The sequence below is a fragment of the Seriola aureovittata genome, chromosome 14 (genome assembly GCF_021018895.1).
Source record: "Seriola aureovittata isolate HTS-2021-v1 ecotype China chromosome 14, ASM2101889v1, whole genome shotgun sequence".
Classification (NCBI taxonomy): domain Eukaryota; kingdom Metazoa; phylum Chordata; class Actinopteri; order Carangiformes; family Carangidae; genus Seriola; species Seriola aureovittata.
This window is the reverse complement of record NC_079377.1, coordinates 11,195,359-11,457,267: the sequence shown is the minus strand read 5'-3', so window position 1 is coordinate 11,457,267 and position 261,909 is coordinate 11,195,359. Positions and strand designations below refer to the sequence as shown.

The 261,909-nt window shown below is 38.6% G+C and overlaps 4 protein-coding genes across 11 annotated transcripts; 2 read left to right on the top strand and 2 right to left on the bottom strand.

Moving 5' to 3' along the window:
- Positions 1-3,706: 3,706 nt before the first annotated feature.
- Positions 3,707-82,241, bottom strand: khdrbs2 (KH domain containing, RNA binding, signal transduction associated 2). Of its 5 annotated transcripts, none has more exons than XM_056394609.1 (14): positions 81,847-82,241; positions 56,031-56,158; positions 43,131-43,247; positions 38,262-38,408; positions 29,289-29,416; positions 26,758-26,941; positions 16,536-16,618; positions 15,811-15,869; positions 14,689-14,785; positions 12,252-12,309; positions 9,362-9,455; positions 8,199-8,271; positions 7,415-7,632; positions 3,707-5,922 (listed from the first exon to the last, which is right to left on the bottom strand). In XM_056394609.1, the coding sequence occupies exons 1-9, from the start codon at positions 81,935-81,937 to the stop codon at positions 14,691-14,693; spliced, it is 1,032 nt and encodes a 343-aa protein (XP_056250584.1). In that variant the 5' UTR covers positions 81,938-82,241; the 3' UTR covers positions 3,707-5,922; positions 7,415-7,632; positions 8,199-8,271; positions 9,362-9,455; positions 12,252-12,309; positions 14,689-14,690. The 5 variants fall into 5 exon arrangements, with proteins under 5 accessions (XP_056250584.1, XP_056250586.1, XP_056250582.1 ...); XM_056394611.1 differs by having other exon boundaries at positions 9,362-9,450; XM_056394607.1 differs by having other exon boundaries at positions 14,702-14,785.
- Positions 82,242-87,487: 5,246 nt separating this feature from the next.
- si:dkey-103j14.5 (isoaspartyl peptidase/L-asparaginase) lies at positions 87,488-94,227 on the top strand. 4 transcript variants are annotated; one of them, XM_056394676.1, is made up of 8 exons: positions 87,488-87,576; positions 87,744-87,928; positions 88,862-89,058; positions 90,911-91,053; positions 91,299-91,462; positions 91,815-91,933; positions 92,153-92,263; positions 92,769-94,227. In XM_056394676.1, exons 3-8 carry the CDS (start codon positions 88,872-88,874, stop codon positions 92,975-92,977), a joined length of 933 nt encoding a protein of 310 aa, XP_056250651.1. In that variant the 5' UTR covers positions 87,488-87,576; positions 87,744-87,928; positions 88,862-88,871; the 3' UTR covers positions 92,978-94,227. The 4 variants fall into 4 exon arrangements, with proteins under 4 accessions (XP_056250651.1, XP_056250652.1, XP_056250650.1 ...); XM_056394677.1 differs by lacking the exon at positions 87,744-87,928 and having other exon boundaries at positions 87,508-87,576; XM_056394675.1 differs by lacking the exon at positions 87,744-87,928 and having other exon boundaries at positions 87,528-87,683.
- Positions 94,228-96,609: 2,382 nt separating this feature from the next.
- On the top strand, positions 96,610-107,394 carry phf3 (PHD finger protein 3). Its single transcript, XM_056394876.1, has 16 exons — positions 96,610-96,892; positions 98,106-98,356; positions 99,002-99,118; positions 99,220-100,546; positions 100,931-101,207; positions 101,585-101,636; positions 102,527-102,632; positions 102,768-102,924; positions 103,034-103,150; positions 103,394-103,516; positions 103,619-103,763; positions 103,885-104,062; positions 104,150-104,297; positions 104,391-104,480; positions 104,679-104,874; positions 104,964-107,394. Exons 2-16 carry the CDS (start codon positions 98,122-98,124, stop codon positions 106,682-106,684), a joined length of 4,989 nt encoding a protein of 1,662 aa, XP_056250851.1. The 5' UTR covers positions 96,610-96,892; positions 98,106-98,121; the 3' UTR covers positions 106,685-107,394.
- On the bottom strand, positions 106,839-261,160 carry eys (eyes shut homolog). The gene is made up of 51 exons (XM_056394875.1): positions 260,865-261,160; positions 252,796-253,689; positions 252,094-252,210; positions 247,387-247,583; positions 246,421-246,548; positions 245,105-245,219; positions 242,913-243,072; positions 236,508-236,612; positions 233,234-233,373; positions 231,278-231,441; positions 230,869-231,122; positions 229,397-229,501; positions 225,234-225,356; positions 222,961-223,074; positions 220,703-220,825; positions 219,837-219,911; positions 219,009-219,242; positions 217,397-217,519; positions 217,182-217,295; positions 213,754-213,867; positions 212,530-212,643; positions 208,637-208,834; positions 206,810-206,931; positions 202,923-203,044; positions 201,762-202,021; positions 188,612-188,708; positions 188,027-188,134; positions 186,431-186,576; positions 180,235-180,406; positions 179,802-179,880; positions 179,170-179,369; positions 175,226-175,350; positions 174,500-174,624; positions 173,691-173,904; positions 168,454-168,644; positions 168,229-168,320; positions 165,443-165,593; positions 165,161-165,273; positions 164,464-164,720; positions 156,915-157,076; positions 146,263-146,413; positions 136,793-136,901; positions 132,435-132,658; positions 122,535-122,707; positions 117,758-117,940; positions 116,502-116,668; positions 115,447-115,591; positions 113,243-113,417; positions 112,818-112,990; positions 112,546-112,707; positions 106,839-108,984 (listed from the first exon to the last, which is right to left on the bottom strand). Exons 2-51 carry the CDS (start codon positions 253,538-253,540, stop codon positions 107,795-107,797), a joined length of 9,150 nt encoding a protein of 3,049 aa, XP_056250850.1. The 5' UTR covers positions 253,541-253,689; positions 260,865-261,160; the 3' UTR covers positions 106,839-107,794.
- Positions 261,161-261,909: the final 749 nt, after the last annotated feature.

The following is a 261,909-nucleotide window of genomic DNA, read 5'->3' as shown; positions in this document are numbered from 1 at the left end:
AAATCTGCAGCAGAGTGTGACACATCAAAGGAGAAATGGAAAGCAAACCCCCCCTTGTTAATGGAGGGAATTGTGGAAGCAGGGACTGTTGGATGTTGGGGGGGGGGGGGGGGACATAATGGCCCTGACAATCAACCAGCAAGAGTGCCCGTCCTTTTTCCCTGCAGGGGGTGTTGATGGACACAGAGTGCTGGAGCTTGTTGATGCTTCCTGAGCTGACACAGAGTTAGCGGTCTGAACAGACGGGTGATAAGAATCCAAAAGATGGGAGAGTGCGAGGAACCAGAGTTAAGAGTAATCCTCTGGATTTCCTCTTTGACGTTGATAGATTGATGAGCCGGAGCTCACAGCAGTCCACCAGATTGCCCCCTTGTGATTGATGGATAAATGCGTGTGTCCCCCCCCCCCCCTTATTTTCAATGTTGATGCCCTCCTAAAGGGGTAGGTTCTAGCCAGATAAAAGGCTGTGAAAGAGCACATTGCCTCACACCACTCATTCCAATTTGAAACCAACATTTCAATGAAGAGTGTACCTGATATCTTCTTTTGGTTTGAGCTCATGACTTGCTATTACCAGAGCCGGCCGGCGTAGGTGCTTCAATCTCTTGTTGTCTCTGTACACTGTATCAAATTTTGCCTAATGCAATAAGAAAGGAATGTGATGCTCTACCTTTTAGGCATGACTAGAACACATGCATGGTGACAAACCCCCCCCCCCCCCCCCCCAAAAAAACAATAAAATAAAATGAAATGTCAGTCTTTTGTTTGATGAATCAATTTCTGAGCTTCTTTGCTTTTGTACATGGGTTCATCGTTGTAAGAGCAAACCGTCCTTTGGGCCCTTCAAGTTGACAAAAATAATTTGCCCCATTAAATCACACCTGTCATTGAACATTTATTAAAAAATAATTCATTTTAGAAATTATCTGTTTGAGAGGGAGAGCAGGGGGAGAGAACAGGGAGTCCACCTCACTCTCACAGGTTTATTGGTTAATCTCTTTCTCGTGGTTCACAGCTTCCCCGCCCCGCGGGGAGCTGGGACTTTTCACTACTGACATGCATTTTTCATCTTCACTGGGTTTCCAGCAGCACTCACTATAGAGAACTGAGGTTTTCCACAGGCTGCATAATTGTGGTTTGATGTCTTAGCTGTGGTAGGCTGCACACGTGTGCAGATTTGAACCAGTGACTTCACAAAAAGGCTTTCTTTTGCTTTCATAATGACATCACTCTCTGACCCCACAGCATTATGTCAACACCTCATGGGACTTAGATGGTACACAGGGTGACTGATGACTCCATTTTTTTTTTTTTTTATTAATCGTGTTTTATATGGGGTTGCCCTTTAGCAGCGGAATCTATTTTGGTCTTAGCCCTTGAAATTTAGTAAAAGACAATCAAATCAAACAAGAGACCTGCAAAACTGACCTTTTGAAAATAATTTATGATTACATTCATGAAAAATTATACAGTAGGCCCTTTTAAAAGCCTATCCACATTTTCTTCCCATTCATATATCATGGTCGAAAAGTATGTCAAAAACGAAGGATTGAGAAAAGTGTTCATTAGAAAGTACCAGAGTGGCTCTGTATGCAGAGCCTGCATTGTTGTATTTTATTCCATCCTGAAAATGACGTGGATTACTTTCACTTGAGACAAAGCCCTAATACAGCCCCACGGGTTACCATGCACACTGATAGGGTGATGTAAATGTTGGCTCGCAATCGACTTCAGCAGCTTACTGCAGGGACCCTTTGGGCATTTTACCAAAGAAACAAAAGCAGAAATGAAGGAATATTTCAGTATCTGAACCGTGGCTGTGGAGGGTTTTTGCTGTCAGCGGTTCTATCAAACTTAGGGTTCTGTGAACCCAGAAACTGACAATATACAGTCAGAAATATAACAGAGTACATTATATTGTTTATTAAATAACAAAAAATGACTTTTCAAAAGTAATATAATGGTGTATACCTTCTTTTTTTCCTGCATAAACTCTTCCAACAGCATCCAAAACGTTTTAGCTGGCAAGCAAACAAATGCTAGTTAGCAAAGTTAGCTAGCTGAAGAGATATAAAAAACTGGATTCTCAAATTGAATTAAGACTACAGATAATCAGGCATTTAAAAGGAAAATGTCCTTTCCCATTTGCATTTCCATTTCCCCTCTTCTATTTGCTTAGTAATTCAGCTTCTCTTTCGTACTATTTTTGACTTGCCTGCCTCTTCTCACATTCTGTTTCGGGGCTCCATATGTCACAGTATATGTTATGAATTATGTTTAAAGTAATGGATAGTGGTATCAGCGTAAAATGTTCAACATGCGCTGTAAAGTGAATGTGAGCATCTTCTTATCACTTGCAGTCACACATTGAATGTGGCAGAGTTGACACATAAAACTATTTCAAAAGCAGTTTGCTCTGCATGCTGCAAAGTCAAATTATGTCTGCCTATATTGTGTGAACGAAGAGTACCCATTAGTTGTTGACTCTCAGTCCAGGTGAAAAGCACTGACTGTCCTCTGCAGAGATGTGACAGGTCTGACTAATTTCGCTTGTTTGGCTCTGAAGAGTTCCCTATAGAAAGTGCAGACTCTTGTCATAAGTTCTTCATTTAGGTGCCCAGGGACAACATGACTCAAACATGACCTTGGCTGACAATCAACTGCTAAATCAATAGGTGACTGTTTTTGTGTACGCTAAATGGATCACCTTGTCCTCTGAGCAATAGTTGCTGTAGGTACTTTTGTCATCCAGATTGAATCCAACAACTGTGTATTATTTCCTTGGCTGTGAAAGGAAATACAATCTAGGCAAAACAAAAAAAAAAAGGCTTCATTGGGGACTGTGATTCTGAATTTTGACAGCTACATCACAGTCTCATCTTTTGGAGGAATTTATCTGACATGGCATCTTGCATTGTAACTCATGAGGATGTGAACTGTGTGGAAAAAAGCTAAAGCTAAAACCCCCCCCCCCCCCCCCCCCCAAAAAAAAACAGACTAGAGACACCTGTGGCGCTTTCATCTTTTACTGCAATCTAAGATGTAGTTTCTAAGCTGAATGGACTTTTGGATTTCCATGATTGGTACAGCTCACCTGAAATAATAACTCAAATTTAGTTTACATTGTGAAACACCATGAGAGGAGTTCAAAGCTGTAACACGCAGCAGTGAATGAGATGGAAAAGCATAGAGATATATGAGAGGAGCCATTTGCAGTAAACAACTGCTGTGGGCTAGAGTGAGGTTCATTTTCACCCTTGGCATGGTGCACAGTTGTGTGAGTAATGACAATTTAAAAACAACGTGCAGAACAAATGCTATTTTTGCGCATAAGTTTACAGCCGCAGTTTTAGGGGGGTTCAGACGGGAGCGCTCGTGTTCCATCAATGAATGAAACTTCCTCTATAATGTTCAATACGAGTCCGCTTTCACAAGCCGTAAGTGCTGTTTTATGTTGCGCTAAAATAAACCACTTCAAATATACAGGTGTTTGTGAATCATACGCAATTCCAGTGAAGCAAAGGCTTTTCAAGTCCACTTTACCTAGTATAATTTAGATAAATAAAGAGTGAAATATATATATATATATATATATATATATATATAATATATATATATATATATGAAAAGAACCTCGTAACTCAAGATCTTATTGAACATAATTTTATTGTGTGTACTCAAAACACAGTGAGTGGTTTTGTCTGAATCTGAGAAATTTTTTACACACTATGGAAAGCATCACACAGATGACCTTTGGTACTGAATGAGGGAAAAAATACAGACTATATGTAGCACTAAATCCTGCTTAGATTTTGTGTAACACATACTGTACATTTGACTGTATCTCTGATCCAGTTAAGACTTAGTGGAAAAGATACATAAGCTGTGCATCACTCTGCCATCATTAACCAGAGTATAGAGGCGTATAAACACCTTATCCTGCTCTCTCCTACCTTTTGTGGTCTACAGAAGCCTAGTTACCAAGGAAATATTATGTTTATTCATAAATAGCTATGTGTGATCAGAATATGGAGATGTATTTAGTAACTTGTCGGTGAGAAGAGATTTCAGACTCTACTGGTTGTTTTAAGACATTATCCAGAGATACTTTGTTTAGTTTTCCTTGAGAGAGACTCGAGGCAGATTTAGACCTTGAGCCCAAACAGCTGAAAATCATTACAATGAATATCAGTTTTTGTTTGTTTTTCTCGGGTGGTATATTGTATTTATATGTTTTTTTTTCTAAAATAAGCTATGCAATCCTGCTGCAAATATTTCAAGGAATGCCTCATCCTGCCAAACATTTCATGCAATGGTACAAACCAAAAACCTCTTCTGCATCAAACTAGCCCTGTTTATATGTTTTTTGTACGTGATCACTTCATTGGTAGAAAACATAGTTAGCCCAGTTTACTTGCTGCTTAGTTTATCCAAATGCAAAATGCAACACAACATGTCAGAACTCATCATCTCTCCAAAAATAGCTCTAATGAGCTGGGGGGCAGGCTTTTGTGCAAAAGGGAGCTAAGATCAGTACTCTATACAGTAGCTCACAACTTCCTAAAAACTGCAACTCAAGCTATACATCCTCACCTTCTGTCACCTGGCTTAGATCCCAGCCTGCTGTCGCAGGGGAAACAACATGAGAATCATCAAAACACGTCAAGGACTCTGACTCCGCACACCATTTCATCACAAGTGCTATGCTGGTGAAGAGGCCCTTTTAGACTCGGGTGATCATAAGCCCTCATTTTCTATTCTGGCTCATCAAGCAGCTGTCTAAACAGAGCTCAGTTTGCTCAGGTAGCTGTCCCTGGCTGGGGGAAATGCACTGTTTTGCATCATTGAACATTTCTGGGTACTCGCCTAGATCCTGATCCACTTTGGTGTGTCTTTGTGTTTCCAATATTTAGATCAAGTGATATCGAGGAAGATAAATGCCATGCTGTCTGACAGGCTGTGTGGGGCGCATGTCACGGAGCAAATGAATTAAACAAATGCCAGAGACAGGGGTGTGTATTTTGATGAAATGAGTTTGCCATACAATTGACTGGATTCATGAAATCCATTTCAATCCAAAAAGATAAGAAATGGATGATCGTCTGCACTAAATCTGACTCGTTTGGCCCGCAAGCTGTTCAAGTTGAGCATGTTGCGAGAAGCTCAAGATGTGCTCGGTTTACGAGGCTATCGATTTATTGTTTTGTAAATCACATAGGAACAAACAAATTCAGAAAAAAGACATTCATGAACAGTGGGACGCCTGTATTGCTTCTATCATTCTCAAGTGTTAATCACTGCATACCATATGTAGAGCTGCAGACGGTGTCATCCATTATGACTACCACTCAGAAAATGACACAAGGTGTGAGCTGTGACTCCTTGCTGAAGTATATTGCGGAGGCAGTGATGGGTTGGGCTCGTAAAGTAGCTGTGACATTTGGCCAGAACGCCAGCAGTGGGCTCGACTTGCTTAATGAACTAACATGTTCATGTTGGCAGCACTAAGTGAACCATTTATTAGTGAGCTGGGAACAGACACAGGGTGCGCACAGGTTGGTAATGACAGCAGCCGCCAGATGACAACACCTCTCAACACGGTTAGAAATAAGGTGCAGTCATGTTGAGTTTTTCTCTTTCTATATTTCCAGTGTAAAGTCTGTTTACTTTACGCCATTCCATTTTATTAAAAAAAAAAAAAATTGATAAAGTGAAACTGAAGTGACACAATGCAAAAAACACATGTCTAATATCAGAAGCAGGTTAAAGTTCCTTTTCTACTGGTTGGTTGAAATGAAATGAACTAACCTGAGGGCATTTCTACATGTCAAAAATATAACAAATAGATGTTTTAGCACAAGTTAAAAGTTTTATTGTCCCCAAGGGATGTAACTTCTTGTTGTCTTCATGTCACTTAACAACCTGTAACACAAAAAAAGAAACTGTATACACACGTCAAAAAAGAGCAAGCACAAAATAATGGCAAATATTTAAAACCATAGTTCAACATTTTGATAAATATGCCTACTCTCTTTCTTATCGAGAGTTAGATGAGAAGATTGATGCCATTCTCGTGTGCACAGTAAATATGAAGGTGGATTAAGGACGGTTAGTTTAGCACCTAGACTGGATATCTAATGTCTAAATGTCAAACTATTCCTCTCAGTCTATAAAATAATCTGTACTACCATTTATGTGTCAAGCATGTTGACATCTGCCACAATTGATGCTGAGCATGTATGATAAATGACATTGTGTCCTTGGTGTGCAGTAGTTTGTATATGCAGCGAGCCTTTGAGCCCCAGGTCTGACATTTTGGCTGGGTGTGCATCAAATGCAGTGCGGTAATTCCCCTAGATCCACTGATGGTTTCTTTATGAATCCCCCAGTTATAATCTGTCAACACTTGTCTGACATCTGGGCTGGCGTTCTGTATGGAGAAGCAGCTTTCAGCCAGAGACAATCAGCTCGTCCTTGAGATGGAGATAGACTCGCACCTCACACTTTCACCTCAACCTTTTCAAATGAGCTTTTATTGTCTTGTTAAGAACAAATAGGTGCAATTATTCAGGAAAATACGGCACTAAGTGTGAGAGTTGGCGAAAAAGAGTGTGCTGCCATCATTTATTTGTTCACACAGTTGTTGACTGAATTAGTGAGTATGGCGCGTTGTATTTCTGAAGATGTCTCTCTCTCTCTCTCTCTCTCTTTCTCTCTCTCTCTCAGCCAGTCTGAACCCATAAGCAGATGGTATCATTACATGACTGCAGAATGTGTTGGTATCATCTTGAGATGTGCAACCTCTATTCTCAATCATACATATTTATACCTATTTTTCTGTGTTTTTTGTCTCATTACTGAGTCAATGAACACAGGTAGAGTAAGATTTAGTGCACTACTTAGAAAAAGGTACATTCTGAGAAACGCACTTCTTAGCTTTTTTGGAGGGAGATAGATATGAAGATCAATTCCACTGTCGTATTTGCACAGTAAATATCAAGCTACAACCAGAAGACAGTTAGCTAAGCACAAATGGAGGAAATGGGGGGAAACAGCTAGCCTAACAGTACTTATGTGGTTTTATAGGGGTTATGTGTCAGGCTATGTTTTGACAGGGCACAGTGAAATCCTTTAGACAGAGATAGGCTAGCTGTTTCTCCCAATTGCCATTCTTTTTGCTAAGCTAAGCTAAGCTAACCGGCTTCTGGCCATGGCCTAATACTTATTATACGTAAGGAATTGATCTTCTCGTCTAACTCTTGGCAAGAAAGCGAATAAGATTTCCCAAAATGCTGCACTATATCCCTTTGAGGTAATTTTGTGTCTTTTTTTTTTTTTTTGCAACTTTCTGGTCATTGTGACATACAGTTAACATAAGACTGTTAGCATAATAAATTTACATATACGTTATTACCTGAGAAAGTCCACTAAGAGTTTTTTACAACTACTTTCAGGTTTAAAGGGGCTATTTGTAGGTATTCTCTGCCATCAAACATGGTTTCCTGCTGGAAGTGGGTGGTGGTGATTGACACTTGAGAGGAGCTTCGGCCATCGTTGCATTTACAAGACAAGAGGTTATAATACACCGTCTAAGAAGAGCTACGTCTTCAGGGCAGACTGGAAGCTGGGTCACTATCGGGAAGTGAAGAGACGGGCAAGGGTTAGCTGGTTAACATGCTAACTTCAGTAGAAGAAAAGATGTCAGAGTTAAGATCGATATAGATCAGAGTTAACATTGGCGTGGCTTTCCACCACTAGACACAGCTCTTGGCAAGTAAAGGAATGAAGTTTGATGCTGAACTCCCTATGTTTTTTCTACACTGGTAAGTAAACAGCTGTTAATGCCTAATGATGACTATGTAGCAATAGCAAGACTTACATATAGCTCCTTTAACCTGTGTGAAACAGCTTTGTATACAGTGGATACGTATACAGTGTATACATAACAGCTAGCATAACTAATAAAACATTCAGATTGTCCAAACATGAAAGCAAACTGAGATTTTGTCTTGTTTTTAAAGGTTTTAAAATCTTGTATTTATGTGGCCCATACTTGACTGGACGATAAAAGTGTTTATTATATTTCCACAAAAACAAACTACCTGATTTTTCTTTTCAGTTCAGATCAAATCATGTACAAATATACTTGCAAAGCGTACTCTTATAGTGAAAAGTAACAGTTACCACCAACTCCTTACCTGTGAGTCATTTGTCGGTCTTTGCCAACATGTTTCATGTTTCATCATCTTTTTCTCTCCAGTCCAAATTTATCTGTGCACAGTAAACAGAAGTTAATATAAACAGACTGTGTCTTTACTTTTTCACAGGAACAGATGCATAAACAGAGAGAATTCACTAAATAGGCTAATGTGTATTCTATTAAGAGTGTTGTGGCTGCATAAACAGTGTTGCCAAAGGTGATAAACTTGGCAAAGCAACAAAACAAACAGCTGCCAGTTTTTTTTTTTTATTGTGCCCGAGGCTACAGCCCAGGACTGCCTAATGGACAAGAATCACTGTGGATCCATGTGAGGACTAATGGCACAGAAATGTAAAGACAGCTAAAGCATTTAAACACGTTAGACTCCATAAGAAAGATGTGCAATGAGTAGTGATTGTTTTTTTGAAATCCTTTTTGTAATCTGAGTGTGAGGGGAGTTTTATCAGTGGCATTCACTTTAAGAAATGCATCAACATCCGTAGCAGGCTTTGGGATTTCAGTTCTTGGCTGGATTCGAGCTGGCGGCCGGCTTGTTATGAAAATGGATCTGAGAGCGCTTCTGGCAAAGTCTGCATGAACATCACTGGCACACACAGAGTTTCTAGCAACACTGATCCCTTCCAACTCATGGGTGCAAATAAACATGACAGTTAGTTTTAAGAAACAAGTCAAAGAGGAAACTAAGGACAAAAAAGGGTTGAAAATATGAAATCATTTCTGCAACTATTTACAATTATTCAATTACAGCTATTTAATCAACATAATTTTTCTTGGCTGCATAAATAAATAAATAACAAAACCAGACTTGGATTTAATGAACGATCATCTGTGAACAACATGATTCCCTCAAAACAGTTGTGTCTGAACTGCTTTACTGCCATGTTCCCTGACACATGTATTTAACAAATAGAGCACTGCTGTAGCTCGGAACTGATTTACAATAATATTATCCTGAGAAAACAGCCTTGAAAAATAAACCGTAAGAGGATGTCATCTTTTAATGAAATGCAAAATGAAGACATCTTGTTAATTTTGCATCAAGTTGACACTAATTCTTCCTGTAACCTCAACAATTAATCTCTTCCGATGCAGACAGCTTTATAGTGAGCTGCTTTATGGAGAACAACTTGAAATACATACCAAGCTACTTTCCTGACTGATGAAGCACCCGAACATGTCTGATGGCTGAGTACAATCTTCACTCCTCTGGGAGCTGGTTTTTGTGCATTCTGCTCTGGAAATGAGCACAAGCAAAAGTAGAAAATAGTATTTTGCAAAAAAGGCAATGGCAGCATGATGTGAGTCGTGTTACATTACTGCAGAATGAGAATATGTTGCAGTGAGACTGTGCTGTAATTGTACAATTCAGCTGAACAGCACTTCAGCACAATGTGACTTCGGCAACAATGCTTCCTCTGCATCATTGTCGAAACAGCTCAACCCACTATGTGTAGCTATTATTTTGACCACCATATGGGAGGTCGAGAGCTTTTTTTTTTTTTTTTTTAAAGAAATGTATGCTGTCCAGGGAACTGGCTCATCAAAAGGCCAATGGAGCCAAATGGAAGCTGTCATGTTTTTATCAGTTTAAATGCAGTATTTGTTTTCTAAAGTTAAAGCTGTTTCAGCCAAAGACAGATTATTTGCCGTGAACGTGTTCATTAAAGGTTCTGTAAATGAGATTTAAAAAAAATAATAGACCAGCAAACAAGTATTTTCTATTGAAAGATATAGTGGAGTAATGGCATCTTGAGCAGAGAGCGAAGTCACATCTCCTCTGTGTGTTGCAATCTGAGTTTCTCTTTTCTTTGTTTTGGTATCTGGTCTAGCAGTGCGTTTATGTTAGTGCATGTATGTGTGCATGTGACTCCCTCCCTGTTAAACCATTGACCCTCCCTACGTTTATAAACACACAGAGACCGCCCACAGCCAGAATTTCCTGCGCTGAAGAAACCAATTTCTCATCTACAAAAAAAGAACACCGATCTCCTATGTCATATTCCAGTATTTTGTTGACCCATCCATCCACCCCAACTTCTTCCTAATACGGACTTTGTCACTCTTTATACTACGTCACCGCACTTTTCCCTTTTGTCATAATTACTACGACCACTAGATGTCGCCTAACAACAAAACGTAAAAATAGGTCATAATAAGCTGCTGCACAAACAACCTGTCTGCTTGTTTTTCACAGGAAGACAGTCTCCATTTGTGTGACCGGTCCCATCAGACAAGTCCAAGGCTGAATTTCTTTCCCAGTCCGACCGTGGAGTCAATACCGGTCTGACTTTACTGAGATGAAGAACCGTACAAACGGCTAAGGGGCTCCAGCTTGACTCAAAACTGGCTTCTCTTCTCCTCCATTTGTAAGTAACTTGATGGCTACATACTGTTACATATCTATTTTCTTTAGTCACTAGCTACTGAAGGCATGAAAACATTAGCTACCTTTCCGATGTTATGAATATGTTTGGCAAATATAGCTATTGCAACCTGGCTTACTGGCAGCATTCCTGTGGCGCATATCAATGGGTCTGCGATGCTGGTGGTCTAAGTGTGACATATAGTGGCAGTTACGATAATTTACACAACCTTTCATTTCCACAAAGATCTTCTTTGTTTCAGATGCTCAGGACAAAATCACACTTACTATTGGGACACTTGAGACTGTAAAATGTTAACTACTGTCTGCAACTATTGACTGACTCTTTGTTCTTGATTGAATCTTTCTTGTCACAGAATGAAGTATCAACTTCATTTAAGCTTGTTGAAATAAAAAAAAAATGTCTTAACTCTAGAGAAGTATTCATTCATTTTACTAATTTTATTTCGATGGAAACTGATGAGAGGGCATTTAAGTTGAAAAGATATTCCTGCAGCTCTGACAGTTGTCTTGCTTGTCTCAGTCAATCCTGTTACTATGCCTTGCAGTCATCCTTATAGGCCATTAAATGTGATGGCAATGTTTTGGGTTTGCGGTGAGAATCAACAGATATGTTACAGGAAAAAATAGAACCCTCTTAGGAAAACTCATGGCATATTTGTGTATGTCACAAATATTAAAATATTACAGTAACAACCACTGATGCTGTGTCTTGAATTTCTGGATCAGCGTTGCTCATAAATCTTGTTGTGCATTATCAGCACAAGTGTACAATTAAGGTGTTGTACCTCTGAATACATTTTCAAAAAGAATTGCAGCTTTGGAGAAACATCCGTAGAAGAACATGAATTATGAATAAGTTACCAGGTGCATGTGTCCATAGGGATTAAGTGTAGCGGTAGTTTGCTTCGCGATAAGACATAGATTGGAATAAAAAATACACACATAGATATATAATAAGAGTATTACATAACAGCAGAAAGAAAAATATGCAAATACCTTGTGCAGAAGAAATAAAATAAGATATGTAATGAGTAATATAGGTACAATAAATATTATTTTTAATTAGTTGAAGTGCAGAGTTCCACTGTGAAACTTAAACAGTGAAACTAGTCATTACTTTGCTGTTCTACTAAAGATGATTATTTCTATCCCATTGCAGTTTTAGTAAGATTTGTTTCCTGTATCCCTTTTGTTTCTATTATTTTAATTGCATGTCTGTACTTTATTGTATTTTAATGAGCCATCACTGTAATAAAAACTGTGTACTCTAAGACTTGTAGCTGATGTAAATGAGCTTTAATGTTGAATTTATGAGAGGTGGAAATTATATTTCAGTCCTTTATGAACAGTGCACATGCAGTGAGCTGCGAGAAAATATTGCTCTTCGCAAAACAAGTTCAGTAGTAAATTATGTTCTGGCATTAAAACAAACACACACACTCGTTTTAAGTTTCAGTCTGTTTTAGCCTGTTAACTCATGAGTCAAAGTAAACATGAGACTGAGGAGGTCAAATGAGTCAAACCTGCTGATTTTCTGTTAATTATGTCTCATTTAAATGTTCAAATTAAATATGACTCACCGATGACCCCTGAAGATTTCAACAAATCTGACTACAAATCATTTGCATAAATATATCCACTCACCAGTTGTATTCCTCTCTGCTTTGACCAAATCACACTATGGTGTTGGTGGTTTCTTTATCTGCAGGAAAAAACAAAACAATATGATAAAGAATATGTCAATCCTATATACCATCAATATTAAACAAGTGTAGGCTGACAGACTGCATGCCATGTAGTATATGTATACAATGTGTACAGTGTATAGCACAGCAGTCATTACATTCCATCACTGTGAAAAAAGTAAACCAATTCAAGGTGTTATAAATATCTTGACATTTTATGAGAGGTTTTGAGCAAATGTTTGTAATTTATTTTTATCACTGATGTGATGTTTAGTTTGCAGGACATTATTTTAGTGTCTGTTATAAAAACTTATTATTTCTTTTATCACAGTTTAGCTGGATTCCTTATGGACTATCTAGTTAGAGATAGAAAGGGATTTTAATTCAATCGTGTATTTATTTGGGGTTAAAAAGGGCAGGTTTACTTTTTTTTAAGTGGAAGTTTGCATTTGATGATTAAATTAGTATTATTATTAGGGTTACCTGCTTAGTGTTTAGTCTTCCTTTCATGAGAGCCAGGCTTCAGGTGTACTAATCACAAAAGAGAATTCAAATCGCTAAATGGACTTCAGCTTTGATGTTTAAAGCACGGAAAATTACAGTGCATATACAGCTTTGTCAGGTTAAATGACAGAAATGCAGAAAGAGATTAGCAGAAACATTGATGAGTTGCAGATAAGACACTACACACTGAGTATGCTGTTTTTTCACTCAGCAATAACATCAGAGGGTGAAAACCAGTATCTACATCCTGTATGGCCCATTATTCTCTTCACGAGCCAGCTTCAAAGGCTCAGCGTATTTAAGGCATTATTAAGATAATATATGAGGACTTCTTACCTCTTTTAACTCCAAATCATTCTCAGAGTCAATCAGTGTGTCTGTTTAATGATGTAAAACTTCAGAGAATGGATTAAGAAAAGAAATGTATTAGTTTTTTAAATAAAAAAAAATGATCAAAGATTCAAGGAAGATTGAGCAGGAATATAAATTATTTAACCAATAATTCATTTGGGACAGGTTGGTGCGCTGTCTTTATGAAGCGGGTTAGCCGTTACCTGAAAGCAGATGTTAAGTTTTAGGAACAAAAAGCTCAAATATTCTCGCTTATGTTAACAAACTGTAGAAAAAAATACCAATTTATAGCTCCATAGGCACCTATTTAGAAAGTCTTACACACTGTGTTGAGGTTTATGTTGTTTTTATTAAATGCTTTATGTACAAATACAGATTACACACAGAACAAAGCACGCATTATAAATTACACACTGTATACTGCTGATTGCTTTCAACCCAAACAAAAAATAAAAGAAGTGCTTTGCACGATTACGATCTCACATCTTCATCATTTAAAATCACAATATAACTTAGGCTAACTTTAGTCAGTCCGTTCACTTTTACCATTAAATCATCAGAGTCTCATATAGCAATCAGTTATGGGGAAACGTGAGGACTGGTTTAGATCTCTCAACATTAAACATTTTTAAAGTAAATGTTTGGTACATTTAGTCACTTTGCATTCAGTTCCGGAAAAGGTTTTGTTTCCATGTTTTGCCTTTAATGGAGTTCATCATGTTATTTTCAAAAACAAAACTGTCTGTGATTAATTTTGCGAAGCCAAATCATGATTACAGTTGTGGAAAAACAAACATGTCTTGAAGAAGCCAGTCTGAGTCTCGCAGTTAAGTTTGCACTATAAGGTATTAGTTAAAGCAGACTGACCCCACATGCAGACCAATCAGTGAACCGTGGAGAAGAAAAAGCAACTTTTTAAATTTGTCGTGAGTGTCATATTTGCTCCAAAGCTGTGGTTGGTTAAAGACTCATCCTGCCTGTAATTCATATTGCGTGACCAAAAATGAGCTAAGCAGGGGTTTTTTTTTTCTGTTTTGTTACACTGAAGAAATTCTGAATCTGTGATTGCCTGATGTAATTTAGTGAGCATCTTGAGAGGCAGAAATATTGTGTAGTCTTATGGCGTTACAGGGGTCGGCTAGTATCACTGCATTAAAGGCAATAAATGGAAACTGATTTGTCAAAATCTGAGACATAACGTGTATGAACAAAATCTGTGTAATGTCAAAAATCTAAAATAACTATGTTTTTTGGGGCTGGAGGTGTAATGAAGGGTATTTAAACAGCCAATTTTAAGAACAACCTTCCTGTAACATAGATTTTCTTCACTGTGTTTTTCATAAAATGACTCCATCCTTTATAAATAAAAAAAATCTGAATACTGCAATATTAGATTTTGTGGATTTATGCATTATATGAGTTTTTTTTTATTTCAATTTCTGAAGGAGACGGACAAAAAAGTAAATGTTACAACGTTTTATGATGAATTTAGAAAAAAAATTACAAACAGCTTGAAATTGGAGGTCACATATCTGGAGCACCTTCAGTATCTACCATAGGGATGTTTCCTGTAGCCCCCTCTTGTCAGCCGTAAAGCAGGGGCTTTGAGACTGGGACGGGTAGTCGCCCACTCCTCCTCTGCAAAAACAGTTAAAAACACATGGTAGAGACCCGCTGCATTCACTGTGCTGAGAGCTCATGTCACACAGGTATTGTCTACTACCATCTCACAATTTTCCGTGGAGAAGAGCCTACAGAGGCTGCTCTCCACGGAAAATTAATTTCATAAGCTCTTTGCCCTCTGTTGGACCAATACTGAGATCTGACAGTCAGCAGCTCCTTCCTCAGAGCCAAATTACATAAAGATGGCCACCTCTGCTGCATGGCACATTGCACAGCTTCCAAATAAGAAAGTGTTTATGGAGCAGAAAATCAAATCATTGCCCCCTTGGTTTTGGTTTGGTCTGACCTCAACACACCAGTGCACAATTCATTGTGCTGAAAATGAATGAGCCTGCAAACCCACTGTGGCAACCAGCTTATCGCAGCTGTCATGTGATAACCTTGTAACTTCACTTCAGGTGATTTTAACATTTTGGCTTAAATTGAAGCTTAATGTGTTTTATTTAGAGCTTTGAGGAAATTTGAAGATGCAGTTGGCGTTTTGGAGATACGAGATATTTCTTTATACCTGACGGCAGTGTTGTATGCACAGCAGAGGTTACTCAGCCGATAGTAACAGCCTTTCTGGAATAAGCCTATGAGGGCACATATCCAAAAAGGCAAAACACTCCACCTTTACAACAGGCATTGGTTAGCCCCCTGAGCTTCCACTGGCACATTTGCTGTTCTAGTCAAATGCAGCTCGTAGTCATGAGGGTAGGGAGGGTGAAGCATGCAGGAGCAGCTCCCTGGGTGAGGATGATTAGAAGTGGTCTGGAAGCGCAAGGTTTTTTTCCTTTGTTTCTCTGCTGTGGAACATCTTTTAAATATCAGTGCAGCAGCAGCAGCAGCCAGGAGTGTGTGGCCAAGACTTTTCTCTTATCAGGAATGAATTTAAATCAGGTCCAAGGATGTTTGTTAAAAAGTTTATGATCCATGTTTGGATCAGCGATGTTCAGCTCACAAAAATCTCTGCTAAGTACTTAAGAAGCTGTTCTTACCATAGTTGTTGTAAGATTCATCACTGGTTCCATGTCCATATTCGTAATATTCTGAAATACTAAATCAGACAGAGGGGAAACATCACAGTCAAACTAAAGCCACGTTTGTTCATATTTTTGTTTCGGTGGATGTGGAAGGCCACGAAAAAAAATATTGGCCTTTTTCTCTATTTATCTCATGGTCAGTGCATCCCATCGCAAACATACTGTATATATTTTACTGAAACAGGAGTAAAGAGTGAATTTGCTGGGGACTATTTTCAGATGCGGATTAATACACATTCGATGCTCCAGTGAGTATTTACGGCAGCAAAACGGAGTATGTGGGAGGACAGATGAGCTCGGTGGCACAGAGGAATAAGCTACATCAGACTTTTGCTGAACAAGACTTGTTACTTGTATCAAGTAATTAGTTTTTTCTTTTCATCTCTTTTTCTGGTATTTGTTGACAGTAAGAAAAATATATCACCAGCCTTATCCTTTTACAAAGATACATGTTTTTAATTCTAAATGTTGTGAGTAAACAACATAATTCAAGTGGATTATAAAAGAAATTGGAATGTAATGCTGAAATGCAGAAACATGATAATGAAGACAGAACTGTTCACACGCTGTGCTGTAAGTGAACAGATGCTGATTGTAAAAAAAAAAAAAAAAAAACAGTGTTTGACTGACTTAAAAAGCTTCTTTTGTTTGTTTCTCCAGCGTTTGTGAGCGAACATCACCTCTTTGACTGATTGCTGTAGTTATCCTCATAGGCTTCGTAACTCTCGTCATCATATTCTCCACCGTATCCATCATCGTAGCCCTGCGAGAGGAAACACACTGTAAGCATTCAAGTTGACTTATCTCCTCATCTTTATCCAGTCTAAGTGGTTAGAGATGAATATAAAAACAATCGATACTGTGGTTCTACAGGCAAAGTCCGTCACTTTGTGCCCATAATAAAAGAGGAAACAGGAAAAATTCATGTCCAGCAGAGATTATTGATTGAGATGTTCAGGGGGAACACGTCTCACTAGAGGAACCTAATGGACACCATCTGAGTCTTAACAGCGATATGGATCTCATCTATTGATAAGTAGCTACTCAGAAAACAAGAACAAAAAGCCAGCGCGTAACCACAGTTATGTTCAATAACAATAAAAGTGGCTAAACAGCACGGAGCGCACATTAATAAAGACCTCCTAAATTTATCAACAATTGCATACTGTAGATGTTTTGCAGAATGTCCCTCCTCGCCACCTGTAAGTATTGGTAACCACATAAAAAAAAAGACAGCAGCTAAAGCACCTATATCGTCACCTTCCTAAAATAATGGCCTAAGTCATGTTTTGACAAAAATGTTTTTTTTGCCTAAATCACCCCCTCATGATGCTGGCCACCTCTGGTAAAATCGCCTGAATCCTCAGTTGAGGGGAACATGCAATTCTACCCCCGGTTGTATAATGGCCTATGTCAAAAGTGTGACTCTTTTGTTGAGTTTTTTGTGTTTCCTGAAAAACCTGAAAAAATGACTTAGGCCATTATTTTAAGAGGGTGTCGATATATAACACTTATTTCTCATAAACAGACAGCGCTGTTGTCCTCTGCGAACACAGAGGAAGGATCATTCTGTATCAGCATTGCATTTTAAACTGGAGTGTAATCACGTAATGAGAATAAGCAGTCAACACTCAGTTTTCTTTCATCTAAAGGGCTACTCCTGTTGTGAATCTCGTCCTGCGTCCCAGACTCTGTTAATCCAGTTAGTGACTTTTTACAACTACAGAAAACTCTGTTCTCAACCCAGTTATGCAAGTAACCTGGTTTTGAAACAATTCAGGTAAACACTGTAACTCGGTTAAAGGAAGAAACCACAGAGGGGCTGTCCAAGAACCTTCTAATGCTGTGACATGTAAACATCTCACTCTTTTCACTTTAGTCTTTTTTCATCCACATAAACCATATACTATTCACATAATCAATTCAAGATCATCAGTTCTTTACCATCTTTTAATCTCTTTACTTCTCTTCTCTTCAGGGTGTAATTTCCACTGGAGATAGGGTGGACATGTCTCACTTTTCAAAATACTATTTTTGTCCATCCCACTTTTACAGTTCCAGTTGATTTACTCCCCAAATCCTTCTAAAGAGGACAATGTCCTTTGACTGTCCAGCTGATCAGAGAGGAGAGGAGCTGGTCAAAACCTTGATACCCTCATCAGAGTTACTTTCAAATATGACTGTGCGCCCCACACCAATTAGGTTTTCTGAGCAGTTTTTGGTGCAAGTATTTGGTGACTTTTTACCCCGGCTTCTTCCTCTCAGGCAACACTCAGGCTGCCCTTTCTTCTTGGAGGAGGTTGCAGGAGCTGAATGATACCTGAGGAAGACTGCAGGAGCTATTTTGCCAATAATAGATAGAATTGATAGAAACCAAACCTACACCTCTGATCTGTCTGAAGAAAAACACTCCACATAATATTCTGTGAAATGGTTTATTCCTGACAGCAGGGGTAACCAGTCTCAGCAGACCACAGGCTCACGTAAACAGCTTAACCTGAATAACACCATAACTGAAGAAAGGCCAAAGTGTGTGCAGAACAGTAAACTTCGCTATTGTCTGCTCTTGTAATTGTTGGATCTCGCTCATTTAAGGAGATTTAGCGGAGTTTAAAGTGCTTATGTTTCTTTTTCAGCCATGATCTAATCTCTTCTAATCCTTTCCAAGCTTGCTGTTTCAAATCAAGCTCCACTATGATACGTACAAGTGTTCAGTTCCTTTTAGACATCCAGTGCATTTTAAATCAGTCGGTTTATGCCAGACGTGGTCTCAACAGCGCATTATTCCTCCACATCTAACAGTAGAGTAATAGCACCGTGCATTAGGTGTGGCTGTAGACGTGTATAAAAGTAGACGCACCAGTGTGAAGGACATCGAGTGCAGCCATGCAAAAAAAAAAAAAAAGTACATTTTTGACAACTGTACACTCTCTCTCCTGTCGGGTAATGCTGATTCAAACAGCTCCAGTTCCCGCTGTGTGGCTTTATTTGTGTGAACATGAATTTGACTAAATTAAAGTTAAGGATTATGTCAGGGATTAAGTTGTTCAGGGGATCCAATACTTCTCTTTTTCTTGCACGAGTCTTTCTCCACAAAGGCGTCAGGAGTCAGAGACCTGCATATCTCAGTAATTGACCATTTTGTTAGCAATCCCATATCCACATTGAAGTGGATTAATTTCAGTCAAATGTATTATAAAAAATAAAGTTAAGATAAAGAAATGCAGGAATGTGAAGTCATGTAGAAGGTTTTTCCCCATGATATCCGTGCTGCTTTTAGACGCACAAAATAAATATGTCCTTGTTGTTCCTAGTGCATTAGCTGCACAAAATAAATACCTAAATGAATGATAGAGACACTGAAGTCATTTGAACACATCATAGCCCAGCATACTGTTTGTAGGTGTTAGTTTACCTGGAAGATGTGTGTGTGCGCAGCTCAGCATAAGGAAGGTATAGATAAAGTTATCTCTGAGTCCTGCTGCTGTTTACATTTTTAACACCACAGTTGTCTGGTTTATTCTTTTACTTTCTAAAATACAGTTTCTAGAGAAATATTACTCCCATATTTTACTTGACCATTAGGTCATCACTTCGTGTTGAGTTTTATTTTAATACTTAAAAAAGTAATTACATCCAATGAAACTTACGTGAGACTGAATTTATGGTAATACAAATAACTGTAATGTAAGCGATGGACTGTTTGCTAAACCTCACTCCTGAGCAGCGATGGGCCCATCATATCTTAGCAACAGTAACTAGGCATGGCAGGTCTGTCTATGGAAAGAAATTGACGACAAAAGGTTTGAGAGAGGGCAAACATCAATGTCTGAGCGCAACTCAGTCAGCAAGTCGACATTTGAGAGCGTCTAGGCACGGATTTGTGAGAGCAGAAATAGATCTGAGCACGAAGTCCCCAATCATGTGCGTGCAGCTTTCTAAGTCTGCTCTCTCAATTTTCTACAGCATTGTGGGAAGTTTCTGAACACTTGAAATGTCAGGAGGGTACTCGCCAACCACTACTGAATAGCAAACTGCAACAGGACACACCCACATCTGGATGACACCGTCACGAAAGGTGACCGACTACTTAGGGCACCATGCTATTTATGTATTTTATTGCCTTATCATTTATTATGAACTGGTGTATGGATCTGCACTGTAGATTGAAGTTCAGTCATAGTCTGGCGATCCAGTTGATCCCTTTACCATCGCTTAGTTTATTCATACCATTAGTTTTCAGATCAGATCACAGTAAACTGAATCACCTCATATCAGACTCTGAGGGCAGCTCAGAGGTGTAAATGAGCCTCCTTCATAAATATTTTTCTCATAATGGTACTAATACATTTATCTGTTAAACTGATTTAATCCGAACCCTACATCTGGGTCAGAAAACACTAGACATAGAAGTTAGCTTACATGGCCACGGCAATTTATTTTAAAAATAGAAGGAGGACGGGATGACGGTTCACTATCAGGTCAAACTGAACAGGTGGCGCTCTGCTCTCAGTTTGAGACTGTGCTCAGGGAGTTCACACAGCCACAAGTAAGAGGATAATCCTCTCAAATGTTAAAATCGTTTGTTACGCTCGCGATTCAAATCTCACTCTGAGCATATTGCTAATAAATGGTGCATGATTAGCCATCCATTTTTGAATTGATTTTAAAATTATATTTCAAATAAACTATAATATGTTAATAAATGTATGAGAAAGACAGTGAGATGCGGTTGAAAGCTCTGGAAAAAACTAGTAGGTGAGCCTTGAGTTAAGATTTTTAACTATAGGCCTACATATATAGGTTGCAACTGATTTATTTTGAAATACAAGCAATCAATATTTAGAAGCTATGCAACAGATATAATGTATGATAAAGCCTAGATAATCAGTGTCGGCCCAAAGAAAACAAAATGTTCATCACAATGAATTATCTCTGTGCTGACCTTAGTCTGACCCAGAACACAGGCAGCATTCAGATTGGACAAGGTACTGTGTGTAAATAGACCTGGCCCCAATTAAAGAGGCCTGATTCCTTTAGTTTGACACTTACCTGTAAAAACTATTAACACTGGTCCCTTTTAACAAGGTAGAGGAAATAAATCAAATGTTAACACAAGGCTGGAGAGTCCTAGCTCAGTGTAATTAGGACAGCGGGAACCGAAAGGCCCTTAGCACTGTGCTTCATTATCAATTGACAACCTGTATGTCCCCTGACAGTGACTGATCTTCATAGGGAGCTGCCTGTGAATGCCTCTCCACACAGCAGAAAGGGAAGGAAAATGAGATTTGCAGCCTTTTGTCTCAGTGAATAGATGCTACTCTTCACTGCTTTCTACCTGTGCAAATTCAATCAGCACCAACCTTTTGTTGTCTGTTATACACTTAAAGTATGAGTTTACTTTTGAATATATTTACCGCGAGTGTGTCACAGTTTATATTTGAGAAGGATTCTTTTACCAGAGGAAATAATTATGATGAGATTGAACCTCGATTACTTTAGTGACATTAAACAATATCATGTTTGTCATATTGGCTTCAGGGAGGCTGAAGAACAAAATAAACAAACCAGACAAGGCTTCGTCGCTATACAAATGTTATTACTTGGTGTGCTTGCAGAGTTTAGCATCAGATGTAACTGCATCTGTCTGCTTCTTCCCTCACCAGCGGTGTTAGTCCCTGATGATAAAACAAGGGCCATTATGCATTCTACCTGAGTTTTTTCTTGTATTAAATAATCCAAGTGCAAGTGTGTGTCATACATCTGTTTTAATAAACAAGAGAGTTCTGCATGGAGAATTTCCATAATTAATCTAACAAATGTGAACTCAGCAGTGTATCTGAACCCATTGTTATAAAGCAATTACAGCAGATGTGCATGCCGTCCTTAAAGGTGGCCTGAGAAACTGCTCCCCTCCAAGAAAAATACAGAATCTCACGAATCTCACGCATCTTTTATGTTCATGAAATAGATGATATGGGGAGACCCCCCCCCCCCTCCCATTTCAAAAGGGTGTCCTTTTGCTTTTTTCACAGTAGATAGATTAGACTTTTTTTCTTTTTTTTTTTTCTTCAAAGCCTCCCAAAGCTCTGTGTTTAATCACATTATGGCATTTCCCGCACAGCTTTGGTATGGTTGCAGGGCTCAGGTTTAAAAAAACCAAGCAATGCGTTTCAGTTTTTACCAGCAATTTGTACAATTCATGGTCTGCTGTCAGGAGCAGAATCCTGTATCACTCTCAGATTCCTCTCTTCTATCATCAGCCCTGACATTAAAAGATAAGATTTGATCCAGATGGGATTTGATCTTTAACATTAAACTGAGGCCATGGTCCCAGTCTATACAAAATGCCATCAATCACGTCTTTAATCTCCCTCTGCACTTTTCACATGGAAGAACTCTCACTGATCACAGTGAAATGTCTCACTGCTGCTCTGTCTCGAGGATTAGAAACATTTATTCAGTCACGCTTGTTTAAAAAGTCAGAAAATCACGGTGATTAGTGGTAATTTTAGAACTTTGATATCAAGTACACCTCACTGCGACACCTACAATGACATACTTCAATAAAGTAATTTTCATATTAATAATGGATTATAAGAGGCAGACTGTAATAGTGGCTCTCTCATGTTTCAGACTGAAACTAAAACTAATATCTGCACATAAGTACTGTACCGATTCAAACTGTGCTTTATGTGTAAAAACCATGAACTAAAATAGTGCTGCATTACATCACATACTGTACTATAAGAGCTGGAAAGACATTTTCTCAGATGCAATTGTAAAACAATTAATAACACAGTTTTACACATTGGCTGATTGCTGAAATAGCAGATAACTTATCACTGGAAAACAGGCCTCTTTTGACTGGATAACAGATCTGCATTTTAAGCACTTTCACATTATAGTACAGATGGGGAAATTCATTCCGCAGCTCTATTCAGATGGGTGGCTGATTGCTTATTTTCCTGGTGTAATGAATATGTCAAATAATTGTCAGAGATGTAAAAAAAAAAAGCTAAAAGTCATCGTTAATAGTTTGTATTTTTAGTCATGTCAATCAAAATGTCCTCTTTCAAAGCATGGTACATTACCTTCACCAGGAAGCGAGAGACAGCCTCGTGCTTTGGTTGACCACCATGTGAGTAGATGGTGTGTTTTGACTCTTCGAATGTTTCTTTTATTATCAAATGGTCTTAATGAAAAGGTAAGAAGTGTCTCACCTTAATGACCAGATTGACTAAATTAGCCTAATGATAAGTCAATCCTTTATGGATAACTGAATCAGTAAAAAGCCTATTAGTTTATCTGAACTGATGCTAAAAGCCCACTCGTACTTATGAGTATGAGACAGAGATATCTACCAGACACACAGCAGATGATTTAGTGGCATGTCTGTTGCAGTATGTTAACACCTGTCCTCAGAATTGAAAGCCTGACAATCATCAATCTCTAGATTAGAAGATTTCATACGACAATGTGAAGAATCGGTTAAAAAAAAAAAAAAAAACTGTATCAGCCCAGAATCATGAAAATAAAATACTTCTGACTTCAACTTGTAAAAAATATTTGTAGCTAATTCCTTCCTAACCCTAACCCCCCCATGCTCCATCCACAAGCACTGCGATCCACTTCACGTCTGAATCATTGCTATCCTTTAAGAGGCACAATAATGGTCACTGTCAGTGTATTAGTTTTACGACACTGACAGCGTGACAGAGGCCATTAATCACTACAGTCTCCCTTTTACATGATAACCTGCTCCACAGCAGAAACACAGCAAATATTTATGGGAACTTCACCCCAAACTGAGGAGTAAACAATAGTGTGTCATTCATTCACTATGCAATGGCTGCAAACTACAGGGCGCATGCACAATTACATGTGTATGTGCTGCTAATGAATAAGCAATCCTATGCAAATTGGTTTCTGGCGGCAGACTGTGCAACAATGTTAATAACTGCTGTATTGACTGTGCATAAAGGAATGAGGGACAATACAACCGCAAAATGCAGCCATGCAGGAAACAAGCAGTGGCTTTAGTCATGTGATTGACGGATCTCTGACAACCTATATGATAGGTTTCTTTTATTATTTCACTTGATGGATATATTGGTAAAACCTCAAGGATCTTCCTCAAAGCAAGATATTTCCCCCAACTAATGGACTAATAATTACTTGTAATTAAAGCCCCTTTCAGACACGCACCGCTTTATGTTAAACTGATGGCAATTTAATAAGCATCCTGGGCACTTTTACACAGTCACGATGGCAATTTCATTAGGTCAGACCTAGTAACATTTTTTTCAAATAGTAAATTTTTTTAAAGGCTAAATAATTTATTTAATATCATTAAATAATTAACAGCTGGGCACTGTAGTTTCTAGCAAGCACTACTCAAACAGGAATAAACTGTGTTTTTGTAGGGGACTATTTTCAGCTGTGGATTAATACACATTTGGTGCTCTTGTAAGTTTTTACCGAGGCAGTGGAATTGAGGTGAAATAAACTACAGTTCCCATGCTTGTTGTAATGAAGAAAAATGCCACTGAGTGCAACGGTGCGGCTCACGGTTTTTAATAGTTTTTTTTCGCACAATAATGGTGCTTGGTGGCACAGAGGAATAAGCTGCATCCGGCTTTGGATACACAGATAATACTTGTTAGTAGGATCAATTTATTATCGGTTTTGTTTTCTTAATGGAATTTGCTGACAGTAAGAGCATTATAAAATTATCAACAGCTTTATCCTTTAACATCCTCAATAAAAAGGGAGATCTCAGCCAAGTTGGCCTTTAAGTCCTTCACAGCGGAACGTCGAAAAAACATCACTTAAGTGTGCAAATCTGTTTTTTGCTTTTGGCAGCTTTGCTTTATATGGTTTCAGTGAGTGATGGGCTGCATTCTGTAAACCTGAATGGTAAAAGCTAAGGTGAGTCATCGAACAAAGAGCCACACTCTGTGAGGAACAAAGAAAAGCGGGTGCTGGAGTAAAGGATACAGCAAGGTGAGATTTGTGGGAGAAAGATAAAGAGAAAACGTTCATAAATTATAAAGCAAACAACGATACATGATAACTACCAGCTTCCTCATGCTTCCCATTGCAGTTTTAAATCAATACCAACCTCGATTAGGAACAATTATGGACGTTCTCACAGTATCACTTCTATGAGATAGACTGACAGTTTGACAGAGTCCATCAATCACATGTCTCTGGAGAAATCTACATGATACCCATACACGCTACAGTACATTCAGCATCTACCCAAAGACAAATATAGGATGTAACAACAAAGAGCCATCTACTGCTGCTGATCTATTATTGTGTTCCAGTAGCCTGAACTGTGCAGGATTCTTGTAGTGGAATAACAACAAGCCGCACAGCATTTTGTATAGCCGGTGATTGAAAAAACAAACAAACAAACAAACCTGGACCTCAGCATAAAGAGGTCTTGGTACATTCTGGTAACATGCTCAAAGGAAATCGTGTAATGTAGTAGAAAAAAAAATAGCAAAGTGAGATATGAGGAAAGAAAATGTTCAGGACAAACTCATCTTTCCATAATCCCCTAGTCTCTGTGCTCCCACCCTCCTTCCCACCCTCCAATTACAAAGAGAAGAAATGCCTCGCTTTCTCATTCCTCAGAAATACACAGGCTCTACATCAGAACTCAATTTGGTTTGGTAATGAGACTGCGCTTGTGCATTTCCCCATGCAGACAGCCCAATCTTCAATTGCCAACACACATGGGGGCTTTGCTTAGCAGGAAGGCTCTGAGGAAATAGACTGGTAAAAGTGTTGCCTTTTTTCATTTGGATGAAACTTAGAGCTCACCTTGTGTAGTCTTTTCAAAATGACCTTGGGAAATTTCCAAGATCTGACGACAAGCATACTTTTAAATAGGGCCTGTTTTTTTCAATATGGATCCCAGCATCATTTTAAGTGGAGTGAACATATATTTGATAGAGCACTGGTCAAGGGACTACCTACAATTTACTGGGACAAATCTGGGTGGGCCAGTGGACCATCTGTCCGGGTCTTTACAGGGCCTCTCTGTGTACCTGTCATTCAGGGTGTGCATGAGAGCGTGCTGCGTGTGCATGCCACTGACCCGAGTTGGTGAGGATTTTTTTCCCCATGGTAATCGTGCAGCTGTTCACAATGCAAAGCATTGGTTTGTGTCTTGCCATCATCCAAAGCTGCTTTACATTTATATGACACTTTTCCTCAAGGTGAAGATTTTTAGTAGACAGAAAAGATATTTCAAATGACTAAGAGGTAATTAAAAAATTAGATTTTTACTTTGAATTTTACTTTTGAACAGAAATTTCTTTAATCAATTACCATAGTCAATTGTTATTCATCAAGTTTAGTGCAATATTTATCTGCAAATCTGCACAGCAACATAAAACTGGATGAAGAAAAAATAATCCTTGCAAATAATGCATATAAATATGCATGATGCATATAAATATACATTATTATGCATACAAATAATGCTTGCAAATGTATTTCACTCAATGATAACCCAGCTTAGCAACAAAGGATGAAGGCGATGTAATGTTCACTGGGATGGATCACTTATCCTAGGCTGTGTTTAAGTCAAACAAGTTGAATTTAATATTGCGCTGAAATAAATGAAACTAAAGGGCTGCACAGAAGATTCAAGTTCATTATAAAATGTACAGAATGCTTTTAAAATTTAAGTTAATCATGTAAAAATATGTTGCAATAATTTCCTGATTACCCTAATTTTTTATCCCTGAATGCCTCACCTCTCCATTTAAGGAAAGAGTCATCCAGATCACACGAAAGGGGATTATAACAAGTCTGATTCACACACAGTTCAAGTGAAATTACTATCAGCTATACTTTTCAGTGTGCAAAGAGGATTGGACTCACATAGTCGTCGTATGATTCATGTGTGACTGCTAACAGCGGGACCCTGTATCCAGCGCTCCCTGCTGCCCCCCTGGCTCTCGGAGCTTGTACCTCCCTCGATAAAACAGTCGTGGGGAGTTTGCTGTGTGTCACTGCTGCTGTCCCTCGAGGTGCTGCTGCACTCCTCCCTGTGCCCCTATGGCCCCTGGTAAAGCAAACAAGCGGACAGACATGGCATCAGTTTAGCCGTAAGAATTTTACTTCATGACGTGTGTAAATAAGCCGCAGTGATTTCAGTGAAAAAGTGGAGTCAAAACAATGGGAAACCTGTTAAATCCCTCTTATCGCTGCATACGTGCAGGCAGCCTCAGCTGGAGGTTGGTGTTAACCTCTGTTGGCAAGGAGGTTGATCTTGTAATGAGGAGAGTAGCTGAAGAGTGTCACTTTGTGTCTTTCTCTGCTCTGCAAACATGCCTGTAGGATGCTGCGTGGTTATTTCACTGACACGATGGAGCAGTGCCATGCCAGTGTTTGTACAAAATCACATCTCCATCTGCCTGAGTCTACTGAATACACTCATGTTGTAGTCAAACAGCTGTAGTGTTCAAAGGGAGTAAAGACTTCTTTAATATTGTCCAACAGAGAGACGTGAGAGGCCCGAAGGACTTGGGCAGGTACATGCTATTTTAGGTGGATTGTTTCTTTCATAGGAGTGCGACTGTCCAGCAGCAGGACCACATGAACACCACAGGGATTGCAGGGTGGATTTGGCGTCGCAAAGCCATCTATTGTCTGCTAACTTACATTTTAACAGCAGCATGATGTAGGTGGGCAAGGATACCCTTTCTTCCTCTGGCACATCCTTTACTAGGTAGCAGCTCATTGTGATCCAAAAATACAGACACTCAAAGGGGAATTACTGGTGCACATTTTTCATGGAGATTTACAATAATCGCTTATCGGTGAGCCATAAGGAGAAAATCTGGGTAGGGAAGTGGTGGTGGTGACTTTAAATTGCGAGCGTCCTGTGTTACTGTTGGATTTAAAGCATCTACCATGCGCTGCCTGAATTAGGCCAGGCTGCCATGGCAAACTGTACCTGCTTACTTCTGAGGGACCGCCACGGCTCAGGTAGATTATGGGAAATTTTGCTCTAAAAACGAACTATAGAGGCGACTGGAAGAGTCAGGCGTTTCACACTAGCAGCTTCATGCGTGGCTAAGCCAATCAAATGCTCTGTAACATTACGTTTTTTTCTAGCTGGTCCTGCATACATCCTGAAGTCTGCTCCACCTGCACGACAAGTCATATTTGATTATCAAGAGTAATACATTATCAGGAGGATATAAGTGGAAAAAATGTAAATATTGTTCACAACTATTAACTACAACCTAAGGAAGAGAATGATGTTATACTGGATACTTAAATGTTTGCCAGTGAACCAGCTTATCTGAAAATATACCATGAAGGTGAGAACTTCCTTTTTACAAAATAAAAATATTTGTCATTCATAACAATGCACACTAAGTTTCTGAATATCCATCAATGTATAAAATTACACACCGTAGTGCCATGAATAATAAATCTGTGTTAAGGTCAAAGCAAAGTTTTACACACAAAGATGAGTTTACTCACCATGAGGAGAACTCAGCCTGTAACAACAGTTGTATAATGTCTTTATTAACTTTTATTTAGAGAAGCAGCTCATTAACAGTAACCAGGGTCTCTGCATAAAAAACATAAAAAAATATCACTTATAAAATTCTTAGATGTTTGATTTTATCAATGACTAACAAAAAGCACAGGTTTTAAGTTTGCATATTTAGATTAGTGGATCAAGTATTTTGCCAGTAATATTATATTAATCAAATACATTTGTTTATTATTATTATTATTATTATTATTATTATTATTATTGCTATTATCATTGTTATCATTATTATTAATATTATTATTGTTATCATTATTATTGTTATTATTATTGTGATAGCAGAAAAGAATATAGAAAAGTCTACATGGACAAAGTCAAAATGAGAGTAATTTCTGTCATATGCCCTTTCTCAAGAAAAATGATGAAAACAGTATTAAAAACTCTGATGATGTCATCAGACTTATCTTGGCTTTGGCTCGAGGCTTTGAAACTGGATCAATTCTGATCTTTGGTTTTATTTTTTTCCATCTATCTCTTTTAAGTCCCCAACGTTATGAGAGTAGGCTACAATACTAAATCAGTGGAATAAACCTATAAATGTTTCTCAGTACTTTAAGAGCATGTTGATTTTACATCATGTGCAACAGAAATTATAATGTCTGTACCTGTGAGGTTAAAAAAAAAAAAAAAAAGTTTTCACCAAGTTTGACAACAAAACAGAATTAACTTTGAGCACAAGTCTCGGCTTTTACAGCAGATGTGCTTTGGAAGATTATCCCATTTTCTCTCTCAGATCTATTATTAAAAAAGAAACCTTCAGAATTTCTTAACTAAGCCTTAATAATGGTTTTCACAAAAACACTCTGGGCACCTTTTTCCGAAGCTGTAATAAAGAGTTTACCTCGTGGATATTGTGCTTGCTGGCCGTACGCTCCTCCCTTGCGCACTCCTCCCTCTGCTCGACTCGTCAGAGCCGTTCAACAGGGAGAGCTCTCTCAGTTGCTCCTGTCTGATCTCGTCATTGTAGTCCTGCAGGAATAAAAAACAGCATGTCTCATATAGAATAAAAAAAACAACAACAAAAAAACAAGGACATTTGTCTCCTGACTGCAACAGATGCTCGCAACAGCAGCAAATGTCATCAAATTAAAATTATCTTGACACGCACAGGAAACACATGGTGTTCCTGAGCATTGAAGACTCTTTTCTTTGGTTATGGTTGGACGGAAAATACAGGGGAGGGATAAATAATGTAGGAAAAGACAATACATCTTCCTCAAAAGGGCCATGGATCCACTGTTTGCAGTAAGTTTGCATGATAAAAAGAAAATGGAAAACAAATTTGTTTCTGTTATGCAGAATTAGAGTGAATTTTTGACAACAAACTGTCTTCTGGGTGGCTGAAAGTCAAAATGTCTAACCGTCAAAATCAAGACTAAGATTTCTCAAAAATAATTTCCTAAACCTTTATGTTGAGAAAAAAGAAGAGATAAAAAAGGGGTAAAAAAAAAAATAATCAAAAAACCTCAAAAAACCCTTCATCTCCCTTTAACGCAACATAAAAATATCCTTTACTTTGTTGGCACACACAGACTGTAATTGACACTTTCAACAACTTTGTGGGGAATATCGTCATCTTGTGCTTCTGAACCATTTTCCTCAACCCGTTATCAAACATGATATGGATCATTACACAGAAGATAAGGGAGTGGACAAAGCAGTATTCATTATCTTGTCATTGCTGACAGATAAACAGGCTTATTTCTCAGAAACTCTTAAACCAAACCCACAAGATTTGCTACAATGGCCAAAATGTTTTTGTAATGACAGCAAAGCAGCGGAGGCAGAAAGAGATTTCTTTGATGGTCAGTGTTTCTTGTCCTGCACTGAGAGCGAGAAACCCCCAAAAAACTTCATTCTGAACAAATTCCTAAAACATGTTGAGGTCATTAAAGACCCAGTTTGCACTTTGAGTTTTCATCATACAGTAAGTTTCCAGACTATGTGAGGCAGTGTAAGAGTTGAAAAGAACTTCCCCTGGTCATTAATCATTACTCTTAGTCTTTACAACCATAGAGTCAATGACATCTTTGTGCGAGCATTAATCCAACCAATAAATTCACTGCACATTGATTCATAAGATATGATTCCGTCCAGAGTGATAAGTGCAGGACTAGATAACATTAATGGGTGTGCAAGTTCTGTGCGGTTTAGATTACAGCTCACAGTATAATATAATACACTAGTGATTTAGTGTCACCTTTTCTTTTCTTCTTACACCCTCCTTCTCTTTCTCCTCTGTGTATTTCCATTAGGTTACATGTATAAGCCCACCTACACCACACTTAGTCACAGCGGAGTACCTGCCCACTCAATGATTTGCATAGTTTTGACACTGAATACAATAAAATCTTTGACAAACACCTATTATTAGATTTGAATAATTTTGTGTGAACAGGAAATTGCGAAACTAATTAATTATCTAAAAGTGTGATAAGTAGTTCCTCTTGTAGACTTGTAGATTATCAGACGTCAATTTTAGCAAGAAAGTCCACAATCACGTTCTCTTTCTGTAATTTTCCTCTGGACCTTTTCTCAGCTTGGTAATGTTGGCAGGTCTTTTCAGCATGAGCTGCTCATGTCAAAAAGCCCCCCCCCCTCCATTCATAAATGTAACTGATTTTTTTTTTCTACATTTTTGGAGGTTTGAGCTTCTTTATGCAGAATGATAAATGAGCCCAGTTTTCATATTTCGTCTGCTGAAGGAGGAAAGTTTCTCTGTGAGTTCATAAGACGTGGACATTTGAGCACGATTCTGTGACATTACAGCTTGTTGTTGCCAGTTGTTGTTCAATGTACGGCTTACACAAGTGTGATGTGGAAACTTGAAGCATCCAGTGCACATTAACTGAAAACTGACTTTTCAGTTTTTGACACTCAGGGGTGGACAGTAATGATGCACATTTATTCGAGTACTGTACTTAAATATATTTTTCAAGTATCTGTACTTTACTTGAGTATTATTTTTTTTATGGAAACTTCTGACTTTTATTCGACTACACTTAAAAGACAAATATTCTACTTTTGACTCCACTACATTTCTATGAAGTACTGAAGTACTCTTACTTTGAAGCAGCTTTTAGTCTGTGGAATAAATTTTCTTTTATTTTGAAAATGTGATAGACCATACACTGTGTTCATCACAGGAGAAAAACCGATCACAGCCAACTCCTACACTTTCAGTCATGTTGTGCTTGTTGCATTTGCATTTTTGAACATCTCAGTTTGAACTTGGCAGCGGCAGATCTAACGATGTTTGAAACTTTATAAATAAATAAAGTTTGTCTTAAATGTTTGCTGTGTTTACCACAACCAAACTGATTCGCTGCATAAAAGAGACAGAAATATGAAAACAACAATTGCTCCTTTTGTTGATTCAGTTGTGTTTTTATGTCCGTTGCTATAGGGCTTGTATCATATTCTACAAGCTTTTTTATTTTTATAGGTTATGCTTCAGTAGGTTGTTTCAGAGTCATTAGGTTCTGTAAATACACTGTGGAACAATACAACAATGCGTTGACAAAAATGCAAGAACTTCTTAATTATTTTTAAAAATGAAGTACTCCATTACTTTAACTGAAGGAAAAAACTTGACTGAACAACGTTCACTTGTATTGGAGTAATATTTGAACAAGAGGATCTGTACTTTCACTCACGTAATGGAGTTGTGTGCTTTGTCCACCTCTGGTAACTCTATGGATGTTTTTATGCATCTGTCTCCATTTTGTTCGTTCATGAGCCCATGGGCGACACGATTCACATTGCAGCCAGTGGCTTCACACTCTCATTCACCACTGATCAACAGGTACAGTAAAGGTAGTGAGGAGGAAGACTGTAAGACAATGAACATGGATAGAAACGCTGCAGCTTTCACACTTTTAAGAAAAATCTGCTTTGCAAATGTTTTATGAGCATAGAAATACATTCAACATGCTCCTCAAACCTCCAGGATACACACAATGTGTCTTGGTGAGTGTCAGTGAATGTAAACAATATAACTCTGCAGGGCACCTTTAAACTTTGCATATTCACATTCCATTGAGAGGGAAGGAGTTGCTTTTGTGTTGTCTGTCCGTCCATCCATACGTAAATAAATCTGTCCCATTATCATGAACGCAATATCTCAGTTACACCTTGAGGGGATTTGTTCAAATTTGGAGCAAACATTCATTTGGACTCAAGGATGAACTGATTTGATTTTGGTGGTCAAAGGTCAAAAGTCAAACATGAACGTCAGAGTGACCTATCAAAACATGATTTTGGCCTTGTGAACGCAGTATCTCAAGAACGCCTCAAGGGAATCCCTTCAAATTTGGTACAAACATTCACTGGGACCCGAGGATGAACTGATTCAATTTTGGTGGTCAAAGGTCAAAGGTCAAGGTCAGTGTGACTGCACAAAACACTTTTTAGCCATAACTCAAGATTTCACACAGGCAAACGAGGCGGTAATTCTAGTTTTTTTAATTTAGAAATTCTGACTAGTAAACTGAACTTGTTTTTTCAAGCAGCGTATTCTATACGTCTTTAAACATGTCTGGGTGAGATCTTTAAGGTCTTGACCTCGATCCTGGACTAAATGATCCCATAACATCACATTGTTGTGTAAGGTTATTTTTCATGGCAACAGACAGTTTGATATTTTTCTACACAGAGCAGAATCTTGGATCAGTGATGATCAGTGAAATTATTTAGGTACTGATGCAGAAAAACACCAAAAGCAACTCCTCATAAAATCACAGTATGTTACACTTTGTCATACAAAAGAACTGAATACTATAATTTATTTGTATTTATTTATATTTTGGTGTGTATTTTGCCTTTATTTAAAGGTGGACTGTAGACAGGAAATGATTGGAGACAGTAGGGAAGTGACACACAATCACGGTCCCCAACCAGAACCGAGCCAATGACACTGTAGACTGTATGGTCTGTACTGAAGAACACTTTGCACATTAATACCAAACTTCAGCATCATGTTCCTCATACTGTAATACCCTACCATTCTTTATGAAAAATATGCACACACTTGCGCTCCTCTTGTTAATGAATTAATACGGCGTACAGTATTCTGTTGGTTTGAAGGAGACTGGCAGAGCTTTTAATTTGAAAGCTGGCAGCTTATCCAAAGCACAACAAATCTGCCAAAGCCTGTAAAAGTTGACTGTTGACAGAGGCGTTAACATGAGTATACAGAGATAAACCCCATGCTGAGGCTTCTCGGGTCAGACTGTTTGCTCACTGAGATTGATTCTGACCATGCATGACCTTGTGCACAAATGATGCCCTTCAAATAGCTAAAGTTAGACTTTTAAGAGGTCAACACAGGAAGAATGGTGATACCAATCACTCTTATATATTATCTTACATCTCAGTGATTTGAGTCTGTCGGCCACAGCAGCATTTGTGAAAGAACTGCTCTTGTATCCTTGGACATTTTCCCCGGTAAAAATATACACAGAAATGAATTCAGCCTGTTTGGATAACCAATCTCAGTGGATTTGATCTTTAATTAAAAGGGATGTTGCCGGACCTCCCCTGAAACCATGAGGCTTGAAGTGGTGAGATTTTACTGTGTAAATGAATTTCTCCAACAGAAACAAAATACGAATCCAAACAAAACAAATCAATGCCAGCTTTTAAATACTGTATATCCTGTGGCCTTTGTTGTATTACTAATACAGTCAACGATTGTTAAACATGGCGCGTTTTAGGTGACCTCAGGTTAGCTGCAGGACCTATTTGATCTCGACTATTGCTATTACTATAATGAGATCGCTGCTATCACATATCATGTCAGATGGATGTATGTCAGGAGATGCCCCTGGTTTGTTTGGAGGACAGAGCTAAAGATTCAGTGGTAATTGAATTGTTGAAATGTATCTCGTTTTAGATCGGCTGATGCAAGGGACTCATCCCGTCCCCATCCATTTAGATGACCTCACAGCTCCTGAACGGCATGTTTCTGAAAATGCTCTCACACAGGTTCAGGTTGCGTCATGTCCACGCAGCGCTGCATGGGCTTATTGAAGTGTGTGAGACATTGTTGCCTTACATTGCTGGTATGCAGGTCAACAGCAACTTGCAGGGACATGTGGTTTTTCGCAAACACACACTCGTACTACAGACGTTGCATCCTGGCGCCATGCATTTGTTTCAGTCCTTATACACACAAATGGTTCTGACCAACACTGTCACAGGCCACAAGTTATTCAAAGCAATGGGAGAGGAGACTTCAAGAAATCAGATTTGACTTTGTGTGCCGCTGTTAGCATTTTTAGATTCACCACTTCACACCTCTTGGAAGCAACAGGAAATGTTAACAGCGCACAGCAGACGTGGTTCATGGATAGGTACAGCACAGAAAAGATGCCAGGAAGATGCCAGTTTCTAAACTGTTTTTTTTTTTTTTTCAGCTTAAGAAGGTCTGAAAAATCTTCATAGCACATGCTGTCTCGCATAACAAGCTCCTGAAAGATGTTCCTCCCAAAGCGAAGGAGCCGCCAAGCAGCTGCAGCAGCTGTTAATCTGCATCTTGATACGACGTTTGTGAAGTTTTATAATGTATGACCGTATGTTTTTCGGTGCGAGCTGCTGATTTTCGTTCCTTATCAAAAGATGTTGGATGTTGATCTGGACTTCTATTCATTATTTGGTGAAACCAAAAGTTTATATTCATATTCACCTTCATGTATCCTGATTTGGACTTGTGCGTTTCAGTTTATTGTGCTGCCCTGTGGATGGTTTGATATTGAATACAGAGGAGAATCAGTGCTGCTATTGATGTCCTGATGCAGCAAAGCATAAGTGAACCACAGAGTGAGCCTTTTTCCACACCTGGAATTTGCATATATTTATATATTGTCTGCCAAGTTAACTCAGCACAAATTGCACCCCCCTCATTTCCACAGCAAAATTGGCCCCTGCGTTGTTGAGAACACCTGCACAGTCTGGATGTATGCTGAGGATGAAAATGCAGATAATGATGTGCATCAAGCATTCACCCCTGCAAACCCAGACCCACCTTAAGTGCTGCTGCTCATTGGGAGCATATGGCTCAAAGTAAATTATATAAAAAGTAAAAAAAACAAGCAGACCTGTGTCCGTCATAATCTGTTTGACTTTATGCAAAAACAATTTACTGCCACATATCTTGTTCAAGCATCTGTGTCATCCTCTCTCTGCCAAAATGCTCCCCATCGCAGCTTGGCCCGAGATGAAGGCCACATGCTCATCCAGCTGAGAGCAGGATCGCTTGTCCTTCTCCAGTGCTCGTCACTCTCAGCCTGTATATACAGTAGTCCACTGATTAGGTTCCTGTTTACATTTTTTTTTTTTCCTTCTCTCTCTAAGCTGACGGCACGGATCAGATTTTTGCTTTGCGCCAGATCTGAGGGCTCCCGCTAAGACAAGCTTTCTTTTCTCAGTCATCTCACAAAGCTTGCAGTCAGACAAACTGCACTTGTTGGTGGTCTGTGTGTTTTTTCTTTTTTTCTTCTCAGAACTAAATGAAAAAACACAATACACACAAATTGTGCACCTTCAATTCTAACTGAAAATGATTGCACGGCCTGTTCACATGATGAATATTTGAGATTTATAAACAGAAGACAAGTCTGCACAGCGCATCAGTGTGAAAAGATGAAAAGAACGTGTATTTATTTCTCCTGTTTTGTAGTCGGGAGCTCAGTGGGAAGCAGGGTTTTGTGAAATCATAGGGATCAGACATTTATTTCCAGACATCACGGTGCCGAATGAGTAGTACTTCCCAAGACCTGTAAACAGACTTTGATAGAGTCCCCCTTTAATTCCAACCACATAAACTCATTTACATTACTCAGCCTGTTGGAAACATAAACTCTTAAATCACTTTTGCTAATTTATAGCCAAATCAAACCCCACTAACACTTCACATGAAGTCGCTCTCTGACAACCCGCTCCTGCACAGTGCAGTGATAAAAAAAAAAAAACAAGTAGACAGAAGGAGACACTTGCCACCAGAGGAAGGAAATACTTGTCACTATGGATCCTGACAGATGCCTGTTGTGTTACATTATGTGCAGTTCATTTTTTATGCTTTTATCGACATGTATATATAGAATAAAATGAATTAGGGGACAAAGTGATCTTTTCCCCTTTTCTGACTTCACTAAATAATCTGGGCTTTTATCCATACTCACCATGAAAAGACAATGTAAGGAAGGAAATGTAAGGTCTCGTGAAGCAAGATATAACTTGTTTTTCCCCCCAATATATGGTGCCCATGCTGTCAATAATAATAATAATAATAATAATAATAATAATAAATCATCACTTAAGGGTTTTATTGTTCACTTCCACCTTCCACTAACTGGACATCACCAAACTGAGCATTCTCATCCACAGTTATGATTTTCAGCCCTTTTGTCACTTACTGAAATATCACTGAATAGGTTTCTTCCTAGTTTCTCCACATCATTAGTTCTGCAGGCAAATTTTCACAAAAGATTCCAACTTTTTGCCTGGCCTAACCTGTCTGTGCTTATTGAATGAGTGCACCTATTTAAAAAAAGAAATGTATAACGGCCAATCCTGTGTGTACGCTATTTAGAAAAACCCGGCTGCAGTTCTTTTAGAATAATTCAGAATACAATACCTCATCTTTTCTCAAGGTGCTGCGGTGAAGCCAGAGCTGAGACTCTGCCAGCATATTTACAGTCAAATAAAGCATCAAATACAATACAAAAAAGCCCCCGCTGATCTGAAAAGAGCAGGAGAGCCAGCTGACCCCTTTATTGGTGTGGATTGCACAGTGTGAAGAACGGCACAAATGGGATGCTGATTTCTGAGCGAATGCACATGTGGTGTGCATTTATAACACCGAGGTAGACGAAGGGTTTCACAACACTTTAAACAGATCTGATATGTGCTCTGGCTGCATGCAACATGGTGCAGCAGGGGCCAGTTCTGTTTTGTTTTTTTTAAAGGCCTAATTTTGCATGCAAATCGTTAGCACCAACATGAGTCACGGGTTCATGAGACCCTGATGGTGTCAACATTGTTTCTCTCCTCGGTTTTCACTTTACTAATGTTACAGTAAATCTAGACGAGCTAACAGCCTGCAAACAGGGAAACAAATGGAGTATTTTTCATGAAAGCCAACACACAGAAATGTTTCTGTGTTAGCTTTCAGGGAAAATAGGAACAGATTAATTATCCCATATTCGTTTGCTTGTTTTTTTTTTTTTTTGGCAGACAGTGGCAGTGTAAAGTAATTTGTATTTGGAAGAGTATGAACTGCTCAGTGCAGATGCAGTATCATCATCCCCCTGGCTCAGTGAGCAGACATGCTTGTAAGAACATTGGCTCACTATAGAAGACACATGAACTCCATAAAGTAGACTCATGCACCACAATTCCTCTATTAGGCTTGTCACATTTGCAAAGCTTGATTAATATTTACAGCTTTGACTCAGCAAGAGTACACAACATGCACATTAATTATTGCTAACTTCTCCGGGCTATAAGTTGTCGGGAGTCTTGCGAGTTGTTCCATACTGCACTTTAATTGCTGAATACATTATTTTTCATTTGTAAGTAAGGGCCTGAAGTGCAGAGCAGTGGTTGTAATACAGAGAAAAACTTCATGCTTATATCTTACTCTTATGTAAACACACCCTGGATACTCTGCAGAGTGCTGTAAACTGAGGAGCTGTTTGCTTTGTGTTAATAAGCCTGGTGGAGAAACGATCAAGTCAGCAGTAATGACTAATGATTACATATGACACAGGAATAAACATTAGGAGGAATAAATAAGGTGAAGAATAAAACTTACTGGAACTAGGAATTTCTTAATCTCCTCCAAAGCATGACTCATGCGGGAATATGCCTCTCCAGGTGGAGCGAAAACTTCAATTAAAACGTGAAGATCATTACTCAGATGGGCGTACTTGGCCTCCCCGCTTTTCCTTAATTCTTCTTCCTATGAATAAAGGAGAGCATGTTAAGGATTTGTGTCCATTAAAGAGAGCCCAACATTCACAGGATAAGTATCTACGTAGTCTAATGATATTACTATAATATGCCAATTGTAATAAATACTTTAAAAAGCCAAAGGCAGGTTACTAAAAACCAAAAATGTCAACCTCATGGAGGTGTGAGGAAAAGTCAGCTGGATCTCCAAAGACAGCAGGATTTGCCCTCCAGGGACCAAAACTGTCTGCACAAATTTTCATGGCAATCCATCAACAGTTGGTAAAATATTTCAGTCCTTGGACCAAACTGGTGGACTGACTGATATTACCATCCCTAGAGAAATGCTGCTAGTTTGGTAAAAAATCTACATCTAGCCAGATGGAGGACTTCTGCTTTAAAAATGTGTGGTTGCATGAGCACAAGGAATAATTTAACTTTTGGAGAATAATTACAGCTCATCTGACAACAACAGAAAAAAAAAGACAAGAATAAGTGGCTAGATAGTAGAGTTCTGTCATAGATTGTGGCACCAGGGATGCTGTTAGTGAATGTTTTTTTTTTTTTTTTTCTGATAGAAATTGAATGTTGTGATTGTGTGAGGAATGCTCTGCAGGCACCGCTCCAAAACAGCTCCTAGAAATGTTTAAATGGACAGACTTCCAGTGACCCAGACATGGTGTTTAGCTCAGGTCATCTTGATGGTCAGTAAATGATTTGGTGGCTGCTTGTGCCATATGGATTTGGGAACCCTTATAAAAATATATAAATAAACACCTAGGAAAAAATGACAGATATAGTCCCTAAAAAAAAGGCACACCCAAGGGACAGAAAAATGGAAGTAATGTATCAGTAATTGCCATCGCACAGAGACTGAGGAGAGGACGAGTGCATTCAAAAGAACCTTTACTTTAGTGTTCAGGCAGGTATGCACTTACCAACAGGTAGAATCATGCAAATGGTAAGAGTCAAAAATGTCAACTGCTGTATAGGCTACAGCACAAAAAAGACAGATAAGTTTAATAGAAGACTGATTAGCTGATGAGGAATATGGATGTGGGGTGGGCAGATCCACTCAGAGCCCCTGGTGGACAGGCACGGTATGACAGGTTCATTAAATAAAAACAAACATATAGACACCTTTCTTTGTGTGTGTGTGTGTGTGTGTGTGTGTGTGTTTGTTTTTTTTAATGAGGGGGAGACAGAAGACTTCACAATGGCAAAACAACATGCAGTATATAAAAGCAGCAGACGCAGTGCCTTTTCGGATTTTTTTTTTTTTTCATTAAATATCAGGGGGTGGTAAAAAAAAAAAAAAAAAGGTTGGAAAGGTTTCAACATTCCCTTTATTAAATTAGTTCCAAGGTCTAACAACATAAATGGTGCTAAATAAGTGCAGTAATGTAACAGACCTTTTTCACTGGAAACCTTTTGACTTGTTAAAGCGGGAAAAGCACAGGTGCAATTAAAGTTAACGATGCCAGCAGCATTCCAGTCAGGTGCTCCGGTCTTAGTTGCCTGTGCATGTGCATACTTGACTACTGGCACGGTTACTGGGACAGTTAAATGGAATGGGACATCGTTAAGGCTATTGGCAACACCTGTGCTTTTCCTGCAATAGCAAGTCAAAATATCTGTGAAAGAGTCCTGTAGGGAAATGTACAGTGGCGCAGACTCCATCTACTGATGAAGACCATGGGATGCAGGTGAAATCTCAATTCTCACAACTTTCAGTGACTGAATATTTACATTGTCATCAACCTCAGTTGTACTTTGTGTTTACTGGCGATTGGCCAGTTTTAGCAAGCTAACATGCTAAACAAAGACGTCAAACAAGGTTAATATTATTAAGATTATTTAAGAGCATTTTAGCATACTGATATTAGCATTTAGCTCAAAGCACCACCAGTAGTGTTAGCGTGGAATGAATAACATTTCTAAAGCACAATTTAATACTGTGCTTACAAAGTGATTAAACGATAAAACAAGAGCTCAAGAAAAATGAAAATGGAATGAAGCAAACTATTTGGCTGTTCAGTTTGGATGTGTAGTATTTAAGTAAAGCAAGTCTATGAGAAACAAAAAGATTCCCATCCAAGCTCCTACTGCAAACTGTTCCGCAGTCTGATCACAAGAAAAGCGCAGTCACCTTTTAGTCTTAACCCAGGCCCTGGAGGGTCCTACCTGGGGCTTCACACTGGCTTTGAAGGCTTAAAAGATCTGTAATACAGCTCGGGGTCTTAACTGTGTTTTAAAAGGAACCAGTTGAATCATAAAATCCATTCTCCTCTGAACAAATGATCAGACGTCATGTCAGACTTGGAGTGGCAACATTTCTTCTACTTGTAGCATCTACAAATGCAGCTGCTGCAGTCTGATGCAGAGATTATTCAGTCATCTCAAATAAACACAGTTTGGGAGTTTAAAAAAAAAAAAAAACGCATATTCATTGATTGAACAGTTGGGTGTTGAGTGCCTTGCTCAAGGACACCTTTATTCAGAGAGGTGAGAGTGCCACACTTTACTCACCGAGCCAATTTGGGGATTCAAACTTTTGTCCTAGCATCATAGGGCTGTTCTCTACCCTCTGGGGGAAGTCAGCTTTAATTAAAAAAATTCAGCAGGCTTGACAGTTCTTTGTCAGAGAGCTTCAGTCATTATGGATCAGATCAAAACATGCAGATGATCGTGTCTCTGAGTTGTTTCAATACTTTGTCACTGAAAGGGTTGAAATACTGTTTTGCAGTGGAGAGAGAGCTATACATCAGTCACCATGACGGCAGTTTGCCCGTGTCTTTAATCAATCGATATTAAATGTTTGCACTGCTATAAGGACTTGAGGAGCTCAGAAATAAAACTTCTCTCTGACTTTGTGTTTGCTTTGACTAGTGGTGCACAGTCTAGAGTCAGAGAGGTGAAATGAGGACTCTAGGCTTTAGAGCTATGAGTCAGCACAGTGTTAAATAGGCAAATAGCCTACCTGTGCACAAGTTGCAATATTGACCATATGGTCTGATATGAGTGAGTGGGCTACTCAGATGCAAAATTTCCAAACCTAGGCTATTACCTTACCACTGGACTGATGGACCCTACAGGGAACTGGATGAGATGGCAGAAATGTGTGATGTCAATGTGCTTTTGCATGCAATGGGCCTTTGACTATCTCTGTACCACACAGCCTTGCCACAAGGCCGCTTGAAATGGCAGCCAGACTTTCAGTCACAACCTTTCGGCATCCGTCTCAGGTTGTCAGGGCTTCAGACAAGCTCAGACTGTACACAAAATCAATATCACAGACTGACAACACCAAGCTAAGTCCAATCGTTACATAGGCCTCCTTTGGTGAGAGACAACTGTTAAGGGTCTATTATTCTTCCTCAGTGGTGCACACAGTATGCTTCTCCCTCAGACTGACACTGATAGTGATAATGTATGTTGTACAGAGCAGAATCACAACCTAAGCGTTGCATGCATGTATATAAATTGCCATATTGCTGATAGTTTGGCTGTTATTAACGTTTTAGCACCTCTTTACTGATTCCTTAATGCAGCACATGGGTAAACTGAATGGACTTAGTGGCGGTAAGCCAAATTTTTAAATGAACTCTTGCACATGATTAAGGCATGCTCAAAAATGTGATAGTAAAGAAACGTTTCAGTGCTTTCTGCTGATGAAAACTTTCAGCTTCACAATTAGGCCTGAATGGAAATCCCTGTGAATGGTACTGATTTCTAATTACAAAGCCACACGATTATTGAAAAATTCTTAGTTTTATTTTGTTGACTGAATCTTTTTACCAGCAAATATGCAAGTTAACAGAATGTCTAAAATTGGATAGTGTAAAAAAATAAATAAAACTACATTATACAGCAAACGCAGCACATAAAGTACACTGTATGACAGGTAAAAATGTATGAATGTTTGCATATACATTTTTATATATATTTGCGAGGCCATGAATGAACTTTGCACCTTAACTTTTACACTAACATTAACAAGAATCCTTGAAGTGCTCAAAAAAGTTTGAACAATCATATTTCCATGAGAACTAACATCAAAAGATCCAGAACAGCTACTGAATGGACCTTGCGGTGAGATTGCATATTCACCTTAATAAACTGGATTAAATATGTACAGGTGACAACAAAAACCTCAGTGACATGTTGAAAGTAGCTGTAACAGCTCCTGCGGTATGTTCCCCTCTACATGTTTTTGACGTATTGAAATGCAGCTTCAGTTCACCAGAGAGGTGGTGAGACTGCAGGGCTTTTGTCATGTCTGGATGTCTGAATCAGAGGCTACAGTAATAATAGCAATGTAACTCTACAGCAGCACACTGAGACCTGTTATGAGCGTGAATACCAGATCCAGCAGCCTGTCTGTGTACATGCTCGGATAAGTTTGGCTCCAGGGGATCACAAGTCAGCAGGATAAATGACTTTGGCAGAGATTCATTACTTTGCATTCATAATTGACTATTACAGAATATGCTATTAAACAACACACAGAAAAACATCTCCATTTTCTTCTACATATGTTTGTCAACTGAAAGCTATTAATTGTACTCTGGGTGCCATTCATCTCAGTTACAGCTCAGATATTATTTGTTAGAATATTCCTCTGTGCTTTCAAGCAGAATTTCAAGCATTGTTTCTGTAAATATTTCTACTTGATCTATATCTTGGAGCAGCCAAACAGCTATATTTCAACCCAAATCGATATTTTTCTTACCTTGCCTTTATCCCTCATGGACCCTTTGCCGAGGATGGACATCTTCACACCCGTTTCTTCCTGTAATCGTTTCATGGAATTTCCCCGTGGTCCCAGCAGCTTTCCGACAAAATTAAACTGTGACACAGGTCAGAGAATAGAAGTGATCAGACCCCTTATCAATGCTTTCAACTTACAGTTTGTAAGAAGAGGACACATAATGAAAAATGTATAATGTCAAGACAAAACTCTCCCACTCTCTTGGATATAAATCTGTTTGGAAAAAAAGGTTGAACATAAAATATGTTTGCTGGACATTAGTTATCTATTATCAATATAATCTCATATTCCATTCACCATTCATCATGTGTGAAGAAGCTGTAATGTGACCTGTGATAAATCAATATAATTGTGCTCTGTATGTAGCACATTAAAGGTGAACGGGACTCTCATCTGCAGTCTGGCATAATGTATGCATCCATCCTTTTGCTTGAACTGTGCCCTCGCTAGTCATGTATCTTATTGGCGTTTAGGGTCATGCATGTCCTGCCGAGGAAAAAAAAGGAAAGGGAACATGGGCTCAAACCAATAACGTTCCTGAGACTGTTTCAGAGGTCAGTGCTGAGATAAAGTCAGAAATAATGAGTTTCTTCCCAGTGGGAAATTAAGTAATACTATCCAGATGACAAACTATCAGATTCCAGCCTCGGGGCTCTGACGATCATTTCCCTCTCGCTGTGCACCAGCTAGTGTTCATATTGAGAAAAGTAGCTCTGGGTTGTTGCAGGCGCAACACTGCTGAGATTAGTGGTGATTAATCCGAGAGGTGAAACTCACAGCACAACTGCAGTCAAATGGGTCGTTTTTGAAGAAAATATGAGCAGAAGATCAATTAGAAAATGAGAAAAAAAGAGACTTAATCATTTGCTACTTGAAACAAACCCATAAAGACTACTTATACTATCTCACACTGTTATTTATTTATTTATGTTTTATTGTAATAAATGGTTCGACCTTCAAATGTGTGCTATTGGATGAGATGATAAGAGACCTCCTCCAGAGCTGAACAGGTGGTCAGTCGACCACCACACCATACTCTGGCCAACCCTAAAATGATATTAACCTTTTCACAAAACAGACTCTCCCACTGTGGCTGAGCGGCTAATAACTTCACTGCCAGCTGTGTGACTGCTGCAACTCAACTCCAACAAATGCAGACTCAGCTAATTTCATGAACATGATTAACATCATGACTGAATGCTACAGCTCATCTTAGGAAGGCACCAGGGACACAGAGATGAAACCATCACAAAAAAAAAAAAAAAAAAACAGAGCATCCCCGCTGTCCTTGCCCGTCCTCTGATCTGAATGATTAAGGCACCTTTTGTAGACGCCTTTCGTCACAGGGGTTGCCTTGACAGGACTATCCTATAGCTGGCAGGGAGCTTGAGAGCAGATGGTTGCTGCAGCTACGCAGAGAAAGCGCTTGCTGGGCGGTAGAAGAGTGGCCTGTTTTCATTAAGCTAATGAATGTCTGGAGCCACTCTGCTGCTCCATGGCGAGCAATTTGGGCTTCAGAAAGGGGCACGATTCGGTGTTAAATGAGGTTTGAAATGATGCTATGTGCCCCCTGTAGTCTCAACACTGATAACGATGCAGATATTAGAAGGAAGGGTGTTGTGAATCCAACAATTATACACAAAGACATTTTAGACATTGAACAAATATTCAGTAATAAAATGGATGCACTGATATGCTTATTTGCATTTCACAAAGCACACATTATTCTACATGAAGGACAAATATTTAATTGGGAGCTTTTGTGCAGGATGAATTCTGATACATTAATGTGCATTTTAGTACTAAGAAGCCAATTTCATGCAGTTCTGTGTTGTGGACCCCAAAATCTACAGGGCTTAAAGCATCAGGTGATGATTGAGTTGCATCACACAAGTGTGAATCTACAAACCTGCTACAGCAGCTGAGAAAAGCACCTTTCACAAGAACCTCAGAGACAGAGGCTTGTTTCTTCGTTGTACTTTTGAAAAAGGTTTTGATGATTTATTTACAATCTGTTTACAGCTGACCCATACAGTGGCCTTGAAAACTTAATGCACTGAAACTCAAGAAAAACACATGAAGTACGGTGAAACACAGAAAAGTGTTTCACATTTAAACTATTTTTCCCTTTAAAATGTCTTTTGTTTTGCAACTCATTTCCATTTTGTTCTGTACAACAGCATCTCTGTATTTCCAGCATGTTTCATTGTGCTACAAATGTGTTGTCAAACTGGTGAATGTGCTTCTCAGTCTTCTTATGTTTTGTTTACTTGTATGTATTTTCTTTTCCACTCGCATATAAGGAGAACTCCACCAACTTTACACATCAAAGTCTGTTTACTGGTCTTGGAGAGTAGGCCTACTACTGCGTATATACAGTATGTGAAAAAAGGTTGTATAAAGCTTTTTGTGGCTTCACAGAGAGCTGTGTGAAATCTGATAAACTCAAGTGATGTCACTTGAGTCAATGTTGTTTGGGTCTGAAGACTACAAGACTGAAAAGGAAAAAAATCTGGGCGTGTGCATTTAGAAAGAAATAATGGTACCAGACCTCTGGAGCCCACTCCTCATCTCTGCTTGCAACTAGCTGCTGGAGACTACATAGCTGCTACTAGCATAACACACCTGAACTATAAGTAGTAAGTAGTAGGTAAGTTGACATGAATTGTGATTAAGTTCGGAGGAATGTGTGGAATAAAAAAGACAATATCACTAGTTCTGCTGCATTTATTAAACTGTCCTTCATTAGGCCGACAGTATTAGAAGAGGCAGAGAGCGTTTTTAAGACACCATAGCTTTAGCTGTGGAATCCACCACAGCCAGGAGCTGCTCTGAGGACTGGAAACATAGTGCACTTGCTGTGTGGTACAGGTAAGCCCTGCATTGCTAAATATAATCCCCAAGTAAACTCCCTCTTTTTATTTGGTTGTGCTAGTGCTTTTCTGGTTTCATAAATGACTATTATACAACTATGTTTTAAAAAAACAGTTTTATATCCCCAAAACTTTCATATTAGAGATGCCAGTGATCCACATTCATCTTGTTCGTTGTTCGTTCATCATTGTGGTGACAGACAGCAGCGACTGAGAGTCACAGAAAAAATAGAGATTCTTTCACAAAAGGAACAAGTCTGCAATCACACTTGTCATTGTGGTGGCTTTGTGTGCATACTATGTCTGAAAACCAGTGCTGTCTGCAACTGAGACTTGACATGGGACTCTTTGTAGTTGCCTTGAAGACATGTAAACATGGGATTACTGAACCAGCCAAGTGATCCATGTAAAACAACATGTAACGCTTAGAAACCTAACACAGACCCAGGTGATACTACTGTGCCCAAATTATATTTCATTTTTGTTTTGTTTATTTATTTATTAATGTTTTACTAATGATGCAGTTTAAGATAACTTGAGTCCTTTACTGATCTTGATACCAGATCAAGACAATAGCTCTTTTCAAAGGCACGATGGTGGAAAGCACACTGACTAATCCTTTTGAAATGGTTTTGCACCTGTAATGCACCACAGCCCCCCGGAGCACGAAGTTGTTAATATTCATATGGAATTTGGTGAGTGAAGCCTGACCTCGTATGGATTATCACATACACTATATAAAACAATATAACCACTGCTGTCTATAAGAGGATTCATTTACTTGACGAAAGAAACAGTTTCTGCTGCAGGCTGCGGCATTTCATCTTTATTTCATACCATGTCACTAATGTTTCCTGCCCGAGATCTCTGTGAACACACAATAACATCCCAGCCGAGAGTCAAAGCAGCACACGAGAATATTTTTCTATATGCTAAAATAAAAATAATGTAGCTTTGAAAAGAATCTCCCTTTAATGACCTTGATTGTTTAAATGCTGCTAAATGTAAAGTAATTAAAAAAAATTTAAACAACAAAGATGCACACACATAAATAGGAATGAAACCTCAGTGTGATTTTATGAACCAAACCAGCATGTCTCTGTGCTTTTGAGTTCCATGGGAAGCAAGAAAAATATTGAAAGGTGCTGTAACGCTGCAAAACAAAACAACTTTTCACCTTTTATTTTATAAAGTGTGCATGGTGGCTACCCTTTAATGCAGTCAAGATTTGCGGATGTCCTGAGGCACGTACTGCCAGGTTAGCGAGCTGTGCTATTGGGGAAGTCCAGGTCCTGTCTGATAGGAGGATTAAAGCCTCAGGTAGAGGTTTATGCTTTAATGACAGCTAGGGATGACTGGGCTGTGAGCCAGTCAGAGGAGTGTGTCCTATCAACTCCGCAGACATTAAAGAAAGCAGATGAGTGGTTGTTTGGTGTGTGTCTGACAAGGGGCGGAGATTAACCATTCACCTGGTGAGAAAGGCATCCAACTCAGCTGAGTGTTTAAAGAGAGGCTGTCTGTCAGTGTTAATGCTAATCGTTGGTATATGATATTAAGCTACGACTTCAAAACATGAATAAAACAGCATCAGATATGTGAACCTAGTCATTTTTGAATTGGGAAACATCATGTAATTCACAGTGTATAATATTTCACAGAGAGGAGCATATAGTCAAACCAGTTGCAATACAAAATATAAGGGAATAATTATTAAATGTTCATTTGCACAAAGTGACAGAATGACCTATCATCCCTCATCTTTATCACAACCAACAGGAGCAGACTGTTCTAATAGAAATGTCACAAATCTCATTAATATGTAAAACCAGACCTGTCGCCCAGATGGCCTACACACACAGACAGTAAACAAAACAAATATCACGATTACTGTAAATTTTAACAGGTGACAAACAAACTTTGACAGGCTGTGCGTTCGCTGTCAGAGCAGCAGCTACATAGCAAGGAGAAATCAATGCATACAATCATAGCTCTGTTTGTGCGAGTTTCTAACAAGCTACAGCCTTTAAGTGACAAATGAAAAAAAAAAAAAAAAGAAAAAACACACATTCTTTTCTGCACTGAATGTCGTCCATTTTTTTTTTCAACTAATGGAAAGGCAGCGTTTTACAAATCCTGTTCAAAACGCAACAAAAGAGAGGCAGCCTATGTAGTGTTGGGACTCAGTCATTCAATAGACCAAATGTTTCTTTGCTCCACTGGACAAAGGAATTCACACCCCACAGTTCCTCACGGTTCACACCTGGGGATGACCCTTCCCCCCCACGGACCCCACTGGCCAGCCAGTGTGGGCCAGCGTGTGACATGTGACCCCCAAGGGTGTCACCAAACAAAACCAGTCTTCTAGACCCCTTCTCTCTCTCTTCCCTTCTTGGCTTGCTCTGGAGAGCAGCTCCAGCCCTCTCCTCTCGGTTCTTCAAAGGGCAACAAGGCCCCAGCCCAGGTCAGCTCTGCTACCTGAGAAACTAGCTCTCTCGCCGGCCTGCAACCAGCAGCCTGCAAACACTCTTCTCCTCCACAACAGCGACCTGCTTCGGATTAACTGTGAGTGAACCAAATCCTCTTCAGAATCAGCGGCTACAACACAAGGCCAGCTGATTTTCCAAGCAACAGGAGTCGTAGCAGCGTTAGCATGGAACAGCTAACTCTGTGAGGAGAACAAAGGAGATACCAGCAAGCAACACAGCCAGACAGGACTTTATTCCACCAGGAAACCCCCCAAACTCACTGGACTTTACAAGACACTGGAAAGGACCTCTTTGCTTGTTCCAAGGATTGGGTAACGTTAACGGACTGGGCCTTACCTCTCCCAGCACAGCATAGCACCGCATAGCTAATCAGCAGAAGTCTTAACTTGTTAATGTACTTGTTGATTGATGTCTTGTTGTTGCAATGTTTGCTTAGGTTGTGGTCAGTCATACAGTTAATCGAGTACTCGTATGTTCGCACACATAGCAGTACGTCTCAGTCCTAGAACCTGCATGAAGCTAACCTTCCCCCTCTAACCTGGTACCATTAGATTACATGAGCTAGGCTAACAAAGAAACTCACACCCTCCCTCTCACACACACTAGGTGGTCTCAGCGGCCATTTTAGTAGTTTCTTTGTTTACCGCCATCTTTGTAGTCTTCTTTGTTCAGGTCATGTGGTCACAGTGACCACTTTGAGTCGGCCATCTTGCCTTTGTCTGTGTCCCCACAGACACACACACACACACACACACACACACACACACACACACACACACACACACACACCTGTATATGCTAGATTAGACATTGTACTTTACTCTGCTCCATTGTAAATAAATGCCTTTTAAGTATAACTACTGGTGTCTTTAATGTTGCACAAGCGTGAATATTGCCAACCTCTACTCGGTAGAATTCCAATCCTTCAACTGTAACTTACTATTGATTTGGTAATTTGGTTATAGTTAGTAAGCTAATGATTAATCAGAGTTCCAGATTAATGGTAATAAATTGAGACTAAAACCATATTGGCTATTTTGCCTATTAGTTTAGGCTGGTGCCCCGTGAACTTTAATTCATTTTAAAGATATTATTTAATATTAATATTTTTAATATTAATATTTCCTTAATTTGTGATAGCCAATAAATTGATAAACAACCGAAATCTAACATATTTGGTGTCCAGCTCATGAGGTAGAGTACTGTTAACATAATGGTGCCGCCCGGGTGAGGCCGAGTACTAATGATGCCCCCGTGTGAGGCCGAGTAATAATGATTTCCAGTTACTAATAGAGCTCAGACCCAACAGTAGTGATCACATTGTATTGCAATGCTACAATGTGCACATTGCCTATGAATCCTCATTCCATTCTGTCTTGGCAGATAATATACAGTAATTCACAGTTAGTTATTTCATCCATTATTAATGTGAGATATTAACATGGGCAGCTTTAAAGTGAAAACAAAATGCTTTTGTTTTACATTTATTACTTTATTTTTGACGTCACTACTTCACTACTGCTGTGATGAGCCCCTTTCTGTCGTGCACTTCATCTTAAGACAATAATGTCAATCAGCAGCACACTTAAAAATCAAGTGAATCTGTTCAGCGTGAAGACATTTTCCTCGATTCGGTCAAATTAGAGTGCGCACAGCATACTGAAAGCTGTATCTCATATGGAGCTGGGGCACAGTGTACAGTATGTGGGGAGGTTTTTAACATGGGGAGGCATTTTTATCTTTATTATATCTCATGAGCAGCACTGTGGCAGACAAAGCCATCACACAAACACTGACTCAGTGGCATCCCAAAGTGGAACTGTGATGCTATCATACAAGTGCTTAATTTTAATTCACACTCAGTGCTCCCTGTGCTGTATTCAGCACTTATCTAAGCAAAACACCTTTCCACATGATAGGGCTTTCTTTGGGACACTGACATCTCTGGGCCGACAAAAATGGAATTTCTCTATGGGTAGAGCACAGCTGTTGCACTATTTAAAGGTTACAATAACCCAAGACTGATAAGCTCGAAATTGTGGCACCCACAAGGACAAAATACAATTTAATGTGTTGCGGGCTGTGTATGCACCTGCAGAATGGATAGTTAAAGCAAATACCCTACAGAGGTGAAATAGCTTGTTTAAATGTGACAGAGCAGGAATAGGCCCATTATGCTTTTGAACCAAATCAAATTTGTTGTAATTAAAAGAGAAAAAATCTTCTTTTTTTTTTTTTTATAACATTCTCAACCAGCACCGGACTCACAAACAGTATCAGCCATTGAAAATCCATTTCATGCCCAAAGGTTATAAGATGCTAATCAAGCTGTCTCATTAAACAGCAGAGGATAAATTCTACTTAAGCGATAATGAAAATGACGACGCTGATTATCTTAATCATAATTTTTGCTTTAGTAAATGGTGATCTCAGCATGCAATTTCAAGACTTCCATAAGCGTCCTGTGAGAGCATCGTTTGTTTACATGTCAATATGGGACAGGTACAGATGTGCCTCTTCTTCTGCTATTGACTGAGATCAACCCTGTTTTCAAGGTTTCTTAACTTTTTTCAGGTGAGATTAAACATAGAAAGTAATGGTAAGGTCATTGGAGGAACGCTCCAAGGCCAGATTCCTTTATCTCGACAGGCTGTAAAACGACAAGAGACCTGACGTAGATTTTACAGAGAGTGGTGCACAAAACACACAAGTAATCCCCTATGAATGATGCATGCAAGCGGGGCCAGTCCATAACAAGATCCATCATCCTTTTAGACTTTATCCAAATAGATCTGTGGTGTGGCAGCTGCAGCCTAACCAGCCAGATTCATACACCTCACACATTTTCCTGCAGGGTTTCATCACAATTAAGTTACTTTCAATTATACATACAGTATACAGACATACTGTGGTGGACAGTAACTGAGGTACATTTAAAGTACATGTTATGAGGTATATGTACTTTACTTGACTTAGACTCTACTCCACTACATTTCAGAGAAAATACCTCGCTTTTTATGCCACTATATTAATTCAAGACCTATTTTACCTATTTCAATTTAACATAAAAAAACAACAACATATGAAAACTTTATCAAATATGATGCATTATCATAGATTAAGAAAACAAATGAGTAAATGAAGTAAGATATTTAATGCAGGACTTTTTTTTATATTATGTTTTTATGTTGTATCATTGTTACTTTACCTTTACATAAGTAAACTATTTGAATACCACTGCTGACATTAATTCTACAGTTTTGCTGACAGCAGCAAAGCTGAGATAAACAAGAATCCATTTCCTTTTTTGTTTTTGCCAAAATGTTCTTCTGTCAGATGCAGTAGAATATTCTAATCACACTTTTACAGAAGTTACAACTGCGCTGTTGCAAACCCCTGGAGTAAGTGGAAGACACTGACATTTTAATCCCTCAGATTCATTTTGCAGTGTAGACTTTTCAACTACATGAACGTGGTTATTAATTATAATTGTTGTGTCACAAGAGTAAGTGATTTTAAGTAGTTAATTTCATGAATAAGATACATAATGTATTGAGGTTGGTGGTCATGGTTAACTGTGCTGGTCCAGTATTTTATGTCCATTGACTTCTTACAATGTTTAATTCACTAAAACAAGAACAAACATCGTATGCCCGCTCACTGCTAAATAAATGGTCAAATGAAATTAAATATTCCTGTAATCTGCTGTGTTTGCATTGATTTGTCTGTGGATGCCATAGTTATAAGAACCTATTATGTATCCACACGCACACAAACATACAAACACATGTTGTGTGTGATGCTGTGTGTTTCGCTCACTCATTCACTTTGTGTCACTGTAATGATTAACCCTGTGTATGCGCCCGGGGCTTGTTTTCTGTGATATCATCATCACTGCAATCCACCTGAACAGTGAAACTATGTATCATCACAGAACAGGACTAAACAGGCTCTTTTCTCAGCAGACATTTTCACTTGTCATAGCAGCAGAAGCACATGTAGAACTAATAACATTGCATTGCACTGAGGTGTGTCAGCAGCCCAGCCTGCACAATACCAGCCTCCCGTAACTGGCCAATGAAATGCAGCCATTATTCACGTTACTAACAACACTTGACACGTCCAAATGTCTCCAGTGACCACGGCCTACAGTGTGTGTCTGTCAGCGCACCGTAAAGAATGACTTCATCACCACTGGCTGTTTCACTGTTAGACGACATTAATCCTCCATGTGTCACGTCGTCACATCCGAAACCCTGCAGAAGAGTTCTCCCAAGTAATAATTTAATTACTTTGAGTTTAATTACTTTGCAGGGAGATGACAGGTGTAAGCGGCAATAAGCACTGTCAGACTGCTGGAACGTGAAATTTATGATATTTTATTCTTTGCTCTGCCCTTGGTGACACTCAGTAAGACTGGACATTATTGAATAGTAGACACTAGTAGAAAATAGCTGTGACACAAAGTGAGGTTCCAATGTGAAGCAAAATAAAATCAATTGGTTTGTGCCTCTCAGAGGGCCAGATGTTGTCGGAGTAAAAAAAAAAAAAAAAAAAAAAATCAAATATATCGATCAGTGAAAACTGGCAAGAATCCATATCTGTGTAGCCACAATGTACAAACATTTTTCATGGCAGTAAAATTAATGTTTATCTCTGTCCTAGCCCATAAATAAATGTATTTAATGTCTTTTACAGAAGCATTAAAGAAAACTGGTGTAACAATATGTGTTCTTTATCTGTCCTGCAGCTGTTTGCAGCTGTTATAAATATGATCTATTTTTAAACAGTATTATCAAAAATGAAATAATTATGCAGTAGGCTGTATTTTTGTCTGAAAACATGTATCTAGTTTAAACTTGAAGACTTGACTTGTGTCCTTGTGGTGTCAAATTGTGTCAAGTGTCAAAACTCAGTTTGGAACTAGGTGAGGTTTTTACTCTTTCCAATCGCTGCGTTACTTTTTTGTTTCCCCTCTCTGCAGGACGTGCTCCTCATCAAAGAGTTGCTTGATGTGGCTAATTACTATTAACTCAAAGTGCAGTGTTACCAAGATGTTTAAGATAGTGACACTGCAGTCTTGTGGGGTGCTGACTGTGCAATTAGGTCGCACAAACTGTTGTCGGACAACTGCTCTGTCCCCCTTAGGACCACTCTGCTTTGCTTACTTTGCAGAACTGGCACTAGTATGCTAATTATACACAACCAGGATTTTGAGCCTGTGTACTGTATATTCTCATGTATGTTGTTTCACCAATACATTTTTTATATATCTCAGTTCTATCCCAGCAGTTGTCTTTTTTTTTTTTTGACTCCAAGCTCCATTGGTTTTCATTAACCATCTAATCAGGAGCTGAGTCACACATGGGACACCAATGCAATTAACCAGCAGGTCGGATAAAAAAAAAAAAAAAAACTATCCCTCCTCTACAATAATTTTTTTTTACTTCTCATTTGTAATCTCCCAGAAGAAATGGGTGTTTGACTTTATTAGAGAGCGACAGACTTGCCTTTCAGTTTGAATGTTAAGTTTTTACTGTATGTGTTTATACTTCTTCATGTAAATCCTGAATCCTAAGCCTAAGATAACAGCATGACAGACTTTTCAAATATTGCTGGAAGTCTCTGGAAGAGTTTATTCTTAGCTTTACATACGGTAGGAAAAATCAGTGTTCACAGTTCGGAGGTACTTCACTGATGCTGTATGGATAGACAGAGAATGCACCTTCATGGGATATCCAAGAGTCACTGTGGGTTTTCTGTTCACAAGAAACTCGCTAAATTGGCAATTTTATAGATTTGAAATCCATTTAATAGAGCGAGGAGTTCCTGAATGCAACTTAATTACTTTCTATGTACAGATCCCAAGGAGGAAACAGCAAATTGATTTCTATGCAGTGTCTTGAAGTGCTCACTGGACTAAAGTACACGGCCTGTCATCCTGAGGGACGATTAAAAGTTTCCCTGTCCTCCTGACATCCTAACATCCTCTGATAAGATAAGACAAATTCAGTAAAGTACATTTAAAAAAAACATCATATGACTGTTCAGTGTTTCTGTATCTAAACGCCAGCTGTCCCATGTGTGTGGTCCCATGAAATAGCAGTGAGATATTGAAACAAGATGCTGGGGCACGATTTGAGAAGTGATTCATTTCAGATCAGCACTTGGATACAAAAAGTGTCAGAGTGTGTGGAAGCAGAGAAAGATGATGGTGATGATGATAGCAGCATTGCTGCAGACTGACAGTGAAGAGTCATAGATTTGGTTTAAAGAAGAAAGGGGCCCTGCAGGTTTGTATATGATCTGAGGCTCAAAACCTATGATCAGATTTGGTGGACAGGAGGGAGATTTAAAGGAAGAGAAATGAGAAATCTTTCCATTTGAAACATTAAGAAAAGTTGTTTTTTGCTCATACTAAAAATGTGGCATAGATGGTGAAACATTACACCCAGCAGATTGATTTTATGGAAAATATCCTGCATCATCTTATATAATTATTTTCATTACACTACCATGCAAGCTGTTAAGAGGCTATGAGTATGAGTAGGCTATCAGTTAACTAATGTACAAAATCAGTTTGTACAGACTTTGAGACAAGATTTTGAAAAGTAGAGTAGATGTAAAAAAAAAAATCAAAAAATCAAAAACTAGCAGCACATATTCGAAAGTTATTTTTTTACTGTGTGATTGAACAATTATGACAGCTGGGCACAAATATATGGTATTTAAAAGAAAAAATTAAAAAAAAACAGTAAAGCAGAGAAAAAAGAGAATTACTCCCTTTATATACTAATGATCTGGAACTGGCAGTGACTCAAACAATGTTTGCAGTATATTATGTATTTTGCACAGCAGGACAAATAATCAATAAACTATATCAAAATATGTTCTGTTGCGGTCTGTGTTGCTACACTGAAGCTGTTATTCTTAGCTGCCTGTTGCACGGCTGTAAATGCAAAGTGAGCGGAGCAGCTTTCCTTGATTACATTGCCAGTGAAGCCTTTTGGTTCTCCACATGCAGCTGTGTGCTGTTGCGTAGCTGCCCAATGGAGCAGCCTCATTAGGCCACATTTCAAACTCCGTCAGTACCGACATCGCATAACTCAGAGTAACTGTGTACTGTGTCATACAGTGATTTATGGTCATTGTTCTTCACTGTACCCTTGGGTGCTTTAGTACGGTAAAAAACTTTCTTTTTTGATGACTACATCAAAATAAACAGACACTGCCCGATGACTTTCTATTAGCTTGTTTGAGGTTTTCAGCGACGAAGGCATTCCTGCAAAAGGTGGAGCAGGTGAAGCTGGAGTGCCCTCACTAAGAGGCTCCATTCACCCATTGACACCAAACATTAATGACACACACATACACATGCTCTGTGTTTTTCAAATGTAGCCCTGCTCCTTGCTGTTTAACTGTTCTGGTCGTTTAGAAATAGAAGCTCAGTTTCTTCCCAAAGAAAAGGAGGTGCAGGATAAGATGTGGCTGTGTTCTCTTACCTTTGGATACTGTTGAACTGGAATGAGCACTCTTTCGGACAGCTTGATATTTTTATTGCTGATGATATCAAGATATTTCTTCATGTCACCATCTTTTCTCAATTCATCCCCTTCATACTTTTCAATCTCTGCAGAAATATAGATAAGAAGATAATTAGTTTGTTAGGTAACTGAAAAAGCATCACTCACATCTTTAAGCCTGCTCTGGAGCCAACTGCAGCATGACAACCAACCAAACAGTGTGATGTTAGTCTGGGGACACATTAGGAGAAATGTAACTAAGCGCTGCATCACACAGTGAATATTTAGATGATTATTTTGGTGTATCAGCTGTAAATATGCTTGCATTGCAAACTTTATAATATGAGATTATCCCGCTGACTCCTGATACGTCCTTTACATCAGGCCCTGTAATCTCATGATCCAGTAATTCCAATCGAAATAACAACAGAGGCAAACAGTCACACTCAGCTTGCTGCGCCTCACTTCACTGCAAACCGAGCTCTGGTGGGCTGTCAGCAGTCTCTGATCCCCACATAGCAAAGGACTTAAACAGATGTCAGATTAAACATATAAAACATTTGATATTAAAGTCATTTGGGGTTCAGATTAGATCTGTGAACTCTCACATTAAGATCATATTTGCAGATCATTGGCTCCAATCAAACTGCAGTATTTTCCCTCATAATTTACTAGATGGACAAATCATGTGCAAATTGGCTCAATAGTCCTCCTGTGTCTCCCCAGTGTTATTGCTAATAGGAAAGAGATGAGAGGTGGATATTACTGTCCGGCTCAGCTTGACAGGAACAACCAGAACACTGATTTTTCTGGACTGATGCATTTTACTGCACTTGGACTGAAAACACCCACAAGACATTAAGCTCTTGAACTGAATCTATCTGTTGTTCATCTTGCAGGGATCCTCCTTGGTCGCTAATTAATACTCAGTGGAATTGTAATTATCAGTCGGCACCACACTTGCTGGACAATAAAAGATGTTCCTGAACAAGAACCCCTCCTGAGCTGCTATATTGAAACTCAAGAGTTAATTTAGGCTGGAGCACTTCACCCTTATCTGAGCTGCCAACAGCTGGTGGACAAAGCTGTGAGGTTAACAAACAGCTCTGGCTCGGACGACTGAATGGCTAAAAATGTTCACTAAAGAAGGAGGTCGAGTGTGGACTGTTATACATCCTCATAAGTGTCTGAATCCGAAAGAATCTTTGTTAAATGTCTGGCTAATTATCAGTTTATGTGGATATTGTGTTGCCATGTTGGCAAAATGGTGCGCACGCTGTTGTGGACTTCCACAACAGCTTAATGATCCATCTTTTCCAGGCAGTCCCAATATTCACTTGTTACAGTTTCGCATGGCCAGAGGTTTCCGTTTTGCACCATGAATTAAGGTAATTTGTTTGGTATTGCTATTGTCTGTGAAATCACAAAGACCAAATTCCAACTTGCATCGATTTCTTCCAGCGTGACACAGTCTCTCTGATTGTGCCTGATTGTTCAGGTAAGATCATTTAAATTGGAACATGCTGTCTCACCTTCTTTGCTATTTCTCTCTAAGACGACTCTTAGCAAAGCTGCAAAACACTCTCAGAATCAGTGGCCATTCAAAATGGGAGAGTGCAATGATTGAATGTGAAAAATACCTTTTTAGGATATTAAGTATGTGAGTCACTGCCAGATGGAAGAGTCTTAACAGAGATATTTGCAGAAGGAAAAGTTTTGTTCATTACTTCTCAGGACTACTTTCTGGATTCTTTATCAAATCTTTCAGGCGGGTAAACAGACTGAAAGACCCCTCTAACCTTTTCTTCCCATCAGCACGGCTGATTCACACTTCGTGACACTTAGCACAAGACAGGTGTCCCAGGATAACAGGAGCTTACAAAATGTGCCTTTTAAAAATAACATTTATGTGGTTTGCCAGAGGAGATAAATCAAACACAACCTGTGGCATACATATTTTCAACTAGCTGTGCTTTATATACAGTAGCATGGTGCTGCATAGGGACAAGCTAAACATACAAAGTATAGGCCTTTAGGCTACATGAAGAGAATGTGTCATTTCATTTGCTACTAACGGGGATCGGGGATGTCAGTCCAACAATTTGTTCCAGATTCAAATATCTTAACTTCTACTTTTTGTCATTAAATGTGATACAGACATTCATGGTCCCCAGGTGATAAATTGTAATAACTTTGATCATCCTGTTCTCTATTGCCATCTTCATGTTTCTCCATGACTTTGGTTAATAACAAAATACTTGCAAAACTAGTGACATTCCCATCACCCTCAGGTGGAATTTGTCTAATCAGGAAATGTTGGCATGCTATCGAGGGACAACATGGCAGCTAAACACTAGCATGTTATCATTGTGATTGTGAGCATGTTAGCATGCTGTTGTAAGCAATTAGCTCAAAACAAGGGCGTAGGTTTCGTCTCAATATTAGTAGGCATAATATAGTTAGGCATAGAAACATCAGAAAATAGGCGTCATAACACAGGTCCATAGCACAGTAAGGCATAAAATGTCAAACAATATCATAATACAGTAAGGCATAAATATCTCAAAGAACATCATAGTACATTAAGGCATAAAAACGTCAGGAAACGTCATAGTATATTAAGGCATAAATATATCAGAAAATGTCATAGTACAGTAAGGCATATTAACGTCAAAAAACGTCATAGTATAGTAAGGCTTAAAATGTCAAAAAACGTCATAGTATATATATAAGGCATAAAAAGAGAGATTCCAAGACTAGAGTCGAACCTACAGCTTGTTAATTGTGAAGCGACAGTTCTAACCACTCTACTACAGTTCCACCTGGTTTCATCACTGTTGTGCGGCATAAAATGTCAAGAAAACATAATAGTATAGTAAGTCATAAAAACCTCAAAAAACGTCATAGTATAGGAAGGCATAAAAAACAAAAAAAAACCTCATAGTATAGTAAGTCATAAAAACCTCAAAAAACGTCATAGTATAGTATGGCATAAAAAACAAAAAAAACGTCATAGTATAGTAAGGCATAAAAACATCAAAAAAATGGCATAGTGGGGTGTCGTGTGGCGTAGTGGTCTAAGCAGGCGCCCCATGTGTAGAGGCTACAGTCGGCCCCGGTTCGAGTCCTGCATCGGGCAGCCGTTGCTACTTGTCATTCCCCCCTCTCTCTTCCTCCCCATTTCCTGTCTCTCTCTACTATCCTGTCCAATAAAGGCACAAAAGCCCCAAAAATATATACTTTAAAAAAAACTTTATAGTATAGTAAGGCATAAAAAAGTCATAGTACAGTAATGCATAAAAATCTCAAAAAAGTCATAGTATAGTTAATCATAAAAACCTCAAAAAACGTCATAGTATAGCATAAAAATGTCAAAAAACGTCATAATATATATGTAAGGCATAAAAAGAGAGATTCCAAGACTAGAGACGAACCTACAGCTTGTTAATTGTGAAGCGACAGTTCTAACCACTCTACTACAGTTCCACCCGGTTTCATCACTGTTGTGCGGCATAAAATGTCAAAAAACATCATTGTATAGTAAGTCATAAAAACATAAAAAAACGTCATAGTATAGTAAGGCATAAAAAAATTTAAAAACGTCATAGTATAGTAAGGCATAAAATGTCAAAAAACATCATAGTATAGTAAGTCATAAAAACCTCAAAAAACGTCATAGTCTAGGAAGGCATAAAAAACTAAAAAACGTCATAGTATAGTAAGGCATAAAAACCTCAAAAAACGTCATAGTCTAGGAAGGCATAAAAAACTAAAAAACATCATAGTATAGTAAGGCATAAAAACAATAAAAAACATCATAGTATAGTAAGGCATAAAAACCTCAAAAAACGTCATAGTATAGTAAGGCATAAAAACATCAAAAAAGGTCATAGTATAGTAAGGCATAAAAATGTCAAAAAAAATATTATACTACATATAAGGCATAAAATGTCAAGTTACAGAGAGAACATACAAATTCTACAAACAAAAATCCCAAGACCCAAACCCTTTTAACTGTGAGGCGACAGTTCAAACCATTCTACTATGGTGCCAACCCATTAAAAATGACTTAGTGTTAAAATGTCAAACAATGTCATAATACAGTAAAGCATAAAAACCTCAAAAAACGCCATAGTATAGGGAGGCATAAAACATCAAACGAAGTCATATTATAGTATGGCATAAAAAGAAATATCCCAAGACTGGATTTGAACCTATATTTTTCTAACTGTGAAGCGACAGTTCTAACCACTCTACTACAGTTCCACCTAGTTTCATCACTGTTGTGCGGCATAAAATGTCAAAAAACATCATAGTATAGAAAGTCATAAAAACCTCAAAAAACGTCATAGTATAGGAAGGCATAAAAAACTAAAAAAACATCATAGTATAGTAAAGCATGAAAACCTCAAAAAAGGTCATAGTATAGTAAGGCATATAAACATCAAAAAACGTCATAGTATAGTATGGCATAAAAACATCAAAAACGTCATAGTATAGTGAGGCATAAAAACATCAAAAAACGTCATAATACAGTAAAGCATAAAAACCTCAAAAAACGTCATAGTATAGTAAGGCATAAAACATCAAAGGAAGTCAAATTATAGTATGGCATAAAATGAAATATCACAAGACTGGACTCGAACCTACATTTTTCTAACTGTGAAGTGACGGTTCTAACCACTCTACTACAGCTCCACCCAGTTTCATCACTGTTGTGCGGCATAAAATGTCAAAAAACATCATAGTATAGTAAGTCATAAAAACCTCAAAAAACGTCATAGTATAGTAAAGCATGAAAACCTCAAAAAACGTCATAGTATAGTAAGGCATAAAACATCAAAGGAAGTCAAATTATAGTATGGCATAAAATGAAATATCCCAAGACTGGACTCAAACCTACATTTTTCTAACTGTGAAGTGACGGTTCTAACCACTCTACTACAGCTCCACCCAGTTTCATCACTGTTGTGCGGCATAAAATGTCAAAAAACATCATAGTATAGTAAGTCATAAAAACCTCAAAAAACGTCATAGTATAGTAAAGCATGAAAACCTCAAAAAACGTCATAGTATAGTAAGGCATAAATTCCCCAAAAACATCAAAGTACAGTAATGCATAAAAACATCAAAAAACGTCATAGTACAGTAAGGCATAAAAACATCAAAAAACGTCATAGTATAGTATGGCATAAAAACAACAAAAAACGTCATAGTACAGTAAGGCATAAAAACATCAAAAAACGTCATAGTATAGTATGGCATACAAACATCAAAAAACGTCATAGTATAGTATGGCATAAAAACATCAAACAATGTCAAAATACAGTAAGGCATAAAAATGTCAAGAAACGTCATAATATATACATAAGGCATAAAAAGAGAGACCCCAAGACTAGAGTCGAACCTACAGCTTGTTAATTGTGAAGCGACAGTTCTAACCACTCTACTACAGTTCCACCCAGTTCCATCACTGTTGTGCGGCATAAAATGTCAAAAAACATCATAGTATAGTAAGTCATAAAAACCTCAAAAAACGTCATAGTATAGTAAAGCATGAAAACCTCAAAAAACGTCATAGTATAGTAAGGCATAAATTCCCCAAAAACATCAAAGTACAGTAATGCATAAAAACGTCAAAAAACGTCATAGTACAGTAAGGCATATAAACATCAAAAAACGTCATAGTACAGTAAGGCATACAAACATCAAAAAACGTCATAGTATAGTATGGCATACAAACATCAAAAAACGTCATAGTATAGTATGGCATAAAAACATCAAGAAACGTCATAATATATATATAAGGCATAAAAGAGAGACCCCAAGACTAGAGTCGAACCTACAGCTTATTAATTGTGAAGCGACAGTTCTAACCACTCTACTACAGCTCCACCCAGTTTCATCACTGTTGTGCGGCATAAAATGTCAAAAAACATCATAGTATAGTAAGTCATAAAAACCTAAAAAAACGTCATAGTATAGTAAGTTATAAAAACCTCAAAAAACGTCATAGTATAGTAAAGCATAAATATCTCAAAAAACATCATAGTATAGTAAGACATAAAAACCTCAAAATACGTCATAGTATAGCATGGCATATAAACATCAAAAAACGTCAGAGTATAGTAAGGAATAAATATCTAAAAAAACATCAAAGTACAGTAATGCATAAAAACGTAAAAAAACGTCATAGGCATATAAACAGCAAAAAATGTCATAGTATAGTAAGGCATAAAAACATCAAAAAACGTCATAATATAGTAAGGCATAAAATGTCAAACAATGTCATAATACAGTAAGGCATAAAAATCTCAGAAAACGTCATAATATATATATAAGGCATAAAAAGAGAGATCCCAATACTAGAGTCGAACCTACAGCTTGTTAATTGTGAAGCGACAGTTCTAACCACTCTACTACAGTTCCACCCGGTTTCATCACTGTTGTGCGGCATAAAATGTCAAAAAACATCATAGTATAGTAAGTCATAAAAACCTCAAAAAATGTCATAGTATAGGAAGGCATAAAAAACTAAAAAAATGTCATAGTATAGTAAAGCATGAAAACCTCAAAAAACGTCATAGTATAGTAAGGCATAAAAACCTCAAAAAACGTCATAGTATAGTAAGGCATGAAAACCTCAAAAAACGTCACAGTATAGTAAGGCATAAAAACATAAAAAAACGTCATAGTATAGTAAGGCATAAAATGTCAAAAAATGTCATAATACAGTAAGGCATAAAAATCATCATAGTACAGTAAGGCATAAAAATCATAGAAAACGTCATAGTATAGTAAGTCATAAAAACCTCAAAAAACGTCACAGTATAGGAAGGCATTAAAAAACTAAAAAAACGTCATAGTATAGTAAGGCAAAAATATCTAAAAAAAAAATGACATTGTACAGTAAGGCATATAAACCTCAAAAAATGTCATTGTATAGTAAGACATAAAAATCTAAAAAAACCTCATAGTATAGTACGGCATAAAATGTCAAACAATGTCATAATACAGCAAGGCATAAAAATATCAAAAAACGTCATAATATAGCAAATCATAAAAACCTCAAAAAACGTCATAATATAGTAAGGCAAAAATATCTTTAAAAAAAGACATTGTACAGTAAGGCATAAAAATATGAAAAAACGTCATAGTATAGTAAAGCATAAATATCTCAAAAAACATCAAAGTACAGTAATGCATAAAAACGTCAAAAAATGTCATAGTACAGTAAGGCATATAAACATCAAAAAACGTCATAGTATAGTAAGGCATAAAAACATCAAAAAACGTCATAGTATAGAAAGGCATAAAATGTCAAACAATGTCATAATACAGTAAGGCATAAAAATCTCAGAAAACGTCATAATATATATAAGGCATAAAAAGAGAGATCCCAAGACTAGAGTCGAACCTACAGCTTGTTAATTGTGAAGCGACAGTTCTAACCACTCTACTACAGTTCCACCCGGTTTCATCACTGTTGTGTGGCATAAAATGTCAAAAAACATCATAGTATAGTAAGTCATAAAAACATCAAAAAACGTCATAGTATAGGAAGGCATAAAAAACAAAAAAAAACGTCATAGTATAGTAAAGCATGAAAACCTCAAAAAACGTCATAGTATAGTAAGGCATAAATTCCCCAAAAACATCAAAGTACAGTAATGCATAAAAACGTCAAAAAACGTCATAGTACAGTATGGCATAAAAACCTCAAAAAACGTCATAGTATAGTATGGCATAAAAACATAAAAAAATGTCATAGTATAGTATGGGATAAAAACATCAAAAAACGTCATAGTATAGTATGGCATATAAACATCAAAAAACGTCATAATATAGTAAGGCATAAAATGTCAAAAAACATCATAGTATAGTAAGTCATAAAAACCTCAAAAAACGTCATAGTATATAGGAAGGCATAAAAACCTCAAAAAACGTCATAGTATAGGAAGGCATAAAAAACTAAAAAAATGTCATAGTATAGTAAAGCATGAAAACCTCAAAAAACGTCATAGTATAGTAAGGCATAAAAACCTCAAAAAACGTCATAGTATAGGAAGGCATAAAAAATTAAAAAAACATCATAGTATAGTATGGCATAAAAACATCAAAAAACGTCATGGTATAGTATGGCATAAAAACATCAAAAAACGTCATAGTATAGTATGGCATAAAATGTCAAACAATGTCAAAATACAGTAAGGCATAAAAATGTCAAGAAACGTCATAATATATATATAAGGCATAAAAAGAGAGACCCCAAGAGTAGAGTCGAACCTACAGCTTGTTTATTGTGAAGCGACAGTTCTAACCACTCTACTACAGTTCCACCCAGTTTCATCACTGTTGTGCGGCAAAAAATGTCAAAAAACATCATAGTATAGTAAGTCATAAAAACCTCAAAAAACGTCATAGTATAGGAAGGCATAAAAAACAAATAAAAACATCAAAGTACAGTAATGCATAAAAACGTCAAAAAACGTCATAGTACAGTAAGGCATATAAACATCAAAAAACGTCATAGTATAGTATGGCATAAAAACATAAAAAAATGTCATAGTATAGTATGGGATAAAAACATCAAAAAACGTCATAGTATAGTAAGGCATAAATTCCCCAAAAACATCAAAGTACAGTAAGGCATAAAAACATCAAAATCGTCATAGTACAGTATGGCATAAAAACATCAAAAAACGTCATAGTATAGTATGGCATATAAACATCAAAAAACGTCATAGTATAGTATGGCATAAAATGTCAAAAAACATCATAGTATAGTAAGTCATAAAAACCTCAAAAAACGTCATAGTATATAGGAAGGCATAAAAACATCAAAAAACGTCATAGTATAGTATGGCATAAAAACATGAAAAAACGTCATAGTATAGTAAGGCATAAAAACATGAAAAAACGTCATAGTATAGTATGGCATATAAACATCAAAAAACGTCATAATATAGTAAGGCATAAAATGTCAAAAAACATCATAGTATAGTAAGTCATAAAAACCTCAAAAAACGTCATAGTATATAGGAAGGCATAAAAACCTCAAAAAACGTCATAGTATAGTATGGCATAAAAACCTCAAAAAACGTCATAGTATAGTATGGCATAAAATGTCAAAAAACATCATAGTATAGTAAGTCAAAAAAACCTCAAAAAACGTCATAGTATATAGGAAGGCATAAAAAACTAAAAAAACGTCATAGTATAGTAAGGCATAAATTCCCCAAAAACATCAAAGTACAGTAAGGCATAAAAACATCAAAAAACGTCATAGTACAGTATGGCATAAAAACATCAAAAAACGTCATAGTATAGTATGGCATAAAAACATCAAAAAACGTCATAGTATAGTATGGCATATAAACATCAAAAAACGTCATAATATAGTAAGGCATAAAATGTCAAAAAACATCATAGTATAGTAAGTCATAAAAACCTCAAAAAACGTCATAGTATATAGGAAGGCATAAGAACCTCAAAAAACGTCATAGTATAGGAAGGCATAAAAAACTAAAAAAACGTCATAGTATAGTAAGGCATAAAAACCTCAAAAAACGTCATACTATAGTAAGGCATAAAATGTCAAAAAACATCATAGTATAGTAAGTCATAAAAACCTCAAAAAACGTCATAGTATATAGGAAGGCATAAAAAACTAAAAAAACGTCATAGTATAGTAAGGCATAAATTCCCCAAAAACATCAAAGTACAGTAAGGCATAAAAACATCAAAAAACGTCATAGTATAGTAAGGCATAAAAACATAAAAAAACGTCATAGTATAGTATGGCATATAGACATCAAAAAACGTCATAATATAGTAAGGCATAAAATGTCAAAAAACATCATAGTATAGTAAGTCATAAAAACCTCAAAAAACGTCATAGTATATAGGAAGGCATAAAAAACTAAAAAAACGTCATAGTATAGTAAGGCATAAATTCCCCAAAAACATCAAAGTACAGTAAGGCATAAAAACATCAAAAAACGTCATAGTATAGTAAGGCATAAAATGCCAAACAATGTCATAATACAGTAAGGCATAAAAATCATAGAAAACGTCATAGTATAGTAAGGCATTAAAATCTCAAAAAACGTCATAGTATAGGAAGGCATAAAAAACTAAAAAAACATCATAGTATAGTAAGTCATAAAATCCTCAAAAAACGTCACAGTATAGGAAGGCATAAAAAACTAAAAAAACGTCATAGTATAGTAAAGCATAAATATCTCAAAAAACATCATAGTATAGTAAGGCAAAAATATCTAAAAAAAAAATGACATTGTACAGTAAGGCATATAAACCTGAAAAATGTCATCGTATAGTAAGACATAAAAACCTAAAAAAACCTCATAGTATAGTAAGGCATAAAATGTCAAACAATGTCATAATACAGCAAGGCATAAAAATATCAAAAAACGTCATAATATAGTAAATCATAAAAACCTCAAAAAACGTCATAATATAGTAAGGCAAAAATATCTTTAAAAAAAGACATTGTACAGTAAGGCATAAAAATCTCAGAAAACGTCATAATATATATATAAGGCATAAAAAGAGAGATCCCAAGACTAGAGTCGAACCTACAGCTTGTTAATTGTGAAGCGAGAGTTCTAACCACTCTACTACAGTTCCACCCGGTTTCATCACTGTTGTGTGGCATAAAATGTCAAAAAACATCATAGTATAGTAAGTCATAAAAACCTCAAAAAACATCATAGTATAGTAAGTTATAAATACCTCAAAAAACGTCATAGTATAGGAAGGCATAAAAAACTAAAAAAACGTCATAGTATAGTAAAGCATGAAAACCTCAAAAAACGTCACAGTATAGTAAGGCATAAAAACCTCAAAAAACGTCACAGTATAGTAAGGCATAAAAAGTCAAACAATGTCATAATACAGTAAGGCATAAAAATCTCAAAAAACATCATAGTATAGGAAGGCTTAAAAAATTAAAAAAACCTCATAGTATAGTATGGCATAAAAACATCAAAAAAAGTCGTAGTACAGTAAGGCATATAAACATCAAAAAACGTCATAGTATAGTATGGCATAAAAACATAAAAAAATGTCATAGTATAGTATGGGATAAAAACATCAAAAAACATCATAGTATAGTATGGCATATAAACATCAAAAAACGTCATAGTATAGTAAGGCATAAATTCCCCAAAAACATCAAAGTACAGTAAGGCATAAAAACATCAAAAAACGTCATAGTACAGTATGGCATAAAAACATCAAAAAACGTCATAGTATAGTATGGCATAAAAACATCAAAAAACGTCATAGTATAGTAAGGCATAAAAACATCAAAAAACGTCATAGTATAGTATGGCATATAAACATCAAAAAACGTCAGAGTATAGTATGGCATAAAAACATCAAAAAACGTCATAGTATAGTAAGGCATAAAAACATCAAAAAACGTCATAGTATAATATGGCATAAAAACATTAAAAAAATGTCATAGTATAGTATGGCATAAAATGTCAAACAATGTCAAAATACAGTAAGGCATAAAAATGTCAAAAAACGTCATAATATATATATAAGGCATAAAAAGAGAGACCACAAGACTAGAGTCAAACCTACAGCTTGTTAATTGTGAAGCGACAGTTCTAACCACTCTACTACACTTCCACCCAGTTTCATCACTGTTGTGCGGCATAAAATGTCAAAAAACAGCATAGTATAGTAAGTCATAAAAAACAAAAAAAAACGTCATAGTATAGTAAGTCATAAAAAAGTCAAAAAACGTCATAGTAGAGTAAAGCATATAAACATCAAAAAACGTCATAGTACAGTATGGCATAAAAACATCAAAAAACGTCATAGTATAGTATGGCATAAAAACATCAAAAAACGTCATAGTACAGTAAGGCATATAAACATCAAAAAACGTCATAGTATAGTATGGCATAAAAACATAAAAAAATGTCATAGTATAGTATGGGATAAAAACATCAAAAAACGTCATAGTATAGTATGGCATATAAACATCAAAAAACGTCATAGTATAGTAAGGCATAAATTCCCCAAAAACATCAAAGTACAGTAATGCATAAAAACGTCAAAAAACGTCATAGTACAGTAAGGCATAAAAACCTCAAAAAACGTCATAGTATAGGAAGGCATAAAAAACTAAAAAAACATCATAGTATAGTAAGTCATAAAAACCTCAAAAAAAGTCATAGTATAGGAAGGCATAAAAAACAAAAAAAACGTCATAGTATAGTAAGTCATAAAAACCTCAAAAAACGTCATAGTATAGTAAGGCATAAATTCCCCAAAAACATCAAAGTACAGTAATGCATAAAAACGTCAAAAAACGTCATAGTACAGTAAGGCATATAAACATCAAAAAACGTAATAGTATAGTATGGCATAAAAACATCAAAAAACGTCATAGTATAGTATGGCATAAAATGTCAAACAATGTCAAAATACAGTAAGGCATAAAAATGTCAAAAAACGTCATAATATATATATAAGGCATAAAAAGAGAGACCACAAGACTAGAGTCAAACCTACAGCTTGTTAATTGTGAAGCGACAGTTCTAACCACTCTACTACAGTTCCACCCGGTTTCATCACTGTTGTGCGGCATAAAATGTCAAAAAACAGCATAGTATAGTAAGTCATAAAAACCTCAAAAAACGTCATAGTATAGGAAGGCATAAAAAACTAAAAAAACGTCATAGTATAGTAAGGCATAAAAACCTCAAAAAACGTCATAGTATAGTAAAGCATAAATATCTCAAAAAACATCATAGTATAGTAAGAAATAAAAACATCAAAAAACGTCATAGTATAGGAAGGCATAAAAACATCAAAAAACGTCATAGTATAGTAAGGCATAAAATGTCAAACAATGTCATAATACAGTAAGGCATAAAAATCTCAGAAAACGTCATAATATATATATAAGGCATAAAAAGAGAGATCCCAAGACTAGAGTCAAACCTACAGCTTGTTAATTGTGAAGCGACAGTTCTAACCACTCTACTACAGTTCCACCCAGTTTCATCACTGTTGTGTGGCATAAAATGTCAAAAAACATCATAGTATAGTAAGTCATAAAAACCTCAAAAAACATCATAGTATAGTAAGTTATAAAAACCTCAAAAAACGTCATAGTATAGGAAGGCATAAAAAACTAAAAAAACGTCATAGTATAGTAAAGCATGAAAACCTCAAAAAACGTCACAGTATAGTAAGGCATAAAAACGTCACAGTATAGTAAGGCATAAAAAGTCAAACAATGTCATAATACAGTAAGGCATATAAACCTAAAAAAAACGTCACAGTATAGGAAGGCATAAAAAACAAAAAAAAACGTCATAGTATAGTATGGCATACAAACATCAAAAAACGTCATAGTATAGTATGGCATAAAATGTCAAACAATGTCAAAATACAGTAAGGCATAAAAATGTCAAGAAACGTCATAATATATATATAAGGCATAAAAAGAGAGACCCCAAGACTAGAGTCGAACCTACAGCTTGTTAATTGTAAAGCGACAGTTCTAACCACTCTACTACACTTCCACCCAGTTTCATCACTGTTGTGCGGCATAAAATGTCAAAAAACAGCATAGTATAGTAAGTCATAAAAAACAAAAAAAAACGTCATAGTATAGTAAGTCATAAAAAAGTCAAAAAACGTCATAGTAGAGTAAAGCATATAAACATCAAAAAACGTCATAGTACAGTATGGCATAAAAACATCAAAAAAACGTCATAGTATAGTAGGGCAAAATATCTCAAAAAACATCATAGTACAGTAAGGCAAAAATATTTTTAAAAAAAAGACATTTTACATTAAGGCATAAAAACGTCATAGTATAGTAAGGATAAAATATCTAAAAAAAAAGACATTGTATAGCTAGATATACGAACGTCAGAAAATATCATAGTACAGTAAGGCATGAAAATGTCAAAAAATTCATAGTATAGAAAGGCATAAAAACGTAAAAAAAATTCATAGCATAGTAAGGCATAAAATGTCAAAAAATGTCATAATATAGTAGTTATGCATAAAAACGTCTGTTTCAATAACATAGAGCATTAAGTCGCCAATAAAAACAATGTGCATGTCTTGGGAATGCAGGAGAATTCCAGAGTATGCAGAAAACCCATGCAGATATAGAGAGAGCATGCAAACACAGAAAAAGCCCAAGACTAGGTTTGAACCCACGACTTTCTCACTGTGTGGCAACAGCTCTAACCACTCTACTACGGTGCCAGCCCATTAATGTACCTTAGTGTAGTGAGCCATAAAAACATCATATTATATAAAGGCATAGAAGGTCAAAAAACGTCATAGTACAGTAAGACATAAAAACGTCAAAGAAAGCCATATTATAGTAAGTTACAAAAATGTTAAATAACAGCATAAAGCATAAAAATCTCATTAAATTTTGATAGTATAGTAAGGCATAAAAATGTCAGAAAATATTATACTATATATAAGACATAAAATGTCAAGTTACAGAGAGAACATACAAATTCTACAAACAAAAATCCCAAGACCCAAACCCCTTTAACTGTGAGGCGACGGTTCAAACCATTCTACTATGGTGCCAACCCATTAAAAATTACTTAGTGTTGTGAAGCATAAAATGTCAAACAATATCATAATACAGTAAAGCATAAAAATCTCAAAAAACGTCATAGTATAGGAAGGCATAAAACATCAAAGGAAGTCATATTGTAGTACGGCATAAAAAGAAATATCCCAAGAATGGATTCAAACCTACATTTTTCTAACTGTGAATCGACAGTTCTAACCACTCTACTACGGTTCTTCCCTGTTTCCTCAGTGTTGTGCAGCATAAAATGTTAAAAAACGTCATAGTATAGTAAAGCATAAAAACCTCAAAAAACATCATAGTATAGGAAGTCATAAAATGTTAAAAAACGTCATAGTATAGTATGGCATAAAAACCTCAAAAAACGTCATAGTATAGTAAGGCATAAAACATCAAAGGAAGTCATATTATAGTACGGCATAAAAAGAAATAGCCCAAGACTAGAGTCGAACCTACAGCTTGCTAACTGTGAAGCCACAGTTCTAACCACTCTACTACAGTTCCACCTGGTTTCATCGCTGTTGTGCAGCATAAAATCTCAAAAAACATCATACTATAGTAAGTCATAAAATATTAAAAAACGTCATAGTATAGTAAGGCATAAAAACCTCAAAAAACGTCATAGTATAGTAAGGCATAAAATTTCAAACAATGTCATAATACAGTAAGGCATAAAAATCTCAGAAAACGTCATAGCACAGTAAGGCATAAAAATGTCAAAAAACGTCATAACATATATATAAGGCATAAAAAGAGAGATTCCAAGACGAGAGTCAAACCTACAGCTTGTTAATTGTGAAGCGACAGTTCTAACCACTCTACTACAGTTCCACCCGGTTTCATCACTGTTGTGCGGCATAAAATGTCAAAAAACATCATAGTATAGTAAGGCATAAAAACCTCAAAAAACGTCATAGTATAGTAAGGCATTAAAATCTCAAAAAACTTCATAGTATAGTAAGGCATAAAACATCAAAGAAAGTCATATTATAGTACGGCATAAAAAGAAATATCCCAAGACTAGAGTCGAACCAAAATTTTTCTAACTGTGAAGCGACAATTCTAACCACTCTACTACAGTTTTTCCCTGTTTCCTCAGTGTTGTGCGGCATAAAATGTTATAAATCGTCATAGTATAGTAAAGCATAAATATTTCAAAAAACATCAAAGTACAGTAAGGCGTAAAAACGTCAAAAAACATCATAGTATAGTAAATCATAAAAACCTAAAAAAAACATCATAGTATAGTAAGGCACAAAAACCTCAAAAAACGTCATAGTATAGTAAGGCATAAAATGTCAAACAATGTCATAACATATATATAAGGCATCAAATGTCAAGTTACAGAGAGTATATAGAAACTCTACACACAAAGATCACAAGACTGGGTTCAAACCGACATCCTTTTAACTGGGAGGCACCAGTTCAAACCACTCTACTATAGTGCCAACCCGTCAAGATGACTTAGTGTAGTGAGGTATAAAAACATCATAGTGTAGTGAGACATAAAAAGTCAAAAAACTTCATAGTACAGTAAGGCATAAAATGTCAAGAAATGTCACAGTATATTAAGGCATAAATGTCAAAAAATATCATAGTAAAGTAAGGCATACTGATTGCAAATTGAACTGCACCATGTTCCTCCAGCATCGTGGGAGGGGGCAGTGTCTTTATTAGTTTGGGATTTTGGTATTAATACTTTGACAATTCTGTTGAGTTTATTTGTTTATTATTTTTCAATTAATATGGTGTAGTACTATGCTGACACGTTTTGTCATTCTTGTAGTTGTAGTAAGACCCATGTCTCTATGGTGTATCTGCTCGGTCCCTAACAATGGCATAAAAAGTCATAGTATTGAGAAAACCCATGCAGGTATAAAGAGAACATGCAAACTCCACACAAAAAGATCCCAAGACTGGGTTTGAACCCACAATATTGTCACTGTGACACGACAGTTCTAACCACTCTACAGTGCCACCCCATTAAAGGTCCTTAGTGTAGTGAGGCATAAAAACGTCATAGTATAGTAGGGCATAAAACATACCGAAGAGCTTTGGGTGGCTGGATGGATCAACAAAAAACTGTAACACGGGAAACTCCCATTTGTTTCCTGTATACTAAAGACAGTCAATTTTGGTTTCTTTTTACCATGACTATCTTTCCTTGACGTTAACTAAGTGGTTATTACTGTAACCATGATGATGAAGGTCATCTAACCTTAAATTAACTTTAACCCAAACCATTATGTTTCTCTAAACTTAACCAAGTTGTCTATGTGCCTAAACTGAACCAAAACTTACTTTGGTAGCTTTGCCAGAGCAGAAAACAGTTTTATTTTTGAAGTGCTGATTTGTGATGGTTTTGGAAGCCACAGACAAATGATGGCATCCTGTCAATAGAGGGGTCAAATCAGTGTTGTCATTTTGGGGGGGATGGACAAACCCCTTATTGTGGCAGGGAACACACTGGCACAATACCTAATGCAAATTTACAAACACAAAAAGTATATTTCAATTTCAATTAGTAAATCTCATACCATAAAATAAAGCTTCTTTGGATTCAAAATTGCTTTTTGTGCTCATTGTGGAGTCCCAGTTCCCAGTTTCATCAAGGATTTATTTCTTGATATCCTCAAAGATTAGTTCTGCCCCTCTGCATGTGGGAGAAAATTTGTTTTGGGTTATATTTTCATTGTGAAGTGTTTAACTTTCAAATGGGTATCATGTTCATATCATTTGAATAAAGTAATGAAGTTTTTATAGCCCATGAAGATGATTATACTCTGCAACAGTGCATGATAGCAAACACCTTTATTCTGCTGTGCTGCCTGCCAGTGAACTCAGAAGAAGATTGTGTGTGTGAGAAAGAGAGCGAGATTAAGAGATGGAAGAGGAGAGAAAAGGTGGAAAATGAGCTTACAATGCATAAATGTGGAGGAGCGTTCACACCGGTATCATTGTTGTCAAATACGTGGTAGGAAGTGGCGGGATCCTAAAGATCAGAAAAGCGAGAATGTGCTTTGAAGGTCACTGGTTTCAGTCCTCATGCTGGATGAAAACAATCTCATTGGGGGAACTGAATGAGTAAAACGCTCTCAGTGACTATTCTAGTGCTCTTGATCCCCTCTGTTGCGCTGCCCAAACTGCTTCAGCTCCAAGATAACTGTGTGCAACTGTACGAGTTAGGAGACAAGGTTTTGCTGAAAAAGAGAAAATGTGCTCAGTCAGCCTGCCATGGCTAAAGTTAAATACATCTGCTTTGGTCCGTATGCAGCAGCACAGACGGAGGAACAGTTTGAAGTTCATTTATCCTGGTCAACAGTAAAATGTCAATAAATGCACACAAATCTGTATTCATATATTACAGTGAATTATCACTAAATTCAGATATTGGATTTGGTAGCATTTTGATTCACCATTAACAGAGACTACCAGCTACACCACTGGAAAACATTTAGTTTCTGAACAGGTTATTCCTGCTGACCTACCAAATCATTTTGCCATTGAGATATGCCTTGAATACATTTATTGTGATGTACTGTGTTACACCGATTATGTTAAATCTTTCAAAGTGCACAGACTTGAATTCCAGCAATCTAAATCACAAGCTCCAGTATACTGCGCTAAAAAGAAAATATCACATATAAATATAATGTCTCACAGTGATCTCCTGTCAGTGTAAAGTAGCATGCATGCAGTTCAATAACATAAGAAGAAAGGGAATAGGCGCTGCATCCTTTGTAGGAGATAATATGCTTACTGCTTGGCTGTTTACCCTCACATTGTAACTTTATTAGATGTAAGATTTTGTTTGCCATACAGTCCACACCACTACAGCATGCAGTTTATTCTCATGCTGAAAAGAGGCTGTTTGTAAAATGTGTGTGCTCTCCACTCTAAGATGATGTTGGTGAGATCAATTTGTCTCTTACTACTCTGCCAGGGGGTTGATGGTGTTTTTTTTTCTGATGGGTCAACAGAGTAACATGAATCCATGGTAAATTCACACATGAAAATTCAGCCAAACCGTGATGAAATGATTCACCATTATGAATCCTATCAAAATTAATACCTTAGAACACAGGTTTGATTAATCTCCACACCCCTGCACTGTCATGCCACAGAGGGATTTGATGTGACAAAACAGAGCATGAAGATAAACCTAATCACACACAATAGAGCAAACTGAGGATGTCCTGGGATTTGACATGTGCTCTGTGTAGACAAATAATGCATCCAGTAAGCATCCTCCCTTTTTTTTTACTCTCCCCCTTTATTTTGCAAAGCTGGCTGAAAGAATGGAACCTTGAAGAACCTGCAAACTGACTGACGAGCAGTACAGAAATACTGCAGATAGTAGAAAAACATACAGTATGTGGTTTAGATGCAAGTATTTTGGCTTTGGGCTGATTTTGGTAAGTTACAGCTCAACTGCACTTTTCCATTAGTTTATTTTAAGTTTTTTTTGAAGCTTGAAATTCAGTCAATACTGAATTGAGTGATTATTATTTTATACGTTTTACTGCACTGCACTGTAGGCAGTTACACCAACTGCAGTTAGAAGTCAAAGAACAAAGGCTTCGTCAAGTGCTGCCATTAGCCTGTAAATTATTCACTGATTTCTCCTACCTAGTGAATTGTATATCTACAATAAAGACTTCACAATGGGAGCAAAAATGAATCAATCTAATTACTCTTTGTGTTATCAAGGAATTGGGTTTCAATAGCAAGTAACTTTCTGGGACATATTTCACGCGTCATGTCTATGCATTTTGAGGTTTATAAATGTTATTTAACACGGTTTTGGTTAGGGTTAAAGTTAAAAGGGCTATTTGTATTTGGGCTATTTTTTCCGGGAGAAGGTGGTGGTGATTGTGGCTTCATAAGAGTTTCAGCCATTGTTGCATTTACAATACAAGAGGTTATAATACACCCTCTGAGCAGTGCTACGTCTTCAGGGCAGATTGGAGGCTATACAGTGAGTTGCTATCGGAAATTGACAGGGCTAGCTGCTTAGCGTGCTAACTTCAGTAGAAGAAAAGACGTGATAGAGACAAGAGTGAACATTGGTGTTGCTTTCCACTTGAAGATTGATGCTGAACTCGCAAAGTTTCTTCTAGACTGGTAAGTTGTTAATGTTGATGCTAATGCTAATGCTAGCTATGCAGCAATAGCGAAACTTCCAAATAGCTCCTTTAAGCGGAAGGTTAGGGGTTAGTCAGTAAATATATTACGTGGTGTGAATTGACATGTGAAAAGTAAAAAATGTGTAGTGATAACGGTCGATATACCTTAAGGAAATTGGTATGTTATACATACGCCTTTTAGTGACACTAGTCTGATTTACTCTCCAATAATTGATTGCTTGTAAGGGGAGTAGTGGCTCTCCCCTGGGCAGAGTGGCCCTGTTTGGGGGGGAGGTGGGAGCACTATGAGACGTGCAATTAGCTTTGACCTTTTTCACTCTGGACTGACACATTTAAATGCATGGGGTTGGAAATATGCACCACCACTGTTTGGCCACATGCTGTTTATGCGTTTTTAACTAGCTGCACTGAGGTAAATTGCATTCAGCCGTTGACACAGTGATAAAGTATTAAATTTTCAATCTAATTATAATGCCATCCTCAAATTCTCTGCCGAATGGAATGGAAAGTTAAGGCAGAAAGTAATTGTTATTCATACAAATTACGTATTAAAAAGCAAGCAAATTACGCACACTTTAATCATGATGGTTTTTCAATAATCATCTACTTATCACAACCACCTACGTACAACCCAGACAGGATAGAAAACATTCTCTGACTGTCTTTGGTCGATAGATCAGATTGACAGATTATATTCAAAACACATTATTAAATACATATGGGATCACTTTCTCTTTATAATATTTAATCATCATCATCAATCTTTATGATATATAGGCTTATTATTATAGGTGCAGTATGTTGTGCTTGAAACTGTGCTGATGTTTAGTACACATTATATGTTTTTCACAGGTTTGCCTTTACTTTTGGTCTCCCTTTTGGCTTAGGGCATTACATGACACCGAAGCTACTGCTGCTATCTGCTATTTGACGAACTGAAATTTTATTTATTTGGCCAGCAGGGTGGAGGTATGGCCTTGATAAAGAGGAAATAGACATTAGCTAGAGGTGGATAAGGGGACAAAGGTGATGTATTTTGTACTGATGCACACTTGGGTGCATTTTCTGTTCACTACTCTAAAGGAAAATTTAAATAAAGAGCACTGCAAAGAATTCAAAATAGTGGTTGATTCTTCACTTCAGTCGTATTGTATGATGTTGTTTGTATGCAGTGTTTCAGCTGGGCCGAGTTAGACTATACTTGAAGTTATGCTTTTAAATTTTTTGTCCATACTTCTTTTGTGGTATTGATTTTCATTTGGTGGTTTGTCATACAATGCATTTCATAGTGTTGTTCAATCAAATCCACATATTTTTTAACAGTTGATGTTCATTTTCTGCAAATGTTTCAGTGCATTATTGTATAGTGATGGGAAGTGAGCCATGACTGATTGATTGGTTGATTGGTTGGCTCATCCATTGAATGATTGGTATGGAAATCTAAACATTTTTTCTTTCTTATTTCCTTGTTTGATGAGAAAAATTGTGTAAATGTAGTTGTATGTTACTGGTGTTTTGGATGAAACAGGAGATTGAGGTTCATAAATTGGTTTTACAGTTGCCCCCCCACACTAATATACTATATGAAGTTGTGATGTCTTAGAGGATTAAATGGACCTCAAATGGCTGACAGTCACTTCAGATTGGCCTCTAATAACTGAATTGAAAGTGACTTACTAAATACATGTATTCACATGTATTTGAGAAGCATAATAAACATAGAGACAGTCATTTTGCTTCTTCCCTGAATATCCAATGTCATTGTTCCTGCTGTATTCAACCTTTATTTTGCTTGATTTGATTTAAAAATCCCATTTCTCTTTGTCCCTTATTTCTTTATTTAGAACTTTCCTGTTATATGTGAACATTCAAGAGGCACAGTAACATAATCTGATATCTAATATCTATTGTCTGAGTGCTGCAGCTTTGGCTCATCCACTCATTTCTGTTGCTTGAAATGCTCATGACCTTGGAATTTAATCTTATTCGACCCATGCTCTCATTGTAAGTCACTCTTGATAAGAGTGTCGGCTAAATGCCGAAAATGTAATGTAATGTCTCACTTTCCTGAAATGTAATTTTTGTGTCCTTTTGATAGGTCATACAACACGAGGTGGTGTTTATCTGTCGCTACGAGCTGGGTCACTGCTGGATACTGAGCAGGCCATCTCATAATGGATACGCTGAAAATGTGAGCAACAATTTATTAACAAGAGAGAGAGCGATTAAGTGAAAATCAATCCTTCTAGTCCAGACAGAGCTGCACTCTGTGGTGAAGCATCATCCAAATCACTTGTAAGAATCTAAGACGTGTCTTTTTCAGTTATACCTTCTGACTGAGCAGGCAATCTTTATGTGTATATACGTATGTGTTGAGGAAAGCCTTTGCTCTTGCAATAAGTATTTTTTCTTTGACTGTTTTCTGAAGCATGCATATTCAGAGTATGGAATATGATTAATATATCAACAGTCAGTCACTGAAGCTTACCATCTCAGTTTCTAATTACTGCTCTCTGTTATTGGCTGACTAAAGCCATTGCACAGGTTCCTGCACTCTTTGATTAATTCTAATAAAAGCTTAAGGATCATTGCCTAAAATGTGGCATAAGATTGGTTTTTGACAGACACTTGGTTGAGTATTTTGATCAGCCTAGAGTTAGTCCCACAGACTTTTACATTCAGTATACAATGCACACAGCTAAAATGACCAATTCTGTGATTAACTGCTGGATATTTAATATCTTTCTAAGAATATTTCCTCTTCATGTAAACACGAGAACCACAAGAAAGTGGTGCCGAAGTGAAAATTTGAGCTCAAACAGTTCAGGGAATGGTTAAATGGAAGGAGAAAACGAACATGATGAGTACAAAACCCAGATATGAGGAGGATTAAAGGGTGTTTTGAGCTCACATACTGTGGTGTTTCACATCAAAAGGAGACTCTGCACAGGGAGCTTAAGCTGCTTCAAGTATCTAAACGACTCTTAAAGACATTAAAACTGGCAAAATCATGAACTTCCATAAGTGAAAACACTGTCGTAAGGATTTTCTTATGTTCTTCTGTATTGGTCCTCATCCATATATATATATATATATATATATATACAGTATATATATATACTCATCATTTATCCAGAGAAGCCTACATCCATTAGATCTCATTAAGATTTGTTTGTATTGTCAATGTGCCTCGCAGCGCTTTTGAGGGCATTTGAAATATTATATACCCTATCAAAATGCTTATTCAGAGTGTAAACTAGATTTTGTGAGTGTAAAATGTGTAAAAATGTGGAGAAATGGAAATGTACAGTGGCACACACTTGCTTTAGTTTTTCTCATTAACCAATATTCCTCTCCATGTAGACGTCTCACTGCCTCCCTGTCTGCTTTTCACCTTATTAGGAATCCCATTGGTTTTCACGGCAAGCCAGAGCTACGTGGCGTGTATGTAGGCGAGTATTACAAAGAAAACCTCTGGGATCTATTAAAGGCTTCCCTTTCTTGTCTCTAACTTCAACCCACTTTTAAAACAACTGCGCAGTTCTTTAGTCAGAGGCAACTTGAAGTGCAACACATGAAGGAATTTACTTTTATGTGTCAATCTGAGCAATCATTAAGTGAGATGAGCTGGTTTGAGTCCAAGAAGGAACAGTTTTTAAGGGAAAGTGGGAAGACTGAAGAGTGTTGAATATTAATATATAATATATATATGATGAAGTTATTCACATAATCTTCAGTGTTTTATTATTACTTTCACTATCAAAGAAAATAAGAAGCTCACACAGAGAATTATCCCCACCCACCACCTGCGAGAGCTTTGCCCCCAAACAGCTTTAAATCTGCTTAAAGAAAGACAAATGATTTTGGAGGCAACAATAACTTAAACACATAACTAATTCATAATTTCATAAATAAGGAGCTGTTAACTGAGGCCACGTTGTGCTGTTTATTGTGCACGATGTGAATAATGCAGGATTACATGCTCTGCTATTCAGTGATAAATAGCTGTGAATCTATAAATCTGTAAATGCAGTTTATCTTGCTGTCCGTTGATATGCAGGATTCTGTGTTATACATGAGCATAGACTGACGGAGAGGACAGCAACTGTGTGACGGTGGTTAAAATTATGAACATTATTTCACACACTGGCCCACAGCTGATTATGCTGAACATTTTCGCGTTACGACTGACTGAACTGACAGTTTATTATATTGATTGTTCCCTATTGTGTATGATGAACGCAGTTTTCTGGGTTGACCTTGCAAATTCTTTTTAGGGAAATGCATGCTGTTCTATTGCAAAGTATTACAGTGTTCATTGTGTGTTGTGTGCTGTATCGCATATTATGGGGAACTGCAAGTGAAGTGCAAGTGTATCTGTTGGTAGTTCACAAAAACTGATTGGACTGAATGAAATAAATATATAAATGGAATTTTTTTTAAAAAGTCAGTACACAACACCATTTTAACATGCTAACTGCTGTTCCCTGTGGCCAACATTTTATTTTTTTGTTTGTATCCTGGCTATGTGACTCAGCCCTGAGTAAATCTGGCAAAGTGTACCGTGTGACAGATGATCCCATCTGCATCACAGTCAGCGACAAGCGCGGGACTGTCAGGTGTCTCATCAACACATTTCAGCTCAAGCGGGAAGCAGCGCCAGAGCATAAACACCGTGCCCAATCACAGCATATTAATCTAACATACAGCTTGACTTCACCCCTTTTAACAAACGTGCCAAAAACGGTTTTGTGTTATTTTAAGACTCTTTAAATCTGAATTTGACTGATTAATACGTATGAGATTAATACATCTGTTATACTATGTTTTCATACTAGGATAGCATACCTGTTAGTTTTCTATTGTAAGCGGTGCCCTGTAAGCCCATCTGCGCTGAGCACCCATGCCTCTATGACACCAGAATAAAAGAATATTGATTCACTCACACCTTTATTAGTGTTATTTTTAGGATCACACTTCCACCTGCCTTGTGCAGTAAAAACGAATCACCGCGAGAGAGCACAGAGTCTAGATTTGCACTGGAGAAATGGAAAAGTTACATGTCTAGAATGGATGAGCTGAGCTGCGTTCTTGTGTTTGCTTAGCGGGTGATAAGTTCTCTATCAAAAGTGACACAGCCTCAGTATGTGAATAAAACTAAGGCTACCTGCAGTATGAAGAGGCACTTTATATGCTGCAGGCTGGACTTGATTATACTGCCCTGTTGGACAAACAGTGACATTAAGTCAGAGGGGAAGCCTGTAGAACATCTGTCCCAATGGCAGCGACTCCCTCCTGTGACCTTGATGACAGTGTTGGCGTAAAGAGAATATGACTCTCATGCTAAATGAGGAGTTCATTAAACAGTCTGAATCACATTTCAGCCTACAGTGTGTCTCAGGTAGAGTTCTTCAAAATATCAGGCCTGATGATGATATTTGGTCAGTGTTGCTTAATTGTTTTTAGCAAGAGAACTCAAGGAGGATTTCTGATAAAGAAATTATGATAGTACACACATTTCATATGAATTCCTGATCTTACCGGATGCTGAGTAGAGAACAGAAAAAATAGCTAAAATGTAGGTATTTCAGGATTAACACCCTTTAAATCCAGTCAATCATACAAGTGAGGTGATTAGTCCTTTCACAATTTTCACCCTGAGGTCATGGAGAACTGCTCTATGAACAGTTCCACATTATTTTTTGTGCTGGTGCCTGACCTTGTAGGGCGAAGGGTTAGAATAAGAGGAAATGACTCTCTGACTTTGCATACACTTCACTTTCTGTGCTCACTGGATTTCTCCACTTGATGGTGGAAAAGCCTCAGAAAAGTTCAGCACTGGAGCCAAAGAGCAGTGTCGACAATAAAACGCATTAAGAGTCAAGGGCAGTGTGTGAGAATATAAACTCACATAAGGTTATTGTACTTCTTCAAAATGCAATGCAATGGTGTTTTCAGTTGCAAGGGAACATGGTGAGTGCCACTCAGAAACAAGTCTGCAACGCTAAGAGTAGATTAGAAATACCTGACTTACCTTCTGCAAGCAGGCGCACTGCGTGCACGAAGGAGGGATCCAAGCTGTTTTTCTCGGCCACCAATTCAGGTAAGTACTTATCTGGATGCATTATTATCAAAGCGGACCTCTTCTCCGGGCGGAGCAGGTGAGACCACAGGACTGCTGAGCGTCGGAATGCAACTATAAACCTTCCCGCTCCTGCTTTTGGTAGCTTCACTCTGCCGGTCTTAATGAGCACCACAAGCAAAAACCCCCTCCAAAAAAAAAAAAAAGAAAAAGAAAAAAAAATGGTAAAAAAAAAAAACTAGTCGTCCTTTAGGTTTTCAAGATGCTTGACTGGAGGGTGAGTAGTGATTCAGATGTGTGAGCCCATCTCTGCCACCGCTACCTCTCCTCGGCACCCCGCCAGACTCTCAGACTCACTGGGTCTGCAGACCGCGCTGCTCCCCGCCCCTCACAAGCATTATTGGCCATATTCGGGGACTGGCGCTGCTGGAAAACAAAGACGGTCCCCGCTGAGTGCATACCAATTGGATGATGTGCTCGGAGGGAATGGATTAAAAAAAAAAGTTGAGGTTGCGATTGGTCGGGGCTCATATTGGTCCCTACAATAAAATTAAAAAAAATCCCTCCAAAATGCAGATTCAGTCGGTTTATTAAAAGTTTTATGATGGAGCCTATGCTGAAAATAGTCACTTATGGAAAAAGAAGCAAGTGATTGCATTTAAGAATACTGTGCAACAGAACTGTAAATGTTGTGTGGCTTGAATGGGTTAAAACAGAAATTGACCCATAGTTAAACCATTATAGGCCATTGTAAGTCGTCATTCAGTGCCAGCCACCCTCTAAGTCCTTGTAAGCATATTATCAAGATATATACTATATTTTTAATCAGGAGATTTTGAAAGGCAATCAGATGAGCTTAAATTATAACTGACTTTGATATTACAAAGATTAATTATAGCTAAATCAGTAACGTCATACTAGTGAGAGATAATAGCTTATCAACGCCAAACGTACCTTATCCAATTACTTTCTCGATTCAGCCAATGTATGGTGGCCTGTGAGTTTCAATTAGAGTTTTGCTAAGTTCACTCCAGTGTGTTCTTCTGTCATAATGAACAATGCACTGTGGTTCTGTGGCCCCTGGCTTTGTAGCCTGAGGTACAAACAAAGAGTTCAGTTGTGGCTTCTGTGTGTCTGTCCATGGTGCTGAACAACACCTGCATGACTCAGACCTCTCTTGATGTTGGTCGCACATGTGGAGAACGAGCATTTCTGAAGCTATAAAATGTTTTTCATGACATGTACTTCCAAATGAAAGGGAGCAGGAAACAACATCAGGTAATTACTTTCTTTAGCTGTGTGCTCTCTTCAGTCCGCCCTCGCAGCCTCACAGAACCTGATCTACTCCCACATCTCTGTTTAACACTTCACAAAGAAATTTAGCGGTATTATTAAATCACTGTTTGGCATCTGCCTGAAAAGCTCTGCAAAATGATGCCCAACGAGAACCTTTTTGAACTGAATTTTATGGCCACAGGAAAGGAGGGGAGCAACATCAGTGCTCTCATTTCATGTTTCCTGTTTGCTGGGGATTTGACTTTTGGCTGATGTAGAAGTATTTGAGAATATCGCTCATTTGTTTTCTCACACAGTTACGTTATTAACTTGCAATCCCATCGCAATATGCAGTCCTTTTGGTTAACTCTCAATAAAAACAACACAATATTTTCTTTCTAATGTGACAAACTGTAATCTGTTTTCTTTTCAGAGTGAAGCAAATATGTGTACTGTACCTACACAATGCCCTTTGATGCAATAAGATGTTCTGCAGGTCATGTACTGTATGCTGGCTGGGTAAAAGAGCAGAGCTGCAATCCCAGCACAAGAGTCAGAGTAATGTAGAATAATGTAATGATTTTCACTTCCTGCCCTCTAAATGATTTGAGACGGCTTAATTGTTCCTCGCAGGGGTCAAGTCAAGAAGAGCCTTTTATGCTTGGGAAGTGAATTACAGGACACTACCTTAAAGAAGTTTTAATGTCAAGTGAACGCTTCATTAGCTCCTTACAAAGCAGTGTCAGCAGTGTCAGCAATGTAAGCATGAACGTTTGCATCTCATAATGCCCCTCTTACAGCTATGATATCGACTGGAATCCTGCACTTATCTGCAGCACAGCATGCTGGCTGCTTTACTTACTTACTCACAAATGAGTTTTGAGCAGAAGAAGCTGGTGAATGACCGATTCTAGCTCTACTTGACCTTTAGAGATGATTCAGACTGCACTGATCAGAATCATAAAGACTGTGGGGCTACAGGTGAACATTGGTATTTTAGAGGTGCTCTACTACACATCAGGGACTGACCATGTCAATAAAAATTTAGATAAATTATACAATTTCAAAGTCTGTGGATGTGCACAGATCATTAATTATTCTAAATCTAATTTTAGTGACTGTGTGAGCATGTTGTCATTATTCATTACTCTTTTTTACGACTCCTTCCTTCAGTTGACCTATAGTGTCTTGACATGAGTATGAAGTATGAAGTTACTGTTTGTTTGGGAGACTAAAATATCATATGATATGTAGATTACCCATGTTGGTTTGTTTTAATTTCTATTAAAGACACTATTTTATTAACAAACTTTTTTTTTCTCTCTACGTCTGTATAAATATTTGGGAATACCATGCATCCCTAGAAGTGGTCGAAAGAGTACAACTTCATACTTGCATGTCCTCGCAATATTTTAAATTAACGATTCATTTCTCTCTGAAACGAAGCACAACTTCTTTTTTTCCTTCATAGCCTAAAGCAAGTGACTTCATTCATGTCAGCCATACTGTCTTTGCGTTTAATGCTTGCTGGACCTCCACTGATGTCATTTTATTCAATAAAATGATTCATAATCTTGCTGCCGTTACAGTTGTTAATGATGTTGATTATGACTATTAATATGGTTTAATCTTGTAATCCTGTAGTATGGTTGTAGCTCCGGTCTAAAGTAGGCAGACTGAAAAAAAACAGACATAAAGTCTTTCAGCCTAACATTGAAAGAAAGAGAATACGGCTGGGGAAAATAGCTTGTACAGTGATGTATGTCGTTGCAGAGAGAAGACTTTTATCAGACTGTTGCATGTAGCAGTATTGTGATTGACACTTACATTTTAACTTAGACAGTTTTCTGTATAGGTACTGGAAATATTACAAGTTTTTAAACTAGGATTTCATGGATTCCTGCAGCTCTCTAGTGGTCAAACTGCAACATTACACATTTCACTGCTACATCCATGTGCAGATAAGCCTTTCAAAGGTTAAATACATGATGTTTCATAGTGTGGCAATTCATTTTCAGTATGTATTTGCCTTGTGTGTGTTTACTGATTTACTTGCATTATTTGGTGTGAAGATGATAAATCACATTGTGTGTGTATTTTGTTATGCAGGGAGGGTGTGATGATGACTCATTCCTTCATTTCTGGCACAATCGAGGGGCTGGTGTAGTTTAACACTTTTTGTATGTGCTAAGATTTGTAACTATATGTATCACTAAAGACAGCTGTTTTATTATGCGTGTGAATGGTGAATACCAAGTTGTCTCTGTAAAATTTTTATTTATTACCCAAGTCACGTTTCCTGCCTGAAGCTGCAGTGTGAGATCAATGATTAACAAGCTTAACAATCTTTTGCTTTGGACACAAATACCAACAATCATTTCAAATTTGTAAACCCCCCCCCAGAACATGGAAGTTTACTGATCTATTTACATATAACTTGAGGTGGTGATAATTATGTGACCACTGCTGAAAGGCTTTTTTCTATGCCCATTGTGATTGCTTGGCCAACTGATAAACTCTGTCCTCTTTTCGCCCCCAGTTAGCCCTGCCTTCATCAAGCTGGGCAGATGCTTCCAAAAATGTGTTTTTAAATTTTTTTTTCAAAATAAGATTGTAAAACAACTCTGACCTGTACAACATAATCACAACAAAGTGTGAACTGTAAACTAAAATAGGAAGCCGCCTGGGGGACACACCCTATAAGCTATATGTTTATTTGTTTCTGTTGTTGACGTTGTTTTGTTTGTTTGTTTTAGGGGGGCAGTTGCAGTCCTGTTAATATGATTTGCAATTTATTCTCTATACTCAAAAAAAAAAAAGATGTTCTGTTTTGAAGCCATGTCCGTTGTGTACTTGGGGTGATTTTAGTTTTTTTTTAGAGATAATTGATCAGATAGAACAAGAGCAAAGGGTGTGTATTACCTGATGGGACACATCTCAAGCAGGTTAATCAGGCCTACTTGTAGAGGCTTATTATGACTGGTCCATGGTAGATAAGCTTCAGCTTTTTAGGTCAACTGTTGAATTTTTGTTTTATGCCTTTGTTTTTTCCAGTCCTCAACAATAGCTGCCCTTACATGAATAAGTATGACAGCAAATGGTGCATTCACACCCTTTCACTTTTTTCACATTTTGCTATGTTGCAGCCTCAGGCTATTATTGTTTAGATTCAATTCAAATTCATTTTTTTCCCTTGTCAATCTAAACTAAATACCCCATAATGACAAAGCGAAAAAACAGAATTTTAGACATTTTTACAAATTTATTCAAAAGGAAAAAACTTAAATATCACATTGACGTAAGTATTCAGACCCTTTGCTATGACACTTGACATTTAGCTCTGGTGCCTCCCATTTCTCTTGATCATCTTTGAGATGCCTCTTCACCTTGATTGGAGTCACCCTGAGATTCTCTCAGTTGATTGGACATGATTTGGAAAGATACAACCTGTCTATAAGGTCTCACAGCTGACAAAAAAAGCTCCAGAGATCCTGTGTGGAGATGGGAGAAACTTCCAGAAGGATAACCATCACTACGACGCTCCACTGGTCCAGCCAGACGGAAGACTGTCCTCAGTGAAAGTATCCCAACAGTGAAGCATGGTAGCATGGTGGTGGCAGCATCATGGAGAGACTGCACGGTTGTGGGAAAACATGATTGTGGGAATTACAGACATATCCCTACTGAAAACCTGGTCCAGCGCACTCAGGACCTCAGACTGGGCCGAAGGTTGACCTTCTGAAAGGACAATGACCCTAAGCCCACAGCCAAGACAACACAGGAGGGACGTTTTAGGGATGACGCTGTGAATGTCCTTGAGAGGCCAAGCCAGAGTCCTGACTTGAACGCGAATTGAACATCTCTGTGCAGACCTGAAAATGGATGCCCACGGACGTCCCCATCCAAGGATCTTTAGAGAAGACACAAAGATTGTCATGTCATACCCAAGAAGACTCAAGGCAGTAATGCTTCAATTAAACATTGCGTAAAGGGCCGCATACCTAAGTCAATGTGATATTTCATTTTTTCCTCTATTAAATTTCTTGGATCCTGTGTTTGCTGTGTGTGCTTTGTCATTATCAGGCATTGTGTGTAGATTGATGAGGGAAACAAATTTAATTTAAAGGAGTTTAGCATGAGGCTGCAACATAACAAAATGTGAAAAAAGTGAAGGGGTGCACTGTGCTTATTCATGCAAAGAACATCTGGAAAACACACAATTGATACTTTTACGCTGACCCTCTAAGACGGTTGTTCTCAAGGTCCATCAAATTGGTCAACACGAACTTTATTTTGAAAGGTTGTACGGGAAGTCTGATCTTGGATTATATTAGACTTGACATTAGTGTGAGGCCGCAAGTGGCCGGCGAAGGGGAGCAAAACACTTGTCAAGTCCCACAGAACCACGTGAGTATGGCGGAGGGTTTCTGAAGCTTGAAGATTGGGATGTTTGATGTTTAATTAACATCTGTACAGCGTGACTCAGCCAGCTGTTGGACTTTAATAACAGACAAGTAAGTGTTGACATCTGTTTACTGCGCCGAACAAATGTCCTTTTGCCGACTGCTCCATAGGGTTCACACTGCCGGAGGGGTTTCACACGTGTCCTGCTGTTCAGTGGTGAAGTCAAATCAGCTCTTGGAAAACATGAAGGAATCTGCTGAATGTTTCCCCAGATGACCGAAGAAATCATCCAGCACACACAAACTCAGAGCCTTAACTGGGAGAAATGCCAATAGCACTACAGTTAATTATGAAGGTGTAGCCTGCATGTAAATGCAACTGATGGTTCAAAGCTGCTTTCGCCATTAAGTGTTATGGCTTGGTTATTGCCGATAAATACTCACTTGAATAAATGTCTCTATGTTATACTGAGTAACGCACCAAACTAAAGTATATGTTTATATTTTATTTACCTGGGCTAATGGGGTTCATTATGAGCAGTAAAAGCTTGCTAAGAGAAGATGGAAAGGAAGTGGAAAGGAGAGAAAAAAAATATCAGTAATATTAATGAAAATCATTAGATCAATTGCAAGAACAAGAAGCTAGAAAATAGTGAGTGTGTTGATTTAAAAGCGGCAGCAGAAAACACTATAAAAGTAGCTAAAAATACATTTATGCATGAAAAATATAGTTGCTCTGCTTAGAAACTGAATTTCACAGGTCACTTTTGACCTTGAAAACAGCAGTTGACAAGGTCCATTTACTAGCTGTTCTGGAGCTTTCCATCATACAAGATGATCTTGGACTTGAGGTTTGAGGCTGCAGGTAAAGAAGTCTGAATTAGTCTCACATCTAAACTGAACTACATCTGATGTAAATATTACTACTCATAACCAATTTAAATGTACAAGGCAAATAAATAAAAAGGTTGTCAGAGTGTCCTAAAAGGGCCTTTCCACATATTTTGAATTAGTACAATTTTGAATTAAAACATTTGTTGCTTCATTGTATTTTTTTTACTGTTTTGATAATTCTTCTTAAATTGTATTTTGTGCATTGCTCTCAGCCAATTCTAAATGAAATAGAACACTACAAATTTGGTGTTTATATTGTTGATTCAAGGTCTTGTAAAAGTGTAACTAAGTCGCAAAGGCACAGAGAAGACTGTGTGGATATTACATAACCAATGTTTCCTCAGCTATAACTTTTGTCAAACTCCATAAATGACTTTGTCTTTTTTTCCCTGCAGGAACTTAAAGATGTCAGCTGTTGTAGTCGTGCATGGTGGGGCATGGGCCATACCAGATGAACTGGCCGAGGCCTCTGTTGATGGAGTGAAGGCTGCTGCATGTGAAGGATTTTCTGTGTTCAAAAGAGGAGGAAATGCAGTGGATGCCGTTGAGGCAGCTGTGAGAGCTTTGGAAGATAACACTGTGTTTAATGCAGGTACACAGGGTTCGTCTTACTGTATTATGTGAACTGATGAATGGATCTTAGTAAAAGTTGTTTAGGCCACAGCTGTTGGTACAAGTACTTTTCTTGCCAGTTAAAAAAAAAAAAACATCAAAAAACAACTAAGACAACAACTCCCCAAGCTGTCCACACAGGAGCCAGTCATTGATCGCCCCCTTCTTCATTAATGCAGTCATCTTTGTCTGTTGTGCTCTGTCTCCATCTGCTGGTGGTGATGCCAACATCCATTTAGACTTCTTAAAGAATCTGGATGATGATGATTATGGTCATCAGATGTGATGCTCCTGATTATGGGGCTTATTTTCATAATCCAGCTTTAGTCCCAGATGGAATCTGCACAAAAATCGAATCTACATTTTAGATTATGTCTATAAACGAATCTGTCTTGTCTGATATATATTATATTTGCTCCCTAAGCACAATCCACACAAATTGTGAGATACATACTGTTTAAGTGTCGGCTTAAACTTGCTAAAAAAAGAAGGTAGCATACAAGGTTGCAGTCTTCTCCTGCTTAAATTAACATTCACATTTTCGGGGTATAACTTGAACTTAAAGTAAAATGAATATATATGTGAATAATGTTCACTTTAGGGTCTTGACCATGACCACTGACATATTGTGAGTGTAATTTTTATGCCTTCACGCCAGCGGCAGCAAAGGCCGCAGCCATTCTTGTGAACGGGATATCTCAGTAACGCTGGAAGGAATTTCTACCAGTTTGGTACAAACTTCACCTGGACTCAAAAACAAACTGATTAGATTTTGGTGGTTAAAGGTCAAAGGTCATGTTCTGATTGATTGGCACAGTCCACTAATCAGAAGGCAGCTACAAATCAACCAATCAGAATAAGGCTACAAACCCACCAACCAGAATGCAAAGCAATTATGACAAATGGTTAATATTTCTATATGACTCTTGACAAACAGGGATGTAATCTGAAGCTAGTCTGAATGACAGAGCCATACAACTGTGAGGTGGTAATTCTAGTTATTAATGATTCAGTGTAAAGAATTATAAGCACAGTGATGCATATCTTACAAAGTATTCTGTCAGGATGAACACTGTATCAGTCATTAGTGCTGTTTTTGTATTACATTGTCACGGCCCTGTGGATTTGTGAGGATGGAGCAGGCAAAGTAAAACTGCATAGATGGTAACTGATAAACATAGCTTTTAACCTGAAAAGATGATTTCTCGAGACCGAAAGATGAAAAAGTGTACAAATCAGACCAACAAGTCAACACTTCAGTTTGGCTGGTTTATTTGTGCACAAAGGACAGATCTGGTGCAAATACACCAAGTCTCTCACTGAATGACAGAACTTGTGCTGCTTATATCCTAAACTGATCTGGGTACGGTAACTATCATCTGTTAACCTCAAGACCTTTCCCTCCGTGTTTCACTTTTATTGCTTACATCCTCCTGGAAGGGAGTGCATCACTAAATCTCTGCAGGGATGTAGATAAACTCCTAAACAACAATATAACCATAAAACCCAGATGTGTGATTGTCTCCTTGGTATCATGCCCCCCCACAGGTCAGCAGCTTTCCTAAGGTTCACATTCTTAACATCCTTAAACCAAAGTTGCCAACATACAAAACAAATACAATCTTAAATAACCTCAGCAGACAAAGTTAGAAGGAAAACATATTCCTTTTCACTTTCCATTGTTGTCTGTTGTTAGACTTTATTTAGTTGCTAAGCACCGGCTAAGGCCCTCCAGTTTGATTCCCAGCACTGTTAGCTGTGAGAACACCTGCATCAAATGTTTGTCTGAGCCATTGTTGCAGTTATTTACTGATTGTGACATTTAATTATAGGGCATGGAGCAGCACTAAATACTGATGGAGAAGTGGAGCTGGATGCCATTATCATGGATGGAAGCACACTTGCCAGCGGCGCGGTGTCTTGTGTCAGGAACATTGCCAACCCTGTGTCGCTGGCACGGGCAGTGATGGAGAAGGTGTCATCCTAAACACTCTTTAGTTTCTCTTGAAAAGAAGCAGTAGGAGATCACTGACACTCACTGGCACTGATTTGTGACTACTGATTTGGATCCTTTTTTTTTTTATACAAATGTTTCTAATAGCAAACAGCTTCTGTGTACAATGAGCTGACTGGTTATACACATCAATGAGAATGTCTGTCATAAAATACATTTTCTCTTTTAACATTTTCTTACATGTTGGCTGCCATGGAAAACCTCAGACTTCCCACATCATGTTGACAGGCAGAGGTGCAAACATGTTTGCGGAGAGCATTGGTATAGCCACAATTCCCACTGAGACACTGGTGACTGAGTATGAGAGGAAAGAGTGGGAGAAACACAAGAATTATGTCACTGGCGTAATGGAAGATTTCAACTCTCACTGGTAGGTATCTGCAGTATTTCACTTTATTTTGACACTTTCTTGTCTGGACTTTAATGTCCTAATAAATCTCTACGCATACAGCATCTTTTCAGCCTGAATAGCCTGACAGTATCTTGAAATAGAGTTAATGCGCACTATTAAATATAAATGCTCTACTGTACAGAATAACTGGTGTGCTCGCCCTATCTTTAAACTGATGTACTGTTCATTTGCAGTGTAGAGGCACAGCTCTAGATTAGCTCATATACTATGCCAAACGTGATGGCATGTGGTGGTACATTGCATATTGCATGCTTTTTCTTTTACAGCAATTCTCAGGACAATATAGATTTTTTTTTTTTTTTCATTCTAGGGCCCATGATACTGTTGGTGCAGTGGCTGTGGACTGTGCTGGTAATGTTGCATGTGCAACATCAACTGGAGGGATCAGAAATAAGATGGTTGGCAGAGTAGGAGACTCTCCGATTATTGGTATAACTTTATTTTTTATATGTTTTCTCAAATAGCACCTTATACACTGTCAGCTGCAGAATAAATTATGTTTGAGGTCATTATCATTACAATTGCTCTATCCAAACAAGTTAAGTTTATAAGATTTATATTCACAACTTGAGTTTAATTTATGTCATGACTAGTTTTTAAGATATGACTCAATGTTTTTGTTTTTTCATGCTCTCTCTTGGAAATAAGGCTGTGGAGGATATGCAGACAACTTTAGTGGTGCAGTGTCTTGTACCGGTCATGGAGAGTCCATTCTTAAAGTTACACTGGCCAGACTCATTCTCTCACAGATAGAACAAGGTAAACTATCAGGCTTTCACACTTTCTGCATGAAGACAAGTCACATAGGTCCGACTTTATCTGACCTTGATATAATTTGATGTCACTACTTGTGTTTTCAGGGATAATCATTCATTCACAGATGTGATAGAACTATATTAATTCTACACAGAATCAAAATTTGGTAGCAAGAAAGTGAAAACTTACTGTAGGTAATTCATTTTTGAAAATCAAAGATTCTTTGTTTGGGTAAAAAAAAATCTTTTTATTAATTACTGGAAAACATTCACATACAATTATTTATGTGAATAAACATTGCAAATTTATTATTAAGGTTTCATTAAAATCTATCTCCAAATCATTTTTGGAGTAGGGTAAGAATTTGCAAGGATATTAATTGAGGAGCCGGTTAGAGTTGCAACTTTGGCGTGAATTTAGCTCAGGGGTAATTTTCAAACAAATTTGGATATGCAAACAAATTTTAATATTTTAATTTATTTTCATAATTTCTTCTTCCCTCATGCAGGTAAATCAGTAGCAGATGCTTCACAGTTGTCTCTGCAGTACATGGGAGACCGCGTTCGAGGTGCAGGAGGTGCAATTGTGGTTTCTCCATCGGGGCAGTGGGCAGCCACATTTACCACAGAGCGGATGGCTTGGGCAGCTGTGGAAAGTGATGTTCTGTGGTATGGATTAGATCCAAATAAGAGGTTAAAAGAGCAGTTCTCCACATAAGAAGTTTAACAGCTTTTTGTCCTTATTAAACATTGTACTGAGCAGTATAATAGGGAACTGTATTTCACATATGTTTTCTACTAATTCACTTGGATCACTTGGTCTGACATGGTGGATATTAGCTACTGTTGTCTGTAGCTACATTTAATTAATAGTGTTTTTTTCTGTCTACTCTGTGATGTTAAAGCTACATACTCTTCATATGTGCTGTGAAACATAAATTGTAAAAGATTGAGAAGATAAATATTACAGTCTTGAGACTCAGTCACTGGAGCAACTAATCCATACATTTGACTAGTTTTTCTTATCGCATACTGCATATGCAAAAAGAGGTGTATCTGTGCAAGTGTTATTTCTCAGATTTGATGGACCATCAAGTATTCTGTATGTCAGTATTCAGTCTGTGAGTATTTCATTCTGACCGTAGGACAGAAAACTATCGTCCTCAAGGTGGGATGGGACAGTTGCTCCCATTTTAGTAATTATTTCTTTGATTAGCACTTAATGAAATGAGCTCTTCAATCTGAGCTGATTAACTGATAGAAGTGCTGTATGTCTGTGAAATCTATCTGACATTGTTTTTCACTAAAGGTCATTCAGTTCCATCACAAGTTGTTTGGTTTTCAGTGCTCTTTAAGCACCTCGAGTGCACTTTTGTTTTTAACATAAAATAGCCTCATTGATGAGCTTCCACTTTATTAGGCCTGCAGCATTGTTGGCCTGGCTTCATCCTTTGAAACAATGGCTGCTCAACCAGAGACAGTCGCTGTTAATAAAACTGATTCAGAATTAGAATGAGATAGCATGAGCATTTGCTCCCACTGTAATGTAAGATATGAGCGCAGCTCTGAATTATTCACATGGTGTATTTCATTTTTAAAAACTGGATATTTCCAATTTAATGTCTTTATAGCACCTAAATAACACCTCTGACAGCAATGTCCTCCTAGACTGGATAAATCTTCTTATACCTCATTTAGTTTTTTCATTTACACATTTCTTTACATATTACTTTTGCATTCCATAAGTAATAGAAAAAAATGAACACAACTGTGATATTGTAGTTAGAGGTGTAGATGTGCAGTGAATGTTTTCAAGTTTTAGTAAAATATTTAAATCTTATTAATCTAAAAGAAAGTAAACCAAGAATCGTAACTGATCGTATGGTAACTACTGTCCTGCAATCAGTGTCAGATATTTTACCTTTTCACTTTAATAAATAGAAATAAACTAACATGTTTTAATGTTAATAGCCTCTTCCTTTCTCTACATGGGACTGTTGAATGCCTCTGACGGATTATTTCTGATTCAGGGTCAACCTCTCACTGCTTCTGCCAATGTCCTTTTCCTCACTTTTGCCAAACCAGCTGTGTTCTTTAGTTTGTTGTCTGGACGTTGGAGAGCAGAGGCTGTGAGGCCTGATCCTGTACAACATTGCTGTCCTGGCTCACAGAACTGGCACTATCCAAAACAGTTCAAACACAGAATGCATCTTTGTCAAAACAGAAGGGTGTTGCAAGAATAAGAGTATGTTCCATTCCTGAACAGGTATAATGAACTTGTGATAGACATCCAACCTCCACAGTTCATTGAAAAGATAGGATTGTTCCTTGTTTAAAGCTGGTCCGTTACAGAAAGTACAGACAAATGATGAATACGGCGGACATAATAAACACAGTTACTAATGGGAAATGTTTATATATGCTATAATGTACCTTGATGCATTCAGTCCACTGAGAAACACTGCAAGAACAAGAACTCCACAAAACCTGTACATCACACATTCAACACATTAGACTGAGAAAAAAAAGTAGCATGGTTATTCTGACTTTTAGTCTGTGGTAACTGACTAATATTAACAAAAAGAAAAAACATTATTACAGACAGTGTTATAAACTGCAACAAAGTAGCTAAATTGAACTTGTCTACATGGAGTAAATTAATTTTCAGGCTTATAAGGATCAAGAGTAAAAATACGTACCTTTTGGCCATTATACTTCTTGCAGCTTCCAGCTTGGAGTACAGCAGAGTAGTCACTTAGCTGTTTCTCTATGGGCCTAGTCTAAGCCTACATATTGGTCTACACATACCTTTTACAGACTGGACATCATTTAACAATATGTCATTTTAAACTTCCCTGGGTGAGTGGGCTCTTGTGGCATCAGAACATCCTACAAAGAACATCCTGAGTTACCCAGTTAGCCTCTGGGAGCTTGACCCCCCCTGAAACTCCTAAATCACCCATGGAGCCTGGATTGTTTGGGTGTAGCCCTGAGCTGGAGTGGGTGAATAACGTGAGGCTATATCATCCGCATATCTGAACCAGTGGCTCTGTGCTGTGCCTCTGAGAGTGTTCACAGCATTTTTGGTTGTGTTCAACTTTTAAATCCCATTCATAGTTTTTACACAATGACAGTTCCAGTTTTACGAATATTTTTGGACCTTTTCATATTTTAACACTGGTGTGTATGTGGCGGAATGTTCACAGCTAGAGTGAGTGACATCACAGTTAGAGTGGGGAGAAACTTTTTAAATAGTGTAAAAATTTTCTCTTTAACTCGCCCTCATTTCCACAAATTTCACTCTTCACACATAATGTTTTACCAGAATGTAGGTAGATTTCTCTTCTTTCACAAAATGTGATAATCAAAACAGCTATTTACAGAATTTGAACTATGACTTTCAAAGCAGCAAGAGTACTATCCAACTGCCTCAATCACTTTAATATAAACTGAGAACAGAAAATCAGGAGGAAAACAGGAAGCAGGGCATTTTTAAATCACTGCACATGTTACATTTTTCACACCACAGACAAATATTTTATATCACTGCGTTCAGCAGAGTCTATTGTCTCAGAAAATATAAAGTTTTAGGGGAAAGTAATTATGATCTTTTACTGGTAAGCCTGAGTTCTTTCAACTGAATCAATGTCTCACTCAATAGAAACTAAGCAATTAAAATCACCATGGCAACCTGAGTGTAGTGGGGCACAAAGCTGATTCATATCAGCTGATTAGAAGACTTCTCTGATTTCTGTGGTTATTATACACTTGACTGACATTTCTGTTAAAGTCCTGCTACAGACTGTTGCAACGTTACATACAAAACACATGGATTTACACACATTTCCAGAGTTTTCACTAGAAATATGTTTTAGTATAATTTTAGACAGATGACATTTGGCAGTTAATTTCATACACACAACCAAAAACATACACACAACCACAAACATACACACACACACACAAATCTATTTATCTCTAATGTAGTCTCTATTTCAATTGATTTTCCCAAAGTTAACCAAATTAAATGATAGTCATGGTGAGGATATTATAAATACACACAATGTCGATTAAAAAATCTATTTTTCTAGTAGCCAGTCTCAGCTTTTCCAGAGGCCAGATATCCCATCGTAATTCTTCAGAAATTCCATAGTCTAGATCATATTATTATCAGATTTCATGGAGTTAATTGTACCTGTTTACCTTTGTGTGATTTCTAATGTTTTAACTACAACCTGCTTTTCTTCTATTTTTCTTTCAGATGGATGATGGGAGGAGAAGAGGAAAGGAGTGGAGTGGAGAGGAGGAGAGGGGGAGGAGAGGGGGAGGAGAGGAAGCTGTGAATCCGAAGCAAGCGTCAGACAACATAGTTTGCTGTTGAAGAAAGTTAACCGGTCTTAAATCTTGTTTACAAAGCATAAAGACTGACAAGCTAACTGCTGTACAGTGTTGTGTCTGTGCTATCAGCTGCCATGCTACCTGTAAACACAAGCCACGTGACAAGCGGCGCTGCCTGTCAGGGGCTTTGCAGCACCAGGGGCGAATGACGGCTGAGTTAGAGGAAGTTACTGGGACCAGCTGTGCTAGTATGTAACCTTACGCGAATTGGATACGGCATTGCAGCAAGAAAGGGGTAAGAGTTTTATATATGTGGACCCAGATATTTCTAAATATCCCAGCTGCAAGCGTAGTAACAGCTGCATGTGGGCGTTCTCGCCTAGCAGCTCTCAGGCTACAAACAAACTTGGTATCCAGGGCCTATGCTAACGCGACTTAGCAAGCCTGAATGACAGATTTAGCATCGAGCTGTACGACTAAATATTTACATTTCTTGTGCAACATATGTTCGCTTTCCCGGTACACACGTTTATTGACGCAAATGCCTTTTACAGTGATACTGCTGGAGTTTAATACAGTGAGTTATCTTGGGTGGTAACTTCCACCATAAGTTACCGTTAGCTTGCTAGCTGTACCTTATCAACGCGTTCTGCAGCGGGTTGTTGTCACGTTAGCATGCTAACTAGCAAACATCTCACTGGCAGAACCTGGCAATACATACTCGGTGTTTCACATGGACATTATGATTTATTAGGTGATATTAAACCAATACGCGTAAATATCCACACCAGTCTGTTTGAGATTCAAGTAGGTAATATTTTTGTTTATGCACTGCTCAGTTCTGGCCTGCTCCAGTTGTGCAGTTGTACTTGATTTAAAAACGGTAACTAGCAGTTCATTTTACGTTAGTCTCACTCTTTGAAGATCCTCTAAGTTGGTTATAGGAATAGTTTCCTTTCACTTATTTAAAGATACGTCAGCTTATCGACAGTGCACAATTTTGGGCAATGTAAATATTGACGACCCACGGAAATGGCAAAAAAAAAAAAAAAAAAAGAAGCTAGCGACGTTGGCTCAACGTAGCAGGATAGCAAACAGTGTAGCATAAACTATTGATGGAGGCAACCCAGAGGCGAAGTTTTAAGCTGACTGTCACTGTATATGCAACAACTTTAAAATGTATCTAACGTATTGTAATGTCTCTGATGTAACACTGATCCATTACGGACAGTACACAAGTACTTACAACTTTGTTATACTGTTTGATTGCCAGTAGTTATATGGAGAAGTTGTCTCAAACTAGTTTGGCCTTTGAAAACGGTTAATATTTGATTAGATCCTCACTGGCCTGCTTATATTAGACCATGATGTCCAACTGAGCCTATTCAGATATATTCTCTGGTGCTGGGATAGGTGTCTGGAAGAATTATTAACATCATTTTATTTAAACAAAATGAGTCACCTGACACCTGCTTTCCCTGCACTCTGTCTGTGTTGTTCTGATGCAGGAAGGCAGCAGCATTCATGGATATTGTGGACACCTTTAACCATTTAATACCCAGTGACCAGTTGGATGACTCCCTGATAATAGGACAGAATTTGGAATGTGAAGCCAGTAATGAGTTTGGTACAGGACTCCGACTGGAAGATTCACTGAAGAACATGCTCAGTGACAAAGATCCCATGTTTGGATGTGCAAGCTCTCAGTTCAATCTGTTGGACAATGAGGACTCCACTTTTCAGGTTACTGGCTCCACAGGTATGTCAACAGACAAAATAGATGGTAAAAATGGCTAAATGTAGATTGGTACTGACATTACCAATGATTAAAAGCTGACTAACATAAGCTACTACCAAGAGTTCACATGGCTGCTTCATAATAAAAGCCTTTCAGAATTAACCTGAAAACTTTGTAGAGGAAGTTTTAAGTCTACACTAATAACTTGCTAACATAATTTATTAATCATCAGCACCTTTTACCTTGCTCTGGTTTTGCTCAGTTGTGATTTTTAGGCAGTTGATGAAACAAAACACTTAGGCAGGTTTCCTTATATGGTGACATGTAGGGAAAATCCTCTGTGTCAACATCTGTTTGTACTGTCAGATATCACATTCCAGCAGTGTTTTATTTGAGTGCATGAGATCAAAAGTCATGAAACTAAATGGTTCTTACTGAAAATGTTTTGGAAAGCTGTATGGATACAGAAACTGAGGAAAATTGAATTGTGGTTTAATTGTGTTTTCTTTGTTTTAATTTCTTTTCATTTTATTATATTTTAAGAGACAATATACAGTGATACAATGTTATTGCAAATGTACCACACATTTGTTAGTAGATTATTTGCACCTCATATTGATTCACAGGGAAATAAACTACATTTATTTATTTTGCTGTCGTTGGCAGGTCTTGATGATAGTTCAGCACCCGCAGGTCTCAGCAGTGAACTGACAGCTGCAGAGTCCACACAAGTTAAGCGACCCGTTGGCAGGCAGAAGAAACGTCCACATAATTTAGTACACGGTAAGTTGGTCCTTGTTTACATTTCTGTTTCCAATATGAAATCTTTAAATTACAGATGGTGTAACACATTTTCTATCTTTCCCTTCTTCTTGTTGAAACAGAATATAGTGGTGGTCCACAACCTGCTAACACATCCACAAACACCATGCCCCGAGGACGACCAGGAAGGAAACCAGCCAACAGGCTGCAGAAGTCATTTCTCATTGAGAAAGGAGTTAAAGGCGCCCAACTAAAGAAAGAATTAACTCTGGGAGGGCGTATCAATGTCAAAGATCTTGATGGTGGATTATGGTTGAATCCTACAGTTGTATTGAAACGATTGACAGTCACAATCGGGGGATTCAGGATTGAGTTGCTTCCAGGACCCTCTTATACACAAAGCATTGATACAAGCCAGGCTGCATGCTTTGAAGATGGTATTTCATATGGTGGGGACATAGGGTTTGCCATGTTGCCGGGTGATGCTGTCAATGTACAGAATCCCATACCTGAGAATGTGGCGGAAATGGATGTTGTTGAGAAGAGCTCTGCTGATGATGCAGCCCTTGGGCTGGGCCCATATGTGAATCCTAATGATGTGCAGACCTCTAATGGGACATTAGTAGGGAGCCCCTGCACACAAGAGACAAAGCTTGACAATCAGAGCGATTCTGGGATACAAAAGCCAGTCAGTAAAGGAAAAGATGACATCAAACAGCCACAAAGCAATGAGAACAACAGAACTACTGTTAGTGAGACTGACGTTAAAGAAAAGCAACAGATTGTGGCCAAAAATATACTTAAGTCTAAGCAAGGACTGACCTCTGTCAAGAATAAGGACTTGGTTTCATGTAAACCAAGCAATGTGATCAAGGAACATAAAGTATCCCAAACCACGCCATCGAAAACCATCCAAAGAGGTGACCAGCACAAAATGAAATCTCTAAAGGAAAAGAAAGACATTGCACCAATGAAAAGGCCTGCAGAAAACACCCAAAGTGAGCATGCTACTAAAGTGCAAAAGATACAGGGCACAGGAGATAGTAAAGTAAAGCCAAAATTACCAAGTTCACCTAGCTCAGTAATGAAGAAGAGCCCAACATCCTTCAACCGTGTTAGTGAACAGCAGTCTCCAATCAAACATACTCCTCCTCAGAATAGCTCCAAACCTCAGACTGCCCAACCAGCCCACAGTCGTCCAAGCCATACGTTAAAGATGCCTGAAGAAGGCGGGCAGGAAAAGGCCAAGCTGAAAAAGCCAGAAAAGATCCTTCAAAGACAGAAAAGTAAAAATGCGAGAAGCATTTCTGTGGATGAGCCGCAGCTGTTTATTCCAGATAACGCTCCTGTTGTGAAGAAGGAAACAGCTGAGGAGCAACCTGCTAACAGTGACACTGCATGGGATGGAAACAACTGTTGTGGCTTGTGCAAGAAACACCACAATAACACGTAAGTATTGCTCTTCACCTAAATAAAGATGAGTATTGTTCAATATAAAAGGCATATTGTTATTTTGTTACTCAGACAGTGTATGTTGTAGATTTAACTTTAGGTGACAAGGTGATAGTAACTAAACAACATTGAATTGTTGATAGTTCTACATTTACCAGCATAGCATGCAATATTTGAGTGGTGAGAGCTCATGAACCACAATATTTGCATGATTATATAACAACCTGACTGCCTCATGCGCTGTTGTGTGGTTAAAATGAGCAGATGTTTGGTTAAACAAAAAGGAATTTAAGTTTTTTTTTTTTCGATGTCAGATTGTACTCTAGTGCTCAGAATGCTCATTTACAAACACACTTTTAACAATAGTGCTACTATGTCTAGGTTCATGGTAGGCTGCGGTCGCTGTGACGACTGGTTCCATGGCGACTGCGTTGGTCTCGACCTAACGAAAGTACGTGAAATGGAGGAGGAGGACCAGATGTACGTGTGCTTGAAGTGCTGTGAGGAGGAAAGCAAAAAGGTGGAGCCTGAGCTCCCGAGTGCAGCCAAACCCGAAGTACCAGCAAAGACTGAGGTACAGGATCATAAGATGCCTCCCAAGCCCAGACCAGGACCTTCCCAGACACTCACATCAGGGGGGGTCAGACCAGTAAGAAAGGTAAGCAGTGGCACCGTGAGTTCTTGAAATAGAAATGTTTGGTCATGCATTGAAAAGTTAATCTTTCACATAGAACAGAAATTGTATTTTTCCCCCAGCTAATTCATCCTTTGATATTAATCATAGCCAGTGTTACCACTACACAAAGGTTTGTTTACTTTTTGCTTTTACTTTGCAGGAGGTTTGCATGGTGTATTCACCAAAGTTTAGTACATTTTCCCGCATATAAAACTCACCCTGATTTAATTATCTTTTAACATTTGGTTGGGAGGTTATAATATTTGATGTTACCTTTTTCACATTTTGCTGATATATTCTTTGACTTTAAATATGAATCATATGACTAATGTTCTTTTTGCACTTCTCTCTTAAAATAGGATCCTGACAGAAGGCAGTCCACAGATGTCAGAGATGCAACTCATAAAACAGGTATGTTATTACAGTCTTGTAAACAAGATGAAATGAAGACAGTAACTACAACATAGGGTGTTTTTTTTTTTTTTTTTTAATGAAAACTTTATTAAGTTTCAGCACCAAATATGATCAAGACTTTAAATAATGGTCGTTACTTAGATACACGAGAAAATACTGGAAAATAAGTATGTGAACTTCACCTTTGAAGTGTTCTGAAACCAAATATAATGCTGGAATGTTACAACTACCCATATACTAGTGACAGGTGAATTTTCATTGCAATGTGGTGGTACATGTGGTGTTAGCATGTTGCGAGTGTAGAAATACAGATGAAAGGTTGTGTATATTTATAATGATACAGGCAGATTTTTTTCATAATCTCCCCAGAAATTCAGTCTCCCAACTCAATGTTTATGTTTCAAAAACTCATCAAAGCTCACAGTTGAGTTCGAAGTGAGTGGGGACATGTCTGGAGTCACAAATACTGTGTTATAAAAAAAACAAAAAAAACAAAAAGGGGAATGTGTGTGTAGGGTAAGCGACTCTTAAAATAGCTGCACACAGTTTTGTTGTGTTGCTTCTGTTATTCTTTGTTTCCATATTGGGAAGCCAATGTCAGTGTCATCTTGCTGCCTAATACAGTTTGTCTACATACCGTTGTGGTCAGATTTGCTAACTGAAGGTAATCTACAACTACATCTACAACTTTACTGCTTTGTTCAATGCAGAACGAAAGGGTAAAAATCTCATTATCCTTTCTTTGATATTGGGTAACAGCTTAAGTTGCAACCATTTTTCATATCAGCTGTCAGTGTGTCACAGTTTTGCAACATATAATTTTGTAATCCTTGTTGCCACAAATTTTTCTCATCTGCTCACTAGATATTATCACTCTGTCCTCACAGGCTTTCAAAGAAGTAAGACCTTATCTTCAGCTTCAAAGAAACCTGTGTCTGTGGAGGCAATCAGGCGAAGTGTGCGTGATTCTCTGAAAGAAATCCTTATACAGAGGTAAGTATTTCATGAGTTAAAAGTAATAAAAAATGATGAGTATATGCTGAAATTGACATTGCATTTAAAAGTGTTTTAGTCAAAGAACTTGACAAACAATTACCTAAGTGCAACAAATGTGATACTGCATTTTAGGTTGAAGGAGTCCGATTTGAACATCTCAGTGGAGAGAGCCTCTGAAGTTGCCAAGAAGACGGAGAGAGAGCTTTTTCACTTGTATAAAGATACTGACAACAAGTACAAGAACAAGTATAGAAGCTTAATGTTTAACCTCAAAGATACTAAAAATAATGTAAGTACCATTTTAAATCAGACATGATCCAAGTGTCTTGGCATTGTATTTCAGTTTGAATAAAAATGTGGTTCCATTTGCTAATCTTTATTTTATTTGTATTTTTTAGGTCCTCTTTAAGAGGGTTCTCAAAGGGGAAATTTCTCCTGGTAACCTAATTCGAATGAGTCCTGAGGAACTGGCCTCGAAAGAATTGGCTGCTTGGCGGCAGAGGGAGAACCGACATGTAAGTAATACTTACAAGTGTTTGCTGTAATTTCTTACTGAAGTTATTGCATAAACTCACCCTGATGATGCACAGTAATTCATGTAATAGTTCACAATAAGTGTGATATAAAAGTCAGCAGGTAGTATTAACATAATATTTTGAAATTCTGTCCTTTATTTATTTGTTTTTACAGATGGTTGTATTTTGGAAAGCAAAACTTTGAGTAGCTCTCTAAAAAGCAATAAATTCTTCCTTTTACAGACAATTGAGATGATTGAGAAAGAACAAAGAGAAGCAGAAAGACGGCCCATCACTAAGATCACACACAAGGGTGAAATTGAAATTGAAAGCCAAGAGCCAGTGAAAGCACCAGAGCCTGTAGAGGTAAGGGACAGGTCAAATATTACTCAATACTGTATTATTTATATACAAGTAAAAGAGGGTGACGTGTCTACTTGTGTTTCTTTTTTTTACCCCTGTCCTCAGCTGGAGCCTCCTCCAACAGTGGCAGAAGTCTCAGCAGAACCTCCAAAAACCCCAGAGAAGAAAGCAGAGAGTACCAAGAAGGAGAAAGACACTACCAAGCAGCACAAGTCTCACTTATTTGACCTAAACTGTAAAATTTGCACAGGTAAACCCTGACATAAGCAACAATCCTCATCTTAGCTAAGAAACTCTGTCTTAAGCAAAACATTTTTCTCAATATATCACTATCTTTAGTTACAGACTAGTTACCTTTTTGCTTCTGTAAGGTCGTATGGCGCCCCCGGTGGAGGAGGCACCCACCAAAGTGGTCAAAGTAGCTACTACAGTTGTTAGGAGGCAGTCCACCAAAACAGAAGAAACAACCCCGCCTGCAATTGACGATGACCTGCACCTCACTGTTTTAGAGGAGAGCTTTAGAAACGCTCAGTCCGGTTATGAAGGAAGGTGAGCAATAATTTGTGACACTCTGTGTGGTTCTTGTGTCTAAGTTGTTTTTGCAAGATGGCTACATTGCTAATATACTTTTCACAGGTCAGATCATGTAGCAGGAAGAGATGATGAAGCCGCTTTCCTTTCCAACCTGAAATCCCTGTGGCGAGGATTCATTCACATGCACTCTGTGGCAAAGCTTGTGACAAACGCTTTCCCAGTATCAGGCGTTTTGGATAACTTAACTGAGGTAAAGTGGACACAACTGAGCATATTTTAAGTTTTAATAGCTGTTGAAAGGTACTGTCAGTAAGGTTGTTTTTGTTTTTGTTGTTTTAAATAGGACCTTCCAGACAGCATTCAAGTTGGCGGGAGGATCAGTCCACAGACGGTGTGGGACTACTTGGAGAAGATTCGGGCAAGTGGAACAAAAGTGAGTTTTTTTTGGCAGCTTTCCTTCTTAAAATGATCATGTAGCCTATAGCACAGTTCAGTCATAAAAAACAATCATGCACAATTACATACAGTTCATTGCGATCAAAAGCAGCTCACACTTTGCTCAGGCATTGTTCTTCTTTACTTGTACATGGGTGGAAGATTTTACTGACACATGCTTTTTCTGTTATTAAAGGAGGTGTGCCTGATTCGCTTCTCCCCTGAGACAGATGAAGATGAGATCTCCTATACTCTTCTGTATGCCTACTTCAGCAGTCGTAGGCGTTTTGGGGTGGTGTCCAATAACCTGAAACAAGTGAAGGACATGTATCTCATTCCTTTGGGTGCCACTGAAAAAGTTCCACATCAGCTTGTTCCCTTTGATGGGCCAGGTAACCTGAACGCTGCATGTGTTTTCACATTAGTAAATTACACAAACATTTCTGATCTTTCAAAGTTAATTAATCTTGTAATTTGACAGGCTTAGAAAACAACCGTGCCAACCTTCTCCTCGGACTCATAATTCGCCAGAGATCGAAAAAGGATTTCCTTCCTGTGGACATGAATGAAACTGCGAGGATTATCCCTGAGATCAAGCCCATCACTGTTTCCACTAAAGAAACCAGAGCAACAGAGGAGGATGAGAAATTTTTCCTCTCTTCCTTGACTACTACGCACAAAAAGGAGAAGGACAAACCACTTAACACTACTGAAGATGTTGATGAGCCAGTTACAGAGGCTTTTGAAGAACCATCTGCATCAGAGGAGACCAACAATCAGGAACTGCAAAAACCACTGCGCTTTCTTCCAGGTGTGTTAGTAGGCTGGGGTGGGGAGTTGCCACCTCTGCCAGATGTTGGAGGAAAACCTGCAACAACAGCAGACACCCAACCACCTCTGAAAACAGAGGCATCAACTGGAAACTCAAAAAGTCCAACAGCTGCTGCGCCACGAGAGCGTTTTGTCATCAAGAAGAAAGAGGTTAAACCTGCCAAAACTGAACCGGAGCTCTCCAGCCTGACTGATACATCTACTGCTAACAACTCATCAGGAAAAGATGCTGCAGTGGTGACCCATGGTGCGCACATCTCTCTGAAAGATAAGCCTCCAGATGTATCGACTGAAGTGTTCCTGGCAAGCTTGTCAACAGCTCCAAGTGGGACTGAAACTAGCAGTGCTGCCACTGCAAACAAAGGCGATGCTGGCCTTTTGTCTGAAACTGAAAAAGGAACGTCTGAAGGGAATTCTTTGTCACAATCAAAATCCCAGGCTGCTTCAGATCACACAAACAGCTCAAAACCTCCTTTAAGTGGAATATTGAAAAAATCCTCAGCATATTCTAGTGTGACTGACGATAAAACAACGGTGCTACAAAAGGATAAAGCCAGCCACCCAGCTGCTTCAAGTCCTAAACCTGTTCCTGTGCTGAGCAGCAGTAGAAATGATCCAGTTACACCATTTCACCAAGGATATTTACAGCTTTCTCAGGCTAAGAACAAGCCTGAGGGACAAAACCAAAGTGCTGTTCAGTCGTTTCCTAGTGAAAAGGAAGATCCTGGCATGTCCCAGACTGGTGCTGCATTAACTCCAACTTTATATCCTGCAGTGCAGGGACCACAAGCAGCACCAGCTTTCCCAGCATACAACAGTGCAGCACCGTTCCCTCTGCAACAGCAACAGCCTCAGGTACTTGGCAGCTATGACTACCCAAGTGGCCCTCCTCCTAACACTTTCCCCACCCCAAACACCCAGGATCAGAATCATAGTACGCCATGGCCTCAGGATAGCACTTCACATGCTCTTCCTGGGCTTCAGAATTACTCTCAGTCATCTGAGCAACTTCCAACCCTGGCCAAAGACTACAAGCGTCTGGAGGAGCGATACAGCGACCCATGGGAAAGGCCACGTAACACAGAGGACAGAGATCACCACGGGAGGCAAGGCCACCACAGGGACTCCCACCATGGGAAAAAGAGCCGACATCACGACCGGGAGCGGGAGAAAAAGCATGATCGCAGCCATGACGACAAGCACAGAGAGAGGAGCAGGCACCACGGACACTCAGACGACCGTTACGGTGAGAAGAGGAAAGAGAGGCACCACAGCGATGACCACAGCAGCCGTCACAGGGACAGACACAGACACAGACGGGACTCTGATTATGAGAATGGACGGAGAAGTTCAAAAGACAGTTACTCATAATTACGTTGCTTTTATTTTGCTTTTTAAGCCCTGCTAGCGAGCATTCAGGGCTCTGAGAGGGACTGTTAGCTTGCTGGTCACTAAGCTGGTTCGAACCACTTCAGCTATGTTGGCTGCTAGTGTGTGTTTGTTGTTTTATACACCGGTCTGCAGCTTATATGCCATTTCCTTTATTGAAGTTCCATTTTATGTTATTGACAGTACAGTCAAAATGAGATATCATTTCAGTTGGGACTGTGACGATTATCATGGATTCTTTTCAGACCAAGAAGAACTCGGTATTGGAACATTTTCAAATTTTTAACCTTTTATTGTCCTGTTCATATTGAGCTGCTGTACTGACTACAAATGATCAGTGAGCGTTTTCACAGTCTCATAACTTACAACACATGTGTGGACCATTTGGTGAGAAGTTTAAGTTCAAACATTTGGAATGAATGTAACAGAAAACATTTAACTGAGGATGGATCTAAACAGCAGCTTTGCTTTCATCTGAACTGAATTTCTTTTAAATTGCTTAAATATTTTATAAACTTACTTCCTTTTGAAAAAGTATGTACATTTTGGCTTGTAATATACATTAGAGATGAAGTGTGCCTTTGCACTGTGTGTTTATGTACAGTTCGTAATAAAGCTAATCCTTTTTTATTGTTGATTATAAAAACTTCTCACGTCTTTGTATTAAAGGTAAAAACCACTTGGATACTGGATTCAAATTGTACTATTACAATGATTTTAGACAGTAAAGTTGTTATCTAAAAAAACACTAGTGTTTGCCAAGGAATCAGACATAAAGGACTTGAATTCATGTTATTTGATTGTTGAAATTTGTCCTTTTACAGAGTTCTGATTCAGACAATGTACCCATATGAGTAAAATCTCCACAACCCATAAAAAAGTAAAATGAAACCTGAGCTATGAAGTGTTGAGGAAGCATGTTGTAAAATATAGTTTAGTGTGAACTTTCTCTTAAAAAACTGGAACCTAATTTTTGCCAAGTGGTACACAAGTCTCCTTACAGACAAGTGTGTAGCACTACCAGGGCATTATAAAACACCATAGAAGCTTTTTTTCCAGGTATTGTAAATGCAGGGAGTTACATCTTCACCACTATTCATTTCCCTCATGAACATTAAAACCTTCACTATTTTTGAGAAACAGCACTGGTTTGGTATCTTCAAACAAATGAACATTTTTAAGATTTCCTTCAAAGCCCTTTGAAAACAACCCAGAAGTGACAACCGATATGTTTCTGTGTAATTCGAACCCTCCAAAATAAAGTTGACCCCCATAGTTTAAGGCCACATAGCGCTCAAATGGGTCCACATCTTCAAAAAGGATTCTGGTACTATTCAGGAACACCTGAATGACAGTGCTGTTTAGTGATAGGGAGACATTATGCCATTTGTTGCAGCACAGTGTAAGATTTCTGAAAGTTAATGGGAGGGAAAGTCTCTCTCCGAGATTGACTGCAATTTTCAGGTGGCCACTCTCGAGTCCAATTGCGAGGTAGTCGTCATCTTCGTGCTCTGCCTTTCCCATCCACATGATCAGACTCGCATTTGAGCTTGTGCGGAAGCTGAAAGAAACCTGTGTGTATTTTAAATTTCTCACGTTGTATCTCGGGTCCCAGTATCTAACAAACGAGTTTCCCACAAACTTTAGTGTGTCTATGGATATTTCTGTGTCACAGTACCTCCCTCCCAGTCCTAAGGGGCACATGCAGCGGTATGAGGTCATATTGAATGGAGCGCACAAGGAGCCGTGTATGCACATGTTGTTTGCACAGCTGACAGACTGGTTGCACACAGAGCCAGTCCATGGTGGTGGGCATATACATGTGAATGAGTGACTCGCTGCCCTGCAGTGACCTCCATTTTGGCACACCTTGTACCCACAGGCCGTCCCATCCCAGTCCCCTATGTTTGCTCCACCTACTGCCCCCACCTCTGTTAACCCAAGCTCTTGACCGTTGACTATAAGTTCTCTTAGCCCGCCAGTGAAGCCCATTGGCTCCCCTTCGGTTGCATCCGTGGAGACGAAACTCAGAGTGGACACACCTCCGACGAAGATGTCTGTAGCGACATCGAGGGTGGTCATCCCTTCAGTCACATTCTCTATAACCTCTTCATTATCCAGACTGAGGAAGCCTTGCTGTCCAATTCGGCCAGCCTTCACCGTGTGCCAGGTCCTGCCGCGCGAGTCCACTCGCCCAACGGACTGCAGCATGTGGGTGCCGTCTCCCAGATTGAACCGCAGCTGGACAAACCCAGATTTCAAGGAGAGGCAGAAAAAGTCTCCTGCAGGAAGAAATAAAACAGCAGTCTAGTAATACAGACTCAGTGCACTTATTTGTACAGTAGAAACTAGTTTCAATGTAACCTGTTCACAGCAATAACAGTTACAAGGACATTGTTTTGGAGAGACACATTACTATATTTTTTTAATGTAATATTTAAACATTGTGAGCAACATGCAAAATTCTGCTCATCTCTATCTTGAAGGCTTTAAAAAATAAAAGCTAATCTACAAGCTGAATATGAAAGACTCTTTCTTCTATAAGCCTCTCAGAGCAGCATGGATTTTCATTTAATGACCCTAAAATCCAGCACAAATTAACTAGTATTTCTTAGATTTAATTATTTTATTTTTTGTTACATGCTTTTCATAGTTTGTTTGATTTTATTTCATTTTACATTTTTTGTCTCTGCATGTTCCAGGTCTCTAATGTTGAAGTAAAGCTGGGGTTTTTGGTTCAGAGTGCAGTGTGTTGTGACCAAATCAATTTTAATAAAAAATTCTATCATTTGAGTAACTGTTAAAGGCGCAACGAGGTAAAACCTTCCAGGATTTCACAAGAAACAAGTTCAAAGAGAAGTCAGATAAAAGAATCCTAATTTGAGTAGCAGAACAAAATTTTTTCTTTTCAGCCTGTCCTGTGAATCATCTTGAGGACCTCCAGATTCATCTTGTGACGTCCAGGTTTGCAACAACTAAACTAGAGGTTTTTTTGTTGTTGTTTTTTGAGCTGAGGCTTTAATTTTGAGACTTTATTAGGTCTCAAAATTCGTACATGTGGTATTTAAATGCTTGCGAGCTGCTTGGACCCCGATAATTGCCGCTAGCAGATATATATATTTTATTTTGGTTTAGTTTCAGGTTTTTGATTTATTACTTTTATTCCTTGTATTTAATGTAAAGCAATTTAAGTAGTTAAGTAGTACATCATAGTTTTGATCTTATTCCATAAATGAGTTTTCAAGCATTTTTCGTATCCAAAAATTCTCAAGAAAATGTATAAAATAAAAGCAAATAAATGAAAATAATACATCACACATTCATTTGTTTTTTATTATTGTTTTATTATTGATTATTGAGCACAGTTCACATTAAGCCCAGATCAGTGACCACCCCATCACCAAGAAAACCCAACAGTTCCCACCATGAGCGAGCACTGCGCGACAGCAGAGAGGAAAAACTCCCTTTTGATGGGAAAAGGGAACCAGACTCAAGGTGGGCAGCCATCTGCCTCGACCGGTTGGGCTGAGAGAGAGAAAGGGAGGGAGAGAGGGGGGAGTAACTCTGTATTCAGTAACTGGATATAGGCGCCCATTCAGGAGGTCTAAAAATGCCATCCCGTCTTCATACTCCAGATCATCGCGTTTTGCTCGATATCTCTTCACTGCATCCTCTAAATGCCAGGCCCAGTCACAAAAACTCTCATAAACTACTGGCCTCGACACCAGTCCCTTCCTTGTACTCCTCTGGTGTCCTTAGTCTCCACTCTTCATCCAGTTCTGAGGTGAAATGCATCCAACTGTTTTCCAGCAATCAGCTGGTGATCAACTGGTCGGCCCAGCAGCTGCAACATAGCTTTCATCCAGTGATATGGACAGTTACCAGGGAAGAGAAGAAGTACATAAATGCCATGACGCAGCCCACTACCCACGTATCAACGGATTCAGACTAAGGGAGGCCCAAGGTCACTTCTGGAGCCCTGCACTTGCCCGCATGAGCATTCCAACCTCCGCTTGGCTCACTGGAAGGGCCGGACCGAAGTCGATCAGCTTGATCCTGAATGGCTGATCCTTGTGGTTAACAAGCATAATATTGCCAGGTTTCAAGTCTGTGTACATGATTCCAATATTCTTCAGGGCACAAAATCAACCAGTAACTGGTGGGTCACAGGCCGAATTTCACTGCCACTCAATGGCTCCCGCTTCCTCTCCTCCATTCGGTCCCAAAGGCTCCTGTCTAGCATTTCGAAGGCCAGACAAGAGAGGTCGTTGAACCTGAAATTCTCCATGAATCTTATAATGTTCTTTTTGTCTGGGTCACAAGCTGTGACTGCGTCTAGCATCCCCACTTCCCTTTGAATAATGTGATCTTTTGATTGCCACCAGTTCTAAATGAATGAATGAATAAATAATATTAAATTATATCAATATATATATTAATGACATTAATATGAAATGTTATATAAATATTACCTATAACAATATATATAATATTAAATTATAAAATAATAGTGATTAATTAATTGATTAATTAATTAATGAGATCATCATTATCTTATTATCATCTTTGCTGCATATCATCCCGTCTGTCTCCCCTGCTACATAAAAGTCTACACACTTTTAAGTCATACCACTGAGTTTGAGCACTTTTAATTTTCCTGTTTACTGGTCCTGTTGTTCTGTCATGTCAAAGTACACAGTAAATGAAGTGAAGAAACAACTTTAAATACTATTTACAGTTTAAACACTTTAACTGTGACTTATGGCTTCATATTATTATCTTTTCTTGTATATATCAAGAAATTATTCCGAATGTTTGATAAATCTGTTATTTGACCTCATGTTTACCGCATCTCAGGACCTGTTGGTGTCACTGCCTGGGGTGTTGTAGACTGTGTACGATGCATTTGGATAAGCCTTGTACTGTGTTGTAGACTGCCATGTCTATTTTGTTTATGCTGTTCCTGTGTAAATAGGGATGGTACTGAGACAGTGCACCTCCCTGTTGCTGTCTATTAACGTTCCCCAATCGATGTGCAGGGGTGCCACATGCTGTCCTCAGTGCTGAAACAGTTTAACACGACTGGCAACCTGTTTTCTTTTTAAGTTCTTCATGAGAAGCTTTACTGACAAAGTGGCCTCACTGCATGTTTTCTTAGATGTAAGACGTGTGTCCCAATCCGACCCATCCCTCAGAGGCTTCAGTCCTGCTTCAGCCAAAATTCAATAGCAATTGGTATTTGTGGTATTTAAATGCTTGCGAGCTGCTTGGACCCCGATAGTTGCCACTGGCGGCATTATTGTTGACATAGTTTTTGGAATGGTCTGTCTGTAAAATGCTGCTAATTAAACAGTTCGACATTTACTAAAATCAGTTTTACTTTGCACATCAGTAGTTATGCCAGTGATGCCAGTTTAGCTACAGTACTAATTTTAAAAACAATTATTTTAATATATTCATTTCCATCTAACATACCTGTGGTATCAATACACAATGATACCAATATGCCAAAAGAACCTCTTTTCAGGTGCATTTTAACATGAAATTGTTAGTTTCATACAATTTTTCCTTTGAATTTATAGAATTATGGAAGGTGCTCAAAAAATTGCATTACATCATCTACACAATGGAGCATATTTGCAGAGTTAAGTGCAAATTTTTTATTATGTACTATTCTTTTGTTATACTGTTGGAAGAAAGAATGATTGGTTTTATCATATAATGTGAGTCATGGTGGCAGGACAGGGAGAGAAAAAACAGTGTTCCAGGTTCTTACACTCTTGCACAGTCAACACAGTATTTTGTCTATTAATGGCCCTAACTATGGAAGTGAATGTCCTCACCTGCTCTTGCACTGAGATGCTGTGCAGTGTAGACCAGGATGCCCTCTGGTGACAACGGCTGGAACTGCAGCTGCAAAGCAGTCCTGTGTCTAATGCTCATAGGTGGGAAAGACATCCATGAAGACAGGTTCCCGCTGAAGAATGGATCACTGATGGTCACAGCTGAACAGGCAAAACAATACAGCGGTTAAATAATTGAATAGCGGCGGTCTTGTCTCATTAAATAAATAAATAACTTATGTGACGGTGCAGTTAGGGCTCAGTGATGCAACCTTGCTCGCAGTAAAGCCCTGCAGTCCCAAGGGGGCACTGGCAGGTATATCCACTTGGGAGAGGGATGCAGGTGGAGCCGTGGGCACACAGAGGAGGGGGACTGTGCTCGACATCACACACAGACACGGTCTCAGAACAGAGTGCTCCCTTCCATCCAAATGGGCACTGGCAACTGCAGACGGACACAGTCAGACGCTGTGAAGAGCTTGTAAACACTGACATTTCCTTTCGCTATACTTGCACTGTGTAACTGATTTTCTGTAGGTTATTGCAGTCTAGTCACAACAGAACACAGAGAGAGAGAGAGAGTTTTTGGGTGCATGCCACTCAATAATAAGGCCAATCATGTGTTATTCATGAGTGGAATCATAAATAATCAGAAAATTAATCCAAATTGTTTTTTTGTCTTTTTCCCTCCACTTACTACACAGATGAGCCGGAGTCCACGCATGTTCCCCCGTTCCTGCAGTGAATATGAACGCACGGCGTGACTCCACATTGACCCACACTGCGCCCGAAGGCTGGATGTCCCGCAGGCTGTCCCAGTACTTGGAACTTTCTGTCTCTTCTTGTGCGAAACTGCACATCAAAAATGCACCCTTCGAAAAGAACAAACACACCGGCAGCCAAACTGAATGTCAGAGAGATATCTTTCGTTTATCTGAAAGAGGATTATCAGAGGAAACAAGAATTCTTTGTTTTGCTCGTATGACGACAAAAGGGTCGACTCTAAGATGTGATTAAGATCCGAGTTCTGTTTCCTACTGAAATAAGGCCCGTAAGAAGGAAAACACCTCTCATAATGTGTGCAGAGTTTAAAACAAATCCCTTTGATGGTTGTTTGTTTTATCATGTGACAACACAGGCTTTTATATCAAAGATACATACTTAAATCTGCACATCTTTATTCAATGCTGAATTTGAATTTGATGGAATAAAGTCTCTACACCTGACACCCAAGATTTCAGACGTTTTGAATCCAAGTGCCCCCCCCTTCCTGTCATCATGCATCCCCCTCATCATATTTGCTTTTTGCTTTCATAATTCAATTTTATCAAGACAATATTTGCTTTGGCCCGTACCTGCAGAGCACAGGGCCTTCTATAAATACAAGGCCTGAGCACAAGCCTTGTACTCATCTGCACATGCAGACTCCCTTCTCTCTGCTGCATTAGTCATTGGCATAAACAGGATGCAGGGGAAATGTCATGCTCATTCATGAATATTCAAGGCATGATGCTGTCTACTTGGCAGACTCAAGTGATGGTTGCGGCGGGCTAAAACACAGACCATCGAAAAGCGAAGCAGATTTATAAGGAAGATAACAAAAGCTGGTTATTTTTGTTTTGGCTGCATAGTCCGCCTTTTGTAAGCGAACCAGTAAACCTGACGATGACAATTATACCTTAGAGAAAACGTGGAGTCAATTTGTTTTTGCAGAAAACATTTTCTGACAAAACTTTCAAATTGTTTCAGAATAACATTTTCTGCTCATTTCTCATGGCAATATTTAAAAATCCAGAAAAAAATGACTGCGGTTCAACAGGTTCAAGATCTCTTTTAGCAAATGACCGCATGAAAACAGCATGAAAACAGCATGAAAACAGCATGAAAACAGCATGAAAACAGAGATTTAAATAGACAAACGCAAACACAAACTTCCCCATTTCTTGTTATTTGATCAACAGCTCAAACTGGGTAACTGATTTTTTTTTTTTTTTTTTTTTCCCAGCAGCCACAGTGCCTCCTCTGCCACCTTTCCACAGGGGAGTGAGGATCTGTTGATAACTGGGAGTGAAGTGCATTATCAGTGTGTTCACTGCCAGCCATCATGATTAGGGCTCGAGGAAGGTCACACAGATCTGATTAGACGCTCATGAGTTCTCATTACATCCCGAGCAGAAAGGTTATGGTTCCACCAGTGTCGCCCGGCTCAGGTAGTGCTCACCAACACAGGGGACTATGACGGTCTGATACAGCCTGGGCAAACTGACGCTTCTCCAGAGCTGATTTGATTTTTGAAGCTTTATTTGGTGAGCAGAAAAATGAATTATATAATGATAAATAAGCAAACACACAAAATCGCTCCCGTCTTTAAACATGAAAACCTCTTGTTCACCTGAAATGGATCTGCCATGACATTTGTAATAACAAGCTTCATTGCTATAGTACAGAGACTGCTGAATATGGTTATGATGATATTCATAGCTGTTGTCATTATTACGGTTATGGCAATTTCGCTCCACAGCTCAGCACATTAGCAGCCACAATGAATGCCCTGCAGAATACATTCCTACACCTGAGAGAGAGAGAGCATAAATGATGCTGATGATGACAAAGATTATTTGTATGGCACCCTTGTTCAAGTGACCTATCAGCTGTGGAATAGATTTGCACCAAACACACAACTGTGTGTGTGTGTGTGTGTGAAGTCATTAAAGGGTGCAGATACAATCAGGCTAGCTCTAACCAAGCTCTGTGCTCTGGTCTGAGCCTGTAACTCCCTTTTCATTACACACCTTCCTCTCTGCTTACAAAGAAACAGAGATCCTGAGAGAGACTCCAAGCCCCAGTGCTCTTACTGCAGACAGCAGTGTTGGGTTTGTAATGAAGCCGTAGCAGTCTTACCCTGGAAGCCATGCCGGAACCTGGAGCCAAGAGGGAGTAGCTCTGGGGTGTACTCATTATATCCACCTACAAAGAGCTGGTTGAAAACATTGAGGCCCACCAGAGGTCCTGGAGACGATCCCGTCCTGTTACGTTGTCCATCAAGCTAAGAAAGACATAGTCAAAATGTCAATACTAAAGCAGGAGTCTTACATCTGTAAGCGTCAGTGTGGGGGCACAATTCATTTGAAAGACTGGCTGGCAAGGCTGACAAAATGTATGACCTTGCATTGATCACCGAGTTATTCAGCCTGCGTCCACTTATCATTCACAGTAGCTGATACTGTATAGTTCCGTTCTTTTACCTCTGAACAGACTAAATTCTTCGAAGCATCAGCTCCCCAGGGATCTCGGCCCTTCGGCTGACTCGCTGGCATCTCACTGTTGCTGCAGATTTCTCAACTGCACTTACATTATGTGAACATCCTGTTCTACCTGATCATTGGACAGAAATGATCTGGAACCTGAGGTGCTCCAAGAAAAACATTCGCCTCACTATAACACCATTTAGAAGCCTACGCCACCCACACCTGGAAGAGTTTGGGAGAGTGCGGGTCACAGAGCGGTTTGATGAGATCAAATGAGGGAATATTGTTCGGTAACAGTGGATCCCAACATATTCTGCCTACATACCATCTTTCTAGACCTCCCATATTATTCATTCTGTACACTAGTTTATCCTTTATATACAGTATCTCTATATGCACTTTTGCAACTATTTAGATGCTAAACTGTGTTAACTGTATTTAGTTGCACTGGTTCTGTTAAAGTTAAATCTATTCTAAAGTAAAGTGACATCTCATCACGGCCTTAGTGTGGACATAGTTATAAGAATTTTTCCTTCTCATATTTTTTCATTTGAAGTATCTTTAGAGGTGGAATCATTCAATATTTACACCTTACTAGCTGCTTTCCTTTAAAGGATCTCTCATCAGTATATGTGTACAGCATGTAGGCATTGCCTAGTCTTTTCGTTTTTTTTCCCAAAGCTGACACTTCACTAATCATCCAATCACCTTCAGCCATCCTGTTTTCTTGGACCTTCCAAATGTAACAGTGTGAATGTTGATCTGGTGGTTCAGTCGATCACTGACTATGGTGGCTACGCCTGATCCGAGGTTGAATTTATGCACAACTCGGCCATTTCGTATTCCCAAAACGAGGAAGTCATCGCCATCATTTCCTGCAAAACATGTGAAAAGTTTGCTATTAGCACAAGCAGACTCAAAATATGGAATACATAACACTTCCCGCTAAAAACACTGAAAACACATTCAAATAAAAAGATATAAACATTACATCTGTAGCAAACATTTAGAATAAATAATACATTTGTGGACTTTAAGATTAAATTTACATTACCATGTGTTTTATTATTTATTTTGCCTCACTACTTGTTTAATTTCATGCAACTTGATGACTGCCATCAAAGAATGAACTCTGCTCCATTCCTCGCTGGTGGTGCTTAAAGAAGCCACTTCATTAAACCAATTACTATGTGAAGTGTTCGTATTTCATCTGTTCTTATGTTGTGCCTTTGAATTTGTACCGTTTCCAACACGGCTGCTCACTCTCCTGACAAGTGTTTCATTATTCATATTGCTCCTGTTGTGTTTTTGCCTCCACCATGATGAACTGTATTCTCAAGAGAAAACAAGTGCAGGAGATCCACAAGATCTTGTGTTTTTTTTTTTTTTTTTTTTTTCCTTTCTCCATCTTTTGATGAAATATTCCGGAGACAGTGACACACGGTGGTTACCTGCCACCACACCTGACCCTCGCAGAAAGGAGATCCTAATTTAACGGGATGGCTGCTGACAGCATCACAGAGCACCTACGCCTCAAAGTCTGTTTAAGGCAATTAACGCTAATACTTTTGAGATGCTTGACTCACATGTTTATTTTATTCGATCAAAGCCAACACGCTTCTTTTTGAGAGTCAAGAACAATAACAGTTTAGCTGGAAATCAATTAATTGCTGGACTGCAGGAAGACTCATTATTAATGTCTCAAAATCTGCCAAGAAAGAAAATCCTCAGCGAATCCTCTTGATTAGAGGATCTCAGAAGAGAGTAGAAATCTATTAGATAGCGCATTAACATACACAGCGGGTGAATCCCCTCAAAACTGCAATTGCATTTCCTTTAAAATCCTTAATGAAGTTTGACAACTCAAATCCAACTAAGGAGACATCTCAAAGTTGCTTTCCTCTTTTCATTTGACCGTAAGAATTATTTTAAATTGCTGTGCGGCGTGTCAGGATTGAGCTCACCTTGTCCTTTATGCCCAGCGAACAGGATCAGGTTGTCTTTCACAGCGGATGAATTGCTGGCGAGTGTGAACTTCAGTTTGAACTCGTAGAACAGACTGAGGCTCGGGATGGAGGAATAAGCCACAAAGGAGGTGTAACCAAACTCATCACTCCCGCTGAATCTGGCACGAGTTATGTTGATGGCTGCAAAACAGACACATTTAAAAGATCACATTTGTGTTAAAATGGGATAATAGAGGAATAAGAAAAAGTATTAGGAGGGCTGATTCATCATCTCCTTCACATGTTACCAAAAGATGGCACTATTGCTACACAATACAAACCAGGGATTAGTGAAATATTTTCTTTTCTGAATGCTATTAGACGATGACCTGTTTTCAAATACTATCACCTCTTCAGTCCTTTTCTATTTTCATTAGTAGCTGTTTAGGAAGGGCTCTGGCAAGAAAGCATCGCTTCATTCCCAGTGTTCACGAGGGTAGCACAATAATCCCGGTGATTCAATTACAATCTCAAGTTTACTTATTCAGAACGCATGGTTGATTCAATAATGCTCTCTCATGTATCCCATCTCAGCGTACCCATCTACTTGATTTTACAGTGGGGACTCAATGTAAATTTCCCCTCGCTCATTCAAAATTACATGCTGCTCTATGTGTGTCTGTGCGTGTGTGTGTGTGTGTGTATGTTTTCCTTTTTACAAACCAGTGAGGATTTAAACACAAAACTGCTCTTCTTCACTGCAAACACCTTGCATATTCTTCTGCAGCCCCAGGCGACGGCTAAGAGGAGTTCAGAGCTCCCCTCTGCGACTGCCCTCAGCTCTGTTTGGCTGTTAAATTATTAATAAAGCTGGAAATGCTTCTGTTATCATTTCTAGTCTGGTAGAGCTGTATTTGCCTGTTGTTTCACTGAATGGCCTCAGTGTTAGAGCTACATCTTATTTTTTTTAAACTGTTGTGTGATGGAATTAATCATATAAACGATGATCTTTTTGTTCTGTAACAACAATTGAGCTCTGTGTGTGTGTGTGTGTGTGTGCTTTCCCCACACGTTCAGATCAGATAAGAATATATAAACCATCATGTGTTTATGAATGGGCTATTTACCTTACTCTACTAATCTAAACTGATATTAGCTCATTTTAGATGAGCAAGAATTAATACAAATTTCTATTGCTACAAATGTGATATGAAGTTACTGTTAGTCAGTAACTGTTTTATACTGCATAATATTAGATCATCTAATTACATCATTTTATCAGAATATTTTTACTGTTTGTCATGTTTCCATATCAAGTGCCATTATATCCTAAAGTTTTGTCACCTAGTTTTGGTATATAGGATGGTTACAGAGAAAGACAGAATACAGTTAAATCAAGACCTCTGTCCACAGAAACTGGACATTGTAAGTGTCTATCATTGCAAATTTCCAAAACAAAACACACCATCTACATCAGATGGATATCAAAAAACTTTGCCCCATATTTTTGAGCTATCACACCTTTGGGTGAGCTGAAGAGTCACTCATTATTTGGACAGCTACTTATTCTCAGGCATATGGCATGAGCATAGTTTTCATACATTTACATACATGTATGTGTTCTTAGTCAATAGTTTCTGTTGGCTAACTCATCGTTGTGCAACACTTTGAAATACTGCTCAGTGCTGGTGAAAGTAGTGGTTAGAAAATAGCACCAAAAAACTGCCTCATGAGCTGCCTCTGTGAAATGCATCCACAGAAATGAAATAATATAACATAGTATTTCCACTTTTCTGGGTATTTGTGTAATATGGTGCAATTGAATAGGAGCGGCAGAAGAAAAACCGAAAGACATGTTGCACTGGATTGTAAAATTCATTCTGACAAAAAACTGCGTGTACATGGTGGGCACAGAGCAGCTGGAAAACAACACGTTTCCTGAGTTAGAGGTGCTGTGTACAGTATACTATTATATTCTTTTCAGTCTCAGAACAATGCAAGGTTAACAGAAATTTCACTAAATCAATACTAGACTGATGTGCTGATGGAGAATAATGCTAGTGTTTGAGTGTTTAAGCACAAACATGAAATCCTTTGAGATCGGACTGTATGAGATGTATCTATGGAAATATAATGTACTAAAAACAGATTGCATTACATAACTATATCTACACTTGGCTGTTTGTGTGTTTGTTATTCGACTATTTAAGCAGTGTTAGCATTATTTTTCCTGCTTTGTGCACTCAGACTTGACAACATTAATTTGAAATTAAAATGATAAGCACATTTGCAAGTGGTGGAACTGTGCTAGCATTACTGTACACTTCACATTCAGTGTATTGTTTTCAGTACTCTATTAATTCTTAACATGAATCCTTAACAGGAGGTATGGGCAACTTGTGTACAAAGGTAGACCATTAATAATTCTGAGTGAAGTTATCTTAAATATCCATTAATGTTTCACGAGCTCAACTCTTGAGGCATCAATACCACTTCCTAGTCTTCCCTTTCCTCCATTTCCTGCGTGTTCACAGACCATCCTCATCTATTAAAGCACATGTGGGAAGAAAGAACAGAAAATATTACATTTAGAAAAAATCACATCACTGTTTCAACTTAAGGTTTTTCTCAAATAGAGAATAAAAAAAAAAAAAACAATTACCATGCTTTCAGCGACAGTATTTTGCTAAGGATAATACATGAGGAAAAGTTCTACAAGTAACAAGTACAAAAAAGCCGTGAGAGGCAGGAAGACTTTAGGAGTTATCACTTTTGACTCTGATCTTATCTGATGATATCAGGATTAAAATTCAAATGTCAGCCATATACATAGTGTGACACTGAAAGGTTAGATTACTCTGTTTGGTATGTGGGTGCTGAGAGTTTGACAGGGGATGTGGCATGGCTGAGCAACTTATATGCCAAGCACCCTGCTGCTCCTACAGTCAGTTCAGTCAAGCAAAACCCTTTGTTTCTCAAAACCATAGCCTGTAAAGCCCCCTAACCCTTTTCATGGTATTTCTATTTAGAAAATATATTAATTAAGAATTGAAAATTACCTTACTATCATTTCTAGATCATTCGAAATACATATATGATGCTGCATTCATTTGGTGTCAGAATAATCTGAAAAATTTGTTTCCGACTAGAAAAATTAATGTCAGAACAAAACTTTGGAAAGTCTCTGAAAATTTTGGTACATGATTTGCTGAGTTGTTTACATCATATAGCCTACGCAGAAATATGGCAGTAAATGTTTGGTCATTGGTGAGGCTCTACTTTGGAAAAGCTAAATGCTAACATCAGCAAGCTAACATAAGCATGCTAACGTGCACAATGACAATGGTAACATGCTGACGTTTAGCAGGTGAAATGTTTACCATGTTCACCATCTAAGTTTTGCCTATCAGAGTGCTAATATTTGGAAATTAGAAATAAACACAAAGCATAGTATTTGGTCATAAACCAAAGCAAATTAAAAGTTTGAGGAAACATCCAAAGAAACCACCTGGAGGTTTGTAAGATATTTCAGTTTGGATCCCCAGAGGCATGTAAAAACATAGCAAGTTTAACAGTGAGTTGAGTTGTCCAGTATATGTGGTTCATTTCTTATGTTAAAAGACCTATTTATTAAGCTTTTCTATTGCTACAAAACCAGCATTAGCATTAACAGCTGTTTACTTCCCAGTCTTGCCTAGAGCTTCAGTCATCGTTGCGTTTACAAGACAATAGGTTATATGCCCCATTGAGCAGCACCACTTCTTCAGACTACTTGGCTGCGGCTAGCTGGTTAGCATGCTAACTTAAGCAGAAGAAAAGAAGTGAGAGAAAGAGAAGCGAAATAAGAGGTTTGCTTTCCACCACTGGAGACAGCTCTTGATTAGTAAAGGAATGAAGTTTGATGCTCAACTCAAAACATTTCTTCTTGACTGCTAAGTAAACAGCTGGTAATGCTAATATTGGCTACGTAGCGAAAGAAGCTAGCTCCTTTAGTCAGTTCAACAACTGCTGCTTTTCAATGACTTAGGCTTAGGTGGAGATCACTTATAACACCTGTATTTGTGTTTCAATATTTCAACAATTCTGTATATAACATGTACAGATCCCATCAATGATATGTTTTTGGTTTCTGTTGTTAGATAACTGCATGACTATTATAAACTGATTCAAGAGTCAAAATGCTAACAGCTCAGAAATTATTAGTTCTAGTTAGCCAGTCAGCATTTCATGTCCCTTGATGAAATTTCTTCTTTTTCTTTTTTCATAGCTGTGGAGTTGTGTGATAGAAATAGAAAGTTAATATATGCCAGGGTATTATGTTAAACAGCAGCCTATAATGAAAGGGAAAATAAGTGACCACAGATGGGCAGATGTGACAGTGAGCTAGCTTATTAACATCTCTGGTAATGTGAGAACACATCGACACCCTAGGTAAGGTACAGCAGCCGCCTCACATTTTTAGAGATAAATTACCAATAAAAGTTACTTTGAGTCTGTGCTGTGCTGGAATTACAGATGTTTGGAATAAAGATCTTATGAACTAAAAAGAGTCTTTTGGAATATTCAGCAAAGCAGCTGTGAGTTTTGCTTTGATTATCGGACTATTGCTGCAGGAAGACGTTTCTGCTTTTTCAGCAGAATTTAGTTTCATTAATCCCTTTACTTAACAACAGGCTCTCATTCTGCCAACTGCTCAAGGCTCTCATTCACCAACTGTTTGCAGATCAGCCTCTTAATAATGCTGCTAAATCTACGCTGCGTTGATCTGAGTGGAGCTGCTCTTTGTAACACTCACGTTCATCACACAGTAGACCTTGCCTTCCGTAGGGGCAGAGACACACAGCCTCCAGTGGCGACTTTGGGATGCATGTGGCTCCATGACCGCAGGGGTTGCGCTCACAGGCATTGAACTGGCACAGCCGGCCTGTGTAGAGCGGGGGGCACTCGCAGAACCAGTCCTCAGCATCACTAAACGTGTATACATAGAGGGAGACATCATTAGGCCAGAGGTGAAAATGGACCATGACATTGTAGCAACATGTCCAAGTGCTTTACAAGCTCGCACAGTGGCCTGCTGAACACACAGGGAGAGCAGCAAGGATAAAATAACCCGACCTGTAATGCATGAAAGATTTGAAAAGATGTTAAGAGTAAATGTGGTCAGCCTGGTGGAATACTTTGTGATATATGAGAACTGCTGAAACACAAGCATTTCAGTGAATGCTTCACAGATAACGGTGTAGAAAAATAAGGTTCTTGTTAAGGATTTATTCATCTTAAAAGCTAATGCAGAGGCAAAAATGACTTCACATGTCTTTTGGTGAAGGTTAACACACGCACCCTGAAAAACAACAGCAGAAAGCAGATGATTAGTAACGTGTCAGGAAATTTAGAACCAGAAATTGTACAAGACTTTCGGTGTCTTCTTTCCTCGATTCATATGCGTGCGATTCGTCTCTTGGCAAGAAGGGGAGGGTGATCTAGCATGCAAAGTAATATCCAGACAAGGATTTTATAAAATGCTCTACGATGTGCGCGACTTTGAAAGGTATAATATCAGATAGAGGAAGCATCGGTGGGGTTTCAAATCTATAAATTAATAATGTGTTTTGAGCAGCAGCACTGCAGGATGTATCCTCCTTGCTCCTTGAAAAACTAGCTTCTTGAAATGAAATATTTACATTCTGTCACCATAGTTGAGCATTGTTAGATATGACTTTATTGAGGTACAAAAGGATGCTGTACAATGCAGTAAGATTTCTAGTGTATGATTAGTAACAGGCTGCTAATGTCAATTTTAAGACGTTTTAAGGCACATGTTCACGCACTGTCGCTGCCAATCGTGACCGTTATTTTCAAAATAACAGTCACAGATGGAAATTGTCATGCATTGAACAGAGCCGCCATTGTCATTCGTATAAAGTTTGACAACCTGCATGAAGAAGAATCAAATATTTAACGGAGCACCTTCTGGTTGTGTCTCCATGTTTCAGAGCTTTGAGTGCTGCTAATTTGTCCCTCGCATTGTCAGTTAGTGTTTGCGTTTAAATGTTGGTGACAAACACACAGTGCGTGGGTTTTCCTCCAGATGCTCCAGTTTCCTCCCACCATCAACCCCCCCACACACACACACACACAAAACAGAAAAAAAAAATAAGTAGGTTAGGTGAATTAGGTGACAGTCTAAATTGCTCGTAGGTGCGAATGTAAGTGTGAATGTGTCTGTGTGTGTGTGCTTTGCCTGCTGTAGACTAACTACTTGTCCTTGGCTCCACATTCCTGCATTGGACAAGTGGGTGTAGAAAATGTATAGATGGGTGGATGCACAAATCTAACAATGTGGAAGACTTGAAAAATTTGTATAGATCCTATAAAGTTAGATCATGGTTACAAACACTGAATTCATGCAATTTTAAGCCTGCCTCTATGTGCACAATTCTCTAAAAATGTGGTGGTTGTGGTTTAGTTGAGGATGTATTTATTTATTCATGTCTTTTTACATAAAATATTTGAGTTGAAGTACATCAGAGCTAAAGGAAGAGACACTCACACACAAACAAAAAAAAAACCCCCAGCTCATGATACAAAGGAATCACACAAGACCATGCAACAAGAATGACCTTGAAACAATTCACCACCTTCACTGGGTAAACAACATTTCTTTCCAGATGTGTTGAGAGCAGCTTATAATTAACAGTCTGGACAGGAATCAGTCGGGTTGGAAGTTTTGCCTGATGCCTGTTTGTTGTGGCAAGACATTCAGATATCTTTGCATCCTCATAGAACAATATTGTGACTATTGAGAAAAGAGACGTTAACAATTAAATCCATATATTTTATAATCAGTGTATAAGCATTTAACGAACAGTTTATGTTGCAGTATAGTGTAGTTGAATGCAGATTTAAAGTCATTTTTATGTGGTTCTTAATCTATAAAATTCGTCAACAATTATTATTACATTATTATAACTTTGTTTCACTATTTTATACATTATCTGTACATACACAGTAGGAGTTATAGTTGTTAACAGACACATTAATAAATACTTAGATCTGCTCACCACTATGTTACCCTGCTTACACACTGAACTTAAAGTGTTGCCAAGTGAACGTACTAAACCAGATGTGATCTAAAGGAGGATAAACCAGTAAAAATGAATTGTCAAATCACTTGAGTGTAAGCACTAGAAAAAGGCAGTGGTTATTTCTGGCTCAGAAAAGGTAAAGTGTAGATGGACGGGGGGAAGGAACACGGTTGAAAACACTTGAGTTTTAATTGGCCTAATCAAAAACTTGATGTGTGGGGTGACAAAAGGTTATTTTAATTTGCCAGAGGCAATCACTTTGATTACTAAATTGTAGTAATGTTTGCAGACTAATTTGAATATGTTAATCACAAATGCATAAAGTTGGTACTTGCCATATCTCACACCATTCAAAGGCTGCAGCTCCACAGCACACATGCTGCATAAATTATTAAGGAGGACTACATTTTTAATCTAATGAGTACCAGATAAAATAATGAATAATTGACCGGTTAGCTTATGATATCCCTGTCAGCCACTACAATAAGCTGTGTGGCCACATGCATTTCTCAAATTTCATCCCTTGTAAGTTATTTACAGAACACTTCTTTTCAAGTGCTTGTTGGTATGCAAATACACTTCAGCAGTCAGGCACTGATGAGGCTCTGCCATGGCAGTCTTCAGTTCTCCGGATGAAAGAATTTAGTCCACTTCATCCTTTGTTAAAATAAAAAAAGGACCACTGGGTTTAGCCGATATTATTTATAGAGAAGAACTGCTTTGGTACTGAAACGCCATTTGCTTTCCAGTACTGCAAACAGCCAATTGGACACTGTTATACTACAGGCACTATGATTCTTAGTTGGTGGGAGGGAAAATCATTTGAAAGATGACTTGCTCTTCACCCAATTATTTGTCATTTGAATTATGAGCAAAGGGATGAAGTGGAATTTACACACGGCATTCACCTGACGTACTCAAGCTTCTGTTTGAGCAAATGCTTGCTCGATATTTCCCTGACCTCTTCCAGGCACCCTTGCAAACATTTCCTTGGCGGAGAACTAGGGTGATGTCTGTTAAGTCTCCATCACAGAGTCTTTTGAAACATACTGCCATAGAGAAGAATACTTTAGATGATACTTGAAATAAAATCCTTATAGAAAAGGGGCATAAAGCATGAGGGAACTTTTCTCAAGGGATCAGACAATTTTTCAGTGGTCCAACCTAGAGCACACTGCACTCTGAGGAAAGCTGTGCTTTTCTCAAACACTTATACTCACGCCTTCAAACTTGACTTTTTTCAAATGTGCTAATAAAAGTTTTTTTTTCTTTTTGATAAACTCTTGATACTTAACATACCTTCTCGTGTCTGAGAAATAAAGGTTTGTATCAGAGATTTAACTTTAGAAGGGTGATAAAATTGATCTGCTTTAGACACTAGTCAGCCTCTTTGATGGGTGAGATTTTCTAAACTATATCTTTTCTATGGGCACAAAACTCATCCAGGACTTAGTCTCCCTGTTGTGATGTAACAGTATCACTGGTCGTTTCTCTCACCAACACACAGGCTGTAAATAGCAAGCCCATACTGAGCCAAATGATGTGAAGTTCTACCTACTTGTACCAAACACAAGTAGCATTTGCAAAGAGAGAAAAATATGGCAAAATGTTGAGCTGTGTTTTTGTTGGAACTAAAACTGAAAAAGTGTTTAAAAGGAAACAACAACAACAACAACAAAAATGTCAGCTGTCACTGACATGACAAAGGGGTGAGACAAAAAAACAAAACAAAAAAAAAATCCCCAACCAGTTTAAGTGATAAACTGTGAGCACACTGGCTGAGCTGGATGCAATGAATGAAATAACATTATGTTTTTGCCTAGACTGCTTGACACCTCACTGAGGAGAACAGATTTCTTTAACTGGAGATCATAATGTTCTCCACTAAAACCACCTGCTGATGTGTGTCTACATAGACACACACACTACACGTTTATTCAATTTCCTTCAGTATTTGACACAAACCACTGCAGAATGCTGTGGATAGTGTAATTACTTCTATGTTTTGTTTTCTCATGATCACATAACAATTTTTAGGCACTTCTATTGTGGAGAGAAATATTTGATTTCTACAGATAGCTGTACTGCATTCCTCTGATTATGTATAATTACTTCAGTGGAGTCTTGCACATTTTGATAATAAAGACAAGGTTACAGTTTGGGTTAAACTGAGAACAGAAAATAATTATTTTGTGTCTACTAATGAATTTTGAGACATTATTACAGACTCAGACTTGTTATCACAAGTACACTGTTGAATAAAATTGTCTCACATTCAAAACTTGGTTTCAATAAGAAATCAGCTGTAGCTCTAGAGGTTTTATTTAGTCAACTCTAATGAAGCTGGTAACCGGAATAGCAACATCTGATAGTCTACAGCACACATGCTCCTTACCATCCTTGTCATTCCAGATTCAATTTACAACCAAGTGGAGGCCATCTGCTTCCTTAAAAGGTAAAGGATACGGCTGGTGATTATTCTATAGTTTTTTTTTTTTTTTGTCAATAAATCCCATGACCAAAACCAAACCGATCTGAAAAAGTATTGTCTATTTATTGAAAGTCTGATATGTATTATATCTTTGAGTTGATTCTACACTGTCCTGCAGCCACTCACTACAGCACCAACTAGGCATTCATCCGCTGCTGAAAATAGTCCCCAAGATGCTTTAGTTAATCCTGTTTGCTAAAGTTTGCTAAAAACAATACAGTGCTCAGCTGTTTCAGGAAAATTTCTGAGCCTTTTTGAAAATTTGAACTGTATATTTGTTAAGTAGGAACCAATGGGCTCAAGGCGAAGGGCCACAGGCAGGTTAAGGGAGTCGGAAATTAGTGAGAGACGGATTAACACACTGTCAATTTTGGTCTGTTTTATGGAATTAGTTGACAAAAACAACAAACATGTTATAATCCCGCCCTGATCCTTGAAAAATACCCTTGAAGAAAAAAAAAAAAACAGCAACAACATTATTTCTACGCTCTACTCAGAATAAATCATTCGGAAAACCAAAGTTCATTGACCTTTCTCTTTCTGTTGTTTTTTATTGTTGAGTCAGAGGTCTAAATAACAAATATAGCCATTTGTAATAGAAAACCTAATGCAGAAGCATTTCTTGTTCCTGTTTTCAAATCGATTTATCTGTGACTTGTCGCCAAGTCACATTATAAATTGCATAATTACTATCTAGTTACTTTTAGGTATGTCAAGGTTTCACAGACACTAATTTTAAAAAAAGAAAAATCTCTATGTGTATAAAAATAACCAATATGGACAAAAAAACACCCTCACACAGTTGTTTTGAATGCACTTGTCCTCCAAAATTCAAAGACACAAATGCAATAAACTCTATAATGAGCAAGTTCTCAGGAAATATTCTTCAGGGATTGCAATTGCACACAGGATGATAGCTCTGTTTGTTTCTCATGGTGAATTAAAATAATTGTATCTTGGACCTTGAGTTATTTTATAGGTACTTTGAAACAAGAATAGCTGGAACTCTGATTAAGATAAAATTGGTTTCACTTTCTTTGTGGAGAACATTTGCAGGCAGTGAAATGGAGAATTGGGAGAATTTATTGTTAAGTGGAGTTGTGTGTGCTACCGAAGCTGGACCATCGCAGAACAAACATGACACAGTCTCTAACTGCAGCCAATTAGCAGGAAGTAATTCTGTCTGTGAGAGTTCTGCTCTGTGCGTCTGTATGTGTGTGTGTGTGTGTGTGTGTGTGTGTATGTGTGTGTGTGTGTGTGTGTGTGTGTGTGTGTGTGTGTGTGTGTGTGTGTGTGAGAGAGCATAAGTCAGTCCTCTCTACACAGTAACAATTCGGATCTATTTATGCGAGCGAGGAGATCACAAGATGTCACATTCTGATGCTAAACTTTAAAGCAGCTAAAATCAGTATTTTTTTATATCTATATGAAAGGTGTTGCTTGAAGACAAACCCACAGGCCATTATTGCTGGACTATTGTTCAGTGTCTTTCAGCTCACCATTTTGGTTTTATGGCCTGCATTGTGTTTTTGGTTCATCATCATTGCTCTAATCAGATGCAGCAGGCAGCTTTCTTTAGCAAAAACGCTCTAAAAACAAAAAAGTATAGAATAGCCACATAACAGCACTGAGGGTTATGTGTCAGACTATGGCCTGGGTGCAGTAATTTACATATCAAATCAACATATTACATAAAACACACCAGTAGACAGATAAACATAAAATAAATGGTATATTACCTGATGTTCTCTATAATACACATTAGACATATTAAAATTTTTCTTATCTTACTTAAAAATCAACTTCTTGTAACAAACATGATCTTAAGCAGTTGATGCGTATACAAATATACAAAAAAAAAAAAAAAAAAAGAATTTTGCTGGGTGCTTTATACATGGTCTAAAATCGTAGTCCCTAACCACAGACAAGATGCTGCCACCTGCTCCTACAAAAGGTTCACTGCACACCCAGGCAGATGCACACCGGGACGCCATCAACATCAGCACCCCGGCAGCACATCTGTAGTCAGGGGACAGGGGGATCCAGGTGCAAGTGTCTTCACACTGCACCCCCCCCCGCCAGCCCCGCAACTGGTCACAAGTACATCTGTGGATTGCATCGGATGGGAGAGTGCAGTATATTTATCTAATTGTCTAATCAGGAGATGATGACATGCTGCATTTTGTAACTATCTGACAGACACAGGTGTTCACATGAAATATTCTTTTCTTTTTTTTCTCTTGTTTGTTACAGAGCAACTGCAAAGCACTTACAGCATGGAGTGTGCCTCTTGGACACAATTTCCACTTTAACATTTCGATCTGCTGTTTTTACAGTCGGTCTAATGACATGGTCTGTGCGAGCCGCGGCTGAGGTTTATAAATGACACAGATATCAGGCATCACAGAGCTGGCACCAAAGAATAAAAAAAGGCCATGGTCCTTTGGGTGCTGATTGCCCGACTTTTCACATTGATGTCACTTAAATACCTAATATGTATGTATCACCCGGCAACCACAACCCATTATCCTCTCAGGTTTAATATTGATATTCCTACATGCCTAAGTGAACAGAAAACCGCATGAAAAAGGGGACGTTGCCGAAATCACCCCAACTGAACCCACAATCAAAGTCCTTATTCATCCTATTATATTGTGGCAGTGCAATTCATGGCAACTAACAGAATGAAGAGAGCTCTGTGAACTCCCGGCGACCCCTCCATGCTGTGTGGTTCAAGAGGATACTGCATTAACGTGTGTTCATCACACAGATAATTGCAAGGCTCACTCTTTCACACATGACAAGCCAATGTGACCACAATGCCACAGCTTCTTAATTGGTATTCTTAGAGCCATTCATATTCCAATATTCGCTGTGCCCTTTTTCATTTCCTGTCTAATAAATGCAACTGTTAATTGATAGTGTCATAACACAATGAAGGGGACGTCGAGGGCAGCTACTTTCTGGATTACTTAAGGTGAAAGAGTATCACATGTAGTTAATGCATACTTAAAAAAGAAAGCCAACATGGCTGGTAAGTGGGATGTGATGGCAGTCTGATGAGCTGGACGAGATAAAGATGAAGGAAGAAAGGAGCTTCATATATTTGGCACAGCACAAGGGACTAATGTCGGCTCAGGGATTACCTTTACTGAGCAATCAAATTACTGTACATTTACAGGAAGAAGTGGGAAGAACCAGGCCATGACTATCTCACTCCTTCAGTGAATTTGTCAATAATGTTATGTGTTAAATCAATGTAATTAAAGATGACAAATCTTCATTATGAGGTGTAGTCCTCTGTCAATCTGTTTTTTTCTATAAGTAAATGACACAATAATTTAACTTCAACGTGATATGAACAACAATTTAACACAGTTAGAACATGTCATCATGAAGTCTACAATTATTTTAATCTGCAACAATGGGTTTATTTGGCCACATTGGAGCAGCAGAAATGAGATGTAAACACAACACTGACAAATTATCACCTTTTTTTCCAGCTGATGTGGTGAACCTTACACATCCAGCAGAAATGTAGCAACACTGACTTTTATCTTGAGTCATATTCACTCATATTCACTCCTCTTTTAGCTCTGTTTTTGTCTCCACCAGCTCCTGAGGTAAATATTTGTCTCTCAGTTTCTCAATGCACCGATATGCTCACCAGCTAGTTGCTAATGTTGTCTCTGTGTTGCTGGGCAGGTAGTGCATAATGTGTTTTCACTGAAAACAATGAGTTTGATGAGGTGAGAGTGAACCAAAACAGCAGAGCTGTGGGCAGACACTGAAATGCTATGTAGAGCTGAGGTGGAAAGTCATCATTTGTGGGTTCCTCACTATGAGCGACCCATTGAAATACAATCAGTCTTGCCATTCATTGTTAATCTAATTATATTTATTATAGCGGCATTAAAATTTAGACGTAGTTCCTCTGGTGTAAACACATATGTGTCAATGCAGCTTCACACCAAGTTTTCTGTATCAAATGTCATAGTCTTCAGCGGGAGGTGGAGTGGAAATTTTTTAGCCGAGCAGGAAGCTGAACAAAAGCAGCGGATGGTCGACAACTAACTGACCTTTCTTATTGTTGCTGACCCCTCACAGATGTATTGTGGGACTGAGGGAGAGCAGGCGCCATCACAATGAAGCCGGCTCTTTCCCTTTTTTTGCCTGAGCCTCTGTTATTGCAACGTTTATTGTGTGTTGTGCATTTAATTGGTGCAGTGTTACAAACTCTTGGAGAAGACAGACTTTCAACAACACTGAAAAATTTATCGACTTGCAAAGCTGCAGCTTTTGTAACAGCTTGCTTATTTATAAAAAAAAAAAAAAAAAAAAAGATTTGGCATGCAACTGTTACTGACTTGCATCTTCCAAACTTCACCACAAACACTTGAATTATGCATAATGCATTTCGTGCCTGGAAGGCAAAGAGGGATTTCAAAATTCTAGAAATTCCATTTTTTTCGATTAATAATACATTTATATTGATTTTCTTCTGATACCGAGTCACAGCTCAGTATTTCACAGTGCACAGTTAGCCTGCAGAACACCTACATTCAAATTAGTCCAATGCAGATAAGATAAAGTTGACAACTGAACAGTTATGCAGTGGGTTGGTGCTAGGAAGAGGAGCTGTTGCCAAAACTGTCATTTCACTAGCTGGCTGACTGGGTTAGTGTGTGTTCAAAGCTTCCCATTGCACAGCCACATCCCCATTCATGTTATCACAGATTGAGAAAACAATTTAAACTGGAATATATATTTCTACGACGGATTCTGTCTGGCTCTGCTTCATACTGAGTGACGTGGGCATAAGGAAACAGCAGCTGGAGATGTAATGACTCTGTCATTCATACTCCATTTTTCTCATGACCTTTGTTGTTTATAGCTTAAGCTTATCCAGTAAACACTCCTTTTCTTTTGTTTGACACATGCACATCCAGAACTCTACTCAGCTGCAGTGCACCTCATTTCAAGGGTCATTTTTTGTGTGTGCTATGTTGTACTATCACAGGATGAAAATATATTTGAGACACTATTTTATATTCCTAGTGACTTTCAAGTTCAAAGGGAGTTAAGTAATGTTTAATCAGTGTAAAAGGTGACTTAGTACCTGACACAAGTCCCTCCATTACGACAGGGAAGGTGTTGGCAGACGGGCGGGTCACAGTTCTTGATGTTTCTCCCTCTCACTGCCTCTCCCACCAGGTAAATCTCCTTTGAGTTGACCTGAAGTTCCCTGATACAGCCAATGAATCTCCTTGCTCCCTTTGCACTCCCATCATGCATCTCCCAGTGGGACGACATATCCCCAAGAAATATGGGACCAAAGGTTCCCTACAAAAAAAAAAGAAGAAAAAAAGAAAAAAAAAAAGATCAATGATCATTTAGTAAATCACACAAATATGTTCCCTTTCAAGTATGAATTTAACAGCTAAAAACACGTTCTCAGTATCAGTGTGTGTGAATATATTAACATTATTATTACATTAACAAAACCTTAATGTATATTAAGATGAACAAGAAAGATTAACACTATCAGCTAATGTTACTCTCCAGATTAATGTGGTTTTAGCATAACCTAGACAAGAAACTGGAGTTATCATCTTCCGTTTTTCAGACCCTCTGAACTCATATGATAATACACACGCTGATACAATGAAAAAGAGGTAAAATATCGAAAGAAAAAAATGCTGCAAGCTTTCTTTGATGTGCAAGGTAATTGGGTAGAATTAATGTAGATAAATTCTGTGAACTTGCAGCTTATCCTGCCATAACGGTCAATTTAACAAGTGAGGCATAATTGTGTCTGCTACCAAAGTAGAGCCGAAGAAAAAAGAAAATGGAGCACAAGAACGGTTTCATGTTAGCACTGACTTACATATATATTCCATTCACAGCAGTGACCCCAGGTTGTTCAAATGAATATTGAATACTACTGTCTATTTAGAAGGTTTACATACACCCGTCACGCATGATGATGATTAATTTATGAAAGTCAAATCATTTATCACAGCTTCATTACTCAATCTTTCAAATTGTATAAAACGGTGACAATGAATTTCAAAATAAACCTCCCATGAGTCAAAGGGATTTTTGTTTAATTCATAAATAGGTTTGTTTTTTATGGTCTTTTTTGAGTAAAACAAACACAAAAAAACACCTTTTTTATTTTGACAGTTAGCAAGTGGATACTGACAGTACTCACTATCCCTGTTTTCAGCTTATTGACATGGATGCTTTTATTTTATCACATCTGGTCATGGGAGATATGAGTGCTGGTTGACGCACAGACAGTTATTACACTTAATACTTTTCACAATGCAGGCCTCTCATGTCATGTATTAAATGGGTGAGTCAGGCAGACTCTGTTGTTATGGGAGGCTGTATGTCAGAAACTATAAATCTTACTTATGTGGGTCAAGGATCAGTCCTTGCTCAAATCCGTCTCTCCCCGCCTGCTTCCTTTGGGTAAAATTTTGTGTAGTTTAAAAGTTACACTGATGATGTCTACCTCTCTATGGGATACAATATAGGATAAAAATCCTTCATGAAGAATAGAGCAGATATTCTACGACTTCTTAATACCACTGTGAACGTATCAAATTGCACTGAATCTTGACATTTTCAATTTCACATCAGTCGTTATGAAATCTTAGCAGCCACATCAGAATTTATGTGACTTCGGCGTCCCTGCGATGTAACATTCGTCATGACTCCACCACTCTGGCGGGAAGGTGTTAGACAGCTGCAGTGGAGGTGTTCAGTGGAGGGACAGTGAGGTGTTGGACCGCATCATCATTGGAGATGTTGGTTCAATGCAAGCCTTAACTTGACATAACTGATGCATATTTGAAAGCCTATAAAAAAAATAAAAATAAAGAAAAAGACACGGATGGCAGGGTTCACAAGAACGTGTGAGGATGCCTAAAAGTATCTTTAACAAAGCTGAAGATTCAAATGAAATGAGCAGCTGTGGTTGGATACTTTTACAATGAGCTGAGCCATATTTTCTGTGATACAACCAGCTATGAGCCACTCAGGCTGCATGATGATGATGGACTGATATGGAATAACTTTATGATGCCTTCAAAAGTGTTTACCATGTGTATGAGAAGAGTCCATTTGAAAGACCCACTGATGTAATATTCATGACTTTGTAAGTGGACTCATATCACTGAGTTATCCTGTGCCCTACGCTGATTTCTGAGCTCTATTTGAAGGCAGCATTAGTCAATGTTTCCATTATTATGTGTCCACACATTCTTCATATACATTATTAGATAAGATTAGATTAGATTTAAGACAGAATTTAAAACTATTTTGTATTTAAATCAAAATAATACTTGCTATGACTTGTTTTAGTGACTTTGCAGTTCAGCATTACTATATTAAATTGACATCTGCCAAACTATTTTGGAAATGTTTGCGAGTAGTAGTAGTAGTGCATTGACGTCTGCTGAATTGCCCGATGAGCCTCAGTCTACAGACTAGACTAGAGACTGACAGTCACTAACTTCATGACCTCTCCAAGGTCTGTAGCCAGGCCATGTTGGTTTTAACCCCTGTCAAGTTCCTCTGTGATTTCACAATGTCAAGTCACTTAATTTTATTCATATAGCCTCACATCACAAATTTGCCTCACAGGGCTTTACAATCTGTACTCTATCTTTAGACTCTCAGTAACCCTTGACAGCAGGGCCGGCCTGTTGTCTAGTAGCTAGGAGCTAGGGCTATTCCTCTATTCCAACATGCAAGTTTTCTGCTTTTCTTACTGCATATAATTTTAATGAAATTAGCTCAAAGCCCAACTATTGCTTGCCAGCTCTCATTTAGTTCAATTTGACACGCACAATTTAAAATCAAAACCCATTCATTCACAATATCTTTAAAATCTTGGTGATACATTAGTCTTTAATAACCATGGTGAAGGTTAACCGGCAACCAGTGTGCAATATAAACGTCGCAAAGATACTTGTGTCATGAATGTGTTATTAAGAAGAAAAAAAAAAACAAAAAAAAACATCTTGGCATCTCAAATTAGAAGACCATAAATCACACTGAGGGAGGGGGAGGCATGTTGAGCCTGTGGGAAGGTTGAGCCTCTCTCTGCGTCTTTGAAAGAGGAAAACAAAATTATTAATTTAATAACAAATATAGGTGTTGTTAATCAAATTAATGAGCCAGAGTGAAAAGCCCAGCCTGTGATTAACAAGTGAGAACTAGCTTAGTGCTACTTACATGCTTGCAAAGTGTCATCTTGGCAAATAATGTAACAGGTGCACATGTTTTTAATGGGAGCTCCCGTTCCTCATTCATAAAGCAACTGCTGTTAGTTAAAAAGAAAGGGCTCGGCTGGCTCTGATAACATGCAGTTTAACTACTCATGATGTTGCTGCCATGAGTTCTACATTTGATTAAGTTTAGGGCTTTTCGCTCATATAAACCGAGCAACCAGTTAACATTATTTACAGTATCCTTTGATATTATTTAATATTGCTGACTATTAGAGAGATTATCAGTACCAACACCAAAACAATATCACTTTTCAATAAGATATTTCAGTTTCCTGAATTGAACGAAAGCCATATTTTTGAACTGCTGTGGTTGCTGTGTGGTACTATAGTTCAAAGACCTGCATACTTGATGGCAAATACATTATTGTTGGTACCAAAATGTGCACACTGGATGCAGTGAGTTTGCTGGACTCCAAATGCTGCTATATATTTGTGCTTTAGGCTGCATTCAGACAGAAAATTGTAAGCCTGTCATTCAATTGACTGAGGCCACTTCATTTGACTGTTGAAACAGGGGGGGTGGGGGTGGGGTGGGGTGGGGTGGGGTGCCACTGCAGAGGGCTCTGGAAAAATAAGGCAGGGTCGTCCAACAAAAAAAAAAAAAAGAAAAAAAAGGAAAAAAGGTTCACGCTTCCTCAACTTTTGCCAGAACGTAACACGACGTCATCCGGCAAGATCGCCATGACAAAAGATAAAGAATGGATGCGGCTGTTATAACTTTTCCAGAGCTGAAGAATCTTTCCTCTTAATACAATTAAATGCTGTGCAGTGATTTGAAATCGGATAAGCCTTGGAACCTGTGGAGCTATTACTCAAACTGGAATCCCTGGATTATTTTCATGTTATTTTCATAACACTCATTATTATTTCATGTCTCATAAGTGCTTAATGCAACCCCCACCGACACAGCTCCATTTGATGCATTACATTCATTGTATAGCGCCGAATCACAACATACATTATCTCGATATATACCCATATATGACCTAAACCTTATAGGGTAAGGTCATATATGCCGAATTATGTTACTGTTTTAATTAACATTCTAATATGTCTAAGGTAAACTGTTTTGCAAAAGAAAGGAGATACCAGAGACATAATTATGGATTAGAAATGCTAATTTGAGATAATGGCTGCACAAAGGGTTGATTTGACTGCAGGCAGGTCAGCTTACCTCTGACACGGCTGGTGACACGTACTCCTCGAGACGCTGGGCTGTGCCATTATCTGCAGCTATTTCAATCATACATGACCCCCCTTGTTTGCCAACAGGCAGATTGTATCTGTTGAGAGAGAACAGAGAGGGGGCCGGGGTTAGTTAGAAAGGGTGCTCTCCACAATCTGATATCTGAAACACAATAAATCCAGCAAAGCATGAAAACTATTCTGATGTTGAGACGGACAGACAGAGCAGTCACAGTAATGGAGCTGCTAATGTGGCCACTGAGACTATACTATAAACTGCCTATCTATGACCACGTATACATTACACACTGTTTTTATGAGAAACTTTATGCACTGGTAGATTCGGCTGGAGGCAATGGTGCGTTTGAATACAAAGCTCCAGCTCAAACCCAAGAGAGACAACAGAAATAGGGAATGGCTTCCACAGCTGGATTTAAATAATCAGACCAGAAATAGGTTTCTGCTCAGTGCTGCGGTGATATACTTTAAGTTGTTGCGTTTCTCAGCAGATATGTTATGCACATAATAATGTCTGTAAATTCACTAAAATAAAGATAAGCACAGACTGAGATAACCGGTCAGAACCTGTTATAGTGTATTATATGCATTACTATTTCATATAATGCTAATAATGACAATAATAATGATGATGATAATATTATATTATATTATAATATAACAAATCAACCTAAAAAAAAAACCATGATGATGGGTTTAAGTGCTAATTATGTCATTCAGGATTAATTAATGATAGAAACGAGGGCACAAACTAGATATACATTATAAACCTAATGAGAAGGAAGACAATTTTATCATTTGACCCTCTGTGTCTCTCAGGGGAAATATACAATTGTAGTAGTCATTAATGTTGCAGCCATAATGTTAAGTAGCTGGTCTACTTGTGTCATCTTCCAGCTTTGGCAAAGTCAAGCGATTCCCTCTCTCCAATTCATCACCGGCTTTATACAGGCGATATACAATAGCGGCTTCTTTACGGGGCTGAACATTATGCAAAAGGTTGTACGCTCTGCACCACACACGTAAACATGGCTCTGTTAGGGAGTAATCTACATAATGCCCTTTTGTCCCATAGGTTTATTCATTGTTTGCCTGTAAACATGTAACACAAGTAATCACGTTGCTTATCTGCAAATCAGATTCTGCAAAATAATAAAAAAAAAAATCATCAGTCTGTTCTTTGTGGTCGTGCCTCTGTTGTTGAGGAATAAAACCCCTCCAATGTCTGTTTTAATGGCCAGATGGAAACAATCAGGCCAATTGGCCTCCTGCTAATTTGAAACAGCCTTCCAGGACGTCTCCCTGAGGCAATCACATGCATAAAACTTCAGGTAAGACTAATTACAGGTATGGAAATCACGCTAGCCTTTTTGTATACACGCACACACACGCGCTGATGAATTAAGGCACATTTAAGGCTGCGAACGACAAATGCAGCCTAATGTCCAGAGAAGACATCCATCTCCATCCTTGGGGTGCCCGCCGTGTTTCAGAGGTCATTCTCCCGACATTAGCATAACAGTACGTGATCAGTGAGTGATTTCAGAAAACTACATCGCCCCACTGTTTATTTACAAGAACACAAGAATATAAACAGGATCCTAATGAAAAGACTAAAATGATTAAATGTGAAGATCTATGTCTTTGTGTAACAAAAACGAACATTAGCGAGGCACAAAACATCACAAATATCGCAGCACAACTCTGTTGCCGAAGGCATTTGAGGCATAGTTTGGCGCTTAGCAGAGTAGCTTTTTATTTGGCCTGCTAATGCTGCAAAGACTGGCCCTGCGAGACATAGAGAGCATGCTCACTAGGCAAACAGGATGATGTTACTTGATGAACTCTCGTGAGCACATTGAATGCTCCACCAGGCTAATTTACATTGGTCTAGCTCTAAGGCAAAGATGACTATTTATAAAGATGACTACTGTATGTCTACTTTACTTGGTCTAGGAGTTAGATGGCTGGGAATATGCCCCACAGCCCCATATCACCATCATCACTACCACACATACAGACATATAAACACAGAACCACAATGGATTCTATTACACAAACAAACATATAAGTGAATCAGAAGGAAAAAGAAGCTGGGGTTTGTCTAACGCAGAGATAAAGCACAATGCAATTTCTTCCTGGGCTCCCTGTGCTCCACTCACTGCCGGGTCTCACAGGACTAACAATAGCGAATTCCCACTTTGAGGTAAACAAACAAAAACATATGAATATTTCATTTTCTCCAAACACACAAAAAACCACAATATGGCTGTGATCATTTTTACTTACTCACTCATCATTTATGCATTTCTTCATCTGGCTAATGCTCTAATCATAAGTGATTTGTCATCTCTAACATCCTCATTTAGACTGTGTCTGGTGTGTGACTAATTCACTGCAACTGCATTAGTGCAACTTTCCCGAGGATCGCCACTGAAATATTACCTGCAATGTTAAGGGACCTTGGCAAATATTTTCAGCACAGCACCTTTACACAAAGGTATTTGTTAAACCTGATGGTGGGTGTTTGTCTTTACAATCCTATTTGAACGTGCCTCCTTCACAGTTCCCTGCAGGAAATTAATAATGAGGGAGGATCATCATTAAAATATTTCTATTGCATAAAACATCTGAAAGTATTGGCAACAGATGGCAGTAAAACATCACGCACTGCGCTGGTGCCCTTGCAACAGTTCTCAGTGGCTGATAGGCAAGATGTCACTTTTTTTTATGGCTTATTATTCTAATCATAATTCAGATTTGTACAAAAAGCAAATGATAATGTGGAACATGGTAGTGGTGAGTTTATGATTTGTGACTCATTTAGTGATTCAGACTCAAGAGTCTATTAGTAATGCATATAGAGAATATGCTCAGTTGAGTTTCATACCTTTGAGCAAATAGAATGTAAATGGGTCACATATATTACATGTAAAGGAAGGTGAGTGCCACCTGTTACTTAAATATGCTTTTTAGCACAGCAGGCTAATCATCAGATATGAGCGCAGAGAGAGAAAACAAACCCCCATATGCTTAAGAATGATGTAGTATTCTGAAATGTCACATCTTACTACAGCACAACTACTGCACAAGATGTCAGGACGGATCTGTTTGTTGGTTTTTCCTTAAGTGCAACAAGCCCTGTATCACACCATAATCTACACCTACATTGACAGTAATGCCTGCTCTGGCTCTGGTGCAGTGACTTTCTCACACGAAGCACTGCAGCATTTGCTGCATAATTTGTGCTGTGACTGGCAAGCCTCAATTAATTTGGGGAGCCTGTGTTCTATCATTATATCTCCACCAATACAATTAGACAGCACACAGCAAGCCTCTTGGCATTGTGGGGCTTCATGCAAGAAATTCAAAGTGAGCAGGCAGGGCTGCTGGTTGCTTCTTCAATGAATCTTTTATGGCATTGCTCGTCAATAGATCGCTGAATACAGTGTGATTGATAAACACATGTGGCTGCGGATTTGGCATTGTGACAAGAGGATGTGGATTTAAAAACAAAAGGCTCAATATTAAGAGCTCACTCTTCACCCTGCTGCACATGTGGCATGGCACCTCCCCAAAATAAATGTTGTTTCCCCATTAATCCTCCAGCAATTAAAACCCAGTGGGAAAGTGCTCAGGATGGGTTCTGTCCACTGTTAGCGTAGTTTCAGAAAAAGTAATCAATCACCGTTTACTAATTACTTTTCCAAATTGCACAGGGATTACTTTGCCCATTGCTTAGATAAACATTAATTACAGCCTCGATTATTTTACTTTTAAGTTACCTGTATCTTTTTAATACGTGTGTGTACCATAATGCACAGCAGATATACGGGCATAAACAACTGTCTTAGTTCTTTATTAGCAAGCGCGTTGAGGAGCGAGATGATAGAGGTGAACGGGCGGAACCTGGACAGAAGTTGAATTCAGAACGTTGAGCCTCTGATGTTTTTGTGACGTTAATTCAAAGAACTCCTCAGACAATCTGAATTGTGGTATTATTTTGAAGTTCTTTTCTTCTCACAGCACTCGTCTGTTTTCTTCCTCTTACAGCAGCTGTTGCTAGGCAACATTTCACACCCGCATGTGTATTTTTACATCAAAACAATATTCAACGGTCAGAGAATAGACTCAAATATAGGTTTTATAAGGATCGTGAAATAACTGTTCGAATTCCATGAAAAAACGTACGAGCATGTTCACCAGCTCAATAACTGATCACTTAACTCTACTTTTATCATATTAGTGTGAAAAACAACAGCGACAGCAACATATTACTTATTAATGCATTGCTCCCACTACTAGTGGTTTCAGTTTTTCAGATGTGTTGTCCTGTGCTGTGAGCAGCTTTTAAAGCAGGAACACATTGCTTCAGGAGATTTGGGTGAGATTTGAGGGAGGGGAGGCTGGGTGACTCAAAAATTCGTAGCCTATGTGAAATCACAGGCTACAAATGTATAAGAAGACAGATTCAGCCGGCGAGGCATTGGCAGGACTGAAAGAATATCTGTGTTGGTTTTACTGGAAATACTTTTGGAATACTGAATTTCTATTTAAGCTCACTGTAATAACATAATAAGGTCACATACAAAAACACATGAAGACTTCTGAGTAAATAACAGAGTTCAGAAGGGCAACACACTTTAAATTTTCAACAGAAAGCCAGTGTTATGAACTTGGTGGTAGCTGAAAGACATGGGCGTTTACCAGATAGCAAGGGTCGAACGAAAGTCATTATTGGAGATGCATTATAGGGATTGCAGGACCCAGTGTTTTTGGAACTTGCTCTATATGGAATAAAAGGTGGAATATGGAATAAAGTTTCATCAGTCATCCATTAGTCATAGATTTGGTTGACTGTTCCCTGATTCACCCTGTCTACATGTTCATGTGTCCTTAAGCAAGACAATGAACCACAAATTGCCCAAAGTACCTTTACAAACAGTAAACAGTGGTGGTGAACGTGTGTTTGAGCGAGAGTATTTTTGAATCACGTTATCAGACATAAGTCAAGCTAGAAGAAAATCAAGTCAGAATTACAAAGAGACATCCAACAATACGCTATCCCATCACCAAACAAGCATGCAAGCGAGCTATTCTGGGTGTTTTACTTTCTTTGATCGAGCGTTACATTGACATTTTCACGGCATCCAACAAAGAAGTTGGGGAAAATTGTGAGAAAATTGCAGCTGTGATGGCCAAATATTCATGCATGGCTCCCGGTGAAACGGAATATTTAGTGCATTTCAAACAGATAATAATGTGACAGTCCATAAAAACATCAACACTAACATCAAAACTCTAGCTAGACACAAAATCTTCTGTCATGAAAAAGAATATTCCCAGTAAGTCAGAACCATATTTGAGGTTTGCGACACTACTCCCATTCATTTGACTGGGGGGGGGGGGGGGTGCAGCCACAAAAGTGGCATAAATTTGAATAATCGTATCTGCCAGGGACTCTGAGTTCACTTGTGACAAGGGAAGAAATGTGATGCTGCAGAATGCTACGTGTCATACTTGTTGATCTTTGACTGTGTGTGAATGAAAATTACTCCAACACTGAATGCTAAGCACAACGGGATTCAGCCAATAATGTACACAGCCTCAGAAATGACCTGGGGAGCATTTGGAGTCTGACGGTCTCAAACTTTAATCGTCGCAGTATTGCCCCGAACATCCCCAAAGGGAAACTTCCCAACATCAAAACCCAAGCCAACAACAAACATGTCCTATTCAAATGAAAAATGACACAGCTTTTCCCCTGCACACTCCCCTTTGTGAAATTATACGGCAGTGCAAGGCTTTCCACTACTGGCCTTTTGTCTTGCCAACTTTACAGTGTACTTTATACTGGAGTGCTACAAATGCTTTGTAGAATCAATTGTAAAAAAAAAAAAAAAAAAATTAAATTAAATATTTGCAGAAGCAGAAAACACACTTTAAAGTTTCTGTGTTATGGTAATGTTACAATATGTGTGCCTCCTATCTACTGTCAATTTTGTCTATTATGCATTCTTTCAATAGAAAACACTCATGTACCATAACACCATTACACAGTCTGCCTGAATATAAACAAGCTGTATTATTCCTCAAACCACACATGCTGTTTCTACACAGACTGCGGTTTATAAAGTGAAAGTAAATCAAATGCAAGCAGCTCTATGCTCGTCTTTAAAGAGAGGTCTACACAGTATGTTTCCTGTGCATGGCAAGCCTGTCTGGATTGCTCTGATGGTTGTAGTGCAGTTGTTGCTCTACAAAAGCCGCTCTACAAAAGGCGAACGTGATTCATTCAATTATGTTTACTGTCACAACAGGCTGCTAAATTGTTGACTGAATATTCACAATGTTTTTCTCATTCCTTTGTTGGGGAAGATTAGCAAGATGAAATGGTGTTGGACTGTTGAGCAGCGGTCCTCTGTGGCGTCGAGAGAATTGCAAATATGGGCGGGTCAAGGAAACTAAAAACTCGTTGACTGGCTTTAATGTTAATTTATTGAGATCTATTACGGAAATTTTGTACAGACTGTGGGGAAAACAATGTGGAGCGAAAACATTTGAGGAGCAGCAACAGCTGTGTGACCACCCACTGGAGGGCTTTTAATGTCAATGAAATAAACCATCCACATTGTTTAATGTGTTGTTTGGTTCTCATCCTCATCACTACTCGGCGCAGCAATTATGTCATTATCAAAACTACAGCGCATAAAAGCCCCAGCATGGATAAGCATCAAGAAAGTGAAGAGCCATATTTTCTCACGGTACGGCAGTGTGAGTTGAAAAGAGGCTGCATAACATCTCTTTGCGTCGACAATGCTGCATCAGTGGAAAAATAGCAGCCGGCTAGGTGTATTACATGAGCAAGTCAAAGCGGTGATTGTATTAGTGTGAAAGCAAAAGGTAAATGTTTTCTTTCCCTGACGTGCGTGTGTGTGTGTGTGTGTGTGTGTATACAACAGTGCTTGACTGTTAATGACAATGACTGTAAGATTGGTGGGTTGAAAATGAGATAGAGTGCTGGAAGAGAAAAAAAGATGAGAAAAAAAAAAGAGGGAGAGGAGTGTGTGTTACAGTGACTTCAAGCAATTTGGATTTTCCCTATTTGGTCAATGGAGCTGGGATTATTTACGGCCAAATACAACCACTGCCCTGCGAATGCATAGATGCTGACGGCAGCAAGTTGCCGCAGCTGTATTCACCGCTGCCAACTATCATCCAAGGAAAGTAGGTATTCACTGCTCAAACATGACTAGATGATGTCATGCGCTCATTTGCATATGAATGAAATTGCTGAAGCGATCAAGAATAAATAGAAGCAGAGCTCAGCAGCAGCGCCTCTCTCATTTCTCCCACTGGCTCACTCTGCCCCACTGTGCCTGAGTTGTAAGCCTTGTGTGTGCACTTCAGAGACTAAAGATCAGCTGCGCATGGGGAAGCATTGTGATCAGACCTATTTGGATGAGACAAGCAACTAGTGCAAATGCAAATGTGTGTGGATCAGGTTCAACATTTGGTACCGATTCGTTTTCTAAATACTTAGGAGTCGACTTTTTTCCCCTGATAATTCAAAAGAGGAGCTGCGTTTGTTTAATTGTGGCTTTTAAGGAACAATTTGATCCAGGGAGGAGCCTTACGAATTAAATTGCTAAATCTAATGACAAGCATGGAAAGTTGGCAGAAGTAATTGCTTTTGATTATTACATTGTTATCTAACTAAGCTAGCACCAACTGATCGCAGCTTTGTCACTGCTCTGCAGGCTCAAGAGAAATGCTTTTACTTACTGTGTTGTATTATGTAATGCTGGATTTTGTATCATGGCGTACTGTACATTCAGTGCAATGCATCCAATTATTATACATTTTGTAATGTTTTAACAGGGTTAAATCAAAGCTTTTTAATGGTAACTAGGATTTAAAATGGTAAATGAATATAGTTGTACTACTAAATGTAATTTAAAGTTATGTACATGTTTAAATGAATTGTGCAAGTTTGCATTTGACTCTTAAAATTCAACTTTAATAACCCGGGCATGCAGTGTCATGGTTACAATGATTGGGGTCGTTGAGCAAAGTTTGCTCTACAGAGGCATGTATTCAAGAACTTTTATTTGAAGTAAACACTTATCTCACTATGTGCAGTGCAACTTTTACTAGATCAGAACAATTTCTGAGTAGGTAAGGAAAACTACAGGGCCATTGTGGAGGTGGAAGTTCTGCTGCCTGCTGTGTTAAGTCGAGATTAGACAGCCTCAGCCACTTACAGGAAAACGCTCTACAGCCATTTGCTGAAATGGCCAATTTTATCGGCAGACTGAACATCAAAGGTTAATGATGTTAAATCTCTATGTGAACTAATGTGATCTAAAAGATGCCATTGATGCTAACAGATATTTCTGTATGTTTTTTGCATGGTCACATTCTGACAGTGTGTAAGCTACAGCAAGCTGTGCAGTACACGCTATAGTTGTTATTTAGATTATATCCATGTAATGGGGAAAACAGAAGGTAAGTTTATCGATTTATTGCAGCATGATGAACATTTCATCAGACAAATTGAATATGTGATCGTAGTGTCTGTTTTCTGAAGGAGACAGCTTCCTCGTCACGCCAAAAACCAAGGCTGCCGCTGCGCTGGACAGTTTTCTTTGTTTATGTGACTTTGACATTTTGACACATGTCAGGCACTGCACAGTTGTTGAGGTGCGCAGAGATCCATCCAGGGCATTAAAGTTGGGATTTGTCTGATGGAGTGAGCTTTCATTGCAATTCTGTATTACTGTGGAATCAATTCTCTGATCAGCGCTGATGTGGACAGCTACTGGACAGGGAGCTGTCACAGGGTTTATCAAAGAGACCCTGACATGCGACCTTGTGTAAAAATCCCATTGAACATAATAAAAGAAAGGAGCGCTGCTCACTGCATGGGGCTTGGAGCATTTAAATAAGTCAATTTTCACATTTCTGTTTCATTAATGACTATGTTTTTATATTAAATCCCCTTTTGTTTCGCTTTATTTTGGAAAACAAAGTGAAGAAAAGTGAAATTTTGTCATTTTACTGCTGCTACTGTGTTGATATTCAGCTGGTGATGCAGATGTATTTGTGTTCTTTCTTTGAACATCATCACTTTCATTTTTACAATAATTAGTTTTATGGGCTTTTGTGATAGTGGATTGTCATGGTGGAGAGATCACCTGGCCATTTTAGTGTTGATAGCATCTCCCTTTGGTGGCTTAATTATGGTGCCAAATGCTGTGTTGGAGCTTGGTGCTTCTGCATGTCCTACATTCATGAAACCAAAGCTATTACCTCTGGTTTTTTTTTGTTTTTAAAAAAAAAAATCACAATACCCATTAGAAAAGCTGTTATTTGTAAGCCGGAGTTAATGAATTTGGCATTAGAATATTAGGGAATTCAGAGGAAATAAGGAGATCTTACCGGATTGTGATTGGCATCCATCTGTTGTTGTTGATGTTCTGCTCTGCTGCTGCATTCAAAACATGGCCGCCACCACACCCAAGTTTAGCAACAGGAGCTCCATCTTGAAGGAACACGTGAAGGAACCGATCCCCAAAGTTCTGCTCCTGAGCTGTATTTGTAGGAAAGTGTAGTTAGTAAACAGTCTCTTTCTCTGTATTACCACATTCAATACATTATGTCAGCTACAATATTTATAACATTACGCCCGGCTTAACTCTCAGGATACTCAGAGGACTCAGAGGAAGCTAGAAATACCCAGCCAGTAGAACCTGATAAATGTCAGTGTGTTGACCACAAGGCCATTCTAGCTGTGATCAATAACCACATGACAATCCATGGGAGGGTTCCTGTCTGCCAACAAATGCCATGGGTATGCCTCTGTTTAGACACGGGTTTAGCAAGCGCCTAGTTCACATTGCTGTGTGCTCCACATAACATGCCAATAAACACAAAGGACACAAGCAGTGAAATGTTTCCTCCCTCTCAGAATAATTCATAACACTGAAATGCCCCAGATGTCATACACTCTAAATTGTCTACGGCTTAAAGGACCGGTTCTGTCTGCATGCAACAGTACTCTGCTTCCCTCTTAAAGCTTTCAGCTTGGATGGACCAAATGGCAAACAAGTCAATCAGTCTTAGCCAAGTGAAAAAGTAACAGGAGAGCAGATAAAGACAATATCCAAAGGTCTGGAAGAGCACCTTTGAAACAGTCTAGAGAATCTCTGTCAGTTCTCACTGAGGGTCAGAGCAACTTTCCACTGGATACTTCAACCTGCGACCTTGTAGGAAACAGTCAGATCCTGTAGCTTAGTAAAAGGAGAGGTTTTCATCAGCTTATATGTCTACCAGCATGGGTCACTCTAGGTCTCCAGGGGCTCTTTGTGATGTTGCAGGTCCAATCGTGAAACCATGACGCTCAGCCACTGCTGTGCATCCAAGGAGGTACGTGATTTTTTATCTTTTATTTTTTTGTGTGTGTGAAAACGTTAGCAGGACAGTCACAAGACAAGATAAATGGTGGCAAAGCCTTGGCTTTATTCCCACCTTCACCACATGGAGTATGACCTCAGCCTCATGATTAAGACCAGAAACTGTTTCTGTTCTGAAACAGGACGCCATTATTACACGGGCCACTTCCCAGACTCCAGTACATTATATCACAATGGGAGTCTATGCCAGGCTAGCACAGAGTCTCTTGCAACTGAGACTTTGCAGTGGGGGAGCGAGAGACAGCGGCAGAATTAATCCTCCCACAGAAGCTACTAGGGCCTTCATGAGGGAGGTGCAGTGAGAGTGCACGCACCAGTCCCACACTGCTGTCTAAGAAAACACGAGCAGAGGGCAGACAGCACAAGAATGCAGCTCTTTGAGGGAGACAGAGATAGAGAGAGAGAGAGCCTGCCACTCTTGTGCCACTGTCAGGGAAGACATGGTTGCAGGGGAGAGGACAGCACAGGAATGGTGGCCCGCTGGAGAGACCTAAAATGTTTCAGCGTTTCCAACAAGGCACATTTCAACCGAATTAGAGGGAAAGGGAGAGGGGGGAGGGAGAGAGAGAAGGGACCACAAATCCACAGGGAGCTACTGACAAGGAGCAACACAAACAGGGTTGACCCCCTGGATTTCACCGTCGCAATGATAATTCAGCCGGGGCTGTCAGAAACTGGGCCGGTGTAGCTCACTGGGCTCGGACCCGGACAGAGGTGTGTGGGGGCTGCAAGGACGGTTTCGCGTCGAACATTCGAAAGGCTTGGCTTTGCGTGCCATCTCTCGTGAAGTACAGGCATGGGTGACACCAGAGGAAAACGGTGCAAAAGCTGAGCTTGTTGTTTCAAGGCTGCATGGCAACTGATATGAAAGCTCTGAACAATTCCTCTGGGGGTAAGAGGGGCATCCAGAAAATCCCCATCTCTTTGTCGGAGGGAGGCTACGCTTAGCTTAATATGCTGCACTCTGATAATGCATTTTCTAAGCTGACTTGGAGGGCTTCCCTATCATAAGACTCGACAGGGGTGCACTTAACAGTGCCATGTTACCAACCACTGTTGCCGAATTGACCACAGGAGGAGTATCTTGCTCAGATAATCCACCGTTTCATCATCCTTTTTCTGCAGAAGGGTAAAACTCTTACCCCCCCTGACAAATAGCAGCAGTAGGGCCACAGCGTTATTTGGTGGAAGTAAAATTGGATGAAAATATATAGATGTATTTTGAATGTTATTTTCCTGCAGCAAAGGTAAAGTGACAAAGTTTCCCTTTTATATGTCTATAAAGGTTGACTTTGTATGTGAAGTTCTCCAGGGATCAATTCTTGGTCACCAGCCAGCGGGCCACACCGTCCAGAGACACAACGTTTGTTATGATAGTTTTCCTCTCAGTACTTATTTGTACACTTTCCCGTCCCTTGGAGACATAAAAATGGATTTCCAACATGTTCCTGCAACTGAACAGCTTCACAAATTGGTGTTAATAGTGCAAAGCCTCAGCAGCAGGACACAAATCCTGCAACATTACCAAAACAGCTTTATTATGAGAATATATCCAATGGAAGAGGCGTCTTGTCACAGGTAAATGCAAGTGCAAAAAAAAAAAAACACTTGATAAACTATTTCCTTTGCTCTACCTAACATGACAGTGGGTTGACTCTGGCTTATTCAAAACTGATGGGCTGTTTAAACAAGGAAGAGGACATCTGATCACCAGCTCTAAGATCTCTGCATTGGCTTCCTGGTGATTTTAGAGCTGATTATAAAAATGTGACCGTATGTCTGCAAAACCCTGCGCGGCCTTGCTCCACAGTACATCGCTGACATGCATGTCATCACAAGGCCATCAGGACTTCGAGGTTATCTGGGACAGAAGCTGACGAAGCTGCTTTTAGATTTTATGCTTCCATCTGCTGGAGTTCTCTGACAGTGCATTAAAACATGCTCGAGTGATTTAAAAAATCAACCACAAGGAAGTGAACATCTCCCATGCGTCGATTTGAATTGTTTTCATGACTGTTTAATTTGATTTGTTAGCATACAGCATCTGCATATACTGTATGTAGACTTTGAAAGTTCTTTGCTCTTTTGTAAAGCAGATTTAACTTCCCCTGGAATGAATTTGCAATACTACACTTCATCTGATACAACATTGACATTGCTGGAAAGTGTAAATTCAATTGCATGCTTATTACCAAGGTCATATTTAAAGGTGGTGTTGTGTTGGACTGCATTCTGTATTATATATATTACATAGAATATTAAAAGCTCCTTTGAATATAATGCATTGCAAGACAATGAACTCATAATTTAACACCTCTATGATACTGTAATAAAAACAAAACACAAAAACAAAAGTGAACATTACAGGCGTCACAAAAGTAGACCGAGTGTGTAAATCCAGTTTGCTTGCCAGATTTAATGTCCTGCATCGGCAGAGAGGCAGAGCTCAGGAAAGCAGCTGGAGAGCGTGCATTTTATTTTCCTATACCATGTCGTCCTACATGTGTCAGGTACACAATGAAGTTTCTGATATTTCAATATTCACCTTATTATTCCTGCCTAAGCCGCGACGCTGTCACCCCTGGTTACAGTTAGTCCAAAAACTCTGCGGCAATGATGACTCACTACGACCTCATATCGCTCTCTCATCACCCCGCTTCTGATGTCCCTACACTGGCTTCCGATTAAATTTAGGATTCAATTCGAGATCCCCCTCCTCATCTATAAGGCCTTGAATAATCTTGCTCCACAGTATATGAGTGATATATAATGCCTCATACCTCTGCTAGGCTCCTCTGGGCCTCAGCTTGTTCCTCGCTCAAGACTGAAAACACGAGGGGACTGTGCGTTTGCTGTCGTGGGTCTCCCCTTGGGAGTCAGGTCAGCAAACTCTCTGGGGTGTTTTAAGTCCCAGCTGAAGACCTACCTATTGTGTTTTTATGCTGGTGTTATCATGTTCACTATTTTGATTTGTAATGTCACTTTGGTTGTTTTTTTTGGTTTTTACTGTGCTGTGTCTCCTGTTGCAATGTTCTGTTTTACTCATCTTTTGTCTGTCACAAGTAGTAATTTGTCTTTTTTAAAACCATATGTTTGGCAGGATATACTGTGACTTGTGATGGGCTACTGAAAATTTCTCATTCTCTTCTTAAGTTAGAAGTCTTTAGTTCTTGGCTTGAAATGAGGAAATAGTGGTTCCCTGCTAATTCAAAGAAACAAGGCTTTATATCCAGTTTCCTATGTCTCTAACAATGACTTCTGACACCATCATTTTCTGTTTGAGATGTTTTTAAGAAAGATTTTTAATAACCCTTTGCTGCTGTGACAGATGTGAGCTTTTTTCAGCACAGCTTGAAAATGTAATGTAAACATGCATCAAACACTGTGTACTGCAACAATATTATGACCGTCAGGGACTGTTTTTAGCCGTGCATACATTTCTTATCTTGGGAGGAAAAACACTTGAAATGTTACTTGAGGTAACAAACATGCAAAGATGCAATGTTTAATACTTTCACTTGATGCTTACTCTCAGAAAAGAAGGATTATGCAGTGACGCTCTCCAACTTGTTTTGTGATGCTGGTAGTAAAAGGAGCTGCAGTAGGAAAAGTCACCTTGAACAGTGGGAAAGACTGAAATGTGTGAGCCTCAGGATGCGAAGCCGCTGTGGCCAAAAATACAGTAAATACACTGTACGTATATTATACCTGTCAATCATTGTACCCAATTTTTTATTTAAACTAAAAATGTCTGATATTTTATTGAACCTTTTCAAATACCTTGAAATAATAGAGACAGTCCTTTCACCACCAAAAAAACAAAACAAAACCAAAAAAAAACAAACCAAAAAAAAAAACAGAAAGGCATGTTTGTGTGGATAAATGACAAGTAAAACCATAATTATGCTTGGCACATAATCATCTACATTATTACCAAACCACAGATTCAGTGGAGACTGTCTGCAGTTAATGAATCCAGCAGCAGCAACGAAAACCACACAGACACAACTTCCCCCTGCAACAATGCGCCTTTGTCTCCTTTTTCAGCCAGTTGTTTCCACTTAGCGCCATAACTCATTTGTTGACAAATATTATTTACTATAGACGTCAATGTTGCTCCATCTTTTATTTTCCGATCTTTCTTCTGTAGTGATATTGTCCCCCCTCCCCCCCTCCTCCCCCCCGCTGTCCCCATGGCCCTGTTACTCTGCACCAAGCCTAACAGAGCGTTCGTCCTTTTGTCAGCGCCTGTCACCTGTTCTCTCTCAATGCTCTCTCTCTGTCTCTCTCTCTCTTTATCTCTCCCTCTCTCCCACCCCACCTCCTTGTATTTCTTTTCTCGAGCTGACAATCGGAAGTCCAGGGGGAGACTCACGTGTTTGCTTTTGGGAGAGGTGTAAAAAGGGGAGCGGAGAATAAGGAGCAGGTCTGGCGAAGATATTCTCTGCATCTCAATGCATGTCTTTTGGTTCTCTTCTGATTAACTTTGTCTGTTTGATCTCTGGAGTTTTCTTTTCAGTTCCTATCCTCTGATGTGAAAAAAAAAAGAAAAAAAAAAGATGGTGCACTATAAGCCAGGAAGCATTACTAGATAAAAGGCACTGTGCCCTCTATGTATGCTTTCTGAACATTCATCTCTCTTCATGACAAGGCTCACAGTCTTTCTGGCTTACACATGCTGCAGCAATGAAATATTGTAAATATGATTCAGAATAAAGAACAGGGCGGATACCAAATTAATTGCACTATCCAAATTAAAATATGACAATGTTTTATTATTCACAGTCGTGTTCGCATCCGATCTTGAGTGTGGTGAAAGCTGCTTAGGAGTGAAGACACCATCACGTTGACACAGCGGTCATTATTTTCCAAAGTAATGCACGGAGCAAATCCGTGACGGCTTAGACAAGCAGTGACTTAAGATCAACACGGCCAGATAAATGATGGCAGAGGATATACGAGGCAACTTGCGACAGGGTGGAGGTGAAATGATTTTGCTAGCCTGACGTCAGGCAACATCTTATTCACTTGCCGCATCACATCTGATGACTATATCTTCCTCTGGCTAGCTCCACTCGGATGTTTTTCATCTGTCCTTGATCAGTCATTATTTTGAATTCATTTATTTGTCTATTTATTTTTTTTTATCAAAATTTAATTCAAATCGATTTTTCTTTTCCCTACTCAAATTAAATCAAGACATAATGATACAAAACACATTTCTATTACAGATATATACTGATGTCTGTGCTTCTTCTATTAAGTCTATAAATATCTTTCATGTAAAGCGCATAGCTTTTGACAATAGTTAAAGTATCCAGGTAGAGTCAATTACTGAAGAGCCTTCTGTCATGAGTGAAAAGCAAACCTGAGCTCCCTACAGCTGGATTCTGTTTGTTCATGTAATGTGCTGTTTTTTCCCAAAAACATCCCAAAACAAACAGTAATTCAAGAATAGGGTAGTTTACTAAAAGCTTTGCTTTGCAATTATTCTGCTCCTCTCTTCTCAAACCTATCATTTGACAGTTTCAAATAATTCTTGAATGTGAAGAATTATTACACTCAAACCACTGAATTCATCAACAAATCATTGGTGCAAACACACACACACACACACACACACACACACACACACACACACACACACACACACACACACACACACACACACACACTGTATCTTTTAAGAATTGGGAACATTTTAGAATTTATAACATAAAATAACATAACAAATGCACACACAAAGGCTACAAAAGCTCACTGCATGGTACAAATACACAGTTAACATCCTGTATGGATGTATAAAAATGCTGGGCAGGCCCGGTTGGTTCTGATTTTGTATCAAGATGGCAAGAGGGAAAGATGTAAGGGACTCTGAAGGAGGGTTCATTGTTGGCCATGGATGGCCGGAGATTCAGTTACAAAGACTGCTCAACTGGCTCAGTGTTTCAATAGGAACAGTGACTAAAGTGACATCTGCATTCAGCTCTGTGGGACAGACCTCAGTGAATAGGGTTGGAAATTGTGGTCGACGGCGCACATTTGACGACCATGATGCTCATGCATTAGTGCGGTACGTAAGTGAAAACAAAAGGTGACTGAGAACGTCAATGCAGCATGTGATCAGACCGTGTCAGTAAGAACAGTCTGTCAACAATTACATAGTGAAGGAAATTATAGTAGGGTTTAAGTGCATAAACCCCTTATTACAAAGATAAATGATGTTTGGAAGATGGAAGACGTGGGGAAAAAGCGATATGGTTAGGTGAGTCATCCTTCACCATCTTCTCCACAAGTGGGTGACTGCACGTGCGGCGTACACCGACAGAATGATATAGGCCTGAATGCTTGATCCCTACAGTGAGGGGATCCGGTGGCTCTGTTATGCTGTGAGGGACATTTTGCTGGTTTGGTTTGAGTCCTCTTGAGGGAAGGGTCACTGCAAATCAATACAACGTTGTTCTGAGTCGTCACCTTTGAGACACTTCTATCCGATGGGAGTGGTCTCTTCCAGGACGAATCTGCCACCCATCCATAGGGCACAAGGGGTCACTGATGAAAATGACGTGAATCATGTGCTATGGCCTTCACATTCACCAGGTCACAACCCAGTTGAATATCTATGGGAGATTTTTGGACCCACGTGTCAGACACGAGCTCTCCACCACCATCATCAAAACACCTAATGAGGGAGTATTTTTTGGAAGAACGCTGTTCATCCCTCCAGTAGAGTTCAGAGACTTCAGTATCAATGTCAAGGTGCATTATAGCTGTTCTGGCAGCTTGTGGTGGCCCAACACCTCAGTAAGACACTTTGTGTTGGTTTTTGCTCTAATTGGTCACTCGTCTGTATATTTCAGGCTTAGCTGGTCGACCTTTCAAGTGCACCAACCTTATAAAAAGCACTAATTTAGAGCCTGGGAGCTGACTAATTAATAGCTACTTAAATACAAAGATTTAAGTCTTTGGTGGAACACTAGCCATCATGGGAGGCCAATGTCAGCTCAGAGACAGAAAAGTCAAGCTATTATTTCTCTAAGGAATACAAGACAGTTTTATAGTAAGACTACCAAAAACTTTTAAGTTAACTTTTATGGCATCTACAAACAGAGAAGAATTATTTTTCGTCAGCTCTTCCGACTTCATTATATTATATAAGCATTATATTCCACGAATTAAAATGAAATTGCTTGTAATTGCACGCACTATCATCGCATGTTTTTGGTTTTTGTAGGGGCATTTTATACCTAGATTCGAGCTTACTGCTCACCACCAGACTTTGTCAGTTACTGGAGCCAGAAAATCCACATTTTGATCAAAGGAGAGGAAGTGTGGGTGAACGCCGCCGTGTACTGCAATGTGTAATAGCTCTGCAAATGTAAATGAAAGGCCACGAACCTTTAGACAATTCCACAGATAAGGGGGTTGACCTGGGTCACACCAGAAACCTGAATATTGTGACGTCCGTGCCGTCTATACTGGACAGACTGAATTACCTTGTGGTCATCACACAATGCGTGTTGTTGCTGCGGGACAGCAATAGCGTCACAAGATCAAGGTGGCTGCAGTTTTTTAGAGCGAGGCGCTGCAGTAGCGGTCCACCGAGACACACACTGATCATTGAGGACCCACAGCTCAAGGCATTCATGCAGTGGCTTGACCCCTCAGCCGTCTGGTACCACTACTTTAATAAATGCATACATATTTTGAACAGACATATAATACTCATAAAGCTGGATAAATGGAACAAAGTTCTCATGGCTCAGCTTTTCCAGCCCCTAAAAAAAAAAAAATACCACAAATCTACAGACTCTCTCTCCTCAAAAAACAATGCTCTATTGTTATGGAGGGTCTTCTCTGTGGCTGCTCTGGCCTACCTATCCAAATCTCCTTCTGTAACAAAGGGGAGTGTGTGTGTGCAGGTGTGGGAACAAAAGAGCTGGCAGGAGGCAGACGTACAATGTGGAGCTCACGGTTGATGTAATGGGTCAGCCCGGTCCTCGCTCCCCACGTGAGCGCCCAGCTCTTGCCTTCAGTTGAGCATCCCTTTGCTTTGCTTTTAGGTTACAGCTCGTGTAACATCTTTATATTACTTCAGTGATAATTAACATTTATAATATCAATATGTTCTATGAAAATTATATTGCAACACCACAAGCAGTAACTTTAATCAATTCCTTGATTCCTTGTGTTTTGTTTTTTTTTGTTTTGATTCATTCAGTGTTTTGTTATTTTTTCTTAGCATTCAGAAACAGTTTTATATTTTCAACATCTCAATGTAATTAGCTGCTGATGAACACAGCACACAGTGACGTATCATCACTGCATTATTAGTGAGCTGAAAACAGAGGAGGTTGAGAGCAATAATAACAGCGATAACAAGCACAACAGCTACAAGAGGGCAAGTTTTCCAGTTAAGAAAATGTTACTTATTCATAACATGTCTAGACAGCATTATAAAGTACAGACCAGCCCTTATCTTCTGAGGGACTTGCATCACAACAATGCTTTACAGCACAGATTTGCTTTCTGCAAGTAAATTCAACTGTAGCTGCACTGGAAGTATCTTGATCAGAGCATCTGTTTCGCCAATCAATCACAGTTTGTTGAAGGGACATTTTGAAAACATTAATCCGCAGATAACAACAAATATTATATATAATAGTTTGACATTTTGGGAAATAGGCTTATTTATTTTCTTGTCAAGAAATAAGAGATGAGAACATTGATCATGTTTGTACAGTGAATATGAAGCTTTACAGGCAGCAGTCAGTTAGCTTAGCAAAGCATAAAGACTGGAAACAGCTGGCGTAGGTCGTCCGTGCTGCGCCTGGCCAAAAACACTGTCCAGCATTACCCCCCCCCCCCCCAATAAAAGCTAGCAGAACCTGTCTTTATGCTTAGATGAGCTAACTGGCAGTAGTTTCATATTTACCGTGCTGAAATAAGAGTGTATAATTTCTGTAATACCAGAAAATGCTGAATTACTCCTTTACATTAACGTGTTTGATAAAAGAAAATATGATGCATCATGTTCACAGGTGTCTTCTATGGTGACCTTTAGTGGCTGGTATTGGAGCTCAGAGCATTTCCAGCTTATCAATATTTACACTAATGCCTGGATTACCTTCTTACTCGGATATTTTCAATATGTTGTATGAAAGTGATATTGCCAGCTTAGAATTTTATTTTTTGCCCTTTAAATATTTTGCACATTTATGTGGTCCAGAGAGGATTTAGATTAGTCTAGTATAGTTGGACCTTTTAAAACAGCTTCCGCAGTATAATCTACTCTACGTCTGTAGTATGGCAGATACCGACAAGAATCCTCTTTAAAATGCACATTTATCCTTCTTACACGGCACAGCAGCAACATATTAGCCACTAAAAACATCATTATTTAAAGCACTAGGAGATGATAGCTTGCACTGTATGCCATAAAAAACAAATATGACAGCCCTTGTGCACTTACAAGGACATGCATAAGGAAAAGGCCATAAGAAAACATAATGGGCACAGAAGTATGGATATGAATATTTTCTCCAGCCTTTATCTATACTTGCTTTCACAGTGCTGGAGTGCTTTTAAACATTTGCAATAAGAAAAGATTGCACTCACTGTGGAGGATGGTGCCCTGTGCAGATCTTGTTTTCACTGTCAAATAGAGAGTAACAGTGGTGTCCTTGACAGCAGCAGGTAGAGAAGGCTGGAGAAGGAATGCAAGCGGCTGAAGCTCCAAATAAGACGTGCCATCAAATGAGGGGATGTATACTGTTGTATCTGGAGATTTACAATAAGAAGAACAACACAAATTGATGAAATGCATTTAAATGATATGAAAAGTAACTCGAATTAGAACATTTCTACACAATTGTACTTGATGTAATACAATTACACCTTTATTTAAATGAAGGCTAGATAATGCTTTTGTCAGTATAAAGAGAACAGCAGGAATTGGCTGGTGTCTGCCTCTGCAGCACTGGTAAGGTGCATGAGAGCGGAGTCAGCACGGCCCAGTCAGGGCTACGTGCTAGTGTGTTATTCAGCACTGGATGACAAAGGGGTACGACTTTAAGGAGAGGTGGAGGAGGTACCCACCCAGGTCATCATCTCCACAAACCAGTGATGATCTGTTGGCTTTTACACAAAGGACACTGTACACCTGGCGGATAGCTCGCTGTTCAGGTGCTTGACAGTCGATTCAAAATAGGCCACCCCGGCTTCAGCTCGAGGGATTCTACTTTCAGAGTCGAGCTCTCAAGGAAAAGTGCAGTTTATTCTCAGCGGAGAATTCATAATATACAGTATGTGTAATGTTTCAAAAACTACAATTTTTATTGCAAGAGAAATATGAACATCCTCTCATGACTCCTCTAAATCAAATAGTTATTTTAAAGCAGACCTGTGAATGATTAACAACATACTACAACAGACTAGTAAATCTAGAAAATCAATATAAAGAATACTGAGGAAACAAATAACATAATATGTAGTGCTCTTAAAGTTTCCATGATTGGCTTCACAGAGGCAATTGACAAAATGATGTTCAGTCAGTGGCGTCGTTTACACTCAAGGATGAACTTCTTCAAGTGGCTGGTTTTGGATGTTAAAACATGTAGATTTTACAACTCAGTGTACAGTTCATATTCTCTGATAATGTGAAATCAGGTTATAGCTTATTCCAATGTGAAATTACAGGGATACAAACATTTTAACGCCTTTCACTGCTTTTTGGCATTTGTGCAACCTCAAATGAACACACCATTAAAAAGGCACTGCTTCAAAAGAACAATGCACTTTTGTGTTCATCATCATCCATCCCGTGTGTTGTTGCCTTCTACTGGTGAGTCAACGTGGATAGGAGAAAGTGGCTGCTGCTCTGTTTTATAATTTACTCTTGGACTGTGTGATCGGTGAGTCAGTCAGACACCACTTGCCCAGTTAGAGCAGTATTAGTGGGTTTATTTGTGGCAACAGGGATAATGCAATTCCTGGGTATTAGTCATTCTTTTCAACAGGCTATCACATAAATGGCCTTAACGAGGCTTTGAAAAGGAACCGAGTTATATACCAAGATCAGTAAGTTGAATTGAAGGGTTTGACGGTAAGGACTGCTCAGTGGCCTGGGCCGCAGTAAGACACTGACGTGCTCGTGTTTTATGATTAGTCACCAGACCAACAAACAGGAAGGGTTTCTAGTCATACCATTTGTCAAATGGTCATAATCGTGTTATCTTCACCTGCGTACAATTTCCCACTCTTGCTCTTTTCTCAACTCCTCCGAGTTGCCCAGAGAATCACGCTCTACTGTATGTGGAGCAGACATGACAGCCAATACTTTAAATTACAAAGAGAAAATAAAAACTGTGTTTCTTTTTGTTGTGGATGAAGCAGTTTCCTTGGGCTGAAAATGATGAATCAATCCTGTAATGTTTGCTGGCAATTTGTGAGTAAGGCAGATTGAGCTGGCTCATTTTTAAAGGCACCAGCAATTACAGCAAACACACACTAGATGCCCACAAAAAGAGCTGGCAGCACCTAGCCAGTGTGCTTGCAAAGCAGGAAGCCGACAAACTCTCATCCCATTAATGTCAAACACAAAAACAGACAGGCTCACCACCCTAAACTGTCTTTTTCTGTTTGCTTTTTAAAGAAATATTTGTTATTTCTCCTCACTACAGCAAAGATTCCCTCTGGTCCTCAACTTTGAAAGAATATTTCCTACAATGTATATTTCACAACAAATCACAAATCAAAGTTAATCACAGTCAATCAAATGCCTTGTGTTGTCATTTTGCTGTTGGATATTGTTATGAATACACAAATTAAAACATACTTATATTGTTTAATGGTGCTATATGTAAGTTTTCAGGAGCTTCAGTCATCATTGCGTTTACAAGACAAGATACGCCCCCTGATTAGCACTACTTCTTCACTGTCTCATGCTCACTATTGCAAACTGATATTACAAGACAGGACAGGTGGGGCTAGCTGGTTAGCATGCTAACTTCTGAAAAAGTGACAGAAATAGAAGCACATCAAGAGTCAATGTTGGCATTGCTTTTCACCTCTGGAGACAGCTCTTGGTGAGCAAAGGAATGAAGTTTGATGCTGAATTTGCAACAATTTTTCTAGACTGGTAAATAAACTGGCTATAAAGCAAAAGCAAAAACTTACATATATGAATTATTAGATTAGATTGGAGAAAGTAAAGGAAAAATATCAAAAAGAGAACTTGGAAACAGCTAATTTGCATATGTTTTGAACTAGGTTACACCAAATTAAAATGGCACTTTAAATGAGAAAAAAGATTGTTAATGTTTGGTAAGTTGTTGAAAAGACATGAAGGGGGAAAACTGTGCTCTCAACTTTCCTTTTATTATTCCTTTCTGGCCAAAATCCTACATCACAGCTTCAAATATACGAGAAATAAGGACATAAGGTAATGAGCCATAGAAGGAGGTCATGATCAATACAGACCAAGTCTGAATAATTTCCTGCCTCACTGGTTTCGTCTTTTATGCCTACTTCCTTACCTTGCAGCCATTTACTCCATAACTAATTTTTGTGATCACTTAGCTTTCCATTGAATGCTTACATACTTGACAGGATGTCATTGGCAAGGTCCCCGACCTACTGTGTCTTCTTTGAAGAGACAATTTATCATAGCTTAAAACTCTGACATGCCCAAATGAACTGGCTTTATCTTGACAAAACCTGTCTTATGGTTGGCTACTTGATATCAAATACTCACTGAACCACCAGGTACTGGCCTGGATTACGGTCTACTCTACCAGAGGTGCATCCCCAGGGTCCAAAGATAAAAAGTGCAAGACTCGCAGCTCACACATGTCAAACTTCTTATGTACAGGTTGTGCATAAGATACCTACTCCACTGAGTAGTAAGTCTGAAAGTTTTGGATTGACAGCTTTCATGGGCTAAAAAAAAAAAACTATATCACTATAATCATTCAGTTGATATTATGATATATCAGATGTGTGCAGACATTCTGTGTGTAATACTACCTCAGAAGTGTGTGTAGATTTTTCCCAGTAATATATTGGACAGTATGACACCTGACATTTTAGGGAAGTTTGAAGCTTTGCTGGATTTGAAAATGCTAATAGTTCCAATCCCTATTTGAGCCTTAAATCCAGCACTGACTAGCTAATATAGGATCCACTGTTCATTTACAGTATATGTACTAGGTGGTGGAATGAGTGCTCAAATCCTTTACTTAGACAGCAGTAGTTTAAATTGTAGCAGTTCATAATATTTCATGATAATCCTCATATGTTTGACATGAAAAATCTTCATCTGGAAAGAAATTGTATCATATAATGTAGTGGGAGATGTGGTGGAGTCAAAGCATTAAGTTGCATGAAATGGAAATACTGCAGTCAAGTACAAGTACCTAAAAATTTACTTAAGTATAGTACTTCAGTAAAAGTACTTTTCAGTACACATTACATCTGTTGCATTTCCTCTTTGTGTAACAATGTTCATCTCTATTCATAGTACTGGAATTCAAAACACTCGAATACTTGTTTATCAGTTGACAAGTAGGACGTTTTCCTAATCTGATCCACGGATCTAAGGATAGAGGATATCATATCTTGTAAAGATATTAAAGCCTTTAATTGTTCCTTTGTATCTTCTTCATTACATATCTAGTGATAAATAATAGACTAGATTAGAAAACATATTACTAACCAATTATATCAGTAACAGATTAGACAGGAATATAAATGGCTCCAGAGACAAATGCACAACCGAAGTTTTATCTTAGATACATGCTGTATGACATGTCAGCACTTCATCTAGGACACAAACAAGTCCACATCATTAGTCACTGGGTAGGAAGACATATCTATAATTAGCAAAGCACAGGGGGTGACTTGCCTTATACTTCTCTTGTGGCTGTTAGTTAATTCAACAAGATGTGCGGACAAGGTTGTCACCCAGCAGAGTTGCCGTAGCAATACACATTCACAGACTTTGTCAGCATGTAAACAGCCTCTGGACTCTGTCTGTGGGCTATCAGAGCTAGTGCTGCAAAGCACGTGACTGGATGAGTGATCATATGAGATTGCACTCTGTTGAACCTGAGAGACTGAACTGCTTTTGAGGAGGAGCAATTTCTCAAACTCAGCAAAAACGACTCTAAAAGGCCACTACTTTATGAGTGTGACAAGTTGAGGGATAATCAGGAACTTACTTTTATGGTCAGGGAAGGAAAAGGCTGAGGGTATATCCCATGTTTTTATGACTGATTGAAAAAAAAAAAAAAAGTAAATGTATTATCAAATCAAGCATAACATCTGATTCATTTTACAGGTATGAATGGCAGCGGGAATTTACTGTATTAAAAAAAATCATGTAGATTACACTGCAGCTTTGGGTTAATTTTCAGTTAGTAAGGTTAGCACTAAGCTCACACATATTGCCACACAAGCAATACATTCATGCAACTGTCTAATGTGCTGCAGTCACATGCGATGATCATTTCTGGCACGCTAGTAAAGTATCCTTCTCTGAGCCTGAATGCTACAATGGTGAGAAACAAATGAATGAATAAATGAGTGAATGAATCAATAAACAGATCATAATCGATATACTCCAACGGCTGTTTAGAAGTTGGTCAAAGCATGTTTAGTAATTGGTTTAGCCAAGCAGCATCTCTGTCATGTAAGCGGAGGAGAGGCACCTTGTCCACGACGTATCCGTCTCCCATGGGAAAAACAAATGAGAGTGAAGCCTTATAAATAGCATCATTTTGGTTACAGTGCCTGGAGAGACAAATAACATTTCAGTAGGTTACTTAAACACCTGTAAATTAGCATTTTTAGAACACATGGCAGAGGTGTTAGGCAAGGGTGTCAGGTGCACGAGGGCTACTCGTGCCATGTTAACGACCGTTAACGATTAGCTTTGAGCGGTATTCTGTCTGATGTCCGTGTATTCTGTAAATACGAGATTACGCAAACAGCCTAGAATACACAAGGGTTGTGAAGGTGAAAATCAATCCAGGCTCCATTATTGAAACCTTTTGTAATGCTAATTAGAATTTCCACCGCTAAAAGGTACAGCACATATGACATTTAGTGACCACTCTTATTCAGAACTCGTTATTTAAAACCCCGAGACTGAAAGAGTTGTTAGTGCAGTACAATATGAGCTGCAGTGTGTTTTACTTGAGGGGGCAAGTGAGGAATAAGGGGGAAGCCACACCATTGTTGATAAGCTAGAAAAAAGTCCTACAGGATAATTCATTGTCCTACCCACAGGGCTCCTTCACAACTGAAATTCCTGGGGGACTTTTTCGTAATAAGCAATGATATAATTTTTTTTTTTTTTTTCATATTACAGGTAACTGACTGCTCACCCCTTAGTAACTGTTGCTACATCAAGCTTTCCATTCTAGCATATGGGATATACTGTATTTACAGTGATAACAGTGGCAAATTACCATGAAATTGATATTGAAACACTTAATTACATTCATAAGATAAGATAAAAAATAGCCATGGATTTTGCAGAATAAAATGACAATTGTTCAATCGCTTTGTTGTTTGCTAATTAGATATGCAAACATGAGCTTGATGAGTTGCTTTGAAAAACGCTGTGCCTGGTAATCTTTTAAGTGTTTTGTGCTGACTTCTTTTTAATACACAAATTTGTAAAACTGACTTATCTCTCCACTTTACGGCCAGAAACCGTTTTCTATTGTAGCGTTGAGCTAAGATTATAAGTATGATTAAAAGAAACGTAAGATCAGACTCTTGTTTCTTTACAACATGACCCTGTTTAGCTGCTTTTTAGCTGTTTTTGATTCTTCACTTCTACAAGAAGAAAGGCTTTTACAATGAAGATTAAGTGAAGCGTAAGGCTTTTCTGGGCAACTTTGGCTGAAGTATAAACTAACCCAAATCCAATAGAGCACAGGATAGAACTGCTAACGTTACCATTAACTCTGATAGTGTCCAGTATCAGCTTCTACACTTTGGGGAGAAACTACACAGTGGATGTGCTATTCATGAACAGGGCTTTTTTTTTTCATTGTTACCTGTATCCCCTCAGACTAGTTAGTAATGATATGCTCATCGGACTTGAAAGAAACAATTTAGTACTACTGTGGGTAGAATTTAGCGACCATGCTAATAACTGCAGCTTAGATTCAAACACATAAACACAGTTTAACCCACTCCTCTTGCTTTTGCTCTCATGTTTTTGGTTTTGAAAAGCTGAAAATGAAAAAAATGAAAAAAACCCCCCCCCAAAAAAACAAAAAACACCCTTCAAACTTTAAATGGCTCATGTTACACCACTCCAGCATGTGGAGGAGTCTAAAGCTTGACAGACCATCCATGTTGGAGGATTAATCATATACTGTGGTGAGAGTGCAGTGGAGTGAACATGGCTATCACAACACAGCATCTGAAATGTCTCTCAGTTGTGAGCAGCTCGGCTTGCTTTATCAAGCACACATGCAATTAATTCACAACTCTAGTGTCACTACTGTTGCCACTGACAGAATGACAACAATAGCAAAGTACAGGATCCTGTTTTCTTCACTGTCAAGGCATATCACGCACGGCAAGAGGGCTAGAAAGAGACGTCAGAAGCTACATCATAAGTGCACTGAGAAGAAATCTGCAAAGGGGAGAACTTCTTTGTATGTGTGTCGAGTTCTGTTGTCTAGTGTTGGAGTGGTTGGTACAAAATAAATATTTTTGGTGGCGACAGGGATGAGAGCTTTAGCTGAATGTTGAGCGAGTGCTGCAAGGTCATATTCTCATTCTCAGCGAGCGTTGGAGGTGAACATGGACACACGGCGATGGTTCAAGCTGCTTATATGGATCTTTCATTTCATTAATCATATCCTGAATAATTCACATCACTCAAAATTCCTAATGCAGCTGACTCTATTCTGCCTCATAGTAAAACCTATTAGCCAAAGAGGCTCAGCATATATTAACCAACATAACTTGTTGGCTGGCTCTTGATGATACCATTGTGGAGGTCACAGTACAGTAGGTTCTTAAGCTTTTCACTGCTTGTGTGTATGTGTGTGTGTGTGTGTGTGTGTGTGTGTTTTATATATCATGTATAAAAACTGAGAAGCACTGTCAGCTAAAAACAAAAAAAATAACATTACAGGCCTACCTTTCTCACAAAAAGTTCCAGTAAAGTGAAGCGGGCAGTGACAGGAAGGCAGAGCTCCACCAGGCAGCTGCAGCTCATGACATGTTCCTCCGTTGCGGCAGACGCCGTCGCGGCAGACCTGAGGTTTGTACACAGGCTGTTTTGGTGTTTGTGTGGGAGCTGCCACAGTCGTTGTGTTCATGGTGTCAGGCGTGGTTGATTGAGTTTCCAAAGTTGAGGAACTTGTCGTGGAGGCTTCAATGACATGCCAAGTATATCTGTAAAATTAGACCAAAGTTTGAGTAAGTTAAATCCAATCTAATGTAAGAAATTTTTGTTTTTAAGGATAAAAACATGAAGTAGATTCCTGTGCAACCAAAACTACCCATTAAGTGCAGTAATTTAACAAGTAGATAGATTTTCACTACAATACAAAGAAGAGAGGGAAACACAATCTTATTTTGTCACAATAAGTAATCATATTTTCCCCAAAGCATCAGACAAAGCGAAATGTGGCAGTCGGTGTTTGTGTCATACTAAATGTTGTAACTATCAAAATATTAACACACAATCATCTTCTTGCACAGAAAAACTAAAGACCATGTTTTGAGTGTATATATGTTTAAGTAATAAAAAAACAAACAAATGCCAGGATTAAAATTTAATTAAAAGAAAAGATTGTGGTGAAGCCATCGATTTTCCTTTATTTTTTTTTTACCTGCATTGGTCAATGTTTCTGCCATCGATGGCATCAGATGTGTAAAAGCTCCTCAGGTTATTCATTTCAATTATTTCAATGCAGCCAGTATAGTTGTGGAAAGGTTTCGCTTTCTAATGGGAAAAAAAAAAAAAAAAAAAAAAAAATTAGACAATTCATTTGTTTTTATCATGATGCAATTTTAGGCATATATCATGTAACATTCATGTGAGTTTTATGTCTTTCACAACCTTATGATTTCAGCAGGTAGAAGAGAAACCAAACAGCTCTTGTAAGTCTTACCTGACTGGGTAGGTATTGTTGTGGCAGACCGCCTGTGAAGATGTGGTTTGTGCTTTGTATCATGTGTCCCAACCAGTAATTACTTGCGGAGCTTTTGATTTTCTCGTGACCAGAGAGAGTTAGCTCTGCTTCACAAGGGGTCAGGTGCTGCCTGTGAAAAAAGTGTGAACCCTTGCGGTTTAAATTAAATGTTTCCAACATGTTACGTCATTTTGGTGTTAAGAGAAGAAATGTGTTGGTCCAAGGGGTCTTACAGTTATTATTTTCACACAAGCATACACATCTCAATTCTTTCTGTTTAGAAACCTGTGACAATTTCACAATAAAGGTCTATATATTCCTATGAATTAAACAGACAGAGGCTGTAATGGCCTTGATAAGAAAAAACTATTTTAAGTTTTCCCCTGACGTTATGAATTATATGACACCAAAAGTTTAAACAAAAGAAGTGTTTTCTATGGCTGAAAGAATAACTTCAAACAAAGCTATTACTGCAGCTTCAGTATAATGCAGCTCTAAATGAAGTGCTGCAATTGAGACTGACAACTTCCTCCTGGAGATAACATTAACTCATTTATTTCAATATATGTTCTGACATTAAAAACAACGCATGCCTCTAGTTATAAATTAGCATTTGGCCATCTTGCTAATAGTTGCCTGAGAGAGCAGAGCGAATTATCGGATGTCAAGATTTAAAAACTGTGGTAAATGAGTATAATTGTTTTGTTTAGTCTGCTGATGCACACATTTATCACAATCCTTTTCTGTGCTGCTGCTGCTGCCGAACTCCATTTTGTTTTCTCCGAATGTCTTATGAGCCTTTGACACAACTATTTTGGACCCACCCCACAGCCATTCATAGATTTCAAAAACCAATTCTCCATTTTGAGACAACAAGGGAGAGCAGATAATTACCTAAGTGCAGATTCTGGACTAACCATCTGCAGCTTGAGGGTACTCGGGCCACAGATGCACAGTCTCCTCTCCACTGTCTCCTGATACCCCTTGTTCCCCGAGTGGAAGTTAGGAGGTCCGTGAAGCAATCAAGTCTGATTTGTTAAGCCTGTACTTTGCAGGCTGTTGCATATGCCGGCTAAACACTCGGGGCACTAACTCCGAGCTGCATAAGTCCTTCCTCTAGAGCCAGCGTGGAGAAGCGGTTAATTTAGAAGCAGTCTGCCAGAGCGGCCTGGCCAGCAGCCAGAGGGCACTGTGCTCACTGTCCTTGAGAAGTCAGCCCCACTGGGTTTCTATTTAACATATTGAAAAGTGTCTTTGACGGGAAGATATATTAAAAGTCTATAATGAGGTAGGCAGTGACGTTGAAGATGGCCATGGTGTTGTAGCTCTGGGTCAAATCAGACAAAGATGGACGGACTCGGCCATCAGACAATTACAAAGAATTTGCTTTGCGACACCAGAAACCATTTTTCCATACTACCAACGCTCTACTTATGACAGCTCTCTTTCTTGCAATGTCTCCAAGGGGTTGGTACAGAACATTATGATTGATTCATACTGCTGTATTATTTTTCTTGCAGGGAAAAAAACAAAAAACAAAAAAGAAAAAAACAGGGGTGGAGCCTTGTATCCCCTTAAACCTGATTGGACTTTCTGGTTGCACTTGCATATTTAGGGCAATGCAGCTTTCTGCCAAGCAACCTTCCCAGTCAGCTTTGTTTCGACAGGAAATAATTTGCTCACCTTTGGCACGGTATCTTCATTATCACCTTCAGTACCTTAGCTTCTATCTGCATTCATCTCTTTTAAATATCACCTTCACAAAACCTTTATTTACATCTGTCTCAGCTTTTCAATATTATCCTTTAAGATTAGTGTATTATTATCTTCGCCCAAACAGAACGTGTGCTACAAAAAAGATGAAACGTCCTCTTTGTGCAATGTTAAAAAGTCTCCATACTCTCCCCCTAAATACAAAGTAAACTGATTTGATACGAGTCGAACATTAGCCGCTTTATTTCAGTTTCCAGCTCATACATAATAAACTTTGTATCTCAAAACCAAACCACAATCTTTCTCATGTCAGAATGTAATGGAAAGGGCTGGCAGCAAGATTGCGCACGGGCTTAGGAACAATATAACTAAAGGGGCCACAGCCTCACTTTAAATCATTTAAACATTGATTTTGTGCTCAGCTCTTGCTTGTTAATCTTTTCGTAATGAAAAACTGCAAATGAAGACTTTAGAACAGCCAATAAAACATGGTCAGTGATCACTAATGCATTTTAATAGGCACATTCTGACGTTTGTTTTAGTTCTTTAAAATGTAAGCCCATTTGCCCATTTGTAATAAAATCTAAATTTTCAGTCTGGTGATTCCTGCCAATTACATGTGCTCCCCCGGTATTAGTTATAGCCCTTCTATAAAATAAATTGTGCCACACTTGAAATGAGCGGATAACTAAGGATCAAGTTAATACCACCTGAGGTACGAACAGTATTTGAACAAAATTTGTATATTATTAAGACCTTCTTTAAGTAGCTTATGATTGTGAATGTGCCTCTTTTTTCCTCAATAAGAAATACATCCTTGCCTGAAGCACATACATTACACACTGCATCCGGGATGATGTCTATGTTAACACACTTCGTAAATTAAATAGGTGCACAAGGAAATTGTAACTCATTTGCTTTTCTTTTTTTTTTCTCTCGCATTGCTTGAGTGTCTCTTTTTCTGGAAGCTGGATATGAACTGACCACAACACAGATCTGAACATTCACAATCTCAGACTCACAAGGTTAAATGAATACCAAAAGGAACATACCTGATATTAGCAATGTGAACCATGCCATCATCAACACGAATCAATGTACTGATCCGTGTGATCTCTTCCTCCTCATTGCAGCAAAAGGCGTACTGAAATATTTGATAGAAAGTTTCAAATTCAGGCATCAGCAGAATTTCATAGGCAGACAGAGTATTTTATTCATGCAGTTACTATAACCGCAGCAAACAATCATGAATAATAACTATTTCGCTGGAGATTTACCTGTAAGATCCCATCCAAGATGAGGAGTTTCATGAAAAAGAAATCACCATTAGCAGGTCCTTGGTCCACATAAAATATAGTTCCCTGGGCCACTTGGGTCTGGAATCTGACAGTGATGTTGTTGAGTGCGCTGAGGTCAATACCCTTAAACTCAAGGTATGAATTCCCAAAGTACTGAATGTAGCTTGAATCTAGGAAATAAAAATATATAGACAGCTGAAGTGGGGGGGAGGAAGAGTAAATAAAAGTGAGACAGACTGTAGTTTATGCATCTTTACTGTAAACTCTGCTGAGATTCTCTATTGATCCCTGAAAGAAGAATTTCAACTTTTCATTCACTTCCTCTATGGGGAGGTCGTTGCACAGAATGCGATACAGACCAGCACCTTCAGAAATGATTAAAGATTCAGACTTTGGCTCAGGACACCTCAGCAGGGCAGATGCTTGTGACCACGGAGGCTTAAATGTGGAACTTCTGGTTTTGTTAGTCTGCGGTTGCACACACTTCTATATGTTGCTGGATAAAAATGTAAATTTGACCTGTATCCATCTAATAACCTTGGCAACATAGATGGACTACAGCTTACAGAGACTAATGCACAGTGCAGGGAGATTTATTGTTGGGAAAACAGAAGCAAAAAGGAAATAATTATATTTTGAAAGCAGAACAAAAGGCTTGAAGGGCTCTTGCATCACAGCTTTTCCTTTCGCTCACTGTACAGGCGTACTGTAAATACTCTTATTTGCCAAAAAGCTGTGAAGCATGCAAATGGCACTATATAAGCCGTGAGAGGAGTCTTGGCTGAAATGAACGTATTCATACAAGTTTATTACATGCCTCATTTTATAGTGGAATAACTTGGCTTATATCATCCATGAGAATGGGCAATTATGGGGTATTTCAGTAAAAGTTCCACTGCCCGCCAGCTTATTGGGGGTAGTGACGCAGACCAACTTAAAAGACTGACTCAGACTGCAATTGAAGGCGAGCATTAGGAGTGCTCATGCTCAATATATTTCTCATTTGAGGGAAGTAGTGCAATTTGTTGCAGAAAAGTCAAACAGGAGAGCCTGTTAAAATGAAAAGCATTCCTGGATGCACCTGTCTCATGCTCTGTCTGTTCTTATCTGGAAAAAAAAAACAAAAAAAAAACATTATTGCACTAGAGAAATCAGCAAAGCTCCTTTAAAGTTGTTTCCATGATTAATCGAGCAGCTGCAAGTAAGACCTTTATCAATATTTGTTACACGTCAAGTCCTAATAGGCCAGACCCCCTTTGATCTGACAGTGGGCCCCTCAGGGCATTTGGCAAACAAGCTAACCTAAATACCCCCATTTTCTCTGGAGAGCTATACGACCAATACCCTGAGGAAAAAAAAAGAAAAAAGAAAAAAAGAAAGAAGTAAGAATTATCAGAAGCAGACCCACTGTGATCTGTGAATTAATGAGGATAAATGCACACAGCAACAATGCTGTGCTGTCTTCTCCTTCACTCCTGACAATGGGGTTTGCCAATGCTGATGATGGAAAATTACCCCTCAGAGACAAAGCTATTCATTAATTTTAAAGCCTTGTTTAGTCTGATGTAGTCTTTGATGCAGTCTGAGGCTGCTGCCAGGAGGCAGTATCATGCCTCATTAGCAGTTAGCTATAGTCTCTCCTTCAAAGGTCTCCTGTTTTTACCACTACCTTACATTCTCACACCAGATTTTTCATCCACAAGTCTCAAATAACTAGCTGGGCTAAATCTGAATTGTAAATCTGTATAATATAAACTGTATCTTATTTTTTTCCACTTTTCAATATCCTGTTATTCACGGTTTGAGTATTTTTTAAATCTTTTTTACTGGTGCTGACCAAGGAGTTTGTTACTGTACCGTGCCCAAGTTTCAATAGAAAAAAAAAAAGAAAAAGAAAGTTGTCTCAGTGGGAATATTCCTTGATATAAATCTTTCAGATCAGATATAATTAGGACCAGTCTTAATACAGGTCCATAAAAGAGGTGAGAAAATGGATATAAGTCATATTTAATGTAACGTGGGGAGGTGAAGCGCAAAGTTGCAGCATAGACTGCGTGGGGATGTCAGACAGGTTAAAGCACAAGATATTCCACTGGAAAAATATATTTGGAGGAAATGTGAAATAAAGATCAATTTATATGAGGACTGACTTTGGATGGAGCGATTTAATTGATATAGACTTAATGTCCCATTTATTTAAAAAGAAAAAAAAAAAGAAGCCAGGATGTAAGTCCTGTTTTGTCCCTGATTTATTGGGTAAGGTAATAGACTGACTGATTGAACTTGTCACAGGACAGAGATAAAATACTGCTGAGGAACATTCTTGGACTCTTGCAATTTCAGAGCCCTGGGGGGAAGGCAAAAGGTCATTCTGCACCCACCACAATGGCAGAAAAATGTCTTCTATTCCAGCTATGTCATGTTAGAAGATTTTCGACGAATTCTGTTACAGTGCTGAGATACACAGAGGAATCAGATCCTAAATATAATATGGCTTTTTCTTCCAAATCGAGTGTCTAATTATATCTTTGTTGCCTGGTTTTAAAAATAACTGATGAACATTACTCCAACACACTGCACTGACAGTTACTGTACAGGAGCACACCGGCCATGAACTGCAGCTGAAAACGACAAATTTAGACACTGCTTCTTTTTTTTTTTTTTTCCATCTCGCCCACCCCTTTCCTCATGAATATGCATAACTGTGCACATCATGCAAATGTCATTATGACTCACTAGCAAAGTTGTGTCACTGAATATATCAAAATTGTTACATTAATCAGCTACTGTCAACCCAGTTATAAACAAACTATATATAAAAAATAAAAAATAAAACCCTGCTAACATAAACAGAACAAATACATGCATGTTAAACTGGAGGTTAACAAGGTGACTGACCCACAACATGTTTTGAAATGACCCTCTGGCTAACTCCTTACTCATCAAGCAGATTTTTTGAGGAGCTTAAGTAATTTCATTTCTGCTACACGTGGCTGCAGAAGATAACAGCTTCACCTGTGCTGCAGTGATCACTCCAAGGAGAGTCAACCGAATCGTGGCTTAGCACCAGTAAGCCTCCCTCCACCAGAGCTGTGCTTTCTAGATTCCCATCAGCTCTCATACTGTAGAGCTAAAATACTGTGGAGCTCAGCACTGCATGTGCAGTGATGGGGGGGGGGGGGGGGGGGGGGGAGAAGAAGAATCCCAGAAGACAATCATCTCCGACTGTGGTATACAAGTTTGCTACTGAGCTGAACGGAATTTATTTTTTACATCAAAATCAAGATGTAAAAAAAAAGTCATGATTCTGACCAAATGCACATGTTCTATTGAGAATTTGAATCCTCTACTTTCGGTACCACATTAACTATCTCCCCTATGATCAAATTCCCAATGACTTGGTACATTTCAAAGGTTGTGGAGCAGTCTTAGGTTTAAAGGAGAACTGTCTGAGTCTATTTCAAGCAGCACCAAGGGCACTACATGTGTTTAGATGGTGACCTAGTTAGATAAACTCATGTTTCTGGGTCCTCTTACTTTAAAACTTACTTATTTTGATTATGCACTTATGTGTAAAAGCGTAAAGAGATGTTTCAGTGCGTGGATGCTGGGGTTTGTTTTTTTCTTTACCGGTGTCTTGTGTGTGAATTTAACCCTCGCGACACCGATGCAATATACGCCGGATGAGGGCTGGATCAGGTGCAGCGGGGAGGACTCCATTATGTTTTGCCCACAGTGATTTTCAGAGTGTCGCACTGAATTGGTTCAAGCTCGTCTGTGTTCAATAGGTCTGTTTTACAGCTCTGTGAACAGTTTCAAAGGTAGACAGACCTCATCTGTCAAGGAGTAACAATCTGCCCAGTGCCCTGAATTCAACCTCTCACATAGATGACTGAACCCAGCACCAATAATGTACAACATATTCTGTTCTGTGTCTGTCATTTTAGTGGTAAAGGATATATCCCCAAATAACAATTGGACTGATAACTTTTTGGGATCTAGTGGTAAATACAAATCTAGATTTTATTAGGATTCTCCCCCCCCTCTGCAGCTGCACAAACTATGACAATCTCTCAATCAAACCTAATACATCCTCACCTGCTATGTTGCAAAGGCTCTAAAATCACATTTGGACCAGTACCAGCTCAGTGGGAGCCTCCTCTCATTCAACACTGGCAGCAAAACTTGTGCAGCAAAATTGTTTTGTAGGAAGGACAAGGGAAGGATAGATTTGTAATTTGTCAAAAAAAAAAAAAAAAAAATCTCTGGACCACCTTCAAAACAAATTGATTGGTATAATGGCGTATCAGTTTACATAATTTAGTGTCACTTTCTTGCGTGCATAATGTAATGCTATTGGAAGTAATAGCATAGTAATGGGAGCTATGACATGATTGAGGAACGTTAATTTAAGATGATACACTGCCGTATTTGAGCTGATCGATCATTAAGGTTATAGGTGTAAATCTTTGTAGCTAAATAATTGTCCATCAAAGTGATTCCCTTTCCAGAAGCCATGACTCTGTTTCACATGTACATAAATGTTATTCATAATCACGTAACGTAGGTTTGTCCTTTCTCATACAAGAAAGTTTATATTAAATGTATGTTCAACCATCCTGAACACAGAGGCAAGTTAAACAAAACTTGAACCATAATTTAAACTGAAGCACAAGTGAAACTTATTACATGCATCCGCCTTTGAAGTTGCACATACGTCTTTAACAATTAGGAACTGAGCTAAACTGCATTTAAAACTGCTTAAAAGAGAGCTCGAGGCTACTGTAGCATCAATGTAGAGGAGGAAGCAGTACTCAGATCCTGAGGGAAAAGTAGCAATTCAACAAATACTATATCACATGTAAAAGTTCTGCATTCAAGACCATAGTGCAGTAGAGAAGTGCTATCAACAAAATGTACTTAAATAATCGAAAGTAAAACTAGTCCCTCTACTTTACCCCCTTCTTTTGATCTCAAGCAGTTATTTAGATGAAACCATGAGAGGGGAGGGATTCTATTTAACGTTAATTTTTTAATCTGAAAAGTATCCAGTAATTCTATCTAAAAGTACAATAGATTCCCTCTAAAATGTAGTGGAGTAGAAGCATAACATAGCTTGATATGGAAATACTCAAGGACCTCAAAAAACACAGTATTGCTCAAATGTACTTCTCACCACTGCGTGTACAGACACGCACGCACAGTGTGGTCCGTACCTGTGGTTTGCTCAGCTGTTGGTACCGGGCTGAGTGTTGGCGTTGGCACTCTAGGTGTGGAGCCACGAGTGATGTTCTTGACTACAGTCGTCAAGGGAACAGCATCCGTAACAGGAGGCAGGCAACTGACCTTGTTGATGCCATCTACACAGGAAAATGCTTCTGGACATGGATTCGACAGGCAATCATCATAGTTGTGCTCACAGTTCTTCCCCTGTGTATGTAAAATAAACAGCCTTTAGATGTGTTGTAACTGTGTGATGAGATGCTAAGTGGGATATAATGTTTACTTTGCTTGAATACTAAAGACATTAAGCAGGGAATGTGATATTATTGAAAAAATACAAGGATTTTTTAAAAACTTAACAGCAACGTGATGCAAGAAGTGACATGTGATTACTGACAATTCAAATTCAGATTATTGTCATGTGCTTTTGTATTTGTATGTGCAACATCAATTTTTTCCTAAGTAACTATTAGGGGGGTAAACTGTTTATATAAAGCAGTAATAGTGGTAGCAACAAATACAAAAATGTCCCATGCTGTGCTGTTATTTGTCTCCTGGTATGAGAAAGGCATCTGATTTTCCTGCTTCAAAAAGGGAACAAAAATGATAATTAGACTATAAGCAACAACAAAGTAAAAGAAAATCACACATTTTAACAGTGCAGGAAATGAGTGCCAAGGGAGGACTTGAGAATTGAGGGTGCAAAAGGGTAAAGGTTAATTAAGAAGAAGAAGAAAAAAAAAAAAGGAAAAAAAAAAAAAAAAAAAAGACAGGAGATGGGGAATAAGGTGGGGAGCCTCACCACAAATCCAGGACGACAGAAACAGGTGTAGCCATAGCCTGGATCATTCTGAATGCATATCCCCTGGTTGCAGGGCGGTGGAAGGCACTCATTAATGTCATCCTCACAGTGAAGGCCTGTCCAACCTGCCAGGAACAAAAGCCCACAGAGTGCCGTGCTGAGCCCAGGCTCTCCCACTTCCACCCTCTGAAGTGAATATCAATCAGATTCTCCTACATTGATTTGCTTCTTTTTGGGTTCACACACATACACAGACAAGAAAAGGCTTTCACTAAAGAGTAAGATGCCACATACATTTTAATGAGCTCAAGCAGTATCGTCTTTTTTATCACTGTCTGTTTTTAGTACTGTATGACTACAAATTTCTCCCTGGAGAAAAGCGGATGACTTTTGAATGGCTTTGAGGCACAGAAGTTATGTAGGCATTACACTAACCTTTAGTAACACTTTATATGGCCCCTTTCAATCCAATATGGGCATTCTGTAAGTATTAAGATGGTTTACATACGGTAAACTGTACTCCACTGCATCTGGGGCACAGTAAGAACGTGATGCGCTTTTATCCACTTCAAAATGTGTCCTGCCATGTAAGCTTCATTTCAGTAATCTCGCTCATGAGAAACAATGTTTTCCTGTAACAGGTCTTGTAAAGGGGGGTAAGAAACTGCTTGGGTTACTTCATTTCAAAGTAAACTGAGAGACTCACCGGATGTCTGAGTGACTCACCTGACCTGCAGTGGCAGACGTAGCTATTAATAAGATCTTGGCAAATGGCACCGTTGTGGCAGGGCGCTGAGCAACATTCGTTAACATCCACTTCACAGAAATCCCCCATGAATCCTGGTGGACAGCTGAAACAGAAAACATATCATACTTTAAAACTGTGAAGCTGTCTCACATCGCTGTCAATTCCTTCTTGTGGGTCTGACACACTGTATCCCAGAACTGCTTGTTTTTTATTATTTATCAAAAAGTACAACTTTTTTTTTTTTATTTTCTTATTTTTTGGCAGCCGGTGCTTCTTATTTCAAATTATATTATGACAAATTCAAAAAAAAAAAAAAAAAATATATATATATATATGCATTTGTTTGGAAACTTGAAAGACACAACATTATGTGTCAGTAATGCAGGTGATAAACTAAAGAGGGTTCAATTAAAACGGATGAGCTGCATTGGGTTGTTTATGCACCAGCTCACATTTTCCATAATGTGGGATGTGGGGGAAAAAAAGGCTTTTACAGAAACAACATAAATACACATTTTATAGCCTGTTTGTTTGTGTGTTAGGATTAAGCATTATGCTAGGGTAAGAATTCACAAATACTGTCATGCTTAGAAGAGGCAATGCTTTTCCACAAGCCCTGTATGATTTTTAAAATGGGTTTGCAGGGACATTAAAATTATGTGGTACTGTGTAATGACTTTGCAGTGACATCATCAAGACTGTAAAATTTTACAATACACCTTTAGTAACATGATGTTACCCGGACTTAATGTTGGATTTATATGAAGTAACTTAACTTTATTGACTTTATTATCAAGTGACTCCCATTCTTTTTTTTGCAAATATTGTATTTCAACAGTATAAAGTAGTGGCCCACTTTCTGTTTTGTTCAACAGTGTATTTTCCACCTCCTTCATCAATTTAAGTGTATAAACTGTTGGATTTGTATACTTATATAATACTCCTGGCTTCAATTACATCATTCTATATCTCAACAATTAGTCTATTCATAAGAAGATATTCATAACAAATCCACAAAATAAAATAGTAATGCATTCATGGTGTAGTTCTTTGGAGTTCTGGCATTAACAGCACATTTTCATACAACCTGAATGAAGTGTGTGTTCTCATTAGATGAGGTTCTGCCTTCAAACTAAGAGTCCTGATTGTTTAGTCCATTAAACTTAATCAATACGACCCTATATCCGTTAATGTCATTACTGCTAATTAATTTTTTTGATGAAAACTGATCCAGCAAAACAAACAATACGTAAACTGTTCACAAACTTCACAGACCTTATTTGAGGGGAAAATAAACAGAATGGATTAATTCAGCCATGCACAAAACCCACAGGTAAACAAAGTGGGAATACTTAGGCGTGGCAGTGGTTTTCTGTCGAGGAGCCAGCGATTTGCACAGGATAAGATGCACCTTGAGCAAAGAGAGATACCCTTCGATTCTGCAGATGTCATTCCCACTGGCTTTAAGTTTTGTAGAAGAGCAATCATTTTCCAGATGGACAATGAGCATGATTAAGCATCAAAGCTTAATCAGGGTCAGCTGTCTTGCATGGGCTTTCAGTTCACAGTCACCAGATCTCAAACTCACTGAACATCTTCAGGAAAATTTGACAACAGAAAAAGTGACACATGCACAACAGGAAAGACAAAGGGGAAATTCTCAAAAGAGCAAACAAAAAAAAAAAAAAAAACCCCATTCTGCTTCAGTAAATGCTAACAAACTCTTGTTATATTCATGAGGCTGAAATTCCTCTGACTTCTGCTGTAACCTATAGATCTGTGAGGCACAGTTGATTTAATCCTGTGACACTACAACATCAACAAAGGTTTCATGCATGACCTGCTGGCTGACCACCAACGTGGTGAGAGAATGGAGTGCTTTTGAGGCCATTTGCTGAACAGGTGCAGAACTGAATGTGCACCACTTCACAAACAACATGCAGATAAAACAACACTCTGTATTTCAAGTGTTGTGGATGTAGTTTGGCCAAGAAAATATTGCATGAGTGATTCTATATTTTAGCCCATTAGTCCGTGTACTAGCCTGACCAGGCCGTTCTCCATCCAAGTGGAACAAAGATGTGCCTGCCTCAAAAAAAAAAAAAAAAAAAAAAAATCTGTTCATGTGAAGTCATAGTCCATGTTGTGAATATAAATAAAATACTGGAACCTTCTGTCACCCAGAAATTCACCAACAAATCTTTTACCTAACACTACAAAGACTAGCAGTGGACAGCAGCTTAGTATTAATGTTTTCTGGTAGTGTAAAATGTGTATTTCTACACACATGTATCCACACAGGAGAATGGCAAAATGTTAGCTTTCCATCTATTATTCAAACTCTTGAATTTGCAAATGAGTCCAAAATTGGGCCAATAACCAGTTAATATTGCACTAATATAACTAATAATGCAACAATCTTTGTATCTTATGTCCAAATCTAATTGAAATTCAGCAAAAAAACCAAAAACTAAAAAAAACCCTGCTGTTGTGGGAAGTGCACACAATGCACAATCACCCTATTGCAGATCAGCAGGACCGTAAAGGACATTAATAACTACAGAGTGTGTGTATACTACTCTGTCCTTAGTGCACACAATATACAGTATATTGCCTTCTTGTTATATATATACAAATAAGCCTACAGTGAGGGGGACATCAGAAAAAAAATGCTTAGCTGAGGCAGCACAGAGTCCTATGCATCAATACAGTGTATAACACTATAAAGAGCAGCAACCTATTTGGAGTTGTGGTAGTCTGGGATACGTTAAATCATGACACTGAGCATACAGCGGCACATCAGCACAAGGTTAGACAGTGTAATTAACTACAAGGAATCCAGGGAGCTGCTGTGTCAGATCTGCACACTCTTACTACGTACACCTTGTATTCAGATACACTTCATCACTCAAGGGAGAGCGTGTCAGCAATTAAAAAGTAATGATTCACTCGCAACCAACCTGGAGGACTGCTACTGTATAGGAGTAAACAGCTAGAGTGTAGTAACATTCTTGCGAGACGGGATGCATTTTTAATTAGAGACGAGAACAATTCGATTTGAAATGAAAGCTGCTGGAAAGAAATATGTGTTAACATAACACCGCTGATCACAGAGAGTAGATAAGAACACTGTTTAATCCAGCCCTTGCACTTTGGCTGTTGGCAGTTTTGGAAAGGCTAAAAAAAGACCACCTTCCAACTTCTTTATATATGGAGCGTATTTTTAGCCAGTTAGTTAAGTTAAATGCTAAGTGTACTGTAGCTCTGAGCACAGCTCCATGTACACTGCCCTAGTGTGTGGAGAAATCAAAAGCTTGCCAGGCCTATCATGACAGTTTTGGGGCAGCTGTGGCCTAAAGGTTAGAGAAGAGGGTTTGGGACCGAAAGGTTACTGGGGCCGAATCCCTGGAACAGCAGAAAGAGAGATGGGTGGGGGCAGCGGATGAACAACCATTTCCCCTCTCTAAACATCCACAGCTGAAGTGCCCTTGAGCAAGGTGCACCCCCCCCCACCCACACACACACACCCACACCCACACACACAAACACAGCCCCCACAACTGCTCCCTTGGCACTGCAGTGCGGCTGCCAACTGCTCCAGGTTTGTGTGCTCACTGCTCCTAATGTCTGAGTGTGTGTTCACTACTTACAGATGGGTTAAATGCAGAAGTCAAATTTCCTGTTTACGTAAAAACATACTTGAATAATAAAGAATTCATCTTCTTCTTAATGTCCTATGTATCCTTGTCTTATGCCTGGCAATGTAAAGGGCATTTAAACACACAGATTTAAACTATTATTTGTTTACTCAGCAAGGGATGTTGTTCCAATCAACTCGTATTACATTGACTCCATCCAGGGACAATCTCTCAGTATCATTACATCAAAACAATAAAAGATGTCTGACGGTGGACCGACTCACATGCATGTAAAGTTTGATCCTTCACCGTCGAGGCAGGTGGCTCCATTGAAACACAGCGAGACATTAACAGCGGCCTGTTTGCAGACGTCTACATCAGTCTCACAGGTTTTCCCCGTGTAACCGTCCTGACAGAAGCATGCATATTTATCAGTGAGGTCCACACACGAGCCTCCATTCAGACAGGGGCTGGAAGCACAGTCCTGTAAATGAAAAGACATCAATCATTTACAAGAGTGAGGCCATGTACGACTAATGCTAAATATTTGACAGATACAACCATCTGCAATACATATGTGTGGTTAAAGAAAAGAAGAAAAATACAACTTTGGATGAGAATGAATTGCTAGTAGTCAAAAAGCAGATTATCCATTCAACTAAATGCTCACAAAGACTTTGTAAGCAACTCAGTGTTTTATCTCTAGAGTCCAGCACAAGCTGTGGTTTAAATCAATTACACTAAGCAATTTCTTTTAATCAGGTGTTTGTACAATGCTTACATGATCCTGGTAGTTCAAATGACTTATCTTGTAGAAAAAAAATCAATAGAGTTAGTGATACCGCACAAAGATTACAAAATTCTCCTGACACTCCTCTAGAACACCCAGCGGGTTTATTAATTAAGCTCAACTCACGTCGATGTTTGTTTCACATCTGCTGCCAGTCCATCCGGATTCACACAGGCAGGAGTAGGAACGTATTCCATCCTTACAGCTGAGAAGGCCACAACAGATGGCGTCAGTATTCATTCATCAAAATTATACAACAGTTTGAAATGAACTCCAAAGCATTCATATATGCAGGTCTTTTGCTGTATAGTTTATGCAGAATCCTTTGAGAGAGATACACTCTTTTGAATGAATGAGTGCTTCGTCTTCAACGGAATTAATGACTGTAATTTAGAGATGACTGAGACAACCTGTAAGTGCATCACATTAGCACATGCGATATACTGTATGTCTCCACTCACTGTGCTGGCAAGGAGTCTAATTAAAAATAATTCCATGCCACTTCTGCACAATTTGGAGTGTTTCTGTTTGAAATGATGGGGGAAAAAAAAATCAGTACCTCCCATGAAGACAAGGCGCTGACATGCATTCATCAGTGTTGGTCTCACAGTGGAGCCCAATGAAGCCATCAGGGCATGAGCAGTGGTATCGATTAGGCGCATCGATACATCTCCCACTATTTTGACATGGGTTTGAAACGCACTCATCGATGTTAACTTCACACCGTGCACCTAGGAAATAAACATGTTTCAGTAATACATCAAATATTAAACAACTTAATAGGAGAGAGGATTTCAGCAGTCAAACTGTTTACAGAAACACAGATTAAAAACATTAAAATGGGATGTAAACAGCAGCGGGGCGCAGTCAAGAACACGACCTCAGAGTTGGAGAAGTCGTCTGTTAGTCTGGGTTCGATTTTATTTTTTTAAGCACAAAACAACTGTGCAAGTCTTTGTAAAATAAACAAACAATGCCTGGGTTTTTGATAGTTCTGAAACAACTCTGCAACTGCATTCTGGATCTCTGGAGACATCACTGTATGCTCCAGGACATAGTCCCAATGTTTTGTTGGTTTCACAAACTGAGACAAATACACTACACTCGCAATGTTTAATGCAATGAGGGAATATGCTGACAAAATGCACCAGCACTTTTATGTTTTGAATAGTTTTTGGATGTAGCACAGTTAATCAACTGCGTATCATATATATATATATATGCATATCTGTGGCTACAAAGGTAAAGTAATTGCTGTTTTCTTTTAGAAGAATTTAGAAGGACAGATTTTTATTTAAAAATATATGTTACAAACTTGACTATGATAGAACAGCCCAATAACTATAAATATTGAAAAACTGCACAGTATGAAAATGAATCACTATTAATTATCTCAGTCTAATTTCACATTGCCTCAAACTTACTCAACACAAACTTATATATTACACTTTGTATTACAAAGTTTGTAGTTAATACACTATATCATTCAAAAGCACCACCTCTGCAGTCATTTAAAGGCAAAATAAAGTCACTGCAGCAGCGAGCAAACTGTCCAGATAAAGCTGCCTCGGCAGCATGACATGTTTTTCCTCTCTGGTCTCTTTAGTAACCTTTGATATACAGATCATAGACTGGCAGGGATGGTAAACATGAGCGTGCTGTGCGCAGTAAACTAACATTGCATTAAAGGATTTCAGGGTTGTTTAGTTCATTTCTTATTTTTACCTCAAGTTACCTTTCTCACATATTATTCTTCTGTTACTGACAACTTACTTTTATTACTTTTAATGGAAAGGAGACACACAATTCAAAGGGGCTTTAACTTGTGTGTCATGATTGTGTTTGACACTCGCGGAGAAACAGCCTTTAGTTTCTTACTGGCATTCATTTTGATTTTCACTATCCAGCTTCCACATAAATAGCAACATATCATCTCCTGAGGAAAGTTTTAACCGAGTTTTAAACCAGGCAGAAGTAATGCCAAGGAACAGAAGCTGTGTGTCATATGAAGTATATACGGAAAATCAGATCTTGAAAGACAGAAAATGAAAAGAAAATCACAGATGAGCCATTAATACCACAAATACCCAAAGTCTTTTTGCCAGATGGTTATTTTACCTTGTGAAACTTTGTGAGTAAAAGGGTATTGAAAGGTTGACTCACAAATATCTACACTAAAGCTGTAACAATGAGTCGATTATCAAATTTTCTAATCAGTAGAAAAAAAAATCCCAAACAAAAGTGATAACTGATCGTTCATTTAAGTCATATGCTCCACTATTAGTAGAGTGCTTCTCTTTTATATATATATATATATATAAAGGCTTATAGTGTCTTTAAAGGAACAGTTTATCCAGATTCTGGAATTTCTGTCTCCATTCAGATAACAGTGGAGATGAAAGAACTTCATGTGTGGTGCTCACAGTATTGAAAAATTTCATCGGCCACACTTCATTCCCAACAGTGTCCCCAGTGTTACCTCTTCAGATAATTCAAAGAATTACCCGTTTTCACATGGACTGCAGTATTTCTTCATCACAAAGAAAATTCATACGATTCTTTTTTTACTTTGGAAAACTGAGACATTGTCTCTTGAAATAGAAGTTGTTTAGGGTTTTTTTTTAAGTCATTTTTGACTGCTGTGAACACTGCAAAAAAAATAGATATCTCAAATTCTCAATAAAACCAAAGTTATCTATGAAGAACTAAAACTGAGTGTGAAAACTATTTTTTTCATTTGTAATTTTGGTAAATTGCCCCATTAGAAACACTTGAAATGTATTTTATAAAATTATGATAGTTCTATCTAGATCATAAATAAGAAACTGAAGAAAGGATTTGAAAAAAAGTGAAAAGTAATAATAACATATAAACCAAGTCGACTAAAAGAGCTGAGCAGGCTGCAGCTATTGCTGTCCCTGTAACGTCCCTGAGAGGAGTCAGTGAGGTGCAGCACTGAACTAATGGAAAAGTGTGTCATATAGTGTAAGAGCTGTATATCCTTACAGCTGTGACTACACACTACCATGTCTTTAAAGGCACAATCCTCCAAAAAAAAAATGGAATGCACCAAATGTGCTGACTCGAAGGGGAACTCGTGAATTATCCACAAAACAACTTATACCTTCACTGTCCATCAGACACACATAAATAATCCTGAAGCTTCACTAAATAAGTCAGCTTTATTCAGGGAATTGATGATTTTCATTATTTATGTACACCTCACAAAAATAGCAATGAGATCACAGAAGAAATGAAGGGAAGCTGAGAGTTCAAGCTGTGCGGGAAACACCAGATAACAGAAACTGTCAAAATTAGACTTCCTACTGCCAACAAATCATACCAGAAGTGGGGAACACACACTGATGATGTTTATAGTAGTCTAAATTATAGCAGGCAGCGCTTTAGAGAGATCCACAGAAGTGACTGTTTGCCAAGGAATTAAAAATAAATGAATGGGTGGTGGCTAATTCTACCTCCAAGAATTGTTTTTGTTTTGTTTTTCGCTAAAGTTGTAAATAAAAATAAATAAATAAATAAATAAAAAATCTTTAATACTTTTAAAATCTATCTGAGACATCCAGGAATGCAGAGATGAAAAATGATGACTAGCCCATTGTTAATCATTTGGTCGGCCTTTTATCTGCGGGCTCAGACAGATGTAAAGAGACACAGTGACAGCAGGAGCACAAATGTATTTATTGCCTCCTGTGTTTTATCATGAAAGAGAGTAAATAAGCTGTCTTTAGCGTACACAAATTCTATCACCTTTCTCTGGTTACAGACTGTAAAACGGTTCCTTTCTTGTCCCAAACTGATAACTTGTTTCATTTAGTCAAAGGGAATGCTCTACGACAGCTGGAAAGTTCAGTTCATGACAGCAGAGGTGACAAAGCAGTGCTTGAAACCAAAAATAACAATAGAGTTGCAAGAGAGAGGAAGAACTGCGGATAATGCACAACTGAAGTGTGATGAGGGAAATGAAGCAAAATGGGTTGTAGAAAATAAAATTATCTGACACACATTTTCACAATCTAAGTATTTCACATGATCCATAGGCTGATGCTCACACTCGTGTATCTTGATATTTTTTATTTAGGTCAGAAGTTGTGTATTTACTTTAAGGTTCTGGGCTGGTATTTTGCAGTAGATCCTGAATTAATTATATATCGAACATTTAATGGCACAGACTGGTGAACCAGGGGCTGGAATACCTTAAAAAATCCTACTACTTATTAAGATGAACACATACTAGTTAATACAACTAGACTACAAAGTGTCTTGAAGCTTAATTGGGCACTTGTAGGTTGACTTATATCCTCAAACTGATACTTCTGTTTCTGAGAAAACACTTGACACATTTTAAGCATTAAGCCCAAAATACACATGTATAAGTCATGTACTGACCCTGTCCCACAGTAATAAGAGCTGGTTTTTAATTGATACGATTAATAAATGTATAATTATAATGCATTAATAAATGCTAGCACAGGCAGTACATGATATTCCATTCGCTTTAAATATAAAATACATTTCTGAAGCAAAAGAGGCTGAAGGCACGGATAGAAATAACGGCGACAGTTCACCCAGCAAAAGACTGAATTTACTGAAGCCTTAACATCAAAACAACAGTGTGGGGGCCAGAACATCATCATCCAACAATGTGCTGACTGAGGCAGCTTGCAACAATGTGCTGATTGCACTGTACTATCACTCAAGGGAACGTGCTCCTTAATGATGGGTGAAGAAGAGAAAACAGAAGGTGACGAATAGTGTGCTTAAACCGTGATTTATATAAACACGATTAGCCATTCATCATGTCACTGTAATGACTTCTGACCTCAGTATAGAACACAGCGGCTATGTACAGTTAAATAATACATTATCGGGATTACAGAGCCTTTTAAACCAAACGACCTAAATAATGATAAGACAGCTGAGATCTTAGCAGCTGCCAAAACTGTCTCACAATGTAAGTGTTTCTCAGTATGACACATGGAGAACAAAATGACGCCGCATGTAAAAATAAAGCATAATTACACAAGATTAGGTGAGAGCCATAACTAAAGACTGTTATTGAACAAATGATGAATACCGACACCTGACTTGCCAAGAAGTGAGGAAAACTGCCAGATTAAAAAAAAAAAAAAAAAAAAAAAGCACTTCTTTAGTCTAACACTTTAAAAAAGTGGGTCACACAGACTTTTACAAAGGTAAAAAGTATTGATAAAAGCTGTTGGAAGTGTCACAAATGTGAATAAAACAATTTTCTGCCTCCTCGCTTCAATTATTTCTCAAAGCTAAAACATGTTACATGTATAAAAAAAAAAAAAAATTCCATTATTTTTGAATAGAGAGGGTAATAGTCGGAGCCTTTAGACAATTTCTTAGCAAAAACTGCTACACGAAGAAGCTGCTATATGAAAGCAGAAGATTTACTGAAAGAGCAGAACGCAGATTCACCAACAGACTTTCAATACAAAACTAGTACGAAAATTCAATATGGATAGTGATGCAGGTGGGGATGTGTCATCATAGCTAAATCACATCCATGAAAAGTGTGTAGATATAGCACACAACTGATTTAATAGTAGGCAGCGTCAACCATTTAAGTCAGAATGAATTTTGGCATTCGATATGCAGGTAAAAAACAAACAAACAAAAAAAAAAACAGCTTTACTTTCCTGATGGCAGGACGAATTGATATTCTAATACCATCAAGTGACACAACAAGTTACAGGATTTCAGTGAGAGAAGAGATGACACATCAGACCATCAAAGCAGAATAACATTTCAATCAATTTCAATCAGGCTGCGAAAACATGAAGTGATGAATCACCCCAAGATTTGCAATTTAGAATGAAAGAGAAGTTACACACAGCTACAGTAGCAGCATGAACCCATTTGTATTCCTGCGAAAAGTTGCACGTGCTACCGGAGCAAATATTTTGTGTGAGTTCTAGTCGGTTTGAGCCGATCCAAACTGTATCCTCTGGCCGCTTGCTCTCCTGGGGAGCCCTGTTTCCTCAGATGAGCTTAGAGCAACAGAAAAAGTAATGACTTGTACTATGCCGTGCGTAGGCCTAATAATAAAAGCTGCTTCTGTGGGAATTGGGCCATGCGTGTCAGGTTCTGCTCTCCAGAGTAGCAATACCTCAGAGATTTCCCCCCCTCTCTCAACTGGGGAAGGATAAATTGATGATACAGTGTGGAAGACAAATGAAATTAATCTTCCCAGTACCTGACAGGAATTGGCTTTACACGCACGCGCACACGCGCACACACACACACACACACACACACACACACACACAGACACAGACACACAGACACACACACACACACACACACACACACACACACACACACACACACGCTAAAATAGCTCGATATCCGTCTGGGTGGAAAATAAGACAAATGGATTGAAGTAAAACAACAATAGCGTTGTGAGTCTTAAGAGGCTGATGAAATGAAATAAAGGCAACTAACAGACACTGAGAAGTTTTCATCAGATAAAACTGGTGACATTAATTTATCTCTTGTTGGCTTTACTGAAAAGCAGGCGCTGTATCTTGCAGAGGCAGACGGGCTAATTAAAAGCAAGCATTGTGAAGCAGTTTTTTTTTTTTTTTTTTTTTTTACACTAAGCCAGATCTGTGTCAGAGTTTCCTCAATAGCATGCGACCGCTGCAGTCATGATAAGCTTTTTAGACTCTCATATTGATCTTCATGTCACCTAAGGGCAAAAGAGCTACCTGAGTATCCAGGGCGACAGACACACTTGAAGCCCCCGGGCGTGTTGATACAGATGCCCTCGTGTAGGCAAGGTGAAACTTCACACTCATTCACATCCAGGTCACACAGCGTTCCAAAATAACCAGGAGGGCAAATGCAGCGGAATCTAAGGAAGATGTAATAACACTCGATCATAAAAACAAATAAAGGGAAATCCAGACAGTAACACTTATATGTTTAAGTCTTGCAGTAACTTTAAATTAAGCAGAATCGTTTTCTCTGTAAAAGCTGCACACACTCCTGCACAAATAATTACTTGGGAGAAAAACAGGAAGCACTAGAAACGCACGAAGACAAGCTAAGATGCAGATTAAGACTCCTTTTTTCATTCTCAAAATCTTCACACAGAAATGAACAATATGACAGCAATTAACTTTCCCACTGAGTAACTTCATTTGAATTATGTTTGATGACTTATTACTCAAAGGGAAGAGTTTAATCTGTGCAGTTTACTCAATTCAAATCCCTCTCTGCAGCTGTCGGTGTGTCTAATATCCCCTGACACACACCTCAGAGGAGACGGTTCTGCTGTTTCTAGGTGAGATAATTAGAAAACATGTCATAAGATACCTCTGTGTCTTTTGATTATTTAAACATAATTTTTTCCATCAGTAAACCAGTTACACCATATCAATTCTCTGTGATATGGAAGTGTATTTTTACTCTCATGTAGCTGCGTAATTATGCAAACCTCAAAGGCTGGACAGGTCTGAGAGAACATTGCCACGACAATTAACACTTCCTTCGTTGCAATCTGTTACACCAGTGCCTACTTAGGGTTAGTTTGGTGTCTTAAGTAAAAGCCTGTAGTGCATATAAATAGATGAGATGAGACTACGTGACCCCTGCAGAGTCAAACTCATAGTATCTTCAGGAGAAGGATGGGTAAATATGAAGACAGCCTGGGCTCAGCGAGTATACAGCAGAGTCTGATTCATCACCACGGTACAGATGGACTCACTCGGCTTGTTGGGTCAGGGAGATGGAAATGGCGGAGTGTGTAGTGTTCGTGGTGGGCAGCGAGGTTAAAACACACCTGATGTGAACTCCCTGGACTGTGCAATCAGAGGAGCGCTCTGAGCAGGGCCAGGTCACATGGGAGCGAAATCATGACGGGAGACAAACTGGAGACAAACCATTTAGGACTCAAATTGGCCCTGGGACTTTTCTACCCATCTGTCCGACTAAGCCTGGAAGCCCCGGGGCTCCCATTAAGCACAGCAGAGAGAAGCACCAGTGGAGTAAAGCCCAATCTAGATACATGATGTGTTCTTGCTGGACTCACTCTCTGTCTTTAGAATTGCAGCTTATGTGTGTCAAGGATGAAGTGGGGCTTGTTATATAAACCGGAACACTTTGAAGAGGAACGCCACAACCTCGCGTTTTTTTTTTTTTTTTCTTTGGAGAGCGCTTATGTTCTTTCGCCTTTCAAAACAAACGCAGGAAATTAATTCTGCCTGGCCTTTATTGATATTTGATCTTTTTTTTTTTTTTTTTTTAAAAGCACACAATGAATAAGCAAAAAAAAAAAGAAGAAAAGTTATATTCATACTTACTCGTTCACAAGGTCTTCACAAATGCCAGCGTTGTGGCAAGGGCTAGAGGTGCATTCATTGATGTCTTCCTCACAGTGATGGCCAGCAAATCCCATCTTACAATCACAGCTGGAACAGAAAAATCAGTAATATTGATATTTTGTCTCCAATAGAAAATAGAAGATCTATCCGTTTCCTACTGGCACATGCACAGAGTGAAAAAAATCAATAAGAAGCAATTTGATGATACTAATTACACATCATATTTGGTGTGATTGCATATACACTATCGTGACCTAGGTGTGGATTTTGACTGTTTCACTAAACCTAAAGGTGGCTGAGGTAGATTTTTTTTTTTTTTTTCTTGTAACCAATTTGACCTCATTTCATTTTTACATTGCTACATCTATTAAATAATGTGAAGAAAGAATGTGACCTCAGAACAAATCTATTAGCTCCAGGCAATCTACTATCAAAATGACAGTATATGAAGGTTTCTGCTACTTATACTCCGGATTAACAATTGTTTAAAGTCTATCTCTACAAAGCTTGACATTTTCTTGCCTCCTAAGACATGTAAAGCTGGTTATGGATAACACTCTTTACCTGTAACTGTTGACCCCGTCCACACAGTCACCCTGGTTTTGGCATGGATTTGAGCTACACTCATTGGTGTCAATTTCACACCAACTTCCTTCAAATCCTGAAAGATAGATGAGATGGTCATGGATCAGCAAGCCCCACTACACCCTGAAAACGTCAGGGCCGATGATAACAAAGGCCCCAGTGAATGCCATTTTAATGGAACTAGTAGCCCCTGTAGCATATCTCATCTTCCAGCTCTCAGCACTCACTGTTTCCCCTTTGAGAGTGTGTAAGTCTAATAATACTTTAGTGCCACAGACAGATTGGTCTGAGGGTTAGTGGTTTGGGGTTTGGGAGGTGTGTCTCTGTGTGCGCGACTGTGTATGTGTGTCTAAGTGTGTGTGTGTGTGTGTGTGTGTGTGTGTGTGTGTGTGTGTGTGTGTGTGAGAGAGAGAGAGAGAGGGAGAGAGAGAGAAAGCAAGCGAGTAGGGGGACATCTTGTTAAGTTAGGCTAAGAGGGAGAGGCTAAGCCCAAGAGCTCTTTTGCTCCTGTTCATTAGGGGGTTGAGGGGCAGGACGGCTAAGCAGATCAGCATGGATGTTTGGTTGTACTTTTGAAGGCAGTCTGAGAAACTGTAATGTCCTGCCTGGCGGAGGTATTCCTCTGGTGCTGTGTCTGGTCCGCAAGATGTTTTTTTTAGCTGAACAAATCAAACTGCATGACGTAGTTCGATGAAGTAACCTGACTTCATGAATGAGAAAATATCTAAGGAACCCCTAATGCCACATCGTATGGATGCAAATAATGGACAAAAAGATTTCAATCAAATTAGTAACTTTAAACATACTTGCAGAATGTTGTCATTTCTAAATATGTTGCCATTGAAATACCACTGAATTTATTGAAAACCACTAAATTTATAGCACTGATTACTTTTATTTATTTTTTTCGTGGAAAACTGTAAACAATAAACTTAATGATTCTTTATGGCCACCATTTCCCCCCATGTTACTGATTTTAAGCATTCTGCGACTGTTTCTGCCGTTGCATCTGTCGCGCTACGAGCGATAACACAGAGATACCGTTTACTGAACACTTTGCCATCGAACTCTTTTAAAAGCTCAGATTTCCAAGAGACGTCTACTGTGCTGTCCCTGCAGAGCACCATCTGCCTCACATAATTAAAGGCTGTACAAGCATATAACAAAGGGTTAATAAAACAAGCTTTTAATGATTGTTAGTGCTGTTATTGTTTCCTCGTCTCATTATGCCGCTCCCGCTGCTTCAAGTTAGAGTGATATATGCAGCATTTGAATTATAATGGGTCCTGGCTCATCTAAGTAGTAATTCTCAGCTGAAAACTTGTATTAACAATTTGAGGTTGTTTAAATTCATTTTTGAGAGAAGAGCGTGTAGTTTCATTTTTTCAAATTTGAAGAGACGTTTTATATCATATTATAATGTTATATTATATTATATTATATTACATTACATTACATTACATTACAAGGAAACCTGCACCAGTATCAATACAACATTTTTAACGACTGATAGCTACATGATTCATACCATGTGCTGGACTTGTCATTTTACCTATTTCTTAAGGTCACCATAAGAAGTCTGAGGGTCTCCTGCGCCGCTTGCAATGATGCCACACATCAGGAGATATGATGCTCTGTAATGGCAACAATTTTTGTCATTGCGGTGCTTTCAAAATCTACTGTAAACGACAGTTGGCAGAAAATTACATGGGCCATAAATTTCTCTGTTCACCAATTGGAAGCCGTTGTTTGTGGTTTGCTCTCCAGCCACATGAAGCTCAGCGCTATTGATTGTTGAGATTTGTTGAATAAGAAATTGCTTAACAACTGGATGGAGCTCTCAAGAAACTCTCACTGTGCATTGTTAACCAGCTTAATAACCTATATTTCATATCATTATGTTTACAATGAAGAAAGACACATTTCCAATGCAACTAGAGTGATGATAATGAAAAGAAAAAAAAAAAAAAAAAAAAGGCAAGACAGTGACACTGACAAAGCTCTGTGCATCTTGGGACATAAGAATAGAGGGAATCCATGAGACCACAGAGAGCACAGAGCATCTGGTGAATTATGGGACAACACAGGTTTCGCAAGCTGGTCTGTCAGTCAAAGCAATGGTGGAGCACCTCGGGACTATTTCGAATGTCACTGCAATGTAATGCATCTTCTGCCACTAAGCAGTGACTGGAGGCTTCTCTTTGACAGAGTACAGAGAGGGATACCCAAGGCGCGTGCTCACGTAGTCATTCCATCATCTGGCTGGAGCTTCAGTATGTGATCACCGCTCCTGCCAGTGCATGTCTCCGAGGAGAAGAAATTGTGGGTAATCCCTAGTGGATTGTGAACTAACCTTGATGGACATTTCAATTGGAATATGAGTGACGTCTTCATTTTAACAGTGTGAATATCGGTTGGGCCGTTACATTTGTGACTGTAGTCTTATCAAAGTTGCTGTCAGTCTGATGCTAACAGTTTATCAGAGAGATGGAGGTAATTTAAAATGATACTCCCCACCACTTTTGCAATATAGATTATGTTTTTTTGTTTTTCTGTGGTGCCATCTGTGTGCTGTCGTACATTACATCAAATGTCAGATGTCAATGATCGCTTAATCTGTGGATGATTTTTCTGATGAAACCTAAATGCATCATCACGCCAAGTTTTCTGTCAGTTGAACTGCCTGTGACGGTTCACAGGCGATGAATCAATGCTATGAGCACTGTCAGTAGCATATGGGTTATGGTTGTACGTGGTCACCAAGTGGCCTGTCAGCAAGAACTATATAATACTGTCTTTGACTGAGCGGGAGCTTCCTTCAAATACAGGGGGAAATTCATGACTAACATTACAGTGCTTTATGTGTTTGCCATGTTTTTTTTTGGTTGAAATGAAAAATGTGCTGACACTGTGGCAGTTTGTGTCTGCACAGAAAGAAGAAAAACAAAACAAACAAAAAAAAAAATGTGTGGCCACACTGATCCATCACTGCACAGAGAATTTGATTGGAGTGTTTCTGTACATCTTGGTTTGCTTCTGAAATCCTGTTCCATAATTTACATGCTGTCTTTTGAAAATGCAGCTACGAAAAGTCTTGTGTAAGATTCTATTGGTATATATAGATGGTAACAATGTCATATAGCTGCCAGTTCCAAAAGATTCATCACACATCTCTGCAAAAAACAACTAAATTCAGGAAATTGAAAATAAATATAGACAGAAAAACAAACACACCGGATATCACATTAGTCATAGATGTATTTCTCATAATCAAAAGGAATGCAAGACGCTTATGAGTCCTTCACATGCACTGACCAAAAACTGGGTTACTTGACAAAGTGGGTTAAGAATAGAAATCTTTTTGCATGTAAACACCGTACTCTGCATCCAATTTACCCCACTGCTACACACCTGGACCACCTCTTCAGAAATGATAATGAAGGCACAAAATGATTAAATACGAGTTTATTTCAAATGTGTTTACCGTACAGCTGTTACAGACCTAGGCCTATTTTTATACATTATGTATAAATGAAGCCACTAACCTCTTTCTCACAGCGGTGTGCAAGTACTTAACCATAGCTACTCTCTGGCTTAGACAATGCTCACAGTATAACTCTGTAGTTTTTTCTTTTTCTACAGTAGTAGTTGTCTTAAATTATTATGGTAGCTCATTTACAAATGACATTATTCACACTTTACGACCACGTCACTGTGCCTCCCTCAATCTACGACGAAAGACAAATCTGACTATGCTGTGAACTTTAAAGCTCCATTAAGTAATATGTGAAAGGGCTGCGAGTGCTGATGATCCCACTGAGAATCAACACTCAGTCGGCACCTCTGTGCCGCTCTCTGCATGCTGTTTTTTCGCAGGTCCATTATGTTTGATTCTGAAAGTAATCACCTTGACTTCCATATGACACAGCAGCCGGCAGAATAAACCACGGCTAAAATGTGTGAAAACAGGGGCTTTCCTCTGACAGTTGACAAGAAAAGACGATGCCTGTGTTGCTTTGTTTCTGTTATATATATGTAAGTAACTATAGGCATTTGTTTGCTAGCACAGTGCAGTGCTGTGTGTTCTGTCTGTCTATAGAGGACAGAAACTTAATGCATAATGCAGATAATGCTCCCTTTGCTAGTTACTGTAATTTAACATTTCAACACAAAAAAAAAAATAGATTGCAACTTTGTATAACATCAGTACAAATGATAAATATTTCCACTGGCAAATGCTTCTGCCACTTTTAAAAATTCAAGTTTTTTTTTTTACAGCTACAATCTGAGTAAATCACTACATCCTCTGTTAACAGTGTCCCAGCTGTCATAATCTAAATGAAAGAGTACTCCGACTTGATACAGATGCAGATGCACTCATCTAGGTCGCCTTTGACTGTCACCCTGCACTTAAGAGCAAGTGACGTCATGAGATGAAGAGAGCGCTCTGCCTCTCAGGTTACACACAGGCTGCCTGTAGCCATTTGGTTGGTGGACCCTGCTGGGCATGCTACATAGCCTGGCAGCTTTGGCACCAAACTGGGATGGAAAAATAAATTAAAAAAGAAAATAAATATATATATATATATATATATATATATATATATATATATATATATACATAAATATTGACTTCATCGCATCCCCTTAAGCTAAAACTAAACTTATGCCCTTGGATAATAATCATAAAATGTGTATATTCTTTCAGCACTGTGGCTTATCACTAATATTTACATAGAAACCATTTGGGTATTTTTACCTGCTGTGAAGCATTCAGGGGTTAAACACCAACATGTTAGAAGCCACTAATGAATGAGAATTTTTATGAAGGGAAAACCTCTGATACCACTATGTGCCTGTTGATGCCTTTTTCTGTCTTTTTTGATGCAGCAGTTTGGGCTGGAAACAGAGGTCTCACAGCTAAAATGGAAGAAGAGAAAAAAAAAAAAAAAAACACCTTTTGCCCCAAGCAGTGGAATATCACTAGAGTGTTGAGATCTTTACTCACTGAAGGGGCACGCTCTCACACTGAGACTGAACACCTGCTACATTTTAATATTTTCTTGCCTGTCTGTGTGCCATCGCTTTCAGAACATTAGACTAGGTACTAGTTCACCAAATGGAGCTGTGATTTACAGCATGCACCAGCTTGAGTCCGACATCATTTTTACTCCAAGTTAGACTAACATATTATTCTATATCATCACAATTTAAGAACCCCTATTCTACTTTTCAGCTTTACTGTACTGCTTGCTGTCACAACACGACCAGTAACATTATTCCTCAATATGATCTCTGGACCTCAAATGTCTCACAGAAGGGTGAAGACCTACTGTACCTTCATCATAGTTTGGGATGTTATTTTCATCAGAGAGAAGACCGTCTGACTCAGCTGGGAGACATAACAGCTTCCATGTTACTCTTTATATTAGAATAAAAGAAGGATTCGTGGAGAATGCAAAGTATAGATGAATAAGCCAACAATGTTTCTCAACAGCTTAGGAAAACGATCAGTTGGAGATTCCTCTAGAGCAGACGTTAACAGAACCTTCTTGCTTTGTAATGAAAAGAGATTAACATTAAATGTTAACAGCGCTCACTCACTTTTGTCGACACAGGAGACAAAATTTAAATGTTGCCGCAATTTAATTTTTTTCTTTAAATGGTGACCATTTATATTTTCTAAGGCCTGATAACCTATAATTATTATTTATGTCATAGAAGTTTTTAGTGTGTGGTCATTGACCGCCTCTCTTTCATGGACCATTATTCTGTGAGAGAGATTTCAGTGATCTCAGTAATTGTACTATGGGGAGAAATGGTTATTAAAGAGGCTTCCTGTCACAGTATATTGGTATAAGTCATAAATCAAAAATATTTGAACATTATTATAAGTCTGTTAAATGTAACCTCTGTGTTCTAAATGCCACAACAATACCTCAGCCAGGACACTTTTTTTTAAAAGAGATTTTAAAGTGGGGCACTTTCCCCCTTAAATAAAGTTATTATTATTACTTAAAATGATAATTATAATATGCTAATACCAAACACGACAGTGAATCTGCTTTGCTTGAAATAGATTTATATTATTAGAATGCGTGAAGATAAATCTTGTTAATCTAGAGTATGTATTTAGCAGTATAGGCCCAAAAGTTACAGTACATTAGGTTCTGTATCACTATACTTAGAGAAGGAAAAAGGTCAGTGACATTAACATACATCTGCCAGGGCATCTGGCATGGAGACACATCTACTACTTCCTACCTCCTCTACAAAAGAGAATAATCACTTGAAATGAATGGAGCGAGGACAGGCTTTTCCAACACGTCTCCGGCAACACGTACTCTCAACACATCTTTTTCAATATCATATTAGGTATGTGTCAGTTCTCCTGTTGGCACAGCTTCACAGTAGCTCATTAACCAACTGTTTGGTAGGACACAATCTCAATCTTGTGGAAGGTGAAGGCTAGTGTAGCATGCCATGCAAATAAAGGGGTTTGTTCTCCATCTGGCCAGGAACACCTCTGGGGATATTCTGAACCGTGGAGACCAAATGGTTTTTGCATGTAAAGGGACCACACAATGTTTCTGAATTAATTCACTATACTGCAAGAATCATATTTCTCTGCTTGCAGTAGACTAGAGGCATACCAATTGTCCCCCTGTCAAATAGCTCACTTTTAGCACTGAAATATGCCAACTTGTACCAATCCAATGAAAAGGTGGTAATGGGCATAGGCACACTCTAATGCAGATGAAAAATCACATGACATATTATGAAATCTTTAATCAATCTAAGACATTAAGTGCTACAGTGACACGGTGTTCTTCTAATGTCGAAATACAAAAAAAATACAGCCATTATCAAACCAGATGCCATTTCAAAGACCATTTGAATAAAAAGGATTTAGGAAAAGTGACATTCATACTTTGCTATTGATTTTCTACAAAGGAACATAGTCACTAATCCATAAATTATTATTCTTAATTAGAAATTCTTAATGCGGAAAAGCTAAAATTACAGTCATTACAATTTAATTTAACGGTCGCAATGTGTTCAGGTGTCTTTTGTGCATATCTCAGGTGAATGTAGGGACACACTTTACAAGCCGGCTGATGGTCTGGTTCATTACTTCAACTACTGCGCACTTGGACCTGTGAGGGAAATCTGAATCTGTGAGATAAAGCTCAATAGTGGTACGAAGCTTAATGTGGGATTTTTTTCTGGCATCCTTTCCAAAATTCAGTGGATAAATAAATGAATAAATTTGCAGTTTTGCATATTGCATTATAATACTCCTTGTTTGACTGACTTTTGTGTTTCCATATCTAGCACTAGTTGTAGTTGAAACAGTGTAAATGTGTGATGGATTTTACATTTTTGTGTGCTGTAAACACATTTCTGTTGACAAGGATTTTTGCAGTTGATATGAAGAAACTCTGAGCAAACTCTTCAGCAAACTGAGAAAGGACAGCCGAGCCTATAGATTGTTTACAGAACTCGGAATCAGCCATAATTCCGCCGTGTGCTGTAATGTGTGTTGAGCGATGCTATGCATGTTTGTTTCATTTGTTGTGGTTGTCGGCCAGTAACCCTCGCCCCCAACCTCTACCCTAACTCTCCCATTTTCAGGTTGCTCTTCTATCAGCCTTGGCACTCCCTGCTGAGGCTCCTCATTAAGAGGAAAGTGGAACATCTGTGCTGGTCAGGCAAGATGACTTAGGCCTCCTGGTCAGAGGCGCAGCGGAGAAACACTGCTAGGAAGAACAAAAACTTCCTGCAGGAGCCCTCTACAATCAGGAGAGGATACCTGCTTCCCTTATTATTATTTTTTTTCTCAGAAGATCCTTTCAGCTGGCTCTGGTTTTATTCTGGCCTGCAGGTTCTCACAGTATACCTTTGTAGACAAAATTCATTTCCATTGTGGCTGTTTTACAAACCCCTTTAATGCTGCTCCCAGTAGGCACCTCATAATGGCAGCCTTTTAGTTTTTGTTGAATTGATGAACACTAAAGTTGCCACATCACCCTTTTTGTGAGACTGATATAATCTAGAGAAGTGTCTTGGGAAACCTATGACCGCACTCTTTGCTTTACAACACAGTCTTTACAGCAAGTTTCCAGATAACTGATCATTAAAGCCACTGGTAAAGTGCTTATCTTTTATAAAAGTACTCTGTCAACTGCTATCAGATATTGTCATAAGACTGGCCATGAAAAATATGACAGTGACAATCCATTATTAGAGTATTACCATCGTCTCCTGGGTATCATGACATTAGATGCCAGTGTCTCTTCAATCAGCAACTAGCTGAGAAGTAGCACGCTGCCAGAATCTAAGCACATTTTTTTAGAAACAACATTTAATAGTTGCATGTGATCAGGTAGTATTTTCCTATTTGTGTGACTAATTGTTATGGCTACTCTATGCTTATTGCAAGAATATCTAACATGTTCATTGACAAAGCTTTTTTTGTTTTAGCAAAGGTCAACTAGTTTCCAGACTTCAACTAAGAACAAGTTTGTTTTGTTGCAGCCTACAAACGAGACAAGTGCTACTAGATTTTTGAGGCCGTTACCAATACAGATATTTGAGAATTATAAAAATTTAACAATGATACATTAACCTATGCTTATTTTCTTTTTACATGAACACCCTAATATTTTCCCCAGAAATTCATTTTTTACCAATAATTATGACAAAGACATGTACTGAGCAGAACATTTTACAGTTCAAAAATGAATTTGTCAGTGCTCTCTAGTGGACAAACTATGTACAGCACCACTGATTTATCTCAAACACCTCTGTGGGATTTCTCTTCTGCAATTTCTTGCTACTTGTCATCTAGTTTTGCATAGTCAGACGGCCTCCGAAGCTGGAGAATGGTCTGGCTGCATCAATTACCATTCTGCAAATGAGGAAAAAAAAAAATTGATTTATTTGCATTCCTTCAAACCAATAACAATCGTCTTAGGCGGTGCTGAGCTTAGGATGCAGCCACGGTGCCCCTGCATGCTAGAGCAGGGGCAGTCGTTAAAATGGATAATTCCCTGCACAGTAAAGGCCACAAAAACAGCAGAGACGCATGTCGACTATGTGACTGTGCGATCCAAATCCTGATCAAAAGTTCCCATTTTCAGTGTGTAGGTTGCTAGATCAGAGGCTGCTGTTGTTTCCTGCGGCGACAGGGATTTTGAAAACACTAACAGGCAGTGCAGCTGATTTACTGGTCTAGCTCTAGTACAAATACAATATCAGTATGTAAGTATATATAAACAGCAGTGACTTGTTGACTGTACTGCTGACTCATCCTCTACCTCAACATTCATCCAAGCTTTTCTAATGATCCACTGCCACTGTCAAAATTGGCTAAACAGAAAGGATCATCAGCTTCATGCTATTGGTCTGGAAAACACACCCCAAGTCTAGACAACTGATGTATTCCATAATAGAGCCTCGTTAACAGGAGACACCTTCATGTCCACCCTCCGGCATGTTTTACCATGGAGCAGCTGCCACGATTTCCAACTGTGCGCACGCATAAGAGCACACACTGTCTGTTTTTGAGTGTGGACCGTGTGGGCTCGAGTTTGCTGCAGTTGGATTATGTACCTCGTGGCGTTTGGGCTGAGCAGTAATAGTGGACAGGGGCTGTCATGTTTTCATTTCATTACATAAGATTCAGTATTTATAAAAGAAAATGAGAGCTTTTGGATTTTAATGCAGTTTTGTTGGGCACATGATCTTGTTTTGAATATATATTGCTGCAGGACTCTATATTTTGTGCCAATTACACAACCAAGGTCTTTGGCTGAGACGTGTCAGTTTCATGTCATATAAATGAATCAATCTCCCTCTCCCTAATTCAGTTCAATTTAGTACCCTGCATTTCTAACGCACTCTTGGCAAAATAGGAAATAAGTGCAGCTAAAAGCCACGGAGAAAAAAAATGGCTATTTGATGTTGATTTTATAACAAGTTAACCTTTATAATGTTTACTGTGTGGTGTCCATCTTGACTGTGTGGGTTGAGATTTGCTTATGGCAGTGAATCTGGCAGACTCAGGCAGACAAATTCTAATTTAATTAGGCCTGGGAATAATGTAAAGCCTACACAATTTCCTTGACAAATAACCTACACTGAATGCTAAATAACAAGTCTGTAAAATTGTTGTGCTGGGATCAAGCCATCGGTTGTATAACAGCTCTGTGTTTGTTGAGTAGTGGCTATGTAGGATGGATTTATGGTGAATAATAATGGAGAGTAGTGAGAAGTGAAAAAGCCCACGCAAAAGCTATTGGTGTAATGTATGCAGCCAGCACCTAATTTCCTATTCCTCTCCAAGGAAGCCTTCTGAAACTAACCCAGCCGCTCTATTTATATCTGGCAACATCTTTTCATCTCTGCACTGACAGAGCCATTAGGTACAGCACAACCCTATAGCATCTTGACCTTCTCGCTGATAAGTTTGAATGTTAAAACACTATATCGTTCATAATTCCCCAGCAATCAGGGGCGCTCACTGATAAACTTCCTAACAGGACATTTCAACCAAGTAAGTGGCCATTCTCATTGTCCCATGACTAATATGTTGCTTTTTTTTTTCTAATAAACTGACAGAGCCTGTGAACTGAACATGAAACAGATTAGTGTGCTGAATTTCAGATGTGCATGTGTGTGTGTGTGTGTGTAGTCAAGCCTGAGTGCATGTGTATGTCTAAGTCATACATGAATATGAGTGTTTAATATCTAAAATAGGGAAACAGTTTCATTTCAGGGCTTATATTACTCACCCACTGTAGTTTAGATCCTTGCGTGTAATTTCATATCTCAGACAGAAGGATTACTATGGATTGCAACTGTGACACGTTTTGGTCACTTGAGATAAATGTAATGAGACAAACAACCTACAACACAAGCTACAGACTATATTTAGTCGGATTTCTGCAAATTTGGTCAAATATGGCCATTTATGCACAAGCTGAGCACATGAATAGACGATGAAGGAGTGAACTTTGCTTCAACAGTGGTTCGAGTTGTTTCTATTGATAATCTCTTTCAGTGTGAAAACCTCATTTAAATCCATTGCCACAGACATGAATTTGAGTTGGCCACAGCCGCCTCAGCGCTCTGTGAAGAATCAAACAACCATCTTTCAATAGCCAAGTTTGCACATGGTTCTGGCATGTACTCACAAACAATACACCAAAGGACGAGTAAAACCAGCCTTTGTATGTGAGGATTTCCTTCAGACTTCAATTTATAAAGCTGGAAATATATCAAATACAACATGCATTAAAACGTTCTTTTGTAAGTGTATTTTACTTATGGATGTGTTGGGCCTTGGTTGCCATGGTATCATGGACATTAGGAAATTGACGAAGGTTCTTAAAATTTTGTAGTCAGTTCTATATAGAGTTTACACAACTAAATTTTATTGCCAATAATGTGGACCAGTAAAGTAATAATATGGACATTTTGTAAGAAGTGCATGGTAAAATATACCAGCATAGTAGTTTTTTATTGGATTTATTAGATGGCTGTTAGTGCAACCTGCTAGTATACTTAGGATTTAAAGAAAAAGTTGCAATGGAGCAGACACATTTATTTAATGTGGATTTATGGTTTCATGCACTTTTAAGTGCAATCTGTATATCACTAATATGCTTTGTATGTCAAGTCATTTTTTAATCATATCGTAATTAATGTTTTGTCAACATTTGGTAGAAGCCTAGTCAAAGCAGCACAAGGCTCACACATGATACGCATGATGTTTATTATTATATTCATGTAGCTAAGGTGGGAGAGGCCACACTAGAAATACGCAGGGGAAGTAGAGTGCCCCCAACTCGAAAGTAAGGACCCATCTCCTTTGGAACTTGTTTTTTTTTTTTGTCTTTATGTCGAAACATTTGCTATGACCACAACATGGTAAATGGTGAGAGGCAGGTTTAAAAGGTATTCTATCTTTTGCTATGGTGGGGGGAGTTAATGGGTTTACCCAGATGACTTGTTTGGACACTTAATGAGTGAAAGAAAGGAGAATGAGCTACAACATTATGCAAAAGAGAAATAACTATTTAGTCGGGAATTGAATGCAATGACATGCCAAGTGTTTTAAGTGCTGATAAGTACACATTAGGCTAATGGGATGTAGCCAAAATAACTGCAGGTTTTAGGTTACATTGTTTTGTACACAAGAAAAAGTAGAGTGATTTAATTGAACAAAAAGCTGGGTCGTGGCCTGGTCCTGCCATGTGCTGTTTCTACAAAAAGAAAATCATAATAAGGATAATAAGGAGGTGGGATGGCAGTGCCTTCACATCGAGGTTAGTAAACAAGGAACTGATTCACCATGGATGGTATCAAGAACAACCCAGCTAGCACTAGTTTTAACTGGTCTTGATTATTTACTGTTACAGTAAGTCATCGGGAGAAAATCAACCCAAGATAAAGCAGTTGGCAAGTTTTTACTCAGAGTAAAAAGCCAAAAGTCACCTTTGTCTGGTTTTGTTGACCATTCTTTGCAAATCAGATTAGCATGGGCAATGTGTAAAAATCCAGCAAATGTATTGCAATCAGTTGGTCATTATTGTGCTTACCACCCTCTTTAACCCATGAGCAGCCAATGATTAGATTCCAGCTGTAAGAACTAGTCATCCCTCCCCTGATGGCAGCACAAACTAAACGTCTTACTGTTTTGTATGAATCAATCATTTTAAAATCATCTTCTGTAGGAAAACCTTTACTGTTTTTATGTGGCACATTTTTCCAGTGTATGGAGTAAGGTCCAACATATGATTTATGCACAGGAAAACAACATCATTGTCTCGGTTAATAGAGTAACTTTTTTGGAAAACCTCATATATTTCAGAGAAGAGATACAAATGATGCATGCTTAACTGTGACAGGAATATTTTTCATCTTCTTGCTAGAACCTTTGATCTATGATGTACATGTTTAACTTAGGATTTTTGAATTGTGTTTTTTCTTTTTGTCATTTTTTTAAAGTACAAACTACATACGGTAACCTACTGAACAAAATGATGTAGTTACACTTGAAAGTGGGCTAAAGAAAAAATAAAAAGCGCTATTAGTATGAAGCTGTGGCGGTGTGTTCACTCACCAGCTGGGCATCTGCAGGAGGCTGTTCCATCGGAGCGTGTCAAGCAGGTGGAGTTGTGCAGGCACGGATTGTGGAGGGGGTCACAGGGGTCATAAGGCTGGTTGCACAGGGGGCCACTGAAGAAGGGGGGACAGGTGCAGGAGAACTCCCCAGGTATGTCTGACTCCTGACACTGAGCTCCATTTAGACAGGGCCCAGAATCACACTCATCCACATCCTCTGCACAGTCCACACCTGTCCACCCCGGTGAGCACAAACACCTTGGACACAGCAGAGAGGAGACGTGTGACTGTAGAGGTCTTTTTGGCATAAATCAAAATGAATCCTTAATAAATAAACTCTTGCAACTTATTTAGTCGTTTTCTAAGGGGGGGGGGGGGGTATCAAATTCTATCACAACGGAACTAACGTAGCTGCAGTGCTGAGGGTGCTTCTACACACATGACATATACAGTACATATATATATTTTGTTTTTTCAATTCATATGATCCACGTTACACATTTTTCACACATATATTGGCGCTGCACTCCTGGATCTTTGTGCAGGACAGCGTCGGGACTTCACAGGTTAATTGTGCTACTGGTCAGAGCAGCATTTAATTCTGGACAGCTGAATGTAGGACACAAGAGGTTAGAGCACTGAGTGGGGATTAAATGGAAATGTATGAATGCGAGAGACAGAGAGAGAGAGAGAGTGAGAGAGAGAAAATACTAGAGCATGTGTATGAGAGTCTGAAGTATCTGCTCTTAAAGCTGGTGACTATTCCACTTGGTGGCAGTGAGTACCCGAGCACTACCAACCACTCCACCTTGCATTCCTTTCCATCCCCCAACTTTTCCACCTGAAGCAGTTTCACATCTCCCCAGTGGGAGGGGCGGGGGAGGAGGAGGAGGGGTTGGGGGGGGGTGGGGGGTGGCAGGGGCATTAGCTGAAGCAGATACACCGGCTTTTTCCTCCAATGAGTCACAGATCCCCTGAAACCTTTTCATGCTGTGAGGCATTGATTGACTCATTTGTTTTACCTGCCATCTGCAATTCATTATCTCCGCTGCCAGTGGAAGGACATATTGCTATCACTGAACAGCTTCTTTTTCTGCATTTATTAAGTGGCTGATGCACCTCGTGAGTACGGCGCCCTCGAGCCAGCTCGCGCACCTACTTGTAGCTGTTGAGAAGGTCTGTGCAGGTGGCGTTGTTTTTGCAGGGCTGTGATAAACATTCATCAATTTCTTGTTGGCAGTACTCCCCCTCCCAGCCAGGATGACACACACACTCATAACTCTGCAATACAAAAAAAAAAAAAGGGTAGCACTATGAGATTAACAGTGAAATAGAGGGACACCTTAAATCTGCACTGTCTTGGTAGAGTATTTTAAAGTGGTTAAGAGTCCAGTATTTATCATAGCAAAACACACCGGTAGAATAAAACTCTATATACATATGGACGCTGTTAATTATGTTGATACAAAGCTGTCAGAGGGCATTCTGCCACTTATTTGTTTACTTATTTATACCTGTTACATTTAAGAAAACAAACATAGCAATGCTTAATATACTTGATTAAATTCATCCCAATTTTCTTTTTTTTTTTTTTTTTTAAATGTTGCAGAATAAAACCTCCCACTCACAAAAAAAGATCTTTCCTGTGGAAATCTGTTTAAACTGTGGCAGAGTCATGCTTGTCTTAAATTTTCACATTACTGCTATGCAGATGTATTCCTCCTACCACCCACCCTCTGGATAAAACGCAAGCCTGTTTTTTCCACGCCATTCAAGGTATATACCGTACAAACCTTTCTTATCAAGCATGCAATATTACCGCTGCATATTTTGTCTGGAAAGGAATTTTCATGGGCAAGCAAACATGTAAAAATATGTTCGATTAAGATTTGTCAGGATTTCTCTCTACAGCCAATGAATATGTTGTTTCTACTGTACATTAAGGAACTGCTTTATATATATATATACATACATACACACACATACACACACATATATAGACTCTATATAGCTCCTGCCCTTGCTAATCTTCCCATTTTTTCTTTCCTCCATTCAAAACAGTGTATGGATCACTCTTCCTTTTTTTTATCATTGCAATCTACATTATGATAATTAATCACGACACGGGAGATGAATGGTTTGTTTGTACTGGTTTAATTTAAATTCCTCTTTGCACGCAGGATGAAGGTTGTCGTATGGTCAAGGGTTTTTCGGGATTCCTCATTGCCAACATCCCGTCTAAAAGGTCCTGGGTGCTGCTGCTTGAATGCATGCTAATCTGTATTTCATACACTGGAGGGGAGCCGTTAAACTTTGTCTGATATAATTTGTACACTGTGGGGCCTATGGTTGTGGAGAGAAAATGCCGTCATCTCGTGATAAATTAGATACCTCCAGGAGACTCCAATTCCTTACCCCTGGCAATAGAACATAATCTCATTTTTGCTGCTAAGTCACCTTCAGGGACCGCAATTCTCCAAAATAAGCTAAAGCTCTGTGGGACACAGTGTTCAGAGAGAGGAATAGCTGCACTGTAAACAAGACTATGTGAAGGGGTTTCCAAAAACTGTCCCTATTTTAATGATGAGTTGAGAAAAAAACGGCTAAACAGAGAACAGTGTGGCTAGAAAAATATTGGTTTGAATTTCATTACATCCCTCATATCATAGCCCATTTCTTTCTTATGCAGTATGTCCTTTTGTCTTTGGATTTGGAGCTTTAGTTTATCCTAGAGAATGACAGTGAAATGTTATAACCAAGATTCTGTGCTGGGACAATTTTGAAACCTTGTCATGGAATTCCTTGTAGACCATTTCATAATACAGGGAAGAAAAAGGAGCATTTGTCCTTCAGACATCCTGAAATTGCTACAGTAGCACTTTCCTAAAATCAATGTTTCTTTATAACCACAACAGAGGATACCAGTTTGCTTCTGGTAGTGCTTCTGAATACCGCAAAATCTCCACTGAAAGAGCAAAGTTAGTGTTTGTTAAAATAGTGTCCATGCCAGTACATTTTGTTTCATAAGTGTGAGGAGAGGGAGAAAAAACAAGATTTTTTTACAACATGTTGACTTCAACACGTCAATGCGTTGTTTATATGTATTATATATTTGTGTATATGCGATCCATATTCTGACTTATTATTTTTGACAAAAAGGTTGACTTATTAGATAAAATACTGATCATAATTGAGTGGTTGCTATGGAGGAAGGTCTGACACAAGCTGAAAGCTTAACGCCCAGCTCTGAAAATCCATTTTGAGAGGTAGAAGTGCGATATTAAAACTGTATAGAAATTAGTTTAAAAACTACTTACAGAATAAATACTGTAAATAGTAAAGGTTCTGAAATACATGTAAAAATAAATGTCTCTGTTTTTCTTGTCACCATTTTGGCCCCTACAGGTCTCCCAACTGAAACTTTGTTTTCATTAAACAGTTCTCATCTTTCTTACATACATTATGCACTAATTTTCCAGAGCACAGACTTATTTTAAACCCGAACATTAGTTGAGGACTATAAGTTATTTGTCTTTGTCGGAATAATAAATAAAATAAATAATTAAAAAAAACAGGAAACAAACCCAAAGACTTTATCTATGACACATCTGTTTCACTGCTACAATCTGTTAGCAAATAAGCAGCTGTTGGAAAAAGGCCCCTGGTACTCATTGCACAGTTTGTGCATGAGCAGCATGCAGCTCCCAAGGCCTTTTTGCAGCTGCAACAGATCAATGTTATTGGCTTAAAAAAACACTTGAATAAGTACAGAAGTAGAGCTGCTCCTTAAAAAAAAAAGGAAATCGAAATGATCTGATAAAATTATCTTTTATACGAAAGTGTGGGTATCTGTGTAAGCAGGCATCAATGCAGAAGGACCAGCACGCACATAATGTGCTGAGAAGAAAATCACTTGATCTTTGATGTAAAACTTACAGCCTGAATTTCACAAACTCAGTTTTCATTTATTGTTTCAGCAAGCACTTACAGAGAATCAACTGACACTGCAGCCAAAAGGCAATGCAGGCCTCATCCTGTTTATCCAAAACATCCAACAACTGAAATTCAACTCGAACCAAGTTACATTATCTTAGCTATGACTATGTAAGCTGTGGCTGAGAAGCTGTGCTGTAAATGTAGTGAATCTTTCAGAAACAAGACATACCCTGTCCTATGCGGACAGCCGTTTTTTTACACTTGACATTTGGCATTGATAGGCGTTCATAATTTCCTATCTGTGCGTACACATGCTTTACATAGCCAGGAATGGCAGACCTTGATACCAGCAATGGGAAACATGCTGTGTTGTTAAGTAGAGCGGCTGACAGAATGTGAAGTCACTGAATGGCTGAGTGAATAAAGAAGCACCAACTAGGATGCTTTCTTCATATTTTATGTAACTACGTGTATCTGTGAACCATTTAAACCTTTTTCCCTGTGTTCTAGTTGCAAAAAAAAATATTCCGTTCAAAAGTTGGACACTGATGATCATGCATCTCATATTTAACATGCCCACTGCAGATTCCTGTGTTTTTGTTTCTAAGTATTCTTTGCTACTCTTTTGGTCATTTTGGCTCATTAGAAGCCCAGCCCACAAGGTGTTGGCACAATTTGTCAATTAGGAGACACAATAATGAGGTCTAGACATTAGTCATTTTACTACTTATCTTAGTTCACCCAGACACCTGAAGCTTCCTCAATAAGACCTGCCTACAATATATACACCTGATTGTCGTCCACCTGTCCTCCCAGAGCCATATAGGCTTTATTTTATTCTTTTTAATGATCCACCACTATTCATGTTATTGCACGGTTGTCTTTATTTTACTACAACAGAAATGCTTTTAAACGCTATCTGCATGTCAGTCATCAAACGTAATAGGCAGCACCATATGTGATTGAGGTCTGTCAATATTTTATAAAAACTCGAGGGTGCTTCAATGAGTTACCAAATGTAGCGATTTACAGGGCACTGGACCATTTTCAAGCCTTTCAGAGGCCATTATATCACTCTGTTATACTGCCAAAACAAAAATGTCCACTCACCAGATGGAGGTCCTTACAAACAGAATTGGGACTGCACAAACTGTTCACGCAGTCATCGATGTCTTGCTCACATCTCAGCCCGGCATAACCCGGACTGCAAAGGCAGTAAAAGCCATCTACAACTGAAAGAAGAGCAGTGGGACAGTTACAGCACCTTGCATCATAAATGAATTCGCTCAGCTATCAGTAGGTGCTACACCCCTACACAGGTAAATAAAGCATAATCACCCGCTGCGATTTACATTTTTTTTTTAAGGAATAATGCAATTAAAATAAAAGTCTTCCGGTGTGTCAGCCAAAGCTGCTCTTGCTAAATCTACGTGACCGGTACCACCTCCCTCCCATCAGTCTGACAGAGTCTGACACACTAACCATCTTTAAATGAACCTGTCTGCAATGGCTATTGAGTCCTCTTCTCTCCCACCACTTTTCTCGTCCGCCGTCTGTCATTTGTTTCCACACTCTCAACACACTTGCAACACACTGAGCCGGGGGGGGAGAGAAAAAAAAGCAGTGCAGCAGAGGAGAGAGCCCATTTCGGGGCCATTCCTTATTCAGATGTTACAAATGTGCCAATTTCTTCCATCAGAAGTAAGAATCTCCCACGTCTAATAATGCATTCCTTCCTCTCTTTAATTATTAATGATGTTAAAGAGGGATGCATCACTCTGTTTCTCCAACACAACACTGGTGTACAGGCAGCCAGTGACAGAGGTAATTGCAGTTCTTACAGGAGTGAATTTATTACTTCCCCAGTCAGGGTCCCAGGATTCTTCATTATCCCAAAGATTTACCACGTAATCTATGCTGTCACTCTGTCTTGGTGCGTGTAGCTGCTATTACTCTCATTAAATGCTTTAGGTCCTGGGTGGCAGCAGCATTACTCATCTCAGCCACTGTGGCTATGCAGTGCTCTCCCTGGTGGCTGGCTGGCTGCTGCTGAGCACCGGCCAATAGGTCCTAGAGGCCTGCCTCACTAACCTAGGGCGAACTGGCTGCACTCAAGATTAGTCAAGACAGCTGGCCGAGGTCTACTGTAGCACAGTGAAGGATAGGATACTCTTACATAGTGATCCACTGCCATCACTGTTTTGTTCCGGCATAAGCCGGATGAAACAACATTGGCAGGATTTCACAAATGCTGTGAAGGCTGAAAGTTAACACTGCAGGACAAATATTTTTCCACTGAATAATCTACTTTGACTCTGTGCAACTGGTGCACAGTTTCCACATGTATTTGTTTTGACAGTATCACTTTAATTTGTGCAGTTTCCAGTTTTTCTCCTTTATATTAAATGTAAAAAATAGTTAAGTTAAATAAATTACAATCACCGACCAACTGGTGATAGAGAATCCTCGAATTTGAGACTAATATTTTGATCAACGAGGTTTTTAATAAGTCATGCCAAAGATGGAACACATAGAGGTGAAATCTTATCGGATAGCCACAGGAAAAAAAAAAGAAAAGAAACAATATTCTGCCTTGAGCTTTGATTATATTAATTTTGTCATTTATCATCCATTATTCAAATTACAACACAACACTGATGCTTAATTGATTCCATTTTACAGTTGTGTTAAGAAACTAATCAAGCCTGCTGCAGCAGGTAATGTCCTAGATCCTCACATCAGATGAAATAACTCCACTCTCATAACACCCTTATCAGCTGCAACGGTGACCCAATTGAAAACTGCCTGTCAGACTGTAAGTGAGCAAGACGAAATTTGACATTCACATTCACTGCATGTGTGTGAGTGTGTATGGAGCTTTGCTTCCATATTGAGTGTGTGCTATTAAGCATGTTGGCATGATAGGTTGTTTCATACCATCATAGCAGAAGCCGTGAAGACAGGGGCTAGAGCTGCACTCATCCACATTGATTTCACAGCGGGGGCCAGTGAAGCCCCGGCGACAGTGACAGCGGAAACCTAAAGGGAAATGGTCCTGATCCAACTCCTCCACACACACTGCACCGTTCTCACAGGGATTACTGGCCTCGCAGGGTAAGAACTCACAATTATGACCTGGAGTGAAGCAAAAAAACACACATAAGAAGACCGTACAGCAGACGAGAATCTGTGTAGAAATACAATGGGACTGTAGACCTGGGTATATTAAAGATTAAACCCATATTGCACATTTCCTTGAACCCGTCTTTGTGGTAAATGACATGCTACGTTAAGCTTACTCATTGAACAGAGGGACAAACAGCCACACAGAAAGTCTGATGAGTGTTCAAGTAGAAGCTGATCCAGTCACTTTTCTAAATTTGCTGAATTTAAAATACTGTCATATCACACAAACACAGTCAAACAGTTTTGGATGCATTTTTGGACAGTCAAAACTAATAACTGCTGTTTTTATTTCATGCATTTCAGTGGCTCAACATTAGAAATGAAATGTCTGATGTTATTACAATATCTAAAATATAACAATATCATTTTGTGCTTGTGACAAAACAATTTCCAAATGAATAGTCTCTGTCTTTAGTTCTGATTGGCAGCCGTGTTCTGTGCTAATTTAAAAGCACACCTGTGGCTGTCTAACAGTCAGTTTCATTACTAATGCGCTTGCTGAAAATTACCATTTGAGCTGTTTAGATTTTTGTGTCAGCTTTGTTTTCGCAAACTGCTAAAACTGTACAGACAAATTAAAATCCCAGACATCATTATGTTCAGGTCACGCATGAAGCAAACATCTGTTAAAGACGATCACTCCTCTCGAGCACAAATAAGAAAATTATAAAATACAAACAGAGGGAAAGAAAGAAAGAATGCAAGAAAGAAAGAAAGAAAGAAAGAAAGAAAGAAAGAAAGCATGCATAAATACACACCACCTTAAAAAAGCAAGTGCAGACCGTCAATTCGAACAGGCGATACACATTAAATGAGTGAACAGAAAATGGTGAATGTTGCAGAACAGGCAAACATGGTTATGTGTCCTACCTCTGATAATTTCTGTGAAACAGTCACATGAAGAAAAAAGGCGAGAAAAAATAAACAGGACAATCTTACTGCAAAAATTATCAGAGGAAAGTGAAATAAGCTGATTATTATTTTTAGAGGACTTGTTAGATCCAAGTGGGTTCTGCATGTCTGGCACATTATGGCTTTTGGCTGAGCCAGCAGGTTGTTGCAGCCGGAGTTACTTAAGAATCTGACAAGTTCAGAAAGTTTAGTAAGTTAAGTCAGCTTACTACACAGAAATTTGGTGGAAATATTAAAATGTGGTACTTTTACAATGACACTTTTCCAGTCATACAGTAAGTATACAGTCTTTCAATGACAGTGGAGCTACACCATGAACGGGCAATAGCTCCTCTCCTTGGTAAAGAGGTGGCAACAATATTATTGTCAAGCACACGGCACTTTCCAAATACTTACTGGTCATTGTATAAGAAGGACGGTGGATATTCAAGCTCCATGATGGTACATTTTGATATAAACACCGAAGCAAATGACTCTCCATAGTGTGTGTGTGAATGGGTTGCCTGACCTGCCAATCTCACTGAGAATCAACAGCCCACTCTAAAGCTGTTGAAGCCGCTTGTGGAGCTCTCACCAACTCCAGGACTGTAATGCAGCAAAGTCTCCACTGCCAAGTCCCTTCTTTTGTGGCCACATTTGGATATACTGAGCAACAATGTACATTTACCAATTTGGAGAGTGGTAGCAAGCTTGTGTATTAAATTAAAGGAGACCAGAAATTCATATTTGCGTCAGACACTTTGCCTCTCAAATGTGTGAGATTTAACGAGGAAGATGGATGAGGTGCTGATTGGCTCTAAAAACAAACTGGCACAAACCAATGCTCCTGCTTCTGTAAGATGTAGATTTTTACACAGCAGTGGCAATCCTCATCTACAAAGTGATTTGAGCCGAGCAGGATTTATTTATTTTATTTTTATTATTTATTTATTTATTTATTTATTTTTTTTTTTTTTGCGGCTGTTAAGTTATTTTTTTTACTGTATGGCCAAAAATATATGGTTACTATGCATATATTCATGCATATAATTTACATACTTGCTTTAATATTAGAAAAATAAAACAGAATTTGTCATGGACATAGATTTCGCTCTCTGAGCTTACTTGTATTTGGTTTATTTACAGTCCTCCATCTTTGACAATGTAAAGCTACCAGATCATGAAGCGGCCTTACAGTGGAAATAGTCCTTCATGGGTAATTGACTGTGCCTCATATCTGCTGTACTTTCTACAGCCCTTTGAATTACAGCTGAAGACTTCCATTTTTATTTTCGTCGGAGCTCTGAATCTTCCTCCTTGCGCTGTCAGTATGCCTTTGAAATACCTTTTTGTAAATTCCATGCGCCTTTTTCTAGAGCCATTTCCTCCCAGACATGCTGTTGTAAAGCTTACATTTGTGAAGTGCTACCCTGACTGTTGTCCTTCCAGAAAGATCTCACAGCCAATGAGCTCATTAGATCTGTCTGCAGAGTGGTCCTTGGGTTGTGACCAAGGTCCATCTCGACTGGGTGCTCGGTTTGTTAGGACGAATGTGTCTAGGAAGAGTCTGGCTGGGCAAATGTTTTTTGTTTTTTTTGTCGCATTTATTAATGATGGAGCCCTTTGTACTCTCGTGAAATCCCACTACTAGGATTTTATCTGCAGATAATTCCTTAGACTTTGTGGTAGAGTCTCTACTCCGACATGCACAGTTAACAGTAGATCTCTCCTAATGACAAACAGCTCGTGTTTTGTTGTGAATTGCAATATTTAGCTATATGCGACATTAACAAGCTGTGCTAATATCACAACAAACCTGTTTATTTAATTAAGTTTTAATCAATTTTATCATATCATACTATTCCTACAAGTTTCTGTTTTGATTTTTATTATCATATTTTATCATCTACTGTCTTTTTGTTGTCTAATGCCATTGTCCTTCTATTTGTCATTGCTTTTATTGTAATATTTTTTATTACAACGCAGTTTGAGTTTCAACTCTTATATGAAACTATATACTACAGATATAGATAATATACTATTATTATAAATAATAATTTGGTTATTTACAAATATAATTAAAAAAGTTTTACCTTTAATTATATGTTTATGCAGGTGCAGGTAGAACAGTACCAGCATCATCCTAAATATAAATTAATTATATACAAATTTAATACAATCAAGTGACAAATTCCTATTCTATAACCTACCAATTTATTTTTACAAGAATTATATATATAGATATATATACACATGCACACACATAGTAAATTAAATAGACACATTTGTGGCAAGTGATAAAAATTTTGCATTTTAACTCTGATTAACTACCAATGATCATTATCAAAAGTAGATCCATGTTTTGGCTGAAAATAGTGATCATACATTAAATCTTAGCTTTTAACCAACTGCTCCTCTATTGTTAAATTTCAAAAATAAAAGTGAGTGTGAATCTTTTTCACTGTTGGTGAAATCCCCTTTTTTTTCTCCATTGATATGCACTAATAGCGCCGTACAGTGACAATAGCTCTATCCCCTGACTAAACGATGGAAGTTGTCAATTGTGTGGCAGAAGCACCTACCACAATTTACATCTCACTTATTACTCAAGTTTTCTTTATTTAACTACAGGTAGCAAATGAAGATGTACTCATTTTGTTCAGACATGTGAAGTGAGTTCAGACAGGTGAAAATAATAGTATGTGAAGTTAATTAACTTTGCTTTTTGTCCCCATTCCCTCAGTGCTCATTACCTTTAAATGGAGCCACACATAGGCAGAAGTAATTACCAGGCTGGTCAATGCAAGTGGCTCCATTCTTGCAGGGAGATGAAGCACACTCATCAATGTCAAGTTCACACTTTGTACCTTTGACAGAAAAGAACACAGATTGATAAATATGTTATATCGAAAGGTCACTGACTTGTATGTTTGGCAGTTAAAAACTAATCAATGTGTCCTGTAGGTGCTGTAAGGTGGTGCTGTGCTGTAAATCAGGATAGAAGCAAAGCTTTTCTGTCTTACAGATGCCACCTTGTGCTGTTGTCCACACTACAGGCTTGTTCACATCACTGTAGAGCAACCACAACCTTTCATATATAAACAGGAGTTGGGAAACCAGCTCCTTTGTGATCATAAGCTTCAGCACTGCAGTCAGCAATACTGTTTGTAATGCACTGTGAACCAAGCTCTGTGGGAATTATTAGCGTCTATTAGGAAACAGTTCAAATCTGTTACTATGTTTGACTTTTATGGGTGGAAATGCATTATCTTTGTTTTAACTTAGAGTCATTATTCATCTTTGTACTTGAAATAGCTGGCATCACAGCACCACATGTGGGAGAATAATTATTCTGCAAGACTTCAAAATGCGTGAAAGTATTAAACCGCTCTGCCGTCTCCACACTATTTCAAGGAGATGCTGATGGCTACTGATTTTACTTCAAAATGTACCTGTTGTTACTGGCAATACCTACATTTTAATAAAAATGTAATCATCTGAATGTGTTGTTTTAATTGGTGACAAAGAGTCAGTTGATTTCCATTTTTTGTCACAAAATAAAAATCACACATGAGCAGCTGCATACAGTAGATACTGTGGTGTGGTTAATTATCTTACTGGGCTTCTGCTAGCATGCTAAAACACTAATCTAAAATGGTGACCATGGTAAATATCATACAAATCACAGGTTAAGATTAGGAGCGTGCCAGCATGCATGTTAGGCTTTAGCTAAAAGCACTACTAAATAATCCTCACACTCATAAGTTCATTATTTGTTAAACCTCTTGAGAAGTGCTGGCTCATTATTATTATCATTATTGGTATTACAAATGCACATGGATAGAATTGCATCGGAATGCAATACAAAACTAGGTCCTGAATATTTCCAAACATTCCAATATGTGAGAGATGTCACCCACATGGGCTTTATATTCATTGTAAGCTACATATGTAGTGTACGTTTCATTCATACAAACCTGTAAAGCCGGGCGCACAGACACATCCATAGCCATGAGCAAGGTCAACACATGTGGCATTGTGCAGACAGGGAGAGGACGTGCACTCATCTGTGCTGACTTCACAATAATCCCCTTTAAAGACATGACAATAAAAAGAGTCAGTGGTCACAAATGCTCAAAAAAAAAAGAAAAAGAAAAAGAAAAAAGTGTCATACTTTAGCTTTAATTTGTAACATTTTATGACTCATGCTCAGTTTTCAATTTTCACTCAACTTAGCAAAATATATGTTGCATTTGACTTCAAGCCCTTTCATGTAGAATGTGAAATGTGATCACTGATGACACCCTGAATCCGTTGGCTCCAGTGTTTTAGACAGTTGTCACAAAAATTAAGTCAAACAGATATTTCACATGCGCATTTTGCAACACAGGCAAAATTAATTTGACACTGATATTTTGTTTTGAATATTCAATAAACAGGGGCTTTAAGTCCAGATGTCAAAGTTTTAACAGCAACACAACTGCACTGTTCCTCTGGAAAAGCAAGATAATGACACTGTCATTTTTCTGTCCAAACAGAATACTCTATGTGGTTGATATGTATTTATTTCTAAATAGTGTGATATAGAATATAGATTATTCTTTTTGTGTCGCCCTCCTCATTTGTTTTCTCTGAAACTACAAAGCAGATGAGCTGTATAGAAACTAATCTGCAAGATAGAATTTTTTTTGGACTATTTCACACATTTGCAGTCTCTGTAAAGCTTTGGAGGAGGCTGCAACAGTGTGAAATGCCAAAGTGAGAAGAGGTCTTTGAATTATAGCAACGTTCCATATAATTACAGTGTACTGTTTGTGCTGCTCCTCTCACACAATGAAGGATAGAGCTTGTTTTATAACCTAATCGCCTCCCATGTGGCTTGACTGTGGTCTGAAGTTTAGCGTGAGTTAAGGTCCTCTTAGGACGACTTCCTCTACACTATATTATCTCTTCTCCCGTAATAGGAAAAAGAATTAATGAAATAATTTGACTGTTCAGTTGGTTGGTCAGTCTGTTTTGGTTTTGTTTTGGCAAGTAAGGCAAATTTGCACACAAGATGTTAAGATTAAACAGCTGGACTGGACATTCACGGTCCCCTGAGGGTTACTTATTCTGCCTTTGTGATCCCCTGACCTTTATTTGTAATCCACACTTTTATGTGCCTCTTAATTGCCAAGAAATATGGTGGCAATATTCAAGCTCCCACAGGGATAAACCCTGCCCTACATATAAAGTACATATAAAGTTTACATTTACACTATACACATTAGAACAACTAAGATCAACCAAAAGTAAAATTGGCAAAATCTTTCCAAAATTGCACCAAACATCAGAAAATAGTCTCGAAAATATAAACCTCATGTACCTCGCTTCATACATTTCATAAAAGAAATAACAAACAAATCACTATTGTTGATCATTGATGAGATGTCACAAAAATAAAAGGTCAGAAAACATATGCAAACATTTTACTGTTTCACTTATGATTTATGATGGGGTTTTTTTTTTTGTTTTTTTTTTTAAAACTATTTCAGCTACTTGATTGCTGGGCATCCATCTTATGGTCGATTTTTTTTTTTTCAGAAACGGGCTTTAAATGAGGTTATTTGATTTTCATTAATAAAATTTAATTGAAATATAAGGTGTTTTTCTTTTTCATGATCAAAAAGGGATGAGTGAATAAAAAAAGAAAAAGTTTCATTTTTTATTGCGCATGACAAAAATAAAATCACCTGTCTCAGAATATGAAAAAAGTTTTGCTCATCCCCTTTTGATCATGAAAAAGGAAAAACTAATGACCAAAATGTCATGCCTAAGATCAACTGAATGCCTACGCTTATCACTTTGTGGTAATGATTTACAGTATTTATAGAAGACGAACAACATCCATGTTTAATCTAACATGCCTTCACAATTAAAAACATCACCTGCCACATACTTTGAGCAGACACAGTCGTTTCCTCTTCACGTAAAAAATATTTCTGTGAGTCCTCCGTAACTTTTCCTTAATAAAAGATGTCCATTATTGATGAGAATTAAGGATGAATAGAATGTGATCAAAAACTGATTATTCCCATAGATGCTAAAACAGACAGCCAGAGTCCAGCATATCTTTCCATTCCTCCAACACATTTACAGTACCACCTGTAGTTTTTATTGTTCAGATTAGTAGAACAAGAGCTATGACTATAAAACATTAGGTACAGTGAGTGAAACTAGTTAGATGCTGCCCCAAGCATGAAAAGGTAAATGTACTTTAATGTGATTTCCACAGTTCATTTAAGAGGAAAGAGCGCTTACCCTTTGCTTTTCCTGAAATCTGACCAGAGCCATGTTCCAACTCAAACTCATCAGGGTTTAATAAATGTACGAGTAGGTACATTTTTAAAGGTTCAACTCTCCCTATATATTTCCACAGAGTTCCACATCACATTTGTTTGCTTTATACCATATTTTACATGCAGCAGTTGATTGGCATGGAAATAGAAAATGATGAACACCAAGCAGACTCTGGAAGACGCTTTTCAAGCCAGTAATAGCTGAACACAGCTTGGCTGAACATTCATGGAGCACAGGGAGATACATTTATAACAGATGGATGGTCAGATGCTTTATATGAATATCATATGACCTTAAGGATTAAAAGCCTGCATGAGCACATGATTACACCCTGATAGTTCAGGCTGCTCAGAGGGAGCAGAATTCAACACACTCAAAAGCGCATCCATATATCTTGTTGGCATTGTGGTGGAATTATCTCTCTAAGAAAAATGTATTTGTGGCAGCAAGACTATTAATTTACGAAATGAAATGACACATGGAAATATTGCATTTTAATTACCACCACTGTTGTTATGATAACCGAATGTGCAATTTCTGGATGAAAGACTGAAAAAGTATAATTTATATTACATTATAAGTTTTCAAATTAATTCATGCTTTTTTTTGAAAATGGCTCTCAACGTGACCTTTAAAAGTATTATTTGACCCCAGTTAGTTATTCAAACATGCATGCAGATCACCTGAGGTAAGAGGCACCTACAGAGCTACAGTTAAGTGTCTTATTTGGTCAGATATTAAGTTTTGCATCTAAAAATCTGGTTTTATGAGACTACATTACAAGAAAACTACTGATATATCCTGTATTAATGTGTATATTTTCTCTAAATATATGGATTCATTTTCATGTTTCTTAGATTATTTGTATGCTCAGTCCGCCTGCGCATCAGGTAGCAGCAACAGCAAAATCTGGTTTTTGTTCGAAATTTCAGACCTGCCACTTAGAGGACATTGGGTATGAAGAGTTGGACTGAACTTGCCGACCACTCATCATTCATCATACAGCAGTCTGTTTGAGCAATGCTGTGCAAACAAACACAGCCGCGGTAAGGTGCATATAAAATACCTGCGACTCCAGGAGGACACTGGCAGCTGAATGAGTTGAGCTCATCAACGCAGGAGCCTCCATTCCGGCAGGGCTGGCTGAGACATTCATTCACTTCAATCTCACAGTTACTTCCTGAGAAAGTATTAAAGGCGCACAACATTGTGACATATTGCCTCTATGAATAAAATGTCACTTTAACTGACAAAGAACAACATCAAATAGGTTTCACTTACCAATAAATCCAGGCGCACAGAAGCAGCTGTAGCCATTTACAGTGTCTTTACAAATACTCAGGACTCCACACGGCCGTTCTTCACAATCGTCAATGTTTATCTCACAAAACTGGCCTGTGAAACCTGCGGAGAGAGAACAGCTACCTGTTTATACCTCTGCCTGGTGAAGATCTCTGGTCTTTCCTTCTAACTCTCAAGTAAATGATAAAATGTACAATTACTGTATTATTAATTAATGACCAAAATTGGATTGTTGCTTTTAAAACTTGACAAAACATAAACGGACAATCTCTCTAAACACATGAAGTTATTCAGACGTGATACCATATGATTTATCAAATGTAATTAAAGTAATGACTAGAGTTTTTTTTTTTTTTTTTACCACCAGTAACACTATGACATGCATCCCTGACACAAGGATGCATGTGCGCACACACGAGCACGAGGGCGACCCGATACGTGTTTCTGCTGACATTTTCTCACTGTTGAGCAGGTGATAGCGGTGATGTACAAACAAGCATAGCAGAGCAGTATACCCACAAAGGCAGAGAAGAAGAAGGCTGCTAGCTAGCAAACATGGAGGTGAACAATGTATTAAAAGCATAAAAAAAAAATAGATTTTGCCCATTTTGGAGGGAAAGGAAATGTGCACAACGTGTTTGCTAGGCTTCAAGAAGACAATACATGTACAAGAAATCCTGAATGCAAACTGCAAGTTAGGATTGCATTCAGGATTACTTAAACATAAAACCCAAATATATTACAAAGCTGCAAATGACACTTATTTTAATTGTAATTGTAATTGAGTTTATGTTCGTCTTCAGTAAAATTACACATTTTTTTCAATTCTCAACTCAGTTACTGAAATTGGAGACTTTTTTATTATAATTGGTCTTTTCTCTGTTCATTTCAACATTTATTTACCTTCTAGGGTTATGCCACATTTTATATTAGCCATGACAGCCAGCCAACACTTAATGTCTTACATGCTGTTCACTTGGAACTTCACAGGAACTTGGTAGGTAATTATGAATACAAAATGTGAGCTATTTATACCATGAAATAATGTAATAAATTAAATGATTTTCTCAATTTTTTTTATAGCAAACTACAAAAAAGGTACATTAAGGCAGGTAATAACCTGCACACCAAGTATATAGTAATAACCTGTGACTTACTGTAATTAAATGTACAGTTACTACAGTTAATTTCCTTATTTACTGATGCAATCTAATTATTACCTCTCAAATATTAGATCAAGTACTTCCTGTCATATAGTCGGAGTAAAACGCTGCGTAACAACAGTATATTTCTTTGATAATAAATCATTTCTTTGATGAAATGCCAACAGAGGACTCCTGGATCCTAAGTGAGCAAACAGACATTCCAAGCATCATCACTGCTTTGAAGTCGGCTCACAAACTGAAGTACTGACTTACACATTTCATATGGCTGTTACGTGTTGTTGCTTAAGGCCAAAGAGATTAGACTCCCACAGAGAAGGAAGCTGAACAAGTGAAAGCATCAAACTGGGAGAATGTCTGCTACGTACATGATTCATTTGAGGAATTGCCTTCATTGGAAACAAGCCCCCGCTGGATGGTGAACCTACCTGGTAAACAATCACACTTGAACCCTCTTGATAGATCCACACACACTGAACTGTGTTGACACAGGCCATCGACACAGTGGTTTATAGGTGTTTTGCAGTGTGGCCCAGTGTAGCCATGTTGACACACACATCTATAAGTATTTGCCAGCTCTTCACAGAGGAGAGTCCCCTCAGGGTCGCAAGGATTCGACACACATTGGTTCACAGATGAGGAGCAGTCTTTGCCATGGTATCCTGTAAGAGGTGGGATCAAAGAAGTGATTGATGTGCTGTGCTGTGTACAGTATCCTCCTGCCTTCCCACGTCTGGCAGACATCATGGATTGTGATTTCACGTAATGCTGTCATTGCCAGTGTTTTTCCTCCCGGCTGATTTACATATTTTATCCAGCCAGAGCATAAAGCGCTAAAACCAAGGAGGGATTTCAGCATCAGTACACAACTTACAGGAAAAAAAAAAAAAACTGCAATGTGTGGATTTTTCCACCAATTGTAACTAATTTGTGGATTTGTACATGAGCTTTCTAATGGTATTCACTTAGAGGTAAAAGCTGATTTGGTGATACAACAGAAATGACAAACATTAATGTTTTCACATGCATCAGGGGGCTGAATTCACAAGCGGGAATGATCTAGAATAAACCAAGCACATGACACACTGTGGTTATAATGACAACATAAGATTGGTACTACTTTGTCTATTGCACGTCTACATTTTGAGATGGAATCACTGGAGTAATTGATAAAGCGCCAAACTTGATTCAAAACAAAAACTGAGCTTATCAAATTAATTACAAATCTACTGCATAAACATGATGGTTCAATATACCTGGATGGCAAATACAGTATATCTCTCCAGTAAAGCTGCGGGAGCAGGTTCCTCCATTCTTGCAGAAGTCAACATCTGATGCACACGCAGAGACAAATATAGAGCAATTCTTACCTGAGAGGTAAATCAAGAATGTTAATTGAGCCTGTTTGTGTTAATTGAGATTAACATAAACTAAGAAAAAAAAAAACCCATCACATCACCAACATAATGACACATCTCAATTACCTATCATGCAAATGAGTTTGACTGCAGAGAGCAACAGCCATTAATGTGATGAACTAGCATGATGTGTTATGCTTGTGCTCGGTAATGGAGCCAGTAGGAGTGACAGTACGGTATAACTCATGAGTCTTTTTTATTTTCAGTGTCTATCAGTCTATCTTCACAGCGCCAAAGGCACATACCATTTCTTTTGTCTAGTTTTGTAATCTGCTTATAGTGTCACAGAACAAAAAAACATGAATTAGAACTGATGAGGGTACATAAAGGTTCCATTCGCACCACATTAAAATATAAAATGGAGACTTAATGAACATGTATTAGCAATACAGACCTTGGCATTTTGCCAACTTGAATCATATATGCCCCTCTGATGGATTTAATAAAAGATACACAGCATTTTATTAGATTTTTTAACCAATATATCATCTTTGGATAAATACTTCGGCCTGCATTCAGCTTCTACACGAGCAGAAAGACAGCTATCTTCATAGTCAGTCAGCTGCAGTCACTCTGAAATTGGTGAATGAGCTCTAACATTAGACAATGGGAACACTTTGATGGTTATCAGTGCTGAAGAGTCATCAATCTGCACTATGTTCATTAAAGCCTAAACTATGAAAATGATGACAGAGATAACTCACCAGCAAAGCCCAGAGGACAGATGCACTCATAGTCTGCAACCAGGTCAATACATGTGGAATTATTGGCGCAATATCCATGGACACATTCATCATAGTTGATTTCACAGTTCAACCCCCCAAACCCTGGTATGAATAAAAAAAAAGAAAAAAAGAGAGTAAATCTCATCAGAGTGTGAATGTCAGTAAACACCAGACTTGAGAAGATACTAATTAGGATCAAATTACACCCAAAAGCAACGTTTTGCTGTCGTGAAATTTTACTTGACTTTTTTTTTCTTTTACTGCAAATAAACAAGTGCATGCCGTGAAGAGAAGAATGCACCCGAGTCTGCATTCGAGAAAATAGATGATATTTTTTCCACGTTCGTATTGTGTGTCTGGATGATTAATATCCTTTCTTGCTGATTAATTTCTAGTTGTATCAGCACATTTGATATTTCAAACATAAAAGGTTAAATTCATGAAGTAAAAGCGAGTGCTGACAATTTCTGACATTTTAGTTCCCCATAAATATATTCCACCGCATGGTCACGCTACAAAATGACTATCATTAGCACTGTCACACACTGCAGCTACAGGAGGCCCATGACTAATGCTTGGCTATCAGCACCATCGGTGCAGGTCAAATTCTCATCATTTCTCAAACTGACCATGGAACCAATTTCCACTTCTCTCCATGTCATAAAATTTGACAATTATCCTGACTTCATTAAAAATGCATAACAGGCTTCACCCGCAATCAAGGTTTAATCAGAGGTATGTCTAACAGGTAAGATGTCAACTGGACCAAGAAATGATTGGGGGGAAAAAAAAAAAAAAAAAAAAAAACAGCTGAGATGTATTCCTCCGTACCCTAATGATGCAAGTGACGATTTCTGATGGAATGATTTTATGAGATTAGAGGATTTTAAAACGCAAACATATCTGTTCACCTTACAGGTATGGAACCGCAGCACAGGAAACAGGAGAAAAATATGTAATTGAAAATAATCACGAATAAACGAAGCAATCAACATCATGGGGTCAACTTTTGTTGAGAGTTGCTGTTGAGCTTTTGTATTCCGAGCAAATACCACAGCAACTGATTAGTTCCTGCAATTCAGCAATAACGACGCCTATCGTGTGTGTGGTCCAAACAAAATTCCGTTGACTTTCAACCGTCTACAGCCCATGTCCAGACACATATTAAGATAAACTTTTTGCTGTCATCTTATCGAGGACATATGGTTATATCAAAGTAGTTATCTACTTTTTTTTGTTCAGGAAAGAAGAAATTCGACCAGACTGAGTCCACTGATAATAAGTAGTCCGTACTGAATGTAATGTGCAAGAAACGATCTCTTCATTTGGAAGGAACAATTTAATAACATTGCATGTGATGTTTTTTGATTATCTGAACATATAAAGAAGTTTTTTTTTTTGTTTTGTTTTTTTTTCCAGGGACGAGGAGTCTGGGGAATGAGTTCTTGAGTGGATAATATTGAAGAAATTGGTCTGAGGAAGATGGAATTTCTCTTGTAATTGTCGAAATGATTAAAAACACAGCTGATTATTAAAAAGATCTGAGAGCCAAGATATTCTTTTTGGATTTCAAAGAATAAAAACGATGGCCTTGTTGTTGATTGTAAATCTGGGCTTGGGGCTGCTTGGAAGACTGGATAAAGGGAACAAACTCATAATTAGAAAACAGGCCCTGAGACAAAGTAGATTGATCATTTTTACTGTACATATTGATACTCATGCTCAATTAACTGCAGTGGGGGATGTGGTTAAGTTTATACAAAGTGTACATGGGATTTATATACCTAGTTACTGCAAGTGAAATCTGTATGTGTTATGTCATTACGGTATCGAATATTGAATAGTTGTAGCTGCATTCATATGTTGTTTATAAGACGTTATAAGATGGGTTTTTTCTCATATGGTTGTTGAATATCAGCACCAAATAGAAGAAGGTACTCGCTTGTTGATATAAGCTGTAGCTGCAGTGGAAAAGTCTTTCTTTTTTTTTTTTTTTTTATCTCCGTTTATCCACAGGAATAAGAAAAACACCAAACAAAAGAGTGGAGAAAAAAAAAAAAAAAAAGAGCACAGAGGTGTTTGCGAATCGCTTTTCCATTTAAACCAGGGGTCAGAACGGCAGAGCTGAAAGCAGCTGGTTGCACACTTTTTAAAAACAAGACAATCAAAGATCTGAATTAACCACATCTTATCCTCTCAACTACTGCGGGATCTACAGTAATTGCACTGCAACTTACCCTCTGAGCAGAAGCACTGATATTGGTCAACGCCGTCCACACAAACACCACCGTTTTGGCATGGCTTTGACTCGCAGTCATTGAGATTTACTTCACAAAACGATCCTCCAAACCCTGCAGCACATTTAAAAAAAAACAACAAAAAAAACAAAACTATTATTGGAATCTTTTTGCCCGGTTTCATTCCTCAGCCAATTAGGATCAGCATGACTTTGTTTTCACAAACAAAAGCTGCTTTTCAAAGCTTGTATTGATTCAAAGAGCTTGCTGGGCACATGCAGACTCAGCTCACTGGATCATTTAATCATGTTTAATAAGAGCCAGTCATTGCCCTTCTGATTTATTACATTAAAGAAGCCAAATCCAGTGATTTTTAAGATCAAAGTCAATCTATACACAACGGGAACCACATGAAACAAATAACATGCATCAGTGCACATGTGTAAACGCTCCCACACCATACATACACACACACACACACACACACACACACACACACACACACACACACACACACACACACACACACACACACACACACACACACACAAGCCATTAAAGAAAAAGAAACCTGTCGGTGCTTAAGCCACATTATTGCTGCTGCTACTCAGGCTGTATGTAGGTTAACCTCACCCTTAACTACCACACACATTTGTTATGTGTGTACAATAGTGAACGTTTCACACAGTCAGCCAAGGACTGAGCAGAGCGTATGGGTGCCGAGATGCTCTTCACAATTAGATGCGTGGAGAATGAATATAAAAAGAAGTCGTGGAAGCCGTCTTACTGCAGAATAAGCAGGTTTCCTCCAGAATAAAACTGTGGCGTTATACAAAAAAAAAAAAAAAAAAAGACAAAAACAACAAAAACAAAAACAACTGCTGCATTGCGAAAACCTGCTAGATGACAAAAAACTCTCTCATGCCAAGAAGGGGCTTTTGATGAAACAACAGCTTCTGGAGCTCAAATAAATTTATGGCAAAAATAAGTCTTGCACTGCAAAGCTGCTCCTTTGAAATAAATGCTAATGTAAAACAAAAAGATACTGCTGTCAAAAATTGTTTTGGGGGTTGTAAAAACACAATTATCGCCTTGCAAAACCTGCTCTTCAAGAAAGTTTAATCACTTAGAAATCTAGGAGGAATTTCCCCAGCAACTTTCATAACGAGCCCGAACTGTATTTGATACATATGACTCAAATCATACATCAAAAATCCACCATGCCGAGTTCATCCAAGCATCCTCAGTTCAAGGATATGATTTAGTGTAAGTACTAAATACTAGGTCAAAAAGTTGACAGCGTGGGATATACAGTAAGGCGAGGGAGGGTGTGAGTAACATGTTTTGCAGCACATTAGGTTGGCAAGCATTAGATAATATGGATGCCAAGACTGCCGACCTGAAACATCTAGACAAGACAGCACCTCGCAGTTTGCCCTTGAGAAGTGATCTGCGGGGAGCAGCTCGCCGCAGGTTGCTTTCATTTACATAAGAAATCACTCACAATCCTTCACTTTGACATCTGGCGAGCGCGAGTGCAACAGGAGTAATGAAGTTATGGTTATTGATTGGGTTACATGAACTTCTATGTAACAGCCAGTCACTTGAAAACAGATAGGAATAGCTTGTGTGGAGTAGAGTCGACTGAATTTTGACTGGTTTGACAGGTAAAACGTCTGTATTTCAAGTATCCTAACTGCATCCAGGAATAAGCTACATGAGTTCCTGTGTATCTGTACACAGTATCATAGTGGCGCTCTGTCACTTACTGCACATAAAGCCTCGACTTGCAAGACTCCAAAGCCTCGTTACCCCTGGCGAGCCTCGGAGTATCTAACAGGTCAAGCCTCTTCCACTTACTCCTGTGTTGTCCCTGTCACTGCTGGCAGCTACTGCTGTGATAACACTGTCATCCTCATGGAGGGGAATCAGAGAGACTTGACCTTGACTGACACAAAAACATGTTTTTTTTCTTCTTTTGCAGGAACTGTCAAAATAATCATAATGTTAAAGTTAAATTAAACGTAAAGTTATAAAAACAGTACAGAACTTTTCTTCTTTTTTTAGGAAGTAGCTCATAAGAAAAAAAAGGTTGATTTACAGCTAAATATTTCCTGAACAGTAAATCTCACTTCGCGCAAGCATGAGATGTAGATTTATACAAATGCAGATTCTCACTCTTGCCATGTGCTTATTTTCCACTTGTTAATGTACCTGCATGATAAATATAATATGTATATTATACAATAAATAATATATATAATCTTGCTCACCTCTTTCACATGTGCAAGTCACATTATGCCCATCCTTGGTCTCAGTGCACATTAAAGTGTGTTCACTGCAGATTCCAAATGAGCAAAGGTCAATATCCACGGAGCAATCTTTCCCCTTGAATCCTGCAGGCAAAATTGATATCACAATGTAAAAAAAAAAAAGAAAAGAAAATTTAGCAAAACTTGGGAAACAAGCAATAATCACTGAAATCACAAAGCTGCAGTAACATACACACACACACACCTTGTAACACACATTTATGCGCGTGTACGTTTTATTAGGTAAAAACACCTTTTCTTCAGCAGATTAATGGGGGTATTGATTCCTCCCTGTGCAATCTACCTGCTATGCAGTATGCTAATTGACTGAATCATTGACAGAGACCCACCCTACCAAACTGATCTATATCACATTTATCTGCCCCACCAAAAGCCCGTCTGCATGTCACTGATAGATACCCATGTCAATATCTATTGTTGTAAATAAAGCACAGACAGATGGTGCGACTGATACATGTGTTTGTACAAATACAGATGACTTAAAGGGAGAATCCTTCAATAGATTACCGTGTATCACATGTGGGTGCCCATTAGTTAATGTGAGAGCGATATAAGAGTTTTTAAAAGCAAAATCTTTCACACATTCAAACTGAAAAAATAAAAAATATAATCTTTAAACCTTAAGCCTCTAAACAGGAAGAATGTGCCCATCTCTACATAACATCAATCTGGGTGCAGTCAGTGTCTGCAAAGTAGGTCTCACTCACTGGCAAAGGAGAGGAATATTTCAACACTTCCTAAAGCAAATTCCTCCTATTAAGACACGGATACACACACACAGCATTTATATAAGATCATGTAGCACGTTTAGCTGTAAGCAGTCTCCATCGTCTTTACATTGTAACCTGTATCCATAGCTGCGCGCTTTACATCAACACATCAGTCTAGATGTTTGATGACCTTCCAACTACCCTTTTCCCATCATATTATATATTGCCTTGACTAGTTAATGGACAGCTATTGCCTCCAACAGAGTGTTTCAGAAGTGTTTAATAACCAATTGTGCATGCAATTCACTCTGAGGTTAATGTTGCATGAAGGAATGTCACATTTACAGTGTCACCATCTCCAAATGGGACTCCCTATTCTGTGTGACAGATACAAGCAGCTCAGCCCCAAATCTGCTGCACAAAGACAGGCTGAAAGTGAAACTCACAGTTTTTCATTTTTTTAATCTTAAAACGTTCATTAACAAGACATACTATAGTGTTTTGTTGAATACATTGCAGCCATTTACTCATGCACTCATGTTCAGTGGTTAATGATAACAGCCATGGGTCATAACTATCCCTTGGCTCTGAGAGCTGCTGTTCATCAGCTTATTTAATCATCTCTCATCAACAACGGCTCCGGTTGCTTCACTGAGCTGAAAAACTGAAAATCATGTTCTTGGATAGAAATCACCAAATTCAGATGTTACTTCGAAGTCAGTTTAATAAATCAAATGAGCGTTACGGTTATGTATGATTAAGATATCTGGATTTAGTTCGTGTAGTTCATTACCTCAGCTGAGGAGGTTCTGTTTTTTGGCCTTGTACCTGTGCGTTAGTTAGGAGGGTAAATACCCAACAGAAGTCAATGAAATTTGGTGAAAAGTCAGGCAAAGGGTCAAGGAAGGAGATTAGTTTTCAGTTCTGAGCAAAATCTAATAATGTGCTCCCTCTGTGCTCATGTGTGAAGCACCATTGGAGAAACAACACGAATTCTTCCCTGTGTTGCTCATTTTAAGAAAATATAAGCTGATTTTCCAACAATTCAAATGTTTGCTAATCTGTTTCAAAACCGTTTCTCCTAAATTTCATCTTATCTTTGCTATATTTTCGGTTCTTAAATTATTTGGATGAGCCAGTCACAAGGCTCAAAACATTTTCCTGGTGTTGGTTCTAGACATCCTGTAGCTGTGGGCTTAGAGAAAATGTCACACTTGCTGAATGTGTTCTGCAGTTGTAAAAAAAAAAAAAAAAACAGCAGCTTTATGAATATAAACGGTACTAACGTCATGGTAATGAGTCTGACTCAGTCGTGACAGGATTTAGGCATTCTCCAAAAACCATGGCTGCCATCAACTTATCAGCACAATTGTCAATCACAGTGTGTGTTGTGATGCAGATTAAACAACCTTGGCCACCGTGGCTGAAGTATCCCTGAGAGTTTTACTGCAAAACAACTGGACAACACATAAATCTGAAAGCAGGATTGGAAAATAGTGATGGTCTTTTCTAATTCTTTGTGTGTTTTTTTTTTTTGTTTGTTTGTTTTTTTTGTGTTATTTGTGAGGAGAAGCAAACAAACCTGACAGACCATTTATCTAATTGAATTTCTGAAATGATAAAGTGATCAAAAACACCTGTCTATAAATCTGTCAATGAAATTACAACAGTAATGGAAGCTTTACTGACACACTGGTGTTCTGTTTTTGCCCAAATCTAATTTGAGCAAAAGGCAGAAAAAAAAAATAGTAACAGTGATGCATTTGCTGTGTCTGTAATGTCATAAAAACGCACCATGTAACAGGTGCTGTACATGTTTCAAGGCAGTAAATATTTTCATGACCTCACCCTCATTTGTGTTGATTTATTGTGCAGTGAAACAGAGGCATATCTGGCTGAGAAGTAAAACAGAGAACCTAAACATGATGCACAGTAACGACAAAACATTGGCGATATTGTTTCACTACATTAAATTCAAACTTAAGCAGGAGGATAGACTTTCAACACAATACAAATATTACAAACCCAGAATAACCCGTGTGGTTCTTCTGCCTTTGTGAAATATACTAAGAAAATAATTTACCAAAACTGACTCGTTGCCCAGTGGCAGAGTGTATTTTGTGTTCTGTCAACACCTGGGTTTTGTGGATTTTATTTTTCAAATATTTGTCTGTAAATCCTGTTCTGGGGATTGTGGCTGTTTACTATTGAATGTGACATTGGACTTGTAATGCCAAGTGGGCCGGCTGCAGCATTCTGACTTGTGCAATCAAGTGGTGATTAAGTATGTTATTACCAGAGGGCATAGTAAAATCAGCCGCATACTGAAGAATGCAACACCTCCTCCTATTATGAACTGATTATGGATCCTTTCCGGAACATGTTTGATAAAATGTTGAACATATAAAATTGGTAAAACAGGTTGTCACTTGATTGTAGGACAATGCTGAAAACTGAATCTAAGTTTAATTAGGGAAGTCATGTTTACATGCATCAGCACTGAGCAAGACAGAAAACAGTGTTGTTTTCTTAGCTGAGGTTGATTTTAAAGGTCCCATATTGTAGAAAGTGAGATGATAATGTCTTTTTTGATTATAAAGAAGGTCTAGGTGCTACATTAATAATGTGAAAGTCTCACAGAGAAATGCAAGCAGCCGGTATTCAGAAACTGTGTCTTAAAAACATGCCATCAGGGCATCTGGAACTTTGTGATGTCACAACACAACAGTCACCACCCTCAGCTACACCCCCAGCACAGCCCAACTGGATCCAGCATCCAACCTTGCAGGATTTTATTTCTCCACGTTTTTACCTGAAATCTGCTATATTTGTCAATGATCGCTCAGAAAACAGTCAGCCAATCAGAAGAGAGGTTCAGAGCCTTTCTTCTGATTGGCTCACCAACCTCTTGTTACCAGAGCTCCAGGGAAAAGCCCTAGAGGAGATGTAAAACTGCACTGATATGTTTTTCGGTATTTAAACCCACAAATATATCTTCTTATAAATATCAACAATTAAAATATGTAAAATATGGGGCCTTTAACTTTGATTCTTCATAATAAATGTGAAAAACTAATAGTATTTTATTTTTCTAACCTCTGCCATTTATATAGATTTATTACTTCTGCTTACTTTGTTTAGAGCTGCTTATTTTCCCCAGTTAGCCTGCATTCAAACTTTTAAAACGTCTAGTGTCTGATAATTCCTGTCTTTGCCGTATTTGGAAGTGCATCTTAAACTAAAAGTGATAAATGATCACAGTCAACAAACAGGTTTGTATGTTAATGTATGAAAATAAACTCTTCATGTATTCCCAAGGTACAGTACACAGAAAATGAATAGCATGATATTTTTGTAAACATGCTCAATAATACACAAGTAGTTGGTACTTACCAACAGGACAATGACAAATGTAGTCATTTATCAGATCCATACACGAGCCTCCATTTAGACAAGGCTGCGGCCAGCAGTCATTTACATTCTCAGAGCAGGTCCTTCCTACACGATAAAAAGAGAAACAAATAAACTCGACTTAATGCCACCGAGAATGCACTTTAAAATGTTTCTGCTAATAAATCTAGCTGCCACTGAGGACATTTAATGATTATTGGAGGTTTTGATTATTTTTTTTAACAATGAGCGGCACCTGGTTTATTAAAGACAGGGTTTCATTTCATGAGGCAGCTGATTACCTCTGATTCTACTGCCTCAAAATGTGATTGAATGATTACGTGTTCAGCACGTTGTAGTTTGTATGTATGCATGAACGGTGTAACCTCAATTTCAGTGTCCTCTGGGCAAGAATTAGATATGGAATTGATTTACTATTTTACTGATAAATTTAAAGCTCCACTAGGCCTGGACTCTGGCGATATTTCAGACCTCTTAGTTTTCTGATCCAGAGAGTTCAGAGAGAACTAACAGCCTGACTTCTGCAGGCACTGCTGTTAAAATCTGCAATACTGTCTGCACCAAAGGTAATTGTACTTTTGCCATCATGACCCCACACACTGGCAAGCACTCTGTTAATCACACAATGTAAGATCCTGAGATAATTAAGGTAGCTGCTGACTCTACCTCCAGCCCAAATATACTGTACAGGACACTGTCTACTGCACACTCTGTGACTGGTATGATACTGAGCCAGCTCCTATTGCCAGCCAGTATTCATTAATTTACCTACTTACACTTTACTGCACCACTGTTCACATCACTCATGGCTAGGATTTACTATGTAGTGGGTATTGCTAACAATCCCACTGTGCTAAATGCGTAAGAAACAGACAAACTATAGTTTTAATATACAAAATCTCATAAGTAACCAATTTTGGCGATTCATTTCCAGCTGATTTTGGTGTCATTTCTGATGTGAATTGGTGTTTTTTAAGTGTTGAACCAGCAGGTTTAAAAATAATCATGACGTCAACTACATTGATGTGCAACAGGTAACCTTAACTGAGTTTAAAACATCTGTTAAACATGGCACAGACGTTATACATTCTCTCATAAATTAGTAAATTAAATAACTCTTCAGGGAAATATATTGCTGCATCCATTATTGCAATGAAATGAAAATACGATACGCAAGCTATATGTTTGAATTTCATCCATTTCTATGTAATCTGCAGTATAGTTATTCAAATTTTATATATACTTCCATGTTACTCAGCCTACATATTTTCCCTAATCGCTCATACATATCAAATTTCAATGTGAAAAGCTTTACCGTGTGAACTTTTCACATTTTCTGTTTCTAACATCTCAAGATTTAAACACTAAAAACCTGCTCTGAAAGCTGATATTCCTGTGGCCAGCCACAGTAAAGGCTGTAAATAGACTCTCATTTGCATCAGATGGTCTCATACCTTCAAACCCTGGGGGACAGTGGCACCGATAATCACTGATTAGGTCCACACAGGTGGCACCGCTTGCACAGGGGAAGCTGTTACACTCATTTGTTTCCAGTTCACAGAGCGACCCTTCAAATCCGAGCATGCAGCGGCAGGTGAAGTTATACTGCTGGTCCAGGCAAACACCGTGTTCAGAGCAGTGATGACCAACACAGTAATCAATGTCCTCTTCACAGCGTACGCCTGTGTATCCTCTGGGACAATGGCAGCTAGCAACAGATTAAAGAGAATTTCTTAATACTGTATAGATTAAAAGGAATTCCTCGTACCCTGAAGGAGGAGAACAGTAAATGTCACAGCTTTTGCAATCATTGACATTCTGGTGCCTGAATGGCCGGAAGACAGTCGAGATTTCAACGCTCACCTGTAACCATCAATCCCATCCACACAGGTAGCTCCATTTTGACACCGATGTTGAACACAATCGTTGACATTTATACGGCAGTTGTGACCGGACCAACCAGGCGCACAGACACAGGTGTAGCTGCTGGCATTATTCAACACACAGCGTCCTCCGTTGGCACAGGGCTGTTGATAGAGGATAGATCAGTGAGATACACATCATAAGAGAAACTGCTGCTTCATGTGCAAAAAGAGAAATTACTTCATCTTGTACGGTAACATCTTATATTGGACTGAGCACATTCTGGTCTAAAATAGAAGCATTATTTTACAATGTAACTTCGAACCATCTCTTGTTCCTGAACGCCTGAAAATGAGCTTCATTACAGCCACATGACACACTCATGAATACCGATTCATGCTTTATACTAGATTCACTCAGTATTCCATGTAGCATCAACATCATGTCTTACAAGACAAGATCAATGGTCATTGTCAGGGCTAAACGTCCCAAGAGTTCTCTGTAACAAAAAGATAAGCCTGGTAGTCGGTACATGTGTCGGTACATGTGTCGTTACATGTGTATACATACATATATATATATATATAAATATATATATATATATATATATAGAGGATAAACAAAGGGGCAGAGGAAGCACTGGCTTGTGGGAAGGTGTATAATGCAGACATCATGGCATTTCTGTAAGGGGGCCAACACGGGCCTTGCTCCACAGTGAGTGATCATCTCCATCTGTCATGTGAAGAAGCTTCTTTGCACAGGTTAGGTTGTTTTTGTTATTTTTAAACGCGGAGCGGCGATTCATCCACACACAAAGAATCCTGCGCATTCAAAAATACAGACATTGCGAATCTTAAGCAGCATTCATCCGCGTCAGGTGGCAGAGGCTTTTCAGTCCGCTGTCCCCTTCATGCATGCCAAAAGGCAAAAAACCCCCCAAAAAAACAAAACAAAAAAAACCCTGATAAACAATGACACAATTCCAGCTTTGTCTTCCTCATCCATGACTGTTTAAAAACCTGGAGGATGTGCAACCACATTCAAAATAATAAAAAAAAATAAGAAAAAATAACAACATAAAAATGTGCTTCAATTATTTAAATATGCAGCATACTGAGAATATACTGCATACTTCAGCTGTTTTTTTTATTAGAGACAGGTAAAGGTCAGAGTCTGTTACTTGATTACATTTGTGTATTGCTTCTTCACACACGTTTCACGCAGCACAATTTCAAGAGTCACAAGGGCACGAGCGGTGAATTCCCTCGTTAGTCAAGAACTGAACACAACTTTCTTCCCAGGTAAACCAGCACACTGTACAGCTTCTGCACCAGCTGACTGCTGTGTTTATGGATTATCACATTTGCTGTCAATCTTCCTGTGGGACTTATGCTCATGTATATCCCTGAGTAACAACAAAGGATTAACCCACGTTTTATGAACAACATACTGAATTAATGTCGGATACCTTCTCACTTAAGTTCTCAATGTTCAAGTTCGGTTTGTTGTGACACTTTGCAGATCTCTTAAGAGGTTACTATATGAGTCTCTAATGCAACATATGAACAAGAGTGTTTTAACCCATGATAGACAGCGCTTCCCGCATTTGTATTTAATTATGGGTTGATTAACTTCAAAATACATGCATAATGTACAATCCGGTGAGTTCTATGTCAGTCCTCTGCTCTTACACAACAAAAACAATCAGTATGTAAACTCCTTTAAAAAAATTGGCTAGAGAATTACATAAAACCTGATTCATTTGCTTGCTATGGTTCCCTGCTGTTGTAGTAATGCTGCTGCACTGTTGTAGAGAATACATAGAAAGAGCTTGAAGAGAAACAAACAGAGGATTGTGAGCTCTTTAAACATGTATGAGCCTTAAGAGGAATAGTTAACATGTGGATACAGAATAGCAGATGAGGACAAATAGTCCATTAAGATGTTTTTACCCACTTGAAAGTTTCGAGGGCAGGCGACACGGCAGGTGTATTCGAGCCCGTCTGGGAGATCCAAACACTGAGTCTTTGGTGGACACGTGTTGTTGGGCAGCGCACAAGCATCTATGTCGACTTCACAATTCGTTCCCAGAAAACCTGCAGGAAAAGATTTCATAGTTAATGCAACTGATGCAACACTGAGCCAGCAGAAAGTAGATCTGTAATCAGTGCCGCAATCCCATCTCTAATTTATGTCTCTGTACCAGGCCAGCAGCTCTATATATTTAATAAACAAGGCCAAAATTGGGCCAATTGTGGGTCGTCTGGAGGACTGGCCCCATTTTGAAGCGTAGTCAATGTGCCACAGTGCCTCCCTGAATTTCTATTTAACTTGAGCCTCAATTTAACTTTATCTCTAGTTTGAATAGGCAAACTTTAGTATTGTGCTTCCTATTTTTCCCATCTAATCCCTCCTCTTCTTGCTTCTCTGGTTTTAATACTTGTGTTTCTGTAACAATTATCAGACTTTGTGGTCGACATTTTGTCATGTCTCTAAAAGGAAAACCCTGATTAATAGGAATTGGACATAATGTCTAATGTTTTTCTCCCAGATATGATACATTTGGCATCACCTATAGTTGAATTAACCATAAGATAAGAGAAATTAATTCTGCAAGCTTTAGGAAAGTCAAGACTGCATTCATTTGGCTTTATACATGTACTGTTGCTGAGGACATGTGTTATTGAGATGGGACAATATAATATATTCAGTGGCAGGCAGGGCTTAGAAAATGGAATAGACCAAAGACTTATAATTCCACCCATGTCTTAAGACTTTGGTCTTAAGACTTTGGTCTTAAGACACGTGGTCCAGAACTCAACGGACTATTTCCCGACGTTGTAGAAACCACTTCACCATGAGAAGATGCAGCAGATGAGGCATATGAGCGGAAGAGGCTTACGTTTACTGAGATAACAGATGAGATTTAGTAGCAAGGCTGGAAAGCCAGCATACGCCCTGTGGAATTTCGTTACCATGGATCTGTGGCCACATCTAGTACCAGTTTACTTAGGGAGTTAGGGATTCATGATCGGGGATTACGGCAGGCTGCAAAGGCAGCTTCAGAGGAAACTGAAAAGAGCAAGCAATGGCCCTGGCTAAAAAGAAAAGGCACCAGCTTGTGTGCAGAGGATGGGTCTCTATCTAGTGTTAAAGATGGGAGATACAGCAAATAACAGTGTCGAGTCAGTTTTTATACAACACACTCCTCTCTGTATAATCGTCTTACACCTTTAAGAGCTTTTTATCATAGGTCCACAATGTGCAATTTTACGCTCACTGTTGAGTGAGAGCATAAATCCAGTCATGTATGTTCCTAAATGCTCAGACAGGCCAGTGCGGATGAGTACAGTCCTGATCCATGCTCGGAGCAGGTGTAACGGGGGCGGCACACGGTAACTGTTGAGCCTTCTGGGGTGTCGTGGGTCTAATTCAACTTGACATCTGTGATGGGAGGTTCCCCCTCGATAACCCCAGTGACATAGCCATCAGCCCACCCCCTCAGTCTTCAAACAGCACAGCCAGATTTCCACAGCGATGCTCACCCAAAAAAAAGCACAAGGGACAGTTACATCAGATCTGGTTTATCAGGGAATGTGTTAAAGGAAAAAAAAGAAAAGAAAAAAAAAGCTGACTTTTGTTGTATAAATGGTCATCTTCAAATGTTTTTGCTTGGACAGGCTGAACACTGTCATTTCCATTTTGTTTTTTGTTTTTTTGTTATTTTTTGTAGGATCAACATTAGAATCACCAACACAGCTGATATAAAGCCATCTTTGTGAGATGTTTTCCCTACTCAGTAAATTCCTATTTGTAACTAAAGCAGGATTAAGTTTCTTATTATTGCATTATCAGTTGTTATTCCGAAAGGACCTGGGTTTGAACCTAATGGTCTTTGTGAGTCTGCAAGTTCTCCTTGTGTCTGCGAGGATATCCTCCAGTTTCCTCCCTGAGTTCAAAGACATGCCAGTTAAGTGAACTGGAAACTCTAAATTCCCTGTAGGTACGACTTTGTTTTTCTGTCAGTGTGTGAGCCACGAGACAGACTGGCAACCTGTCCAGGGAGTGCCCCATGTCTAACCCGATGGATGGATGGATGGATGGATCATTCACAGTCCTATATAACTATAAAGTTGCACCTCAGACACTTCAAGGGCTGACCCAATTCATCAGTTGATGAAAACACAATGCCACCGTTGAATATCACCTTAAATAGTGACTCTAACGTGCCTTGCTTTAAGCAGCTGATGAGGCAAAGGGACTCTGTGACCCATGTGTCATTAACACTGGTATCGTCCTTTAATGTTTAATTGGACAAGAGTGAACAAACATAATGTTTCATGACCATCCATGTTCCATTTCCCCAAAGAGACAAATTATTTGCTGAGAACAACAGCTAAAAATAACAGTTGCAAATTCTTGTAAGAAAAACATCCCATGGCCTCCCAGATGCTCTGCCCACAGTTTCTTTGGTCTGTATCTGCGGTATAATGTTCCGGTAAAGTGGGTAAGAGCAATTGCCAGGCACACTGACTGTGCTGTGCCAACAACAGAGACCTCCTGCATGTGGTCCATCAGTGTACGTTCAGTGAATGTAAATTTAGACTCAGCCGGCGAGGCACAATAAGCAATTACAGGAAAATTATATTAATGGGAGTTTCATAATATAATATTTGCACAATTTGGTTGCATTATTGAGCTCTGGCAATGAGCTTGGTGATTACTCTGAGCTGTCAATCACAGGCCAAGACTGTAAACTGATACTGTGAATAATGTGACTAAGCCTTGTTGCCTCTGTGCTGCACAACGTGGGATGTTTTGATCAGTAGTTTGCTGAGAGGTAAGCTCTTTTGTAACTGCTTATTCATGACTTTGCTTCATAATAAAAGGAATTTACTTACATGTCAGGAAGTAGGAAAAACATAATTTGACCCTTTATTCATTAAATGGGAAAAAAATAGAAAAAACTATGATTCATGTAATGAATTCACTTGATGTCCATAGGCACGATGTGTCACAGTCTAGAGAAGCCTGCTGGCAAAGGCCAATCACCTTTAGTTTTCAGCGTACAGTGAAACAGCCGGAGGGGCCCTGGCTGACGATCTTTCACCACATTCACTGCATAGAAGTTTAAAAGGTCTACAGTGCTGCCTGCTAACCACAGCAACAACACTGTGATATCACTTACACATTATTACAAAGCTCTAGTTATGGACAAAGCCCAAAATACCTGTAGGACATTGGCATTTGTAGCGTCCTAGCAAATCAGAGCATGTGCCGTTGTGCTGACAGGGGCTGGAGTCGCACTCGTTGATCTCAGTCTCACATTTTGTTCCTGTGAACAGAAGCAAAAAAAAAAAAAAAAATACTGCAATTAGCTGCATCTGAAGTGAATCCCTATCCTCACACAGAGGATGAGTCGTATATCATTACCTGTGCATTGAATTGTTGTTGGGAAATACACTTATTTACTTTCCAAGAGTCAAACGTAATCATGCCACCCTCTCAACAGATAAGTTTATTCTTAGCATATGGATTTTTGGCCAAAAGGCAAAAATAAATTTGCCCACCAACAATTGTAAAGTACAGTAATTAACACATATCTCGTTTGTTTCATCTGCAGAAAACCCTCAGTGTAGAAATGCAAAAGAAAGTAGTGTTTTTTTACAAGGGTTATGTGCCGGACTGTCTCTTCGGCCAGGTTAGCCGTTTCCCCCTGCTACCTGTCTTTATGCTAAGCTAAAATGACTGGCTGCTGGCATTTGCTACATATTTACATATTAGTGTATGGGTATAACAGTATTTACGTTCTTTCATCAAGAAAACAAATAAACATACTTCCCAAAATGTTCATTGCCTACAACTGTCGGATCGCCTTTTTTCCTGAAACAATAATTAGGCCACAAACATTCCTTTACAAAAATGCTGTAGGATACAGGCGGCGATCCCCTGGGAAAGCCAACAGAGATGGGTGGACTGGACTGGTGGACCCACTTTCTTGTTAAGAAAATGGACACTTAATAATGAGCTTTGTCTTGGCTGAAGGGAGCAAATGAGGTGGGGGATGTGGGTTGCTTGATAGGAGATTGGCTTGGTGCTCAGCCGCCTCAGCAGCTGCTAACTCTACCACTGTGGTTGGGGGTGGGTGTCTTCCAGCGCAGGTTATTAATTTCAAATGTCCTATCATCAATAACAGAGGAGCAATGACATGTAGTGAAAGTCCCTTCTTGACAGCGGCAACCTCATGCTACAGCACAAACACTATGATTGATGTGATCTGCACAGTATCTGCTACAGGTCATTATATACAAAATATGCCACGCCGTGCAGTAGCAAACTATACAAATTTGTCCTGCTAAAGTCTGAGAAACACCTACACTCACTTATGGCTGTGCATGAAATCAATTATGTAGTGTTGTAGCCTCTTTTAATGAAATGTTACTGATATGAAATAGGGTTTATTTATTTAGGGTTTATTATTTTATTTATGTTTATTTAGCAACATCTGATAAAGTCTAAAATGTTCAAAAGTAAAAAATGATATTGAAGGTCAATGTGAATTGAAGAATCTTTTGTTGGCTTATGTTGGCAAAACTCTTCCAGCTCTTGAGCACAATCATTATTTATCTACAGGTCCCTTAAGGCCAGAGGTTTCCTATTTGCTAGATTAAATGTTTAAATACAAAGACCCTGTTTATTTCAAGTGAAAAATTACAGATGGTTTCACAATTTGTCCTTTACGTACAAACCTGGACCCTCGGTAGATTTGAACTTTTTACTGCATAAAGCATTACACTGCATTTCATTTTATTATCATGTACACAATTAAAAGAGAATGAGGATAAGTGTGAATGAAGCCAGCAAAATATATGCCAAGAGTTTGTTGGTCTGTGAAAAATAAAGCCTTCCAAAATGAAACCCGAATGCAGAGGCTTGGGTAATGTATCCTGAGTTATGATCTGTGATAGAGTACTGTGGGGTTTCTGGGCAAAGCTCGAAATTAAATTGGCCTTTCTATGCTGCATGGCTCGAAATTCCAAAGCGAAAATCCCAAGATGCCAGAAAATGATGAATTCTATCAGTCACTAAGACCCGCCATGGTGTAAGAGACAATTTTCCATTACTGAAGTGGCAACAGATTTGAGCTTTGAACAGAGGGAAAAAATCTTGTTCATGTAGTGCTATGTAAGGGCTTATCTGACTGACAGGTGAGTGTGTCAGGACTTAAGGCTAGATGGTGAAAATATGCTATAGGCCAAAACCTGAGAGCACTGGGGAAGGAAAAAAAAACAAAACATATTCACTGGTTGTTTAAGCGATAAAACAAGAGGAGAACAATGCTGTGCTATACCATCCTAACCCTTATACGGCATAAACAATGTTCAGCGAGCATCACAATCGGCGTTGTTCCAAACTGTCCATTTTTTTTGTTAAATAATGTTTAATATAGAGAATGTAGCGAAATTTAAATAGAGGTGTTGAACATATTGTACAGAAGGAATTAAGTTGAGATAAGCAATGTGTCAAACATTTGAAGCAGAAACAAGTGATTTTCTATCTCTGCTAGATAGAAAATCACAGTAGCATTTAGCGTATTTGAAGGTACAGTCCAGATTGAAAGTATTTCTTGCTCTCCAGGCTCTGAGCTCCAGCACATTCAATTTGAAATAAAATAATGGATACTATATTAAAGTGCCAAGTCTCAGCTTTAATTTGAGTAAGTTTTACGTGACTATGGAAGGAGCTGTGTGGAAGATATGGCCCTTTTAACAGAGAAGTGCCCAAACTGTAAGGGTTCAAAATAATTGGACACTTGGCTACTAAATGTTTCTGGGGCAGCTGTGTGTCGTTTTAAAGTCAGTTCATGCACAAAAGAGCTCACGGAGTTGACTGCGAGTTGACTGAGAGTTGAGACTTGCCCTTTAGATTGAGGTGGAGTTGCCTGCCAATAGGAGGCGGAAAGAGGTGACCATGCAAGTCAGGAAAATAATAATGGAGGTTCAAAAAAGAAACAGTCTATGAGAGATGTTTCAAAGATAGTTTTTTTGCCAAAGCCAAAAGATGGGTATGTTCTTTAAAAAAAAAAAAAAAAAGCAGGTTTGCAAAGGAAAACGAGCTGGTCGACCACAGAGCAATAGTCTTTTGGACAAGCGGGTAATCATTTTCATGGTGAAGAAAAACACCTTTATGACTTCACAACAAGTCAAAAATGCTCTCCAGCACGTGGGTGTACATGTTTCCATGTCAACAATGAAGACAACAATATGCAAACCCCCGGTAAGCCTCAAACACAGAGAGGACAGGCTGCAATTCACAAAAACATATGAAAAGAAACCGGTGGAGCTGTGGAACAAAGTTCTATGGACTGATGGAACAAAAAAAAACAAACAAAAAAAAAAAAAAAACAACCTCATTCAAAATGATGAAAGTGTGGAGAAAAATCGGAACAGCCCATGAACCAAAGCCACCGCCTCATCTTTCAAACACGGTGCTGGTTCTGTTATGGCTTGGGCTGTATGGCTGCCAATGGAACTGGCACATTGGCATTTATTGATGATTTCACTGCTGATGGAAGCAGCAGGATGAATGCAGAGGTACACAGAAGCATTCGGCGCTCAGACTCAGCCAAATGCATCAAAACTCATTGGACGACACTTCATCATTCAGCGGGATGGCATTCCTAAACATACAGCCAAGGGAGAAGGGGTGGAATACCCTCGACTGGCCGAGTCAGTCAGCTGATCTCAGTCCAGTTGGGCTGCATTTCACTAACTGAAGACCAGACTAATGGCAGAGAGACCCCACAATGAGCAAGAGCTGAAGGTGGCTGCAGAGAAAACAGGGGAAGATTCAAAGTATCTTCTAATGTCTATGGGTCGAAGATTTCAGTCAGCAAAGCATTTTACACAAAATATTACATATAATTACTTTTAGCCTGATATTGATGTAAACCTTTTCAGATTAAAGCAGAGACTTTCCATATTAATGTGGTATCCACCATTTTATTTCAAAATAGATGTGTTTACTTACAGAGCGTGAAGAACAGATAATGAGTAACTGTCCAAATATTTATATATATAGCCTGGACTGTATGTACTGTAATTTTACAACACACAACTCAAAAAGATGAACCTGTCATTACTCGAATATAATTGTCAACTATGTTTTTTCTTATTTCTGCACTTTGCCCTGGCAGGTCTTGAATCAATGACTGTTTCTTGTCTGTTCCTATTAATTTGTTCCGTCTTTTAAAGCATGGTAAATGAAGAAGGTCACTTTTTTTCCCCCCTTAAATCTCATATTGTGTAACAACCTCTTTTGTTTTTGTATCTCTTATTCACTTGTTCCCTTTTTTTTTTTTTTTTTTTTAAGAACATTTGTCATTGATAGCTTAACAAGTTTTGGCCATGTTCTGAGCTGGCAGCTAATTAGGGAGCGGTTTGCCAGAGTATTTGGATTAAATACAATAGGCAGCAGGCCTTAGAAATGTCAAGCAGGCAAAGCTACTGGTAAATAAGCTTCAAGGTTTAAAAAAAAAAAAAAAAAAAAATTACTTCATCAAGCGAACTGGCCTTTGTTTAAAATCTGTGAGTTGGCTCGTGATTTAAACATCACAACCAACCAAAGATCTGGCCTGGAAGAGTCATTGTGGATGGTTGTCTCTGTGTTTGTCTCGTTGGATTTAGACAAACAAAGACGAATCTTTCGCCTCTACATCAGACTCACTCTTTCTTGCGGTTGCATATGCAGTAAATAAACAAGAACTACTATTAATAACACAAGTACTGATCCCTGGAGGGCGTTTCTGTTTTTCCTTGTCCACCTTCTCAGAGGTGGTCAGAAGTCAGAGGTCACACTGGAACAGAAGCTGTGATTCAGTCTTTTGAGACATTAATCAAAGCGGTTGCTTGCAGACATGGCAGCTTGAACCTAAACCTGATGATTAAAGGCTGGCCTCCCCTCTTGCTATGTTGCCCTGCTGAACTATGTACAGTATTAGAGGTCATTGAATGAACCCTAATGTGACGAACTCTCCCAAAACAAACCGCTCTAAAACAAGACGAGTTACTAGACAAAGAAACTATGGTGTTGCTAGAGAACAGGCCGCAGCTACGGGGATATTAGCAAACACTACCACGAGCGTTTTTGCAGATGCAAATGAAAAGATGAAACTTAGCTTTAAGATAACTCAAGCTAATTTAAGACAATACATCAAATGGTAACATCTACATTTAATATTGTACATGGTCCCTTACAAAGGAAACAAAATTAAATTGTTGTCGTGGGACACTGCAGAGTGGATGATAATGCTTTTATCTTGTTAATTTTTCTTTAAATTGAACAGGAGCAGAAAATGTGAACATTTTCTAAAGCTCCTTAAATTTTTCATCTGAACATCAAATATGGCTCCAGGTTACATAGAAATCTAGCATTTCCATGTAAACTACCCTGATTATATAATAGCAATCCCACTGAAAATCAACAACTCACTATTACACTGCAAAACACAGTTAGGTAGACTGTCAAAAACAAAATGGTGTCAGCTCAAATAAAAAAACAAAAAAGCAGATGCTCCCAGTGCAGAAGCTAACCAAAGTGAACGATAAGCTACCTAGCCTACCTGACCAGAAAGGAATGGCAGCGACTTGAAGTAAATTAGATACTAGTAGAACAACTAGGGCTGAAACACCAGTAAATACTGATTTTACATTCCCCTGTTTGCTCATGTTGCTCTGTCTCTCTTAGATGTGTAAAAAAAAAGAAATTTACAAACGGAAGGTTCTGTGAACTGGTTTTGATCAAAAAAGGGTTTAATGCAGCCTTAATGTTTGTATGTAGTCAGTTTAATCATGTCAGCCAGTGTAATCCATGGTTAATGGTGGATTAAACTGACTACAAACTGATAATGCCTCAGATTAAATTTTCACTTTTATGTAAGATATGAGAATGAGGCCTTTCGATAATGACAAAATGGCAGCAAAGAAGGCATTTCTTCTGCCTAGCTTTTTAAATGACTTAAATTTACCAGCCAATCAGAAAACAGTATTTTCTGTGAGCATAGAATGAGTGTATTTGTTCTAGCATGATATGAATTATGCACGTTTGATGGAATACATGAGTTTGTCATGACTTGTCTCTTGATTTTAAGCCATTTCATGCCATCTGCCTTAAAACACCAACAAAAGGCAAAACAGAAACATTTATAATTTATGAGTAGCTCTCAGCATGAGAGCTCTCTGTGTCAAATGTCTTGTATGCAGACAGTGCACCGTCTTAAAGGAGTTAAAATATTCAGAAAGTGACTGCTTTCACTACCTGTGTTGCATGTCTCCTTCACATGTTTGCATGTCATTAAGCACACATTGCCTTCTCATGATGTTTACATAACCGCAAAGTCTGTAAATGTCAGAACAGAAAACAATCCTCTGCCAATAGCATGTAACTGTCAAGCTATGCCAGCACCATGTCAGATTATCCCCGAACATTAATCAGTCATCCCTTGCCCCACAACCAACCTTCCCACAAGGGTTGGTATAAATCAATCCATATTTTGAGAGATCCTGCCAAACACACAGATGGACAGACAGATGGAAAGAGAGGCAAAAACACACAATAAAGTGAAGTTATCTCTCACCTGTGAAGCCGGGGAGGCATTTGCAGGTGTACTGTGGGGGAGATGACGGCTGACTTGTTGTAATGCACGTGGCTCCGTTCAAGCAGCTGTTTGGTTTTATCAAACAGGCATTGCCCACATATTGACAAAACTCTCCGATCCATCCTGGGGTACAAACACACTGCAGGAAAACAGAACAACATTCAAGTGATCAGGTGTACAGCATATATTAATTATCAGCCGATACCAACAAAATATTTTCACACAGAGGACTATGTATTAGAGTGTGTGTCTATGTGTTTTTTAATTGTTTTTGCTCTACTCCAGGACATTGGATTTCTAATTAAACAATGACTATGAGGGTTCAATTGTTGACTTTCACTTTTAAGGGTGTTTGGTAATATTTCCTCTATACTGGGTGAACACTGTAGGAATCTCATCCCTTTTTTCCCCCTTGTTGCCATGAATAAAAATGGCAACACTTTGTACACAGTTCATCTGATGTGACTGTAAACACCCTCAAATAAAAAGGGGTCAGTTCACCCAAACTACAAAAAGCTCTACTCTCTCATCTACCTCAAGTGATATCCACCCACACAGAGAGGTTTAATTTGATTTGTTCAGGTTGTGAGATATTCTCTTCTAAGATATCTGCCATTACCTCAAAAAGATGGAGATAAATGGAGATTGTGGTGGTCACAGCATTTTAAAAATTACGTTTAATTTCCACAGACGGTGCCCCTGTTGTTCTGGATAATCTAGATAATTGTTGGGTGTTATTCCTTCGGTAAAAAGTAGTTTAAATGGAAATGGCCGGTGTACTATCCTGAATGGCCAAGGACATTTTTAAATAACTATTTCTAAATGCTGAGATCACCACAAATGAAACTGTATTTAAAAATCTCAGAGATGGATATTGCGAGACAACATGAATCCAAACCTTTCAGCCTGGTTAGATACTGTGCCATTACGGGTGTTGTAGGTGAGAAAATCGTTTTTTCTAACGCGAGTGAACTGACCCATTTCAACCAGAAAATCAGCACTAATTAATTAACCTCAGACATTTTTTCCACTTTAAAATCCAATGTCAAAGAGAAAAACTGTCCTAAATGACTGCTCTGTATATCTACCAATAAAATCAACTTAATGCAACCTCTGGTTCTATCCTGTCTGTTTCGGAGCATCTTCACGACGGAGGGAATAAAATGAGCAGCCCGCTCTTAACAAACTACCCAATGTTTTTTCTTGCTCAAAGGAAAATCACATAAAAATATAAATAAAATCATAAAAAGAAAAAAAAGGCCCATTTGAAGTGAGCAACGCTTTCTGATTATGTCTGACCCCGGCTGGAGGCGCATCAACACGGAGCATCTAAGAGTGGATTTTAGATTAAGAACACTCTCAGTGGTCTAATGGAACAAGACTGATGGAGAATAATTAGGAGCTATGGGGCATTACGGAGCAGTCTCAGGTGTTGTAAAAAATACAGACATTTGAGGAGAGTGAGCAATAGAGAGGCAAATTAGACCAGAACCTGCCTGTCTGAGCAAAGCATCCACATACTCACAATGATTAATGGGTTAGAATTGGATTACCGCTGTCCGTAGACATATTCTACCGACGTTTCTGTTATTCTCTTTGTTTTTTTTTGTTTTATTTCAATTAATGATGGGTTTTCTTCAAGTATAGAACTTTGGAGACCAAAGATGGAGAGCCCTTTCATGCTGTGACATGCTGTATATTTATGATAAAAACCCGATGTGTTCAATAGACCATATCTGTCTAGTTACAGTCTAATGTTTAAATTTTTATGTATTCAAAGACAAACGGGAACGTTCCGTCAGTAGCTGCCAGTCTGAAGCATTTGTGAGTAAAATCATCGTGATTAAAAGAGATAATTTCGTCTTCGTAAAAAACATCCCTAAAAAATTACGTGTTGAGAAAGCTGTGAAAAAGCGTGCCGGTATTTATCATATAGCAGAGCCATACGCACAAATTGGCTAAGCCTCACACTGCATACAATCATATGCACTAATAAAGAATGGACGGCTCTCATTATGACATTTTTATCTTGAAGTCAGAGCTCTATCAGCGCTCTGCACAAATGTGTTCACCCTCTGTTCGTACTGTAACCCCCATTAAGGTGCAGGGTGAGTCATATTTTGTGGGGGCTTGAGAGTATTTCATTAAGACTGAAACATTGAATTACTTACCTGATATCCGCCAATTACACTCAAGCACAATCCCTCATTTAGGCAGTTGATATTGAGCAGCCTGCAGTAGTCAATTATTTCTTCACAGTTCTTCCCAGAAAACCCTCTCAGACATCTGTTGGGAGGAGGTCAGTGTCATCAAAATCAATTCACCCTGAGCCTTGAGCACTAACAAGCCATATTTTATTTATTTATTTTTTTTTTTTTGCAAGATGTATGGGGGTTATAATATTGTTTTCTACATGACTTGTTTGTGATACGGACCTGAGCGATAGTGTGTGCCAATTAGACCTCCAGTCTTTTTCTCACAGATTATACTTTCTTACAACTGCAAAATACGCACTTGTTATTTCAATGATCGCACTGTCGAATATACTCTTCGCTTCATTAACTTCCCTGATAATTTTCATATACTGTCTTTTTGATTTTCAATGTAAGAGCTGTCAAATTGAGAAAAACTAAATTGTCCCCCAGGTCGCAGGACACATTCTGCAACATTCAGATACTGTATTTACATTATTATTTTTTTTAAAAAGCACAGTGAGCTGAAGCAAATACTTTAAACTAATCAGTCTTGTGATCTGCTACAGTGTAATAACTGGATTTAAAAGACATCAGACATAAGACAGAGTGGCAGTCGAAAAAGTAGATGTTTAAAAATCTTTACAACACATTTTCAATAAGAGTTGCCCAGTGTTATTTTTTAATTTAACAGGATAATGCTGATTGACACATTAGTCCATGTCTCTCTTTTCAACCGCCCTACCCTGTCTGTGTCTGTTGTTTCTACTGACAATATGGATTTTTAATGGCTCACCACGGTATATCGATTTTTATTCTTATATTATATTGTTTTTTTTAATAAAAAAGGTTTGTAGTTTCCTAAAACACCTAGGCACTGTAGCATTTAGAAAACGCTACTCAAACTCGGGTAAATTGATTTACGGGGACTATTCTTTCAGCTGTGGATGAATACACAAGTCAGTATACACAGCTCCAGAATGGTGAATGCAGGATTAAACCAGAGTGATACACAGAACCCGTCTTCGTGATAACAAGTCATCCAGTTTAACAGTGCGGCACAGTGATGCGTCTAATAGTTGCCGACTTAGGATATATTAGATAATACTTGTGAGTAGGATCAGTTGGTCACTTTACGTGGGACTGGTTGACATTAAGAAACAAGAAGAAGAAGAAAAAGAATAAAAGATCCATATTTATTCACTCACAGTGGGGCACACATCCACAAGACATCTCAATCATCTAGAGAGGGGACTATGAGAGTGGCTTCTATTAGATCCCTCTATGTGTTTTACCTGCAGACATAGTCATTTCCCCTGGACACGCAGGTGGCATTGTTGAGACATGGTGATGGGCTGCACAGGTTCTGCTGCCTCCTGCATGCTGGGACCACATTACCATCTGCACAGACACATTCAGAGGCCTGCATACAGAGGCAAAACAAAACAGGTCACCTGTCAGCTTGGGAAAATAGGGTTAGATTGCACAAAAGGCCCATCGGATAAATGCAGGAACATTATCAATAATAGAACGATTCACTGAAAGTGATAAAAATTTGTGCCTTGATTGACTCATTATTTGTTAGTGATATCTGCAATTAGATAGAGAAATCTAAGTAGGCAAGTAAATAATGCCTTGTAATGAGTTATAGATATTATGAGAGGCTAATAAACGCTAATGTTCTTGTAATTCAAAGTTAAAAGGATTTGAATTTCAAATTAAGCTTATGGAAAATAAATATATATGTCACGCAGCAGCAATATCAGGCATTATTTTGATAAATGTCCCTTTTAGCCTGCTCTACTCTAGTATTCTTAGGTGGGTTGTGAATATGTGTAGCACACTTGGCAAACTGTAATGAACAAAACAAAGGTCAGAAAAAGACAATTAGACCATTACTGCATTTTCTCTAGTGTATCCTCTAGAAACATTAGGAACACTACTGCCTCTGCAAAATGTATGACCACAATAACATTTCCAGTGAAAGGTGAAAATTGCAGCAGGCATCCAATTACAAAAAGCTTTTGATGAGAGCCATTTCAAACTGGCACTTAAATATGCGGTGGGACATGCAATCAAAAAGCTAGAGGAGGCAAACCCTCTTTCCCTTAGCTCATCTTCGGGAGGAAATATTAATTGCTGTTGCAGCCTTCAGACTGAAGCCATTTGATCTTGTTTTAAGACACTATATTAATTTTCATGTGCCATTTCTTGTTTATGTCCCACCGAGATAAAACAAATAAGGGAAATTAAGTCCTCACACGCTCCCCTGCATTACAAATTTGTTCCTCTTGACATGAATATGACATGCAATCGAAGTCAACTCTGGAGTCACAGAAGAGGCCCCCGAATCCTTCCGGACAATGACAAACAAATCCTGTGGGGCTCTCCTCGCACAAGCCGCCGTTTCTGCATGGATTTGGATGACAGGGGGCGCTCTTCTTCACACAAGGTGGACCTGAAAGAGAGACGGTACAACAAAACTATTAAAACACCAAGAGGCTAAAACGGAAAGTAACGCTGGATATGTGTGAAATGGCCTCAAAGTAATTCGTCCAAGTTTCTGCCTGAAAAGAGATGACTGACATGACATATAATCAGTGGAGGGAGGGGTGATTGACACGCTGTATTTATAATTACACAGGAGAGGGGCAGGTGCTGGGCCGTCGCCTGTCATTACGCATGTATACAATTTAAGCAAATATTCTCACAATTAAACTAACTACACAAAGTGTCATCGTTGCTGTCAGAATCTTATCTTCGCATAACTGAAGCCTACAGATACCATCACATTTAACACCAGCACACCAAACCAATTAGAAGATAATTAAAACTACCATGATTTTTCCCAGCTGATAGGAATAATATTTACATCAGGATACGGCAAAGGCTAACTAACTAAGCGAATTATAGTTGCCTCTACGGCAAGTTCTTCAGCTCTTTGATGCGCAAATAGTGTGTTTTATTAAACAAAGAACAACCTGGCGGCCCTGTGTTGCCAATGTTTGTGCCTGATAAAATAGCATCATTAATCTTCGCTCATTTCACCTGAGAGACGTCGAATGTGGAGTAAAAGAACACGGCGAGTGTCCTCAAAAGCGGAGTAAAGAAATGATTAGGTTTTCGACTCGCCCTAAAAGTGCATGGTTTTCTCTGAAAGCTATAAACCAGGAGATGAATGTGTGCCCTCCATGTGTTATTGCTGCTTAGTCCCTCGGATGGACAGTCGCCTCCACCTCAGGGTGCTGTGTTTAGCGGTTAAAGTTGGTGCCTGTGCTGCATGAGGATTTAGCCATCCAGTGAAGTCTACACATAGCATCAATACTAAAAAAAAAAAAAAAAAAAGAGCATTTGGGTCAGCACCATCATCTGTGATGCCAGTTGTCTGTTAAGTGACGGTACAGTAACACACTTGCAATATAACAAAGTAATGCGACGTGTGCCTCTGATCTGTGTCATGATCCTTGTAAGAAAACTGTTCGCTGAGGATTTCAGTTGTTATTTATACTTCAAGGTTCCTGCAAGTTGAAAAGGGGAAAGTCTTATTTCTATTTTTGAGGGAAAATGTTTGTTTTTTTTCTCCTGAAATTACTGTTTAATATACAACAACATATATACAAGAGGCCAAAGAGTCTATTTATGTATGTATGCTGCCGTTTCAAAGCACACAATTTTTTTGGGAGGGTACATAAGGCATTTCTACACTTGAAACCTCTGCACTGAGTACAGTAATAAAAGGACAGTTATCATAAAGATGTATAAATGATTTTCATGGAGGATTTTCACTGAACTGTAAACTAAGCAGTCAGTGCTGTGGCCGGGTTCACAGTGTAAGTATTTTCCAAAATAAAGTAAGTCTGAATTAAGCCGTAGCCCAGGTTTTTCTAAATACTTGCAGCGCCACAACATTTTCACAAGCGGCAGATTAACCAGAGAGCGGATAATGCTGTAGTGGCATTGTATGCAAAGGATAAAATTAGAGTGAATTCACTGCAGGTTCAAGGTGAATAAAATTTGATGTTATTCCCTGGTGAGGGTTTTCATTTTTGTGTTCTTCACAAGGTGCCTACACATTTATCTTTCCAGTGACTCTTTCTTTGCATATTTTCTTTAATCCCCCTGCTGATACAAGTGCTCATGTCCCAGAGGCTCCTCATAGCCTCCTCTGTGGGCATCAATCTTACTGTGTACAACTTCAGGGCTTGCTTTTTGCCTCAGCTCATTTTCCACCAGAAACTGACTTTTCATAACTGCTCCACTAAAAAGTTGCACCAATATAAACTTATATATATTTTTAGGAAATTTCTCCAGCTGTCATGACACAGATAATGGCTGCAGCTCTTTCTGCACTCAAGAGAGAATTTCCTTATACGTGATCATTTTGGTTTAGGTCATGCATGGTATTTCTTTTTTTTTCTTTTTTTTAATGATCATTTGTATTTGTGCTGGCATTTATGTCTCCCACACATCTCCATCAAAGACACCCCTATCATTGCAGTGATTATGAGCTGTAGCAATCTAATATACATAAAGAAACAACATTATGTCAGTATCTAATTAAACTGTTTAACAAGGGTAACGAGTGCATATATAGTCCAAATTAAGCTTAAAAAAATGATATTACTTCCAACAAGATTACAAAAACAATTAACACCTTATACCAAATGGAAATGGCCCCATAAAGACGGTAATACCTTGCAACAAATACCCTAGAGGTAGCGCAAAGGAGAGTCAAATCAAAAGAAAATCTCATTTGAAACGTCCCATGAGTTTGGCTCATTATTCTGTGCGCATAGACTTTGGCCTATGAGGGCAGCCAGTGCTGGAGCAGCCACTAACTTCCAGTTGATTAATGAGGCAACTGCAGCAGGGAGGTAGAGGAAGCACAAGCTCCACAGAACTCCCAAGAAGCTGATGGGACAGGAGGACACCATGACTATGCGAAAGCACCCAGCGGAGTCTGCTTACTTGAGAGAGCAGCAGCAATTAAAGCAAATTAGATAAAAGCTGCAAAGGCAGAGGGTGCATGTAACTCACCAATTTGCTTCTGACGTGAATTATATGAATTATCCATCTCAAACTGCACAAGGGTGGAGATTTTTCTCTTTTTTTTTCATTTTTTTTCACAAAGCCGACTGTCAGTGTTTCAGTTATTCACTGGACAAGAAAATTGCATTTTCTTTTTCTCAGCTGTATGTTAGGTCAGCTCGGCTTTAAAAGTCCTTGCATTTTATCAAGAGAAGCATTGTGTTTTATTAATAATACAGTTCTCTGACGTATATTTTAGGGTCATGAAAGAAGAAATCCAAAGCATGAGGGGGAGTAATAATATTCCAAGGAGAAAATTGTAAAATCTCAGCCTATTAAGTCAGACATAAAAGAGAGAAAAATAATTTCAAAGTTCGTATGAGATCACAATGACATACTGTAAGGTAAATTCAACATAAAACACACACTAACTCTCCAACTCTGTTGAATGTAATACATGTCCTTTATCACAAGGCATTCAATTTCAGCACGTGTTTGGCATTCAAGATATAAGAGGGGAATAGAGGCAAAGCAATATTGCTTGTTTCAATGTTAAATAAGTTCAGAGTTGTTGTTCTCTGAAATGTATACCCTTGAATCTCCCTACAAGCTACATTAAAAAAAAAAAAATCTTCTCCTTCTTCTGGATGGCCTTAATCTGCTCTTGTAAAAGCAGATGCCAGACAGCACTAGAAGTAACCTTGAAACCACATCTCCAAAATAATAAGCTGAAAGCATGGGCTGGACTCGGAAGGCGAAGCTATGACACTTCAAGAATGCTGCCAGGACAAATTGTGCTCCACACCAAACAATGAATCAGTGCGAAGAGCCACCTGGAGTTTTTTTAGAAAGCTCATCGCAGGCGTGTTTTTACAGCAGACAGTGATATCCAGGGCAGCCCGAGGAGTATCCAGGTCTCGTAACCCATTTGTGTGCGATACCCATTAACCTAACTGTATTTTACTGGAGCAAATGAGACTCATTACCTAAATAATGGGTGAGGCGATAGTGTCTCATAAACTAGCTCACCAGATCACTACATGAGCCTTCGGTAACTTCGTCTAAATCACAAGGGTAAAGGAAGGCAGTTTGGCTGCCGATGAAAAATATCTTACTGAAGTGGGTATTATTAGCTGAGCACGCCACCAAAGCCACGAGCACATCACACACTGATTCATACAGAATTTAGTAGAAATTAGAAAGAATAGAAATCCAATGTTGAACACTGGCATAAATGATGTTTTTGGATGTGCTCCATCTTCTTCGACCAGGGTACACTGAATAATGAAACATAAATAATAAAAATTAAAAAAAAGGAGATGAATTCTGTATTTTAGCCATCTCTTAAATTTGTTCTAGCAGGCTCACAGAAGGTGGCAGGTATCAAAGGTACGATTTAATATGCTCAGCAGAAACAACATGCAATAAATAACACTTTAATTGATTGCTGTAAACCTTTTGTTTTATCAACTGTGACATGCTCAGTTAGCCAGCTGTTTAGCCCTGGCTTTTTTTTTTTTTTTTTTACAACCACATGTCATTGGTAGTAACATGAGGTATTTGATTTGAAGTGGCCGCTTCATATATTACGATGACAAATACGGCACCAAGTGGGATCGGGTTTAAAGCCCATAAGGAAATGCTGATCTTTTCATGATGTATGGCTTTTGTAGTTTCCAGCTTTGACCTTTCCGAAGATAGTTGCCCCTTTGAGGCAAATGACATGGTTCTGCATCTGGAAGTGGGATGCGACGAAAATCTCTCTCGCTGCCTTTGGTGCACAACATAAAGGGGAAAATCTGACTGACTGACTGCGTGTATGATTCGTCTGTCGGGGATCAAAACCGTGTCATAACGTTGAAAGAACAGGTTCTCATTGTCACAGTGACAAACGATCCATCTGTACAACACCAACAACCACCCGAGTAAGAGCTACTTACCAGAGACTCCTGTGTCACAGACGCATTTGAAGGACGTAGGCAACACTCGAACGCACGTCCCATTTTCACAAACCCTTTCACAGTTTTCTTTCCCGATGACTTCGGAGCAGTTAACCCCTAAAACAAATGGAAAAGGCAGTTGACTATCACCAACAAAAACACACAGAGAAGTAAGTAAAAAGGTATGCCTGGATTGAAGTTTGTATACACGCACAGAACTCTGGTGATATTTATTTGGATTCCTAATTGGTGAAAAATGAAAATTAAATAATTACTGTAGATACTGCTGCTGCAGAGAGTACGCTGGCAGCAAAGAGATTAAGAAAGAAGTCATTTGGAATGCAAGCCGTTTTAATATTAATTGTGTTTGCATTACGTGCTAGTGCTGGGGCTTTTGCTGAATAACATTATGTGTCCAATAAATTTATAATTAAGAAGGTGGCTTGAACTTTCTTTTATATTCTTTCAAATAATCTGAGAGTGAAAAGCATCAATCAGATTTGACAAAATATACAAAGATGATCGACTTCTTTGATGCGGACGAAACTCAGTACATCAAATAACATCTGATTCAACATGATTTCATTCTACAACAAAAGGTAAAAACAAACCTATGAAGTGTGGTAACAGTTTTTGATCCGGTTCTAATTCAAATAAGTTAAGGAGAGCTCAACAAATGGGATCAGCGGGTTTTGTCCTTACCTGTAAAATGTGGAGGACACAGACATTTATACGTTCTGTGGTTTGGATCTGTGGATCCATTGCTCAAACAGACTCCTTTGTTTTCACAAGGGTTATCCAAACAGGCATCAAACTTTTCACAAAACCTCCCAGAGTAATGGTGGTGGCATCGACAGTGGTATGCGCCCTCCCAGAGGTCTGTTTGACAAATACCACTCCCTGAACAAAGTCGAAGCAGAGGAGAACCCTGACAAAGTTGCGTTTTAACAGACACATTCAGCCTTAAGCCAAACTTGCACAGCTGCGGATCTCCCTCATGCAGAGCGATGAAGTAATGATGACCGGGAACGAGCCACTTGGCCTCGACTTGCGCACTTTCATTTATATTGTGGGGGAAAAGGAACTGATCTTTTATCAGTCCACTTGTGGAGCAGTTTTCAAAGTCGTATTTTGAAACGTTGAGGAGTCTGATGCCATATGACTTCAGTGTTTCATCAGCAGACATCAGCAGTTTGTCTCCATGCTGCAGCTGAAGTGGGCATATCTGTGGGAAGTTGAAAGGATGCCCGCTCGAGTCGTCTCCCCCCTGAGAATCCCAGCACTCCGAAACGCTTGTACAGATGTTTCCTATGAGAGTCCAATTCACTTGGACTGCGAGTTGTTTCAGGTGCCATTCGAGTGAGGATGGTCTGTTGCAAACTGTTTGGCCGTGGGTCGTGCCGACAGCCACAAAGAAAGCAATCAAGCGATACAATGATGCTCCCATGTTTCCCCTCTCGTACTATTTAATACAAATCAATGGGGGACTTTCAAACCCATCTTGTGTCATCTGGTGAATAGATGAGGGAAACACCTATCTTTCTTCATGAGATGCAGTTCCTTGTTGTTCAACAAGTCCACATGAACGATAATAACCTGGGGAAAACAAAGATTTTTGAAGTTAATGAAAAGGAAGTTGATTCCTACAAAAACTATAATGCTTTTCTAACATAATTATATTTTTACAGCTTGAAATATGATTAAAAGTGCAACGATAGCTACAGAGCCAGCAGTGCTATCATGAAGATTTTACTTCATTGTAACACATAGACTTGTGGCTTCAGCCAGTCTAGCAGAGCTGTCATAATCATGTGCAGTGCTGCTGACCACCAAGTGTGTCACAGCAGCCTCGGCTTTCCCGAGGTTCCTACAGAGAGTGACAATGTCAGATAAAATATTCTCTCTCCCCTGCCGGTGCCTGATACCTCAGTGTCAGGCAGTGAGATGAGTTAAAGCAGACAGCATTGTCTTTTTCCCTCAGGCCCTTTTTATACGTGTGCACAAGGTAAAACAACAAAGTAGAGACGCTTCCCTGCAAGTGAAAAACTCTGCTCCTTGATCAGCTCACAAGGGCTGATATGAATAACTGCATGGTGATAAGCAATAAAACGCTGAATATGGAACACCAATATCAATAGAAGGGGGAGTGATAAAATGAATGAGATTGCAAGTAATGTCATGAGGGCTGTGTGGGCAACTAGAAGACCTCATTTACATGCGATGAGGTTGACTATTGTGCCTCACCGAACAAAGCGGAAAGCTGTCACCTGATTTCTGGAGGAAAAAAAAAATGTAATTAAAATTCAAATAAAGAGAACAAAATGTGTAATTGGTCTGTGTATGTATATATATGTTTTAGCAGGATATTCATTATTTGTTGCAGTAGAATAATTAGCACTAATAGTTTGTCTATTTCTAATTTAACTTTATTTAAAGCTGCTCCAATCAATGTTTTTACATTAACAGTGAATCAAATTACTATCTCCAATGTGAAAAGAGTCTCTCATAGTGACTAACCAATACAAAGAATTATCCCCTCAGCTCTACAGAGTGTTTTAATGGTTCTTTTTATAAAGCTTATAAAGCAACAACTTTACTGTTTGTTGTTTCCTGCCAGCTTTTCTGATAAGCATCATGTTCTGCAGGCAGCAGTTTTCAGTGAAAAACAAGGGATGCCGCCATCAAATGTTTTTGCCACCGATACCAATCATCTTTGAGTGAGATCGCTCAATCCACGGCCAATACTGGTCATTTTTGGCATGCATCGCAGATGGCGTGCGTTATATCAGTCTCACACAATTTGTAAAAGTTCCACACGGCCGACATGTTATTTTGTTTGGTGTTTTGGTGCAAGGTGGGAGGTGGGACTACACTACACAGCGCACCGTGCTTTTCTCAGCTGCAGAGAGCAGAGTATTAACCACAGGTGATCAGTTTTAAGGTGATCGGTGACTAAAAGCATAAATTTTTGATCTAGCGATCACATATCTTTAATGAAAATCTGCCGGTCAATCGGGGTATCCTTATGAAAAACCTTTACAAACCCGCTGTATGCCACCTGCGCAATCCCAAAGGGACACAGGGGAGACATGACAGTCTGCTACGACCAACTAGGCAAGGGTCATGTTACTGACAGAGACTGCCAATGGCGTCTGCAGGCTAACTTTTGAATTGTCAGTAGCCTTGCTAGCTTCCTAGCTGACAAATTCCTAACCTCTGTATATCAATTAGAAACAGGCAGCAATAGCAATGAGTGACAGACTAACAACATAAAACTTATGTGGATACAATATCTCACAACATCTTAACTACACATAAATGTGATAATAAAACTTATAATAAACTAGAAGGGCATTCAAAGAGCGCAGACCTCGTCTATACATTATAAACAAGACTATATAGTTACTTATGCGGATCTGCCCCAGAATTTAATAGGTTCTCCTCTGACACATGCGCCATCCCTCCACCAAGTTCAGTGCAAATTGGTACAGTACTTTTTGAGCAATCCTGCTGACAAATAAGCAGACACAGGTGAAAACATAACATCCTCGGTGGAGATAATAAAACCGCCAAGAGTCATATAAAAGATAGCATCCATGAAACAACCCAAAGTGGCACCTAAAAGCCAACTTAAAAGCAGTCAAAATCAATACAAAAATGAATGGAGAAAATAAAGTAATAAGACTAACACCAGATTCTAATAAGCCCAAAAAACATTGTCAGCCAGAGCAGGTTCTGCAGCTATGGATTGTATCTGTAGTAGCAGTGGTTGTTGACTGACATCCGTTGCCTATCACCAGCTATGCAATTTAGGCGGGAGGTCATGACTGGTACTGCATATAGGAATTGGACTTGGAATTGGACGCTGCATAATATTACAATGCTCTTATTTTCACCTCATCTACCAACCATAACAACATCTTGGTCACCACACAGCCATCCTGACTCACAGAGATCTGTAATCCAAAGTTGGAGCAGGGAGACAGCTGGGATAAACAGAGGACCATCTTATATCACCACGCATGTGACAGCAAACTGGCAATGTCAACAAGCAGCATGAGTAATAGATCGATTTCCGAGGAAACAATGTGACCGGGGAAGAAATTGCAGAAGGAAGTACTGCCCTGCCAGTTTTTTTTTTTCCCAATTTCCACAGGAATTCGGCAATTACGCAGCAAGCATGCAAAGCTGAATTTTCACAATAACCTCTAATGCACTGCTGCTAATTTATTTACAATCCAAAATGAGATATTTAGAGGCCGTTTCGACTCTATAGTTTGCACGATGGATGCAATTTAGACCCTAAAGCACATTAATCCTTCTTACTTGTTTGGTGCTTCAAATTCATTTAATCTCAATCCCATTCAATACTAATTCATACTATTACAGCAATCTATACTCTAGGCTTCCACTGAAACACACAGAGCAAAAGGTTTTCTGGGATATTAAGACACCTCAAAGGTTATTGATCAGTCAGGATTAAACTGCAGGCCATACAGAGAAGTGGTTCAAGTAATAAGGGCCACGGGGTCAGAAGCAAGGTCATGTACATGGGGGGTCAACTGTTTGTCTCCTGCAGCCTCCTGCTTTCATTATCGCTCAGTTCAACCCACGTTTTAGGATGCCAATCACGCAGGTGTGCAGAGGGCAACAGATCAAGGGAGGTGTGTAAATCCTTGGTTGACTGATGACTGAGAGACACCAAGAGGACACAACAAATTATCACATCAAACTGGCAGGCCGACATGTCCCTTGTTGTCTGCCATACAACACAATAGACTTCAATGGCTGAAATGCTTGACAGATTAATCAATTAGGCAATCGAAACACAATTCATCTGGAAAATATTTGATAATTATTTGTTTAAGTCTTTTTTTTCTTTGATGGAAATTAATTGGTTCAGTGTTTGAAGCGTGAATATTTGATGGTTTTTCTTAGTCCACTGTGATAGTAAACTAAATAGCTTTGCATTTCGAACTGGTATTCGGACCAAACTAGTGATTACAATACACCAAAGAGGAGGACGTTGTGAAGGCCACTTTTCACTATTATATGATATTTCATAGACTAAACAATTTATCAATTAATCATGAATGAGATCAGACGACTAATCAATAATGAAGGGGCTAGAATAATTCTTGTTTGCAGCCCTGTAGGCGTACATTCAATCAAAAATAAGCCTTAGCTGGGGTATTTCACATAACAACAGAGTACAGTTTGAATGTAATCTAGGCCAACTTGCCACCTGATGAGAAAGATTATATTTTCTTTTTTCTATACAAGTTGGCTCATTAAGCCACCAGTGCACACACAGTGATGAAGATGTTGGCTAGTGAGTGAGGCACGAATGCTAGTTACAGTATAATGGCACTTGTGCAAGAATTAGGACGCGCAGGTGTAATTTTGAAGTAAACATTGCCGGGATAAATCGCGCAAGCCTCCTTGTCTATGTTAATTTCTCATTATGATTTCCTTGATTCACAACTTCTCAGACCCTGACAGCTGCAGTGGCTGAACAGCGTTGGTGTTTACTGTTGTGCAGCACAGTGCTGTCGTTTGCCTGCTTAGGGACTGGGGATGAGTCCTTGGAAGTTCACGTTTTAATGCATGTTAAATAAAGTAATGAAAATATAATTTCAAGTTGTAAGCCGCCTTCACTGATGAGATCTGCTGCTTTTTGGTCACTGCATACTCACCAAGAACATCAACAAAGAAAGGGTGTTTTACAAATGTCTTCACCTCATGGAAGCTGCGGAAATGATTAAATCAGAAACAAAAAGCAAATCAGCGCTCCAGTTATCACCACAGATAATGAGGAATGAGGTTGATGAACTTTATGACTGCCATTACAGAGTCCTTGGTCTTTTATTTTTTTAAACTCACCAATAACTCAATAGGGCAGGAGCATCATTTGACACAAGTAAGCCGATTCTTTTCTAAAAGACCTTTGGGACAGTTATTTCACCTGAACAAGACTCACTGCAAAGTAAACACAGAGGATTAAAAATCAACTGGCAGAGAACTCATTTTTCTGTCCACTCACTGTTAAACAGCCCATTTCTGATAACACTGTGGTGCCGGGTTTGGTAGATGATGTCCTATTTCAGAGCAGGTTAGATCAGAAAGAGGTTAACTGCCACCATCATTAAGTCTATTGGAATAAAGACACATTTTCAAATTAAAATGGTGCATCATGGTAAATTTTCAGATTTACGATGATGCACCACAAATATTATTATTCTGTGAAAACATTATAACTCTCACATCCTGCAGCTAAACTTCAAAACCGCTAAAAATCTATTTGTTTTTTTTTTTTCAATGTTTTATCACCAGCAGGAAGCCACTGAAACACCACCGAGCCATTGATGTCACTGTTGAGACACTGGAGGACTGATTAGCCAAACACCAGCAGGCTGCTGGCCACAGCCGCTGTCGGACTGATCACTTGTGCTCCCTGGGCAGCTATCTGGATCATCACTAATCAGTTATAACACTGATGAGCATCCGGGCCCTGCAACCCTGAAAACCAACCCCCACATCAATTTTCCTACTCTGAATGCAGTAATTAATGCCAGTGGCAAAACCAATTTTGTTTTTTCAAATCTCAGGATTGTTTTTCTGAACCACTAACATTAACTTACTGGGTAAAAACAAAGAAAAAAAATCTGATCATTTTGGATTATATCTCAGAATAGTTACAAAAGCACAGGATGTCACAGTTAACATGTTTACTCTCACCTGCAGAAATATATATTTTTTGTTTCTTTCTTTGCTCTCTATAACCCTAAGGAACATTTCAAAGAGTTGCAACTGCAGGATGTTTCCAAGACGATAATACCGTAAAAGAAAAGTATAACCATGGGTTAAATTAGGCCAGGGACAGCAGCAGCACAGCTTCGCCAGCAGCATGACTTCACCTCTATGAATTGCTCATTTTTGTTTGAGGCAATACCTTCATCAGTCACTAGCCCCCATGTTGTATTGTGTAAAGTGTTTCCTGTTTATTTGGTGCTCTGGAGGAGAACCTCAATAAGGAAAGGTTGTGTGTCTTTGTTTTGTTTGGAACAGTTGTGCAGTGCTTCGGGGAATTGGGGTACACAGTCCCTCAGCCACACAGAGCCTTAAGAGCCCTGCAAAAAGGAAACAGAGTGAGTCTGTCACATAACCCATGTTCAGGTGGTAGGTTACAATGTGGTACACCTGCAGAGTAGAAAAGTGTTTTATGATTTTCTCACTTTTTTATGCTCACTAATACTAAACTAGCTGCACCTTGGTGTTAACAGATGCGGCGGAGTTGGAAGAGTTCAGCTCACGTCAATCAGGCAAATACCCCTTCTCCTGGAAACCTCTAGTGCACTTATTCCAAAAATAATCCGTCCCTCTTTGGATAAGATTTTTCTGAACTTCTCTTTGCTCTTATATAAACAGAAAGTCAGCACAGCTGGAGCAAAGCAAACCAACAGAAGGTATTCACTGTCCAAATCTGATATTATAAACTGGACAACTGATCAAAAGATCAAGCACCTATAATACATATTTTCTCATGGTTTAGAAATCATTTAAATATAGGTGTGCTTTTGAAACTCCTAAGTACAGAGACAACCTAGCACATAAAGGGTGTGGTACCTCACAGATGTTTGTTTATGTCATGGAATAAAAAGAAAACAGGTAAAGTACCTGGGAGCCCTGAGGTCTCTACTGATTACCTCTGCCAAGGAGGTGAAATCTTCAGACCCACATGTTTGTTCGTTTGTTATTTCAGAGGATGTCTCAAAACCCTGTTATCAGATTTCAATTACATTTGGTGGAAGGTTTGGCCATCAGCCAAGGAACAAGTGATTAGTTTTAGTGGCGATCCAGATCCAAATGTGGACACAAGATTTTTTTTTTTTCTTTCTTTTTTTTTGGAAGTATTTAACACTGTGAGACAGGCATCTCTGAATAATTTTAATAACTACTACACTTGCAAAAAATTGGCACGGGATCCCACGACTAGCTTTAACTGTTTATGTTTTGATGCAGATTTCAATCACTTTATTCTGCCCAGAACTACAATCCATATCTAAACAGTTTCAGTTCTTTTCTTTTTTTGTGTGTGTTTATACAAATAGTTTCTCTGTTGAGCCCCGTCAACATCATAGATCATGCTGTAAATATACACTGTTATACTGTGACCTTATGCTATTTTCTCTGGTGTTGCTGTGTACATAGCAACTGTAAGATACAGCAGGCTGTTCTTTCAGTTTCCATGTGGTCTGAGCAGGTAAAGCTGTACATGACATTCTAACAGGGCTTTGGTCAATTATTCTGAAGGAGTCCACCTGCTCGGGCCTGTCTGTTAAGAGCAAGGTGAAGCTGAAAAAAAAAGAGCCTGGCGGAGAACATAGCTTCTTCTCAACACATCTGAAGCTGAGGCAGGTCTCCAAGCCACAGGGTCTGCATTAAAACAACAGCTTAGCATTAAGCTCAGGCGGCGCGTCTCTCTGCCCCCATTCTGCAAACGCTAGGCCCAGGATTTACTATGGACGGGTAATCTGACTAGTAGAGTTGCACACATTGGCCCATCTGCTGCATGTAGAGCGGCACAACCACGTCTCTGCTGACTGACTAGTACACCGTTAAGGTTACATCGTGTGTGTGTGTGTGTGTGTGTGTGTGTGTGTGTGTGTGTGTGTGTGTGTGTGTGTGTGTGTGTGTGTGTGTCCGGTAGGTAGGTAGGCAGGCAGGTAGGTAGGTAGGTAGCTAGGTAGGTTGGTAGGTAGCATGCTCACCATTAAGCTGAAAGGGTGTTCCGCCCTGGGACGGCGACTTGTAGCACCGTTATTTTGGGAGACTTTTCTCATTCAGTAGCTGATATGTGTCTCTCTCCCTGGGGAGTGTGACGGCTGAGCCATCCAGGCGCACAGAGGAGGAAACGTGTTGCTGAGGAAACGTGATCAGACGCTGACGGCTGAAGGCGTGCCCGCGTGCATAAGGATCTGGCCCTCCGGGGCAGGGCGGGGCGGGGATACAGCCTGCCTGATTGATTATTTAATTAGGCTTAACTAAATATTCATTAGCCAAGCCAAGTTATTATCTTCTGTAAATAAGTGAAGCTCTCCCAGTAAATCTAAATGGTTTTTATATGGTACCTGTGGGATGAAAAAAAAAAAAACATAAAAATAAAATTGACTGGACTGTCTAATCACTAAAGCGGATCTGGATTTGCATTTGGTAAAAAAAAAAAATTTAAAAAAGAAGACCCAAAAACCTACTTTACCCATTTATTCAGTAAATCGATAGCTATTTCATGCATTACCTAGCAAATAAATACACATTACTGTAACACTTTGCCATGCATGAGCTCTTTCAATTGCTTGGGCCGATAATTAGATGAAGATTACCCTCCGATCACTAATGCAGCCATTCTGAGGCTTGAATACTGTGGGGTACCAGCTTTCAGCGTGGCACTGGATTCAAGAAAATAGTTCAGTGTTTATTTATTTTCTTTGTTGATGAGAAGATTGGTAGCATGAAGGCGTCTGCGCGGTACAGCCTGCAGTCAGCTGCTGGTTTGTGTAGTTTGGCCGTAAAGATTGGAAATAGGAAGAAACAGCCTCTCCAAAAATAACAAAATCTACCTAAAAGCATTTCTTAAAGCTCATTTAAGACAAATTTTCCCACTTCTTTTATCTGCACAAAAAAACAAAGTGTGACAATGAAAAAGTTTTGTCTTTGTGCGAACTAAATAAACAGCAACTAACATGTTAATTGTTGTCAAGAAAGCTAATTAACATATTTCCCAAATATTAGGGCTGTTCATTTAAATATTGCTTC

Coding starts and splice junctions, on each gene's coding strand:
- khdrbs2 (XM_056394607.1), bottom strand. CDS start 81,937: ATGCATCCAGATAAGTACTTACCTGAATTGGTGGCCGAGAAAAACAGC. Junction 56,159..81,846: donor AGTGCGCCTGCTTGCAGAAG/GTAAGTCAGGTA, acceptor ATATTTCTGCAG/AGATTGAAAAGTATGAAGGG. Junction 38,409..43,130: donor CCATGAGGGATAAAGGCAAG/GTAAGAAAAATA, acceptor CTTTATTCATAG/GAAGAAGAATTAAGGAAAAG.
- si:dkey-103j14.5 (XM_056394676.1), top strand. CDS start 88,872: ATGTCAGCTGTTGTAGTCGTGCATGGTGGGGCATGGGCCATACCAGAT. Junction 91,463..91,814: donor GAAGATTTCAACTCTCACTG/GTAGGTATCTGC, acceptor TTTTCATTCTAG/GGCCCATGATACTGTTGGTG. Junction 92,264..92,768: donor TCTCTCACAGATAGAACAAG/GTAAACTATCAG, acceptor TCCCTCATGCAG/GTAAATCAGTAGCAGATGCT.
- phf3 (XM_056394876.1), top strand. CDS start 98,122: ATGGATATTGTGGACACCTTTAACCATTTAATACCCAGTGACCAGTTG. Junction 102,925..103,033: donor TCAAAGATACTAAAAATAAT/GTAAGTACCATT, acceptor TGTATTTTTTAG/GTCCTCTTTAAGAGGGTTCT. Junction 103,517..103,618: donor AAGCACCAGAGCCTGTAGAG/GTAAGGGACAGG, acceptor CCCTGTCCTCAG/CTGGAGCCTCCTCCAACAGT.
- eys (XM_056394875.1), bottom strand. CDS start 253,540: ATGGGAGCATCATTGTATCGCTTGATTGCTTTCTTTGTGGCTGTCGGC. Junction 173,905..174,499: donor TCTGTCGTCCTGGATTTGTG/GTGAGGCTCCCC, acceptor TTACATACACAG/GGGAAGAACTGTGAGCACAA. Junction 112,991..113,242: donor GACTCCGGCTCATCTGTGTA/GTAAGTGGAGGG, acceptor GTCCGTCTGCAG/TTGCCAGTGCCCATTTGGAT.